This window comes from Homalodisca vitripennis, chromosome 6 (genome assembly GCF_021130785.1).
Source record: "Homalodisca vitripennis isolate AUS2020 chromosome 6, UT_GWSS_2.1, whole genome shotgun sequence".
NCBI lineage: Eukaryota > Metazoa > Arthropoda > Insecta > Hemiptera > Cicadellidae > Homalodisca > Homalodisca vitripennis.
The window spans coordinates 134,770,257-135,044,380 of NC_060212.1; the positions used below are offsets into that span (position 1 = coordinate 134,770,257).

Here is a 274,124-nt window from a genome sequence, read left to right on the forward strand (position 1 = left end):
AAGGTACAAGTTATTCAGTGATATTCGTTAAAGATCCTGAGCTCCATTTGATAGTATAAATAAAGTTTTCAATTTAAAGGCACCTTTAAATTTAATTTCTTTTAATAATAATGCGGATGGGTATATTTACGGATAAATTTTACATAGATAGGCGCCGTACATTCCTTTTATAACAAATAAACTAAAATGTCGATCAAATAGTCGACAACAATGTAATTGTATCGTTGAATAATCATCCTGCGGCCAGTTATCACATTATCAATGCAAATTGGTAAATTATGCAGCGTTACTGTAACATTCTCGTACCGGCGCGGCTGTCATACCGTTCAAACAACTGCACAAACAGAACAGTTGACTAACACAATCGTTGTAATTATCGATATTTTGAATACGATTGTTGTTAATCGAGAATACCGGATGTTTCCTCGAATTTCAGGCAGACAACGATTCATGGTACATTGATTTCCTACTGCAACATCCCCAGGGCGTTCTAAAAATGATAAAGAAATATTAATTGTGCTAGGTTCCGTCAATGGTAGTACTAGGTCTAGCCGCCGGATCGCGTTTTAAACAAATCATTCAGTAAGACTTCCGTGGTTTATCTTTTTTGTGCCCGCAACCCAGTGAACTCTCAAGGGAATATAAATTAAATGCAGAAGTCGAGATTTCTTGTAGTGTATTGGTTCAACACAATCAAACCGTCACTGCAACAAACTCGTTGTCCTGATTCGTGAATTCCGGAATGGGCTTTTATACCCGAGAACAATGTCACACTATTTATTGCACCATGGAGACTACTTGATACGGACGAATATAAAATGCATGCATTAATTATACTGCCTAGTAATCCATTGCATGATTAAAAGGGCTTTTGGGATCATTCACGCGTGAAAAATGGTGGTTATATAAACAATCCAACCAAAAGGCCTTTAGATTGAGAACTTACTCCTTCAAAATTTCCCTGCTGATAACCAATTTCATTACTGAAGAGGCGACAAAATATTGGCGAGAACTATGTTACTCTATTTATTGCACCACGGAGACTACTTGATACGGACGAATATAAAATGCATGCATTAATTATACTGCCCCGTAATCCATTGCATGATTAAAACGGCTTTTGGGATCATTCGGGCGTGAAATATGGTGGCTATCTATATACACAACGCAGCCAAAAGGCGTTTAGATTGAGAACTTACTCCTTCACAATTTTCCTGCTGATAACCAATTTGTGAGAAAAAACCAGTGTGAGAAAAAATATTGGCGTTGTTAGTAAAATTTGGAACTGTTCAATATAAAAAAGATGTTTTCTACTGAAGATTTTGAGTGCTATTGAATAAATGAAACCCTCCACCTTCCTGCTATAAAAATGACAATCAGAGTCCATGATTGGTTTCTAATGTTATTTTAATATGAACTCCGTAAACCTTATACCACTCCTACACAAGCTATTTTTATAATTCCATTGCCTTGTGGCAATAACAAAATGTAATGTGTTAGCCTTGTATGAGAAATAAAAAATCGTTTTATACGCCGTGGAGTTTCTTGCAACCCTCCTTTACAGTCTATGAAGAAACAGTAATATGTGATAGAAGTAACATTTGTTCTGATATTAGTAAATGAGGTCATTGAAATTTGAACATTTGTGACCAATGATTTTGGTGGGTGAAACATTTTTCTCAAGGGTATTATAGTTTGTCCGCATCAAAACTGGATATGACTTTTTATTGTTAGTATCAATTTTGTCAGTCCGTGTTATGAATCTCGATGTGAACATATCCACTACGTAACTTGAGTGCCAATTGCATTGAGTAAATTGCAAATTGTAATCGATTCCGACGTAACCACGAAATTGCATAAGCTTCGGAAATTGCGCATACGGCCTTTGTGTGTTTATTTGTGTACGTCAAGACTTTACCATCGTCAAAATTACCATCAACTAATAATGCAGCGTTCAATTCTTTGCATGTAAGGGACAATCAATATAATTATTGATAATTAAAATAGTACTATTCATACAATTTTTCTAAGTATTGACATAAGCATTATAACAAAAAAAACCCCAAAACAGCAAAAAGAACTGCTAAAATCTTAAAGTTTATATAACCTAATAAACCATATATTGATTTTATCCTATTTCATGCTTTGTATTGTATTTGTATTACTGATAACTTTGAACTGTTTTATCATTGTGTTTACAATACTTAGGAAGCTTGACTGAGTTTTAGAACAAATTATTATAGTTACTTTTTATGTATTGTTCATTGCTTAAAGAGTAATTCCTCGTTGATTGTATAATATTATTTAATGTATTTTTAAACACTTTGATGGATGTAATACTGTGTCCACATGTTTAAAGATATGAAGTGACTTTTGTGGTGCGAAGCTTCTTCGGTAACAAATAAAATTTAAACGTTTTACAAGTAACAGAGTCGCTACAAACTGCTAGTGAGATAAGGTTGTTCAACAAAACTCCCTTTTCCTTCGCTGTATTACGGGAAATTACAAGAATCTACTTTACTGTCGCTCTTCCGGACTATTTCGAACCTTAACCAACACTCTTATATTTTTCTTCTTGTCTGCATGTCTTTCTTGTCGTATTTGTGACATTTAATATAGTTTGAAAACTTCATAATATGGCTTCAATATGTGGTTGAATTTTTAGATTTGAAATGTCATACGTTGTAGTTGACATTGCATTGCTTTTTTGCTTGTGCACTACATTTCACCTCAGTGGTTACGGGTTTTCATTTATTATTTATAGTTTTATTATTTCTGACTCAACTTTAACATCTAGCTAAAGGAGATATTAGTCAGATACAATACCTGAATAATTCTTCAGCGACAACACCGGAGCCGAAATAATTATTGGACTAATATTTTAGTTACTGCTATCTATAGATGCGTATGGTTGAATAACTAGGAACGTTCTAATTTATATATTTTTATGGTTCCTATTTTGTTTACTTCATTGCCTTATACCGACTGCATTGATAACTATATTTCGGTCACTAATATCATCAGATATATAATTTTATTGTGCAAAAAACAACGATAGCGACTTTGTAAAGGTTGAACCTGTTGATATTTGTTTTTAATTCCATTCAATATTTTAGAATATACGGAATGTTAACAATTGAATTTTAGTTCTGGCCAGTATAATCCTGTTGAATAATGCAAAGCAGTGATGAAAAGCTTCATCTATACTTATTAAATGAAATTTCTAAATGTCGTAACATGAATCTTTTGGGACATTCTGTATGATAATAAAATAGAAACCTGAGTCGATTCGATCAAATCTGTTAGTCTAGTAAGCGGACCATAACGCACGATTCTCTTTCACATGATACTGAGAACATTTAATCGCTGTTTAAAAACTATGCTTTTGAATGCTTCGAACAAAAAAATATTGTATTAAATTCGGATTATGCCTGACGTACGCCAAATACAAGCGTTTTTTATTTCTAATCAGTCATAGCAATTTTGGTTTTAAGGCTGTAAACAAAAAAGTAGGTGAAATTTGGATGATTATTGATCCAAAAAAGTTGTATACTGTTAGTAAATTTTGATAATATTGTCATGTCTAATGAAACTGAAAGGTCAAATATCCCCAATTTCACGAAATAAGCGGCAAGACTTTAGGTACTTAATATTGACTTCCTCAGCCAATGTGGACACTGATCTACCTCAGGTTGGTCAAGTTCGATCAGAAAGTCCTCGGTCCTCTCATCCCTCGTCTATTATTGAATTTTCACACAATGGGAACCACGTGGGCTGGGGCGGTGGCGTGTCGAACCGCGTCACTCTGTAGGTCACGTGATCACATTCTCTTAGGTGGCTCGTTATATTTTGACAGTTATGGGTGACCCTAAACCGACACAACTGACCACGTTGTCGCCCCGGTTCGTTAAAAAGGCAGGAAGTATTTAATATTTTTTTTTTTCTTTTCCAAATGTACTCGTATAAGTTTTTTTTAGGAGTGTTGTGAAAACGTGTTGTAGTAAGTATGTCTGTTTTAATATTCTGTATATACAACTAAATCTTACTCTAGAGAAATAGAGCGCAGTAAGCTATTAGTTGCACTTGAATAGATTTATGTGGTACAATACATTTTGGTGGTAACATCATATTATGCAATGGTAAATTCATAGCTTTTTAAGATAAGCTCCAAAAATATAGAAAAAGTAGAAGAAACTTTTGGAACACTCCGTGTGAAATTACAGACATTCAAAATAGGAAGTTTAAGCTATTTTTCAATCAAGCCGAAGTACAAATAAAAAAAATTTTAAAATGCGATATTATACAGCATGTTCACGAATGTTTTTCAGCAAAGGACATGTGTTTTATTTATAAATCGTTTATAGTTCAGAAACAAATATTAAAAAACATTTCATGTTCTTATATTATATTTAATTTTAAAAAAATCTTTGCTTACGTTCTACATGAATTAAAAAAAACCTGAAACTCCCTAAAGCTGTGACTTTGTACTATCCGTATAATTTCACATTTTTATCTTCAGCCGTGTTTACTTAAGTCTGGTTAACAAAATTGCCAAAATACCTGTAATATCAGGCGCTGTAATAACAAAATTTTCTATTTTTTCTTTTTTCCGGGATTTTATTTTAAACGGCTATTGATTTTAACACAAACAATATTTTCCAAACCTAAAGTCGTTTGCACTGCTTTAAAACAGGGATATTTAAACAAATGCATGCACACTATAGCGATGCTTCGCGTTTACTTCACAAATGTAAGTTTTGTAACCATCGTATAAATTCTCAACGTTCCTGCTCCAATATGTCATACGGACATGTTTTTCTCAACTACCTAACGAGAGACGGGTGCTCTGCTGGCACGCGTTTTTGTAAGTCGTTGCACGCATGCGAATTATTAGCTTCACAGAGGACTTTTAATATTCCCTAATACAAAATCATTTTCAACCCTCCATATAATGGTTTTTAACACAAAAGAAACAAACATACGAATGGTTACAGTGCATAAAATGTGCGAAAAAAAATAGTGAAATCTGTCAATCTAGAATGCAACTTCTCATGCAGTTTTGAATTTTAAATCTTAATAACAGCTACTTTTAATACTGTTCGAGAGGTTGTGAGAAAATGCTCAAACAATGCAACATTTAAATTTGAATTCGTTACTCCTCAATTACAGATAACAATAAAACTTTCTGATTTTACTTTCACTGAAAAGCACAAATCCACATTTGCGTATATACCGATTATACCAGCTATAATACATGCTGTTAACACCTTCACTGCGGCCTGTACTGAGGTTTCTTGTCTAGTGTCAAGAGACTACTTCGCACGAGTGCGTCTGCCGCAGTCTACGTGTTAATATCAGTTAAATACACAGTTCTTCCTAATGCATTTGTTTATAGCTGGCACCGTATGTAACAATGTTATTTCGGAATACTATTCGTGCTTGTTTTAATTTCCACTCAAAGTATTTAAAAGACTCCATACAATTAGGTAAAGTAATGTTTATTAAAACCTCAGACTTGTTGTTTTAATTGACTCTGCGTACAACACTAGTTACAAAAATGCTTTAAGAAGTGTCCTTTCCTTGGATATGAAATCACCAAAACGATTAGTACGATGTTCGTATGAAGCGAGCGAGACATTCGTGTACTACGATGAACTTGAAACTCAATTCATTTAGCTGTCGTCTTTGTAGATATGAGACAAACATGACGCCTACTTGTTTGAAAATATTTTTTACTCCAAGAAGTAGCAGACTGAAATTTATTTCACACAAACAAAAGTAAGATGTACCGGTAAACTTACAAATGATTTCCATTAATATCTGGGGTGTGACGTTATACAAATTCGTCCATATATAACTAAATAGTTAAGCTATATCGAATCAAATACAACCCTCACACCGTCACGCCACCTTTGTGCATTTGCCCCGTCCACGTAATCCTGCAGTAACCTAGGTGAGATATGGACCTAGCTATGATGAGGCAGTGCTATATTTCATAGTGGGGCGCTAGGGGCGCTAGTGACATACGTCCCGTGATCACGTGACATTCTCCGCCATTCCCGCCTAGTCTTTTCATTCTTGTGTCTGCTGATTTTGATTCTGTCCCATTTCCTTCCACCCTGTTCGTGTGGGCCAGCCTTTAAATTACAGTTAGTGTTCTTTGTGCCACCTGCCAGGTTTAGTTCCTTCGTATTCTCTGCCGTTTTATTCGTGGGATTCTGTACAATGTGTAAAATAATGTGTTAATCTACGTGCTTCTGTATGTAGCTAATAATGAGTTTTAGTGATGAAAGATCTGCCACGGTGTTCCTCGATTAAGAACTCATCCAGATGAGGTGAAAGGATAAAACCGCACACTGAAAGTCCTATGCAAGTATGGACTCTTGGAGAGAGGAAAGTTTTTTCTTTCCTCAATTTAAATCAAATTGGAATCATTCCTGAGCGAACTCGTAATGCAAGCAAGGCATTGCAGATACTGTTCACTATGGAGGTGTTGTAGAGGTAGTAACTCAGAAATTGGCTACCACAGAAACACTGAAGGCAGCGGACCTCGTTACCAACCCTCGTCGTAGTATTGTATTACAAACACAGAGAAAGATATATCTTCCTGCTCTGTGAGTACAAGTCATTTCTTGGTGCATCCGTCTTCCGCACGTCCTGTATATTCGCCCTTATCCAGCGATGTCACTTAGAGTAATTTGTGCAGGAATTGTTGCTTCGCTGGGAAAAGCCTTCCCTTGCGTTCTTTGTCAAAGTTGGCTCATCCCTGAATCGGTTGGGTATTCAACGTTATCAGAGGAATTTTACCTACAAGTGCAGTGTTTTATATTTTGTTCCAGTCGGCAAATAAAATCAAGTTAGTTCCATCTCTTCACTTTGAAAGGGAATTTTGATTTTTCCTTAGGCTTGGGATTCAGGGGAAGTGAGTGGAGTCAGAGTAGACTTCAATGTTGACCCAAGAAGGTGGCTGCAGAAGTTCACTTTCTATTGAGAGCGTTCCAAGATAAAAAAAATGTCCGCTCATTTTTATTCCACATATTTACTGTAGGGTTGTCCTTGATAAAGTACAGTTGAAGATGTTAGGTCGAGTGATCGCCTTTACTACGTTCGGTTTGACCATGGCTACGATGGACAAAATATTTGAACACGGATTTTTTTCTCGTAACAGTGCGTAATGGTATTTCTTATCTGGCTTTCATAATATCTACTTCAATACAAGGCAAGTTTCAAAACTTGTATAAACTTTCGATTAAATTGTAGGGTTTATTTAATAGAATTTTATGTAAGCTTTCCTTTTATGATACATTTTTTCAAATATAGGGTTTATTGTTGATTTGCATGGTAATGAGTAAATTTTGAGGATCTTTAGATTTTTTTGGTTAACATTTGTAATTCATCTTTGGTATTCATCTTTCGTATTCCTATTATTTAAAAATGTTCAACCATTGATAATAATAACTATAAGAAAGATCCTCAAAATTTAATCGATGTCGGGATTTAATAATGTGCGATAAATTGTTTCTAAATTCAGCTCTACAAATAGCATATATATTAATCATTAATCAATTTGAATTGCAATTTATACAAACAAGTAATTAGTTCCAGTGGAGAAATTGGAATGAGACATTCATTATAGACAGGCAATCAGTAGAATATGATCATGATAGAATGGGCGACTGGCCAATACGCCTGCTGCTACAACCTGTATCTGAGTACACCCGCCCAACTACTAGTGGATGTATATCTGAGTACACCCGTCGAACTACTAGTGGATGTATATCCTGAGTACACCCGCCCAACTACTAGTGAAGTACATCTGAGTAAACCCGTCCAACTACTAGTGGACGTATATCTGAGTACACCCGCCCAACTACTAGTGGATGTACGTATATCTGAGTTCACCCGTCCAACTACTAGTGGATGTATATCTGAGTACACCCGCCCAACTACTAGTGGATGTATATTTGAGTACACCCGCCCAACTAGTAGTGGATGTATATCTGAGTACACCCGCCCAACTACTAGTGAATGTATATCTGAGTACACCCGCCTAACTACTACTGGATGTATATCTGAGTCCACCCGTCCAACTACTAGTGGATGTATATCTGAGTACACCTCTTCCAACTACTAGTGGAATGTGTATCTGAGTACACCCGCCTAACTACTAGTGGATGTATATCTGAGTTCACCCGTCCAACTACTAGTGGATGTATATCTGAGTTCACCCGTCCAACACTAGTGGATGTATATCTGAGTTCACCCGCCCAACTACTAGTGGAAGTACATCTGAGTAAACCCGCCCAACTACTAGTGGATGTATATCTGAGTACACCCGCCCAACTACTAGTGGAATGTACGTATATCTGAGTACACCCGTCCAACAAGTAGTGGATGTATATCTGAGTACACCCGCCCAACTACTAGTGGAAGTACATCTGAGTTAAACCCGCCCAACTACTAGTGGATGTATATCTGAGTTCACCCGCCCAACTACTAGTGGAATGTGTATCTGAGTACACCCGCCTAACTACTAGTGGATGTATATCTGAGTTCACCCGTCCAACTACTAGTGGATGTATATCTGAATTCACCCGTCCAACACTAGTGGATGTATATCTGAGTTCACGTCGAACTACTAGTGGATGTATATCTGAGTACACCCGCCCAACTACTAGTGGAAGTACATCTGAGTAAACCCGCCCAACTACTAGTGAATGTATATCTGAGTACACCCGCCCAACTACTAGTGGATGTACGTATATCTGAGTTCACCCGTCCAACTACTAGTGGATGTATATCTGAGTACACCCGCCCAACTACTAGTGGATGTGTATCTGAGTACACCCGCCCAACTACTAGTGGATGTGTATCTGAGTACACCCGCCCAACTACTAGTGGATGTATATCTGAGTACACCCGCCCAACTACTAGTGGATGTGTATCTGAGTACACCCGCCCCAACTACTAGTGGATGTATATCTGAGTACACCCGCCCAACTACTAGTGAATGTGTATCTGAGTACACCCGCCTAACTACTAGTGGATGTATATCTGAGTACACCCGCCCAACTACTAGTGAATGTGTATCTGAGTTGGATGTATATCTGAGTTCACCCGTCCAACTACTAGTGGATGTATATCTGAGTTCACCCGTCCAACACTAGTGGATGTATATCTGAGTACACCCGCCCAACTACTAGTGGATGTATATCTGAGTTCACCCGTCCAACACTAGTGGATGTATGTCTGAGTACACCCGCCCAACTACTACTGGATGTATATCTGAGAACACCCGCCCAACTTCTAGGTTCGGCTGAAATTATTTTGAATTTTAACATTTGGCCATATCAAAAAATTTAGTCAAAAATGGAAGAATATTGGTATCTTAAAATGTGTTACTACATATACCATTTTTTCATAAAATCGGGTTACAACATGTATGCCTCCGCGTGTGTATACTGCTCAGGCTGGAAGAAACGGAAGTGATTGTCTAGGGTCAATCGTGTTTTTGCGGTTTTATAGTTCTAACCAAAACTTGAGGAAAGACTTCTGCTATGATAATGTTTATCCAGTAACTTAAGAGGGCAAGTCCAAGTAGAACGTGACGCTAGAGCCAATTAACATTGTCAAATGACACATTCTACTGTTTTGCGAAATCGTAAAAGAATTTCTATGCTTGGGGAGAAATTGATTGTCATTTGTTCTAGTTATTGGGCGGTTTACAAAAGGGTTAAAAACGAAATAAATAAAAAACTATATTTGATTTAAACAAATATATTGACCTTTTGACTCCATCCTAGACGTTTTCCACATGTGTTTGCAGTGGAACGTTTACTTAACAGTGTTCATTTAAATTATTTTAATTATTGCATGTCATCGTTCGCGTTGATGTTGATTCTTTCTTCGGTAGGCATCAATCGACATCTAGAGTCCCATGGATACACAACATTCTAATTCAGTTTCTGGCTGACAGCACAGTGAAACGTTTCTCAATTATTGGGAATGGAAAAATGAAAATGTATTTTGGATCAGACTGATTTATAGGCGTATAATGTATCCATGCATCTATGACATTTATTACAATCTACATTAAAGACATGACAATATTAAATAAATTTCGTTAAAATTAATTAAATAAGTTGTGTATTTGTATACAATACTTTCATGATTATAATTTCATGATTCATAGTTTATATAGAGATCTAGTTCGTCAGCTGCGATATCTTAGCAACTGAAGCCTTGAACGCATTCAAGGGAAAAGAATTACCCAAATGTCCTGTTTCCATCAAGGAATGTAATATTGGAGCGTTTGATGTGTGAATTGCGGACTGAATTTTAATACATCCTCCGAGAATTTACCTTTCCATTAGAGTTTTTGCGAATTCTTCCTTAAAACAGTACAATTCCTTTGGTTCTTTATTTTACTAGTTATTAAAATGTTAAACCATTAAAAAGTATTGTAACTGGTTATTAGGATACAACGCGACGGCAAACAAATTAAAGATAAGAAAATAACATCTTACATTTTAACATTGGTCTTAAGGGTAACAGTGATGGCAACGAGAAAATCGCAGAATAAACAAACTAAGTTGTCTAACTAAGCCTACTGTGGTAAATAATCGTACAATATTAACCAATATTAACTTTTTGACGTGACAACGTCTTAAATTAGGTTGCGGCTCGGAGTCACTCATGAAAAAGTGTAACGCCCGGTAACGTTACGATGCCCGTCCAGTGGGTCCGCCGCACGGGATCCGCACGGGATAAAGCAGATAACTGTGGGTCCGCCGCACGGGATAAAGCAGATAACTATGTTTATTCGTGAAAATGTGGAGTGCTTAGATTCGTCATTTACAACAACTACAACAATAAAGGTAAATAATTGTACACTGATATTTCATTATCGTAAACTATGATTGATTGATTAATTGTTAGATTGACACAAAAGTTGAGAAACTGAGTTTATAGGTTATGTCATACTATTGACAAATGTTGATAGTGTTAAGTAAATTATTAGTTTAAATCACTCTGCAATCAATCGTAATTCAGTCGATTGAGAAGAAACAGCGCGTATTGCTAGTCAAACATTTAAAATAACAAATTATAACCTCTAACCTGTCATAACAGTGCGACCAAACAAACGAACTAAACCGACCAATTACCACGCGCGGAGTTAGAATTTAATTGTGTTTAGCAAGAATTTCAAATTCCAATTTTAGTAAATGTTTTATTCAACTTTACCATTTACAATAACAAATTTTTAATTTATTTCAAATTATGTACAATGTTTTAGTAAACAAAATATATTTCTATAGTTAAAATTTGTGCAATTCTTATTTTCATTCAATTCCTTGTTCCTATTGTGCAATTTAATAATATTCATATCAATAAATATTCTACCGAGAAAAAGACGTTGTCACGTAAAATCTTCGCCCGTAAAACCTACTTTACAGACAACCATAATTTTTTATTTTATGATGTTTCTTTTTTAGATTATATGATTTCATAAAAAAAAGATCAGCTGCTTATTATCTGATAGGTACAGTAAGTTCGAAAAACTTGTGTTACGTCCTGCAAATGCTTCGTGATTTTAAGACACTCTTTATTGATTTTGGGGTCACAAGGTTATAGAGTCCGCCCGTCTGTTTGTCCGTTCTGCAGACTTTCTGTCTGTTCTTTCCGGTTCTCCAATACTTTATTATTATAGGAATTTGTCCGAGGAATAGACATTTAATTGTGAGGAATAACTACGTAGATTAAATGAGCTGAATCTAAATTTGAATTAAGCTTCGACATATATTCTTCTACACAGACTAAAAATATAGTATTTCATTTAATATTTAAATTCCTGCCAAATTCATCAGTATTTTGTGGGTGTAAATTGTATTCTCTTTGCAAAATGCTCTTGGATAGTATGGTATCGTTCTAGTTAGAAGAGTATTTCCCGATTTGTTTAAATGTTGGTTTAGGTTGCCATCACAACATTACACATTTAAATAATGTTGCCGGCTGTGTACGTTTAGTATGTATATAAATTGTTTTACATTTTGTCCTCATTTCAACAACACATATCCATCCAGTTTACACACGAATATATCTAATACACTGTAAATAACTTGTCAAAATAAATTTATTGTATATTTAAATAGGTTTAGTCAATTAAGAGCTAAAATAGTGGAACAATCACACCCTTCGTTTTCAAAATAAAAAAGTAAAAAACTATATCTAAATCCAAAAGTATTTGTTGTAAAACTACAAAACTTAACAATAACCTCTTCAAATGTTTTAAAGTTAACAATTTCAATAATGTATTGAACAGAGTTAATTTTAAATTATTTTCATCCACAAGAGCTTAAATCATTTGTTCCCTATTGTTTAACTAGTTAAACAGTTAACCATGTACTCACAAAGACAGACTCTATAATGTTTTATTATTATTGACCGATCATTATAGTAATGGATCCGTGGGCAAATAAACAGAGATAGTTGCAACAATATGGAATTACAATCTGGTTGCAGTGAATTTATCTGATTGTATGGACTGTGGAAAGGATCTATCATTGTTCCAACTCTCTGTCAACCTGTACTTCCTTAACTACTTACCTACATTACAAGTAGTATCCACAAAATACTGCAGTTTCTACAAAGTACTAATGTAGTCACCGACGTAAGGGTCAGCTGCAACCATTTCGCCATGCACCATAATATACCATGTTTTCAATTAAAGGAGCAGGTTCGCCCCTCTACGCATACTGTAAGATGATATTACGCACGAGGGGATATTAGTTGCGAAGGGAGCTGCTCGCTATGACGTCACTAGAATGTCACGTGGTGTCCTCTTTTCGCGCCTTCCCCTCGGCCGCCAAGGTCTCTGTTGTTCTGTTCTGTTCGGTTCTGAGTCTTTAGGGTTCCCTCCAGTCCCGCTTCTAGAAAGTTGGGAATATTGTGTTTGTTCCGTTATATTTATACGGTGGGAAGTAATGTTCAGTATTATAGACTGTACGCTGTGTGTAGTGTTGTCTTTATTTAAATTCCAAGTGTTGTGTCGAGGCGACGCTACTTTCGTCTATTGTGTCAGTGCAGTGTTTCGCTCCGAAGTGTGTTTCAAGCCGCACATAACCTCAATGTTGTGTCTCCGGCGGCGTCACGTGTAAGGTTCCCCTATCGACCCACAGCTGTCATCTGTTGAAAACTAACCTCACTCTCCTTTTACTGGGCTGATGCATTTGTCTCAGTATTCACAAACAGAACTTGATCAGGTAGGTCAAATGTGTATCATTTTAAGTTTTATAATATCTAAATTCCCGGTTTATCTTATGAATATTTTATAAATAATGATTATATATTGTGCTTATTGAGAAATATGTGAACATGTGGATTATATATAGTGCTACGATGTTCATAATAATGCTTTAAGTACAATGTAATAATGATTTGAAGGTTAGAATTAATTAACCCTTTTAATTACCTTTCATAAAATTTTTAGGTATATCAGATTCTTCATTATTAATCTTATTCCACACTCTACATCACATATTAACGGTGCAACGCGACAGTATACATTATAATTTTGTTTTAGGAAAGTAGAATTTTGCGGGGAACGGCGATGGTATCGATTACACATTAATTAAGTCAATATATATTGCAAAAATCTGATAAATTTGAAAAAAAAAAACTTTATTATGTAGTACATTATTACTATATTTTTCATTATATTGTAAAATAAAACACCAAAGTTTAAATAAAACTCAATTTGCCATTTTACTGTACTTTTTAATACTATATCGTGTAAAAAAATACTATAATTTTACAATACATAAACACGTTTATTTAATAAAGGAATAAATGTTTTACTGTACGTGTGGCCTTATTTCTGTGGGTTATAAATTAGTATACATATAATATATTAACTTGCCGGTTTATTTTGTATTAAGCCTCCACTATGTTTTCTCCACGCCATTATTTTGCTATATATTTAAGCAGTGAATTATACCAATATTGATATTAATCTGACTCCAATTATTGTTATATTCTAATGATATATGTAAATTATTAACTACAATAAATTACCTGTTGGGATTGAAGTTTTGCCACATCTTAATCAATGTTATTGGATTTGACACTTTTTTCAAACAGTTTCAAATCTGAATTTTTTTGAACCGTTCTTTATTTTAAGAGACGGAGTTTTATTAAACACAAAGGGGGTGGTTTGTTTGGAGCTCATTCAATTAGCACAATACACGTAAAATAATTATTAGTTTTACTTTTGTCTTAAAGACAATGTAATATGGAATTAAAAGTTAATTAAATTTTAAAATAAGAACAATCAAAAGATTTTTTAGACTTTGCCATGGTTAGTAATAAAGTAAACATGAATTGCTAAACAGCAAATAGGTAATGATTTGATTGCTGTATTAAAAATCCTGTATAAAACCAATATCCTAAAATATTACTTTATTAGAGTATAAGGGGGATCCAGTATGCATTAAATTTGCTAGGCGAACATTAGTTAGTTTTGAGGGAGAAGCGGAGGATAACCATAAAATAGCCTTTATCCCCTTCTTGACATTTATTTGTCTTTCGGTTGGTTTCACTTCCATGATCGCAATTTTGTATTTTCCTTATAATATTTGGATAAACAGAATTTCGGATAGATGACAAAAATCTATTCTTTGTACGACCCACATAATTATTTGATTGCTCTTAAATATTAGTAAATATCGAGTGTATCCGAAAACAGGTGCGAACATTCTTTACGGTCGTTTTTCTACTAAAATATACCACTAATACTGATTTGCAGTATACGTAATCAATTTCCAAAATGTTCACTCTAATGAAAAATAACGAATAATTATTGTTATAAAGCATCACCAGCACAGTATGTGATCGGTTATCGACCGAAAGAAAGTCGGCCACCCTCTAGAAGGCCTGGTAAAGGCGCGGCGCGTTACCTGCAAAGCGTCTCCCTTTCTTGTGTCCAAAGTTCATTATAAGTTTGCCAACTTGTTCTTGTGCCGTCATAAGATTGATGATATAATCTCACGAATGCTGTGCAAAAAGTTGAGTCTCAGCTCGGGACGGCTCGTCACTTATCGTGTTTTTATCCAATTCCGCGACACGATCCCTTCCAGACATCACAAACCCTTGATTTTCTCGAATGTAACAATTCAGTCGAAGCCTTTATAATGCCAAATGACGAGTACATGGTTAGTTTGTGTATTATTTGTAACGTGTAATAATGTACTATAGCAGCAACGTTTTGATGTATGCGCCCTCTGTAATGAAACTACATTGAGTTTTACCTTTGATTATATTAGTTACAATTTATACAAGAGATTCATACGGACGAAGTGTGCTGACGTCCGGGGAATTATATCAGTTACTCCTGAGGTCCGACACTTGAGGGCTACGTCACGTAACTTTGAATTTTACCGTTCAACATTTTACGTGCCCCAATTTATAGCACTGGATGAGTAACTGATCTCTCTTGTATAACCAAAACAATCACAATTTGTTGCCCTATTAGAGCAATGTTAAACTTCAGATACTTATACATCTTTTTTGTTTGTTTTAGAAAATTATGAGATGATTATCGTCTCATTTTAAAGATACGAACAGTACGTTTTTATTTTAATCTGTGTAATTTTCCAATATCTAAACCATAAAGTACAAAAAAGATTTAATTTTCTTTTATGAATTACAAATAAAATTATCGAAAAACTGGAAAGCGTTGGAATGGACGAACATTAATCATATCTTTAAAATGAAACGTCTCCTACAGTTATACAACTGAGAATGACATTGTAAAATAGTTTATAGTTTAACATTGCTCTTAAGGGCTAACATCAGAATGGCAACCGGTACAGCCCGCTATTCGATTTAGATATCGGGAATTAAATGAATGATCATCGATACAGCCCGCTATTCAATTTAGATATCGGGAATTAAATGAATGATCATCGGTACAGCCCGCTATTCGCTTTAGAAATCGGGAATCAAATTAATTGTGATCGGTACAGCCCGCTATTCAATTTAGATATCGGGAATTAAATTAATTGTGATCGGTACAGCCCGCTATTCAATTTAGCTATCGGGAATTAAATGAATGATCATCGGTACAGCCCGCTATTCGCTTTAGACATCGGGAATTAAATGAATTATGATCGGTACAGCCCGCTATTCAATTTAGATATCGGGAATTAAATGAATGATCATCGGTACAGCCCGCTATTCGCTTTAGACATCGGGAATTAAATGAATTATAATCGGTACAGCCCGCTATTCAATTTAGACATCGGGAATTAAATGAATGATCATCGGTACAGCCCGCTATTCGCTTTAGACATCGGGAATTAAATGAATTATGATCGGTACAGCCCGCTATTCAATTTAGATATCGGGAATTAAATGAATGATCATCGGTACAGCCCGCTATTCGCTTTAGAAATCGGGAATCAAATTAATTGTGATCGGTACAGCCCGCTATTCAATTTAGATATCGGGAATTAAATTAATCGTGATCGGTACAGCCCGATATTTAATTTAGCTATCCGGATATAATGAATGATCATCGGTACAGCCCGCTATTCGATTTAGACATCGGGAATTAAATGAATGATCATCGGTACAGCCCGCTATTCGATTTAGCTATCGGGAATTAAATGAATGATCATCGGTACAGCCCGCTATTCGCTTTAGACATCGGGAATTAAGTGAATGATCATCGGTACAGCCCGCTATTCGCTTTAGACATCGGGAATTAAATGAATGATCATCGGTACAGCCCGCTATTCGCTTTAGACATCGAGAATTAAATGAATTATAATCGGTACAGTCCGCTATTCAATTTAGACATCGGGAATTAAATGAATGATCATCGCGTCTAAGTTAAAAAATGCGTCGCCATGTTTTCAAAGTTAAACTATAGTCTGGATTTTATTAACGCAAGAGAAACCCGCCAGTAAATAGGCGGTTAGTCTAAATAGATGAGACCTATTATCCCTGGTGAGCTTCATACAACAGATGATGCTGCTGCATTGATCAGCTTTTCCGCATTAACGCCCCACCAGTAAAGCTCTGCGGAGTCGGATTTCGCAATAGCTAATAGTTCTATATAAATATGAGAATAACACAGGGGTGTAACTAGGGGAGGGGAGGAGGGGAATAGAAAACCCTCCTCAAAAAGCCCTAAAAATACAATAAAATATACGGAGCCCATACAGTAACCTAACTTGTTTGAAAAACAGTGTTGAATTTTTTGTACTTTGAATTAAGTTTATCAGATTTATTTTTGTTTATATTTATTCCATAACTTCGTCCCCGATGTTGTGATCTTCAATCAGATTCTCTCTCCCTCCTCCCACAAACCAAGGAACCAAGGTGGTAATTACGCCACTGCACTAATAATATGTCAGAATTCGAAAATGATTGTTTATATACGATACCTCAGGATGAAATTGTTGATATTATGATAATGCCTTTATTCTAGTAGCTGTTTTACTGGGATATGCTTCGAGTACATAGGCTACATACGAATAAGATTACAAGTGAACTATTGTCGTATTAAAACAACAGTTTTGACATCTCGATTATCACGTATAGGCTATCCAATGTTGGAATAGGTATTTCATGAGTCTCGCACTGTATACCGTAGCGATAGCCTAGGTTTTCAGTGAGCGGGATCAGTCCAGGCCCAGTCACACGAATCAAGCCGTGAAGAGCTTTGTGCGGTGGAGTTTCAGTGAATGGCAGGATTTGGGTGCCCGGCTCGCTGCACACAGCAAAGGCAGTCCATTCGACCGAAATGCGCCTACAATGCTGGATTATGTAATAAAATGGGACTGTTACCGCTTTGGTGAATAGCGGCTGATACATTCTGTGTCGGAGAGGTTTAACAATATTGTTTATCAATTTTACTCCTCATCCTTAGATCCTGTCTGACAGTTTTATTTTCAGGATTGTAATAATAACCAACGTAACATGTAGGGTATTTTAAATGTAAACACATTCTAAATGCGTGGAAACAATGGAAGGCCACACCTGCACCGTGCAGGTTAAAGGGCAACAATAGTTCTGAACTTCGAATCCTTTAAACCGCAAACGTTCACTCACAACGTAAACAAAGTTTCGAGTGGTCTTTGAAGTGGAACGTTGTCTGTGCACACCACACACCCGTGGTGTGGCGTACAGCTGCTAATGGTGTTCACTTGCTAGTTGACGACAAGTGCATTGCGTTGTAAAAGTGTGAACGTCATTTTGATGTGTACTGTAAAGCACAACTCATTTATTACATCTTCTTATTATAAAAGTTAGAAGTGGTCACTCACTCACTGATCTGAGTTATACTGAATTTTTCGACACGTTAGAAACGAAAGTTGACATGTGTATGGGTGTTGGGATCAATCAACAGGGAAATAAAAATATTTTCTTTGTATATGTTTTGTAAAGATGCAAAAAATTTTTATTGTTGTCTTCCTCCAAAGTAAACTAATAAAGTACGTACACAAAACTCTGTGAATATGTGAAGAGCGATCGAATTTTCATATATTTCCTTGCTCAAATCACGGGAACAAAAAACAACCAACTTTTAAAATTTGGAGTATTGACGGGGGAAAAATACTCTAAACCACGTGTCGTAACAGGTTTTTCTGAGGACGCATGAAAAATTTGAAATCTGTAGCTTATTTTATTCTCTAGATGCCCTGCAGGCAGATAGATTGACAGACAGTCATACAAAAAAAGCTGACTCGAAAATGACTCGTTCTTGTAGAATTGTTCTCCAAATATCTCGCCAGATTTTCGTTCATTAAATTGGGTTTCTTATCAGTGTTTAAGTAATCTAAATTTACCTTCCAAGTTACAAAAAATAGTTCTTGTATTGAGTTAGGCAACATATGTTAACATATCACATGTTTGAATCTCATATGGGTGTATTGTGTTTGTTTCAATTTGATTTATTATGCTCTTTTCTTTTTGCCATCATTGATACTTATAAGATCAAATTAAAATACTCGCTAACGTTCGGTCAAATCCCGTGGAGATCCATGCACCATCATTGAAACATGCACAATTTCGAGTCTATATGTCAGTTCGTTTTCGAGATGATTTGTGGGCAGACAGACAGACAGAAATGAACATTTTCCAGGTCCACGAGTGCTGGCCTTCGCTCAGGTTCAGTGATGTTACAAAAATACGTACAACGTAAGGCTTTAAGAACTCGGTTGATACTTACTGGTTCAATCAGAATATAGTAATTGTATTGTGTGTTTGTAATCAACTGTTGTTTGTAAACAATATTATGTCACAACACAATCATATGTTTAATTTAAGTACCATTTTAAATGTCTTTACGTTTATAGTATTGAAGGCATAGAGTAAGACTAACACCTTCACTGCGGCTCTAAACTGATGTTCTTGTTTTGTTTCAAGAGGCTACTTCCCATTAGTGCGTCTGTTGCAGTAAAAATATACTCTAATTGTGAATTTTAGCAAATATTAAATATGCAGTGTTTGAAAAAAATACTGTATAATTATTGCAACAGATTTAAGTAATTTTTTTAAATATATCTTATTTATTTTTGACTAAAGTAAACCTTTAAGACAACTCAACTATGGCACCAGAATTACCTTAAACCGTAATAAACCATAATGGCCAAAGGTATAAACTTTTTGACCGAAATAGTCTTCTCAAACCTGTGCACTTGTAAATACTCTTGATCTGGGCATGAACGCAAAATAATCAACTTTCGTTTCAATATGACATAGAGCCCCATTGTTTATTACATCATGAGTGTGTATACATTAGAATTCGTCCACGCTGGCCTAAAATATTTTAATTGTTACTGAAATTGTTTGTCATGAAAATTAGAAAACAATCGAATTATTTTATGGTACTTATAAAAACTGCTTAATTCTCTTACTTAAGGTTTCCAAAACACTGCTCTTTAAACTTAAATCTAAAATGGATCAGAAGATTTGAACATTTTTTGAGTGATTATCACCCAAAACTCAGGAGTATTTAGAATGTCATTGAAAAGGATTATATACGATGTCCCTGTTTTTAGTAGGAAATTGCGTACGAAGCCGACGGTAAGTGCCAGTATAATGTATTTTCGCTAATATTATCGTCAGCTGTTTCAGAGAAAGGTTAAGAAGCATTATTCAATCGTCTAATTTATCTTGGAAATTCGGTTGCCACATATTTATAAACAAATATTAATTTTCTCGACAGTAATTTCTTCACATGAGTATGAGCAATGACAACACTTCTTGGGTGTTAGTGAAATTGGAATATTGTGTGTTGAAAAAGAATTTTCTCTTCAATTACTTTTTAACGTAGTAAAATAAGTCTATTCAGACACTCCACCATTAGTATAAAAATGTGTGTCTTATTATCCAAAATTGGTTACACCAAATCTACTTTTCAATACTTTTTGTGTAATTAAATATTAAATAAAATTATTAATTCAGTTTGTATAAAAATAAGCGTATAATAGTAAGAATTTCTTGGACAATTCAGAAAATGGACAGAACCATCATTGTAACATAGTCCAAGTTAAATTTCTAACCTTTACTATAAATATTAATTAAACCGATAGTAGTGCACTATTAATGATATGAAGTCGTCGTTGCATTGTTACACAAGAGGATAGTGTATTGTCCCGTTTGTTCGATTGTGTATTTTCTCCCATCTCTCTGAGAGAGTGTTGTTGACAGACGAAAGGTTGCTGACCGGAAGTGACTTGTTGTACGGAAACATTGCGATTGTCGGCACGGAGCTAATCCCGCGGGTCGCTGAACAATGAGCGAGGTAAAGCGGGTCCATTCGGCTGATTGGAAACTGGGTCGAGAGCTTTTGGATTTCGAATAGGGAAATCTTGAATGTGTTATCCGGTTTAGTTTAACTGTCTGCCGTAAACCTTCGCTATTATTCTTTCACTCAGTCCATTTTGTCGTATTGTATGGACAGTTGCAAGCATTTGGCGGTATAGTCAGATGTAGTTACTAGTTAGTTATAGAAGGTCTGTACAAAATAAAAAATAGAACATAACGGTGCAAGTTCAATTTTTCGTAGTATATGAGGAACCAAGGGGACAGCCTGATTGCATCGTAGACCGACCCAGCCTTACCAACTGGATGCATCATGCCACTTAACGTCCTAAGGGGACAACGGTTAAAGGATATTTACTCACTAGACGTCACTTGGTAAACAATGACCAATGTATTAACTTTGTTTTTGGTTCTTGGTCAAAACTCACCTTTTTAATATTTTAACTACTCCATGCTTTATTAGTTTCTCCATCTATGTAATTTGCTTCTCTCAGCGCAAGAGGAATATTTTCTAACTGGTTTATACTGGTTTAACTGTAATGAATACTACACTATAAGAAATACAGGGTCAATGTTAAAATTGTGCCGTGTTTTGAATTCCGCATGCAGAAATCTGGTAGTTAAAGCTCTATCCACGAGGTAGCGTTAGCTGTGGCAGTTGTGAGAGAGCGCACCGTTGATTGACAGCTCGATGAAGCAATAAACTTACTGCTAGCCTTCCCATTCATCCCTTAGTCACTTGTCTTAGAGATTTCTAGAATGTTATGATTTCACACATCATTTTACTTGCTGCCACGATGTTTACAGCTCATGTCGAGTAAGATATTCTTAATTAATTATTATTTGCTTCATTGGCTCATTTGCATGGTATGGAACGTTTGCCTGAGTTTAGCCTGCGCCAAGGAATGTAAATTCAGTCGAGAGCGAGCGAGAATCGTAACGCTGGCAACGCCGTGGCCACCCCTTCCCCGCAAACTACATAAGAACTAAGAACTCCTCAACCTCATGTTCGGGGTTTGTCAGAACTGCTCGGCTCTGCCCCCACCCTTCTCTCAGAGATTGCTCATCAGCCCATCCGGGTGTCCCCTGAGGAGCTCGTCAAACCCACCTCTACCTTGCTTTTACTACACTCTACACGAGCTTTACCTTACTCACGCCGCTACACTGCGGATACGATTTGAACTACAAAATTTGATCGCGGGAATTTTGAAGCAAATGACGGAAATTGTCCCATAAAGCCTGCGCTTCGGGTACACTCTACACTATTTATAGCATAAACTAAATTCCAAGAGCCAATCATTCCTAACCGCAATTCTCGATACAATGATGTACAAGGGTAGCTTAATTAGATTTGGTGATTATCGTAACTAAAGGATTGACTTTGGTAGCCTACTCCTGCACTAACTGAAACAAAGAATTAAATAAATATGTTATACGGTATTCATATTATTACTGATTATTTAATATCTGACCTTCAAAGTGGGGCTTTTAAGCGCCCCACCGTCATTTGTGGGACAATGGGACTATAAACTTAGTGTAAAGCGGGACTGTACTGCCTAAAGCGGGACGTATGGTCATGTTATGTTTTATAATTTAAGTGATTTTAGAATTCTGTGGGATTTGAATAAACCCGTTGGTTTGCGATTCATTTATCCACTATTTCAAAATCAGTTTCACATAATTTCCACTTCATTATACTTTATGCATACAAACACGAACATCATTGCTAAATGTAAATTACAACTTTAACATGACTCATCAAAATTTGTTTTGTAGGTTTGATCAGCTACAAACACTGATTGAAATATTGTTTACCACAAGAATCGTGTAGTAAAATCAGGCCAATGTGACAGTAGCCGGCTTTTATAAAATGAACTTTAGTTTTTCCCCAAAATTACAATGTTAAACATAATGCAAAAATATATATTTTTTAATATTTTTATCTATAAACTGTAACAATGTTTGTGATATTATTCTGAATAACCCATAAAATTATCGAGAAAACCCAGAAAGTGTTTGGACGCTTATATCTTTAAAGTAACATCTCCCATTACGTTGCGATCGTAAGTAAAGGAAGTAAAACTGCATGAGCTTTAAAATTTTTCGTATGGGGAAAACTTTAAGGTCATTTTATTAAAGCCGCCTCTTAAATGTAGTACTGAAATGTAACCCGGTGATTACACTGAACTGTAAATCAAAGATATTAAATTGTATTTGACTGTTCATTTTGCAAAAACTTGAATACTGTGTGAGTTCACACGTGGTTGCGCTTGATGACATACACAAGTCGTGTATTTTTGCTTTTTTGTGTACTCGAACCAGCTCAGTTATAAAATTAAAAGATATATCACGTACAGCTAACACGAAATGCATTTCGATTAATCAAAATCGCAACAATATCAAATTCGACGTAACAATATTGTTCCTGTTACCAACCGACGTTACAGATGGAACAGATGTAATGACAATAATCAATCCAGGCGAAGACAGCCTGATCCTGTTTAGTAGATTAATTAGTAGCGTCTCCGTCAACTGGGATTAGGATGAGATGTGATGTGACAGTAATCTAGTTTTGATCTATAAGTGGATGACGTCAGGAATGCCTAATCAACTGTTACGCTGCCGTATATTGTAAAGGGAGATTATAAGTTCGGTTTTGTCAACTGAAGTGATGTTCTTGTGTAAGTTATACCCAACCGAGCAGACGTTTGTGAGTTTAATTGATGCAATGCTCAGTTGTGTACTTATAAGTCTATGAGAGCGTGAAGTAACTTTCGTTCCCACCAGTATTCCTCTCTACCCCAAAGTTTCGCACGTTTTCACTTCACTTTCAGGAACAAGTTTTCCAGGAGTTTCTCGTTTTAAGACCTACTTTTCCACAATTATTTGTAGAGATATTAGGGATTTTTAAGGGATTGATAAAAGGATGGCGGGGTTGGCTGCGTCAGAACCGATGTCAACTCAAGTGGTGTTTCTCGTGTAAGTTATATTCCGCCGTTTCTCGATCAGACATTTGTGAGTTTAATATTGATGAAATGTTCAGGTTTGCAGTTGTAAATGTACCAGAGCTTGAAGTAACTTTCGTTCCCACCCCTTTACCCCAAAGTTTTCACTTCACTACCAGGAACGAGTTTTCCAGGAATCTCTCGTGTTTGGTGAGATCCTTTCTCAGAATCACTTGTTGAAATGTTTGTATTGCATAGCTTTCGTTATTAATTGATTGGATAGCGAGGGAGCGCTTTTACAAGCGACGCGACTGTGGTAGAACATTAATTTCTGATACCTAGAATCTATAATTACATGCAATCTAAACTACATAGGATGCATTTACAGTTTTGGAGAATCTGATCGGCGTTCAGTGAGCGGTAACGTCAAGGGTGTGTTCCTGGTATTCCGTTCAATGTCCATTAGTTTCTCTCAGTACATTCTCTGAAGCCCTTGAAACGCGAATGTAATTCCAATTAAACCACTCTCTCTGTTTTGTGTTCTTGTCACGGAAGCATTAATACTATATGTAGTGGGGAAAGGATGATTGCTGACGTACCGATCATTTGATAATCACTGTAAAAAGGTTTTTTACTAATATCGTGAGAAATGTAGGCTAGTTATCTAATGGCGACTGTGAATGGTACTTGTACTACAACGCAAAGACGATGGTGACTGGATGATTTTGAAGTCATATTGAACATTTATCGGTAGCTGATTGTCGCCACTAATCTTGTCTATCCCTTCCTTCTGACTAGAGACGCCGCTAGACACAAGTCTTATGTTCTGAACGGTTTTTTCCCTTTATATTCTTTTGGTTATGCATAATATTTCTTTTAGAATACATCCGTAAAATGAGCCCTTGAGGTAATATTTATAGCAGAGTTATTTTTATCAATGCAACTGAAATGGTACGTGAAGTATAAATAAGTAGTAATACAATCCTTCGACCGAGAAGTCCTTGCTCTTATATTTAAGCGATGAATCCAATTGTTACTTATAAGTATTTTCTGCAGTCACATCAGTCAATCAATCAAGCTCTTTATCACAAAGAAATGATCCCATTGATAGCAATTACATTATTTAGAGCAACTTTTTTCACTCGCACCATATCAGAGACATAGAGTTCAGTGTTCTCACAGCAGCTGTCATTCCTTCGCCGTTTTTCCAACGTTCAGCGTACGGAAAAAACTGGTTTACATTATAAAATGCTTGTGGCGCTAAAAAGTGTTTCATACGAGTTTGATGCGGATTTTGTATTGTGACAATTTCAATCCAGTTAGACAACTTGTTGATGAAATAAACACTTTGTATGTGAGGGAAAGCGTTCATAAAATTGTAATACCATAATACCATACCATATATTAGTACCATAATATATATATATATATATATATATATATATATATATATATATATATATATACTATGGAGAAAAAAAATCATCTGAACCAGAAGTGCTTATACACACGCATAGCCTACAATAAAAACTATACGCAATCAATCTTATTTAACACCGGAAGCTCTTAACCATGAACACTAATAGTATGTACCTAAAATATAACCTACATCAGTTTCTAAATTACTTCGAACCCCACCACTTTTACATCATATGTGAGTTAACTTAAAAGGGATTCCTCCATGTTGGACTAAAATAGCCAATTGTCAATGCAATTGTTCGTGTTGTTCAATAACAAAATCATGGCGTATTAGAGACGTTACAGTTATTTCATAAGTACTTATAAAAACTATTTAACTCTACTACTTTCGAGTCCCAAATTTAAACTTAACTCTTAAATGTATAATGAGTTTGAAATATGTTTCAATGACTACCACTTATCTCAGGAGTGTTAAGAATGTCATTCAATAGGAAATTACGTACGAAGCCGCGGGTAACTACTAGTCCAGCTATGTTATGCAACAGATGCCTTCAGCGTTAATAAACACGGTTCTGCCCAACACTGCGCGAGACGAGGACTTCTGCTGTGATGGAGAAAAGTAAACTTTAAGCTTCGTCCCCGACTGAAATGTCGCCACTAAACAAAGTTGAGAGCAACTGCGTCAGTCTGGGCTCCGGGGGAGGGTGGGACGGGGGAAGGGCCACCACACATGTTACATCTGAATTGTTAATGTCTGTCCAGTTTTGTGCTGTTTTCTGTATTGATTCACGCACAAACACGTGACTGGCCAGTTGTTAAATTTGTTGATCTAACTAAAACCTTTTATGAATGAAACACATTTGGCACAATCTGTTTCACCTTCATATTTTATTCATTCCCCATTCAACACAAGATAAATTGTATCTGCATTAGGCGCAATTTATGTCATATTTTTTCTATTTCAAGCATAGATTTTACATGTTACTTCATATTTTTTGCAATTTGTATTTCCTATCTCACCAGCTTTTTAACTATGTTAATGGAGGCTTCTTCATTTTATTAAAATAATTGTTCCTATTCCAGGAACCATTGCCAATTGTTGATAATTGTTGTCTGAATGAAATTGAATCAGTGAAAATGTGTGTGTCCATTGTTCACAAAATTTGGCACAAATCTCTCGTAATACCAAACTCGGACTCGTTCTTCATACCAATTGGAAAAAGTGAGTCTAGCAGTATGATAAATGCCACGTTCAAGAAATATTATACTGGGAACCTTGTTACTAAAATATATTTAAAAAGTGGAATAATCCAAATAAAAGTTCCGGTGTGAGTCAAAAATGACAATAGTGATGTGCTAGGATTTAAGCTGTGGGTCAAGCGACTTCCTATCTTGACTTCCTACCACTGGACAGATCTTATTCAATAATGGCTTACGTCTTAACCAAGCATAATACAAGGCACTTTTAGAGCTAAGGAGAGAGTGGCTCAAAGTGAAATCAATGCTCAGTAATATTTTGCCTGAAGCTTCGTTTGTGAATAGATTTCAAGAGTATGGCATTATCTGAATATATCCAACACATCGCGATCCTAACCTGGGCCTGTCAGTTAGTAAGTATTATACAAACAAAACAATTATATTACTTGCTTGGTGCTAAATGCGTTTGCAAAGAATCCACAGGAGCGATTTATCAAGACGAAAAGCCGTTTAAAAATATGTTGGTATGCACATATGTTGCGATGACTCGTCTTATTAAAAGAAATTAGGTTTTTTATAAAATATATGCATACATCCTAGTGTCCCGATTCGATAAGTATTTTTGATCAAGTTCGTTATTTTTTGAATCGTAATCATTGTTCTATACGCATTATATGGAAATAGAAAACACAGACTTGTAAAAAACAGTAATTAGTTTTAAATAACAATGAGCAAAGGTACCGAAATATTCGTTCTCCATCTTAGTTCAGCGTCACAGTCTTGTAAAAAAACAGTAATTAGTTTTAAATAACAATGACCAAAGGTACCGAAATATTCGTTCTCCTTCTTAGTTTAAGCGTCACCTGGAACCTTGTGCCATGAAGAGACCATAAAAAAAAGTCAGAAAAGAAGCTCAAAATGAACACTTTACCTTGTTTCTACACCAGAGACACATAGACTACAAAATATGGTGTAATCTAGGTGAAGAGTCACATAGCGCTGTACTAGGAGGAAGGTGAACTGGAGCTTAACAGTGAATCAAGCCGTCTCACTACGTTATAAATATATTCGTTCCTTGTTCACTTCTGTTACGCACTTCACTCTGGTATAACTAGTTATAAGTAATTTCTCCTTGTTAATTACAGCATATATGTTTTTGTTTTTAAAGTATCTTTTGCTTGTATATACTAAATCCCTAAATTACTGTATGTCATTTTCTTACGGATTGTAATACAAAATTTGTTAAACCATTTTTACTCATTGTTGTATGATATTATTATATATGATATATTTTTGTTGCATGTAACGATGGCTTACGTAAAAATCTTTTCATGTGCAAGTCAAGTTTTGTAGTATTTTACATCGTTTAAAGCCTATACCATTGGTTAAAGATATATAAACGACCATGTAATAAAGTATAACTAATTAAAATGTTATTTAGCTGTTTGGGACTCATAAAGTCAATAATCCATTGTTCTTAATTTGTTGCCAAGTTAAAAGATCGGATATCGACTGTGGGTATCGCGGTAGATCATTAGCTAACAACACAAGGGTTGTGGTGATGGATGGGGTGGTGGGGGTAGAGATGAAAGGGGAGGCAACGTTGTTGTCCACGCCATTAGTTGATGACAGAGACCGGCTTTGAGGTAACGGTGAAGCGGCGGCATCAGGAGATTGTCCCCGGGTAGGGTAGGCTCCAGGCTCCAGATGTACACCTGACGAGATGATCAGGGAGATTCTGACCCGCCACAGGCGCTCTCCGCGGTAATATCCCGGTCCTTTAATACGTAAATGCGTAAATACCATTTGTTAGTATTAAACAAGTTCATTGTTTCAGATCAACTTTCATTGTTGGTATCCCCTTTGATTAATTTATCACAAGGTGATAATGATCACAGTGTTCCTTCTAAATGATTTATAAGCCATCGAATAAAGGTTTGTAATTTCTAGATTTCTTTAATGTCCATTTTTCCTTAATCTCAACAGCGCCTAAGTCTGTGTACGGGTTGTAGTAAAATGATATTGAGTTTTTCCCCATAAGTACATTGTTAACCCAATGCAGCTTGACGCTTTTAATTTTAGTTGTACATTTATGGGAGATTGTCTCTTTAGAGATATAATTAATATGCATCCAAATATTTTTTTTTTTTGTTAATTGTATATTTTTTTAAATATTAAAACACTGACATTATTATCAGTATCATTAAAAATATTGAAGAAACTGAAAAGTGTGTGGAATTCTACGACTGATCAAGGGCGTAAAACCTCAAGAGATTTAACATTGTTATTATGGGGTAAATTCAAGTTAATTTTAGCGCAGCTGGCAAAATTGACATATAATTTTTTCAATAATTTGTGCTTGTGTAATGTTAATAATTAGCTATTTAGCCTACACGGTGGGAGGTGGTTTATTTTTTTATTGTTTTATTTTTATATTATTTTTAATGACAAAACAATTACCGTACTGTTCGTTATACACTAATATGTGGAAAGTTGCAGGGAGATTTGCAATGTTACATACATCTACATAGCAAAACAATTCGTAAATTTGTTAGATATTTAAAAAATTCATTAAATCGGTTTTTCATAATTTTGCTCCATTTAGTAATCCTAACGGGATTTGGGCTTCAAGAGTTTGACCCCGTTAACAACTATGAGACTGTTTGACGATGCACTGGGGTACCCACAATTTCATATAGCGGGGGATATTATTTACGATATAAGTTACACGATATACATAACGAATACTGTATGCAGCATACGGTGTTAGATTATATTATGAAGAGGAAAAATATACACTATTAACCATTATTAATAATTTACAACTACATTTATTCTTCATTGTGGTTAGATGTCACGATTTCGAGGAAGGATTCGTTCCCTATATCTAGTACCCCTGAAAAGTAAAATTTGCTGTCTTCTTTCTTCTGTGTAGAGTCACTTTTCAAGAACTGTTAATTACATCACGTTTTAAAAATTACTTCTATTTTGAGCCCTCCGTGGTGGTATATTGTCCCAAGGACCATAGTTGGATCAATCCAGCATATTTTCGTAAAATATAGTCAACCAACTCAGAATACACATACTAAATTTAAACATTACAGCTTAAACAGCTCCTTTGCGATACACTAACAGTCACCAGTGTAATAAATGCAGAGTTTTAGTGATTCAAGCCGATTCAACGCCTAATCTGAATCACTAACCCAGAACACACTTATTGTAATAAAAAAATAAAGGCTGGAAATCCGTTAAGAAGTGCTGAACTTGTAAATAGAGTAAAGAGGGCGATGTAAATAATATAAGTAGTGTTTAAAGCAGAAGAGAGACAACAGAAGTGCAGTGGTAAGGTTGGCACGTCTCCAGACATTCCTGTGGGATTGTATTGTCCCCTCCACCCCCCCCCTCATCAGTACCACCGGCCGACTTGCACATTATTGTGTTGTACTTTGGAACATTTTCGTCTGCTATATTGCATCTGAAACTTTCGTAACCGCATACTAATATGTATTTCATTACGAATATTTTAAGTACTGTATTTAGCAGTCCAATTCTAGTTTCTTGACTAAATTAATGTTTTATTTAAGAACTACTGATGCCTAGTCCAGTCTGCAGATTAAGTCTAGAATTCTCATATTTTTCATTCTTCAACAGCGATTATATCAAACCACGTTTAACTGCTTATGTATAATTATCATATTATGAAATTTATTTTACCATATAGAACCGTTTACCTGCCTGTAATGCTAGATATCACATAATAAAATCGAAATACGAGTACGTTTTTATAAATAGATTGCATAATAGTATTTTTTTAATTATTTACTTTAAAGTTTATTCCCCGAAGTTTTGAGTCAACTTTGACAAGCTTTGTAAACCAGGACTTAAGAAGTCTGCTTATTTATCTTTTCTAACCCAGAGAAATGTGGTCCTTTTTTAATTTTTGTCTGACGTACGATTAAGGCCACATAATATGTTTGTTAACCGGTTTTTTGAGGACTTTGTAATAAATACTCTCATTTACTGATTTATTTATTTATTTTTTTTTTTTAACCTATCTCTTATGCAGTGTTGAATGTTACAAAAATGACAACCACTACTCCAATGAATGACAGACAGTCTAATAGGTTTATTAAATATACTGTAGAACTAGACATGGCATGTACAGAGTGTTTAGAAAAGGATGTCACAAACTTCTGTGGCTGATAGTACACATCATTGCAAACAAAACATGTCCTATACAGCAACAAACATTACTGTCAGTTGAGAGCATCAGCTGTTTTGACATGTTTGTTGTTCCCAGCTTGTGCAAGCGTACCTTTAAAGTGGTTGTGCTCACTCATGAGTTGGCGGACTTCGTTAAAAAAGTACCGTTGGAATTGTAATAAAAATATAAAAATAGATGATATCTTGTAAATATGTTATAACTGTACTTTTTTGTTTTTTGTTATTTCACTTTTAAGATTTTCAATAGGTGACATTTTTTAATGTTAAAGCAAATCACTCTATTATTTGTTTTCGTTCTGTCTTATATATCACTAGCTATGCGTAAAGTTTAGTACAGTATGTGTACCTTTACAAGTTGTAGAAATATTGTGTTTTTTTTTTTAATACAAAATGGCGGCAAGCGGCTAAACGATACTTTTCTCGACCTATATGAATAGGAAATTTTTTGTTTGTAATGATGAGGGCTATCGCTCACAGAAGTTGCTGATGACACCTGTTTCTGAACAACCTGTGTACTCGTAGAAACCACATAGTACCGTATAGTAATGTTTTATTAGCTGAAATTTAGTGCAACCTTGAGGTGCTGGAAACATTTTTTTCTGTCTGTCTATGTGTCTGTCTTTCCGCAGATATCTCGGAAACGAACTAACTTATAGACTTGACATTTTGCATTAAGCACCATTTCTATATAATCGACATTAAGTCGGTGATTGCGATTTGGTATTTGGTCGAATGTTTGTGATAATTTTTAGGTTTGTCTTATGGCTACGTTTACCATGATCAAAACGAGAAACTCGCAGAATAAATAAATTTGTAAATGAACTGAGTACGATCATATGACATATTAACATGTAACATTGTAACCATATAGCTATAGAGACTTCTAGATTTGCTCAGGTCTGAAGCTCAGGTGAGAAGCCTGTTACGCGACCGTTGCGTGGTGTACCCCTACCTTGTTATTTCAGTCCCAGGACTGAAATAAATATAGTTTTTATTTTCCATTACTTTTTTCCATTGGCTAAATTTTTTTGAATTTCAAATAATTTCTTTATATCCTGAAGTGTAACCGTTTCAACTTTTGGCTCGAGGATTGAGAGTAGCGTAATATTTTTCCACCGACACTATGGGCAATAGCATTACAGTAATTGTTTTCTTTTACACCTGTTTTCGCAAAGCATAATTCCTCGTATGAATAAAAATTCGAGGTAAATAATTGCTTTTTAGTATCATTCAAATAGTAAATTTACCTAATATATTGGTCTCTCTTTATCGACTGATAAACCGAAAATTGTAACTGTAACCGAGCAAAACGTAACAGTAACTTTATCCATAAGTTTGTTTGTGGTTTATCCCATATAAGTTTGGTAATATCATAGCTGCACATGCACAGTGGAAAAGTATAAGATTATTCGTAGTTCGCATGCCAGGCACACATTCGTCTGTGAGGTGGTAATTGTATGCAAGGCGTGCTGTCGCGGCTGGCCTGTGGTGGCGGGCGAATTACATTATCCAGCGGCCGAAAATATCCCCGCCCTCTCCCACCCCCACCCCGCCGCTCATATGTGGTTACTTATTCTTCTTCTACACGTTATCTGTGTTACTGTTGTTTGCTCAAATGTTTCCGGCACAGCAGAGCTTTGTCTGTGTTGCGTGTTGTTCCACAGACCGTATCGCATTTCCGGGAGCCGTGTCTTACATTCTGTTATTGAATAGTGTATTCATAAAAGAATTACGTTCAACTCCAAACCTGTGACTGCCGCTTGCCTGTAACCAAAATGTTTCATATTTATGAATTCAGCTGCTATTAAATACATCCTACACATCTCTTAAGGTTGTCCCGTAACTCTTTGGACAAAGGTATGCCACGTTATTGCTCAGGTCAAGACGGACATATTTCACCACATGAACATGGACCTCCGATGCTTAGTTTCCCATCTGTCTGTCTCTGTATGTTTTTTATAAAAAAATATCTTAAAAAGTAATAAATTAAATTCTACCAAGTTTGGGAGAATTGTTTATGATAACAAGGCTAGTTACTGAAAAATATATCATGATATTATCTTTAGCATTTTCAAAACGGCGACAATTAAAACTTTTAAACTTTGAATATCTTAGGAACCTGCAGTGTTTCTTAATAATTACAAGAATAACAGCTTTTACAGGATTTTTTTTCTCAAACCTAATGACATAAAAATTATTTAAATCGAATAATAAATAGCTGATTTAGAGCAGATTTACTATGACAAGACATGGCCCACATTTAGGTTCTCAGTGAATAGCCAAGAATACAAACACTGAATAAACGTCAGCTCTCAATGTGGGCCATGGTCTTGTCACTGTAAATCTGCTCTAAATGAGCAATAAATAACGTGTAATGCTTTTGTCAAGAGAGTTACGGGATATATATATATATTACTCGGTAACTTTAGAATGTATTGGCCATTATTGGACTAATTTTTCCATTTGTCTATTCTGCTTTTAATTACTGCCTTAAGATTACCGTATTCATCTCTCCACTTTCCCACAGCACCATTAGCGCTGTGGATCTTTGGTGTTTTTGTAATTATTCCTTTGCCTTGGTTATTTCGGCTATTCTATTCCTTTAGCTAGATTTAGAATCTATAGTATAATATTTTTGGGCCTTCACAGTTTAATCGTAAACATTTCCTCTCCACCATTTTCTGGTAGTATGCACATCGCCCTTTCTGCAGTTTATCCGTTCTACCATCTTCTCTCTCTTTTTTACCCTTGTCTCTGCAATCATGTGTTTCCTGGGCTTCGTCCTATAGCAGTGCTATGCCCGTTTTCGAATCTCTGACACCTGTAGCTTTTTGCCAATTCTATATGATCCTTAAACCCTACAACATTGTATGAACAGCCTTTCCTTTTCTGGCAATGCATTCCTGACCCTCCACCCTCCACATTTATCACTTTGTGCTTAATTTCAAACTAATTTTAGAAAACATCCTCATTTATATAATCTCCAATATTCCTCTAAATACATCTTTCTTTACCTCTTTGTCTGATTGTTCCGAGCACACATCGTAACCCATGGTCATTTCTATTCAGCACGCGGCCTCGGTATTGTGTGATTTGTTTGTTTTACATTGATATCGTGAGCGTACACTACAAGTGGTAATATATAACATAATCGGTCCTCGTTAAAAAAAAAACTGACTACCTACAACGATTATGCAGTGGTTGCGTCAATACCGTAAAGTAACCACACAATCTTAGCGTAGAGTTATGTTATGTTTTCTTCTATACCTTTTTTCTACTATGATGTTTATGCTATTAAAGGATCATCTCTTAGTTGCGAAGCGGTATGCCCCTATTTACTATGTTGCAATGACAATGTAAAATACTATAAGCGTGAATATGTTACATTGTGTTTAATGACTGGTTATTATGGATAATAAGTAAATTAACTAGTTAAAGTGATACATTAATGATTTTAGCAAGTCATTTTACATAATAAAACTTTAAATGGCTAATGTATAATAATCGTAGGAAAATTGGTTAGGTTAAGTTTTTTAGGAAACGTAACAGAAATTTTTTATTAGTGTGCATAATAGTTAGATAAAATAATAAATAAAGCTTAATTAACTACCTTGACCAACTTTAGTCAGATATTTGTATAATCGCTGGTTAATCTGAAATAGACAACTATTATCCAGTATATAAAATGGCTGGTTATATGAAATAGACAACTATTTATCACTCTGTCCCAAATTACACATCACTAGTGGGTTTATATATACAGCAAATGCTGTGTTACCTAACTTGGGTGTAACATTTACATTCCGTAATGCTACATGATTGGCGGCCATCTGTGGGAATGCTTTCGAACGGGATTTCAACCGTAAGCTAATACACGCATGCTACGCTCTACGCAAGTGATAGATAGTTGTGTCAAATTTAATTTACTTCCAGTCTAAATCTGAAATAATGATCAGCGTTAGATGCGCCGTCACTGAACCGTTCCAAACTATCCAAGTCTTAGATTTCTGTGGAATTGAACAAAATAAAGTTTTTTTACTTTGTAAATGCACGAACTATACAATTTCTATTAATACTAAAATTATTATAAATTATATCCATGTTAAAGGAGTCTAATGTTCTACAGACGGTATCGAACGAATGGCTGATTACGGAGCTGTTTCAGTGTATTATTATTTAACGATTTTCCAAACATGGAGTAACCAGTGACGGTATAAAATACCATTCATCGCGTAGTGGACACGTAGGAAATAAGGCTATCAAGTGACAATAGCCGACGACAAGGGTTGGGATTGGAATGGTGATAATGGTGGAGTTTCCCGGGCTGGAGGGGAGTTGAGTGTGAACTTGTCAGTCAATATGGCGCCTTGGACTGTGACAGAAACAGGATAAACATCTGATACCCTTCTGTAGCTGCGGAAAAACGAGTTGAATTCAACTGTGTTTATATGTTTGTGTATTTAATAACCTTAAGAGTCTTTGTGTTCAAGCGAAACTATATTTGGTTTTTATTGTTCATTTTGGGTAGGTTTCCATAACGTATAGCGAGAGGGTTTAGTTTGTTTAATATATTATATTGCTAGCTTTTGCAGTTAATAATGCTACAAGTTTTTGTAATCAAGCCAAACTATAATGGTTTTTTATTTTTCTTTCTGCGTAAGTTTTCATAAAGTGTGGCGAGTAAGTTTAGTTTATTAATAGATTATATTGTAGCAGTACAATGTACAGTATCCTCAGATATTATATAATGTATATGTTTATATATATATATATATATATATATATATATATGTAGAAAAAGGCCAACATATTAATATTAATTGACTATATTTCGCATTACGCTTCTTCAATATATATATATATTAACAATTAACGCAACCTTTGGTACTACTACTCAAAATAACACATATTTCATTATGCTTCGCCCATTAAATGAAGTTTATAAGTTTTTAAGTATGGGTACGAAAAGAACTAGTGGAATTTCACTATAAACTAAACTATAAAAATAAACCATTACCTGACACATGAGAGGGGTATAACGTGACACAAGCTGTGTACAAAGTAACGCTAGCTGCAATAGATCCCCTGGTGCTCGACACTATTCGCTGATTAACCGGATTTGAATTGTAGATCCTGCAGTACACCTTCTCAATGTTCCTTGATAAATGGATTACCAGACACATGAGAGTGGTATAACGTGGCACAAGCTGTGTACAAAGTAACGCTAACTGTAACAGATCCCCTGGTGCTCGACACTCTTACCCTGATTAACCGGATTTGAATTGTAGATCCTGCAGTACACCTTCTCAATGTTCCTTGATAAATGGATTACCAGACACATGAGAGTGGTATAACGTGACACAAGCTGTGTACAAAGTAACGCTAGCTGTAACAGATCCCCTGGTGCTCGACACTCTTACCCTGATTAACCGGATTTGAATTGTAGATCCTGCAGCACACCTTCTCAATGTTCCTTGATAAATGGATTACCAGACACATGAGAGGGGTATAACGTGACACAAGCTGTGTACAAAGTAACGCTAGCTGCAATAGATCCCCTGGTGCTCGACACTCTTACCCTGATTAACCGGATTTGAATTGTAGATCCTGCAGCACACCTTCTCAATATTCCTTGATAAATGGATTACCAGACACATGAGAGTGGTATAACGTGGCACAAGCTGTGTACAAAGTAACGCTAGCTGTAACAGATCCCCTGGTGCTCGACACTCTTACCCTGATTAACCGGATTTGAATTGTAGATCCTGCAGCACACCTTCTCAATGTTCCTTGATAAATGGATTACCAGACACATGAGAGTGGTATAACGTGACACAAGCTGTGTACAAAGTAACGCTAACTGTAACAGATCCCCTGGTGCTCGACACTCTTACCCTGATTAACCGGATTTGAATTGTAGATCCTGCAGCACACCTTCTCAATGTTCCTTGATAAATGGATTACCAGACACATGAGAGTGGTATAACGTGGCACAAGCTGTGTACAAAGTAACGCTAGCTGCAATAGATCCCCTGGTGCTCGACACTCTTACCCTGATTAACCGGATTTGAATTGTAGATCCTGCAGCACACCTTCTCAATATTCCTTGATAAATGGATTACCAGACACATGAGAGTGGTATAACGTGGCACAAGCTGTGTACAAAGTAACGCTAGTTGCAATAGATCCCCTGGTGCTCGACACTCTTACCCTGATTAACCGGATTAGAATTGTAGATCCTGCAGCACACCTTCTCAATGTTCCTTGATAAATGGATTACCAGACACATGAGAGTGGTATAACGTGGCACAAGCTGTGTACAAAGTAACGCTAGCTGCAATAGATCCCCTGGTGCTCGACACTCTTACCCTGATTAACCGGATTTGAATTGTAGATCCTGCAGCACACCTTCTCAATGTTCCTTGATAAATGGATTACCAGACACATGAGAGTGGTATAACGTGGCACAAGCTGTGTACAAAGTAACGCTAACTGTAACAGATCCCCTGGTGCTCGACACTCTTACCCTGATTAACCGGATTTGAATTGTAGATCCTGCAGCACACCTTCTCAATGTTCCTTGATAAATGGATTACCAGACACATGAGAGTGGTATAACGTGGCACAAGCTGTGTACAAAGTAACGCTAGCTGTAACAGATCCCCTGGTGCTCGACACTCTTACCCTGATTAACCGGATTTGAATTGTAGATCCTGCAGCACACCTTCTCAATGTTCCTTGATAAATGGATTACCAGACACATGAGAGTGGTATAACGTGGCACAAGCTGTGTACAAAGTAACGCTAGCTGCAATAGATCCCCTGGTGCTCGACACTATTACCCTGATTAACCGGATTAGAATTGTAGATCCTGCAGCACACCTTCTCAATATTCCTTGATAAATGGATTACCAGACACATGAGAGTGGTATAACGTGGCACAAGCTGTGTACAAAGTAACGCTAGCTGTAACAGATCCCCTGGTGCTCGACACTCTTACCCTGATTAACCGGATTTGAATTGTAGATCCTGCAGCACACCTTCTCAATGTTCCTTGATAAATGGATTACCAGACACATGAGAGTGGTATAACGTGGCACAAGCTGTGTACAAAGTAACGCTAGCTGCAATAGATCCCCTGGTGCTCGACACTCTTACCCTGATTAACCGGATTAGAATTGTAGATCCTGCAGCACACCTTCTCAATATTCCTTGATAAATGGATTACCAGACACATGAGAGTGGTATAACGTGGCACAAGCTGTGTACAAAGTAACGCTAGCTGCAATAGATCCCCTGGTGCTCGACACTCTTACCCTGATTAACCGGATTAGAATTGTAGATCCTGCAGCACACCTTCTCAATATTCCTTGATAAATGGATTACCAGACACATGAGAGTGGTATAACGTGGCACAAGCTGTGTACAAAGTAACGCTAACTGTAACAGATCCCCTGGTGCTCGACACTCTTACCCTGATTAACCGGATTAGAATTGTAGATCCTGCAGCACACCTTCTCAATATTCCTTGATAAATGGATTACCAGACACATGAGAGTGGTATAACGTGGCACAAGCTGTGTACAAAGTAACGCTAGCTGCAACAGATCCCCTGGTGCTCGACACTCTTACCCTGATTAACCGGATTAGAATTGTAGATCCTGCAGCACACCTTCTCAATATTCCTTGATAAATGGATTACCAGACACATGAGAGTGGTATAACGTGGCACAAGCTGTGTACAAAGTAATGCTAACTGTAACAGATCCCCTGGTGCTCGACACTATTCGCTGATTAACCGGATTTGAATTGTAGATCCTGCAGCACACCTTCTCAATGTTCCTTGATAAATGGATTACCTGACACATGAGTGAGGTATAAAGTGGATAAAGCTGTCTATAAAGTAACGCTAGGCTGCAATAGATCCGGTGATGCATGAGAGTGGTATTAATGGAAGATACCTGTATTACCTCAGGATGTAATTGTTGGTTTCATACGTGGATGCCAGTTTATTAAATTGCTATTTCTGTTTCATTAACGTTGTTATTAAGGGACATGTTTAGAGCTAAAACTGTCTGTAAATAATCGTGATACATGTAGGTTGTTGTGGGATAGTGGCAAAAAATGATTGAAGTAACAATAAAAGAATTATTTTTCCCTTCACAATTTTCCTTAACGTGACAGAGTTAAACCAACCGTCGAACACATAAATCAATGTTGAATTACCGTCAACTAACCATATACACATACCTAACTACATGAAGCAACTTTTAGTCTTTTTATAGTTTTCTGGCAGTGATGTGTCTATTATTTAAGTATTTGTTGGTTGATTATGAATGTATCCATCCATAAAAATACAATGTAAAAAAGTATAGTTTTATATTTTTAACCCGTTTGATATGCTCACATTACGACCAAAAGTACCATACTTGATGATCAATTTCTTTCTTAAGAAATATTCCTCTATCTATTTCAACAAAATGTACTTTGTATGTAGAAAGGAGGTAATGTAGCGTCATTATTATGTTCTATTTATTTTGGATTGAACAAACACATCTATATACCTAAACGAGTTTCTTTAAATGTTTTTATTTATCCACAGCCATATTTTGCGGTGAGCTGCAAAACACCATTTTAGTGACAAGTACTAGAGTATATTAAATAAAAATTATATGTTCAGGAGGAATGTCATGCCAGTCGTGGACACTGCAAGATCAAGAGCCGGAATGTACTCTACTTTAGCAGCCCAGGATTACCCCTCCCTCCCCCCTACTCTCAAGCATTTGAATTGTAAATGGTGCGGCTCGTCTTTCCTTACTTTCTCGGAAATTTATTCATTAACGTCCGTCTAATTTCCACCCTAACTCGCAGGTGTCCATTTCCTCTCCATTTCCTTTTCACTTTAAAGTTTCACTGTCAATCCAGTCATGGGTACGCCGGGCTCACTATGTGGTCGTGTGCCCCTCCCCTCCTCCGTACAGCGATGACACGAAGACATGCCGGTGCAGCAGTCGAGTGTACAAGCAATGACCGTTAAGTGGTACAAGCTGGTGACAGAATTCTGGCCCAGGCCCAGGCGGTTACACGCTCAACGGTATTGCCAAATTCCAACCCATTGCACAGCCATCAAGTATAGGTATTTATATAGCAACAGTGCCGCTCCTGATTATGGGGAACTCTTATGGGGAACTGATTATTGCGGATAATTAAAACATGAGCGAAACTCAAAAAATCTAGAGCCATGTGGAACCGTGGCATGACTCGTCAAAGCGTATCAAGTAGCGCAACGGATTGGCGGTTGCCTATACACATCACGTAGTGGGACGGAAGGTGGCTGGCTGCTAGTTGGCGGACTATCACGTCACGTCGAAGGACACAAAGTAGTGGAACGGATTGGTGGATGCCTACACGATACAAGAACATCACGTAGTCGGACGGAAGGTGGGTGGCTGCTAATTAGCGGACTATAACGTCACGTCGAAGGACATATAGTAGTGGAACAGATTTGTGGATGCCTACACGATACAAGAACATCACGTAGTTCAACGGAAGGTGGCTGGCTGCTAGTTGGCGGACTGTCACGTCTCGTCGAAGAACATCAAGTAGTGGAACGGATTGGTGGATGCCTACACGATACAAGAACATCACGTAGTTCAACGAAAGGTGGCTGGCTGCTAGTTGGCGGACTATCACGTCACGTCGAAGGACACAAAGTAGTGGAACGGATTGGTGGATGCCTACACGGTACTAGAACATCACGTAGTTCAACGGAAGGTGGCTGGCTGCTAGTTGGCGGACTATCACGTCACGTCGAAGGACACAAAGTAGTGGAACGGATTGGTGGATGCCTACACGATACAAGAACATCACGTAGTGGAACGGAAGGTGGCTAACAGCAAGTTGGCGGTCTGTCACGTCTCGTCGAAGGACATCAAGTAGTGGAACGGATTGGTAGATGCCTACACGGTACTAGAACATCACGTAGTTCAACGGAAGGTGGCTGGCTGCTAGTTGGCGGACTGTCACGTCTCGTCGAAGGACATCAAGTAGTGGAACGGATTGGTAGATGCCTACACGGTACTAGAACATCATGTAGTGGGACGGAAGGTGGCTGGCTGCTAGTTGGCGTCCTATCACGTCACGTCGGACATCAAGTAGTGGAACGGATTGGTGGATGCCTACACGATACAAGAACATCATGTAGTGGGACGAAAGGTGGCTGGCTGCTAGTTGGCGCACTATCACGTCACGTCGAAGGACATCAAGTAGTGGAACGGATTGGTAGATGCCTACACGGTACTAGAACATCACGTAGTGCAACGGAAGGTTGCTGGCTGCTAGTTGGCGGACTGTCACGACTCGTCGAAGGACATCAAGTAGTGGAACGGATTGGTAGATGCCTACACGGCACTAGAACATCACGTAGTTCAACGGAAGGTGGCTGGCTGCTAGTTGGCGGACTGTCACGTCTCGTCGAAGGACATCAAGTAGTGGAACGGATTGGTAGATGCCTACACGGTACTAGAACATCATGTAGTGGGACGGAAGGTGGCTGGCTGCTAGTTGGCGTCCTATCACGTCACGTCGGACATCAAGTAGTGGAACGGATTGGTGGATGCCTACACGATACAAGAACATCATGTAGTGGGACGAAAGGTGGCTGGCTGCTAGTTGGCGCACTATCACGTCACGTCGAAGGACATCAAGTAGTGGAACGGATTGGTAGATGCCTACACGGTACTAGAACATCACGTAGTGCAACGGAAGGTTGCTGGCTGCTAGTTGGCGGACTGTCACGACTCGTCGAAGGACATCAAGTAGTGGAACGGATTGGTAGATGCCTACACGGCACTAGAACATCACGTAGTTCAACGGAAGGTGGCTGGCTGCTAGTTGGCGGACTGTCACGACTCGTCGAAGGACATCAAGTAGTGGAACGGATTGGTGGATGCCTACACGATACAAGAACATCACGTAGTTCAACGGAAGGTGGCTGGCTGCTAGTTGGCAACTGTCCCGTCTCGTCGAAGGAACGAAAGTAGTGGAACGGATTGGTGGATGCCTACACGATACAAGAACATCACGTAGTGGAACGGAAGGTGGCTAACAGCAAGTTGGCGGTCTGTCACATCTCGTCGAAGGACATCAAGTAACAACACTAATCGGCGTTTCTCACATCACGATAAGGTACATCAAAGTAGCGGTATGGAAATTTGGCTGGCTACATGACTCAGGAACGAATGTTACGTTGAGGCCAACACATAGGGGAACACACATGTTGCAGGCTACACGATAGACATTACTCGTTGTGGAACGAAATGTTGACTGACTACATGATACATTAAGTGTTTCACATATTTACCCTTATTACCGTGAAAAACTAATTTTGAAAATGTATTCTCATTGGATTATCAATGTTGTATAATTCAAGTTGATAAATCCTTTACAAATAATGATTATTTCACTATCAGTCTTAAATACGAGATTAACCTTATACAATTTATATTTAATCGTAATAAATATATCATTTTTTAAACTGCATATAAAACGCAATATTTAAAGAAACTATAGCAAAATTATGCTTAACCCATTTAAACTGTATTTTATAAGCTAAGCTTTAGTACAATAAAATTACACAGTACCCATTTCATCTGTAGGCTACAATATGGACATTTATCTAAATAGGGATATTTTAGGAAAAAGTCATTTATGGTCCGGAAGGTTGTTAATATTGTACATTGCTCCACTTATGTCAATCATTATTTAACACGTTACAATTCCATTTTCATTTACTTTATACTCGTATTAAATTCATTCTCTAACTTATTTTAGCCGACGTAATGTCACCTAAGTTTTTCGATTCACACCACGATGAAACGTCTCGCTAACACAATTAAAATCTTAATATTTTTGGCTTTTCTACGGTGCAGTCTGTATGGTCTCGTTAATCAACAAATGTAAAAATAAAATAAATTTCCTAATTTAAACAAATATTTAAACCTATCACGACTTCAAATTCTGCCGCCGATGGTTTATCGTGCAGATACTAATAAATTCAACTTGTATCTGATTTGTATGTAACGTGGCAGGATGGCACAGTTGTTTATTACAATGAATATTTGACTAAAAAGAAAGTACTCTTCAACCTATATCAACAATCTTTTTGAAAATTTTTTAACTTAAAATTTTCAACTTAAAAATTATATAGGTATGTTGATTTTCATTCCTACTTTTATAAAAATGTCACTTGAATAATTACAATATTATAGTTATGTTGAACTGATTGCATAAAAGCATGTAAAAACGTCAACTGTTTCGAACTCATCTAATTTTATTGAATTTTGTGACATTATTTTCCTATAAAGATCTCAGGAGAGCTAGATGAATCAGTGTTGACGAAAATATAAAGTATTTTATTTATCAAACAAACACTTTTGAAGAAAAAAATTCCTTAGGATCTTCTATATCGAATAAAGAAAACTGTTTGATGTTTGAAATGATGCGTTAGAATGTGATACATCTACACGGTGTACAATAGTTGCACGATTTCTGTGAATCTTGACTCTGGAATTTTTTATTTCTTTTTGTTCGTGTTTGTTGGAATTGTCCATCCACAGAGTAACGACTCTGCGGCCTAACCATCCATCACGATTGCGCGGCTAACCTGATCCATCATAAAGACCTTGCAGTTACTCTCGACCTGTACAATGTTGTGTTGCGGCGCGAAACACAATTTCCTTTCCTTTCTCACCTGGGCCGTAAACACGTCAGTTTCCTTCTTCGTGTCCAATTTCCTCCCCCTTGTTGTGGCCGGGTTTGGCGGCCCGACAGGTGTTATAATGCCTCATTTTATAGACATCGGGCCCACGCCGCTGAGCGCTGCCTGTCATATCCCGCAAAAATCACCGCTAAGGAAATAGCCTCTTCTCTTTCATTCTTTACATTGTTACCATATTGCTTCAAGTTAAACACCGATATGCTGCAATTAGGGAAAACATACTTTGCAGGTTGCAGTTTGTTATACATATTATAAAAAAACTACTTTTTTCAGCCGTTTTCATATGGACCCGATTACAAGACGCCTTAGAATACTACTTAGAATGCCTAAAAATTTTCGTAGAAATATAATATTGTTTTAATTTTTCTGTTTTAAGAAATGGGATCTTGAAAGAACTAAAAATGGTTAAGAAATAAAAAACCAACCCGGTTTGACAGATTTCACCACTTTAAAGAAAGGACATTTTATATCATAAAAAAACGTGTTAGTTACCGTCTTCTGTTTTATATGGACCAGACCTTCTACACCCAATATGTAAATTGTAAATTATTACAATACATACTGGAACCATAAAATAATATATCCCGTCTTCTGAATGGATTGTGACGGAATATAATTTAAAACAACAATAATTATAATAATTTAATATAATAATTTAAACCAAAAATTAGTTGGACAATTTATTACCGCATCTCATTCAGACTTTCTGGCAATCAGCATACATATTAATTCGACTATTAATTTCCCTTCTCTACATGCTATCTTTGAATATTTTTGTCTAAGTTAATGTTAGTTTTCTTTAGATGTAAGAAAATTAATTTTTATCTACTTATTTGTAGTTTGCAAATACTAATTATTTAAATTTACAAATTTTTCTTTTGTTACAGGTACTAAGTGCGTTCTGTACTTGAACAGATATTGTCTTTGGTAAGCTTTGTCGTAAGTAGTTCTGAATCAATGTTGATTTTATTTTAGAATCTTAATGAAAATCCTAAGGCATTGCCGTAATTGGACTTTTGTCTTTACCTTCTTCGCCCTCTCGGCACAACACAAAAAATTACTCCCGACAAACTATCAGTAACTCTCATAACTCGTTGTTAGTCCACCCAATTTATAAATAGTTAAACAATCAGAAGGTCGGACTGGTCGAACTACAGTCCAGCTAAATACAATATTGGTGAGCGAGATTTCCTAATGTACCGCTAGTCATTAAGTTACTTTAATCGTATGCAGAAATATATCAGTACTTTCACAACGTACTCTTAAGCCTCAAGCCATTATAACGCGACGTGAACCATAAAAGGTCCACTGGGATTCCTGTTTCAAAAATGAGACCGTATTGTTAATATTATCAAGGTAGGTGATATAAAAACACAATTATCGCATAATTACCTTGTGCATGCACAAAAGTGAAGGATATTGGTTTGAAATCCCTCTCTTAATATAGGATGTAATTTATCAAACTGTAATGGTTGTGTGGTAATTATTTATGAGTACACCTTAAAAATTAAACTTAAAGTCAGTTGTGAACTGAAAGTTTGGTGAAGCGGCCTCATTAAAAATTGAACAAAAAAGAGATTTATGAAAAATTTGAAATACGGCTGCTAATGACAGGCCCTTTTGTTGCAGCAGAAGACAGCAAAATGGGTCGCTCTGGGCGAACAAATATTGTCTTCCCAAATTAAACACCGCCGCTTCTAGAAAACTGGGATTGGTCCGTTTAATGTGTCTCCAACAATAATATTAAATCATAAAGTCCTTTATTTACCACTGAGAGACTTATTTCGGGAGAATCAATATCAGAGGGTAATAACCGCCAGAAAAACAGTCATGAAAACCATAAAAATTATTGTTTTGTCTTGGAAATCCTCTCTCAGATATATATTTTAAACATTATGTAGGACGTTGCTTGAGCGTATTGTTTATAAAAACTGAACGATCTAAGATGGAAACGTTTGCTAGCAAATTATATAATATGTAAAACATTATTAATCATGAATATGACTAATTTATTACAAAAGTCAAACTTAGTGCTTTATGAAATTGTGAATCTATTGGATATGTGCGGGATTGAGCAACTGACTGTAGAACTTCCTATTTACCTAAAATATTTTTTTATATTTACACTCATTATACAACCTCTTAGTTTACTATAAAATTGTTACGACTTGAATTGAAAACAGATTTATTCAGATATTGAAATCAGGATCTGATGCAGTATTGCAACCATTGTGTTTTATTGATTTTTACGCAGAGCCTGTTTTCAATTAACCACTAATATTGTATTTGAAACATCTACGGAAACTTACAGATTTGTTTGCGGATAATGGTCGTATATTAGATTCTCTATAATAGTGACAATTAATATAGATCCAAACCAGAAACACTATATCGTACAGTCACTTAGACTAAGTTTCGGATGATTATAAACAAAAGAATTATTGTCTATAGTTATTTCGTCCTCGTTTTAAAGCCATATTCGCGAAGACATATTGAAGTGAAACTGAACATTTAGCAATATTTTGACATGGTTTGAACTGATAATGCTAGAGATATTTATCACTCCTTCTTAGAAATGTTTGACATTGACATTGTTTCTTATTAAGAGGACTACACAAATAAACTTTTGTTCATTCAACCTAGAAAAACTTTGAAGGTCTTAAATGTTTTTTTTTCTTTTCAGAAAAAATTAATTTTCTCACCCATAATAATAAAAAAACTGTAATTTTTATAAATGTTATCGAAAGACTCCTCTTAGGAATTTTATCCAAATCTCTTGCAAGACAATTAAAAACGTCTAAGAAAGTATGTTAAAATTGGAATAAAATTGGCTGGAAAATACGGCATTTGTGTTGTAAGCCTATACAAAAAATGTTGTAGAGACTACGGTATGTTTAAGCAAATATCCATATAAGACCTTGAGTAAGTCCGCAGCAATCACTCATTTTTCTAAGTACTTTAATTACGCTTTTGTATAGGCTAGGATATTTATATTAGGGATAGCATCCCCAAAGATTATTGGAGATTCTTAATATCTTCAAACTAGAATTAAGGAACAGTTTTGTTACCTGTACAAGGTATAGACCAATGTGGTTTTTAGTGTTATTATGAATATAAACTTTATTTAGGTCAGTTTTTGACCTTACGTCCTCTCGTCCCCCCTCCCCTCAGATTATTACATCATATTAAATATTTCTTCAAGAAGTGCTGTTGACATCATTTAATTAACACTAATTAAATGCATCACGGTCTTAGAAACGAAAGCTTTCATCTCTCCTTTAACCGACTCAGAAGTGTGACTCGGTTGTGATTATGAAGCGTTTATTTAATTGCACCTTTTTGGAGTTAATCCTTGAGGTAAAATTCATATTAAATGCGCTTTAAGGGTACCATTTTTGTTCTCTCCGATCGTCATTTAACTGTGTTTATTCTGAGTGAATTATTCTTTAGGTATTAGCTTTTTAGCCAGTTCCAGTTTTTTTTTTTTTAAATTTAATGTTGTTTCATTCAAAAGTTCAAAATGTACAGAACCAGCTCTTATTCTTTTAGAACTTCTTCTTTTTGGATAAATAATTATCAAGTAGGAATAAATAAATACAATTCAAATATAATGTATGATACTTTTAGATAAGGAGGGTATAAAATATTAAACCGTATTATTTTTTATATTTATTACATTTTTACAGTAAAACTAAAAATAGATCCACGACTAGAAAACTACGTTAGGTAACACCACCTGCATCCTTCGAGCAACATATTGAATGTCAAGGATAGGGCAAGTTGTTCTTCAGAAATAAAATCCTCGATGAGCACCGAACATTAAATGTGAATTTGGAAAATTCCTAATAGAATCGCCGCTATTTAGTTTTGAAATGCTGTATTCAAGTTAATTAAACCACTAGTACTAATTTGCTTGAAACCTAATTACAGATTAGTTTATGGTTACTTACAATAAAACTATAAGTAAAGGTAATGTTCATTTTCGTTTTTTATTGACATCCATAATTTTATTTTTGAGGTGGTCAGCAGTATTAATCTACCATAATAGTTATTTCATATAGTATATATTCCTAACAATTATTATTACTGAGGTACAGTGTACAATAACTGGAGTTCTCATGCAAATTGTTTAATTGTTATTGTGTATTGTTAGTGCCGTGTTGTAAATTAATTATTTTGTATTCTACTTGAATTAAAAAATGTATGCGAAAGGTTTCATCCTCATATTGTCCCAGGTTCGACTCTTTGGCTAACCGAATATTTTTTATCACTATTCTTCTACCATACAGACGTATAAATCTGTAAAATTTATTGGTCTACTTTTGTAAAATATGCCAAGCTCATGTGGAAGGTTTCTTTCTAATGTCTCGTGAATTTATGAGCCTGAGTATCAATGTATAAAAAATAGTGTTTTAAACTGTAAAGTATGTGCAGGTGTAATTAATACCATTATTAATAATGTAATTTATTATGTTATAAAGTAACTTTTTGTCCAAACGTCAGAGTTAAGAAAACAAAGTTTATGTCACTATAAATATTTAAAATAGTTCCAAACCAGCAAAAGTTTAATGGTAGTTTAATGCCAGCAAAAACCCTTTGCCAAATACCCCACATCATGCTCGTTACAAACAATATATAACATTAAAATATATATATATATATATATATATATATATATATATATATATATATATTATACTCAACAAACGAGTACTCTAAAAGATATCAACAAATCTCAAGTATATTTCGCATTTGAGGGTATTGAGCAATGATGAGCGGACGCCTGCAAATTGCGAGTAAAGAACCACCTGAGTTATCCATACATATTAACCTGCAATAGGCTGTTAGGAGAATGACGTAGGTCCGTAAATGTGTTGTAATTATCTCCGCTGCTATATCTGGCCTGGCGTGAACCAAAACACTACCACAACCTGCAACATTCCGGAGTTGGACGTTGTTGACGCAGCTGGCTGCAGGCCAGGGTCCAGAGTACTGACCGACCGACCACCTGTGGTGACAAGGAATTATACAGCTGACAATATAAACTACAATGCCGATACATGCACCTACGTAACAATCTTCAATATGGTATATACATGTAGGCTATAAAAGAAACCAATATGAGATACACCTATAAAGTATATACTTCTATAATATATAGCATACGCCAGTATACGACATACCTGTATAGAGTATTTGGTATAGCATACATCAGTATAGGTTACACTAGTATATACCTGTATATGATACACCTGTGCAGGGTATTCCAGTATAGCATACATCAGTATATACCAGTATAGAAAGATATATGTATAGAATACACCAGTATACGATATACCTGTATAGGGTATTCCAGTATAGCATACATCAGTATATACCAGTATAGAAGATATATGTATAGAATACACACCAGTATACGATATACCTGTGTGCAGGGTATTCCAGTATAGCATACATCAGTATATACCAGTATAGAAGATATATGTATAGAATACACCAGTATACGATATACCTGTATAGGGTATTCCAGTATAGCATACATCAGTATATACCAGTATAGAAGATATATGTATAGAATACACCAGTATATACGATATACCTGTATAGGGTATTCCAGTATAGCATACATCAGTATATACCAGTATAGAAGATATATGTATAGAATACACCAGTATACGATATACCTGTGTGCAGGGTATTCCAGTATAGCATACATCAGTATATACCAGTATAGAAGATATATGTATAGAATACACCAGTATACGATATACCTGTATAGGGTATTCCAGTATAGCATACATCAGTATATACCAGTATAGAAGATATATGTATAGAATACATCAGTATACGATATACCTGTGCAGGGTATTCCAGTATAGCATACATCAGTATATACCAGTATAGAAGATATATGTATAGAATACACCAGTATACGATATACCTGTATAGGGTATTCCAGTATAGCATACATCAGTATATACCAGTATAGAAGATATCTGTATAGAATACACCAGTATAGGATATACGTGTATAGGGTATTCCAGTATAGCATACATCAGTATATACCAGTATAGAAGATATCTGTATAGAATACACCAGTATAGGATATACCTGTATAGGGTATTCCAGTACAGTATACATCAGTATATACCAGTATAGAAGATATCTGTATAGAATACACCAGTATACGATATACCTGTGCAGGGTATTCCAGTATAGCATACATCAGTATATACCAGTATAGAAAGATATCTGTATAGAATACACCAGTATAGGATATACCTGTATAGGGTATTCCAGTATAGCATTACATCAGTATATACCAGTAAAGAAGATATCTGTATAGAATACACCAGTATAGGATATACCTGTATAGGGTATTCCAGTATAGCCATACATCAGTATATACCAGTATAGAAGATATATGTATAGAATACACCAGTATACGATATACCTGTGCAGGGTATTCCAGTATAGCATACATCAGTATATACCAGTATAGAAGATATATGTATAGAATACACCAGTATACGATATACCTGTATAGGGTATTCCAGTATAGCATACATCAGTATATACCAGTATAGAAGATATCTGTATAGAATACACACCAGTATAGGATATACGTGTATAGGGTATTCCAGTATAGCATACATCAGTATATACCAGTATAGAAGATATCTGTATAGAATACACCAGTATAGGATATACCTGTATAGGGTATTCCAGTACAGTATACATCAGTATATACCAGTATAGAGATATCTGTATAGAATACACCAGTATCGATATACCTGTGCAGGGTATTCCAGTATAGCATACATCAGTATATACAGTATAGAAGATATCTGTATAGAATACACCAGTATAGGATATACCTGTATAGGGTAATTCCAGTATAAGCATACATCAGTATAATACCAGTATAGAAGATATCTGTATAGAATACACCAGTATAGGATATACCTGTATAGGGTATTCCAGTATAGCATACATCAGTATATACCAGTATAGAAGATATATGTATAGAATACACCAGTATACGATATACCTGTGCAGGGTATTCCAGTATAGCATACATCAGTATATACCATTATAGAAGATATATGTATAGAATACACCAGTATACGATATACCTGTATAGGGTATTCCAGTATAGCATACATCAGTATATACCAGTATAGAAGATATATGTATAGAATACACCAGTATACGATATACCTGTGGGCAGGGTATTCCAGTATAGCATACATCAGTATATACCAGTATAGAAGATATATGTATAGAATACACACCAGTATACGATATACCTGTATAGGGTATTCCAGTAATAGCATACATCAGTATATACCAGTATAGAAGATATATGTATAGAATACACCAGTATACGATATACCTGTATAGGGTATTCCAGTATAGCATACATCAGTATATACCAGTATAGAAGGATATATGTATAGAATACACCAGTATACGATATACCTGTATAGGGTATTCCAGTATAGCATACATCAGTATATATACCAGTATAGAAGATATATGTATAGAATACACCAGTATACGATATACCTGTGCAGGGTATTCCAGTATAGCATACATCAGTATTACCAGTATAGAAGATATATGTATAGAATACACCAGTATACGATATACCTGTATAGGGTATTCCAGTATAGCATACATCAGTATATACCAGTATAGAAGATATATGTATAGAATACACCAGTATACGATATACCTGTGCAGGGTATTCCAGTATAGCATACATCAGTATATACCAGTATAGAAGATATATGTATAGAATACAACCAGTATAATACGATATACCTGTATAGGGTATTCCAGTATAGCAACATCAGTATATACCAGTATAGAAGATATATGTATAGAATACACCAGTATACGATATACCTGTATAGGGTATTCCAGTATAGCATACATCAGTATATACCAGTATAGAAGATATATGTATAGAATACACCAGTATACGATATACCTGTTATAGGGTATTCCAGTATAGCATACATCAGTATATACCAGTATAGAAGATATATGTATAGAATACACCAGTATACGATATACCTGTGCAGGGTATTCCAGTATAGCATACATCAGTATATACCAGTATAGAAGATATATGTATAGAATACACCAGTATACGATATACCTGTATAGGGTATTCCAGTATAGCATACATCAGTATATACCAGTATAGAAGATATCTGTATAGAATACACCAGTATAGGATATACGTGTATAGGGTATTCCAGTATAGCATACATCAGTATATACCAGTATAGAAGATATCTGTATAGAATACACCAGTATAGGATATACCTGTATAGGGTATTCCAGTATAGCAGTATACATCAGTATATACCAGTATAGAAGATAATCTGTATAGAATACACCAGTATACGATATACCTGTATAGGGTATTCCAGTATAGCATACATCAGTATATACCAGTATAGAAGATATCTGTATAGAATACACCAGTATAGGATATACCTGTATAGGTATTCCAGTATAGCATACATCAGTATATACCAGTATAGAAGATATCTGTATAGAATACACCAGTATAGGATATACCTGTATAGGGTATTCCAGTATAAGCATACATCAGTATATACCAGTATAGAAGATATATGTATAGAATACACCAGTATACGATATACCTGTGTATAGGGTATTCCAGTATAGCATACATCAGTATATACCAGTATAGAAGATATATGTATATACACCAGTATAGATATACACCAGTAGCATACGATATACCTGTATAGGGTATATCCTGTATAGGGTATAGCATACATCAGTATATACCAGTATAGAAGATATCTGTATAGAATACACCAGTATAGGATATACCTGTATAGGGTATTCCAGTATAGTATACATCAGTATAGGACACACCAGTATAGTATTCTGGTGTATTATTTACCAGTATAGGATATATTGGTATAGAATACACCAATATAGTATCTATATAGAATACACGAGTATGGAAAATATCAGTATATGATATACCAGTATAAAATAAAACAACCAGTTTAGAATACTAGTATAGGGCATGTCTGTATAGGATACTCTAGTATAAGATGAACTATCGAAAAAACATATTTTGGTTTAATACAAATCAATCTCATAGGAGAAAAGTGATTTAAATTTTATTTTCCGACTTTGAAGGTTGCGCTATTGGATTATGGTCCATCGAAACCATTAAATTAATTTCACTGATGATTTCGCAGGTATTATTAAATATTAAATAGGTAATTCTGCTGGAAACATTGATAGTTGAAGTTGACATCGTTTTCCAGAAATGTTAATAAAACTATAAATTTGTTTAAAGTAAGCAGCGTTCAATTAATGCCATTCCACTGTATCATAGTTGAAAAATCATACCAATCAAATCGAATCAACAGGCCTTACTAGTACAACTGTTTGGTGTGGCGGTTAACACTGACTGATGTAATTTGTGTTGTTTGCTGTAGTGTTTAGATAACAGGTTAAGGATAACAGTTTCGGCTAAAAGGCGACAGTAAAACAGAACTCGAGACTGTTCTACAGCTTATCTATAAATATGGTTGTTGGGCCCTCAAAGCAATTTATTCTAGTAAATAGGATACTGTGCAGTATCATAATCATTATCACTAGTTCGTATTCCTACGCGGTGTGTTTTTGTAAAAGAATGTTCCTTTTGAATACTTTGATACTTTGAATTCCGATTAAACACCACTTTAGTAATAGAGACTGTAGTAAAGTCAAAAAAATTTAACAGCTGATGAACATTAACATTGTGTACTGCCGTGTCACGTGCTTTTACACTGCTTTAATGAAAAAATATAGATAGAAAAGTTCAGTTGTAGAGGCAGGACTTTAAAAGGACAGAAGTTATAGGATCTGTACAGGTACACAATGGCAGTAATATTCAACAAACCCAGCGAAAGTCAATTATTGTGAGCTGTGTCAAGTATAAACTGGAAAACATTTGCAGTTTGCTTACTCTAGCGTGGATTGTGTTATTCCTATACATGGTCTTCTATTGTATTTTTGGCACCCCCCCCCCCTGTTGTATGAGGAGTGAGGATTCATGAAAACCCCTCCCAGTCCTATAACATTGATCACGCCAGTTTTAAAGTTAAAAGCTGTATTATAGTATTATTATTCCACTAAGTGTAAGGGATTTCCTTATTTAGACGTTGGAGAAATTAACGCCGATGAATAAATTTATCTGAGAGTAAACCGAGACGGACCTCGGAGATTTGCAATTCAAACGAGAACTTGGTCGGTTTTGGAGGGACGGTAGGCTGGCGGAGTGATTTCCATTGTGGCTTTCTTTAGTAGCTGTTGATCTTATCTGCCCACCACTCCAAGATCTTTAGTAGGTTTTTAAGCTTTGCCTGCATGTGGATGACATCGTTTTTTCCAAAATTAACGATAGTTTTTAGATAATTATTTTTGTATTTGTTCATCTTTAAATTTAATTCAATTTTAATTTTTCACAATAACGATCTATTCCTTCCTAATTTGAACATAAATATTTATACACAACGGGTTCCTAATTAATTCTAGCTAAATAATAAACAACACTGACAATAACACATTAAATCTAGGAGAAAACTCACTAAAGTATACATTGTTCAAACTTGACACATTGAGCACCATTAGTAATGGGTAATGTCGGGTGGGCAATCTTCTGAATAATACCTAGTACGAATAATTAAAAAGAATTAAAATTGTAATTATATTACATTGTTAGATTAAAAGGAATTGGTTTTAACTGTTGAAAAGTTGTCTGTAGGAATATCTAAAGTTTTATTGGCACTGTCACTCTTTACAGTCAGCAGCCAATTTGAAGAACTTTTCCTTAACTGAATTTGAATCCTCATCACTCTCAAGTCAAATTATTTTACTTTTCTTTTCGGTTGCAGGTTTTGTTTTCCGACTGGTTTAGTATAAGATCATGTCTTCTTAATAGAAGTTTCAAAATAATTCAAGGAATGCCTGAAAAGCTAGTTTTGTGCTGTAGCAAAATTAATTTGTGATCACAAGTGGAACATGTTTATTAATTCGAATTGGACGAAATGTTTTGGTATTATTATTCTAGAAATACCTTTATTGAATGCATCTTCATCCCGGATATCCTAATGTTGGCTAAGAAAATGCTACAATATGTCGAAAATTGATTTAGTAGAAATTATAGGCTGTGAAAGAAACATAAGAAAAAAAACCAAATCATAATTGTTTTATCTCTTAAAAGTCCAAGTGTGATTACTAAAAATGTTTAGACTTAAGAAACGCTTACTTGAAACAGACGCAAAACACGCGTTACAACTAATTACTAAATTTTTATTTCATGAAACTAAGTTTTTTAGGTAATAGAAAAACGTTCCCTAAAACTCTTGCAGGCTCATTGGGGGAAGCATTTTGAATTGAGAAGTTGATATTTTTGTAAGTTAAACGGTAACACGATATCATAAATTCTACATAAATGTGTCTATTTAAAACCGTGTGATAAATAATTAAAAGACTTATACTAAAATAAAAAATATTTCTTGTAAAATAATAACTAATAAATAAGTGGGCACACTTACAGTAAGTGTGCCCACTGACCAATGCAAGACAAAAGATTCAAAACTCTTGAACGCTTGGGTTTTTAATTAAAGAAATCAATGCTAATTGAGCCTAACTTAATTCAAATTGACTTATATATGATCGTCAATAAAAGTTTGCTTCAAAATTATTAGAAAAAAATGCCTACTACCTAATGCAAAGGGACAAAAGATTTAAGTCCTGGTAGGTTAAAAACGTTTAAGATAAAAAAGCCCAGGTCGGTCAATATTTTGGCCTGCATAATAAACAAAAGAAAGTTTTTGTGTAGGTACTTGCGGACGAGAATTTTGTCTTCATGTGGATTCAGGTCGTACGGTATTTATCGAAAATTGAAATTGCAAGGGAGTTGTGAAATTACGCACGCGTTAAACCTTACGTTAGAAGCGTTGCATTGGTAGGTTTATTACAGTAAGTAACCCTGAAATGTGTGTTCCTGTATAATTCCTATTTGTTATGTAGACATAATTGAAGTGGAAAGTAAAATTAGCTCATTTCCAATTAAATGGCAATGTTCTATATAGCGCGACAATGCGTCCACCCGAGGCAATATTTTGGACAAACTTAGGGATCAGTATTATTGCTGTAGGCGCCATCCTTGAAAACTGTGTACTTCATCGTTTTATTTTTGTCAATTGAGATAAAGATATTACTTAGTTAATTTATTCGCCATATAATAATTATGCTTAGGTTATAAGAAGTCACGTGTCACAAGACCATAAATTACCCTTCAGTAGCCTATCTGTTTTATTTTTTTATACCATAATAATATCATAAATACACGTGTTTATAATTAAAAAACTGTATCAATTTACAATAACGTGACCATGGAAAGGTATGTTCATTTTTTTTCCTGAAAACTACAATTTTTCCTGAAAACAATAGTGAAGAAAAAATTCGTCGGCAACGAAAATCAAAGGAGTTACGATTTTTTGAAATCCTCTGAAAACTCTGTTTTTGACAGTACCTCTGGCAATTTTACTGAAATGATGCTGACTAGTACGTTAATCCTGTCAACGATGCCTGCCCGCTGCGTGCTTGCTCTTTTAGAAAAAAAATTAACTCGAGCTTGCAAAAGTCGAATCCCAGATCACGTGATGCCCCTGATCCTTAACCTTCAAGTGTTGTTCGACAAAATTTTGTCGGTTATTTTCCATCCTTAACGCAATAATGTCCGAAAGGCATCAATATAATACAATAATATACTTTCCCCCCAGTTTATATGCACCTGTGATAATAATACTTGGCTAAATGCACCCATGAAAAAAGTCCATTATTCATGGTCACGGTATTGTAAATAAATACCTAAAAAACTGTTGATTAATCACTTTATACGAGATATTGAATTCCTGGAAATAGATATTATGTGCTGGATTACAATCATCTGCTGCCAACTATATCAATAATGATGCTTTCTCAATTTTTATAAATTCCAGGAAAATAACATTTCTAATCGTGTATGGACGTTTTAGAGTGATGTATTTTTTTGAGACCGATTATATTTTAGTAACGTATCGAATCTTAAAGTATTTAGTTAAACATTTTTTTTTTTATTCTATTCAAAATCTTCCTTCGTCATTTATTGAGTTATTGTTCTGTATCGTTTAAATAAACATTACGTACCAACTATTACATATATTGAACAAACCAAAGCCGCAAGGGGAGGACGTGGGAGTGAAGGACACATGAAAAGGACCACAGAGACAGTATGTTTGTCTCGTGTCCTTACAATTCATATGAGAACTGGCTGGCTCTCTTCACAGTTTTATTTTTTTACTTGTAAAAACGAGTTCCTTTGTACAATGAATGGAATTGGTTGCTGTGTGTTATGATTCTATTAACATTTTTACCGCAACGATTAATAAATATTTCATTGAGTAGTTTATTCTTATAATAATTAGTAACACATTAGTAGGTTCAATTTTCGATTGAATTTTAAAAGTTTCAACTTTCAGTATTTTGTTGCTTTTTTATTTTTTAGGGTATTATGTTTTAGAGAGGCACTTACTTCACAAAATTATAATTCACATGAATTATAAAAACTATCTAATCTTTTACGTCAGGTACTGGGTTTTGGAAGCATCTTTACAATTACCTTTTGTTCAGGCCAGTTATTTTACCTATACTCTGTATGCATCATCGTTGGACAGATTATATATAACTTAAGGTTGATTACTGTTGTTGTGATATAATCTCATCATTAATGATGTTATATATTGCAAAAGAAAACTATTTGCCTTCTCCCTTGTGTATAATAACTGATTTAAGGTGTATTTGTTAAAGGCATATTATTTTAATCCTGTTTTGTAACATTTAGTTTGGATGTTGTTGACTTGAGATCCAGTTCACCTGAGTTTTTCAGACATAACGTAGCAGTTGTGCACCAGATGAAACAATGCAAATACCTCTTCACCTAGATTACATTATATTTTTTAGTTAAGATGTCTCTGACGCCAAAACGATGTAAAAAGTTCATTTTGAGCTTCTTCATCACCGCCTTTTTTTGGATCTCTACAGATGATTATGACTCCAGATTCCAGGAGTCAAGTCTGTGACAGCATCGATTCCAAACACTGTACAAAAGGAAGGTGAAGTAGAGCTAAACTCAATATTCACATTGAATCAATCCTTCCCATCACAATAGCTACGTTATTTGCAATCGCTTAAAATTGATTTCTTTCATTGCAAGTATTCGCTGTTTAGTAAAGTGAATAGTATTATACAGCGTTGTAGTATTATAGTTGTCCGCGTTTTATATTTATTATTGCATTCATCTTTATGTAGTCGTTGACCCATAAATTGTCGTGGAATAAAATTCCGCCGGAGCGTGGAGAGGGAGAGGGCTACTGCTGTGTGTTTGCAGATGATGTGTTACTGAATTATTCAGCGCGGCCCAATTTGATGTTATACCGATATATTTCTGGAATTGTTGCTGAATTTTATTACTCTTCTTTTCCTGAATAAACCTTTTATACCTTTCTTTCTCTTGCACTCCTGACTTAAATTTTGTTTTGGTATGAATAGCAAACACGCACAACAGCGTAGAGACGTAATTTAGGAGTGGTGATTCGAATTAAAGTTTAATAAAATTGTAAATAAGACAACAGCTTGGGTTCAAGACTGTCTATATTATTTTGCTTTTATTCATACCTCGGTTGCGCTAATGATTGGAAATTCCCAATTAATCATTCAATATCGTTATCAGGTTCGATTAAATTATTAGTCAAAGAATGAATATGCAATGATCTATCCCCCAATTAGGACACTAATCTCTGTAAGTTAATTAGGCAATAGCACAGCGACTGCGTATTAGGGAAGAGCTAACTAGCGTAATTCTAATTGTTCAGTTTTGCATTTAAAATACTAATGTGATATTTCCCTTAAATGAAACACTTCAGAACGGTTTGTTATCGTTCTTTGATGACATTAATTTAAGAATAAAACCCGTAGTGCAGGGTTGCGGTGTATTGGACTATCCGGTTACGGGGCGAGTTGATGGCACTGTAAATAACTGAACCGGTGTTCTCTCTCACACTAATTACTGTACCGTTCCCACATCGACCATCCACCCAACACCCAACATTTCTGAATTTAGTAAGAATCGCGTTGTCTGGCTGGTCAGTTTAACTGGACTACCAACCTAACCCAGTCAAGTGTTACAGTGTAAGTTGATGTTACTGTTGATACCTGAACCGGTGTTCTCTCTCACACTAATTACTGTACCGTTCCCACATCGACCATACACCCAACACCCAACATTCCTGAATTTTTGTAAGAATCGCGTTGTCTGACTGGTCAGTTTAACTGGACTACCAACCTAACCCTGTCAAGTGTTACAGTGTACGTTGATGTTACTGTTGATACCTGAACCGGTGTTCTCTCTCACACTAATTACTGTACCGTTCCCACATCGACCATACACCCAACTCCCAACATTCCTGAATTTTTGTAAGAATCGCGTTGTCTGACTGGTCAGTTTAACTGGACTACCAACCTAACCCAGTCAAGTGTTACAGTGTGAGTTGATGGCACTGTAAATAACTGAACCGGTGTTCTCTCTCACACTAATTACTGTACCGTTCCCACATCGACCATCCACCCAACACCCAACATTTCTGAATTTAGTAAGGATCGCGTTGTCTGGCTGGTCAGTTTAACTGGATTACTGTTCTAATTCAGTCAAGTGTTACAGTGTAAGTTGATGTTACTGTAGATTCCTGAACCGTGTTCTCTCTCACACTAATTAATGTAATGTTCCCACATCGACCATCCACCCACACCCAACATTCCTGAATTTAGCAAGGGTCGCGTTGTCTGGCTGGACAGTTTAACTAGACTACCAACCTAACCCAGTCAAGTGTTACAGTGTGAGTTGATGGCACTGTAAATAACTGAACCGGTGTTCTCTCTCACACTAATTACTGTAGGCTACCGTTCCCACATCGACCATCCACCCAACACCCAACATTCCTGAATTTAGTAAGGATCGTGTTGTCTGGTAGAACAGTTTAACTGGATTACTGTTCTAATTCAGTCAAGTGTTACAGTGTAAGTTGATGGTTACTGTAGATTCCTGAACCGATGTTCTCTCTCACACTAATTACTGTACCGTTCCCACATCGACCATCCACCCAACACCCAACATTCCTGAATTTAGTAAGGGTCGCGTTGTCTGGCTGGACAGTTTAACTAGACTACCAACCTAACCCAGTCAAGTGTTACAGTGTAAGTTGATGGCACTGTAAATAACTGAACCGATGTTCTCTCTCACACTAATTACTGTACCGTTCCCACATCGACCATCCACCCAACACCCAACATTCCTGAATTTAGTAAGGGTCGCGTTGTCTGGCTGGACAGTTTAACTGGACTACCAACCTAACCCAGTCAAGTGTTACAGTGTGAGTTGATGGCACTGTAAATAACTGAACCGGTGTTCTCTCTCACACTAATTACTGTACCGTTCCCACATCGACCATCCACCCAACACCCAACATTCCTGAATTTAGTAAGGATCGTGTTGTCTGGTAGAACAGTTTAACTGGATTACTGTTCTAATTCAGTCAAGTGTTACAGTGTAAGTTGATGTCACTGTAAATAACTGAACCGGTTTTCTGTCTCACACTAATTACTGTACCGTTCCCACATCGACCATCCACCCAACACCCAACATTCCTGAATTTAGTAAGGGTCGCGTTGTCTGGCTGGACAGTTTAACTAGACTACCAACCTAACCCAGTCAAGTGTTACAGTGTAAGTTGATGGCACTGTAAATAACTGAACCGGTGTTCTCTCTCACACTAATTACTGTACCGTTCCCACATCGACCATCCACCCAACACCCAACATTCCTGAATTTAGTAAGGATCGTGTTGTCTGGTAGAACAGTTTAACTGGATTACTGTTCTAATTCAGTCAAGTGTTACAGTGTAAGTTGATGTTACTGTAGATTCCTGAACCGATGTTCTCTCTCACACTAATTACTGTACCGTTCCCACATCGACCATCCACCCAACACCCAACATTCCTGAATTTAGTAAGGGTCACGTTGTCTGGCTGGACAGTTTAACTGGACTACCAACCTAACCCAGTCAAGTGTTACAGTGTAAGTTGATGTCACTGTAAATAACTGAACCGGTGTTCTGTCTCACACTAATTACTGTACCGTTCCCACATCGACCATCCACCCAACACCCAACATTCCTGAATTTAGTAAGGGTCGCGTTGTCTGGCTGGACAGTTTAACTAGACTACCAACCTAACCCAGTCAAGTGTTACAGTGTAAGTTGATGGCACTGTAAATAACTGATCCTATGGTATCACGTGTATGTTTCCTACTATACATTATTTCTTCAGCTTTTACTGGTATTCAATATTTTATTCTACCGTGACTACCGTGTATGCAATATTTAACGTTATGTATTGCCTATTATTAATAATGAATTGTTATTTTGTCGTTGATACGTTTTTCTTCAGCATAATAATCAAACAAACAACAGGAGTAATTATTAATATGCTATCGCATACCACGAGGTGCTTTTGGCACAGTTATCACACTCTTTTGTAAAGTTTCATAGTTGCCGAGTCAAGTCTTGGAATACAAATGATATTTATGTTAATACCTAATACATATGTAATTTATGTTAAATCTTTAGAGTTACATTTCTAATGTTGTCATACATTTTAATAACTATTGAATAATATCTGAACCGTAAACTTTTTCATACCACCATGTGTAATAACAATCTTAGACAACTGCCACCATAGGTTTCAAGTCCGCAATACCCGTATTTTATTTTTTCAATTTAATTCAATTCAAACAAATCTTTATGTCGCAAAAGATATATACAGTTTTACAGAAATATACAAAATTTTTACACATTATATAAAAATTATAACATAATATCAAAACAAAAACTACAAAAACGAAATAAAGTAGGGACCCCATAGGCGTTACCTGTGTTGGGGTTTCCTTCAAAATGTACAAACAAATCAAACCAAACACCTCGACAGACTTCTGTGCTGTTTAAAAATTACTCATACTTTAAAATACACATCTGAAGAATTTTTATGTTTAGCTCCTAACTGTGACATTAAAAAAGATTAAACATAAACGCAATACATGCACAATAATAATTCAAAACTAAACCATAGAAACCCTATAGTAAAAACAATTTTTTTTTAATATTTAACGAAATTAAGTGTCCTATTTACTTAAACAGAGAAAAAATAAATAAGGCATGTCAAATATAATTGTGCCTCTACATAATTACGCATACACACAAACATAAAAAACAAACTCCTAAAACATACACAACAGCAAATCCTACACAAAATAGAAAAGATATTTAAAACGTAGGTTTACTTAATAATTTTGATATATTCATCTACGTTTACTTGTGTAAAGTTTCCAAGTTTTGAAATTGATTAAAAATGTTTTATACTGTAATATTCTCCAATTATTCCGCTAATTATTTTAAAAAATCTTGGTGGCGTACAACTGAAAACATTTGATGAATAGTGAGATTGGATTTTAGAACTGGCGTCAAGTTATATCTCCGTAAATTACAATTGGCATTTCGTGCAGTGTTATGTTATGTGCTTCTCATGTAAAACAACTTAAGAACTTTAAATGCGTAGAGGTTGCGCAACGGAAGAATCCTTAATTCATAAAAAAATAGGCCAAGAATGATTATTTGTTTATAGGTTCTGTTAAACTATTTATTTTGCGATTAGGAACATTTATTAGAAATATATGTCACGACCCATATTTTAAATATTTTAATATATTCATACATCTGATCTCAAAGCATCACCCGATCGATTTTTACTTTAATTTATGTGAGATGAGGGTTATATATTAGCTGTTACCATTCATGAAATTGTTCTGTAGATTAGTACGAAGATAAGAAAAATATAAAGTAAAACCCGTTGCTATATAAAAACTTACAGTTTTTAGGTTTTATCCTTATCTCCTTTAGTTTATTAACTGATATTCTTCCAAGGATTTGTAAAGAATTGAGCTAAACCTTAGCACTATATTTAATAAATACAGGTTTAAAGAAAGTAACGTGTATTAATACAGAAATAATGGGTAAACGCGACCACATGAATTAATGGATATGGTTTACTTTATTAGTTTAATCGTTCTTCCTTTTTATTGGCAGTTAAATGACTTTATTGCTAGTAAAAAAGAGACACAAAAGCGCTTTTAATGATGTTTCAGGTCTACAGTATTTAGTTGCTGTCATGTAAAACTGTGAAACTTTTCTGAAACGTATTATTGGTTACAAATGCTTTTTCAAAATAGGAAAATTAATTTATTGACTGTTACTAAAGAAATGTTCAATTTTACGCATCACCTCCTAAATCGCAGTTGTCGTTTCTCGGCATTTTGAGGTTCATGGAAAATTATATTGGAACAGCCCGCACAAAACAGTCCGATGGCGGCTGTTGCGATTCAATCCCCCCTCTACACCCCACACCCAACACTTTTGCCAGTTTTACTTGTGTGGTAACATCTGTTGCAATAAACAAACTTCATTATAAACCATAAACAAAATATACGTAAGTTGGTATGATTCAATTGTGTTTCATGTAAATCTAACAAACAGTACTGAGTGGCCAGCGCCAAGTTAGCGTCATAGCGTTAGTATGTACACGTCAGCAGCGATATGGCAACACCGCCTCAAATGTAATCGGACTGTTTTCGTGCAGACTGCTATAGTTGTTCAATGCAAAATGGAGGTGAAAATGAGATTGCGGTTTAATATATGGTTTTATTGTTTGAACATAACCAACTTTTTGGGACAACTTTAAGTAACAAAAACGCAAAGCTGTTAAGATATCAATTGTATTTTTCAACGTAGTTTCATGGTTTTCGTACTGATAACTTTGATGTTATAATGTATAAGTGGATGCCAATTTTAAACTCAATCCTAACTATTTTGAAAATTGATATTGTTTAAGATCTGTTTCGGAATGGTTTTCCTTTTATTTTTTTTTATTTTGTTATGTAATTATTTATTAAGTTTTCTAGCTTAGTTAAGGAAGACTCTGTCCATAAAAATTTGGCAGAAATGCGTGATTATCTCATTAAAGATAATTATTTTTAATGATTTAGACCACAGAATTCTTTTCTTTTAAATGTTTTGTTGTTACGGCGTTTTAGTTAAATTGACAGCAAAATATGAAAATATCCTTAGATCATCATTCATTGCACAGAATTTCTATTTACTTCACTCACTTCAGTCGAAACTAAAAAGTTGGCCAAACTGTTTTGGATGGAAAGAGGCCGCCGCGCCGGAACAAGTTGGCTGTTGACGATGCCAATGCTGAATTATTCATCGCGGCTCGATATAGATAAGTTGTTCGATACTCCCAATTGTTGGGTGGGGATCACTACTATACGTAGGTTTCACAACGCGTAGTCGATATATCTCCAGGGATTCACTCCACATTCGGTTTGAAGAACAACAGCGACTCTGTCGGATGTGAAGTGAAATAACATCCAGTTTCCGGTTCCGGGCGGTGCCGACTGCGGAAATTGGAGGAAGCAGGGAGTCGAGAACATTGTTTACAGATTGAAAATTGTTTTGTTCAAATTTGCCACGGTCCGACAGCAGTGCTTTTCCACGGTTTCCTTTATATAATTAATTTTTCGAGAAAATGTACTAGAATTTTAATTGTTAATCGAGTTGGTGTAATGATTATTAAATACAATTCAGACAGACGAAAACTATTTTGGCGTCCGTCTCGTTTTTTATATCCTCTAGACAGTTCGTTATATATAAGTTATGTATTAGGTAAAATTTTCTTTTTTGTTAATTCTTACAAGGATGAAAATTTGTTAGAAGAATGAATGTCACCCATCTTAAGATACATCTCCTACACTTTTGTGATAAAAATACAAAGTGTATGAGGTTTAACAATGTTTTTGTATGCAAAAATTTGAGATCGTTTCACTAAAACAAGATCTTCAAGTTTTTGAACAGTTTTCTATAGAGAATACGATTGCACGGCCTTAAATTGGTTGTATAATAGTCTAATAATATCATTTCAGTAGGCTACCGCAGTGAATGAGAATTGTGTAGCCTATATTTTTGATATAAATATACATGTTATGACATTGTCAAAGGCTTAAAACGGAACAGTATACAGAAACCACACGAACATCCGCCGCGGGGTCCACAGTTCGTTGCGGTTACACAAGCTTTCAGTATTGTACTCGTGTGGTTGTTCGCGATTTTCAATGCTCCTGGTTCCTGTCGAGAGAACATAGTGCATTCAGTAGTATGCTCTTGCCTTCAGTATAAAAAACTGATTTTTCCACAGACTCTCACAAGTTTTATGGGACTGTAATACATCTAACTAACTCTTCAACGCCAGATCGTGAACGGAGAGTGAACAATTCAGCATACAACTGCAAATCTTCCCCTAGTTACCGTATATTCTGCGCAGTACTAGCGAAAAGGCCAGGAAATTTATTTTAGTAGCTATTGTTGTCTGCTCTAATTGTCGATGCGAGAGTGCCAACTGTTATTTTAACAAATGTGTAACAGCTGTTTCCAACAAACTATGCCTTTGTCTGTTAACCCGAACTTGGCCCCTGAGACCGTTCCTCTGGCACCTTGGATGGATGAAAGGGAGGATAAAAGGCACAAGTCGGAAATTCCAGTGCGTTCTATAAATTGTGAAAGGGACTCACCAATGGTCACTTCGTGTTTATCAAGAATTATTATAGTCGAGAAAAATCCTTAACACAGTCAACAGCTGCACACTAGTCTCAGATTTTTTTTCTCAGATTGGAAAAAGACCGAAATTACTCCACCAGACTTTATAAGGGGAATAGTATTTTTAGTATAAACTATGAGAAGTGTATCCAAAAGTTCATTGTAAAACTCCTTTTTTCTATGAATATGACTTTACTAGTATTTATTGTCGAATTAAAAGCCATCTAATTTTGGCCAACAAAACGCGTCTTTCCTTAGTTAATCTTGCTTTTTTTTTGCGTATGATTACGAATTCAATATAAAGAATTTTCTTGTATACCAAAGTGTACTACGTTTCAATAGTTACGGTTACAATAGCGATATATGTAGGCTAAAAACATTTTAGCTCTGAAGTTCACAGCAAGAAAACTTATTTATCCTTATCTTATTTATCCTTAACATTTCATTGTTCGGAAAAAACTTCCTTCTCCCAGGAGATTTTGTCTTTAATACTTGAATTAATTTGTCTGCAATTCAAGATAAAAAAAGTCCTTACAATTCCGGATAATGTATAATAAAATAACTTAATCTCCTTTTTATTAGCGTTAAATTAAACTTTCTACCAAAATTAATTATCTAATTATTTATTCTTTCTGCAACGCTTTGTGTTCGGTAATCCTAGTGTACAGCAAATACACCAATAAAAATGAGATTCTAAATGAATTAGAAGGGATAATACCCTTATTCGCGTGAATGTGAGATAAGTGACAGTATTGTAATTGGACGTCTTACATTTTCATCGCATTCCACCCTCCCCCCCCCCCCAGAGTCGGCAATCCTTGCTTTCGTCCGAGCGGTTGATGCGTTTCCCCTCCCCCCTCCACAGTTGCTTTCGCTAATAAACCCTTAGGCTTAAGGCTCTAGTTTTCATTTTTATCCCTGCTTTCATTTAGAACCACAAAATGTTGGACTCATTTTTGTTGTTCTTGCTTAACATCTGCAATGTTAAAACCAGTGGGAGGGGGGAGAATACCCACAATAACCCGAGTATTTATAATATAACAAGAATTGTCGCAAAAATAATCGATGTTTTGTTATTTCCAAAAATCGCATTCCTTGTATCGCTTGTTTTAACTTATTCGGATGAGGCTTATATACTTTCTGGCCACTAACGACAAACTTGTTCGTAAGACAATTATTTTTAAATGTTGGTTGGCGATTACTAATGAAAAATCATCAAGGCATCAATTAACTCGTCATTTTACATTTACTTAATATCTTATTGAAATTCTTATTCTCGTTGCAGGTGAAAATACAAGTAACGAATTTGATGTTGATAATATCAACTATTTTCTTTACTTATTATTTCCTTGAGTACAAGTATATGTAGTGAATTAAGAGCAACAATATTGTAATAATTTGTAAAATTAAAATTTAGTTTCTGTATTTTGTTGTTTATTTAACAATTGTATCTGGTTTTCAGGTCAGTGTCAAAACGAGATACGCCTCGCAGCAAGGTCGTAAGTGTTTACTCCTTTATTGATTTGATAACACTCTCTATGGCGTTGCATCTATAAAATAAACACATCGACTATTTGGTTTACATAAATACAACTTTTGTGAAAACGATGAATATATGGTACTAATGTTTTACAACCAGTTATATCCCAATGGTTATTTATTAAAGGATAAAAAGATTCGTCTGTTTTGGTAAGATGTACTATATGTTTTTACTCGTATATTTGACCAAACTAACTTACATTTTTAGTACAGGTTTTTTTATATCAATTAATAATTTTTTTAATATATGGTGAAGCATTACCAAATCGTCAGCACATTATTTAACCCCATAGCTAAGTGAATTTGCTAAGTTGTTTCCTCACAAGTGTTTAAAGGTAAGCACGTTTTTACTGTGCAATGCCCAGACAACCTTTTTACTGCAGTATGTTCCTTTAAATTATATAACTCCACACCTAAATACTAAACGCTCATCCGAGCAGACTTAGGTAGTATATGATTGGTACACCTTTTTTAAACATTCAATAACGTGTATATTTAATAAACGCTCTGGTTGTTTTCATAGTCTTCAATTTATTTTTATTGTGACGTTCTAAAAGAAAATTTAGTAAAGAAGCTTAGATAAAATTGTAATACAATACAAAAGAGAGCGTTCCCTCGTCGCCTTGCAGTATGCCGCGCCCGCGGTAATTTAATAAGGGAAAGTGATGCTGCGAAATTTTATAGGTGGGAAATAAAACGCACTCCGTCGTTAAAGTAAGGCCTTAGCTGCTGCAGGAACGTAAATAAAATGTGAAACAACGGCGAACAGATGTAACATACAGTAAATGTCGAGCAGGTAGCTAGCTACCGTCGTAGCTGAGCTATAAACGTCAGCTGTAGCTCTCGGCTCTCAGCAGGTGTAAATCTGACGCTAGATATCACAGGCCGTTAACTCCCGGCAGCTACATTACTGCATAAGCCGTGGATGTGATTCTGTCTCGGGGATGTGGGGATATACAGAGCTCGCAGTGTTAGTGAACTCGCTCGCTCCGAGTTATATGTTTTGCAGGGTTATGTCACTTGATCTTAGCTACGTTAATGTATAAGGCTTTTATTTGATTCTGTCTCGGGGATGTGTGGATATACAGAGCTTGTTGTGTTGGCGTTCTCGCTCGCTCTGAGTTATTTGTTTTGCAGCGTTATGTTACTTGATCTAAGCTACGTTAATGTATAAAGGCTTGGATTTGATTCTGTGTCGAGGATGTCGGGATATACAGAGCTTGTTGTGTTGGTGTCGTTCTCGCTCGCCTGAGTTATTTGTTTTGCAGGGTTATGTTACTTGATCTTAGCTACGTTAATGTATAAAGCTTGGATTTGATTCTGTGTCGAGGATGTCGGGATATACAGAGCTTGTTGTGTTGGTGATCTCGCTCGCTCTGAGTTACTTGTTTTGCAGGGTTATGTTACTTGATCTTAGCTACGTTAATGTATAAAGCTTTTATTTGATTCTGTGTCGAGGATGTCGGGATATACAGAGCTTGTTGTGTTGGTGATCTCGCTCGCTACGAAATACTTGTTTTGCAAGGTGATGTTGTTTGACCTTAGATATAAAATTAAAGCTTGGTTTTTGGTGATATATTTTTGTATATTAATACACTATCGTTTATTTTCCGCACAACGAAGCCAAGGATCTTGGAATGTCGCTCCTCTTTTTATAGTGAGAAAAACGTAACAAATAGAGATTCAAGAACAAGTCAATTTGGGCGATGGACTTGCAAAAAAATAACAGAACCAGTTTTACGTCAAGAATATTAGTATGCGTGCGCATGATGCTTATAGCTGTGTTAGAATGACAAACTACAATATTTCATAAATACAAGCGCACTACACAAAACATGGCTTGAGGTTCTGAACAGACTGAAGAACTATGTGTAATACGCTGAACGTGGTATATATTTACAAAAGGCTTCGAACCATAGGATTTGCTCTAAACCCTTTTGTCAAGGTCTGCAGCAAAGAGCTTCGACGTATATTTACACATTTAGAATCGATATTAAGGTATGGGTTTACATTTGGGACCCAGCCAGCGTGGTAAATGTTAATAGTGTTTGAGCTCGACAAACTGCTTGAGAATAATAAAAGGCGGAGAAGGTTTGACCTCTATAATACGCTTTTCAAAGAGATTGAGATTCTTAACTCGGCTAGTCTGGTGGGATACAAGTTAGGGTTTTGTGTAAAAATAAATCACGGATTTCTATAAACAATTTTCCATTATCAAAGTATGAAACACGGTCCACAGACATGATAGCTATCCCTGGACACAGTACCAGCAGGATTGAGAAGGGACGTACTACCGAGTGTCAAGGTCTTTAACAGGCTGTCCGAGAGACTGCAACTTAACAAAAATAAATCAAAAACTAAAAACACTTTCTTGTCAAAGGTTATTTTTCTTGCAGTGGTTGATAAAGTTTTAGTTTTATTTACTTGGCGTTTGATGTAACAGCTTACTTTGCTTTTACGAATAATATATATGATTACAATTGGTTATGTACATGCAACAGAAGGCGAGAGACTTTTTTATTTTGTTTTGTTTTTACTCTTGAAGAAGTTAGATTCCAACCCACGAAACGCAGTATTCTAGTCTTGTAACATATAACGATAGCAAATGTCCGAAATCCTGTTGTCGTTTCATATCAACCATCGCCTACACACTACGATACAATTAAAAAAAAGAAAGTCAATGTGGTTGGCCTGTACGTCATATATGCTAAGATATCAACAGTGCAACGTTTAGAGAAATAACGTGTAATTAAATAATTAGATGTGAATTACTTGTTTTAAAAAATAATTTGGAACTAATTGCAACAAAGTAAAGAACATTGTTAGAAACCACTTGTGTTTATAACGATTTTAATATTGTTAGGTGGAAAGATGCTGAGTGTGGTTGTGATATCATCGCTGTCGTAAAAATCAACCTTTAAAACTAATTTTCTCGTTTTCAAGTTATATCTATGTAACGCAAGCGCTTAATAGATTAAAACATGACATATTCTTCTCTTAAGCAGATCACGAAATATATTTTAAAAAATAAATATTTCGTTTAAAAAGTTCAATACATTTGCTTCGAACTATGATAGGTTCTGCACGTGTTCCCCTTTACCTGTGGAATTTGCCAAAAATGTACGATAGTTCTCTGGATTCAAAATCCCAAACGGCACGTGTTCGGGGAACGTCAAACAGCTCTCAACTCGTGTACAAAATTCGGCACTGTTGTTTAATTCATGGCATGTTCTACATTTTACAAACACAATTTGACTTCCAATCAGCCCCTCATGAAACATTGATGTGTTTACACCACTTCGCTGTCACCTACATTGTATTTTAATGCCTTGAATCGATGCATTAATAAATATAAATCGTGGCGAATCATTTGTAAATGAGTGACAGCCAGCATCTATCGTGGAATAGAACGCACATGGACGCCAAACTCCGTCCAGAACCAGATGATCTCAACTACTGTAAACGTGACATCATATTATTTGTTATCGTTTGAACCTGTAACACTCGTAGTATTAAGAGACACGGACGCCAAACTTATGATTCAAAATTCAATATCTTTATTCTTAAATGCAAAATTTACATTACACGTTAAATACTAAGAACTATATCTAACCTAACAAATATTCTACACAGTAACAACTTTTATCAAGAAACCGTGTCTTTAGTATTTGTTTAAATAAACGTAAATTGTGCTAATTTTTAATATCCAATGGTAATGCATTGCAAAGCTTTTGCACCCATGTGGTATGGACCCCTCTCAAATGCACTGGTACTATGTGCAGCCACAGATCAGCTCTCTTGATGTGGTCGGATACTGATGGTAGTATCCATCGCTTACAAAAAGTTTTGAATTACCCTTAACAAAAGAGCATAGCTCGTACCCCACCAGATCCGCAAGAGTAAAGTATTTTTAATTCCTTGAAAACGAGGTTTACAAGTCTCGAATCTCCTACGTCCTGGGATGATTCGCAGACACCATTTCTAGAGGACAAATACTCTATTGAAATTTATCACGCTGGACGGATCACAGAATATCAACCCTTACCTCAAAATCGATTCAACGTGAGAAAAATATACTGTTCGTAGAACATCTTGGCTACAGACCTTGGCGAGACGGTTGAGAGCAAATCCCATGGTTCGAAGCCTTCTGCAGACGTGTTCCACGTGGCCGCTCCATGTGAGCCTATTATCGATATATAAACCCAGAAATTTAACTGACGTTTCTTGCCTGGCTTCCTCGCTTCCTAGTTTGATAAGACCCTGAATATTAAACTGTTTGTGCTCCCTAGAGGAAACTGGATATTAGTTTTGCTGATGTTTAACCTAAGTTTATCTAAAATGAACCACTGATTTCAACTTTGCAACTGGATGTTTGAATTCGATATAGTCAAATGTGGGGATTTACTGGACACAAGAAAAGAACAATCATCAGCAAACATCGTAACTTTGAGGGCTGTTGAAATTTTTTGAAGATCATTTACATAAATGAGAAATAATACTGGACCAAGAATCAAGCCTTGAGGAACACCACAAGTAATGGCTCTATACGACGAGGAAACTTTATTTTGGCTATCGTGGATATGGACGGTTTGATTCTTATCAGACAAATACGATTTCATGAATTGAAGAGTGACCTCTAACTCCGTAATTTTCTAGTTTTTCAAGGAGAATATTATGATCAACAGAATCAAACGCTTTGCTTAAATCACAGAACTCCGTCCAGAACCAGATGACGTCGACTAATGCTTGAAGACATCAGTAAATGATCGTGTGTAAGTGAAAGTGGTCCAGAATAAATGCAACACTTGCCGTGGAGGTGTGGGTCTGGCGTATTTACAAGTATAATCCTTAACACCAAAGAATCACCCGTTGGAATTGGGTATATCGTCCTTTATCCCCGCTCTTGTTAAGCATCTTCATTATGATAATATTCGAAAGATCTGTTCATGATATTGTTTCTATCAGATTCTGTTGTAATTGATCCTTTAGTGGCATATATTCGAGAGATAATTCGGTAGGAAGTGTTCAATTGACATATAACAACAAGTGAGTTTATTTCTTTTTCATAGTGTTACGGTTGAGGTATTAGTATACATTTCCAATAAGTTATGTAAGCCTATTGGTCCGGGAGCTGAGAACCAACGTAAAATTATTAACCATACTATGCATGTAGTTAATCGTGAAATTGATTCTTAAAGCATAGTTTTTAGTTGTGTATGCTTGTAACCATCCATTTAAATACTTGCTGTATCAGCGTAGGCAACGAGTTAAAGAGACTGAAATCGCCATCTTCAGCTAAGTCTTTGGGATTTAAATTCTTTAAATTTTTTATGTCACGACTTGTGAGTTGGTTGATAACCAAAATATGGTCTTAAAGGTTATATTTGATATTTAAGTACTTATATACTCGATATCTTCCATTCTAACCCCATTAAACTCCAGAAGGGTTCAGTTCTGGCTGGTTCATACCTTATAGTTGAACGTACACTAGGACAGCAAAACTAATGTCACTTAAATCCGGGCAACGCTCTGGGTGTCTAGGAGCAGCTCATCACTGACCGTAAATGTCGAGATATTGGGGTGCAAGGGTAAGTCTAGTCTGCGTGCATAGGATGAATGTTGGAGTTGGTGGGACTTCCTAAAAGGCAGAGTTGCTAGTCTAGACATGAGGGCGTGCCCCCCCCCCCCCGGCAACTTTTACTGGAGAGGCTGGTTGGTACAGGACTGACCTCTCTTTCTTCCAAGGAGACATGAAAGAGATTACGGGCAAAATTCTTCCTCATGGATCTCTACAGGGAACGACCCTACCCTTAACATTAACCATCCATATCCTGTCACTCCGGAAGCAGCGCAAAGGCATTTTTAGGAATATGTGCAATGTCTCAACTTTTTATCCTAAAGTACAAAATCCCCTATCAGACTAGTTCGACTAAGGATCAATTTATTTCTTAGGGAAGATTTGTCAATCGATTTTACCAAAAACTAAGTCTTGTAATTATAAGAATAGGATGGCTCTCGACTTCCGCACTACACAGTCATATATTCACACGTAACAGCATAGAGTAACGTATTATTGTTAATTTTGTATAATACGAGACTTTATGGTAGTATTGAAATGTAAATGTCACTGTAGAAAAAGGTACTAAAATGTTTTAATATACCAATCCAATAATGAACATCGTTGCTTGGTCGGAAAGACGTGTCTCGTGGGAAAATAGTTTATTAAAAGAGATTGTGAAAAAGAATACATATATTTAATATTTTCACAATTAACTCTTAAGAAAAAATAAAACTTTTATTTGGCCATATGGTGCTTTACTTGAATGTTTATGGTAGTTGACACACAACAAAAATGATTCTTTTTTACTTAAAAAAAATCAGGGTAAGGAAGAAAACCAAAAACTTGTTTTATTTTCGATTATTTAATATCTATACACATAGTGATTGACAAAAGTAACGAATTTCACTGGTTTCTTGTTGACACTTTTGCGGCTATTTGAGTTTTGGAATGTTTTTAGCAACTTTTGCACGCTGAAACATCCTAACTGTTGGTGTTATTTTAGCCTAAAGGCCAGTCTAAAGACAATGGAATTGAAGAAGCTCGACTGGATAAATGGGTTTATTTTGTATGTACAGTCTAGAAGGTAACGAGCCGGTCGCGCGGGGGGTGGAAGGGGTCGGGCTCTACACAGACCCCCAACCCGCCGACCCAGTTCTCGGGAGTCGTGATCAGCTGGATCCGGCACAACAGGTCGGGACAACAGAGGATGCCGATGGAGCCACTGCACTGAAACGAGATTATCGAGGTTATCAATGCAATGATGCGACAACAGAACATTATGGTACTACATAAAAGAATCCATTCGTTAAAATAACGATGGATAATATAAATTCTTACTGTAAACTGATCCTTAAATTTAGAAATATAAGCTAATTAAGGAGTTGAACTGGATTGTTTTGTCTTTTATTGACTGTACAATGATCTTAATATTGTCACAAAATATACGACGTTATTTATTAGTACGGAAAATAGTTTGTAGCATAGTGGACAACGATTTCCATGGTCTCATAGTGTGAAATGTGGATAGCATTTATAATAGTTTATAAATAGCACTAATTGTAATACTAATTATATATCGTATTGTACCGAATAATAAAATACATCCAATCCTCCTTTAGTGTTGTATTCCTGTAAGGATGGCATACATCCGAAATTCTATATAGTTTTAAATCAACCATTGTTAAGAAAAACATTTAAATAAAGACGTTAGAAGTGGAGCCCACAATAAACCGTAAACCCATTAGTTTTCGTGTACGACTACAGTGGCGTATAGACTTTCAAAACAGACCTTGTAAATTTTTCTGCCTTAAAACAAACTACTGGGTGCAATTTTAATGTTTACTTTCAACAGTATTTGGGGGGGGGGGGGAGAGTTGAGACTCCTGAGCTCTCCCCTTATATACGCCCGTAGTTAATTAGTTATCCTTTTTAGAGGATCGATTGACTTAATAGTATGACTACATGTAATAAATGTATATATATATATATATATATATATATATATATATATATATATATATATATATATATCGTATGGGGGACAAAGGCAGCTATCCATAAATAAATAAATTAAAAATTACAATTATTAAAAAGTACGTAAGAACAAAGTTCTTGAGTCATAAATTAAAAATAGTATTAAGATCTCCCGTCACAAAGCTAAATCCAAATTACTGAGCCAGTTTAGAGACCCATCCTCTAAACCACTTAGACCAGCCAGACCACCAGGAAACATTCGCAAAGGGCAGTCGTTTACAATGTGCTCCATTGTCTGAGAGTTTGCGCCACAATCACACGTCTGATCGTCAGTAATACCCCACTTAATCGGGGGGTGAAGTTGTTCGCGTCCGTAGCTTGCTACACGTGCTCCCTGGGTAACGCTAAACGAACAGCAATTTTTGGTAGCTGGACCGTCACTCTTGTGATCTCCCAGTTATGGCAGCTATCGAAGACCAAACAATCGGTCCTTCTCAGGGCCAAACAAATACTGATTTTTTAAATATTGGCTCTCTTTTAAATATATGTTACTTTAAATATAAATAAATGTATAATAATAAGTAAATAGTCAAATTAAGTTAATGAGTACATCGGTATTGATCTATAGCCTACAAGGATTAGTGAGAGTTTGAAGAATGTAGTGAAATAGCGTAATAGTACTACTGTATTTATCCAAATGGATGAAACCTGTATTGTGCAACGTTCGTTGTTTACATAGGAACGCGTTTAATTACCCTCTTCTAAGACGTAACAAAGTGGGACGCTTCGAAGTTCGTGACTCACCATCCCGTTGAGAGCAGAACAACCGTCATCTGCAGAAGTCAAGAATCGCTTGTACTGATCTGCACCGACACTGGAATGTACGGCTGCAAGCACGACAGATAAGGACGCGTATATCCAGACGGCACACATGGTGATGTATGACGGAATCTAGCACTCCACGCTGTTGTCTGTGGCCTCATTGTTCTTCTCGGCTGTATTGTGCCTATTCTTCGTTCAATTGTCGAGCTATTCGATGCGCGATTGAGTCTGCATTGTACGGTTTTATCGGCCGCTGCTATTCTTATTGTGACTGCATCGATTGTGAGGTCCGATCGGAGTATAGTCTCAGTTGAAGTTGTTGTGTGTTTCACTAAACAAGCGTGTTATAAATATATCGCAGATAATGTTGAGTAGTAAAACCATTTATATAAAATTTAAATTTCAGTAAATGCGATAAAATATACATTAATCTAATTGGTAGAAATTTGGAATAATGAAACTTATAGGCCTAATAATGAAACATAGACACCAGCATGAAAATTTTTCTGGATTTGAAGTTACCTCATATACTTTGAAAATAATTTACAAATTCAATTTTAATAGGAAGATCCCTATATCTACCGAATATTATGCTGAGTAATAGTATAAACCCTATATTTGAAGACATGTGTAAATACAAAATATCTATGTAAAACGTTAACATTTACTACGAACGAATATTTTGATATATATATATATATATATATATATATATATATATATATATATATATATATATTATTGTAATTTTTATTGTGTTTTTATGTTTTTGATCATGGGCTTAGTTTCGAAACGTGTAGGTAATTAAATCTAAATTGTTTCAAGGCTGTTATGTTTAACTAAATATTATTTGAATTAAGTAAATACACATATAAATATTAACCAATGTATAACATGTTTATATATTTTGTTCAATATATAAGACATGTTATACATTGGTTAATATTTATATGTGTATTTACTTAATTCAAATAATATATATATATATATATATATATATATATATATATATATATATATATATATATATATATATATATATTGAGTTGAGAATCGGATTGCAAATCATGAGATAATCATACTATGATATATATATATATATATATATATATATATATATATATATATATATAATACTTCCCTATATGAACAAATACCAGCATAACTATTTTATCTACAACTTATATCTGCAATGTAGTATGTATAAGGATCTTCAAAAAATTAATATTTTAGAAAATTTAATTAGATTTTTGTAATTAAAAATCCAGCTTTTGAGTGTTTTGAAGCGAATGAAACATACATCATAGTATGATTCTCTCATGATTTGCAATCCGATTCTCAACTGAATATTTAAGTGCTCTTTAAATTTCCAATCACATCTCTATACTCGGACAGCGGCCTGGTGATTAAACTGAAGTGTTTTCCAGAAACAATAGAAACAAAGTTGGGTCCATGGGAGCAACTTGTCTTGTGGAAAACTTGCCCCCTCGGGTAGATGATGGGGGGAAGAGATATGAGTGATAAAGGAGACTTAGAGAGGGAACTTAGTTGGATAAACTTTAGTCTCTTGCCATTCTAATACCTGTTTAAGAATGTTCCATTTAATCGTTTTCTCCTTTTTTGCGTTCCAAGTTCTTTATTTAGATTTGTTAATAACAGAAATATGTAGATTTTCGAGTACGATTATTTATATGTTTAAGTAATCTAGCAAAAGAATTATATCAGTAGTTTTATTATTTACAAAAAAGTTACCACTCAAACTAGTTTTAAACAAAGTTACTAGAATATATTATTTTTAAAATCTTAGATTCAAAATCATAGGTATATTTGAGGAAAAGTTATATATAGCAGTATCCTAAACTTTTAGGAAACGTTTCTTATTGCTTTTATGTATTGTTTATTTATTTTAAGCTAGCTTTATTACTGTCCATTTACAAGAGGTAAAACCTTACTTAATTATTATATTAGTTAAAACTTCTCGAAATACAAAAATAAACTTAAAGATAAAATAATTATATATGTTTGTAATATATTGTGTAAAATAATAAAAAATAATAGCTTACACCTACAAATAAACATGAAAAACTATTCAAAACTTTAAGAATATCATTAAAAATTAATAAAGCAAATATTTATAACTTTATTGTTGTATGTATGTCGATTATTTTCAACCGTTAATGCGAACTGTGTATTATACAAATGAATTTATTTGTATCATATTATATATACAAAAGGGCGAATTTAAGGCCATAAGGCCCTGTCTTACAATCAACCCTACATTATATGTATATATGTATATATGTGTGTGTTATATATGTATTATATCATTTTAAACAAAACTGAAATAAATAGTTATACATGTAAAGTTTTGTTGGTTTGGTCCGTAAATTATGAGTCCTCCAATAAAAATAGGACTTTTGGCAAAGTAAAACGTTTTTTTACAAAGATTATAATATTGTAAATAATTTGCTTGGTTTGTTTAAAACATTTAAGTTAGCTATATGGTGACGTAATAGTTATAACTAATATCAAAGTTATAGTTTACACAGCGTTGATACGTTGCTTTCACAATTGTTGACATGTTTCGGCCTCAAAGCAGAGAGCCTACTTCAGTAAACAGACGTTAAACCGAAAAGAATGATAATAGTTTGTTTATAATTTATCGTTCTACAAATCTCAAGAATGGATTCCTTCGCTTACTAAGTACATTCTATTGCAGATTCTGTAAATGTTTATAAAACTAGTAACTTTCTCAATTCTTAGCACGGAAAATACCTTCTTTTTAGACATCCTATATCATTAGCTAACACTCATTATAGAGTAATTCGTTATTACTAACTAACTGATTAGTAAGTACAGATCTGGTTGTTCTTTTCCACCAATTAACTAATGAAATAGAACCGTTTTATCAACGGCGATTCGTTATTTTTCTGTTTCCAGCCGGGCGAGGTTTAAACAAATTTTGGACGATTGTAGGACTGTAGGTCCACGCCTAGTTTGACGAGGGTGGCTTACGTCACTTTTATGCAGGGTATGACAGTTAGTCCACGCCGACACCTGTGGACTAACTGTCCTACTTTTCAAAACTGACCTGGCCGTGCATTAGTTTATCTACCTGCACTTATTCTTTATTTTGGTCAGTGATGCTTCCACTACATTCGCACAGCGTACTGCTAAAGCAGCAAATATTAACAACAGTTTACTCAAGCTATCATATATGAAGTGGATTACTAATAGGGTTTATATCTTAACGAATTCCATATAGCATTATATTACTACCTGATTAATTTGGTTGGCATTGTCCTAATGAATCATAAACGTCTGCAGTAAGTTTGTATTAGTTATTCCTTATATTGGACCATCGTTTGTATAATACTGTTTGTACCAGTAGACACTATAATCGTTACAGACATTCTTGAGTTAGAAATGGCGTAACTAACCTGACTTTATTTTATGTATATAATTTCGTTTCATTCTTTTTGCAGCTGTCTTATGTAGTGTACTGAAAATTATTTAGCAGATATAGAGTTTAGATCTCGAAACATCCATTCAAGTGCTGCAGTGTGAGTACGACGATCCCTTTTCAACCCCTCGTCAAAAGAAACCCGTGAGTCGGACAGTGGGTCCCAGGCCGGGACCGTGGACCTACTGTCCACCCCTTAAGAAGTAGGTAAGAAATGCTTCCGGCAGTTTTATGACGTGGACCTACAGCCCGTTTACCATTTTGGACACACAATACTTATACATCTGGCTTCACGTTCATGCGCCATTTCTTCATCAGTAGGAACAGTAATCCAAAGGCAAATTTGTAATTCCGGATATAGATATTGTCGTATAACCCTTTCACTGCCATGTCCTGTAATTGTAAGCTATTATAACACGCTCCAGATTATGGAATCACCGGACGTTTACGGATGAGGCCTGCGGCCGAGTCTCTATTAGCCATCCTCGAAACATTAACCTTACCAACTCGCCGTCATTCTTTATTGGTTTAAAAGAACTGAACTATCGGAACACCGTTTATTTTAGTATAACCAAGATACAACTGAATAAATCAGTAAATATTTCAGTTATCGCTTCTAGGGTCACGAGAATACCGAAAGATCTGCTCTGAGGGAAAGGAAAGCCTAATGTTCTTGGAAAAGCCTCCACCTTCCCCCCTCTAATCTGGCGCGCGTAGATCCCTTGGCTCATCTATACAGTAGGATGGATTGATGTTAATTCAATCTCTAAATTAACTCAAATTCCAGTTCTCCGATTACAAATCGGAGTCGGCTAAACTTCTTCATATTACGATAATCGCCCGTGAAGATTTGCTTCCAAATGAAGATTTGTTTATTGACACTCTTCAAGGTGAATACAGCTCTTCCATGAGGTTTCTTTTTCTGTTACATGTACTTTACGACATAAGCACAGATTTTTTACATTTCACAACTCCAATCCATATTACCTGCTGCATAACAGTTCCAAAGATATCAAAGGACTCTCAAAAATTATTTTAGAGAACTCCCTAAATTTTAAAATAAGTAATGGTAGGATAATATTTAACAGTAAGCAATATTTCTGAGGTGAGGGAGTATCAGGTCAGTCCGGACAGTGTATGCTATATATTGCCGGTGATATGCGATTCACCAGTTGGTAGGCGATTAAATCTATCCAGCTCGACCAACTGGTGTATTTTTATTCAGGTCTAAGAATACCCAAACTGCACGAGAATACCTGGGTAGTCTTACAGAATTATTGTTTGGATTGAGTTTTTAGAGGTTTTTTGTGCGCTTGTGCCTTATAATTTGGCTACTATCAGAGTTGCAAGTACGGCATGGGATCTGTCCATTCTTACCTCTTTCAGGTATCTTATAATAATAAGGGATTATTATCTTTAGTGCTATCTCTATTATGTTTGTATTTCATATTTCTTTTAAGTATTCCTCATTTCTGAATAGAAATTTTACGTAAAATTGTTTTAAACAAACCTGGTGATTAATACAAGGTCTCAAATAAGATTTAAAAGTGCTCATATACTTTAATAGAAACTAGATTAAGCCTGAGTTGTTAAAAATGATTTCAAACAGTAAGAACTACTTTTAAAGAAACGCATGCTTTTTTTAACATCTATTAAGTAAAGTTACAAATTTTTCTATCGCAACAATTATATATGTATTGGATAATTTCGTACAATTTTGGATGTATAAACAAATTTTATTAACGTTTGATTATTTCGTGCATTAATTTATTGCAGTTTATTTGGTACGTAGAGATACTATTAACTAGATGATCTTTCTAACTTTCCCGGTCCGTCCTTGGTTTATTCTTTACCCTCGTGTTACATTATCAAATCTCCCACAGTTCGCGTCTGTAAAGTCGATGTCATTTGTTCTCCCCCTTTGCCATCTAAACAAGCCCAAACTCGCTCCATTACAATTGGCTCTCAAATTCCCTCTCGATCAATTACATTGATTTACGGTACCGTCGCGTCGATCGGACTGTTTCAATTTATTCCTCTTTACACGCTTCCTCTTTGTCTTTTACGGAAATTTGTGTTCTTGAGTCCGGCTCATCGTAGAAAAATAGTGGCTTCGGATTTTACAATGAGCAGTGTGATCAATTTTAAACTTAACCAACTAAACAAGCCCAAACTAGCTCCATTACAATTGGCTCTCAAATTCCCTCTCGATCAATTACATTGATTTACGGTACCGTCGCGTCGATCGGACTGTTTCAATTTATTCCTCTTTACACGCTTCCTCTTTGTCTTTTACGGAAATTTGTGTTCTTGAGTCCGGCTCATCGTAGAAAAATAGTGGCTTCGGATTTTACAATGAGCAGAGTGATCAATTTTAAACTTAACCAACTAAACAAGCCCAAACTAGCTCCATTACAATTGGCTCTCAAATTCCCTCTCGATCAATTACATTGATTTACGGTACCGTCGCGTCGATCGGACTGTTTCAATTTATTCCTCTTTACACGCTTCCTCTTTGTCTTTTACGGAAATTTGTGTTCTTGAGTCCGGCTCATCGTAGAAAAATAGTGGCTTCGGATTTTACAATGAGCAGAGTGATCAATTTTAAACTTAACCAACTAAACAAGCCCAAACTAGCTCCATTACAATTGGCTCTCAAATTCCCTCTCGATCAATTACATTGATTTACGGTACCGTCGCGTCGATCGGACTGTTTCAATTTATTCCTCTTTACACGCTTCCTCTTTGTCTTTTACGGAAATTTGTGTTCTTGAGTCCGGCTCATCGTAGAAAAATAGTGGCTTCGGATTTTACAATGAGCAGTGTGATCAATTTTAAACTTAACCAACTAAACAAGCCCAAACTAGCTCCATTACAATTGGCTCTCAAATTCCCTCTCGATCAATTACATTGATTTACGGTACCGTCGCGTCGATCGGACTGTTTCAATTTATTCCTCTTTACACGCTTCCTCTTTGTCTTTTACGGAAATTTCTGCTCTTCGGTCCGGCTCATCGTAGAAAAAAAGGGCTACAATGAGAATTATTGTACAATGAGCAGTGTGATCAATTTTAAACCTTCTTGGTTTCAGCTGTTTAGTGTGAGTGGTGGAATGTGTAATGTTATTGTAGTAGACACAGTGAAAGGGAAATTTTCATTTTAATGGAAAAACACTTGAGAAACGAGTGTTCTAGCAATGCAACATTTACTACTGAACCACAGTAGTTCTATCAAGCAATATTTCAATTTCAGATGTTTTTATCAATAAAAAAAATAAAACATTTAATAATGAGATGTTTTTAGAACAGCTTGAGGAACACCATACTCAAAAATGTGGGTCAATGCAAGTTGTGCAGTTATAAATAAACAACATGAATTATCATTGTATTTACGGGTTTCCCATTGAATTACATTATTTTAGAGTTAGCCTTGTTGTAGCATTTTTAGTATTGCCTTACATTAATGCGAACGGTCATCCTAAATAACATTATAAATGCTAAAGTGAGTTTGTTGTTACGCTTTTCAACCGATTGTATTGAAATTTTACATTGAAATTATTGGGGTCTTTAGTTACCATAAATGCCTAATCTTGTTTCGAAAATCACTCCGAGATACGCCCCACTGGTCACTAAAGTTGTGAGAAATCCCATCGTGATCTCTAAAATTGCATTACAGCAAACAATTATTAATTGAAAGATTATGTGAAATGTAATCAGTTGCTCTCTATAACCATTGTTTTATTACTGCAGAACCACATGTTTCATTAATTTAACCAATATTTTCAATTTTTTACATTATTGTTTGAAAGCATATGTTAAGCTTGATAGTAATAACACTTCTTATATCAATTCTTTCTGCAGCCGCTATTGTGCCCAGACTAAGAAAATATATAGATAAGAAAATTAAAAGTTTTTAGTAATAATGTATTTGAATATATATATATATATATATATATATATATATATATATATATATATATATATGTATACATATATTACCTTGTTTTCTGGTTTAAGGATATATATATATATATATATATATATAAATAACCAGAAAACAAAGTAAAATCAATTATGTGACAAAAAATACTAGGGTCCTATTTAATTACAATGATTATAATTATACACTTTTTGACAGATTTTCTTGATCGTGGCAACAAGACAAACTCAACATTAGAGTCGGAAATATAATCCACTAGATCCATAAGTGCTCAACCACGTGGAATGCCCCATATATTGCGTGAGAACTCGCAAGTAACTGCTAGGTAATTCATAAATAAAATTATAAATTGAGACATAAATCGTACTTGCATGTCTTTTCGACTATTTCTCATAAGGTAAGTTAATGAGATTTGGTTTTATAAATTACAATTTGTGATTTTATGTTTTCATAGTTTTTAAATCATGTATTCTTTTACATAAGTTGTGGTCTTCTGCGTATTAATTATTGGCATATACAGCAGTGCACTTCATTTTCACACTTTATTGATATCATTATCTCACATTATTCATTTTTATCTGCACGAGCTAAGTGCTACTGTTATCTTCAAATCAGAATTTAGTAATTTGTGCGGAACTCAATATATATAATTTCAATATAACATTGAATCACAAAAAGTATTGCTCCGCCGGGAGTCGAACCCGGATCTCTCACTATGCCGGGTATGTGCTACCATATACACCACAGAGCGCTTACTTTTTCCGATTCAATTATATTTGTATTTGGCCGTATCTGTCACATATGCGTTTAAATAAGCAAACATATGATCGGAAGACCAAATATGTCAAACGACTATTTATTTACATTAAATTGTATAAATGGCAATATATTTAATTTCAATAAACATTGAATCACAAAAAGTACTTGCTCCGCTGGGAGTCGAACCCGGATCTCTCACTTGCCGAGTGAATGTGATACCATTACACCACAGAGCGCTTACTTTTTCCCGATTCAATTATTTTGCATTTGGCCGTATCTGTCACATATGCGTTTAAATAAGCAAACTAACATATGATCGGAAGACCAAATACCTGTCAAACGACTTTTATTTACATTCAATTGTATAAATGGCAATAGCCTTATTTAATTTCAATAAACATTGAATCACAAAAAGTACTTGCTCCGCTGGGAGTCGAACCCGGATCTCTCACTTGCCGAGTGAATGTGATACCATTACACCACAGAGCGCTTACTTTTTCCGATTCAATTATTTTGTATTTGGCCGTATCTGTCACATATGCGTTTAAATAAGCAAACTAACATATGATCGGAAGACCAAATACCTGTCAAACGACTTTTATTTACAATAAATTGTATAAATCCATATATACAGTATATATATATATATATATATATATATATTTATATATATATTTATATATATATATTTATATATATATATATATTTGCATTATATATGGATGACCTACATGAATATACGCGCGGGTATTACAGTGGTCATAATGACGAGCCAGTCTGGTAATGTGTATTAATTAGACCAGAGGCAGTGATATTGAGTTGTGAATAGTTTCCATTATGACGGGCGAATATGAATCAACCGCAGCTCCCAGAATCCCGCAGTTAATGAAGGCTATCGAATGATGACAGATTATCCTGGTATTACTGTGTGTCCTCTAGTTTTATATAATTTTAATATTTTTTAACTGAACTTTTGAATGTCTCGAAGTTTCCGTACCTCTTCTACGATTATTACATAAGAGACGGTGTGGCTAGAATAACGACAGATCACTTGATTTTAGATGGCGGGAACCTTCTGATTATATACCAGGCGAAGGTACGCCGAATGTTGCGTATCAGGCTTCTCAGGTGTTTTTGAAAATTTAAAGTACACTGCTCAATTCATTCTCGAGATGTCCTGTGAACGGACTGACTGGCAATCTTACGGACATGAAATTTTTACTACCCAACAGGCAAATAAGAAATTGTTCTACACGTTTTGCTATCACATGTAAAAATGTGATACTCAGTTTGTTTTAAAATTTATTTCTTCAGCGATTTTCCCGTTCTCACAGTGTTGACACATAAGAGCAATGTAGAAATATTCACTAACACTGCATGAAGTGATATTTGCCGTTATCGAATTGGATATTCCCTATATAGAAATGATGCTTCATGCAAAACTTCAAGCACTATTTATCACATAGTGCGGAGGCAGACAGAAATGATTATTTCCAGCCCCTCTAGGGGTAGCTTCGCTAACGCTCAGCCAATTACCTAACCTATATGTGCTACATAACCTCCTTTAAAAATAGAGACCGTATTTTAAGCGTAGTTTCATCACCAATAAGACAGTTTTGGTTAATGTTTAAGGTTGCGCGAAAAAAGTTTTCCCAAAAAGTATGTAGTTCGATTTCCACCTTAAACTGTATCTCAGTACTGATCCGCCGTGAAATTTTAAGCATTTCATTTTGAAAAAGTAATAATTACTAAGTATTAGCTAAAGTTAATATTTACCAAAAATTTATAGAAATAATAACACTCTGTTGCATATATGCTGACTTAAATACAACATTCCGAGCATCTATATATTAAGTAACCACGACTACACGGAGCATCTATCACAGTTAACACTCAATATTAATATTTCTATTGTTGAAGTGCCCGACCTTTTAAATTAGCTAATAAGTAAGAATGTAAAAGATTGGAACAAAGAGATAATGAAAGCAGAGTTAATAGCGTTTAGTTAGTATACGTGTAATGTGTGTAAACATTTTAGCCTACTTCCGAGAACAGATCTGGCGGTTTTATTAAGTTCAAACAGTGTTTACTACAGGTCGAGTTGCATTCTATGACCTGAAACCCTGCCAAGTACTGTCAACCACTTATCCAAACAAATAATTTCCACGACTTCCAGTGTTATTTGTGATTTATTCCGGATTGTTGTGTAAGTGGGGTTAGTTTCTTCTTATTCCACTTCACAGACCATTAAAAAAACTCAGTTACAGTTATACATTCTTTGTTAGATTGGAATAAATTCAAACGTTTCAATATTATATGTTCCGTTATTACTAACTCTGCTGCCTTATTTCTTTTAGATAGATTGTGTATAAAAAACGGTCTATCACGATATTGTTATGGTAGCACAAAAATGTTGTACCAAACTTGGTTGATCGTTTAAGTACGTTCATTGATATCTAGGCTACGTTCACATGTCGGTTTGGTACGCTATTAAATTTTGTTCCAATATGGCGGTCGTTCAAAATAAATAATCACAATTCCCTAATTTATCAACCTAGAGAAAAATTCTTTTGGTACGAATGTAGTTTGAATTGTGTATTTTTTAAATACAACATTTTAATATCTCGGCTGTCACAAAATCCACCTAATTTTTCTCACTGAGCCGGAAGGACTACGATTGACTATTTCCTTCAACCAAAAACATACTTCCAGGAAACTCGTGGTCCCTGGATTATAGTTACAACCGTACAATATGTGCAGTGCTTAATCTCTATCACAATAGACAGTTATTTTATTGTCGTTTAAAAATTAGAAACTATTTTTTGAAGGTAATTTTGAGACAGCAAATATAAAACGTTAACCAGTAAAACATACCCTGGTTCAGATATTTGCAATCTATTAATGTTAAATAATTAGTTACAGTTGTATAAACGCCATTTATATTTGCGTTGGGTCTTTTTAAACATGAATTTATATGATTAAAAAATAAATAAACACGTGTGATTTATTACAACCACTCGAATAAGTCTTACTCTCTAATAAATTTTAAAGGTCATCGATAATGATGAAATATGCTCATTGGCTGTAAATATGTATTTGATTTAAAATTAAATCTAACCTCCCGCTCTGTTAAATACGCTCAAAAATATAAATATCTTATCTCTAAATGTTGATAAATGTATGTGAAACTTTTTCATTTATCTGTAATCTTTTAATCAGTATGGGCTTTTTGTCTTAAAACTTTTAATGTGTACTTCGTTAAAAAAATAAACATATATTTTGAATTGTATGTAAATTGTATTGTTTTTAAATTAAAATAGTTATACATGAAAAGCCTTTAAAATTGCAATGATCAGCAAGTATACCATCGTTACAGATTTATAAATATAAAAGGATAACTGTTCTCTCTACTGACTCCCCCTCCCTCTTTGCAACAAAAAATCGCCCTCCCCTTAAAATAATAACACGCCAAATGCATCATGTGTATATTTTCAACGTGGAAATGCCACTTTTTCCTTGAGACAGTTAAAAAGTTGTCTCAACATGATGAGATAGTTAAACTGGCCATACCCAGAACTGCAAACAACATAGAAAACAAACATTATAGCAGTGTTCTATGCCCGTACTAATGTTGTGTGGTAGTGGAGGGGAATGGGGTAGGTTTGTAGTTGAGGTTTACAAAACAGACTATTACCACCGTAGGGGTGGGGGATATTGATGGTTGGATGGTGGTGTGGGAGGGGGGAAGCACTTCGTCCCCAGTTAACCTAATATTTCTGCCAGAGAAACGTGTCGTGATTTCTTTCGTTTTCCAAAATTAATTGTTCAAATCATGTTTAAAGTGCTTCCAAATACTCTTACACCATCATATCGTTGTTTTATTACTCGTATGTATTGCTGATTTTATGAGAGAAGTCAAAATGGAGTGCTATGAAAACATCGAAAAACGTTTTAGTTGGCTGACTTACGTGTTTCTGTAGTAAAGAAAATTGATAAAGAAGGGGCGCTTTTGAAAATATTTTAATATTTAATCTTGTATTGTTGTACGTTACATCCAGTACCTTTTATAATTTTCATGTTTACAACCTCTTTATTTCTTTTTACAGATTTATAAAATCAATTTTAGGTAACCTGATCCAATGTGATGCTCGGATGAGTCATTTATAAAAAATACGTTTTCTTTGTTACAATGTTGTTTGGAATCATTGTGCACGAAATATTCTGTACTCGTATTGATATTTATGTAAAATAATAGGGAACAATATTAAAAATCAAATTATAGTAATTGATCAATGTAATTTAAAATAGAATAATATTTGTGTCCTTCACTAGTCATATAGTGCATTAAATCAATCATTTCTTCAGTAATAATACTGGCATATATTTATGACTCAATAAAATTTTAGATTTCTTCAGCATAATAAATAGTGTAAGAGTGTAAGATAACATTTTATTGTTAAGTTTATATATTTTTAGTTGTTTAATTATTTATATTCTTTACTTACAACTAAACATACAAGTAAACATGCACTATTTAAAAAGTTTTAAGTAAGTAAGTTACATTTATTGGTGCTAATTAAGATCACACCATATACCACGCAAATTTGTGTAAGTACCCTAATCAATTCTCACTAAATGAGAATTTATACGTTGTAGTTCGCTAAAACGCCATAACTAGCCGTACAATGTTGCCGCAATCTCAGAACAATATGTTATTATTATCCTATTTATAATCGTAGAACAAACTGAACATTCGCTACGTCACTGCTTTACCGGTGAGTATTGACTCAGCATATGACGTCATCACCCCCCTCACCGCTCTACAGCTGATCTGTTTTGTATGCTGACCCCCTATCCCTTCCACCCCCCACATCAGCCACAACCCCGAAAGAACTTTCTCCAATACCACATTATACCGGTTGTTTGGTGCTTTTCAAATATTACCAGCGGTGCAGCTCCACCGAACGTAACCGACTCCGGATTTGTTTGAGAGCGCCCAGTAACAGCGAAAATATGTTCTACATTATTGATTTTATAAGTTTCATAATTTATTTTAAAAATTCATACCCATAAATCCCTTTCCCCAATAAACTCAGTGTTTTTGTCCGTCCGTTTGTGATCAATTGGATTTATACAATGGACCAAGGATTCATTTTTAATAACTCGTGCCAAGGGGTTGTGAGTGTTTGACTAACCGTTAACTGGCTGTATTACGTGCTTTCTGGACGGATGAATACTTTTCCCAGAAGTGTTACAGGAATGTCTGTAGAGTTATAAAGTAAAGTAAAACTATTAGAACTACATTATAAACAATTGTAAATTTTTTTGTATGCTTTTAGTTTAGTATTTCTTGTTGTTAATTATATTTACTTAACTTATATTATTGAAAGAAGGGTTGAAGAACGGCGAGTGATTGGTAGAATCCCAATATATATTGGAATGAAATTGTTTGAAAAGTGAACTGACAGGGACGGTGTATTGTTTTTTTTATATTTATATTTTTGCTTCCTGAATATGTGGGTATCAAATCCCACGAAATATAGAAGCTTTACATCTTCGTTTTTCATTTAATAATAACTATATTCACTTATTTCTAAATACTATATATATATATATATATATATATATATAAATATATATATATATAGTATTTCACTTATTTAAATGAAAAACGAAGATATAAAAGCTACTATATTCGTGGGAAACTGACAGGGACGGCAGTTTTGTATAAATATATATATATATATATATATATATATATATATATATATATATATATACATTTATATTTATACAAAACTGCAGTCCCTGTCAGTTCACTTTTTAAAACAGTTTCATTCCTGTCAACCAGTCTTTGTTCCAGTAAATTTGGATTTTCTAAAGATTGAGTATTGATTTGCGCTCCAAATACATAGTTGCTACAACGTAGACCCCTTCTGCTCGTTTATCACACATTTCTTCTAGATTATGAGTAAAATTATCGATTCTATTTTATACAAAGTTTAATTTCTACACTCCATAAACAGTTTTTGATTTTATTTTCGGACCTTCACATCAAAGTTACAACCTAGAGAAAACAACTTCCATTGAAAATTCCACCAAGTTGTATGGTATCTTTCAGAACTCTTTCAGAATTAAAAAAGAGTAAATTGGTGTTTGTCTGTTACATTCTTGTCTTACGTTGCCTTTCACGCTAATGTTTATTTTTTACCGTTAAAAATTAATTTACGAAATCCTCCAAAGTTTGTATTTGATTTGATTTCAATATGCGGTGTTATCATTTTAAACAATTTAAATGTGAACGATTGAAAGTATCAACATTCACATTCGCTTTTTGAACGACATTACACTTTGAGTATTGACTATTGAGTTATTTTACCAGTTGTTCTCTTTGTGTGAATAGGCATTTGTGTAAAACTTTCTGCTTGTATCTATGATTATTCTGTCAACATAAGGGTAAATAAACAAACAGAGGCCGTCATTTTATATCATCCTGCGCAAGAAGCTTTGGCTAAGCAAAGCATAAAATTGATTATTGTATTACAGTTCTGTAATTTTTCGGTGTACTGGTCAAAGCCTCAAAGTCTCTGGAACATTCTAAATTACGGTGATTAAACGATTCGATTAGTGGGTATATAATTATAGTATCAGACCGCAATACAACCACGGAAAACCCCATTTATACTGTTTGTTTTTCTTTAAAACTTATGTAAAATAGAAATAGGTAGGCATAAGTGAAGTTATTCCAAAGTGTGTTTTCATAGAATTGTGATATACATTGTTAATAAAACTAATCAAAATCATTTGAATATTTTATTTTGCGGCTATTATTTCGTTAACAAAAATTAAAATCTTTTTTTCGGGTATGGAATTAATGGCGATGAAACTAGCTGCAATAGCTTGACCCACATTACCCTACTGGTACATATATAGGGCATCTCGTTATGGTGTGTTAAGTATCCAGTCATTATGGTAGCAGTTCTCTGCAGACAGGTGTGTATTAGTATTGATTATTGTCACCTCAACATAAAATCCATTTATAAAAAAAACATTGTTTTTTATAAATTGAAAAAATATCAGTTTAGAACATTTACAAACTAGTATTAGTCCAAAATACATTCCAACGAAACATAAATAAAAATCATATGTGTAATAATTAACACGCATTGTTTTTATATTACAAAAAATATTACGGTAAAAATATCAGTAAATATGTATAAACTAGCAATAGATAATATAAAATATAATAAAGTGCATGGCAATAAAACAATAACTATACAGGCAATAAGTGTTAATTACTTTTGTGCTCCATAAATAAAAGTCTTATCAACTAAAACACAGTGTCGATGTTTTAGGTTGTGTTGAGTTTTTAATGTTTCGCTCTTCATTATATTCCCGTAATTGGCCCCAGAGAGCCCTGGTCGGAGATGTGCCAAAACTAAAATAAATGACAGCGTAGTCGCGAGAAAATGATGGTGGGGAATTAATTTTAACCCCAACTCCCGCGCTGAACAAGCGTGCGCGTTCATAACCGGCAGTAGACTAGAACCCCATCTGGTGTCATAAAGACACCTGTACATTCATTGCTGAAATTCTCACTCGATTTGTCACATTTTTTCCAGCGTTTTTCCAGAACAAAATATTTATGTTTTTTTATGTTTTCAAACTAAATGGACTTCTCCTAGGTTAGTTTTAGTGGGAAGGGGGAGGAGCGAGAGGGTGAAATGAGAAAGTAAGAGATGGTAAACATATAAACCGATAATTTTATTCTCAGATTAAGCAAATATGAAGATTACAATTTTCCGATTCGAAAACTGTATGCAGACGAATATTAGTCAGCAAATGGCGCCTTTCAGTCTGTTTATCTTGTTGGCTGACAATGGTATAACTATTATTTATATGATTGACAGTCTGCGGTGTCAATCCAAGTAATACAATCTGGGAAAAAGATGGCGTTTGATGGTTTCGATATTCTACCATTTCGCTTCCCCTAAAAATTATGCTTGTCCATTTTACGGAAAAGTAGGTTTATGCAAAGAAAATTGGCTCTCGATTCCTATTCTGAAAGAATTAATAGTATGCTTACTTATATAGTATTAAAAAATATATTGTGTTTTTAGTTTTGAAAGAGGGTCCTTGGCATAGCAACGTACTGATAGCATTGATTCCTGCGGGCACCTGGATTAACATTGACTACTTGCGTGTATCCTTGGTAGTTATATTCTTCTTGAAAGTTATACTACGTGATGCAGCTGGACAGAGGAGGTAGGGGCAGGTCAGACAAAGCGAATATTTTATCGTGATTCTGTATTTACTAGTTTCTTTCTGAATGCATCAATTTTGTGCTCTTTCAGTATATTCAGGTTATACGATTCTTTATATTTGCCCCAATGCATCTATGGGGATGTTCTAGGTGAATTCAGTGATCATCTTCAAAATTAAAAAATGTATTGCCAGAGAAATTCTTTTCACCTTACCGTACCTTAACATTAAAACAGCAATGTCTACATCCAACTTAAGTCCAAGTCACCTATAATTATCACCTCAGACATGGTGTTTTGTTCTACCACCTATCCAACCCCATATTATTCTGCACTACTGTAAGATGGTATAATAAAATCTCAACAAAAAGCTGAGTAGTCGGTTTAAAAATGCAAAGTTTCCCTCATTCGCTATCTCAGTCGAGCATATTACGCCGACGATGAATTTTGAAATAATTTTACCTAGGATTTAGATAGTATTTTACATTTTTTGTAATGCGCAAGAAAATACAGAATTACGATATTATGTTTTGTGTTTACATTGTTCACAATGTTTACGTAAGCCATGCTTAATCAATGTAAAACCATATGATTTTCTACTGCAAGAAATGCTACTGTTATGTGTTCAGGTATGAAGAGGTGTTGTAACAGTTTTTCAAAATGTAGTTATATGGTTAGAAAGTTGTTTAGATATAGATAGTGAACGAAAGCTTAACTTATCGATTCATTGTGAACTTATTTATTAAAATGTAATACTTATTTAATATATTATACCGTAATAATAAAAATAGAAACTAGGGTTTGAATAGCAAACAGTCAATAAATCAAAGAGAGCTTGCAGCCTTATAGCTAAACAGAGTCAACAACATCCATTATCGTCCTTGGTTCCACTCCAAATCCTCAAAAATGACTTGGCAGTGTCCATGAGGTTTATCTTTACTACTTTAGCGGAGACGAGATGCTCACGCTTGGGGCTTTATGTACTCCTTATTCCATTTTCGAGCCCGTGATTGAATAAACCCATTCGAATGTAATAAATATCTTCTTTTCAATGTACTCAGGTTATATTATTGTAGTTTCTTTACTTAAGTTTTATTTTGCACGTGTACACCAATCGTAATATGGTGATTGTACATTTGTAGAATGACAATAATTGTCACCTCAAGGAAGTTAAGACTTCTCACCTACTAATTATATATACTTCTTAAATGAGACCTGTTTCCTCAAGTAGGTGAGGGAAAGTACTCACTGTCATGGCGAAAGACACATAGGCACGGAGGACTGTAAAGAATTTCTGTATAATAACCTTTTGTAGCTAGTTTTAAATAATGGAGGGGATTGGTAGATAGATCTGATATTGTTACCGTAGGATAAAGTATCTTAAAGTGGAATTTAAAGTCTTTATTCAAAACTTATTACTACAGTAAAATTGATTTTTATACGTTCTCGTATTGTAATAATTTGAAAATTAAATTTATTGGCGCCTTTACATCACTCCGAGTACCGCTGGTAAGTTACTCTGTAACCTGCCGCTAAGAAATCAATTATCTCTCAGCATCGCATTCCGCGTTTGTTACAAAAAAATGTCGTACTGAGAAATGCCTGCTGCAATTTACATTACCTGGCTACGTAACACAGGCGGTGCAATACTTTACTTCTGGCTTTGTCTTCAACTTCCTCTGTACATAGTTATACAGAGACATATCATAGTCTGCTAGAAACATGTTTTTCTCAAGGTCTGTTCTATCTTATACTGGAAAAGATATGTGATTAGTGACTACGTACTTTGAGTACCCGTAAGGTCACTCCATGTTTGTCTATCTTGAACAGGTAAACTCGGAAGTTGCCGTGGCCAGTGGAGAACTGGGTCATGTAGAAATTTACTTTCATATCTTTATAACTTTTATCGAGTGATAGGCTTCGTTAACGCTCAGCCAATAAATAATTACTGCAGTCTGTATAAACAACCACACGTCTTGAAATTAGTGGCAATCACAAGAACTATTGTAAATCGTAGCTAACGATTGTTCTTGTAATTTATATGTTACAAGGTGATATTGTGAAAGAATGTCGTCTTTCTGTGGAATGACATCTAGACGGGAAACGTGTAGAAAGAAGTTATTAAAATTAATTTAGTGCTTGGCGTGCGCTATGGGTCCACAGTTGGCGACGTTTCAGTCAGGTTGCTGATTACTTTCTCAACTAGCCTGTTAGCGGTCCAGGCCTACCGACGTAAATTGTAGCCCCAATAATTCATAATTGAAGTAAATGGTGAACGTTTCGGTTACAATATTGGTCAGACTGTGACTGTGGTATTGTTACAACGACTGCAACAGTACATCGTGTAGTTATATAACTATATTATGTGTAACTATAGTATAACTGTGCAATTTAGGGAGTGGTTTGTTCGAAAAGACTCTGAACAGGTGCGGCAGTTTATTGTATAACTGTATTTATAGCCAATATAAGACCACAGTGGAGGCCTCGTTACACTATTTCGTATATCTTTTCAGGAAATATCTAGATTGTCTTGTTCCAAATTTTCTAAAGTTTGATGTTTTATTTTCATAGGTGTCATTATTAAACCCCTTGTGGTTGTCTCCACAATATACAAGGTGCTTTAAAATTACTTACTCATTCCAGATATATTAAAGGTCGTACTGAATTTTAACATTTTATTGGAAATAACTCCTCAAACATAGTCCATACACGATTTGTTATAGAGTTAGTATTTTCTTAAAGGGTAACCAATTATAACAATAGGAATTTGGAAACACTCCTTGGAATAACAAAGAATTCCAGAAGCGTCTCAGATATCCTGGATAAACAAATTGCACTTATAACGGAGGATAATAGGGAGTTTACCCCTGATGAGGCGCGTCTTATTGAGGCCGGTTATAAATGGAGCCATCAAACAATTCAGCCTGCCAAAGCTCATGGTCATTTTTTATTTAATTATATTATACGATCCTCATTAAAATTTCCAATATATTTTCAAATACTGTCCATTCCAAGTATTTTAAAATGTTGAATATGCACCAATATACACTTATTTTATTTGGAATCTAAATACTATGTGTAGAATGTAGAAACGTACATTTTAAATAATAGTTTAAAACGGTATTATATCGTTATACTTATGGTTTTCCTCGTGTTTTTCCTGCCATTCAATCTTGAATTGTAATTAAATAAAATTGTCACTGATATTTTAACTATAAATGTAACCAATCGGAGAGAAACCAGTTAAATGGTTGTGGATTTGACAAATTGTTGTCTGTGCATTAAACATTAGACTCTACGGAGTTCAGTATGGTAAATTATGTCGTCATTATTACGTGTTGTTTATAGAAATATTTTATATATGTATTATCTAAGTTCCTATCCTAGTTTTCAGTATGCTAGTTTACTGGATATTATTAATTTAAAATAGAGGAGTTTAAATACTTACTGGCTGCCGACTGTGGAGTATTAAACTCCATATTCAGTTAAAATTTGCATTACATTAACTTTGGTGTTCACTCTAAAATTCTAGTACATAAGTAAATACTACCCATGTACAAGTTAAATGAAATATTATTTATAAATAGCGGTGATTTTACATAGCAATAAAACATTCAGTTTGAAATACCAATAATAGAATTGTCATTTTAAGGCAATACGTTGATGACTAAACACAGTATTAAGAAATATTTTAAACATATTTAGCATTAATATGTAATTTGAAAACGTCACATTACTAAGCATTGGTTAAAGATTTTAAGCTCTGAGTAATAAAGTTTTTTTTATTAATATTAAAATATTATTGTGGATTTTAGTATATCAAGGCAGGAAAGAGTAAATATTATTGATTGAGAGTGGGACTCGCTTTGTCGAGCTGAGTGACGTGTATGTCACATCATTAAAAAACATGTATTTTGACTTTGTTGATAAATTATTTGATATGCATATTTGATCATATCAACTATGATCAAACCGTCAACTAGCTGTAACCGTCTTCAAACATTCTACTAGAACAATTCAAGAAGTCAGGAAAGTGGTACTTTATTATAAATCTGTTTTAAATAATCCGTTCCTTTTCAGCTGGCTGAGATTGAATGAAGCGCCGCAGGATGAGATGATGATGTTTACCTTCACTAATAATCGATCGATAGTCAATTTGTCCGCCCCCGCCTTTGACGCCACAGATATTGAGGCCCCGTCGCCTTGCCGGAAACCTAGAGAATCGTATTTATAGACTGGAGTCAATTTCAGATGTGTTTGGCGTAAAATGAACACGGCTTTTGAAGTTTCCCCTCATATAGAATCTCCAATTTATTCGTAATTCTTAAAGATGATACATTTCATTATAAAGATTTTGTTAGTTGGTACAGCGGTTGTCATTATTCAGTTCCATGCTTAAACTCTCAATATGCTCATTAACAGAACTATCAATCTTTTGGAAGATTTAAGATAGATTATTGTAAAGTTATGGTGCTGTGGAAGTCGCTGTTACACTATATACTGTTGCATCGTCAGCAACGTGTAAGTATGTAGTGTCAAGTAAATGTGCGAGGGTGAGAAAGGTGTGATAGGGACGGGAGCATCATTATTCAGAATAATTACCGGTGTAAGCAGATACTGCGACAGTTTCATGTTCCTCGCGGCACTGAAGTCTTTTGTGATTTGATACACGTGTGCTGTTACACGATACGTTGTTGTATCATTAAATACGTGAAGGATTGCAGTGTTAAACCAATGTGTGAGGTGAAGAAAGATTAGATAGGGAGAGGTACCTCATTATCCAGAATACTTACCGGTGTAAGCAGATACTGCGACAGTCAAGGCTTTTGTGATTTGATACACACGTCCTATTACACGATACGTTGTTGTATCATTAAATACGTGAAGGATTGCAGTGTTAAACCAATGTGTGTGAGGTGAAGAAAGATTAGATAGGGAGAGGTACATCATTATCCAGAATACTTACCGGTGTAAGCAAATACTACGACAGTCAAGGCTTTTGTGATTTGATACACACGTCCTATTACACGATACGTTGTTGTATCATTAAATACGTGAAGGATTGCAGTGTTAAACCAATGTGTGAGGTGAAGAAAGATTAGATAGGGAGAGGTACCTCATTATCCAGAATACTTACCGGTGTAAGCAAATACTACGACAGTCAAGGCTTTTGTGACTTGATACACACGTCCTATTACACGATATACTGTTGTATCATTAAATACGTGTAGGATTGCAGTGTTAAACCAATGTGTGAGGTGAAGAAAGATTAGATAGGGAGAGGTACATCATTATCCAGAATACTTACCGGTGTAAGCAAATACTGCGACAGTCAAGGCTTTTGTGATTTGATACACACGTCCTATTACACGATACGTTGTTGTATCATTAAATACGTGAAGGATTGCAGTGTTAAACCAATGTGTAAGGTGAAGAAAGATTAGATAGGGAGAGGTACCTCATTATCCAGAATACTTACCGGTGTAAGCAAATACTACGACAGTCAAGGCTTTTGTGATTTGATACACACGTCCTATTACACGATACGTTGTTGTATCATTAAATACGTGAAGGATTGCAGTGTTAAACCAATGTGTGAGGTGAAGAAAGATTAGATAGGGAGAGGTACCTCATTATCCAGAATACTTACCGGTGTAAGTAAATACTGCGACAGTCAAGGCTTTTGTGATTTGATACACACGTCCTATTACACGATACGTTGTTGTATCATTAAATACGTGAAGGATTGCAGTGTTAAACCAATGTATGAGGTGAAGAAAGATTAGATAGGGAGAGGTATCTCATTATCCAGAATACTTACCGGTGTAAGCAAATACTGCGACAGTCAAGGCTTTTGTGATTTGATACACACGTCCTATTACACGTACGTTGTTGTATCATTAAATACGTGAAGGATTGCAGTGTTAAACCAATGTCTGAGGTGAAGAAAGATTAGATAGGGAGAGGTACCTCATTATCCAGAATACTTACCGGTGTAAGCAAATACTGCGACAGTCAAGGCTTTTGTGATTTGATACACGTGTGCTGTTACACGATATACTGTTGTATCATTAAATACGTGTAGGATTGCAGTGTTAAACCAATGTGTGAGGTGAAGAAAGATTAGATAGGAAGAGGTACCTCATTATCCAGAATACTTACCGGTGTAAGCAAATACTGCGACAGTCAAGGCTTTGTGATTTGATACACACGTCCTATTACACGATACGTTGTTGTATCATTAAATACGTGAAGGATTGCAGTGTTAAACCAATGTCTGAGGTGAAGAAAGATTAGATAGGGAGAGGTACCTCATTATCCAGAATACTTACCGGTGTAAGTAAATACTGCGACAGTCAAGGCTTTTGTGATTTGATACACACGTCCTATTACACGATACGTTGTTGTATCATTAAATACGTGAAGGATTGCAGTGTTAAACCAATGTGTGAGGTGAAGAAAGATTAGATAGGGACAGGTACCTCATTATCCAGAATACTTACCGGTGTAAGCAAATACTACGACAGTCAAGGCTTTTGTGATTTGATACACGTGTGCTGTTACACGATATGTTGTTGTATCATCAGATACGTGTAGGGTTACAGTGTATAATAAATGTGTAAGGGTGGTAAAGGTGTGATAGGGAGGGAAGCATCATTATCCAGAATAATTAGCCTACCGGTGTAAGCAGATACTACGACAGTATCTTGTCCCTCGCGGCAGTGAAATCTATTTTAATTTGATACATGTGTTGTTACACGACATGCTGTTGTATCATCAGCTACTTGTAGAACCCAACATGTAAACCCTTAATATCATTGAGATGTCTAAGGGAATGGAGAACAGGGATATGGGTAGGGAAGCATCTTTATCCAGAATATTTATTGAATTAATTAGTAACTGCGACAGTATGTCGCAGCAATAGAGTCTGTTATGTTTGTATTTACGTATGATGTTAAACCATTATCATCAGCTACATGCAGTGTAGGAATGCATCGTTAAGTAAATGTAAATGTAAGGGAGATAAAGGTGTGATAGGGAGGGCAGCATCATTATTCAGAATAATTACCAATGTAAGCAGATACTACGACAGTATCTTGTCCCTCGCGGCAGTGAAGTCTATTGTGATTTGATACACGTGTGCTGTTACACCATATGCTGTTGTATCATCAGGTTACATGTAGGAATGCAGTGTTAAGTAAATGTAAATGTAAGGGAGATAAAGGTGTGATAGGGAGTGGAGCATCATTATTCAGAATAATTACCCAATGTAAGCAGATAATACGACAGTATCTTGTCCTTCGCGGCAGTGAAGTCTATTGTGATTTGATAGACGTGTTGTTACACCTAATGCTGTTGTATCATCAGATACGTGTGTCAGTATCTTGTGGCAGTGAAGTCTATTGTAATTTGATAGACGTGTTGTTACACGTCATGCTGTTTTATCATCAGGTACGTGTAGGGTTAAAGTGGTAAGTCAATGTCTGAGAGGGAGAAAGGTGTGATAGGGAGTGGAGCATCGTTATTCAGAATAATTACCGGTGTAAGCAGATACTAAGACAGTATCTTGTCCCTCGCGCAGTGAAGTCTATTGTAATTTGATAGACGTTTTGTTACACGACGTGCTGTAGTATCATCAGATACGTGTAGGGTTACCGTGTTAAGTTAACGTGTGAGGGGGAAAAAGGTGTGTGAATGGGAGGGGAGCATCATTATTCAGAATAATTACCGCTGTAAGCAGATACGTGTGACAGTATCTTGTCCCTCGCGGCAGTGAAGTCTATTGTAATTTGATAGACGTGTTGTTATACGACATGCTGTTGTATCATCGGATACATGTAGGAATGCAGTGTTAAGAAAATGTGTGAGAGGGAGAAAGGTGTGACAGGGAGGGGAGCATCGTTATTCAGAATAATTACCGGTGTAAGCAGATACTGCGACAGAATCTTGTCCCTCGCGGCAGTTAAGTCTAATGTAATTTGATACACGTTTTGTTACACGACCTGATGTTGTATCATCAGATACTTGTAGGAATGCAATGTTAAGTAAATATGTGAGAGGGAGAAAGGTGTGATAGGGAGGGGAGCAACATTATTCCAGAATAATTACTATCGATGTAAGCAGATACTGCGACAGTATCTTCTCTCTTACTGCATCGACTGTGGATTCAATCGTGATCGGATATAGATGTGCTATTACAACATGCTAATTGTATCATCAATCATGTATAGGGTTGCAATGTCAATGAGATGTCTAAGGGGGAGGAAGAAAAGTGAGAATGGAAGGGGAGCATCGTTATCCAGAATAATTAATACTCTATGTAAGCAGATACTAAGATAGTATCTTGTCTCTCGCGGCAGTGAAGTCTATTGTAATTTGATAGACGTTTTGTTACACGACGTGCTGTAGTATCATCAGATACGTGTAGGGTTACCGTGTTAAGTTAACGTGTGAGGGGGAAAAAGGTGTGAATGCATCATTATTCAGAATAATTACCGCTGTAAGCAGATACGTGTGACAGTATCGCGGCAGTGAAGTCTATTGTAATTTGATAGAGTTATACGACATGCTGTTGTATCATCGGATACATGTAGGAATGCAGTGTTAAGAAAATGTGTGAGAGGGAGAAAGGTGTGACAGGGAGGGGAGCATCGTTATTCAGAATAATTACCGGTGTAAGCAGATACTGCGACAGAATCTTGTCCCTCGCGGCAGTTAAGTCTAATGTAATTTGATACACGTTTTGTTACACGACATGCTGTTGTATCATCGGATACGTGTAGGAATGCAATGTTAAGTAAATGTGTGAGAGGGAGAAAGGTGTGATAGGGAGGGGAGCAACATTATCCAGAATAATTAATTATCGATGTAAGCAGATACTGCGACAATATCTTCTCTCTTACTGCATCGACTGTGGATTCAATCGTGATCGGATATAGATGTGCTATTACAACATACGCTAATTGTATCATCAATCATGTATAGGGTTGCAATGTCAATGAGATGTCTAAGGGGGAGGAAGAAAAGTGAGAATGGAAGGGGAGCATCGTTATCCAGAATAATTAATACTCTATGTAAACTGATACTACGATAGTATCTTGTCTCTCGCGGCAGTGCAGTCTATTATGATTTGATACATGCATGTTGTTACACCATATGCTTTTATATCATCACTTACATTATTGTATATACATTTTAATTTTTATATTTTTACATAAAAATATTGTTCTGTTTTCAATTGGTTAAATAACTGAATGCTATTTAATCATGGTGTAATCGTACGATCAATTATAATTGAATGGGTACTAAAATCTATTTCTTGAACATATATTTTCCATTGAACATAAGAAATTCGTTATTTTGACTATTTCATTGTTTTATTCGGTTTGCTTATCAATATTTTCACCCGGTTAAATCCATAAAATATTTAATTAATGACAAATAACATTCATCATAATTATGGATTAGGTTGTATTAATCTTCGCAGTAGCTTAATGATTTCGTATCATTCCGTTAGGGATACCTGGTTGAAAATTAATTTGTTACAGTCTCTTATGTTTAACAAGTTGTAATAGGTATTTCAAAAAATTATAGGAATGGTTTTGATCGAGAAGTTACTACTATTTGCTTGTTTCTGCTTTCTTTACCTCAGATTGCAATTAAATTTCCGTTGCTCATATTCTACATATTATATTTTTAAAACTAGCTATAATCAGATTGCGTGTGGACCTTCAATGAGGAGGGAGGGACAGGATCTTTAAGCCGAAGTAGAAACACGAGAAAGGAAACAGGAGCCGCCTCGCTATTGTTGGGGGATTTTCGCCGGAGTTCCCTTATTCACCAGGACTGCTTTCCTCCCCCATTTGCCGTGTCCTGGCTCACAGGATCCTGCAGGATCAACAAGACTCGTTTTCTCGATAAATACAACGCCTTGCAGTGCCCTTCATGAATTAATTTTGTAGAGTAAAAATACAACTTAAAATCAAATTTAAGTAAAATTCATTCCAGTATTCCAGAACATTGACAGCTGAGATATTTATAAGATCACTTTTTGTACCAAGTTTCAACTTTTTGGGCTTTTTTGGAACAGTTATATTTTGCAGCAGGCGCGCTGTATAACACTTATATATAATGTGTCATACATACAAAGTCTAAATAAACTCTGTATATTAGAATAAAACATAAATTTCCGTTTATAAACTATATTTAGGATTATAATTAATAAATTGTTATTCCTTATTACTCTTAAACAAAAGTAAATTTAGAAATATTTCAAATATTAACTCAAAATAGGGGTTTTTTAAAATTAAAATGTAATATTTTCCTTTGACTTTATGTTACAAAAACATTTATTATAAAAAAATTAGTTTTCGCACTCTCTAATTTATATTATTTTTTACTACTTTCATTATTGTTCTTTCACAAGAATAATGTTATCAATTACGGACTAAAATAATTTGTCTCAGCTAAACATTCTGATTGTAATTCGGGTTCCATATAGTAAGTTCTGTTGGTTACAACAGACATTTTAAAGAGTTAAATGTCTCATACCATAAAATATAATTAAATTTTGATGATTGACTCAAATATCTTAAATTAACCACTAAATAATTTTTAGAATATTTGTACATATTACAGTGTAATAAGTTTACTTTAAGCAATAACCGCTGGTCGTATCATAAATAATTCTAGTAAATTCTGTATATTTTAACATCTATCACTGGTTTCAATTTAAAAATTACCAAAATCAATAGTTTTTCTTTATAAGTTTTTTATGGTCTTTCAACCTTAACATCGTCTTTGACACTGGTTTAAGTTGGTGTTATCCTGCTTCAAAGAACAGACTTTAGCGTATGAAATTTAACCTTATATTTAAAAATTGTCATGATGGAATTGGTTCATGGATTGGTTTTTGTATTGATGGTTTCTGATTATTAGTTAAGTTAGGGAATGTTTAAAAACCGAACATTAAATAGTTACTATTAATTGCATTATACAGTTGACATTTCTGTTGGTTTTCACACCGTGTGCGCTCTAAAGTAGCATATTACGATGTATGAAAAGTAAACATCAAGGAAAACACGACCCAAATACATATTTTAACACGAACAACCAAGTATTATACTGTATTGATAACCAGTGGGATTTATGCGTTGTCGAAATAATCCGACTGACCCAACAATAATTTATGTATTGCATAACAATACTGGGATAATACTGTCTCTGGAGACTGCCGAAGGTCTGGGGTAAAGTGGTGGGTGGGGTGTGGTGGGGAGGGGTGGGGATTAATACCTCTGGTACTAACTCTCTGGATTGCCCACCAATATTAATTCAGTAATACATTCGCTTTATATTGACAACGATAAGACGCAAAGCAGAAATTGTTTTAATTATCTAAAGTGAAAAACGTGTCCTCTTTTGTCATCAAAATATTAATGTTCTTTAATAGCAGTTTGTACGATAAAAATAAGTATGAATGTAATTTATTGATACGTAAATGGCACAAAGATATTCATCTAAACTTAAAAATTGGTTAATTATTTACGGATTATGCATATGAACTTTTAATACTATTGAAGGCTTATAAAGTAAAAAATAACTACTTATGAAATTAAAGCTATAACTAACTATTAGCCTCATAGACCTGATAACCACTATCGACCTATTAGTCACAAAAGGTTTCAATAAGTGTTAAAAGTGTTATTGATGACCATGTTTTGCAAATATATACCTTATACATATGTACTATGTATAGCAATATTTATTTACACTTCATTTAGGTTCTAACAATTGACATTGAACTCAGCATAAGTTGCTATTTGCAAATGTGAACTTAACAAGTTTTTTTATTTATCTAATATTTAACAGATTTTTAAATTTGGGAAAGTGAAAATACAAGTGCCTTATATTTATAAATTTCGTGTGTGTCACTAGGAGTTTTGGAATTTTTGTACAATTTACGAGATTATTTTAAATAAATAAAGTGTAAACACGTTTTCAACGTGTTTGCACACTTTGTAAATACGGTTAACCTAAGTTAAAAAGATTTTGTGTAATTTTTAATAATCAGACATTTATTTAGGTATAACACATTTAAAAGTTTTCCAAATTAACTCTATATCCTTTGGCGCATGCAACAGAAATAAAAATCGTGTACTAAGTTCTTTGGGGTCAACAACTGCAATTAAAGTTGGAAGAAACATTATATTTTAATTCGTTTCGCCGATACAGGAATTTCTAATGGCCAATGTATTCTGACACTACCTGAATACCGATCAAATTACAATATCGGATTTTACGAGCAGGGTAATACAATTTAAGGTAGAATGGACAGTAATTGACTATCATACAATAACATTAATCCATACACTCGTATTGTAATAAACTCACCATTCGTTATACAGGGTTATCATAAAAGAATGGTGCGGTTTCAGTAATTCGTGAGAAGATAGTAGGGAAATTTCTAGATGTTATATTGGTATCTCTGAAAGTTTACACCCCAGAAGTTTGTTTATAAGCGGTTCTAGCCTCAAAATCAGTTATTGTATTGTTGTTTTGGTGATTTTAGTGATTTACTACTTTCTCGGAAAGAGATAAAGCTAAGTGTGTTTTATTGTTGGCTGAATTATAATCCGTAATTTTAGTTCAATGTGCATTCTGACGTGAATTTGGAAGAGAGCCACCACACAATTTCCAATCGTGCTTCCCCACACTTAAGTGCATTAGTCACGGACACTTTAAACGAAACATTTGGATATCGATGGATAGGCCGGCAAGGACCTATGCTGTGGCCTCCAAGGAGTCCAGACGTAACACTTTGTGATTTTTTCTTGTGGGGGTACTTCAAAAGCGTTGTTTATTCACAAAAATTCACGACCTGAACCACTTAAAACACAGGATTAATGAAGCAATAACAACCATAACCGAAGAAATGTTAACGAATGTTTGGAGAGAAGTTGAGTAACAGGGCGCACATATTGAAATTTATTAATTACGTAAAAAAAAAATGTTTGAGACGACAAATTAGACGAATAAACAACATTAACTGTAAGTAATTTGGATTTTCTATAAACCATGTCCAAAACTGCACCATTCTTTTATGATAACCCTGTATTTTGGCGTATCTTATAACAAATTAATACTCAAAACAGGAAGATACTTTTAGTTCAATTATTTTGGTTTATTTATTTCGTAAGAGACTTCGTTGAGATTTCACATTTTAAAATATCGTTTATTTACACACTGGTTTATTGTGCGATTTTATCGTTGCCATAGTGATGATTACCCATAAGACCAATGTAGAAGTTAACTAACACTTAGCGAAATGTCATGATGTGTCATGCACCATCAATGAACTCAATGTTGCCTACAAATAAACGAAGTTTAATGTATAAAATTAATGTCTACAGGTCACGAGATATTGTGCGGACAGACAGACATGAACTTCCCTCACTGTCAGCAATTTTCATATAGCTTTTGCACAAAAGTGAATCATAAAACACCTGTACCAGGAAAATACTTGTATGGTTTTCTGTTGACCGTCGTCCCCGAATCTTACGTAATATTCGAAAACTAAACTTGCAAATTAATCTGTTTGACAAATAAAGTGAGGAAGTTGTTCCCGTCCATATTCAAATATTTAAATCCACTAGGCAATTTGCATTGTCGAAAACATAATCTGGGTATTCCTGAAATCGACCTCAAACCGCACTAGTTTTGGTGAAGGTCAAATGGGAGGGTATGAGAAAAGTTTAAAATGTTACTTTATTGTTTTCTCAGCTCGTGATTTTCTTACTTGCAGCGTCTGAAATATAACGTTCTCACAGACTTGACTCTGGAATCTGGAGTGGAGTCATGTTCGTCTGAAGAGATAAAAAAAGGAAAGAAGTAGCTCATAATGAACTCTCTCCATCGTTTCGACATCAGAGACACGTTTATGACAAAATATAGAGTAATATAGATCAAGGAGCGTTCTCATTTTCTCATCAGGTGCACAATTGAGTGAAGTACGATCCCAAAGCACGGTGTGTCAACCGAGCTTTCTTAACATAACTTAGATATTCCGGGAAGGATTGATTCAATGTAAATGTCAAGTTTAGCTTCAGTTCACCTTCCTCATTGTCCAGCGTCTGAAGTCTGACTCTTTGTCACAGACTTGACACCTGGAACTGGTGTCATGTCCGTCTGAAGAGATCCAAAAAAGTCGGCGTCGAAGCTATACTACAAAATATAGTGTCATTTAGGCGAGGAGGCATTCTCAATTGTGCACAGTTGAATAAACTATGATGTTTTAGACGAAGTTTTAATATCTGTGAGGGTGGATTCACACTGTTTATTCATTATTTTGCACTGGCTGCAACATTTTACTAGGAGAAAGTATCCGGATGTGGTACCGCTAAAAATAATTTTTTGTACGGAAAGGTGTGTGGGGGGGGCGGAAGGAAGGGTTGTACAAATCAGCTGTTTAAAGGCAAGAGGGATTGAAGGGGGTGGACCTAGCGTAGTCACGTGGTTAGTCAATACCGAGTTCGCTGCGTGCAAACTGCAGTACACGTGCAATTGTATATCTGACCGTCTGTCCGTTCAAGTATTTCAGTAATTTTGATAAAAGAATGATTATTTTTAAGTACAATTCATCATATAAACAATTTATATTGAAGGAATTTACCTTATAATCTATTAATAAAATGGTATTTTGATGCTTAAATTTGACAACCAAGATAAACAAGAACCCAATAAACAAGCTAAGATTCTACAGTCGTAGACATTATTATACTGTCTCTTTATTTAGAGGAAAGCCCTACAAAGGTTTATTAATACAGTTATACACAAAATTTAGAAATCAATGCAGAAATTATTCGTTCACAGTATTCTTTGGCTGTGCTAATCTTAAGAAAATATTCAAATGTGATTTCTACGCAAATATTAAATCATTAGTTAGCCTAGTCACGCCTAAACAACGTCATTAATCCATTGATTATTTCTTTTTTTTTAACTTTAAAGGTCTATGTTTTGATAGGTGATTCATTTCAACTTGTGTAGTATAAAACATTTTTCTAAGCAATCGAAGCAGATTCTAATATAATATAGATTTGTACCTACGTGTTTTATTGTACATAAGCACTTGTCCCTTAACACCTTTGCTACGATCTAGTAATTGTTTATTAACTCAAAATAATCGTGGTGAATCATAATATTACTATTATTGTCTCGACACTTCAATATAGCAGAAGTACCATATTAAGTACAGTTTCTTTAGTCATTCGATTTAATAATAATTCGAATTGTAACAAGTTTACTCTATGAAATTTGACAAAAAGGAGGATAACCAAACTTTGTTTTAAGACATTTGGAGATTAGCTGAGTTACAGAGGTACAAGGGCACAGCCTTTCTCTGAGAACTGATAAAAGACTTGCAAACTTCCTACTCTCACGCCATGCAAAGGGTATTTCCCTATGCTTTCGTTTTTTTTATTTACTTATTAAAACAGTTAGCTCCCAATAATGTTAAAACAGAGTTTTTAAGTCAGAACCTGAAAATATAGTGATAAACTTGGATTAAAGAGAGAAATAACGCAGCTTCTAATTATTTAGTTGATGTTTGTGTTATAAAAGTATGATTTGCTCATACAGGTATTTATTAATACGAGCAACATTTTGTTCATGAATTTTTCGAGTTACTTTTTGCCTGGCCTTTTTGATTGGACACGTTGGATTCAAGTGTAGATTTGTTTACTTTGGAATTATACATTTTTATTCTATCTCATTCGTTTATACATTTATGATTTCGCTGTTAAATGTGCAAAAGAATCATGATTTTTTATTAAAACCTTTTACTCTTCTCAGGTTAAAAGCAAAGTTTCTTCTTTGTTTAACTTTTAATATGGATAAAACAGAACATCACAATATTCTGTTAATCATAATTAAGAGTTTTATCAGTTAACAAAATTATTCAACATAATCAGTAGAGCAGATTTGAAATTGTATGAGATTATTAATGTAAAACTCCATATTTATGGAGCCCAAGCAGATGTTGATACAAGAGGCCTGGTTAATTGGAGGGAACCAGCTGATAATTAATGGCGGTGATTAATAATGCATTCAGTCAAAGCAAGAACTGAGAGGAAGGAATAAATCTTTCAATCAACAAGGGTTTGGAACGGTGCGGCGCGGAACTATTAATTGCAGTATTTTGTCGACTCCCGAACTTTTAGTGTTTCTGCTGTCTGTAGAATTGAGAGCCTTTGTCTACAACAGTACGCGTTGAAGTTTTGAGTTAAATCTGTTAATGAAATTCTTTTAGACAACGATTCCAGCCGCATAATTAATTGATGAATACAGAAAGCGTTGGGACAATTCATAATTTCTTCAATAATCAGTACATATCTTTGAATATTCACATAGTTATAATATCCACGTGTAATAGTAAACCAACATGTGCATATATATATATATATATATATATATATATATATATATATATACACACACATATATATTTTGGTTGTAATACCTTTTTCTTTCGACATCATTATCTCATTACTACTACTGTATGAAAGTACTGCATATTAACAAAACAAAAACTTGCCTTGCAGTATTTAAAGTAGTACAAAATATAAAGCGTTATGGTGATGCAATTCAAATATTACAAAGTTCAAAAAGAAATTTAACGCTGTTGGGGTTCAAGGTCACTTGATCAAGCATTTGTAATATCACATGTGTAAAAGATTTCTCCAAATCCGAGAAACAAGTCCATTTGATCCCGAAGACTAAAGGAAGGAACAGTGGAACTGTCCGGTGAATGAGAAGGATTTTCTTGAAATCCCCCAACAATACTTAAGCTCTTCTACCTCGCCTTACCCCTGCTACCACGAAACTTAAGCACGGCTAACTCCATACTTTGATGTGTTTCAAGCTTTACTTGCTTAGTTTTGTTGTGTTGATGTGTTTCACTGTCGAGTTCTTTACTCCATTTATTTAAACATGACACAGCAGTCGGTCGATTATACATTATTTGTAACGTGTTTGTGTAAATGTCCAATTTCCTAGTTTTCTTTCCTGTTATTACGATAAATTCTATGGATAATAAAAGAAAGGCGAACAATGTGCAATTTATTTATTTTACCTCATGTTTATGAAAGTATATAAACAGCTGTCACTAAATCAAAGACTATCTACAGTATTCAGCCGAACATTGTTAAGCGAAGTTTTTATACATATTTTTTTAGATTATTGTATTCTAATATTCGTATCCCAAACTAAAATTCGGATGGATGAACGACGGAAACTTTAGTTCCTGGTAGCTGTTCGGTGAAAAATTAATTATGCAATTCTAAGTCTCTATAAGATACTAATATACGGACTGATCGATTGTTCTGACTTACTCGAGAAGTTCGCTTTCATTGTGTTTTCTGTTGTGATCGGATGGATGAACGACGGAAACTTTAGTTCCTGGTAGCTGTTCGGTGAAAAATTAATTATGCAATTCTAAGTCTCTATAAGATATATAAGATACTAATATACGGACTGATCGATTGTTCTGACTTACTCGAGAAGTTCGCTTTCATTGTTGTTTTCTGTTGTGATCGGATGGATGAACGACGGAAACTTTAGTTCCTGGTAGCTGTTCGGTGAAAAATTAATTATGCAATTCTAAGTCTCTATAAGATACTAATATACGGACTGATCGATTGTTCTGACTTACTCGAGAAGTTCGCTTTCATTGTGTTTTCTGTTGTGATCATGGTTGCTTATAACACCAATAAACTAATGATAGAATTGTACTCCCTAATTCGTTACCTTGAACCTTTTGTCACCCTAAACTTCAATAGTACTTTCTATCAAGTGTTACTGCAAATACAAGGACGTATTGTGATTTGTCCACTAAAGGATTGCTTTCTTTCTTCGGCCAAGAGTAACCAATAAACCAAGTTTCAAGTCACTAAGACCTTTTTTGAAGAATTATAGCTCATCAGTAGACAAGACATACACCGATTCATATGGAAAAGCTGACAGACTTGTTATGGAAAGTTCTTCATTGGAAAGGGAGGAACCTGTATATCAAGTTTACAGAAATTTTCTATCATGGGTTATCGCCCAGACCGACAGTGACACGATTTTAAGAACACCACCCCCCTGTTGACCCGTTAATAAATGAAAAATTAATTGATGGCAGATGGTTTCTATAATGGAATATTGTAGCACAAATTGTCCCACATTATGTCACACTTGACAAGGTGGGCTTTGATCTCCAAGAGTTTCAGTTCCATGATACGAAATTGTTTTTTGTGATTTACTCTGGAAATTAATCATGTAATATATCTACAAAAGATTGTTCTACAATTTCTATGTAAAATGACGTGTTTTTGAAGTTGCATTTACTTTTAGTATTTACTAAATTCAACTTTATATAGCTTTCTTTCCTAGTTTTCTTTGTCTTTATAGTAATTTCTGCCTACTTGACCAACAAAAAATTATAATGCTGACGGATTGAGTTGTAAACAAAATGGTTGTAAGACACGTAGTAAAAGGGGGGAATGTTTGATGGCGTCATTTATAACAGACTTCACTTAGACGCAGCTCATCTACCCCCCCCCCCCTCTTACGCCGTATCCCTTCAATCTTCCCACTTATTGCTCCTTCACTGATGAGTCCTATTTGTTATCTGTCGGTGCCAATTAATTAAGATCTTTTAATTAACCCAGTTTTAGCTACCTTGTCAGTTCTGTCTTGTCGGGTAAGAGATAGAGAGTGACTGAGGTAGTTAACACGATGTCAAGTGCACAAGCACACAAATAATTTCGTGTATTTTGGAACTTACTTAATGGATGTCATGTGGAGAAATCATTAGTAATTCGTCAGAAATTAAAAATCGGCACGTACTAACAAAGCAGTGTTCATTAAGAATTCTTAAATTTGTTTTAACTGTAAGAAACATAATGCAAATCTAATTTTATTAATTTTGTGATTCATACTCCCATAGCCATACACAAAGGTAGACATAATATGTGTTTTATCAGTTTGAATATAGTACTTATCACAATATCCCAACTCTTAATTCGTTTAACTAGAATCAGAATAGGTGCATTGTTTCTTCACAATTCTTTATAGTACAGTCATTTCAAGTTAAAATTCTCAAGGTTAACCTTGTGTTCTTTAATCTATGTTACAATTAATTAATTTATACCATTAGGAATGATTTATAATAATTGTTGCAATGAAGAAAATGAAAATTTAGAATAACGTGAGTTGTCAATTTACGTCCCTAAATTCCAATGGGAGAAAGGTCCATGAAAACAGTCATATTTTACAGCAATATCTCGAGCCAAATGGTACAACATAATAATTATTCAACGAAGATGCATCACATTGTTTGAATTCACGTTAACTGAAAAGTTTTACCTGTCCTCCTCCGTAAACTAATGGTTATAGTCTCGGCTCTCTAACCGAGAGGTCACGGGTTCAAATCCCGGGGAGGTCCAATCATATAATTTAACAATAAAAAGACCAGTGCACTTCGAAGCCGGCATAGATGATGAGGCTTAAATGAGATAAAAGAAAGAAAAAGGTTTTACCCTACGATTCTGACAGTTAATGACATTTTAGTACATGCCTGGCTGATACAGTTCATTAAACAACAAATATATAACCATATAATCGAATTCTGAACGAAGTAAATGCAATACGTAATTCTATGTTGTTGTATTAAATGTATACGCAATTAAAAAAAATGTCAGATTTGCAGAAGCAACTAGTTCTTCGGATCTAGGTGATCCTCTTAGTGTTGGAACGCTATTCTAGTTCTTTTTCTACAAGCCACATCTCCGCCCAGCACTCGTCTCCTCCTCGCAATAGACAAATGTGGCATGCCCCCGCCTCTGGCTGCCAAGGTATTCATCAGTCTGGCGTCGTATTTAGCCCAGCCTCTTCCCGTTTACTGGTTCTCTTGTGTTCAGATTCGCCTTCCTGTCTTCAAGCTCGTAGTTCGGAAAACAAGCTATTTCGGTTCTCAGCATTGTTTCTCGATCTTGGCTCAACACTATATTGATATTCCAACACTTTGAATAGTCTTATAATGATTGTGGTACATTGAGCAGTAGTTTCTATGCGAAAATGTACTTACGAGCTCAATTCTCGAGTGGTGTTTTTATCCATTGACCGGACCGGATTCAGAGTATTACGAACGTAAGATGCTCGTAGGTTGCTCGCTGAGTGAGCCAGTCCTCCTAAATACCGCTGTTTTGAACCGTTTGTTGTTCCTTATGTTGTTTGTTTTGACCGAAAAATGAAGGTACTTATGAAGCTTCCACAGGCTCTTCAGTTCAATGTTTGCTCTGGCTGTTCGAAAATGTCACTCTTAGTCTTTTCTACGTCACTGTGAGCAATGGTGGACTGGTCTTAACATGTGTGGCGTTCACCATTCTATATTTTCTGCTTTGATTATTCACCATCTCCGGAAGCGAAATACTTGAACTCCGAATGTCTTTACTCGGGACAGTAGATATCACCTGTCTGCAAGCTAGCTGCGGTAGAAATGGTGAGCACGGTAGAGTTCGACGTACGGTATGAATGGAATCTGCTTTCTTCGGAAAAACTCTAGGCAAGAATATGATGTCCGAATCACTCTCTTCCAACCAAGATAACGGTCGATAAGGGAAAGTTATGTCCAGTGCCGAACGTGAACGTGATACAAAGTTTCCAAGAAACACTTGGCGATTGAGGTGCTTGCTCGACTGAGGCACAAGAGCTGGAGCATTGGTTTATCCTTAAGTCCGATTTATTATGTTGAGTTAGTTCAGTCGGTTTATTGTTTGGGATATTTTTTTTTAATTTAAGGTTAGACCTTTAAAACGACTTCCTGAAAATATAAAAAGTAGAATAAAATCAATCCACAATAACTTGCACGCGTTGAATCAGGCAGTTGTGTAACCAAGACGAAAGAGAAGTGACTAAAGTTAGTATGAATCTTTTACGGTAGTTGCATGAGTCGAAGTTTTAACTTAATACAATTTCTTGTATATTAATTTTTTACAAATAAATAAATGTGATGTCCATCAGTGGTATTTCATATGCATAGTGTAAAACAACTTATATACCATATTTGTTTTGGTCTGAATATGAGATGCACCTAAATTCTTCAAAGGAGCGGTACCTCGTGGAATTACAAAACAATTTGTTAAATTTTTCCTGTTTTCAATAAACACATGTTAAAGAGACGTGGCCAAACTTTTGTTCAAACGTTAATAAATTTAAGCCACTGAAAATCGATTTCAGCACCTTAAATGCGATCTATTTGTCAATGTCCCCCAGATAATAAATGGAGTTCCTAGATGTTGTTGTGTGGTTTACATGCTACGGAAGTGACTAATTATAGAGATATCCACAGATTTTATTTAAGCACTAACGTCTAGAAATATAATACTGAGGCCAATAACGGGTTTTTGGTCGTGTGCGATCAGTTGATGAATGTGGATGTCTCTAGCCGTTGTTAACGTTGGGTCTCACGTCTCGACAACTTAGGGGATTCTCCAGAAGAGTTCTGTCAGGCAGCTACTGCTAAGCAGCTCTATGAGGTTTGTTATGCAGAATAACATGACTATAAGATCTGCTTGATCAGGGATGCTACAGGTCAGGGAAGTCAGGGAAAAGTCAGGGAATCCGGTCTCAAGTCAGGGAAAAGTCAGGGAATTTCGACGTTGGTCAGGGAAAATATAAAATCCCTTTATACAAATAAACTCTGTAATTTCTATGTGCTACTAATTACTTATGGTGCAGTGTTCTAAAGTATTTTACTTCTGTGTTGTAAAAGATCATTTAAGTCAATATTTTTGTACGTATTAAACTGTGTTCACTTTATTTTTTGCTTTTTTATATTTGCCATCCTGTTAGCCTCAACACCGCTTTTTTTCCACCCATTAATTGCCAAAAACCCTGGGGATTGCGTCGAAAAAAGTCAGGGAAAAATGAAAAATTTGGTCTGGAAATCAAGGAAAAGACAGGGAATTTCATTATTGGACTCCTGTAGCAACCCTGTTGATATTTTCGTGGTCAAGTAACCCGTTTTCAATCACACGCGAGAGTTGTGGGTACCAGGTGATCAAAATGGTGATTATCGGCGTCTTTTCATCACCTCCTTTCTTCAATAATATTTATTTCCCCTTTTAATTGCAGTTACGGTGCTATTAAATCCTAACTTTGCCTAGTACCTATTTTAAAATACACTTGAATTACACAAGGATGAACCATTTCCACCCTTCTCTTCGTATGTTTTGTTCTGGTTTCTACTCTGGTCAGTCGTAAAATAAACATGTTCTCTCTTAAACATGTCGTAGAAACACATTCCCTGCATACTCTCCAGATGTCCCTGGGAGTTCTTATTAATGAAGACCAAAGTGTGGGTGTTAATTCAACGTTAAGAATATTCATTGCTCTATCCTTACATTCCCGTTACATATAGGGACATGACTAGTATCTTGATTTTCTGAAACTAATACATTCATGCAGTTTTCTAAAAGTTCCAAATGTATTTTGGGTAATTAATGCTTTTTTGTTACTAGTTGTGTCCATTAAGAACAATATTGAATTTTACAATACATTAATTAGCTCTCCTCCGTTCAGAGTCGGCTGTACTGGTAATATATTGAGTTTCTATCCTTTACAAGTATAATGTTACGATTTACTAACTCTTACGCTCTTACTTTTAATCGTGGAATTATGGGATATGTCTCATTTCATATATCTTTCAATATGCATTTTCAGTTGTTCGTGTAATACGTGAGAGGTCTGTAGAACAAATAGCGATATCAAAACCAAATTACAGTTTGAATGTGTGTATATATATATATATATATATATATATATATATATATATATATATATATATATATATATATGGTATACTTATAATCCGACAAATTTCACCAATCTACGATCAAAAATAAGGGTGTAGTATTTAATATTCAAATTTCAGTTTCTATTTAATATTTAAGATTGCACTTAAGAGATGGAACTGAAGATGGCCTTCATTATAGCCAGCTACCGTTAGCAAGATACACCGGCTATGGTACAGCATGAGCGCACTCTAATGGCCAGATTACGAGAGAAATAACCGTTAAAAAGCGCAGCTTCAACGGGTGCCATTATTGGATATTGTCGCAGGTATTATTACTATGGAGGGGATAATAGCGGTGTAAGAGTGTAAGGTTGCTGCTGTTATTGGCTTACGATCTTCAGATTGTCTCCTAGTCTTCTGACGGTGTGGTGATTTGATCATTTATTGTACAGTGCGATTGAAAAGAAACTCCTTATTTTCATTTAGTCATAAAATTCTTTATATTTTAAAATTTATTATCCAAATGGAGCATTAAATGATATGTATGAATGCGAAATGTTTCAGGCAAACAAGATATTTAATAAAAATTAAGTATGAAACATCTCAACATTCAATGTAAGCGTCTGTATTTTTTATCAGTTTTTGAAAACGTTTTTTGCTGAATCCTTTCTTCCAGTTCATGAAGATTCCTAGGTTTTGTGAGATAGACAAACTTTTATCCTTTTCCCAACCCTAAAGGAAAAAGCATCACAAGGCGTGATCTCCGGACTACGAGCGTGTGGTTCGTGTGGTCGTCGATCCTAACCAACGTCCGTGGGAGGCAGTTAACAAGCCACTCTCGACCATTCAATGCTGTGTGGTGGAGCTCCATCTTGCATAAATATCATGTTCTCAATGTTATCAAACGCTGACAAAATTAGCCAAACTGTGTTTTAGAGCATGCTGAGGTACCGCTCTCTATTTATTAATCCTCTCAAGAGAAAAGAGCCAAAAAACTGACTTGATGTCATACCACACCAAACGGTGACCTTGGGTCGGTTTTTGGTTTTCTCAGTCTAACATTACGGTCAAACTCTGCCCAGTAATGTGAATTGTGCGAATAACAAAACCCTCCCATTGTCAGTCTAGACAATGTTATTGTAGAGTTCTGGCCAATTCCGCCCAAGCATAATTTCTCTATTCCATCCGGTGATCACAGTCTTCAGGAAATAGTTCTTAGCAGTAATGTGGAATCCAAGGCCAAAAACTTGGAGTCCTGAAGAATGCCACAGTAGTGCGGTGTGTAAAACCACTCCCACGATCTGCTTGTCGAGTTGACATTCCGGGATTTCTTATGAACATTTCTTCAAAGATTTGAATATTTTCTTCTGATCTTGATGTTGATGGACGTCATTAATTTTCTATGACAGTTTTATGTTTTTTTTACATCCAACACAGCATGAGGTCCTTAGATATTGCGCCACCATCTTTGCACTTCCACTACTGACTGCCAGACTTCGTAACGATAACAATTTGTGCTCGTTTTTAAGGTGACAATTGTCCTGTGGCCACTTTCTTGAATGTTATTTAATTCTCAATCTGTAAGGGGAAAAAACAAAATTTGTATATTTGCATGTAACTGGCAACAGTGGTAGTCAAATAAAAATAGGCAGTTATGTTTCAAACCGCTGGTATTTAGGAGGACTTTTGACAGATAGCTTTAATGTATCGTATATAAAAGTCATTTAGTCACGGATAAACTGATTTCAAAAGTGTATTTTGGTGCTTGAAGTTCTTTAGAAAATTTTAATTTTCCACAAACTGCTAGACTGTTCTATTTAAATTAAATTCCACATAAAACCTTTATGTTTTGAAAGCTTTATTATGTAATAAATCATTAATAGTACAAATTTATTAAGTGCTAGTATCTATTGCGAATATGTCCGCTATATGATCAATATTTAATTGATGTCATAGGGTGATAATCATAATAGTTTCGGGGCTGAGATACAATAGTAACTATCGAGTTACAACAATGGCCTAGCAATAGTAGTAATACTCAATTCAATTTCCAACAAGATTCACATATGATGTGAGACTCTATGTTTATTAATTTTGACATTATGAGATCGTGTATTCAAATTTTTGGCTGAAACGAGCCAAAGAGAGCGGAAATGAGTTGGAGGTAATGTCAATTAAACTAGTTAGAAGCTTTATCAGAAAATTGTGAATATGCTTTGTATTGGACTAGATGCTGGAGAAAACAGGAATCTGACTGGAATGTACATATTTTGTTCCAGGACAAGGAAGGTCCAGGGGCTGCCGTCGGCTGTGAGAAGAGAAAAGCCTCTGAGGACATCGAACCCAATAAGGACTTAAAGAAGGTCAGTTGTGCTCTTAAATTATTAAATGTGAAATTAAATATCAGTGATTATGCATTAAACGATTTAAAGAACCGACACAGTGCTCTGATTAAGATAAACTTTTTGTTTGTATATTCTAACACCATATTATTTTCAAGAAGAAGAGTTCAAACAGGAAATTTTGTGATTGGCCCAGGCCACATCGCCAAAAACACACGGCTCTATAGAAGTCCTTGGATTTATTTAATATTTGTACACCATCTTTTTATGTAAATATTTATTTTACTGGATGTTTATTGATTATGGAGCATTGTATATGCACATATCCTATAGAAATATGTCCCCTAAGATAGAAACCGATCGTCAGCCACGCTAGTTTTGGTGTAGGTCGACATGGGACGGTATCAAAAGGGTTAGTATACTAAACGAATTAGTTTTATTAGCACACACACTTAAAATAACGTCAATTACGTAAATAAATGTTGATGCAGCTAAATTTTAGTCAGCTAGCAATGCAGTGATAGACAATATGGCGATTTTTGTCGCTTTATCTAGTTGTTTTGTTTTACAATCAACACACTACTATTGGAAAAAACTAGGCTGAATTCTTATATAATTCCAAGTGATAAGACTAGTTGTCAGGTGGCTCTCCAGAACACCTATGGAGAGGGGAGCCTGTCTGTGGATGTTGTCTAAAAGCAGTACATTGCCTTGGGCACTAACACACGTGTCCAGTGGTTTATCGAGCGCAGATGTGGCTGTGGCTACTCGGCTCTCTGACTAATTGTTCAACTTGGCTAGCCACGCCACAAATCATTCTCCCAAAAACGTCCCGAATTCCTGCCGAAATTAAACATTCCTACTCCATTTGTTTTACAGTTAACTGATGCCATAATACTTCAACGTCCATTAGTCTATTATTTGTTACATTAGAAAAGTATTAATAGAATATTTAATTCTTGGATTCTAAGTGGATTTTGCGCGGACGTAATGGCATCAAGTGGATGTAAATTCATCCTGGTATACTAGTATTGGCATAAAGATACTATCAAATTAGTTAAGTATAATTAGTTCCTGTAGATTAAATTGTACTATCTATGCCTTCCATCAAGGAAGACTTCAAGTTAGGGAACCGTAAAAAAAGGAATTTGGAAAGTTCCTTTCGTGACCTTTACTGCTACAAATACAATGCAGAATATAGACCACCTCATACTGTGACATATTAAGCTCTGTAGCATGCCTAGCCGACCGTTCTTCGGCGTAAGGAATGTTACCGTGAAGTAGATGAACTCTTTATTTGTCGTTCAATTTCCCCCGTCCTTACTTGGCGATGGCTTCATATGGCTAAACCGCCGTGTCGGATTCTTCTACATCTTTTTGCCCAGGTGTTCTTCTAGCTGTTTCGCTTCCTTGCCAGATGTTCGTTCCAATGAACTGTGTAAACAAACGCTATCTACAGTACCACTAAACTGGTCTTAAAACTGTTCTCTACCCGAGGAAGATATCAGATTGCAGATCTCAAAACGTTGTGTTACTAAATGATTTCTTGTATCACTGACCGATGGAAAATGTCCGAAAAAAACAAGTGTCCTTCACAAACCTGCCATTGTAAAAAAACAAACGTTAAACAAAGCTGGTTTTGAAGCTACGCACATTGAATCCCGTTTGAAAGGCTTCAATGCATGGTTAATATTTAATCTTGTTGTGTCTTTATTAATATTTAGCTTTTGGTGTTGTAAAACAGGATTTGTGTTGTATTATGTAACTTTCAAAATTGAATGAGCGGATGCAATTCCTACATTTATAATTTCTTTTCAATAAGTTAGGATTAAGAACTTATATTTTATAAGTTTCTTCTTAATTGTGGCGTTGACTTAAATCTCAAACGTCCACCTAATGATCAAATAGCTAGTATTTGATGTTGTAGACTCTTAAAATAAAGAATTTATGACTCCCGGGAAATGATTATTCCCTTAGGAACCTCCAGACAATTTTGTATGTTATTACTTGTTATTTCGTTTGCGCACACATAATCTCCTCCGTCTAAACGAGATGAGCCAGTGTCCAAAACGACGATAACGGCGCTGTCTGTGAAGAGGAGCCATAACTATTGCCATTATGCTGCTACGGGCAAGCTTTAGACGGTTTTGTCTTTTGGACGGCGTGCAATTCTACGTTATTTTATTTACACGAACAGCGTAATGGGGGGTGGGGGTCGTTAACTATTGCAACGCGTGCTGCTCCTGGTGGCCTTTAGACTGTTTTGTCTTTTGGACGGCGTGCAATTCTACGTTATTTTTTTACACGAACAGCGCAATGGGGGGATGGTCGTAAATATTGCAACGCGTGCTGATCCTGGTGGCCTTTAGACTGTTTTGTCTTTTGGACGGCGTGCAATTCTACGTTATTTTATTTACACGAACAACGTAATGGGGGGAGGATCGTAAGTATTGCAACGCGTGCTGGTCCTAGTGGCCTTTAAACTGTTTTGTCTTTTGGACGGCGTGCAATTCTACGTTATTTTATTTGCACGAACAGCGCTCAGATCATCTCCACCTTCCAAACTAGGCGACCCAGTGTCCATCACGGCGATGGAGGCAGCGCCATTTGTTGAGGGGAGGGGGAAGTCGTAACTATTGCCACACGCTCTGCTACAAGCGGCATCTAGACGGTTTTGTCTTTTGGATGGCGTGCAATTCTACGTTATTTTATTTGCACGAACAGCGCTCAGATCATCTCCACCTTCCAAACTAGGCGACCCAGTGTCCATCTCGGCGATGGAGGCAGCGCCATTTGTTGAGGGGAGGGGGAAGTCGTAACTATTGCCACACGCTCTGCTACAAGCGGCATCTAGACGGTTTTGTCTTTTGGATGGCGTGCAATTCTACGTTATTTTATTTGCACGAACAGCGCTCAGATCATCTCCACCTTCCAAACTAGGCGACCCAGTGTCCATCACGGCGATGGAGGCAGCGCCATCTGTTGAGGGGAGGGGGAAGTCGTAACTATTGCCACACGCTCTGCTACAAGCGGCCTCTAGACGGTTTTGTCTTTTGGACGGCGTGCAATTCTACGTTATTTTATTTGCACGAACAGCGCTCAGATCATCTTCACTTTCCCAAAATACCGCCAGCGGACCCGATTGTTCCAGCTGAGAGAGACTTTGCCTTTTGATGGGCCTCCCAAATTTTGAGACTCATGTTCAATTTTGAATCTCAACTTATTTTGTCCATAAGGTACTTCTTGCTATTCACATATACAGAGTAGCCTACAATGGGATGATTGTTCAATTTACAACTAGAGCAACGGCTCAATTAAAACATTACCCTGTTCATGATAGCTTATACTCCGAGACCTCAATGAACTTGACAATTATACAACCATTATTATGGTTGAATATTTCATGAAGTACACCTTCAATACTTACTATTTTTTGACATATTTTTCTAGCTCAAATATTTTCTTAACATAATTATTATTGAATTTATTGTTGTGTTACAGATTGTATTCAAAATCGTAATATATTTTGGTGTTGGGTTTTAATAGCTTTTCGTAAACTAAGGGTTTATTCTAAATTCCTAAGCGAAATTCTTTTAATATGATATCTCATTTAAGTATTTTTTAAAGTTGTATTTGTTAGAAATTATATACCTAATCATCTTTTGCCCAATAGTCCCTAGTGCAAAAATTGACGTTTTAGAGAATTTAATGTTTGTGTTTTGATTTTGGAAGAAATTAATTGAACAAATACCTTATTATAAACTTGTAGCAATGTGATAACAATACTACCGGTTTCTAAAAATTATCGGTGCATTAAGTATAGTAACATTTTAACCGTCCAAAAAGATGTTAAATAATTAAAACAACCGTTGGGATATCTGTCTAACATTTAACAGTGTGGACACACTTTATGCATGTATAGAGTCCAAATTATTTATTTTGGTTTTTAGGAGGACAAACAAAGAGAGTTAGACAAAACAAATTTGTTATGACCAAACACATTAGCTATATTCAATTTCCTTGACCATGATCTATTGCTTAAAAAATCCTTAGGAATTATATCAATGGAACAAAACCGCTATGAACCCATTCCACATGAAGCGAAGAGTGCCACAAGGGTCGGTTCTTGGGCCAGTTCTTTTCCTCTTACTCATGAATTCCTAGCTTATAAAATAATTGTCAAATGATACTTTGAATGTTTACTACCATCTCGTCTCGATTTTGCTATAGTACAAGTGACATATTTACATCTTGATCTGACTACTAGCTTCCAGTTTGGAGGCTTTGACTGTTTACTACCATCTCGTCTCGATTTTGCTATAGTACAAGTGACATATTTACATCTTGATCAGACTACTATCTTCCAGTTTGGAGGCTGTTGTTGGCCTTCTTCTATCCTACCAATAGCATTTAAACAACTATCATTAGGTGACCTTCAACATGCTGTCAAGGTGTATGTAACCGAAACACAAAATTCCCCAAGAGAATCTTAGGTGTCTGTGGAGTGTCCAAGTGCAGGAGTACGGTCGTAACTAACAATAGACGCGTGGAAGGTGTCACAGCAGGAGTAGCTACAACGGTACTAGAGAGCAGTGTCAGTGGAGTGTCCAAGTGCAGGAGTACGGTCGTAACTAACAATAGACGTGTGGAAGGTGTCACAGCAGGAGTAGCTACAACGGCGCTAGAGAGCAGTGTCAGTGGAGTGTCCAAGTGCAGGAGTACGGTCGTAACTAACAATAGACGTGTGGAAGGTGTCACATCAGGAGTAGCTACAACGGTGCTAGAGAGCAGTGTCAGTGGAGTGTCCAAGTGCAGGAGTACGGTCGTAACTAACAATAGACGTGTGGAAGGTGTCACAGCAGGAGTAGCTACAACGGCGCTATAGAGCAGTGTCAGTGGAGTGTCCAAGTGCAGGAGTACGGTCGTAACTAACAATAGACGTGTGGAAGGTGTCACATCAGGAGTAGCTCCAACGGCGCTAGAGAGCAGTGTCAGTGGAGTGTCCAAGTGCAGGAGTACGGTCGTAACTAACAATAGACGTGTGGAAGGTGTCACATCAGGAGTAGCTACAACGGTGCTAGAGAGCAGTGTCAGTGGAGTGTCCAAGTGCAGGAGTACGGTCGTAACTAACAATAGACGTGTGGAAGGTGTCACAGCAGGAGTAGCTACAACGGTGCTAGAGAGCAGTGTCAGTGGAGTGTCCAAGTGCAGGAGTACGGTCGTAACTAACAATAGACGTGTGGAAGGTGTCACATCAGGAGTAGCTACAACGGTGCTAGAGAGCAGTGTCAGTGGAGTGTCCAAGTGCAGGAGTACGGTCGTAACTAACAATAGACGTGTGGAAGGTGTCACAGCAGGAGTAGCTACAACGGCGCTAGAGAGCAGTGTCAGTGGAGTGTCCAAGTGCAGGAGTACGGTCGTAACTAACAATAGACGTGTGGAAGGTGTCACAGCAGGAGTAGCTACAACGGCGCTAGAGAGCAGTGTCAGTGTCCAAGTGCAGGAGTACGGTCGTAACTAACAATAGACGTGTGGAAGGTGTCACATCAGGAGTAGCTCCAACGGTGCTAGAGAGCAGTGTCAGTGGAGTGTCCAAGTGCAGGAGTACGGTGTAACTAACAATAGACGTGTGGAAGGTGTCAGGAGTAGCTACAACGGTGCTAGAGAGCAGTGTCAGTGGAGTGTCCAAGTGCAGGAGTACGGTCGTAACTAACAATAGACGTGTGGAAGGTGTCACAGCAGGAGTAGCTACAACGGCGCTAGAGAGCAGTGTCAGTGGAGTGTCCAAGTGCAGGAGTACGGTCGTAACTAACAATAGACGTGTGGAAGGTGTCACAGCAGGAGTAGCTACAACGGCGCTAGAGAGCAGTGTCAGTGGAGTGTCCAAGTGCAGGAGTACGGTCGTAACTAACAATAGACGTGTGGAAGGTGTCACAGCAGGAGTAGCTACAACGGCGCTAGAGAGCAGTGTCAGTGGCGGCAAATCGAGAGCAGCGTTGACAAATGGAGCGAGCGCGAGAAATCGACAGTGGCGTTTAAACATCGCTTGACACGGCCTCTGTCACGGTCCGAGCGCCACACAGGACAGTAGACTATCAAGCTATGACGAGGCTATTTAAAAACAATAGACGGTGCCAAGACGTTCGCTCCCTGCAGTCGTATATAATCGTAATCCGCTTGTCCGTGCCAAAGCTGAACTTTTGGTGGAGGGGGAGGGGTAGGGCTGCCAAGTAGTAACGTTTGTTCCTGAAAAAACTCTAATCAGTGATACTTTCTAATATTTCAAATTTTAATGGCACCATACATCTCTTCTAACCTAACTACAGAGAGCATCGTCGTTGGTCGACTATGAACATATTTCACATAGTCGACCTCCCCCACCTGACGAAGAGGATAGATTCCAATCCTCGAAACGTTGTGTTTATACTTTTTATAACCTATAACGATGGCAAATGTCCGAAATCCGGTTATCATTTAAAGAATTAACGTAATATCATTAGGACTGAGTCAAAATATAAATTATTATATGTTGACTCTTGAGTGTGACTGAAGCAAATTTGAATTATTTTGCATTAGACTTTTCATTTATTGTTTTTATTTTAATTGTTGTATCTAGATAAAACTTTAGAGAGTTAACCACATCTCCTCATAGACTTACAGGAAAAGAAACCGAGAGAATGTATAAATCCATCAAACCTATTAATAAAACAGACATAAACAAGATTTATACAGATTTAAGACTTCTTCCTTTCACATTTATTGTAGTAATGCACTTAAAACCACATATAATGTCCATTTCAATTCGTTAGGTTTAAAAAATGGTTTTTCAGTTTCGCTCCTCATTAGAAAAAGGTGGAAAACTTTTTCTAAGTGTAGGAAGCATTTATAATATAAGTTATTTTGCTTGTCTTGTGAACCCCAAAATGTATGTACAAATTGAGTAAACAATTTAAGGCTTGAGATTTTAGATAATTTTTTATGAATTTTTCTTCCATCACGTATTATGTATTAAAAATACTTTTGAATTATCATTGGAAATTATTTTCACTTGGTTCAATTTCAAAATCTCCTAAAAAGATGCTAAATTTGTAAATCTAAAGAATATAATGTAACACATTCGCCATTTTTATTAGAGCAAGATCAAATCTGTTTTAATAAGTGGATTGTTATGCGCCACAGAACTACGTGGGGTAGGGCTTTATTTTCCCCGGCCAGAATTCCATCTTCCATATTACTTACTGTTAGAAAAGCTGCTCCAAGGAGCCAATGATATATCGAGTGTACAGCTGCTAGAATGCTTCATTGCGCAGGCCTGGGATCATTAGCTCCTGACACATCTGCTTGTCTGTCTGTACTGTTCTGATTCATTAACCCGACTCGTCTTTTGTCAGGCTATCAATCAGGAATACCTACAGAGTTGGCATTGGGAGCTCTCCTCTTTATTGCTCGCTTTATCGCTCTTGCGCGCTGCGGTACCTACTCAAGGTCACTGTGCAATTCTGTAATACTTGTTCTCAGTTTTGAGAACAACGTCAGGGGAGTAAGATTGGATTGCGTCATTAACAATCTTTGGATTAGGAATCTGGATGGGCTTATAAAAAACCAGTGTGGTTTATGGCCTATGTTGCTGATACGGTCCCTAATTTTTTGAGATAGATAGCCTTGTGAAATTAAATAAAAGAAATCAAGCTATAAACAGATCTACAGGATCCGTACAGCTGTCAGTAATAGAATCGTGTTAGTGAAATTGGGACCGAATTCTTTTTCAATAGAAGCTCGCATAGATTACATAGTTGTGGTTTTACCATAAAAGAATCTTCTTTAAAATAAACGTAAAATTATATTTAGAGTTATGGACATTATAAAGGGCGCTTTCTTGTTATTTGCATTGTTTATACGTTAAGCTAACCCTTTGTATAGAATCTCTTTCGTATCAATGTTACTTTATGTGCCGTGAAAATTTCAATTGGAACCTATGTTTCATCACGCATATATTGCTTAATTAAAATTAGTTATAAAAGTTAAAAATTGCACTATCACACTCATTAGAAATTTTAGTGTATTATATTTCTCTGAAGGTAATAATGTCTTTTGGAGAAGTATTTCAAGGTTGTACGCCAGACCACATAAAGCGTAACATGTTTCGCTGAGGTTATATGCAAAGTCCGTAACTCATGTCATTGAAATGTGTTGACTACACGTGGTGTTACATGCTAAAATCTCATATGATTATGTTTGGTTCGTTCACAAATGTGTGTTCTGCGATTTTCTCGCTGCCATCATGGTTACTAAGTAGACCTATATAAAAAATATGTGCTAACGCTTAGCCAAATCCGATTAAGTAACATGGACCATCACAGAACTCCACGTTACTTACGTAGAGATGAAGCTTCATGCAAAATTTCAAGTTTTTAGGTCAGTTCTTTCTGGAGATATCAAATCGTGAGGAGACAGACGGACAGACAACGTTACCAACTCTAACTTTGCCAATGGCTTAGTCAATACGTAATTATTATACTGTATAACATGTAAAATGCTAAAACGTATTTTTTATGTATGAATTATTGTGTGACATCGTTTCTGTTTGTCTATATGTCCACATGATTTATCGATAATAAACTGCATAAAGGTTTATTTTTATACAGGCAACATCTAGGTCAACGGTGGTGCATGCCAGTCCATGGGATTCAGCTGAGTGTCAGTTAAATGATTTTTCATTTGCCTTAGGAGTTCTATACAGGCAAGATTTAGGTCAACGATGGTGCATGCCAGTCCATGGGATTCAGCTGAGCGTCAGTTAAATGATTTTTCATTTGCCTTTGGAGTTCTATACAGGCAACATCCAGGTCAACGATGGTGCATGCCAGTCCATGGGATTCAGCTGAGCGTCAGTAAAATGATTTTTCATTTGCCTTAGGAGTTTCTTACAGGCAACATCTAGGTCAACGATGGTGCATGCCAGTCCATGGGATTCAGCTGAGCGTCAGTGAAATGTTTTTTCATTTGCCTTAGGAGTTCTATACAGGCAAGATCTAGGTCAACGATGGTGCATGCCAGTCCATGGGATTCAGCTGAGCGTCAGTGAAATGATTTTTCATTTGCCTTAGGAGTTCTATACAGGCAACATCTAGGTCAACGATGGTGCATGCCAGTCCATGGGATTCAGCTGAGCGTCAGTGAAATGATTTTTCATTTGCCTTAGGAGTTCTATACAGGCAACATCTAGGTCAACGATGGTGCATGCCAGTCCATGGGATTCAGCTGAGCGTCAGTGAAATGTTTTTTCATTTGCCTTAGGAGTTCTATACAGGCAACATCTAGGTCAACGATGGTGCATGCCAGTCCATGGGATTCAGCTGAGCGTCAGTGAAATGTTTTTTCATTTGCCTTAGGAGTTCTATACAGGCAACATCTAGGTCAACGATGGTGCATGCCAGTCCATGGGATTCAGCTGAGCGTCAGTGAAATGATTTTTCATTTGCCTTAGGAGTTCTATACAGGCAACATCTAGGTCAACGATGGTGCATGCCAGTCCATGGGATTCAGCTGAGCGTCAGTGAAATGTTTTTTCATTTGCCTTAGGAGTTATATACAGGCAACATCTAGGTCAACGATGGTGCATGCCAGTCCATGGGATTCAGCTGAGCGTCAGTGAAATGTTTTTTCATTTGCCTTAGGAGTTCTATACAGGCAACATCTAGGTCAACGATGGTGCATGCCAGTCCATGGGATTCAGCTGAGCGTCAGTGAAATGATTTTTCATTTGCCTTAGGAGTTCTATACAGGCAACATCTAGGTCAACGATGGTGCATGCCAGTCCATGGGATTCAGCTGAGCGTCAGTGAAATGTTTTTTCATTTGCCTTAGGAGTTATATACAGGCAACATCTAGGTCAACGATGGTGCATGCCAGTCCATGGGATTCAGCTGAGCGTCAGTGAAATGTTTTTTTTTTCATTTGCCTTAGGAGTTCTATACAGGCAACATCTAGGTCAACGATGGTGCATGCCAGTCCATGGGATTCAGCTGAGCGTCAGTGAAATGTTTTTTTTTTCATTTGCCTTAGGAGTTATATACAGGCAACATCTAGGTCAACTATGGTGCATGCCAGTCCATGGGACTCAGCTGAGCGTCAGTGAAATGTTTTTTCATTTGCCTTAGGAGTTCTATACAGGCAACATCTAGGTCAACTATGGTGCATGCCAGTCCATGGGACTCAGCTGAGCGTCAGTGAAATGTTTTTTCATTTGCCTTAGGAGTTCTATACAGGCAACATCTAGGTCAACGATGGTGCATGCCAGTCCATGGGATTCAGCTGAGCGTCAGTGAAATGTTTTTTTTTTCATTTGCCTTAGGAGTTATATACAGGCAACATCTAGGTCAACTATGGTGCATGCCAGTCCATGGGATTCAGCTAAGCGTCAGTGAAATGTTTTTTTTTTCATTTGCCTTAGGAGTTATATACAGGCAACATCTAGGTCAACGATGGTGCATGCCAGTCCATGGTACTCAGTTGAGCGTCAATGAAATCTTTTTTCATTTGCCTTAGGAGTTATATTAGGTCAACTCAGCATCTAGGTCAACTATGGTGCATGCCAGTCCATGGGATTCAGCTGAGCGTCAGTGAAATGATTTTTCATTTGCCTTAGGAGTTCTATACAGGCAACATCTAGGTCAACGATGGTGCATGCCAGTCCATGGGATTCAGCTGAGCGTCAGTGAAATTTTTTTTTTTCATTTGCCTTATGAGTAACCATGTCCGCAACGCGACAATCACAGAATACATAAATTTGTAAACAAACTGAATACAACTATCATGACATTTTAACATGTTTCATAGTAATACATGTAACTATAGAAGCCTGTTACGCGACACGTGGTGTGGCGTATTCTTACTTTTTTGTTAGCCTACTACGTAAATCACCCCGTCACATCGGGGGAGAAACCTAAAGGTTACTCCGTTTCACGTCTCAAAGATTGTTTGAATCTAAAACCGAGACCAATCTCTCACAGTTTTTGGTACGAAGCTAGTAGTAGCGTATAACGTATAACATCTTGTCACCATAGCGCGGTGAAGCGTGGCGTGTCCATATCTATGCTCCAGCGAAGCAATCACTTAGCTTCAACCCTCGTCCGTTTAAGCTGCGCTTGTAGAAAGACGTCTCTTTTAAACAGGCGCTGTGGCTTTGTTCAGCAATCTCATTGTAATGCGAGCAAGATATAAGTGTAGCAGTTGTGATGTCCTAGTTTACTCGTAGATTTCTTTACGCCGGTAGTGGTTTTTAAACAAATATAATGTAAAAGAACATTTTGACTGGTAATTTGTCTGTCTAAAACTATCTAGCTCTATTCTTCTTCAGTATTATTTTATCTTCTACTCCCTTACTCTGTCTATATTCTACTTCTACTTCTACTCTGTCCATCTTCACAGTTGTGTGCCACACATTTATAACATTTATCAATTTAAATACACCCAAAACGACGTGCGGTTGTGCGTACTGAATGTAAAATTTGTTAGTCAGTTGTACTTGCGCACATATTGATTTTAGGCTAGTAAAAGCAATCTTAAATCTAAAATATTCTTACGGTCGCTTTTGATTTGTTTGCTCATCTAATTTTTAATGTGTGCTTAATATGTGCATCAAGCTCATTTAATTGTTGTTTGTATGTATATATATATATATATATATATATATATATATATATATATTACTATAATAAATAGTCAACTAAAACAAGAAGGACACACACACTTTATGGGCGTTCACTAAAGAGTGTCACACATTTTGTGAGACCCATTGTTGCGATAACCGTCACTTTATTAATTTTACTTTCATGCTAATAAGTAATCCATATTAAGGCCTGCTTGTAGTTAGCAATTATTTTTGTGAAAATACAGTTTTTATAAACTATAAATTCTTTATAAATTACCGTAAAAGACTGTAATAATTGAATTTAGAAAATTTAAAATAAATCTATTTGGATTTTCTTTTTGGAATAACTACGCATATATTATGGAATTGGTAACTTAGTTACAATTGTTCATAAATATTACAATAATGTGACTTTGTTTGCAAACGAAAGTGAAACAGCATGCTGGTTATACATTATTAGTTGGCTATACCTTTATACAAATTAGCGTTAATAGATTATTAATTAAACATTATAATTTTGTATAACAACAATATAGTGATATTTCCTTACTTATAGAATACTATGGAAAATCCTGTAACAACAACAAGAAACCAACGGACCAGTTTTGTTAAAGCAGTAACTAACTCTCTTTAAAAATAAATTAAATGTTACAAACAATTGCAGTGCATTTAAATGTACCCACTACATCAGCTATTCTGGTCTAAGTGTTGACTTTTGCCAGCTCATCGTCCTTGTACAACACATTCTTCAGAAAATACAGAGGAGGGTAATTCTTCAGTCAGCCGGTCGTCTTCCTCGACGCTGAAAAACAATTTGGCACCGAGTTCACATTCACAACGAAACACTCTAAATTTTAATCAAATCTCAGCGATTCCGATTATAACTGGTCTTCATACCCAGTGATTCTATTACTAGTAGACAGGCGCCCCAAAGTGGATACAAATGACCGATTAAATGTTACAACCTTTTCGATCTATCGCTGTTATATTTAATCGAGTTTTCATTTGAATGAGACAATCGACTGAAAACCTGCTTGGCATCTACGTCTTTTTCAGCGATATACCGTACAGGAATTCAAGTAGGTCAGTACTAACATTACAAAAGGAAGTAGTGATGAAAACCAATATTTACCAGTTTTGAAACCATATATATATATATATATATATATATATATATATATATATATATATACATATAGAGGACGTATTAAATTAACCTCTGTTGTTGTATCGAGATAGGAAATTAAATATACTCTTAATAAATAGTTACAGTATCTTTAACAGTAAGTGTTCAACGCTACAACACAACTAAACGTTGGTTTAATTTAAAAATGAAAATGAAGGGGGTCCGAGTGATAACAAAAAACTGGTAAGTTCTGTTCGTTTAATGCATACAACTGATGAAACATTAACCGATTGACAAAAAATTAGTAACCTCTCACCTAGATTGAGCCACCTATTGAATCTATTTGAGTGGTTTCAATGACACGACTAGCAGAAAAATATTAACCGATACAAAATTCTATATTGGTTTAGTGTACAACCATCGAGTAAATCTATTTCACTGCTTTCCCTCATAGGCCTACTTATAGATAAAAACGAACTGGCTGAAACTAGTTCACTCGTTTGGATAAATCAATTTAATAAGAAATTCAACGGGTACGATAAATGCCAATAGATTGAGTTGGTTTTCTCCAACTATTGAAAGGACCAAATATTATGAATCACGTTTTTCATTAATTATGAAGCTTTGGTTGGTTCACCCTAGTGGTTCTTTAAATATGGTGAAATAACCTTCGAGAACTGCGCACGTGTGACTCATCCTACGCAAGGATCGTTTAGATCCTACGCATTACAGGACGTAGTTGGCAATTATTCTAGAGGCGTCTGTGGACTGCAGTGATAGTTATACACTCAAGGCTTGAGGGTCGAGAGTGGGCCATTAACTACTTTTACTAGCCAGAAGTGTCTGGATTTGGCGCCTGCACCGGCAGTAGCAGGCGTTGACAATGGCGTGGTACGTCCAGGCGACTTACCTTACTCTTATTTATTGGCAGCATTTCTGCTGTTGTGACACGCATTAAAAGAAAATTTTGTTGTAACTATACAATTCCTTCCTGACGATCGTGAAGTCTTAAGTACCAAGTCAGTTCGGACAAATTGCTTCTGGCTTTGTAAAATTGATCTCATCGGGTTTTGTAAGGGGGTCACTTATAACCCCCCCCCCTCCGGGAGGGGGATAATATTTTTGTAAAGAGGTTTTTGGTACATGTGCCACATGGCTACAGTTAATAAAATCTCCTCAAAAATCTGGTAACAATATAATGTGGTAATAATACATAATGAACTTATTTTAAAATGATTTAGTTAAATTATTTGAAATATTTCTTGTGCGCCCGTTGAGGGGTGCATAATTTATTATTGAAAATTTGGAAAAGTGTATGCGAAATAGTGTGTTTTGATTGTTTTGTCCTACATTTGTCCAACCACACTGTTAGTTTTAAGGAATACTTTTGGATGGCATATAATAACAGTTATTTACAACATAAAATATCGAATTTTTTAATACGAGCTGGTTTCACACCTCAAACACAATTTAAAGAATTGTTTAGGAACGTTTTGGGTTGCATGACGTGGGTAACGCATAAAGACAATAAACTAGAGCCAATTTGTTTTTGCTACTTCTTCCCTTCAAGTATCTGTCACAACTTGAAATGTTTCTTCCTCCCCAGGCACTTTATGAACATCAAAGTGGAATTATTTCGGATTACAAATAACAAGATTGTGGATTGAAGCAGACATGAGAAGCACTTTTATGTCTCCTACTCATTTACCTTCAAGGTTTCACAAATTAAGTTTTCTATCTAATATAAGACTAAGAATTTTTCTAGAAAATCTGTTTTGTTTTCTGTTACAATAAACATACTGTATGTTATGTTAATTAATCTGTTCGTGGTGTGGTGATACTTCTACCTTAAAGTGCAAAAGAAGTGTTGAATCTTTTATCATAATCTCGTTGTTTTATTATAATTTTTATATTAATAAATCTGCACCCTTTAATGTTTGTGAGGCAGCAGGGGGATTTTCTGTTCCCGTATCCAAACATATTCGGTCTACAAATTTGATTTTTACCCTTCATAAATGTGTAGGGAAAGTTTTGGATTATTGGTTGAGCGTTAGCAAAGCCTATCACACGAGGACATGGAAGTTTCTTATTTGTCTGACTGACTATCCACACAGTATCTCGAATATGATCTGACGTCTTGAAATTTTGCATGGAAGCTTCATGTCTTTGCCGGGTGTCTTAAAAGTCCTCCCCCCCCCCCCATTAACTTTCTTATGAATAGAGATGGAATGATTTACTTTAGGGGATGTTTATATGACAAACTGAGACCACTTTGGCGCAGTGACGGGACTGAACGTGTCTCATATACTAACTGGTGAACAAAAAGAGATTACATGGCAAAACCAGCTATTGGTATTCCCAGGACTTCTAATGGGCTTCGGTCAGACAAAACAAAACCTAATAAATGCTATGTTAATCATGCTTGTTGATGTTTGTTGATTCTTGTAATAACTTGTTTTATGATTTTGTGTCCTACGTTCTTAAAATAACTAGTGAGTGAATGTTTAATCTGCCTTACAATAACTTAAAATGTAATTTAAACTGTGGGGTTTTATTTTAACTTTAATTGGCCACCAAATTTGATAGAGCAACATTAGAGACCTCTAGTTTGTACCATTCTTCTTCTTTTTTATAATACCTTCTCAGTTGGTCATATGAACATCTACCAAAGCAAATCACTCCATCTCTATTCACAAGAAGTTAATAAGGGGGGGGGGGACTTTAAGACACCCGGTATAGGCAGCATTGAGTTCGATGACGATGTATATAATTCCATCGGATATGGCTGAGCGTTAGCGACCATTTTTACATTGGTCTTACGGACAACAAACTATGATGGAAGGATAAATAAATTTGTAAACAAACTGAGTATAGTCGTATTAAATTGTAACATGTGGCCTACTTATACATAAGATTTCTCTAGAAACGTTTATTCTATAGACTTTAAATTTTACGTGAATTTTTGATGGTTCAAGTCCACTCATAGGATTTGCTTGACCTTCAGGGAAGGCTATGATTCAGTAGGCAACCAAATTTTCTCTTTTGTCTGCTGACGGGGGGGGGGGGGGAGGATGTAAAACTTTCATTTTTGTTTCTATATTTTGTCCGCCGGACATCTCAAGGATGAAATGAGTTATAGACTTGACATTTTTATACAACCTTAGAGTTTATTCCTGATAAATTTTGCATTTGTTTCAGTGCGTGCTTTTCTCTATAACTATATTGTTTTAAAATTGGTATTTATTTACAATACCGTGACCATGAAAAATGGACTTTTTTTCATGGGTTGGGCATTTATAGCCAAGTATTATTATCACAGGTGCATATAAACTGGGGGGAAAGTATATTATTGTATTATATTGATGCCTTTCGGGCATTATTACGTTAAAAATGGAAAATAACCGACAAAATTTTGTCGAACAACACTTGGAGGGTTAAGGATCAGGGGCATCACGTGATCTGGGATTCGACTTTTGCAAGCTCGAGTTAATTTTTTTTCTAAAAGAGCAAGCAGTGCGCAGCACTGCGCAGCGGGCAGGCATCGTTGACAGAATTAACGTACTTGTCAGCATCATTTCAGTAAAATTGCCAGAGATACTGTCAAAAACAGAGTTTTCAAAAAATCGTAACTCCTTTGATTTTCGTTGCCGACGAATTTTTTCTTCACTATTGTTTTCAGGAAAAATTGTAGTTTTCAGGGGAAAAAAATGAATATACCTTTCCATGGTCACGTTATTGTAAATTGATACCTTAAAATTTATTGCTCTTTTATTGTCAGTAGAGTTTTGTTTACTATACAAAGTTAGTATTTTTAGCCTAATAAATCCCCAGAACCATAAATTGAGAGTTTATAACTAATTTATGTGGAAGAAACAAGTATTCTAATTACTATATTGCCGTTTTATACTTGGCAGCGCACGAGGTGATAGACATTCAATTATCTAAGCTCAAGCAAGTGTAAGATAACCTAAAAACTAATAAAACTTCAAAAGCAAACAATGGCACAGAGGGCGCGCGGAGCTGCCGACCACGTGACCACAAAGTCGATCACGGAAACAGCTGTCTATTACTGGGTCCCTGGCCGCTGCCCAGTCAGTAGTCATTGTAATTGTATATGTGGGATCCATTTGCTAAACAACACTGTTTTCGCTTTCAACTGGTCTTTTTATAAACATTGACGGTGTCTGGTGAGCTGATGGCTGACTGAACCGAAATAACTCCGAACGGATGCTGTCAGAGAACGAATTCACGTACTAAAATAATAATTTGGCGTTTGCCATAACAGATTAATGCCTTCTCATAATTTCCTGCAGCCAGAGAAAAGTATTGTGGTGGATTCAATAGTAAAAGTTGTAATAAAACACTTAGTGATGTTCCAATTAATCTTTTTTTAAGTGACGTCCCATAGTATTGTTCTGATTTACTAACTTTTTTCATATTAGTGTACAAATACAGATTTTTAACCTTACTTATCCCAAAGAAACCTTAATCCCTACCCATGTATCCAACCTTAGACTTTCCATGTAAACATAGACTTTCAATAAATAAGAATAATTTTATATGATGGGATTTTAACTATGTAGTTCGTACAAATGCCATGTTCGACTAGATTATTTAAAAGTCTCATTTTATAGGTAGTCACAAAAATTAATTCAGTGAATTAAAATTTAATTAAAGTATAATTGGGTAGATATTTATTGTTGCTTATGTGAAGAAATATTTCGCACACTGTAGTTTGTAAGTAGTTTCACTTATCTCTTTTATTACGCCAGGAGGTTAGAACTATCGTTACTTAAAACAAATGAAAATATTATGGACTTAACATTTTCATACTCCACAAATTTAAATGTATGTATAACATGTATATATAATGTATATGTATATATAAGATTTTGTTTAGTTTCAGTGATATTAATATGCATTTCACATTTATAGATGTAACCAAATAATTGAGAAAGGTACTAATATTCAGTGCCTACGGATTATTAAAGCAATGTTGCTACTTAGCTGTATTCAGGTAAATCGCCTACAGAATGAAGGCATTCGTTGACAAATTTAACCTACACATATTTTATAGGGACCAGTGTCTTGGTATTTCTGGAACGAAATGGCTAAAACAGTATTATGTAATTTATTATACCCTTAGTGGTGAAAACCAAACTATGTTTTAAATATTCTGAATTAATGGGAATATAATTCATTAAACTTTTATTTAGTTAAAAAGATTAAATTATTCAGTTTTAAATTTTCAAAATTAACTAGTTCACAACGCTTTATCATCTAAGTTTTAGATGTTTGCTTTGTTCAAAAATAAATAAGTTTCAAATTAAATAGTTGGACATGTGATATGAATGTCATTTTCTTTTAATAATTTTCCAAGTAATAATGGACTTCTCAAGATTTACACTAGATATCATACAGGATACTTCGTAATATTTTACCATTAAATGTTGTTAAAAATTATGTTTTTTACCGATACATGTTGGGGTGAATAAAACAACTAAAAGGAATTGCGAAATAGAATTTCAATATGTAAAATATTTTCTCGTTGCGTTGGTCCGATTTAAATTTTCCCACTGTACCTATAGATTTAGAAACTCATGGTGGTACTCACAATATACACCTCTTTTAATCCACCAAACTACGGCTTTTGGGATTGGAGGTTTACGTGTTCCTGCAGCTCTGATCCAACACCTACTAAAGTTCATAATACGACTTGTTTAATCTCGAAGAATTCTAGTAGTGATTTTCAAGTTGCGAGACCCAAGTAGTTATCATGTTTATGAACTAGACAGAGCCAGTCTCAAGGATAATATACGTCCAATCAGCCATCGTCTCTTTTGCAGACTAAACCAGTTTACGGGACAGCTTATCAGTGCTGAACAGCTGCTTCAATGTTTCTGTCCGGTCAGCATCATGATGTGATTATAAACATCATAGAATCACCAGTTGCGGACAGCATCATAATATGACCGACAATAACATCGCAAGATCACAAGATCTGCATTTAACATCGTGATGTGACGAATAAAAGATCACCGAAGTTAAAGTCACGTGATCACCAATACTCCATTCAGCATCATGATGTGACCAACAATAACATTGTAGAACTGCATTTAGCATCATAACGTGACCAACGGTAACATCGCAGGTTCGCCGGACGTTCTTTTACCATCATGATGTAGACAACGGTAATATGGCTGTATCACGAAAGCTGCATTTAGCATCATGATGAACCAACAATAAAATTGAAGGATAAAAAGAGCTGCAGAGGCTGTTTATTATCAGTTAATCCGTGCATTCATTCCTCGTGTTGGGAAGGGGTACTTAAATTCTGCCAGTTTGTGCGGTTGGACTTCATTTGTATGGTTAACAATATATAAAAGTATATAGCTGCTGGTTACACAATATTCCTCACACTTTCTGTTGATACATAGTTTCTCTACAATCTCTGTAGATATCACACCGTGACCCACCTGCGTGACGCCGAGATCCCTCCGTCTACATGACATCGATTACGGAACGTGATCCAGTTTTTGAAATGAAGAATTGTTGCTAAACAAACGAACATCACACACAAACTATTTTTGGCGTCAGTGACAGCTCGCGTTGTGTCGCTCTTGTATCTGTGACAGCGCCTCCCGCGGTCCGCAGATCTGGCCGTGTCCCAGCACGCCATTGTTCCCACAGACAGACAGACGGGCGTTACGCTTCTCCGAGATATTTCGGTCCTCTAAATCGCACCATTGGAAAAATTAGGGCACCGTTCTTTCGGCCTGGCCGTTTCCCTGCCAAGAAGACAATGGATTCGGCAGCTGTTGCGTCCGTCGTAGTAGATGTCCACGGACGTGTCTAGGGGAAGGGAGTTCGAGGGCTAAAGAGTCCCCTCTCACTCTCGACCCACCTTTTTCATGTGAAAGTTTTTGTTCGTTACTTCTTACAATAAAAGACTGCAAAAATATGCTAATTTCTCACCGAATATGAATGTACAGGGTGGTCCAATTGAGAAATGGGAAGGACATTATACCGATCAAAAGAAGATAATGTAAAAGAAGCGATCTTAAAAAAAATCTGATATATAATGATATTTAAGAAAGTGCAGTGAGGCCTGGCTTCCTATTAGCTGAAAAATTATAGTGCTTTCACAATGTATTTGTGTATTTGTTTGTAATTTTTGAAAGAGTTGAAACGTATGGTTTTAGTCCTTAACAAAACATACAAACAAAATTAAACAATACCGAAGGGAAGGCAGACATTTCAGTAGTATTGCTGATATATGTTGTCATTGTCCAGTTGGATTCACTTCGGAGCGAGTTAAACTTTAAGACTATAAATTATATAACAAATTATTGTTTTGACCAATTGAATGGCTCCGCTAAGGCTTTGTTAACGAAATGTGTAAAATAAAGAAGTACTCTATTCAAGCTACAAACCTGGTCATTCTGCTACCGACGGGTACACGCGAGGTCGGTGTAGTGTCAGCTTCAGCTGATATTAAACTAATTCCTCATGGTCCTATCAATAAGATAGTTGTTTTATACACTCACGAATAGAATACGTACGAGATACTACAGCATGTTGTATTACACTAAATTCACATTACACATCTATGTTTATCTAAAGTCTGTATTCAAAGGGAGTCTTTGCAGCGGCTCCTAGTACATCCCCCCCCCCTATTATCACTTATAGTTACGTCCCTGAGGGAGATCTACGATCAGATGATATTAGTGCTACAGGACGAGGCCGCCGCGCGGATTTATCACCCACAACATCTAAAAAAGAATTAATCGCGACTGTAGTAAATTCTGGATAAACAGCAACACTATTTCTGGCCCCTTTGTCGCTCACGTTGATTTATATCATACGAAAACAGACTAGGTCGCCCTTGGCAAGGATTATATTGTACAAGACAGTCTTGGCTTTTGTGTATTTATTCAGTTATGACAACTGAATATTACAAGTGTAATCCTTATTGTCTGTGTAATTTGAACATCGGTTGCTGAAATATATCAAAAGCCATTGTGTTATTTTTATACTTGTGTGAGAGTAAAATCACAATATACTTAATTGTTTCTTCGTGTGAAGAAGAGTTTTTGTTTAGTTTTAAACAATCCAGAGCACAAATAGACTTTGATTCCGTCAAGTACAGTAACTCTAAAAGTACAATTAGGTTGGCAGTTAATAATTTAATTATAAATAATTTTTTAACGTTTATTGTTGTCAGTGTTGAACAAAATGTACAAAACACTGCATTATATTTAACTGCCAGAAAGTAAACAGAAGATTCTTTACAGTCTATGTAAATTCCAACTGCTGTACTCTTTTACATAATATTATCATGTGTATGGAAAACCTCGATTAATACAATATAAGTTTGACAATCCTACATTTAATTTTTAACCGTACACCATACATGACAAGAACGTAACAATTAATGCATTCTAGATAGAAATGGATTTATTAATGAAGCGGTAATTTTTGTCCCTAATTAAACAAATGATGCCGCAGGGACTCGTTAACAGAGCGCTGTTTTGAGTTTATGGCGATTAAATTTACAAATTAAATTAATTACAAGGCTATATGGGCCGTTGGAACTGAAACTGCCGGATATTTACAGTTTTGTTGGCTCTTTTACATAACAAATCTATTTTATCGGGCCGGATATTGTAACATAATAATAATTTTGTTTTTATTATCATACTGCCATTTTACGACTCGGCTTTTTATACAGTTGCAACATATATTCAGTTGAACGTTATGGCTTTTGGAGTATTGAAATAAAAGACAATACATGTGGTTTTATAATTCAAGAAGAAAACTAATAGTTTGTATAAGTCGCAATGTGCATTTAATTTTGATACTCAAACGGTAATGGTAGTGGACGCTGGTTTCGCGGTTTTGGTAGACCGTTCCCTTTAAATTGTGGGTAAAAGTGGTTTTAAATCGCCGTGGAAGTATTTAAAGATAAAATCATCTATCTCGTTTTATGATGGTCGAATGAAACACATTACGGAATGACTTGCCCGCTACGCATCTTCTATTTGCGACATTTCAGCCGTATTGCTGATACACATGTGAGTTAGAATAATTTTTAGTTTTGTTTCTGTTTTTTTTTTTTTTTTTTTTATAGACTGTATTAGACCTACTTTCGGGCTATTTACTGTAAACTTCGAAGCTCAATTATCCAATAAAAAATAGAACCATCCAAGATTTCAAATAATTATACAAATCTTACTATTATTGCATAAAGATATCAAGCGATCTGAAGAAAAGTTCGAATAATCCAAAATTTTGAATTAAAATAGTTTGAATTATCAAAGCCGGACTGTATTACATTCCGTATGCAAGTTATTTATGCTATTAGGTTTTATACTCTACACAACTGATGATTTGAATAATCCAACATTTTGAATTAAAATAGTTTGAATTATCAAAGCCGGACTGTATTACATTCCGTATGCAAGTTATTTATGCTATTAGGTTTTATACTCTACACAACTGATGATTTGAATAATCTACATTTTGAATTAAAATAGTTTGAATTATCAAAGCCGGACTGTATTACATTCCGTGTGCAAGTTATTTATGCTATTAGGTTTTATACTCTACACAACTGATGATTTGAATAATCCAACATTTTGAATTAAAATAGTTTGAATTATCAAAGCCGGACTGTATTACATTCCGTATGCAAGTTATTTATGCTATTAGGTTTTATACTCTACACAACTGATGATTTGAATAATCAACATTTTGAATTAAAATAGTTTGAATTATGAAAGCCGGACTGTATTACATTCCGTATGCAAGTTATTTATTCTATTAGGTTTTATACTCTACACAACTGATGATTTGAATAATCCAACATTTTGAATTAAAATAGTTTGAATTATCAAAGCCGGACTGTATTACATTCGGTATGCAAGTTATTTATGCTATTAGGTTTTATACTCTACACAACTGATGATTTGAATAATCAAAATTTTGAATTAAAATAGTTTGAATTATCAAAGCCGGACTGTATTACATTCCGTATGCAAGTTATTTATGATATTAGGTTTTATACTCTACACAACTGATGATTTGAATAATCAAACACTTTGAATTAAAATAGTTTGAATTATCAAAGCCGGACTGTATTACATTCCGTATGCAAGTTATTTATGCTATTAGGTTTTGTACTCTACACAATACTGATGATTTAAATAATCAAAATTTTGAACTGGAACTACAGTCTTTAAATTTTACGTTTTAATTTATATTAAAAACAATTAAAACTATATACTCAATTAAAACCTAGTAACATATTAGAGTAATACAGTACTATCTGTATAACAAATTTAAATTAGACGATAGTGTTGAGTACTCTCCATACACAAATGGCTCGCTATTTCTGCCGAATGTTTCTACCTCAATAATCGTTCAATGTTGTGTAACGACTGTTGCAGGCCAAGTTGGAGACGAAGGCGCTCAAAGCGAAGAGGCCGGGCTTCACCGACGACCGCTATAACGAGACCTCCTACTACATTGAGAATGGTGAGTAGATGTCTCCCTTGAAGGTTATAACTATATCCTGTCTCTTAAGTAGTGAAGGCGATAAAGGTCTGTGTCGCATTTGGGAATCGTAATCCCCTACCATGACCTGTTATTATCGACAGTGGACAGTGCATTATGGCACCAGACTTGCTCTACATTCTATACCATACTTCATATCATTGTGTTGAATGTGTATTCACAAATTCATAAAGAGGATTTTTAAGAATTTTAAATGATTCCATTTTCATTATATTGAGTTCATATTTCTTACTATTAATGGTTTCACGAAATTCCGCGCAGTAATATTTAAATCTTTATAAATGTTCGCATTCTCATAATCTCCACAGTAAGTTTTTATTACCTTAGTTTATTTCGTACCTTAGCTTCGATCGTGAGCGAAATAATCCCGCTGCTCGCAATAAACGATGCAATAAAAATTTAATTTCTTTCGTAATATTACGCATATTTATTCTATATCGAGTTTTCTAACATTGGCGTGACTGAATTTCGCGCCGTCTTCTAGAGATTAAAAAATTGTTTCTCTTGTCAGCATATATTCGGAAATGCTTCTCAAGAAAGCTAAAACTTTCCAAAGTTGGTGAAAATAGTGTTCCCATTATTGATCGGGCAATATCCTTAACAATAACTAAGTGAATACAAAAAGTTTCTCAGGTTAAGGTGAAGGAAGGAGGCCTTCCTACCCGACCCGCTGCCCACTCTGCTGGAGAGCGGGGAGGCCAAAACTTTTAACTCAACTATCTAGAGCGTTACTTTTTGACAGATCTTTGTAAAAGTTTTATTTTCGTTTTTTTTTGTCGTCCGCGAAGTTTTAAAAATCTATATTTTTTATCATGCACCTTTTATATGCCTCCTTTAAATCTGGTGATCTCCCAAAGTACTTTAAAAACTTTTGTGACATTGTTATCTACTTATATCACATTTAATTTTCGCATTACAAAAACCTCATGTTTCGTCTCTTTTAATGTGCACTGAAATTCCCCATTAACGATTTTTGAACACTCATGTGAAAAGGCTAGCTCTGGCATACATATACAGGGTGACAATTGAGTCTTAGGACGACTTTATAACGTTAAGAGATATCACAACCAATACCGTTACTGGTGATAGTAAGCTACTTTTCTGTGTACATGGTGATCGGATGTCTCCTTTGGGGGACGGTATATTCGGGGTGAGAAGAAAATCTTTATCGACAGTCTATGTTGAGTTGTACATAATTTTAAAGTTCTAGTGGAACCGAAAGAAATGCCAAAAACCAGACTTCAAAAGGTTGATTCAGTCGGATGCAACCGCTGTTTAAGGTTTTAAAAATGTTTAATATATTACGCATAAGAAATAACTAATACTCTACCTGTTACCAGTTGGAGGGAGTAAATAATTTGAGTGAACTAATTTCAAAGGATGTGTTCAAATGTTCCCCTCCGGTCGTTTTGGTAATTTATATCATAGCTTTGTTCGGAAATTAATGCATGGCGATTGGATGCTTGCATTAAATAACTTTAAGTATAAATGTTAAAGTTATACTTATGAATAAAAAGGTTTGACTTCAAATGCATACATATTAATTTTAAAAGCCAACGCCAAGGGGAGAAAAACAACACAGTTCAAATGTTATTAATACGCATTCAACATTATACTGTTTATTCAAACTGTATTTTTCAAAATATTTTACATTGTTTTTTAATAACTATTAAAAATAATTTTTTTGCTAAAAAGAAATGTTTTCTACGTAACGCAGTGATATCTTTAAAATTAAGCCTTAAAGTATTTAACATTGGTCTTATGAGGTTAAAATAAAATATGGCCTTTAATACAACCCGTTCCCTACTTCCATACATTAACTTGTCTTTCACACCTTTATACTTGAAGAAGACAGTAGATGTAGGGTCTCGAAACGTCCTGTGTAGAGTTTTACACATATAAATAACAATTAACGATGACTCGTAATCACGCTACTGTTTAAAATCATCCATCGCAAATAAAACGTCTTCAGCAAAATAACTATTAAGATAGTTAATTATCGTTTTCTAAGAATAACTCCACCTTGAGTGTTAAAAAGGTAAGAGGATTTAATACGTGTTCGCCGGCGACTTGGAGAGCGTGCAAGTATGAGCGTGACGAGTGGGAAACGCGCGGACTGGAGTGTGGAAAGACATGATCGCAAGCGACGAGGGCTCTCGAGTTCTCGAGGAAGGAAGAAGGGGTGCGGAGTCAGCGCTGTTCTGATTGGCCGAGACTGCTGCTGTCCAAGTGCTGCTGACACCGCCACCGCCGCCGCCCCGCGGTCCGGACCACTTAGCCCCATTATTCCGTGCACTCGATAGTCACTCAAGTATGCTTTTAACCTCTTCACCAGAGTATACCTTTACCTGACTTGACTGACTCGGCTGGGTTCTCGAATTATCGACCGCCTTACCCGTGCAGTTTCCACTCCGATAGTGGAGCAGCATTTTGTGTCCGTCAAAGCACTTACAATTTCCGTTCACTGGACAGAAAATGTTTCCTAACTCTGTTATGAAGATTTTTGAGATTAACGGTGTTTCTAACGGTCGTTTTCAATACCAATACTCATAAATAGTTGCCATTGTTTTTGAAAGGGTTTCGTTTAACTTTCATTATAGATTTGCACAATTACGGTTTGATCCCACAGCTGAGGTTACTAGTGATGGGCTTATCTACGCCAAATACCAGTGTCTTCCGCACAGTCCATCATCGTATACTTTCAAGTTTTTATTGTAAACTTGGATTTTTAAACCCAATAGGTAAATTCTCTTTTATAAGTTTAAGTCTTCAACTTCTTTAAAGTCTAATTTGGACACGAAGGTAAAAGGTAAGAATATTTTATTTCTCCAGACGAGGTTAGAGCTTAAGATGCCCTCTTTGACACAATCTGGGGACTAACGGCCTATTTCTCATTGGATGTAACCACTGATATCTACAATACTCTGGATGAGAGATGTCAAATCGCTCCGTGAAGTATTTTTGCTGTAGGTTTAATGCCTCGATTGAGGACTTTTATTGCCTTAGCTGGAAACTAAGAAACATTGTTAGCGAACTTGTGGACAGACAGCGGTTCACACCAGCAGGGGAAAGTTCACGATACGTACCTGTTAACATTGTAGGTAAAATAATTATGAATGACTCATTTTAAGGTAATCAGTGTAGATTTTCTTCTAAAAACGTATTTTGAATAGAAATTATAAATAATTTATTATTAACAGATAGTCGTATTTTTCGCAGTTAGATAAATATGAATGACTCATTTAAGAAAATCAGTATAGATTTTCTACTAAAAAACTGCATTTTTAATACAAATTATAAATCATTATTTTTAGCAGTTAATCGTATTTTTAACAATTCATTAGTATTAATACACTAAAATCAAATTTTTTTAAATAAAACGTGTATGGATTTTTGACGATTTCCTATTTATAGCACAGTTCTAAATTTTATTCCCATGTTAAACGCGGAGATCAGATGTACGGCCAGCAGCTGACTAGCATTTCCTCTTAGAAATTATGAGTCAAACTGATCTTAGAATTTCTAATGTTTTTACCTGTTATTACTAAAATGTTTCTAACGTTTTTACTAATTATTTAATCTTTGCACATTGAATTACAATTTTTCCATGCGCTCAAATTGGCTTATAATCTCCAACTTTCGTGTTAATCTGTTAATACTTGTAATATTTCATAAATATCTAAAGACTATTATAAAGATCGTGATTTGTGTCAATTAACGTTAATCCTATATTAAGACTGATGGCTTTGATAATTAAGGAATTAAGAAACTCACGAATAATTAGGACATTTTTATTTCAGGCACGCATAGTGAATGTAACTTACTATTCAAGACTGCCTGAACAGTTTTGTTAAACCTTAATATGAGTCTCAAGTAAAGGAGAGCTCAATAATGTAGCTTTCCTTTCCTAGAACAGTGTCATGCCTCACGCAAAGGGGAGGAGGGGAATGAATAAATAAATAATTTCTTTATTTGTACATGAAGTACAGAGGGGAAATTAAGGCCAAGTGGTTGTTGCTGGAAGTCTGTGTGATAATTGAAAAGTGCAGTAAGGTCCTGTAAAAAACCTCGGTTCTGCCATTCTAAGTCAGAATTGTAAACTGCGTCTTGCCTTATCATGTGATAGATTTTTGAACATTTACAAACGTTTATTTAATATTAGGTTACATATTAAACGACGACCTTAGTATAATATGATGATTTGGGAGAGACGGCCCCTTACACAATTGGAACTGTTGGAATTGGAATTGAAACTGACAGCCTGAAATGAACAGTTGGATCTGATAGTCCAAACTAAACAATTGGAACTGGCAACAGAAACTGAACATATGGGACTGGCAGCACAAACTGAAAATTTGGGACTGATTGTCTGAACTGAACAATTGGAACTGATAGACTGTACTGAACTGTTGGCACTGATTGTCTGGACTGAACAATTGGAACTGACAGTCCAAACTGAACATTTGGAATAGATAATCTGATATGACAGTCAGAACTGATAGTCCGATTTCAACAATTGGCCTGATATTCTGACATTAAAAACGGACAGTAGGAACTGATCGTTAATGCAGGTCTTAATGTGTTATACGCTTCCATGATAATAAAGTTCAGATTATGTCTGTAACTGCAGCATCTTTGATCAATATTGAAACCACTTTACTGAAACTACTTCGGGTTAGTATTGTTCTTCCGTACATTGTATCTCATGGAAATAGGCAAAATGATGCAAAAAGAAATTGAAATTTTTTTTAATGCCACTGCTTAGTAGTACTCCAAAGTTATAAATGCATTACTGTATTATGGGACAATATCGTAAATAATTGCTTTTTAGAACCCACCGAAAGGGTAATATATTTGATTTACAAAACAATTGAATAAGTATGCCCATTCAGTAAGTTGGCTAATCTTTGATCCAACTGAGGAAAGAGCATTTCTCTCGCACATATCTGAGCCCTGAGTAAAGCAAAGCAAAGCAAGTAAACAGACCCATTAGTGCGGCCCTTATGGCTGGAGTGAGCCCTGGAGGGAAATGGTTACTATTATAAATCTCGACTGGAGACAGAGCAGACCCCAGCTGCACTTCACCTCAGATAAACATTCTTCTGTCTTGGTTTACTTGGAGAAACATAATACTTTAGTTGAATGTACCGTACTCTGAAACAGCCTTTGGAGAAAAGATATGAAGTTGTGTTTCGTTTTATGATACTATTTTCGTAATGAAACCTGAGGAGAAAAACACATTACTCGTTGCATAACTACAGAGTTTATGTTTGTAAAACATGAAACACTACTGGTAGAAATTTTGTTTTATTTCCTCCACTAAAATCATGTGGTTTAATAAAATATTTCTAGTCTTGTCCATAAAATAATGTCACCGAATATCCCTTAATTATTTTCTCTTGTTTTTAATATTCTTCATCCAATAACGTTAAAAATATTGTTTGAGTATTTGTAGAATATGTACAATATTCATTTAGTAAACAAACAAAAATGATTTAGGTTAATTATTTTCTAATATACGAGTTTATTTACAGTCAGATGTAAATCCCAAAAATGTGTAATGCATTAGAGAATTTGAACCTTTTAAGCTTTTACAGTATTCAAGTTGTCACAAAATATAATATTCTATCGAAAGCACTCCTAAACAAAGGCCATTTTGTAGAGTTTTTCCAAACCGAATGGTTGCTAAATGATATCATGCTGCTCTGATTTTAACTTGTCACATTTTATTTGATTATCGACCTTTACAAATTTACCTACAGATTTTTTTTAACGAGAAACCGATCCTATATTAAGACTTATTCTTCCAATCCTTATAGGACACTGGTCTGTGTGAGGATCTTACAGATAGACTAAGAGTAAGGGTTGATCCAGTACAAGGTCAATGGTACTCATAACACGTGCTGAGGTAACATACAGGATATGAACCTGCGCTATCTCTCCAAAGTCAGCGGATCTTATAGACCGTTTGCCCATCGGCACTCCCATGGTGTTATCATTATTAATTGCTGCGTGATTGGCAATTTGAGGTAGGCTGCGATCGACGTGCAAACTTTACAGTGTTTAAATAATACAACTTAGAATTTTATACAGTTATCCATAAATTCCTTTTCTTTGCTTTACACAAACATAACGTACTCCACAGCAGTAATGAAGCATGTAACTAACTACAACAGAGGAGTTTTTGAATTGACTACTTCTTTTGGCGGCCTATGGATGTATGTTTCGCATGGGGGAAAACTTTCGTGTCGCGTCACGAAACGTAACGTCACGATTTTTTCGCTCTGTAGCCGCTAGGGGCGGGACCCTCGCAGCTATTTTGGTGTCATGGAGGGCGTTTCTCCGTTCAGTGGCTATCCAGGAGTCCTAGAGAAAGGCTACTATCGCACCTTTTGAAGTGACTACTTTTGCACGGGTTTCGTTTCGCGTCATGCATGTTTATGTTTACCACATTTACTGAAACGTAAACAAACCTTAGTGTAAACATATAATCGGAACTAACAAAAGTTGACGTTAATGAAATATCTGTCGGGAGAGATTGAAGGTGAAATACAAACCACAACAACATACAACACCCATACATGATAAGGAAAATAACGAAACGTTTCTCTAATCTAGTAGTGTTTTACAGTGATTTTTTTTCTAACTGTTCGATCAGTTTACTCATATTATTATGTTTTATTACTACTGAGGACGGTGCTCAAAGGGACTCCATCTGGAACTGTCGGTCGGCATTGCCAGAAGTTATCAAAGCCCTCGCAGCGACGGCGTGGCGCGAACAACAGCTGTTTTCAAAGGTCCGAATGTTCGTCCTACTGGGAAGACGGAACATTAACCGGCTCGTATGTAAATACTTCTTGGGCTCTTTGATAACGGCGGTTTATACGGCACGGTAATATTCTGGAGACCAGACAAAACCGTTTGTTTCTTTTGTGTTAGACGAGACGTCTTCCGCTATAAAGAGTTTTATTTTCCGTCTCTTTGCTTTCGCAATCGGTCATTTCCCAGAACGTTTGTCATGTTTAATTGTATCCTTCATCTTATGTTTTTACAGGGAATTCTCGAAATAGCCATGTGCTATTATGATTTTTGGTGTAACAGTACCCAAGCTGTTGGCATAGTGAGGGGTTTTTAAAGGGGAGGAGTTATATTTATGCATAATGGAACGCAACAAAAACAACGATTTTGGTTCAAATTAAGTGTAAATAACTGATTGGCGACTGCAACTGTTTTATTGAGATAGAGTGGGTAATTTTCTTGTCGATTGTATTTGGGGCTCCGCATACGAGATCTCCAAGTGTACAGTACGGGGGGTACTGTGTAAATTAAATGTCTAAATTAGCATGGATGAGTTCGTTTATTTGCAAAATCTAATTAGGCATGTAAGAGTTTTAGGAAGTACAAAAATTTTCGTTTTGAAGGAATTATTTTATTTACCCTTATTTACCATGGTGGTATCTCTTGACCTCAGTCACTTTCTTCGCTTTTAATACGCCACAACAGTATGAGCAAGAAAACTCTGAATTTTTGTATCTCTTATCTATTTAGATTTCATTGCAAGGTGTTTTTCTCACAACGGTTTGCCTTACGGTTTTTTAACTGAAAGCTGTTTGTGTAATTTCTGACACCACCATTACGTTACTTTTTTGTTTATATTTATTCATTTGTTTCCGGCTGGGTTTTGAAATAAAACCCAAACTAATTGTTCTCTAAGAACACTGAATAGAAGAAGGCAATTTAAAAATTGAGCCCAGTGAAATATACAGACATATATATTAAAGTCTACCAGATATAGATATTGTGCCTTATTTTTGTGATGCTTTCTGAAGAAAGTGGGCATAACATCTTCTGAAAAAGAATGCGAACTTCCAGAACTGCCTTAACCAGTACCAGACACTCGTGCATCTGAAAATATCCTTCTTGTTTGGAGAAACAAAAAATAATCAAATACAATACAAAATAACTCCTCTCTAGTGGAGTAAATTGCCTCCACCTGTTGGTCATTTGCGAAGTCACAATTTGGTAAAAAAACTTCCAGGTTTAAGAGGACAAGCTAAGGAAGATAAGCCACAACTGCTATGAAGGCTGGTACTTGTACATAATATAAAAATGATCCAGAACATTCTAGAACACACAAATAAAACAAATAACGAGGCTGGGAAAAAAACATTGGCAAAACAGATGCATACATTTCCAAGTAGTTTGTGTCAGCTGAAAACAAAAAGGGTCTAAGTGAAAATGAGTTAAAAGTGTGTCAACTTTTAGTGCAAGACTTCAAAAATGCATAATGCATATTTTACATAATATTATTTTAGATAGTTAATAGTTTCATAAGTTTGTAAAACACAAAAACATTAATTTATTTTATAAAGTAGTTTTATAAGTAGTTTTAGAAACATATAGTCATTATTTCTTAACGATTAATAAGTTTAAAAAAATTCAGTTTTCAGTTATAAAAGAGATACAATTTTTATTTTTTGTTTAATCAGGTATAATATGACATGTTGAAAGTGGTATTAAAGTTTCTTTGAACCATCGTAGATATATGTTTTTGTTTTTGAAAATTCCAAAAATCTTGAGGTCAAAGAAGACTCCATCATGGTAATTACATTAAAACCCCCACAAAGGTAACTAAGAGTTAACTAAAAAAGTGAAATAACAACATATAGTTAACGATAACTTCTGTAAATATTAATATTTTCAAACCAATAACACCATGTATTTATACCTGTATCATAAATAAATAGACTATTGTATTCAAGATTGAATGAAAATGCTAACATTTTAAATTATTTTGAAAATATAATAAGTGGACAGATTGATAAGTATTGCATTAAAGTCGATGTCAACCAAATGGGACTATTGTCATCACAGGTGGGGTGATCGACGTAATCAGCATTAGTTATTCAGTTTAATCTCTGGCTACTGAAATCTCGGAAACTGCAGAGCCAAATACCTGTAAATTTCATACAATTTCTTTTACTTCTTATAAAACACTAAGGATCGGCTAAATGAGTAATCTCCGATTTTGGATTAAATCCCATTAACTAAAATATTTCTGAAGGATCTACTGAAATCTGACGGACTGCTTAACCAAATGCTTATAGATCTATAAACAATTTTTAGAATTTAATATTTGGGTAATATTTGCGTTACGCTGATCTATTTTCCATGTGCCAACCCCCATTTTCTCCCCGAAGGACTCTCTCCCATTCTACCTTTAGACTTGCTGATCTCATCATTGTTGACTATTCTTCATAGGGTTGTCATTGTAATAACCAATCGCCTTGTTGTTGTCCAGGTCTCCGCAAAGTCTACCCCTACTACTTCACGTTCACGACGTTCACCAAGGGTCGGTGGGTGGGTGAGAAGATCCTGGACGTGTTCGCCAGGGAGTTCCGTGCACATCCTGCCGAAGAATACGTAAGTTGCAAAACGAGTGAGGAAATATAATGACCGAAACCGGATGGTTGTTAAACTGATATTCACTCTACTCCGTTCCTTTCTAGCCTAAAAATGTAAAATGTAAAATTTGGTAATACTACTAGCTAAAAATCTAATTCTTAATTTAAACTATATGACTCGCAATTATCCGAATAGTTGGATAATAATTAGTGCAGATACACTGCATTAGACTGTATATTTTACTGTTGATTGTTGACTTGCGAAGAATTTTATTTTCGATCCCAAAATCAACACTGAACCGTAAACCGAATTCCTTAAGTTCTGTGACACAAAATACTAACCATCTTCAAAATGTGTATATGATTCAGTTAGCTACTGTTCATGAACAGGATATGAACGATCCATGTAGAATGTAAATGAAGTGGGTAGGTGTTGTGCACACAAAGTTATTAAATTCGCGGTGGTGATAATTTTCGTAAGTGGTTGGGGCGTTTAATTTTTTTCTGCTATTCTGCTATTCGTAGTTCAGTTAACCGAATTTCGAATATGCCACATTTTATTTTCTTCTAATCAGATCACTATCTCTAGCTTAACCGAAGTCGGATACTAATATAGCGCAGATTTATTGTACTCGATTATGTTTTACTGCAATTAGAATATTCTCTCCCGAATAATTAAATTTCTGATCTTAAAATCAACATTGAACCGTAAACAGAATACCGGTACTTGCAGTTCTTTGACTTAAAATATTACCGATCTTCAAATCTGTGTCTATGATGCAAATTACTTTCTGTCCAAAAACAGGGGTGTATATGAAAATGAAATGAAAGAAAGTTTATTTCTGTTACAATTACAACACTATTACAATTATTATTAATATATTATACTTAATATATGAGTTGATAGTTAAAATACGCACAAAACTAGCTAAAAGTATTATTATACATAACGTTTGGAAATTAGTCTAAATCCATACAAAACGTACATTTTATGAATACTTATTGTGTACACAATACTACTTGAATTCCGCGGTGATGGATTTCCTGAAGAGATGAACTTTTTATCTGTTGTTCGATTTATCCGCATTTCGGATAAGTGAGATTTAACTTCTTTCTAATCAGATAATTTTATTAAATATTTTGTGGAACATGTTTGCTCTCAATAAGCGAGAAATCCTGTTGACAGGAGAGGTGTATCAGGACGGGCTCCCTGACCGTGAACTACGAGAAGGTGGACGTGGACTACCGCCTCAAACACAATGATCTCCTGGCAAACATCGTGCACAGGTTAGTGGAGCGCCTAAGCTAACCCCAGACGCTGTGGTCTGAGCAGCAGCTTACCACCGTACGCGCAGCAGGCGCTTGCTAGCCAATCCATAGCTCTTCTAAATCTGTACATAGCCCTTGTCTTTGTCTCATAGTTTGGCGCAGGACGTAGGCATAAGCATGGTGTCCACTTGAATGTGAACTGAAAAAGTCCGCCTTCGTTAATTAAACCTGGTAAAATTGCCTGATTGATATGAATTTTTGTAATTTAACTTGTGTCCTGATCACAAAAATGTAAATATTATACGGTACTTTATAACTTGTAGGATTTTGTGGAATTTTTAAATAGCCATTCCTATAAATAATACTGTAGTGTTATTTTTCTCGAAACCATTTCACAGTTATATTGACTCCTAATGTCTGATACATGTCATTGAATAGTCATAGATATTCATGTTGGTTCAGAACACCAGCAGTTAAAAGCTATGTGCCAAAAAATCTCCTTTTTAGTAAAGTTACTTCCTTTACAAGTGTAGATGCAAATGTTGTAAATAAGACATTTAACAAAATCTTACATTTAAATAAATATGATTTATTCAAAACATAACAACCTTAAATTGTATAAACTTTACGATCTACACTCAAAGCATACAGGATACATAGGAAATTAATACATTGCATTAATACATAATATGTCTGATTCAATGTAAAAGAACATTAAATGTAAGGGGGAGTAGGTAAAGGAACATTTATATATCTGTTATTGACAATAATTTTCAGTTTTTGAACTATTAATACGATATTCATTATGCTATTTAATAGTACTATTAAAGTAACCTTGAGGCCTCAAAAAGTTGAATTTCAATCCAAAAAATTATAGCAATAAAGATAAAATAATTTTGGCAATATTGCTACCATTTTTTATTACTACTGTCACTTTTTATTTTTAGTTGTAAACCATTGCTTAGAAAAATGTTATGTTCCTACTTGTTTATTAATATTTGTTATGGATTATTAACTAATTAAAATCCTAAAAAGGGCAACTGATGTACACATTGAATTGTCCCTGGGTGGAGGAGCTGTCTGCTTTGTTTTAAGCCCTGTTTTTTAAGTGCTCAATTAAGCTAATGAGGTAATTATAGAGTAGATCATAACATAGCCTTTTGGACAGTGTTTTAATAGCCTACTTACATAAATTAATAAGCCATAATTGTTGTTCACATTCTAATAGTATGCATGTTTGACTATTAATTCGTAATCTAATAATGTTGTTTAATCCACCTAATGATTTAACCATAATTGTCTATTTGTAATTGTGTTAAAAATAATACATTTAATTGGGTTTGTTATTTTAACTAGCAAGAATCATGGAATTATTATTACATTGTGATTTAATCACTCTGGCACATACTGGCATACAGTCTCACTGATTACACCATAGTACTGTACTAAGATACGTGTTTTATATTGAATGGCTTTACATCTTAGAATTTACAGGGTTTTGAAATTAAAATTATAATAGTGATTATTGTACAAATCAGTGTAGCAAAAAGTATATATTATATTCAATATAATCATCAATACAAGCCACACAGAAAACGTCTTTGTTGTTACATCATTCTTTGTAAAAGATGAGATTATAGGATTCAAAAGATCGGCAATAACATTACGTTTTGTAGCTCTCTTTTGTAAAATATGCTGACTATTTTACATTGTATAATTTTTTTCTTGTGCAATCTTATAACTTGGGTCTTTTATATCGAATGTGTAAGGCCTAGCGACTACAGTGCAGAGCGTAGGATGAAAAAATATCTTTAAAACACCAATTTTAGACTAATATGTCTTATACCTGAAAATTACGAAGTATACAATAAAATATTTGCAGATTTAATCAAACAGATGTTAGTAAATTAAATTGAATGCTCAACATAAGGCTCATATTCAGATCTTAATTTATATCCGTCCTAAATCTTGAGAATGATTCTATATGTAAATCTCTAATCACACAAGGGTCTAAACAGACTTGATATTGTATTGCCTTATATGTGTATCACATTGTTAGGGGTTATTTTTGTTGTAAAAAAAAGGTTAAATTGGCTAGAGATGCTGAGATATACAGTAGGCATGTGGAATTTCAGTGGTCCCACTTAAAAATATTTTACATTTTCTTGCGATCCTTCTCTAGTGGTTAATATATTTGAATTAAATAAAAAATTTGACCAGTGTGAGAAAATGTCATTGCCACTTGATAGATTATTGTGTGTAATTTGGTGTTGGGCTTATACTAGTCAAGGGTGGATCCAGTACTAATTTTGGGATGGGCCACCTTGGTTTCAGTTTACTATAATCATCTCCAAACTTGTATTTAGTAATAGGTTTCTATTGTTCACTCTATATTGAAAGTTTTTGGCATTCCAGTAATAATCTGGCCAATCTGCTACGACGACCGTATCAGTTAGTGCAGTATTAATTAAACCAAGCTTGGATGCAGACAACAAAGTTAGTGTTCTGTGGGCGGCCCTTGTTTGTACCAGTGCTAACTGAACTGAACGTATAACCTAACATATAACATACTGTAGAACGTATTGTAGAACGCACAAGATGTTTGTTCCAGACACGAGGTGCCCGTGACCGCCGACCCCATCGCCATTGTGCACATGGACGAGGATGTGGTGGTCGTTAACAAACCCGCCTCCATCCCCGTAAGTGGCACCGAGACGCCAATCTTCTCCCACCTCTCGCCCTCACTTGCATGCTCTTGGTCTTGCTTCTGCATGCTTGCCTGTACTCGTAGATTAACATCTTACTGCATCATGCAGAATCTTGGGAACCCTGTAAATGTTAGACATCACATATGGTGTTCCAAATGGAAAAGATAAAGAATAGTTTCTAATATAACAAAATAAATTCGTTTCATCTACAGAAGTATTTTTGGGGATGACAAATAGTTTCATGGAGACTAATAAAAAGTGTACGGTAATAAAATATATTATGTTAGGCCTAGAGAATTTCAAAATTATTTTTAAACAGATCCACTTTTATCTCATTAATGTTAATACAAAAATAATAATATAAATTCATTACATATTACATAATATATTATTACATTATATTATATTTATATGTTACATATTGGTTAATACCAGAACATTTTATGATATTCATTACATAAAAATTATGTATTATACATAGAAACTATTGCTGCCATAAAGTAAGAACTTAAAACAAATAAACCATTAAACAATGTTAAATATTACTTACTAAACACGTTAATTATGAATATATTACACAGTTATGTAAAAAATGAAAAATACCACTTCATTGTTAAATATTAAATAAACTGTTTATGTTTGGGATTCGAAGATATTGAAGTGTTTTATGTGTTGAAATACCGTAATCATTCTTCATTATGCTGCTATGTAATTACATTTAGCCTATTGTTTTAATGAGGCAAGCCAGGCACTTAAGGAGTCCTTAAGTATTAAAATAAAACACCTTTAAACATGTGCTGTGCTTTTGAAAATCTAGCTCAAATCAACAAAAACGTACCTTCATAAGAGACGCATAAGTGTAAACATTATCTGATATAGTGTATACGTCTTTGCGAAATATTTCACACTGTTGGCTTTGTATTATAGTTTGTAATTGGACTGGGGCACTATGTTGAGGAATGTAAGTGTTTAATGCTTATAAGAGTGAAGGTTTTGCTAGAAGCAACTAGGTTTGCAATGCCAGCTTTTAACAATAAAAGGCAAAGTCAACGATCAGTCGATTAGTCTTAGCAATTGTTTTACAATTTTTTAAATTTAATAGCCAAGATCAGTCATGTTAGATGCTGACAAATAAATAATCAAAAAGTGAACCCCAGTGAAATTTTACCACCTAAAGCAATCAAATTATTAATCCCTTGTAACCCACCATCAGGCTCATTATCAAGATATTCAAAAAAATCTCAGAAAAAGAATTTTGTTGGATATATCCCATTAAGCTCCTTCAAGTTCTTATAAAACTCTTACTCCACAGATTGCAGTCCAAGTTATCACTTGTGTTAATACAATAAAAGGCACCAATAGCCTTTTGCATACATGTTGGATGCTGTTGTTTTCAATTTACTGGATTGTCCATTGACAACAACCTTTAATATAGTTTTTGTGTTTATGATTATTAATTTTGTTTTTAGATATCATTTTTTATAACAGCAATACATGGTGTCAATACTACCACTTCTGTTGAATATATAATTTATTTAAAATGTAATAAAATAATACAATTTTTATGCTGTCGTTTACTCATAAATGAAATATTTACATTGCCAAATAAGTCAATACAACTTAGCCTTTTTACATTAATCTAATATATTTATCATTTCAGCTTATTAATTTTACTTTTCTTTATTATTGTTTAAATAAATTAATAGTTTGCATGTTAATTTACTATTCCAACAGCCTGTCCATAGAATTTAGTTCTTAATAAAAAATAAATAAAGTTAAAAATACTTACAGTAGTAAAAACATGAATATTGTATAGCGACGTATTAGATGCCTTCCAGTGAAGGTAGATTAGCCTGATGGTAGGTTAAGGCAATCTGTATAGAAATTATGATTTATGATCCTAGCTCCTTTTCCTTTCCTAATATTTATATCATTATTAATAATTTAATTGCACTCAGTTTAAATGTTGCATTTTACTTTTTATATTTAACATTTTCAATGTAATTGAAACAACCTTTTGTCATAACCGCAATCACGGGACAAATTGAACTAAACTAATATTAAAACTGTGTCAGACTTTGTCAAAAAAATTCAATCCTAAGTCAAGTAATGCTGGACAAGGTCTAAGAGGCCTGGTGGAGAACTGTGCAATTAAATACAGCACAGAGATGTTGGCTAATCTGTGTTTGCACCGATGTTGTCTTAGTTCCTACCTGTTGAAGCGGAGGTAAGGTTAGTGTAGCTTTAGGCTGTTTGTGCCCCGGAGCTTGCATGTCTGTGACGTATTGCAGACACGAGACTCCAGTCTTAGCTAAGCCCTTGAGACTGATCCATGTTGACGATGACATAGTGGTTCTCGACAAACCCTGTTCACTGCCGGTAAGTTATGTTCCCACTGCCGTAAACCCGACTAACAAGCTATCGGTAGGCATCGCTTTTTTTAACTCACTAGGCCCTCAGTATGTGCTTTGGATAGGCCTGATTTATGATTGTATCTAACCTACCAGATGGCCTATTGTACTATCGCTTCTTTGCTAGCTATTACTTAACACAGGCCTAACTGGTACTTGACCTAAAGTGACTACCAGTAGACCTACTTATTACTGCTTTTTGCTTAATTTGAGATTATAATAGGCTTCAAAAAGGGCCTTATCTTCTTTTGTATTTTATATTGCTGCTTTTTAATGCACTTGCTGGCTGGAATGTTTTCTCTACTGTTTTTATTTTAAATGTTTTATTTGTATCTTTAAATAATATATTTTTATCCTTAATATTGTGTATTTATTCAGTATTTTCCAGGAATAAGGTTTATATAGTTGATTAACTATATATAAATCCCATTAAATCTATATAAATCTTAATAATGTTAAATGCAGTTAGTAAAACTCACATTCATCCTAAGAGTTAAGTATTCAATTCTGTTGCGCCATGAAAATTCATGAAATTGTGTAATTAGTAAATTTAAGAAAGACATAAACTTGGTCAATGTAAATATAAGAAGACTCTCTTAATCACAAAAAAATACCCAGTACCCAGTAAAATACTTTAAAAAGATGATATTTTGCTTTGAAATCAGAAAATGGTGTCCAATCTAAATAACCAGGTTTGTTTTTGATGTCTTTACCTTTTTAACTAAGTTATAAATCTGTTTTTTTTTAATTATAAACTGTGAAAGATAATGAAAAGCTTGTAGTTTTGATCGAGAATATCCAAAAAGTCATCAGTCACCTTTTCTGTGGACAGTTTTGTGGAAGATGATAGCTAAAAGACTTATAGATCATCATAAGTTTTACTGTTGAATGGGCTAAAAAAACATTTCTATACTGATTGTAAGAGTCATGAGCATCATCAGTTGAGGTGTATAACTTCTTGTACAAAAATAGTCCTTAATTTGTGATAAATATCTTAACATGAGTAAAACCTAAGAGACAAATTAGATAGTTTTATATCTTATCTTGTTTATCATTAATAGTTTGAAAGGCTAATCTATAACTTGGTGGTATTTGTTTTTGTTGTGATCCCAAGGTGTCCCTTTAATTCATTACTTTCCTTCCTTAATCATTAGTCTAATGTGATTTAATATTGAGTTGTTAGGATTATACAAACAACAACAATATTAGTTTATTCAAACAACTGTTTTTACAAATTAAATCAATACATTTAGCATCAATCTCCTGATCTCAGTTTTGTATCACATTTTGAAATAAAAACCGTCTTTCAGCCTTAATTTAAAGAACTCCATAGAGTTCTTTAAATTAACACCATAGTTGGTTTAGTTCAACACCATAGTGTTGAAGGCAGGGAAAGAAGCAACATATCTATCTTATCTATTATTCTAATAATTAAAATCCATAAAAAACTGTGAATCTTTGTGATTTTTAAAGTTTTGTTATTATTGGGATTTGAGGCTCTAATGAAAGTCATCGTACATGCTTTTGCAGAAGTGTGGAAAGATGCTTATGAAAAGTATTCAATTCTGTTGCTCCATGAAAATTCATGAAATTGTGTAATTGGTAACTACTATCAGATCTTGGAAACTTCAATAGACTATAGACAATAGACAATATGCTTTATTCATAATCTTTGAGATTAGAATGGTGTCATTACATAGGTATTCAAATAATGTAAATTTGTATTAATCCTCAGGTTGGTTGAAAAGGTGTTGATTCATCATTTCTCTTCCAGTCCAGGAATTCCTAAATTGAGTAGTAAGGGCGGTGAAGAAGCCAGGTAGTCAGTTTTCTTCTGAGCTGCTGTTGTCTTGTGGTGTTTTTGACCTCTTGTGGTAGGATGTTTGAAAATTTTGTATCCAGTATATGTGGGTTGTTTTTCAAACAGGGTCAGTCGATGGGTTGGAAGTGTATAATTTTGTGCCGCTCTTGTGTTGTAGGAATGTACATCAGCTCCTCTTGTCAGGTTTTGTTGACTGGCATAAATAACTGCTTCTAGGATGTACAGAGCTACTGCAGTCAGTAATTTTTCCTGTTTAAAGGCATATCTACAGGATTCCTGGGGTCCTAATCCTGTTAGTATACGGACTGCTTTTTTTCTGTAGCACGAGTACCCTTTGCATGTTAATTTTGGAGGAGCTTCCCCATACAATTATCCCGTATTTGAGGTGGCTTTCACACAGAGCAAAGTAAGCACATCTTACAACTTCCGCACTGGCAATTTGTTTTAGTCTTCGTAGTACATATAATGCTGAGCTAAGTTTTCCACATAATTGGTCAACCTGGTCGTTCCAGGAGAGAGTTTCATCTATGACTACTCCAAGGTAATTCACACTATCCACCCTTTCGGCCTCCGGCAGTTCCAGTACTTCATCTTTTCTTCTTCCTAATACCAGTTGCTGGGTCTTGGTATTGTTTAGTACTAGGTCATTTGCTTGACAATACTCTATTGCCAGATTTATTGCTATATAGGACTCTATTTCCAATTGTGATGGGTGTGTATTTTTTATTAGGAGGACTGTATCATCAGCGTACATTTGCATAGAGCAGTAGTTTGTGATATATTCAGGGAAATCACTGACAAAGATGATATAGAGAATTAGGCCCAGTACTGATCCTTGTGGGACGCCTCTGTCAACTGGCAATGCTTTGGAGACAGTTCTTTTTGTTACTCCATTATTTAAATTTTTTATTTCGACTGCCTGAGTTCTGCCTGTTAAGTAACTCCTGAACCAATCTGCTGAAGTTCCTCTGATCCCTTGGTCTTCTAGTTTTTTGAGAAGCAAGTCATGACTCAAACAATCAAAAGCCTTAGTGAAGTCCAGGAATATTGCAGTTGTTGTATCTCCCACGTCTAAAGCTGACATTAGATATTCAGCCATGCTTCTGACCAATGTCATAACACTTTATATGTACATTCGTGTTAATTCTTAGGTACTCACTAAATAATAATTTTGCTCTCCATCCTCAGCATGTATGGTCTGCTTCTCATTTATGTATAAGTATTAAGCTGAAATCACAAAACCTGCTAAGTAAACTATTATACAAATTTACGCTTTCTTTCTGGTTCCATGAAATATACTAGTTATATGAAGGAATTATTTCTTTATTTGTATATGAAGTATAGAGGCAAAATTAAGGCTACATAAGTATGATTCACTTTGCTCTCAACCAAACTGAGAGGGATGTCCCTCTATCGCTCCAATCATTTTGGGACTTGTATTGTTGGAATTGGGCACTCTATTTGTATGTGTAAAGATGATGTTATTTTACTGGCAATAGATTTTCAGACATTTGCCGTTGTTATATATTACAGAATGTTTTACAAAGATAAACAAATCATATTGCAGTAGTCAAAATAGATAGTTTTTAATCTTTGAAAAAGGCCATACCTAACTCAGGGATGTCTGTGGTCATTGTCACCCTATATGTGAAGGAGTATAATAGGCTGCATTAATGACCCTGTTCAAGATGATTATTGATAAATCTGGTTGTAATGATGTAGGAGTAGGGCCTAAATATTCTCTTACTAATCATTTGGTTGTTTTGGGATATCTCGAGTATATAAGGGTGATCAATACTATTTCTGTTTAAACCTCCATGAAATTCTATCTCTTCAAGAAGGTCTCTCGCCAATTTTTATCCCAAGAAAGAAAATAATTTGACCTTAGAAACTACCCAACAATACCATGGAAGTCTACTTTATTGATTTACTCCTCTAATGTAGGGATTATTTATCAAAAAAGGTTAAGATAGATAAAAAGTAAAATAGCCACAATTTCAGCTAAGGTGGGCAGAAATAGTTTTCTTGTCTCATGAAAAATATCTTTCACTTATTGTAAAGTTTAATAAGTCATTCCATTAAAAATTATGAATTAACCCTATAACTTCCATTAGTCAAAGTTCGCCAATTACTTTTATGTAGAGAATAAATCAGGTAGCCTACCATTTTACTAGGGCGGGAAACAGTCAGAAGTTTAGATACTTAGGTAACTGAGTCTTATAGAATTTAAAGCTTTGTATTTGCTCTCCTTGTATCTCCTTAAGTATTTTCTAATTTTTTTAACTCTTTACAAACAGCTTTATGTGATTAAAAACCATAACAGACTTTTGAACATTCTTATTTGGTCAAAGGTTTGAATGTGGAGACAGTTGGTACAACTGCCGCTAACAATAAAAAGCCAACCTGCTTGTGTTGTTGGTCACAATGGTCAACTTCCAGATTAGAGTTGTAAATAATTAACGTAGTGTTTTCTGTTTATTAATTTAATATTTCAATATTTCAAATGAGGAATGAAATAATTACATATGAAAACAAAACTTCAATGTAAAATTAACATATGTAGTATGTTTGTCATTGAGTGTGTTATTGAAAGTCAAGTAGAAAATGAAGCTATGTATTTTATAAAAATATATACATTGTACTTTGATCTCCTTTTTTATTTGTGGCATGGAATTTAAATGTAAACATGCATGAATACATGTTATTTTTTCGTGTACCATACCTTTTTTAGTGATTATAAATATGTTATTCTTTTTAATATTATTTGTCATGCATTTTTACTACAGAAGGTAAAAAATACAAAATATTTAACCTGTCACAGTCCAGTGTAGTACCCCCACATACAATGTACTGTATATACAGTTGATTGAGTGTTGCCTAATCACTTTATATCCTGGGCTGGCATGGGTTAAATAAATATTTAGTTCATAATTTTTGTTTGTAAATAATTCAAACGTTTTGTTTCCTTGTTTCCTAGATATTTTTATAATTAATTCTATTTGTTTGGCAAGTATTAATTTAATATTAGCACAATATTATTGTATCCATGAAAATATTAACAAATGGTTTCATTAATTATACAATAAAAATTATAGTAGTTTGTTTTAATTAATACCACTCTGTATACTACTTATTAAAAAGTAAAATTATTAAATAAGATAAAAATGTCTAATCATTACAACAATTAAAAAATTGTCAAATGTTTACATATTCATTTTTTAAATTATTTTGTTATTGAACTGAATTGCAAGACATGCATTTTATTTAGTAAAATAGCAACTGTATCTGAACTATTATTAGGAACCAATATGAAGTAAATTGTACATTTTGATTAATAACCATTATAAATATTTCCATGTAGTTTCTTGTTCCATATTAATTGTATTGGTGATTTTAAAAAGTGTCTAAATCAATAAATTAAAGAGTGTTTAGAAAAAGCTAATATTTAATTTTGTGCTATAACTTTGTTACTTTTAATCTTGTAAGTGAAGTTATTTTTAAAGAGTTGTACATTTATGTTTCTATTTGATAAAATTTTAATTATTACTTAAAAGTAATCACAATTATTATGACATTTTATTAATTTATGAAATGGAGAAAAATCACAAATTCCACTTATTTTAGAATAATTTACCTATAAAATTGAAAACTTAAATGCTTCAATACAAAAAATCTAAAATATTTTAATTAAATTGAAGGAAACTTTTGGCTTTAATAATTATCAGTTATTGACTCTTGTAGTGCCATACTCTTGTATGTTTTTACAGTTACATTGATCCTTCACCTCTCTGTCTATTTTCCTTTTGTGTATTGGGATTGAAGTGATGTATGGGCAAAGTAATATTTTGGTATTCTATCATACTTACATTGTTGAAACATTTAATTGTACGATCTGTGAACATAGAAAAGCCAGGGGCTCTTTCATAAGTCACAGAGTTTTAATGTAGCTAATTACAATATTTTATTTATTATCCCTCCAATATTCCCTTTCTGTATGGTTATTTTGATTCCTTTCATAAACAGTAAAGATGATAGAAAGAAATTTGATGAAGAAAGAGCTGTCTTTGACGTTTTCAATCGTATCACTGTGCAATCTAATTTGGAGAAACATTTTTTCTCCTATGTATGTAACAATACCACTTGCCATAGGTACACCCATGCGGACGCTACCGACACAACACCGTAGTCTTCATCCTTGCCAAGGAGTACCACCTGAAGAACCTCAGGACCATTCATCGTCTGGATCGCCTGACCAGTGGACTGCTCCTGTTTGGTCGGACGCCCAAGAAGGCGCGCCAGATGGAACACCAGATACGCAACCGCCAGGTGCAGAAGGAGTATGTCTGTCGGGTTGAGGGCGAGTTCCCCGAGTAAGTGTAGACCACGTTTTTTGTTGTATATCCGAACTTTTGTTTAGAAATTGGACTGTAACTTAGGGGTCAAACTGTATTCAATGGCACACTAGGGAGGCTGGACCTACCCAGGAAACAAAAAAATGTAGAAGCGTAATCAGTCATATCTGATCCGGGCATTATAGATTTCTTTCTGTATGGTTAAGATTTTGTGCTAGCAGGATATACTAGTAGTTAACATCTCAAATTTATAGTGGTATCTGTACTGGAGGAAATTATCGGAAAACAGCAGTACTTCCTGAACGTATTGCAACAAATGTTACCCATGACCTCCTTCTGGTAATTTTTTTATAATTTCTGTGTTTTGTTGATATGACTAACTAACTACTCATTAGTTATGTAACTGCTATGTATGATATGGGATGAGGTGGCCAGTACTTGATACCACTTGCAAAATTACTAATAGTGGCTATCACCAAAACCATTTTATAGACACTGTAGATAACTAGAGAAAGAACTATAAAGGTACAGGTGATAATTATAAATATATTCCTCTATTTGTTATCAAAGTAATTCAATATAGAAGCAAGAATGCTAAACTTGTTTTTTCAAAAATGAGCTTAGAACAAAATAATAATAATAAAATAGATAATCTCTCTTTTTTTATTAAAACATGTCTAAATCGTTTTTTAAGTTAAGTTTATTCCAAATACTGAATTCAATTTATTTATTGAACTTTTATGTCTCTCTTTACAGTTCGAGGACTTTAGCTGTGCGCGTGACCTTGAGTGTGTGGTGATGGGCGAGAGGGGTGGCGGGGTAGCATTATGCGCTGCGTCCCGAAAACATTTTCTGTGACTCATGGGTAAAACCCTCCTTTCGGGAATCGTATTGGCCCAAATAACTCACCACACTCGCTAAAATCAGTCTGTTTTGTGACAGTGCTGATTGTGGTGGAATTAAATAATAAGATAATACCGAATAATAGCAATAATAGGGCTTATCCTTGTTTTTAGTTGTTATAGTGTTGTTTAACGTGTTTTTGAAAATAACGTATTTGTCAATACTAATCTGCAAATCGAAATCGTGAGTTTAAGCGATTGTTGCGCCTTCATCTCAGCGGCTAGCACGTAAACGCAACCCGCCACACAGATAGCGTTTATTTGTTGAAAGGTAGTACTGTATTAGGGCCCTACGAGCACAGCTAAAGTCCTCCAACTGTACTGCACAAACCATTTTTCTCTTTCCTTGACTTTTTCACAAATTCTTTGTCATTTGGCTTTTTATGATACCTCTCGGCGGTTGGTGAGTTTGAGTTTAATTAATACATGTTAGGAAAATACTATAAATAGTATAGAGCCTACCCTTATTTTGGAAATGAATGTTTATAGCTCTAAAATCTGTGAACCAATAATACGTAACGCTTGAAAATTAGCCTACATGGGCAAGCAGCCTGTTGTTGATAAATATCTTGTTATATACGTGTTTCTACTTTATGTTATAAGTTCGAATGAGTTTAGTTGAAATATGATTGTGTCCAGTGTTGTGGAGTGTGCCGAGCCGATAGAAGTTGTCAGCTACAAGATCGGAGTCTGCAAGGTCTCGCCCAAGGGGAAGGAATGCAACACCACCTTCCAGCGGCTAGGGTACAACCCGGAGACCAACACCAGCGTGGTGCTGTGTCTGCCGCACACGGGGCGCATGCATCAAATCAGGGTACACCTGCAATATCTGGGTGAGTCAATATGGGTTCAAGCGAAATTGTTTCATTGTATTTGATAGTGATAGGTTGGATCCAGTTTTTGATGGAAAAACTAATAGAACCAATTATTCAATTATTAACCATTATACAACATTAACCATTATATTATTATTAACCAACATACAAAATAAAATTATTTTTCAATTATAATTACTTTAGCCAACATTAGTGTTGTTTCATATTAAATCAATTAACTCTACTATGCTCTATTTGAAAATATATTGTAGTTTAATTTGATTGATAGATTTGCAATTTGGAGGGAATATAATGTAAAACATTGTAATGATGACTGTATTGAAGGTACTGGATTTTGGAAGTCACCAGCAAACAATTCAAAAGCACAACAAAAGAAATCCATCATAATAATTAAAAATATATTAACTCTTGATATTTAAAAAAGATCACTAAACTAGTAAGTTTTGTGTTGCTTTTTTAAATTTATGATGATTTATGATTATGCCAGTCTTTAGTTTCAATACTGAATCATAGATTATTAAGGCAAAATCATTTTTTTAAAATACTGTGCCTACAAATCATTAGAAGCGAAAAACTATTGTGCAAATTGCTTCATAATGGCGCCATACTGTGATAGTGCCATGTTTGTTATAAAAAGTGTACTGTATACATTACAGACTAAGCCATCAATGTTTCCCCTAAAAAGTTTTATTTAATGTGATAAATCAATTTGTACATCACTCTATTATCACCTAAGGTTGGTAACAAAAATAAATTATGTTTACAATACACAGTGTTAGGTTTAAAAAACATCAATAGCTTTATGAGAAAACTTATACGGGTTCTCTCGAAGGAAAGTAACACAGCTGTTTAAATCGCAGTAAGACTGCGCGATGGGGCGTAAGAGCGGTAAGTGGCAAAGTTTCAGCAGGTCTCTGGTGGTCAACGGAGCCACTCAGGTCCCCACGGGGCCACAACTCAGTCTCGGCTCCTCACGTCTCTGTTGCTTCCCCAAGGGGCCGCTGTGTTTCAGTAAAAGCTTCCTGGAATCTTAACATTTCATTGTTCTCAAGTTCTTTCAACAATATACTCATGGGCTTAGAAATGTTTTCTACTTACCTTATCCTCCTCGTGATGAAAATAATTTTGTTCAAGATAATGGATATTTAATAAATAAAATATTAACTAATGTAAAAACATTTAGCAATAGAAAAATTGGCTACAAAACAATTTTATAAATTATTTATATTTTATACAACTTTATGTATTACCTTCTACTAATTGTTGAACGATACTAAAAATGGTTATTATTATTATTGTTATTTCACAGTAATGAGACTATTGATAAAGGTAATATCAACACGTGCTTATTATTTCAGAAGTATATGCACATTCACAAGTAGATAAGTCAGATACTGTTTTGGAAGAGGTAGATAAGCCACAGCCAGTGTGTGAAAACAATAAAAAGAATACCTAGTATATAAGTAGTTCTAAACTCATTAAAATATAATTTTTCTTTAGCTAAATAATTTCTTTAGGTTTGTCTTAGTATTAGCACCCAGAGTATGAACACTGGGTGTAAACAATTTAGGTATATATAAAATAATATACTCTAGGTAATGAAGTGCATATCTCTTATCACATCGCAAGGATGGCCTCTAGAACTCTCCTCCACGTCTTTGGGCAGAATCTGAGCAACATGCTCACTGACTGCTCCTGTTGGCGGGGATCCTTCGGTCCCTGAGTTGTCTTGCAGCTGGTGAGTTAGCTGCAAATGGTGACTACCTCACTGAAGAGTTTGGTGAGGACGCTCAACTTTGCAACGATCTCAGCCAGGATGACTTTAATGTTGCGCTGGGCATTTTTGCGTAAGCATCCGTTGCCTCCTCATTTGCTGGTTGGTAGTTGGGCCAGTTGGCTAATTCAACTTCTGCCTTGGTGTTGCTCTGGGTCTCTGAGTGACCGGTTCTTCATCCATAGGTCACGGGGAGTGAGGCAGTCTGATGGTCTATGTCGTTGACAGTATAAAAAAATATTAATTTTTCACCCGTATCTCACTGGTTTAGAGCCTTGGCAGAAATTTGATGGTTGTAAGTTTACATACCATATGTTTGTCATCTTTACTTTCATGGATACTCTTGACATATCATAAAGCCTTATTGAATGTCCAGGTTACCCTGTGGTAAACGATCCTCTCTACAACCACTTGGTTTTCGGCCCCGAGAAGGGACGAGGAGGAAACATCGGCAAGTCGGACGAGGATCTGATACGAGACCTCATCTCCATCCACAATGCTGAAAACTGGCTAGGAATGGACGGAGATTCGGATCTCTCCATGTTCAAACCACTCCTCAATTATGATGATGATGACAAAGGTAAACAAATATTGTACCAAATATCTGAAGATTACAATTATTTTTATCCGTTCTTACAGTGTTCCATAAGAATGAAGATCATCTGATTTTGGAATATTAAAAAGGTCATGTTTGGTGTACAGAATAATATACATCTTTTAGAGAACATAGCATAAAAAGTTCTTTGGCTAAACAGCATCAAAACTTAACATGATTATGTCATTCAGATTAGGTTATTCAGTTATTCATAAGGATTTAAGAGAGACATTATCCTTATTTCTCTTATGCAACAATCCTGATCCTTATCACCATTTAAAATTAACATATTTGCACAATAACAATCAGAACCAGAAGTGGACTCTTCTCAACTACTTTATCCTGGCTTATACGAGTAACATTAGAAGTCGTAACACTTATGCCAGTATCATTGGAATATTAAAAAAAAATTTGCTTTATAAGAGCCTACATTACTTGGCAGATCATCTTTATTACATTACATACATGCTAGGTCCCAGAATTGACTCCTGATGTACACCATGTAGTCTTTGGTTCTGAAGAACTTCCCATTAACATACATTTACTGATGTCTACTCTGCAAATAGCTGTTGAAAAATAACAGTTGCATGAAAAGAATACAGTAGTTTATCAACTGAGACGAATTACTCAGTTCAAATTTGTTCTTTACAAGATATCATACATTTTTTATATTTACTTTTGTAAGTGTTTGGAGATTTCAGTGTTTTGATGAAAAGCTTTACAAAAAAAGAGTTGAAGTATTAGTATATATATATATTTATTTAATTTAGCTGTGCAAATAACAACAGTCTTCAATTTAACAAGTTTACCACCAAAATGTAAAAAAAACTATCACCACAATCCAGCTTCAAATATAGGTTAAACGCCAAAATCTCTTTTCAAACCGACGTTAACTATTATAGTGACGCTCGGGTTGAATGCACTGGACAACATCAACTAGTGGTGGACGCAAACACAATGTATTTTTATTGACTCTTGCAACCAATTTGGTTATTGAGTTAAGATTTTATTTGTCGGTCAACAGGAATGTCAAAATAGTGTGCTGTTGTCTATTCCATATTTGAATGAATCAAAATCGTAGTTTATATTAAAAATATATTGTTTTTATTTAATTGTTGATGATGATAACAAACACCACCATAGAAATTATGTTCGGTACGTTAAATATAGTTGCAATCGGTCTATACATTGCATGGTATACTATAGACCGTCACCTATAATATACACTATAATTTAAAATGAAAATTGTAGTTTTCTTTATTGATTTATGTATATTTCAATAGTTTAGGTGCTAATAAAAGAAAACATGTTTTAAAGTTGGTCTATGCAGATGTCTATCTCACCATGCTTGGTGTCTGGTGGGAACAGTGAGCTGGAAACAATTTTCCGTCAACTGTAGTTGACGCTCTGTAGCGAGACCATTTTAAGATGTTATACATCATTCATTCCATTTGCAACAGAAGACGACCACTTTTACTGGTTTCTTCATGTCTATTTATGTCACATTACTTGATCCTGACATCCTAATGTTGCCAATAGGCCCCAGTAGAGAGCCGTCACCATGTGAGGGAGGGTTGCCTCCACCACCACCCCTGCCGTGTGCTCGCAGCTCCAAGGTAACAGTTGCCACCCAGACGGGGCATGAGGCCCCTGACCTGGCGTTCCATCCTGATAAACTCACCAGTGACCCCCATTGCTACGAGTGTAAGGTCAAATACCGTGACCCCAAGCCTCGGGATCTCGTTATGTACCTGCACGCTTGGAAGTATAGGGTAAGTTTAGTAGCCTACACCACCCTGTAGGCTATAAGTCATATGACAAAAATTAATTGCAACAGTAATTATTAGTATTATACTGAAAGTTTAGAATTAAAGTATTTAGTATTTAATTATCGTATAAAATTACTTCAGTAAATATACTATTATAATCTACTAATTTCATCATAACCTATAACAGGCTTGTTGTAACAGACAGCTGATTAGCTACCACTAAAGTCAAATTGATACTGAGTAACTGCTAGTGTCAAACAACCTATGGCCCACCCTGTATACTTCAGTCAGTTCAAACGTCACTAACAGGAAGTTAAAGTACAGTTTTAACTCTAAAACATTTGCCTGGGGGAAATAGTTATAAACCTATAAGTGGTGCTGAACAAATATAGATAAATGACTTACCATTAATGTTCGATAAGTCTAAATATGCAGTTTTCAATCATTTCAGTGCTTTAGGCCCCTTGTTAGTGACATCATAGTGGAGCATAGATGAATTCATGTGCTCTGCAACATGCACAAACGATCAGTTCCGACAGACTCATTTTAAAAGTAATTTATCTATATATCTTTGAATTACTATCACTAAATATACATAATGTTATTTATATGTGCATTCTACGGAAATAAACTTAAACTTAATTTATTATTCTTTTGATTAACAATAAGGGAACAGTTATTTGATGGGACCAAGCCTATTTCAGATAATAGAAATTTCGGACAAGGTACACCACCGTTCAAAACTTGCTTCCAGTTGGTATTGCATCAGCTTTCAATCTTTATAGACTTAGAATGTAATCAATTCCAAATGGAAAGCAAGTATATATAACAGTGAATAACTTTGTTTTTTTTTTTTTAATTTGTCATACAATACACATTTATATTATTCTTACTATTGCTTGCACATTTTTTATCTTAGTTCTCTCTCAAATGTGTTAAATGTTATACATAATTCATTGAAGTGCCTCAACTGTACAAACCGTACACATCTGAGAGATCAAACCAGAAAAGAACCGGCTCATTCTTGAAATTCTTCAACATTCTCACTACAATCATCCTGCATACTCGCTCCTTCGAATTTTTTTCCTTAAATTTCATAGCAGGGCCAATCATATGTTCAGTTCAATTCTTTTCTTGAGTTCTGTTGAATACACTGTAATTTATTAACTGTCTGACATGTCCAGGGTCCAGGGTGGAGTTATCAGACGGAGCTTCCCGAGTGGGCCAGGATCGACTGGGTGGATACTGACGATTGAAAATCCTCCCAGTGGCACAATTTAGGGTCCAACACAGATACCAGAGCTACCTACTTCTCATAGGATTGTTCAGTTGAATCCCACCCGTCTCGACAACAAACAACTAATGTTCTATTTAAGAAATCAGGTTTGGTTAGGTGTCTAGAACTAAATCTGTGACGTCTGTAAATCCGATATGTAGTAAATTTGTGTTAGAACTTTCTTACCCAATAGTATGGAGTGGTAAACTGGAACTTTCATTTTAAATTTTTTATATAGATATGCCTTTTAAAGTAATTTTTTTTAAAACAGTTCATATTTAATTTGTAAAATATTATATTAAAAGTTATTATAACATTTTAACGTTTTCCATTTAAAAATTATTGTTGAGAACTGAATATTCATGAATTTTTATATTAATGCTAAATATTTATTATTGTGTAAATAATTAATTTTGTAACATTAATGAAATTCTTAATAGTGATATCATTTCTCTCTCTTTCTAATGTTTGCTATTTATTTTACTATTTTATTACTATTTAAATGTTGATTAAAATGTTTTAATCTAATATCATCAACACTTCTCTTCAAATATTAATATCTCTTTTGGTTAAAATTATATATGTATTATATACGTCAAATAAAGCTTAGTATTACGTTTTAAGACATTTAAATTTAAACCCACACTTTGTAAATTAGCCTTTTAATCAGTATTTTAATTTTATTGTATGACAGAATAAAATATACAGAGATGAGTATTTTCACCTAGACTATTTAAAAAAATCCACAATGATTTTTATTTTCACATTGACTAAACAGCTGCTTTAATTTTTACCAAACCTGGTTTCTTAATATATTCTGAGTGTAAATTAACAAAAAATTTGACAGCCCTATTTTGTTATTCCCCCACGAGGGCAGGTTAAGTTCCCTGTTATTGTTTTAAGTGTTTGTGTAAAATATTGTTGTTATGTTTCATTGTGTTTTCAAGTAAAACATGAGCTTAAGGACCTGAGTGATTCTGTGTCTTGTGTTTTAATTAAGAAAAAAGACATTATAAATAGGTTATAGTGCTTGATATATAGCAGTGGCGTTTATGTAGTGGTGAGTGCATGGACGTCTGCCTGTAATGGTTAACCTCATTAATATCTTGGCTATTTCTGTACACTACTAAGACAAATTTTAGCATTAAATACACAATTAATTTCAACTCAATTACAATAAGTTTCAGTAAGTTGGTTTGTTGTGTTCCATTTTATTTTTTTTTAATTTGTAGTTTGATAAAAATTAATATTAATAAAGTAATAAACAGTTTTGTAATATTTAATATTTTGCTTAGGTTTACTACCCATAATCATAGAAAGTAAACTGTACAGTAAAAATTAATTAACTTCTATAATCTCACAATCAAAGCCAAGCAGACTTTTTGAGGTTATCCGCTATGAAAGTATGATGTTTTTGCCCAGATGTTGTATGTACTGTAGTAGGACTTAAAAGTTAAACAGGTCGGTATATTTTACGCTACCGGTTACGCACAATTTGAGATTATTTTGAGAATAAACATAATTTTATTTTGTGGTTTTACAATATTTCTTACAGTAGAATTTTATTTTTGTCATGATTAGCGTTTAGTTGATTCAGTACAATGTGAAGTTTGCCAATTTAGTGTTGTTAATATTGCTGTGTCGTTATGGAATTTCAAATTTCAATAGTGTAACTGTTTCTTTTTACCCCAACAACAGCGTTGGGTACTGGATAGTTAATTAGTTTAGAACAAGAATCTGTGAAGTGAACCAAAGTATTCTACTGAGGCAGATGTCCGTTGTTGTATCTGGGTAGGCTGTGATGTCGTCGGTCGACCAAGTACGTGTAATCACGTGACGTGACGCCGTGCGACGCAACACGACACACAACACTTGCTCTAGTTGCCTCTCGAGAGGTTCCCCTCTCCTTTGCCTTCTTACCACTATTCTTTCCCAGACAGTGTGCCTTGGACTTATCGTCTGACAAACATTAATTGAATCCACAGGAGGGAGCTGTCGTTGTTTTCTTTGATGACAGTTTTTAAACCCGTAAAAGTAGTTGTGGCGTAGGTGACCACCGATGTCTTTTAAACACTGTAGAAGTCTTTTATAAGAGAGCTCCTCTTTATCTGTTTCTGTGTTTTCAATCAATGTTTATATCCTGCTTAAAAGAAAATCATGATTTTTTAAATATCGAAATAGTTTTTATTTTGTACGTAGCTAGTCTCACGCTGTTAGTAATGTTAAGGTACGCCCGAGGGTGAGCTTATGTAATATATTCAGTGTTCTTTTTTTCGTTATATCTTAGCCTACGTAGAACATATCATTGCTTGACCGTCGATTCAGTTCCAGCGCCATGATAATCTTCTGAAATTGTCCGAATTACTAGTTTGACATCAGTGCTTAGTGGTTTTATTGTTTTTTTAGGTTAAGTAGTCAAAACAAAGCCTAGGTTACGTTTGTAAATGTTCATAGAGACATGTGAAGTGCCTGTATATGTGTTCGACACAAAGAGTCCTAAAAGTGGTCAGAAACTTTCCAACAGATTTTTTTTCCCTGTAATTATACTACAATTGATTGATGACTATATTAAAATGTAAACTGTTACTTATAGAGTGTACATGTGAGAACGATGTAACATTTAAAATTTAGGAGTGTTTTCAGTGGTTTTACTCAAAATATTTTCAGATCAAAATGTAAGTTTTATAAGACTATATAAATGTTTGGAGTTAATAAAAAATGTATTTGTTAGGCAATTGACTTGCACATAATGTAGTTTTGAATGGAAGTGTTTTTCAAATAATGTAGGGTTTAAACAGTTATTTAAGTATGAAGGCATATATTGGCCTTTTAACAATGTATCCAAACAAGTAAGCACTTTCTGTTTGTGCAAGTAAGTTGTTTGCAAGTTCTCTCTGTGTTGCTATATCATCAACATCTAAAAGGTTGACAACATAATTCTGCAGCTTTGAGCTCTAATTGTTTTGTTTGTATAAAAGATAATATGTTTGAGTGTATTTACTCCACATATTATAATATTTTACCCCCGCTTCTGCAGTTTCATGTAGCTACGCCATTTAGCTTAGCGAATTCAAGACAATAAAGTTTTGCTGGTGAAGTGACACTAAAATGGGGTCAATTCACTTGACGTTCTACACCCCTCCCACTCCTAGAGCTCATAGATGAATTATTTTCTTTAGCGCTTGGCAGTCGCAGATTAAAGTTTTTATATTTATATTATTGATAAACCAATCATAAACATAGCCTTTACCATTAAGCACATAATATACTTACGTTAAAGTTAAGGTACACGTAAAATTAGCAAAGTATGAGATGCATTTGTAGTAAATATTTGAGTAAGAGAAAAAAAATTATAGATTTGTTTACCATGTTGAGAGTGCCCTGGTTTTGGTCACAGCCCGAACAGTGTACCAAGTAAAATGATCACAAGTTTGTTTTGAATAAATATATTTCCAACAAGTTTGTGTCTTTTTTATGTCTAATCCCTCTAGTAGAGTAGAAGTGTTAATGAAGATAGCTAAATGTAGGTTGTTATATTAATGGAGACTCAATTTAAATGTGCACAGGTAACATTTTCCAGAATATCAAAAAAACAGTATGAAAAGATTTTAATCTATTTTGCAGCAGTATAAAAATGAATAACAACGTTGTTAAATATTGTTTAACAGTGTTAAAAAATGTTTATAATAACACAGTCAAAGCCAAAATTCCAAATTATATCCTTACTGCTATATGGTTTTTATCATCCAGCTACTAATTTCATAAAGCTATTGTTGACTCTTTATTTCTTTAGGATGACGACCAGTGGAATAATCAGTAGACCCTTAAACAAGTAACGGAAGTTTTTAACAATTCATAAGTGTGTCATAAGTGTAATGAAACATAATCCTTAGCAATAATAAACAGTGATATACGTTGTTTTATATTTCTATTATTATTTTTTAATCTAACCCTGCATTATGTACAAAAATAGTCTGCCATTAAAAAGTGAAATGACTTCGAGAAAGAGGATTAATTAGTAATATATTGAGCAACGTTAAAAAATATAAGAAAATAAGAAGTATTTCTTTGACCAGTTTTTGATTATCACATTTCTAAGATCCACAACATGTGCATAAGTTTTAAATGTTTTAAACTACTTATACCATTAGTAATTTTCACACTAGCAATCTCAAGAATGCCAGAAAATAGCCAAATAGAATGCAAAACATTGACACTACACATGTACTTGAGTACATGAGAGAGTACTGTATGTGAGTGAGAATAAGAATTTCGCATAATCACATTGAGTCTTGAAATTCCTAGTTTTTTGATGCTCAAAAATCTTCTCAAAATCTGTTCAGCCAAAGGTAATGTGTGCATTACTGTCATAAGAACTGCGTACTGTAATCATCTGAATCATACACTACAATACTTAATTAAATTACAGGAAACAATCTTTGGCCACAGGCAAGAAAGAAGTAACACCAAGACCATCAGACCAGAGGCTCAGAAGAGATTAAGATTAAAATGCATGATTGAGTCCAAGAACAAAAGTGTTATTTTTAGCTTAGCATTTTTTTGACATATACAATCCGCTACCACCGTGTTAAAGGAAATGAATCCTTCTGAGCTAAGTAAGATTTTTCCATAGTCCTTATGTAAAACATGTACCTTTTATAATACTAATGTCTGCATACAACTAATAAAAATATCCAAAATTCATCAAGTTGAAATGTTGGCAGAGTTATTGTTAGTAGCTATAGAGAAAGCTGTAGTGAAACGAACTTATATGGTTTACACAACAGCAATGATAAACCCAGCAGCATAACTACAAAGGAGATGAGGGGGATAGGAACCCCTCCCAAAATCCCCAAAAATGAAGAAAAATTCATATAAAAGCCTTTCAGCTTGTTTGAAATGTGACATTTAAATTTTTTAAATTTGTATTAAGTTCATGTGTTTATTCAAATTTAGAGTTAAGTTATTTAAATTTATTCTATACTACCTGGTGTAGTGTGCATTTCCTAGTCCTAGTTATACCAGTAATTAAACTTCAAACAATTTACATTCTTAATTTTTATGTAGGATGACTCAGGAAAAGGTGAAAAGAAACCTAAACTTTGAAAACAGATCAGACATAATAGCCTAATTTAATTAGAGAAGTAGATTTTTTGTGTAAAATTATGTGAGATGACTAAATCATGTAATAAATACCAATCAAACAGTTTTAATGTTTTTCATGAAACAAAAAACATGAAATATTTTTGTATTTGTTTTTGTTTCAGTTCTACTCCAAACAATGGAGTAGAAAGTATGGAATTTTTTCCAAATAAATGACAGCAACATAAAAAAAAATTAAAGGCAATTAGATACATATTAATCACATTTTTAAAATGAGACATCCCCTTAACTCCATAACCAATAATAATGCTGTAAAAGTTGTTTGAGGTTTAATATCAACCTTATGAGGATAACATCAAAATGACCACAAGCACAACTGGAGTTTCAAGTTTTCAAATCAGCCACTCTTTTCACTTATTTCGTTTTGGACAAAAATCATATTTCAAGCCAAAGACAATAGCTGGCTATGTAGTTATATAATCGTTCCTTAAAAAAACCCAATTATTATAAAATTCTAAAATTTTTGGCTATGATTCAAAGTCTTATGATTGTTAATAAATGTTTAAATATTTGCACGTCCATAATATTGTGCATTCAGAAAAGAAAATACTCACATACAGTAAGCACACAGTTTTGTATTCAAAATAACTGTTACAATGGAAATATAGTTCCATTCAGAATCTGTACTATACCCCATTGTCTTTCAAAAGGGATTCAATTGTTTTGCCAGATGGGACTGTATTATCTGTTGTCCACCTGTTCAAGCCTCATTTCCTATCTCCCAGTCTCTTTGAATATTTTATGAAGAGTCCTTCAGGATAACTCTATTCCGCACTTCATTATTACTCATTTTAAAATTTGTATATGATTTATTGCTTTTGGATATTTTGTCTTCATGTAGTTAGTTAGTAAATTGGATCTCTCGTTCATGTTTACTTTAAATGAGGAGAATATATGCACAATGACATAATACAGAATTTTCAAATTTCCAGAATAGTTTGATAATTTAGCTTTACTAAAAAAATTCCTGCATATCAATACAATACTTAAATATTAGTTTCTTCTTCCACACATGAATTTTCACTTCATTATTTGCCCACAGACACTTCGGATTCTAGCAGCCTTAACCCAAATATAACATTAAATACAAGATTATGCCCATTGTAATGCTTTTTTTAAAGGTCTTAAGGACATGAAAACAAAATTATGTGGAAAATAAAAACTCTGGGTGCTCAATGAGCGTTTATTATCAAAGGCATATTTTATACCCTTACTTTTCATTTCCTGAAGATCAAACAAAAAGGATCCCCAAACACGCAAAGTTTAGACCAATAGTTCTTGGTGTCATACAAAAGAAGTTTGAGAAGGTTGTCTGCAGTTTACTCATATTAATAGAATCTCCACCACATGCCCTATACCAATATGGCTTCAGGAGAGGTCAGTCAATTGGCTTTTATAGCAATACTTGATCCTAAGATTAAAATAATGAGGTCAGGTTGATTGGTTGAATGCCTTTGGTTTTGATTTTTAAGGTATTCAATATGCTTCCCCATCATACATTCTTAAAGAATCATCCAGTTCTGGGATTCTCTCTTGCCTTATTATTAGTTCAAATTCTGTGGTTGAAAAAGAACATTTAGTGTACATTTTGATGGTCAAAACTGTAACAAAGGTTTTATGGCCATTTCAGGAGTGCCTCAAGGCAATTGGGGTCTCTATATATTTTTTGTTTTCCAACAACATAACTGCGAAGTCCAGCTTTATGCTGATGATACAATAGGCTGTGTTTGTAGCGTAATGTGGGATGTCTCGATTGTGTCTTAATTATTTTTATATTATACTAGCTGTTTCCCGCGGCTTCGCACGCTTTTCGTAAGCGTTACCCGTGTATGTGCACTTCTGGCTCAAGTAAATTATATTTCCAACGCCGATGTAGAGTTTGCTTTGTTGCCACGATCAAGAAAATCTGTACATGTTTATAGCCATTGTACACGTACATGTGTTTTATTATAAACTGGTCTAACACTCAAGCTTTAAGTTCAACCAGAAATTTGTCTTCAAGACAATAATATACATCATAACTTAGCGCCTTCAAATAGTGTTTGTAACGCCTACAAAAATCGTCGTCCTAACTCAACCGAAAACACCACGTTTACATCAATCACTGAAGTCCAAATTAGTTGAAGTTTAATCGGTTCTAGAGTTTTTAAAGTGTATTTCTCACGACCAAAAGTGATTTTTTTTTTATTTTGTTTTTCGATTAATTATATACACGTCTACAGTATAATGACACCTAAAATCAACGTCGTAACTTAATTTCTAAGCGGTCATTTTACGTCCCCAAGACGAATTTTGAACGAAGTGGTTGCTAATTTAAACTGTTCGCCGTTGTTACGGTTCAGGTTACTTAGCCACGTCACGTGACCGCGCGGCCTATAGAAAATACCGTGCCGTGATTACACTTACACTATCCGAAAAGCCGAGCCCATAAAGTATCGTTTGCATACTTTATGATTTAAACGAAAGGACAATTATATTTTTTCAACAACGGTTACTTTCATCAATTAAATCAATCAATTTTAATGTTTGTAGACAAGAGTAGTGATAAACTCTCCTTTTTTACTCCTGCTCCAATGCTTCATTTTTTTAATGTCTTAAAATTTCGGGGGGGTCCGGACCCCTGGGACCCCCCCCTTCGCTACGCCCACTGCTCCAAATATATACAATTTACCAGCGAAACTAAAAATTGTTGGTTATATCTTTTAAATTTTATAATCTTTCATAACTATATTACCAAAAAATAAGGGGTCACGTGGTCAACGTGCTTATTATAAATCTTTGTTGTTATGGTCGTCGTAGCATTCTATTACTATATAGTAGACTAGTGATTCTCAATAAAGATATTTTAATTTTTACTTTTAGTACAAATTTAAATGTTACTTTATAACACATCACAAGCAGCAATAACAGTTTGGATAATACAACAAAAAAATTAAAAACTAGCACAAGGTAAACGAAGAGTTCAATTAAATAAAACAATTGCTTACCAAAGACTGAATGACTTGTAGAATACAGAGGAGGGGGGGGAGTGTCCGTGGGGTCAAATTTGTATGCGACACGAACGCTAAATGTGACTGCTTCCTCAAGTTAACATAGTGTGTTTAAAGTTTGTTATCGATGATGAAAGGTTTGATAGTAGGATATCAGGATTTTGGACATTTGTCATCGTTATAGGTTATAAAAGGTATAACACAACGTTTCGAGGATTGGAAATCTTCGTCCACCTCTCGTCAGGTGGTGGATGATTTTGTATGTATTAATACCTCCCCACCTGACGAAGAGGATATATTCAAATCCTCGAAACGTTGTGTTATACCTTTTATAACCTATAACGACGACAAAATGTCCAAAATCCTGTTATCCTTTTAAATTGGATTGTCGTATTTATGGTGGCGCCTGCGCATCGCTGTCTCGCTGTCGTCGAACGTGAACGGATTTCATTTACTTTAATGCTGAGCGTATGTTAAATTTCAAATCGCCGCGTTTTCAAACTATGCTACAAAATATGCTTACTGTGGCACTGATCTTAAAAATGCTGAGATTACAAACTTTTTACTGGTGTACCTACACAAACTCGCGCAATTTCATTACCAGTGTAAACGTAGCTTTCATACTGCTCACCGAGATAACACCCACTTTTACTTGTTTTTTATGAAATGAAAAGTTCCAAGTGCTAATGTTTTATTTTCCCAAGTAGGTTTGCATTGTCTGAAACAATACGCCGCGAAATCTATTTCTAGTAACCACGGCGCGTCGTGCGTCTCAAAGATATTTTGATTTTGTGCAAGAGATAGACTTGTAATTTTTAGCTATTTCTCTATATTCAAATGTAAAATAAGTCAATTTACAAACGAAATCAGTGATTATTAAACAATTAAAAGAGTGATTCTTGCATATAGGAACTTCGCTATTAGGAAGGCATTGCGTTGGATCCTTCCAAAACCGTGACCAAAAAATATATGCTCTTCTGAGCCGGTCCTGAATGCAGATTTTGCTAAATATTTTCAATTTTTTCCTTTGTATTATTCAATTCAAAGAGTGAATTAGATGAGTTTGAGGTGAACACACACACACACACACACACACACACACACACTCACTCACACACACACACACACACACACACCCACACACACACACACACACGCACGCACGCACACGCGCGCGCGCCGCGCACACACACAACAATCCCAAGGTAATCTTAAAATTTCACCGAATCATTTTTCGTTTTTATTTATTGAAATATAAACAGTTTCTATTGTAAAGTACGATCACTTTAAACCTTAGCATATTTTTGTTTGTTTTTGAGAAAAATATAAATTAGGAAATACATTCAAAGAATTGTCTTATTTTGACAGATAGTACATGAGTATTTCGAATATAAGAATATTTTTGTTCTAGCCTATACAAAACTACATATATGAATGATATAATATATTTGGCGCCCCAAAATGTCAAAAGTTGTTCGGATTTTTCAATGGTTTATTTACCGCGTTAGCTCGTTAAACAAATTTTTAGGAAATAGTTTAAAGAAGTAAAAAAAATACCAACAATAGTTTTTCCCAAGGCTATAAAAAATACAATTTTATCATTTTAAATTACAGGTAAAATAAAAATATATTATTTTCTAAAATTATATGTGTTATAGTACGAATATTAGTATTTTATACACCATAAACACACATATAATTTTTAATTACCTGAATTTTATTTTTTTTAATAATACATTTTTCTCTGTTATTTAACCATTTTGATTCAAGTGACAAGAAGTAAACTTACTCTCTAACTTTATTACAGGTCATTTTTGCGCTTTAGACTGCTGGTTCTCTTTTGTGCTTTGGACTGCTGGTTCTCTTAATTACGTTATAGAAAAAACTTTGAAATATATAAGAATGTTCAACTCTGCAATATACAAAAAAAACAAAATAACCAGTGATTAAAATAAACTAATGATTAAATTAAGTATTATATTAATGTAATGAAAATAACTAAAACCCTTTAAATTAAAAACCTTTTTATAAAATTTTATAATCTTTCATAACTCTATTACCAAAAATAAGGGGTCCACGTGCTTAAAATCTTTTGTTGTTATGGTCGTAGCATTCTATATTACTAAATAGTAGACTAGTGATTCTCAATAAGAATTTTAATTTTTACTTTTAGTACAAATTTAAATGTTACTTTATAAACACACACAGCAGCAATAACAGTTTGGATAATACAACAAAAAAATTAAAACTAGCACAAGTAAACGAAGAGTTCAATTAAATAACAATTGCTTTACCAAGACTGAATGACTTGTAGAATACAGAGGAGGGGGAGTGTCCGGGGGTCATTTGTAGCGACACGAACGCTAATATGTGGGGACTGCTTCCTAAAGTTAACATAGTGTGTTTATAGTTTGTTATCGATGATGATAAGGTTTGATAGGGATTTCAGGATTTTTGGACATTTGTCATCGTTATAGGTCTTATAAAAGGTATACAACACAACGTTTCGAGGAAATTGGATCGTCGTCCACCTCTTCGTCAGGTGGTCGGATGTTTTTCGTATGTATTTATTACCTCCCCACCTGACGAAGAGGATATATTCAAATCCTCGATATCGTTGTGTTATACCTTTTATAACCTATAACGACGACAAATGTCCAAAATCCTGTTATCCTTTTAAAATGATTGTCGTATTTATGGTGGCGCCTGCGCATCGCTGTCGCTGTCGTCGAACGTCGAACGGATTCATTTACTTTAATGCTGAGCGTTGTTAAATTCAATCGCCGCGTTTTGAACTATGCTACAAATATGCTTACTGTGGCACTGATCTTAAACATGCTGAGACTACAACTTTTACTGTGTACCTACACAAACTCGCGCAATTTCATACCAGTGTAAACGTAGCTTCATACTGCTCACCGAGAACACCCACTTTTACTTTTTTATGAAATGAAAAGTTCCAAGTGCTAATGTTATTTTCCCAAGTAGGTTTGCATCTTGAACAATACGCCGCGAAATCTATTTCTAGTAACCACGTCGGGTCGGCCGCGTCGTGCGTCTCAAAGACATTTTGATTTGGTGCAAGAGATAGACTTGTAATTTTTAGCTATTTCTCTATATTCAAATGTAAAATAAGTCAATTTAAAAACGAAATCAGTAATTATTAAAACTATTTAAAAGAATGATTTTTGCGTATAGGAACTTCGCTATTAGGAAGGCATTGCGTTGGATCCTTCCAAAACCGTGACCAAAAACATATGCTCTTCTGAGCCGGTCCTGAATGCAGTTTTTGCTAAATATTTTCAATTTTACTTTGTATGATTCAATTCAAAGAGTGAATTAGATGAGTTTGAGGTGAACACACACACACACACACACACACACACACACACACACACACACACACACACACACACACACACACACACACACACATACACACGCACGCACGCACACGCGCGCGCGCGCACACACACAACAATCCCAAGGTAATCTTAATATTTCTCCGAATCATTTTTCGTTTTTATTTATTGAAAATAAACAGTTTCTATTGTAAAGTACGATCACTTTAACCTTAACATATTTGTTTGTTTTGAGAAAAATATAAATTAGAATACATTCAAAGAATTGTCTTATTGACAGATAGTACATGAGTATTTCGAATATAAGAAATATTTTGATCTAGCCTATACAAACTACATATATAAATGATATAATATATTTGGCGCCCCAAAATGTCAAAAGTTGTTCGGTTTCAATGGTTTATTTACCGTTAGCTCGTTAACAAATTTTTAGAAATAGTAAGAAGTAAAAAAAATACCAACAAAAGTTTTCCCAAGGCTATAAAAATACAATTTTATCATTTTAAATTACAGATAAAATAAAATATATATATTCTAAAATTAAATGTGTTATAGTACGAATATTAGTATTTTACACACACACACACACACACACACACACACACATATAATTTTTAATCACCTGAATTTTATTTTTTTAATAATACATTTTCTCTGTTATTTACCATTTGATTCCAAGTCACAAGAAGTAACATACTCTCTACTTTATACAGGTATTTTTGCGCTTTAGACTGCTGGTTCTCTTTGTGCTTTGGACTGCTGGTTCTCTTAATTACGTCCTAAGAAAAACTTTAAATATATAAGAATGTTCAACTCAGCAATATACAAAAACAAAATAACCAGTGATTAAAATAAACTAATGATTAAATTAAGTATTACTTAATGTAATGAAAATAACTAAAACCCTTTAAATTAAAACTTTTTATTACATACACGTGTTTCGGTTTTTAACCATCTTCAGTGTACATTAACCTCTAAATAATTAGATAAATAATAAACAATGAGATATACACATGTGGACCTTTTAAACATATGTTAAATTTAAATGACACAGTTGTAATTTTCTTATTAGTAATCTGTATTTAATATTTTAATTTTTTCAAAAATTGGATTTGTCTTATTTTTCAGATTACTATTTAAAATGTTATGAGGATCTTTATTATAATTTAGATAAATGTGTAATTCTTCTTTTGTGTTTAACTTCTCTCCTTTCCTTTCGATATCTAAAATTTCCATGTTCTTTTCAATATTTGTGTAGTTATGGTCAGTCTCCAATAGGTGTTCAGCAAAATTTGATTTTATTGTAGACATGTTATTTGTTTTTAAAGCTTGTATGTGTTCTTTAAACCTTTTATTAAAATTTATTCCAGTTTGCCCAATATAATAGCTTTCACAGTCACTATATGTAATATGAACACGTGTATGTAATAAAAAGTTTTAATTTAAAGGGTTTTAGTTATTTTCATTACATTAATATAAATAGATAACCTATAAGTGGAGTTAATAACATAATAAGTATTACTTATTTATTAGTAATGTTTAATTTAACAAAATTGGCTAGAACTTTTTTTATCATAGTTTGTTTTATCTATTTTATTTTTATACATTACATGAAAATGAGTATGAAATGTTAACACAACATTTTTCCCACTTTAAATTTTAATAAAGCTTTAGTTTCAAAAGTGGATCTCACTTTGTAAATACAGCGATGATGGTGAAAGTCAAAGTGTCAGTCAAGTAAAATGTGAACAGAGTTGCCAGCAGTTAAAATTAAAAGTTTTCAAGTTAAGTGACATTTAACTGACGACTTTTTACTTAACGAAACTCCGCTTGTTTTCTCCTCTAACTTTCTTAACATTTAGCTACTTAAGCCTTTCACTATTCTTAACAACATAATGCTATAGCAATCAGATGACTTGAATCAAGTTGTTTCCAAATTAGTAGATATTTACTTTTGGGAGTTATTGTGATATATCCACTAGTCGACCAGTACAGTAAATAATTACATTATGGTTCTATCACTTTCTAATCTAAAAATGATCTCCATTTGTGTTGCATTGTCATAAATGCGTCTTTTGTTTCATAAACCAGACCTTCTATCTTTTCGGATTAGAAGATGATAAGGGATAATATTGTAACCTGCACGAAAATACTCCGATGCCACTTGAGGCGGTGTTGCCAAATCTTTGCTGACCGCCAACTGTTCCCGCGCTAATGTGGCTATGATCACATACTATCTGCTTGGTTTACATGTAGCCTCCAGAACAGTCGAATGAAATTAAATATAAAGGTACCAACTTATGATGTTTGTTTAATTAATAAATGTTGAGACGAATCAGTAATTTTTATTCCGTAAAATTGACAACAGTGTAGGGCGTGAAGTGTAGACAGGAGATACACAAGCACCAGCCACAATGGGACTATTTTCGTGCGGGCTACTATAATGGAAGTCTACAACAGTACCAAAGTCACCTGGTTCTGTAAATATCCTTTATCAAATATTACTTGTGAAGTGGCAGGTGCATCTTAAGGTAACTTAAATGCAATTGCCTTTTTATTTTATCAGATATCACACTCAGTAATAGTTCAAAACTGAACCAAAACCAATCTCTATTGTTAACATACTTATTATTTATTCCCTTTACCGTACAACGAAATTTTACTATCGGCATACTACGCTGTATTTCGGAAGTCTTTATCTGCATGTACTGTAAAAAGCAGCTAAGAATGAAAACACCATTTCTCCTAGTCAGGAATAATTACTTCCGAGCATTAGCAGATTTAAAATTAGAAATGAATATCAATTTGTATTCGATCACACCAAGTACTAAATATTAAATTTTATCCTTTTTATAGTTTCATGTAATATTATAAGTAGGTAATACGTATGCTTTTTTATAGCAATCTATGAAATAAACCTATAATAAATGTTTTCCTATAGCTTCAATGGTTTAATTATGACTTTAATCGTACCATAATAACAAGTACTGTACATTTATTATTACGTATTATTCCTTCAAAACCGTGACACGCGCTGAAAATAGGTCACTTTTCTGATTTAGAACGTAATAGTTATGAGAATAGTTTATGTGTGTTGGTTGGGTAATTTTTTCCAAGAACGCTAAACATAACGTAATTGTTGGGTTTGCAAATTGTTCTCCGATGTACTATAACGTCATTGTATTTTTTATTTTGGAAGTTTTTCATGTATGGAGAATATTTCATTCTTCGCTTTAATTCTAAACAATAATTTTTACTTCAAAACTGATAAATAGATGCGTTAATCACATAACTAAGTTAATTCCGTAGAACAGTTAATATGAATCACTCATGTGGACACATTTATTATAAATTACTGAACTCTATCTTCAAACTCTAAAAGACCTTTCAGTCTGGTAATAATTAGGTACAATTTTATTAAATTATTAATAAACTACACTATCATGGTTAAAAATCAAATTTATAGTGTGTACAAAACTCTTTAAAACATTATAGTGTGCGTCCTATAAAACATAGGTTTCTTTGTATAGGCCTTACCATCGATGTGCTCAATAGTAGTACGTTTAATTGTATACAAAATAAAGAAATTTGAAACCCGGGTCGCTCATGTAATATTGAACTATCTGAATTAGTTTAATTGGATCCCTTAAAGGTTTCGTTTCGGGTTTCTATCAGATAGCAGATCATTGGTTGCATTTTAGTATTGTTACAAAACTGTTTCAAATATGGTAAAGCACACACTGTACACGAAAGTGGCCCTACCAAAGGATTACTGTTATAAGATTATACATAGACCAAATAATTAGCAACTACTATTTATTTACTTCAAATGTAAGCTAAATACACCCCGTCAGAATAAATGTAAGCCACAACTAGAAGGGATGTTTAATCTACATCAAGCGTATTTATAATTTAAAATAGTAGAGCATTTTCAACAGCTACTTTGTACCCACTTCACTGAATATACCTCTAGTACTTCTGTCAAGTGTTTAACACAGGTAATCCATATTCATGAAATGGTCCTTCCGTAATGTCTTACGGGGAAGTAAATATGATAATTTGTGAAGTAAATACTTCATGCAATAGTACTCAAATTACCATTAATTCAGCCATGGGACTCATTTATTAGTAGTTTCACATATCATAATTGTTTACTAGAATGCCGAAATTGTATATACAGACTGAACCAAGAGAATAAAATTGGAATAAGAAACATCTGATTTGAAGATTAAAAATTCTGCCCACAAAAACTACTCCGCTTTTTTTGAAAATTATTCAAGAACTACTATCTAACTGATTTTTTTCCTAACAACACAGCCTGTTTTCAATTGTTGAAGCAAATCAGGTAATAAATTGAACAGTGTTATAATAGTTATGCTCAATGGTAAAAGTCCTTATTTATTTATTAAATGCATACCATTTTTTAAATATCTTGTAATCACGAAATTCTCGATATGTAGAAGCTGTATGATTTCGGTGCCTCCTTCTCACAACTTTATTGAATACTTCGCGTAATTGTTATCAGTTTTTACGATTCCTAGCGGATCTTCAATTCCCCCAGATGTCTGAACACCTTTGGCCAGGTCGATGTAGCTTTGCTGAGGTCCTTCCAAATTGAGGTCCAGACCGGTGGAGAGTCCGTCGCCACCTTGAAGATCAACCAATCCATCGAATCCCTGAGGCAAATAAGAATGTTGTAATTTACGAAGAAGTATAACGTTTTTGACAGTAGTTAAACTTATTAATATAAAATAAAAACAGTAAATATTTTGTTTTGTGATTAAATTACAGTTGTTAAATTGAACAAACCAATACAGGAACATATCTAGTTATATTGGCGTTACACTTAATGGTCTATTAATATTGAACTTTCTAACACATATATTTGCTCGTTAAAATAGGGACTATTTATATATTATTTTATCTGCGTCGTTTTAACACACACAAAACTAAACAATTTAAGGCCCTATTAAAAGATCTTTTATAATGAGAAACTAGAGAATTTAATTTACATGAACTAAATGCATTGAATGAATGTTAGATTAGTTACACTGCAAAAGTATTTTAACTTGACGTGTACGAATACCTTGTATATTCTATAAAAGCAGTTAATTAATATACGCTCACTAATTACTTTTGATGATATTGCATCTAGATAAAAGAGCATGTGATACTTGTCAAACATCATAGTATAGATTTTTGTCTACCTAATGACTCAAAAGAAAAATAAATCGCCCTTTCTACTGGGACTTAAGAAACCCTTGGGATTTCATGTCAACCCGAAAGGGGTGAAGACAAGTTTAAGTTAGAAATATCTTCCCGCGGTATTTCTAACTTAAACTCTAACTCCGATGGCTTAGACCGTGCGGTTGCCAGCTCTCCCCCGATACGCGATAAAAACTTAGTAGAAAATTACGCAACTGTATTAACCACCGCATCACGAAAAGGTATGAAAACCTGTAATAATTTTCATATGGCACGACCAAGTACCTGATTACTAGCCAAGGTTCACGTACATTTGTCTCTCACTGATGAGATAGGAAATAAGACAGTGTGTTTGAACAAGCGATTCAAAGCACACAAACAGTTAGTTTAACTAAAACACTATAATTTACGTTTGCTACTTAGCATAAAATATACTAGTGAATTTATACATTTAGAACCTGTTGATCTCTGAATGGCAAAAGATTACAAATAAATGTACTGCTAAGTTATTAAGAATTCTGTTGAGTTGTTTTGAGTATATTTTGGGTTTAACAAAAAATATTTGCCTTCTGTATCTAAAGACATGTACATCTTTTTAAATGCCTTTTCCCCCTTCGTATTGTGAATAGGGTGCTAGGAGGAAGAGAAATGTATTTCACATTGCATTTCCCGCAAGTAATGATTTATATTTAGCAAAAAATTGTCATTAGTTTAAATTACTTGCGCTTTTTGCAGAAATCATTTGTTGTATGAGCACACTACACAATCTTTTGAGTGTACAAAACAATAATCCTACATTTGTAAAATCTAAATCCTACTAACCTTGTAATTCTGAAATCCGACACCTGCTAAAGAGCCATCTGATTTGCCTATACCCTCTTGCATGTTTTCAATGTCCAAGCCTAGTGCAGGCTGTGCTTAGCTCTCATCAGTCCCTAGCATTTGCACGATCTAAAGATTACTCACCTTGCCTATACTCTCTTGCATGTTGTCAATGCCCAAGCCTAGTGCAGGCTGTGCGTAGCTCTCATCAGTCCCTAGCATTTGCACGATCTAAAGATTACTCACCTTGCCTATACCCTCTTGCATGTTGTCAATGCCCAAGCCTAGTGCAGGCTGTGCGTAGCTCTCATCAGTCCCTAGCATTTGCACGATCTAAAGATTACTCACCTTGCCTATACCCTCTTGCATGTTGTCAATGCCCAAGCCTAGTGCAGGCTGTGCGTAGCTCTCATCAGTCCCTAGCATTTGCACGATCTAAAGATTACTCACCTTGCCTATACCCTCTTGCATGTTGTCAATGTCCAAGCTTAGTGTAGGCTTTGCGTAGATCTCATCAGTCCCTAGCATTTGTACGATCTACAGATTACTCACCTTGCCTATACCCTCTTGCATGTTGTCAATGTCCAGTCCTACTGCAGGCTGTGCGTAGCTCTCATCAGTCCCTAGCACTTGTAAAAGACCCTCAGTATATCCAACAGACGCTTGAGCAGCTCTTGAGAGGTAGCCTAGACTCTGCTCAACTCTGTATAACTTTTGCTTCAGACCATCGGCGAGTCCGCCTGTGCTGACGAAACCAACCAAATCGTCGATTCCCTGCAACTAAATAAAAGACAGCCACTAGAGACGATTACCACAACGACTATTTACTATGGGTCATCGCAAAAGTTTATATATTATATGGAATATTTGTTCAACCAAAATAATTCTTTAAAAGAACCTCATAAGATTAACCGGCTAATCAGAAAGAGTTAAATAGGGACCGAGAGTGAATTGGTTTTAGTTAACTCTGGATAACTACGAAGGTGCCTAGGTGCAATCAATTTTTGTTTGGAAATGTTTTTATTTTAAATTTATAGCCCTGTAAAAAAGCTGTAAACAGGAAATGTAGAGAAACTTTGTTATCAAGTCCAAATAAAACGGCTGCAGATACAAATGTACAAATAGTTCAGGGAGTGGCGTGTTTTTATGTATAAAAACAATTTTCCTAAGAAAAGTTAGTAAAAAGTTGTAATTTTCTTAAATTACAATCAATTGAAAGAAAGAAAATATTTATTTACAGCAATACCAGACACATTAACATCCATAATAGCTAAGTATAGAAACAGTTTATTAAAACAATATACTTTTCTTAAGTGTAAATAAATAAAAACATGTCACTCTCTGAATCTGTGCAAACTGTAAAAATTTGGCAATTGTATCTTCAGAAGTTTTCATTTGGGCTTAAAGCTCCTACTTTAAGTGTCTGTTATTCCCCATTGAGTGCTATTGTTATTTTCCTGTCTTCATGGAGTTATTTATTCTAAAGGCATGTGAATTAAATTAACAATAACATTTTCCAACCAAACGTCGATTGGTTGTAAAAGTCGCTAATCATCCAGGTAGTTAACACCAATCCAATCCAAAAGTTTAGTCTGAGGGAATAGAGAAATGAGGGTTTCTCTAAGAGTTATGGAAGTTAAAACTGACCTTTTATGCAAACTTATACGTAACAAGAAATATATTGTGAGAAATTGATACAGTTTTTATTGAGAAAAATTAAACTAAGGAAGAGAATGGTTTTCTTGAATTACATTTCAATGTAACTTTGCGTCTCAGATACAAATATTTCAAGTCATTTTACAATTATTGGTTACGGAATATTGGGTTACCTATCATTATGCAAATACAGTCAAGTCTTTTTATGAAATCCAAATAAATTTTAACAAAATTGCAACGGAATGTTGTACTTTCTGGGCTATTACTACTTATACGTGTATTAATTACAGCATGAAACTTAATCAATATTTTGATAAAGCGTCTTAATAAAGTGTAGTGAGATGTAATACTTCTTGATCAATCATTAACAAAATATGACCGAACATCTTGGCAAAAATTATTAAATGACATCAAAATCGATCAGATGTATATAGAATTTAAAAATACATGATGAATTTTATAACAAACGTGCAATGTAATCATTAAAACAATGATACCTAATACCGTCAAGTATTTACTTAATTATTACCTTTCTTAATTAACCTTATTACTGCATTCAAATACCGTTAGATTAAAATATTGAATAAATAACATGGTGGCAACAATATAATCCTATGGCACTCCACTACCATATTTATAATCATTAATTCTCGTATCCTTCGGTTGAAACATGTTTTTCCAATAAACTTTGTTTTTAGATGTTTTTATTACTTGTGAATCGAATAAGCCAACAATATAAGCATTTTTACTTCACAAGAGTATGAAAACACCGGTTCGATTATGGAAAGTGCAATTTTAATGATTTTACAGCTGCTACAAAGTAGGACGAGGTATCCAATTCGTTATCAACTGTTTTATTCAGTTATTATTAACGTAGTCAGTATTATTAACTAATACACGAGTCTCCTTTATTGCAAAAGTACGCGGAATAACACCTCCCTATATGCCACAACAGTGAATCCAGTTCCACTTATTCTTCGAAATGTTCAACGAAAGACTGTTAATGTTGAAATTCCTTCGATTTTATACGCAGTAGCATCTGTAGATTGGTTGTAATTAATTTTGTCGTTTTTGTGTTTGGCATTGTGGGAAAAGGTGTTGTAAATCAACGTAGATAAAGTAAACTTAGATTTAATTAACGAAGAAATTTAATTATAAGAAAAATAATGGGCTTTAAGTGCTACAGTAAAAAAAAAAACTTTAACCAACCAAATCTTTGATTTAATTTTTTTTAAACTATACATACATAGCTATAGTGAGAAAGGTTAATTCAATGCGAATCTTAAGTTAGGCCCATTATTTCAGCTTAGTACAGCGTCTGAAATCTCTCTCTCTCCCTACCTCTCCCTCCCTTCTCTATCTCTCTCTCCCTCCATTTCTCCCTCCTCTTTCCACATTTCTCACTCCCGTCCTCTCCCTCCCACCCTCCCTATCTCTTATTCCCTCCCTCTCCCTCCCTATCACTCCCCCTCTCTTCCTACCTCCCTCTCTCTCCCTCCGTCCCTCTCCCTCTATATCTCTCCCTCCATCCTTCTCCCTCTCTATCTCTCCCTCCCTCCCTCCTCTCTCTCTCACCTCTCTCTATCTCTCTCTCCCTCCCCCCTCCCCTACCACCCTTTCTCCCTTCCTCCTCTCCCTCCCTCTCTCTATCTCCCTCTCCCTCCCTCCCTCTATCTCTCCCTCCCATTCTCCCCCCCTCTCTCTTTCCCCCCTCATCGTTTCGACATAAACCAAAAAGTGGAAGCTGAACTGGAGCTAAACTGTACATTCGCATATACAATCTATTTAAACTAACTCACCTTGTAGTTGAGAAGATCTAGGCCCGTTTCTATCTTCAACCTTTCTATTTCTACTATAGTATCCCAGACGTTTTTCAAATGTTTTGAGTAGTCGATATCAGTTGCTACAGTTTTTAATAGATCCTCCGTGTAACCGAAAGTCGTCTGGGCAGCTCTGGAGAGGTCGCCTAGGCTCTGGTCAGCTCTGTACAACTTCAGCTTTAGAGCGTCGGAGAGTCCGTCAGCCCCCACGAGGTTGCCCATACCACCAATTCCCTAAAACATTATCAAATTTGAAAACTTCAGAAAACGGCAACCACTGCTGAGAAAAACCCCTGTGATATATATGGAGTTTGAAAATATGCACGGTACCTTTATAATTATTGGCTGAGCGCTAGAGAAGCCAGTTACTCGTGATACTGACAAAATTTTATTTCTGCCTGTCTATCTGTCTGTCACATGGTATTCAGAATAGGAACTGACTTATCGACTTGAAATTTTGCTTTAAACTTCATTTCTATATAAATAACAATGAGACATTCACCATATGACACGTTTGGCTCGAGCCGTATATGACTTGCACTCGGCTGCGACTGAAGGCATCATAAATGTGTCCCCGTGAACACTGATTTCTTTAAAGAAATACAAACTTTTGATAAAGTTATAGTAATATCGAAAACTGGTTGCAATTGGAATTGATTTGCTGTCAATTTAAACGGGGAATTAGAATCTGTAGATGTTTTATGTTTGGCATGAAAACAAAATAAAATATAAAATTGTATAAAACGGAAATGCACATTCGAGTTTGATTATATTCTTTGAATTTATGTAAACTCGGCTGTTTTAACACTAATTAATACTCTACCTAAATTTCCCATTCTATTTAAAAGAGGATTATTTTATTGTGTAACAAGTCATCAGTGCATAACTAAGAAAAACGATAGACGCTATAGTAACGCTATTTGATTTCTCTATATTAAAGATTTCTATGGTAGTAAAGGTGATTGGTATCTTGAAAGTTCTGTCCAATTACTATTTTTTTAGATTTCTTTACTTGAATGGCTTACCTCTTGATTTTGAAATTCATGGCCTGAAGTATCCATTCCTTCTTGATAGTGTCCCACCCCCGAGGATAATGCTGACTTCACATAGTCGTTGGCAACTTCTAAGGTATTCAATAGATTTTTAGTTTCTCCGAGAGACGACTGGGCAGCTTGTCCGAGGTTGCCCAAGCTCTGCTGCGCTCTGTACAGCTTGAGTCCCAAATCGTTGGCGAGTCCTCCATCGCCGATATGGCCGGCCACTCCGCCCATGCCCTGAAACAGAAATAGTAAGTTTCTGCAGCCACTTTCATCATTCTTATTAAAACATTATTTATTTGTAGTTATTCTATTTGGAACTCTACTTATAAGTGTCTTACTAATCGAATCCAATCGTAGTTTAAATTATTTAAAACAGTCACTCTCGAATCAAAAAGTATAGATACCCGTTAACCAAAAACTAACTTTAAGAGCTACAATTATATACGTCATTAAAATTTAGCTGGTTTATTTTTATACATAGTCATATAAAGCAAATTATTTACAAACAATTACTTACAAACAAGAACTTAAAAGGTACCGGTTTTTGGCGTTTTTCAAACATACAAATTTTATTTCAAGTATAGGGTGGGTATTGTTTTATCAAACATCCTGTATGATGGCAATGAGAAAATCACAGAATTAATACATTAAATTTGTAAAATAACTAAGTATAATAATATGAAATGTGTGTAAAACGTGACATAGTAACAAATGTGCCCTAATACATACAGGGTGTTCATAATGAGATATAAACATGAAATTGTGCTTGCTAACTCAGTGAAGGCTTTTACGCAACTATACTGTTACCTTGTATATTGACAAGAGAATTACAGCACAGTCTTTATGGATCTACATGTCAATAACTTAACGTCGCAAACTTTTACGCAATTATAATGGCACCTTTTGTATTGAGAAGGGAATTACAGCACAGTGTTTATGGATCTACATGTCAATAACTTAACGTCGCAAACTTTTACGCAATTATAATGGCACCTTTTGTATTGAGAAGGGAATTACAGCACAGTGTTTATGGATCTACATGTCAGTAACTTAACGTCGCAAACTTTTACGCAATTATAATGGCACCTTTTGTATTGAGAAGGGAATTACAGCACAGTGTTTATGGATCTACATGTCAGTAACTTAACGTCGCAAACTTTTACGCAATTATAATGGCACCTTTTGTATTGAGAAGGGAATTACAGCACAGTGTTTATGGATCTACATGTCAGTAACTTAACGTAGCACATATAATATTTTGTAAAAATCATTGCATTCAACAGTTAAATTAATAAGGATCCTCCTTGGAAAATCTTCATCCTACTGAAAGATCATTAATACTGAATGACCCTGAATGTTTAAAATCACATTTAATTTAATTCATTTTTGTAAAAATACTATTTATAAATCAATATCGTCAGATTTAAAAGTAATCATACAGTTAAGAAAAACCCCAAAAGGTTTTTAAAAATACATTATTAACAGTTACTTTTTACTTGTGATGAATTACATTACGATTTATTAATTCTTGACCTACTAAGGAATTTCCGAGCAAGGATTCCCCGATGTTGCTTTGGAAATTTTTCCTTCCCAAACCTTGTCCATATCCTGCATTGATATTATCACCATTCAAGATGTTAAATGGACCTCTACGTCCTCCGAAAGGTGTTTTCAAACCTCTGAATGGCCCGCGGCCGTAGCTCAGCGGGGGTCCATCCAACTTGAGGTTCAAATCAGTGGTAAGCCCGCCAGAGCCGTGGAAACCACCAATCACATCACCAAACTGCTGAAATAAAAGTAAAATATGAAGAAATAGTACCAAAGTATGGGACAGACCGTACCCTTTGATTAGGCATTTTATTTTTTTATTTTCATTACCTGGTGGAACTGGAAGGTGTTGTTAGGGTGTATACGATTTTCTTTGTATTTTTGTAGGAAATCAAATATTACGCAGTTCAAGGGATTAAATCAATTTTTTATAATAACTCCGATTTTTATAAATAAAAGGATGGTAAAAACCGCAGTTATTTTTCTTATTACACTGCAGATGAATTTGTGGTGAACTACAGAGACTCGTTATTGATCAGATTTCACAAAGAACCCTCGACTGGACGCCAAGATCTCTTTAAAAGTTCTTGAAATCACCAAAAACATCATATTACGCTGTATTTGACCCGGAATCTTGTAGCCAGCATACCCATAATCGGATAATAATTGGAAGGAAATTAATCGGAAAGCATTCTTGATGTTCTAATTGATTAGAAAAAATTACCATTCAGCACGTACCAGAAACGTAATTTCACTCCTGTAAGTCGGTGTTCTACAGTTGAGGCTTTTAGTGTTCTAGTTAGTTACACAACTCATCCAATGCTGTAAACTGATGTACGGATAAAGTAAGTGCTTTGAGTGCTATCCTTGGAGTGAGGAGTAGTAAATATTTGAACGGTAACAATAAAAAATTATGAGGCGCAGCTATAGCATCGGAACTCATAATTAAATGAAATAACCCCCCCCCCCGGACTTCACCACACCTCGCAAGGACGAGGGAAGGATGAATAAGGATGAATAATTTATCTAACAAACTCAAAAGTAAAGTTAACGTAGCTATGGTGGGAATGGCTGATTCAATTTGAGTTAAGATCTAGCTCACCCTCCTCCCACCCTCCCGACATCTGACGCTGTCTCAGGCTTAACTCCTGGAATCTCTTCTGATGAACATGACTCCAGATTCCAGGAGTCAGGTCTGAGACAGCGTCATATGCCGGATGCTACAGTGGGAGGAGGTGAGCTGGAGCTGAACTCAACATTCAAAGGTAGTGGTTATGTTAATGTCTTATCTTATATTGCAAGATTTCCCCAAGCATCCCTGTGACTAGTTACTCGTATGTAATTTCTAGAAATGTAAATCTCCAAATCCAATCCCATATCTCATTGTTCTCGTAAGTTCGTAGCTGTTATCTGTCAGCGAGTATCCTAACCTATTTATTGATTTGCTCTCAAGCATTATTAAAGTCAGATATGATTATCTATAAATCCTATTTAGCAGTTTAGCAGTCGAATGAAAAAGCAAATATTATCTCTTATTGTGGGAATCATAACAGTTTAGACAATATTTAAACAATACTGAAGTATGTGCTATAATGATTAAAAGCTACCAAAGCACATTCCTCCTATTCCTTAAATAAGAAACTAATTGCCAAAAACAACCAATTTTGAAAAGTAAAAAATAGCTTTTAACATCTAACAGTTTTACTATTTTCTAAACTTTTGGAATGACGCAAATGAAAACATACTATAGTATGCGGTAAATGCCCGAGGAGAGTTCACTTCTGCCTGGTTTATATCTTTCAGTTGAATCTCCACCGGGTACAGGAAAACCAATGTGTCACTTACATCTGGGCAACCATTTGGATGGTCAGGAGTGGCAACATAACTAACCCAGGTATAATGTGGAGATATTTCGGTACAAGGATAGATTGACAGTCTACTGCAGATGATGCCTGTTGCAGTTGGTGGGGCTCCCAGGTGTTAAAGGCAGTTATTACCCTGGCATAAGGAAGTGCTACTCCTGCCCGCTTTCTTCAAAGGTTACATGGCCAAGTGCCTCTTATCCTCTCTCAAGGATCTCGACAGGAGGCGGGCCCCTACTCCCTGAATCCTCTATCCTGAATATCCTGTCACTCCAGATGTAAACGCAAAGGTCATTTTAGGACTAAGTGCAATGCAAAGGTCTTAGCTTTATCTCTTAGGATAAAGTTATGTTTTAAATCACACAAAATATTTTACAAATCAAGAGTACTTTCCACCTATGTTATGCAATACAATTAGCCATTCTTTTCGTAAATGGCATTCTGGGCAACACGAGTCATTACGACCTGATGATGCAGATTCACCTGCATCATGATGCCCACTCACCTGGTTACCTCCGTCGCCATCCCCACCACTCACACCAAGATGTGCAAGGAGATCCGCCCCAGCATCCATATCTTTGGAAATGCCAATTTGCACAAGGTTGTTGTCTTTCTGGAACATAAAATATTTCCACTGTCGTATCCTTTAAAAAGAATTAGTTTAAGTTAGTATTTAATCTCAACTTGATTACACCCGATGACTTAGGGAGTGATTGATTTTAAATTGTCGTAAATGATCAATCACATCCTTCTTCAAACCTTTTCCATTGTCTTCGTTAAAAAATGTATATGCTTTATTGTTATATCCCTTACAAAAATCATTTTACCGTATTTAGTTTTCAACTTATTAACAATATCTCTACCTGGAGAGGTATATCAGTTTTAAAGGCATTGGCAATTTCAACAAAGTTGTTAATGCGAATGTTAGAATGCATTCAGAACAGAACAAGGTAACTCTTCTGCTCCTTGGACCATTTACAATATTGACAGTTTGCTAATAAATGCACCAAGTAAGATAATTTCTTCAGAGAATGTGTTCCAAAGCAATGCCTGACAATTGAGGTCACAATATCTATACTATACAGAAAAAAGGTATCTAAGCAATTCGTAACAAGCTAATATCCAAGGAGTATATGTTTGGGAAATATATAATCAACATAAATAGTTATTTTAATTGCCAATACTTAGGTGGACTTAAATGCTCCTCTGGGTACATAGTAAAGTAACACACGTGTTAATTTCAACTGTTTCCATATAGACATTTCTAGATTTTGGTATATGGTGCGCTGTAAATCATATTATATAATAATATAAGCGACAACATATCTGAAACCTTGTCAAAACGTTTCTCGGTATATCAGGTCGTGGCAAGAAGATCTTTCACAGAGAATAAAGCCACTACAAATACTATGCTGTACATGGTCGATAACTACCTGGAACATAAGACTCTCTCACCTGGTCACCAATTACATTGATACGGACGAGGAAATCCATTCCAGAATCATAGTCATTTGTAATACCCAGCTGCACGTGGTTGATAACTCCCTGAAACATGAGACCTCTCACCTGGTCACTACTTACATCGATATGGGCAAGGAGATCCGTCCCAGAGTCGTAGTCATTCGTAATACCTAGCTGAACTTGGTTGATAAGTCCCTGCAACATGAGACCTCTCACCTGGTCACTACTTACATCGATATGGGCAAGGAGATCCGTCCCAGAGTCGTAGTCATTTGTAATACCCAGCTGCACGTGGTTGATAACTCCCTGAAACATGAGACCTCTCACCTGGTCACTACTTACATCGATATGGGCAAGGAGATCCGTCCCAGAGTCGTAGTCATTCGTAATACCCAGCTGCACGTGGTTGATAACTCCCTGAAACATGAGACCTCTCACCTGGTCACTACTTACATCGATATGGGCAAGGAGATCCGTCCCAGAGTCGTAGTCATTTGTAATACCCAGCTGCACGTGGTTGATAACTCCCTGAAACATGAGACCTCTCACCTGGTCACTACTTACATCGATATGGGCAAGGAGATCCGTCCCAGAGTCGTAGTCATTCGTAATACCTAGCTGAACTTGGTTGATAACTCCCTGAAACATGAGACCTCTCACCTGGTCACTACTTACATCGATATGGGCAAGGAGATCCGTCCCAGAGTCGTAGTCATTCGTAATACCTAGCTGAACTTGGTTGATAACTCCCTGAAACATGAGACCTCTCACCTGGTCACTACTTACATCGATATGGGCAAGGAGATCCGTCCCAGAGTCGTAGTCATTCGTAATACCTAGCTGAACTTGGTTGATAACTCCCTGAAACATGAGACCTCTCACCTGGTCACTACTTACATCGATATGGGCAAGGAGATCCGTCCCAGAGTCGTAGTCATTCGTAATACCTAGCTGAACTTGGTTGATAACTCCCTGAAACATGAGACCTACCCCACCTGGTCACTACTTACATCGATATGGGCAAGGAGATCCGTCCCAGAGTCGTAGTCATTCGTAATACCTAGCTGAACTTGGTTGATAACTCCCTGAAACATGAGACCTCCCACCTGGTCACTACTTACATCGATATGGGCAAGGAGATCCGTCCCAGAGTCGTAGTCATTCGTAATACCTAGCTGAACTTGGTTGATAGCTTCCTGGAATAGAAAATACTGTTTTCAATGTTCTTCAAATAAGATACACAATGTACTAAGTATACGCTCTGTGAATCGCGTAATAGGCTGAACGAAGAACAAACTCTTCAACTGACATATGTCAGTGTGTGTGTGTGTGTGTGTGTGTGTGTGTGTGTGTGTGTGTGTGTGTGTGTGTGTGTGTGTGTGTGTGTGTGTGTGTGTGTGTGTGTGTGTGTGTGTGTGTGTGTGTGTGTGTGTGTGTGTGTGTGTGTGTGTGTGTGTGTGTGTGTGTGTGTGTGTGTGTGTGTGTGTGTGTTATATGTCTCTTCGATGAGACATATAATATTAAAATATCATCAATTTATATGTTCCAATTTAAAGTTAGTCTATCTTTCTATGTTTCCCGCCACGCCTCTATTTTTTTCCGCAAGATATGCCATGAACGTATTGAGCTCTGGACTTTAAATTTGGCATATAAACACCAGGAAAATCCCGAAAAGTGAGAATTTTTCATTTTCAACCCCTCAAAAAAATTCCCAAAAAATCGCGCATTCTTCACCCCTGCAGGCATTTTTTGTAAGCCCGATAGCGGGCGAACCGTTGCAGCTAGCTCGGATCTGACGGAAAATTTATGGTCAGGAATGAAATGAACTACAAAAAAGGTCTAATGACTTTTTGCTCTATCTTCTATGGTTAAGCGACAAAACGCTCGAACATTTGAAATTCCAGAGATTTTTTCGATAAAAATAATGTTTCAAGCCCGATAGCGGCCGAACCGTTGGTCGTAGCTCAAATCTGATTGACCCATCAAATTAGCAAATTGCGCGATCTACAGAAAAGGTCCAGTAATCTTTTGCCCTATCTCGATTGGTTTGGCCGAAAAACGTGATTATGTACAATTTTGTTGTAACTTTTACGCGAAACTTTTGTTTTTGGGGTCGATAGCGGCGAAACCATTGGTCGGAGGTCAAAATAAGACTAACGTTTTATTTAGGAAATAAGATGACCTACAAAAAAGGTCCAGTGACTTTTTACTATATTTCCCTTAGTTTGACCGCAAAACGCGATTAAGTGAAAATATTGGACATTTTCGCCTAAAAATTTACATTCCGGGCTTGATAGCGGCTAAACGGTTGGTCGTAACTCAAAACAAATTTTAAACGGGATTTAGGAAATCACGTGATCTACAGAAAAGGTTCAGTGACTTCGGGAGTTGGCTGAGCGTTAGCTAAGCGTCAATAGTAGATAGGGACAGAGGAATATTTATTATGTTCACAGACACAATACCCTCTAAAAAAGGCCCAAGTGTGTCATTAACCCCCGGTAATATTAACCCCCCCCCGGGGATTTCCTGGTATGACCTGATAACCTCCTGTACATTCAACCCCCTGATGTGTTAACCCCCCTGGTAACATTAAACCCCCCCAGGGAATTTCCTGCCATGACCTCATGTCCGAATTTTACCAGTCACCAAATCTCTTAACCCCCCCCCCTGGGAAGATCCTGGTATGACCAGGTAACCCCCTGGAGACTTATCCCCCGGTAACGTTAACCCCCCCTGGGAATTTGTTCATATGACCAGACAATATCCTGACGAAATTAAACCCCCTCTTGTCTTAACCTCCTTAACATTAATCACCCACCCAGGGAATTTCTCGCCTTGACTAGATAGTCTCCTGGTGATATTAAACCCCCTGTTCGACTTAAAATACTGCCTTGAGGTCGGTTTTTATTATGTTTATACTAAACAATTCAAGATAGCTGACCCGTGCAGACTTTTCTCCCGAGCTCATTTCTGGCTAAACCATAGGTCGTAGATCAGATCTGAGGGCACAATCGAAAGACAAAATTAAATTTCCAACAAGAAAGGTCCAGTCACTTTTTGTCGTATCTCTAACGGTTTAACCGCAAAATGCCCTCAAAGTCAAAAGTTTTTACGAATCCGGAAAAAAATCTATGAAAAAGGTCAATTTTTAAATCCCTTGTCATTTACTTAATGTCCGGACTTAACCAGTCACCGAATTCCGCTTATCCCCGAATTTGCAAGCGTTTACTTTGGGGGCCTGGGGGCGTAGCCCCCAGCGAGCCGAAGGCGAGTTTAATTTATACGTAGGCAAAGTAGTTTTCTATAATAGTGGCTGTCCCTTTATATATTTTGGTTGAGCATTACGGTAGTTGCGTTAACTATCCGCAAGTCACTCAAGAATAATGTTATCTGCGGACTTAAAACGTTGCACGAAAATCTATTTTTACAAAGGAAAGATTGAGTTTGATAATGGTGCTAAACCATCCGAGATATTTGGCTAAGCATCACTGATGCCTCTAGAGAATTGGTAAAATTTCCATTCTGTCTCATAATATATCTCTTCACAAGTATTCCAAGATTGAATCGAGCTGGCTTAAAAGGTTTTCTTGCGTGCAATCTTAGCAAAGCCTAACACGCGATACTTACTATGCCGTAGTCTAATGTTGTAATTAGAGAGTCATTTTTATAATTCAAACATATCTACACATGAGTTTAGATGACTAGGCCTACTATAAAATACATCATTCATTAAATGGCAACTTGTAGCCAAATACACTAAAAGGCACTTGAAAAAGTTAATTATCTTGAATATACTAATAATTTCCATACGTAGATCATAGTTAATTTACGAAGTGTTCATGCAAAGTAATATTGGTTAAATAATAAAGAGAAGTAATAAAAGCTAGTTAATTATTTTAAATTTCATAATTGAGAATGTTTTTTAAAAGTCTTCAGAAAGATAAGTAGTGCTTTCCTTTTGAACATATGAACACTTTTGTTTTTTTTTTTTTATTATAATTATGTTGTTAGTTATATAGAAGACACACTACCACTGTTGATATTTTTAATTACGAGTATAGTGAAATTCATTATTCATGACCACAAAAAGTTTATTTTATGTACTTTGAAGGTATTGCTTTAGCATTGTATCCTTAAATTGTCATCCGTTGATTTCGTTACGTAATGAAAATTTTATTATTACTTCTAAGCTAATTAATTTCAAGTATTATTTTACTAAACCTGTTCTGCGTCTCCTAAGGTATTCGAGAAGCGACTGATAGCACTGTCCCCCGCACCTCCGATACTGGAGATCCTCGGGATCGGTAGATACCCGCAAACTGCCTGGAAAATTAGCAGCGATTCTTGTTAAGTTGAGATCTGTAATCTTGAATTCAAGTGGCAATGTGCGCCTTACTATGGGGTTTGTAAACGAAATTGTAGAAGATCGGAGGATACGGCAAGGAAGATGGAGGTATAGAACTTTGAAGTTTACAGTCATATTTTAAAAACAAAAAGTATCTCAATGTGATAATTTCTTATATATATCCATATATATATATGTGTGTGTGTGTGTGTGTGTGTGTGTGTGTGTGTGTGTGTGTGTGTGTGTGTGTGTGTGTGTGTGTGTGTGTGTGTGTGTGTGTGTGTGTGGGTGCGTGCGTGCGTGTGTGCGTGTGTGCGTGTGTGTGTGTGTGTGTGTGTGTGTGTGTGTGTGTGTGTGTGTGTGTGTGTGTGTGTGTGTGTGTGTGTGTGTGTGTGTGTGTGTGTGTGTGTGTGTGTGTGTGTGTGTGTGTGTGTGTGTGTGTGTGTGTGTGTGTGTGTGTGTGTGTGTGTGTGTGTGTGTGTGTGTGAATTGGTACATATTTAATAAACTGATTCCACAAGTATAACGTTCTTGGAGTAAACCAAGTTTATTTATGTATTATTCATATTATTCATTACCTACATTACATATAGGTAATGAATATGTACACCAGACTAAAAAATATATAACAAACTATATATGTATATATATGTAGTTTGTTATAGATTTTTCTTGGTCGGGGGAACAAAGGATCTACTATGGTACAAAAAATACTATTAATTCATTTTCAAGATCGTGGCGACAAGGAAAATCTCAATATTGGCGTCGGAAATATATTTCACTCGAACAAACAATGCTCATACACGTGCAAAGCCAACGAAATTGCCGAGCCACGGGTAACTGTTAGTAATATACTAAAACTACGGAAGGAGTGAACATTAATACTATAAGTAGGCTAAAGGCCGTTCTTTAAGTGTAAAACGAGGCTTATCTTATTATAGTTTTGTTATATAGTCTTTATTATCAAGTATGTAAAATGGTAACGTTTCAGAGCTCACTTAAAAAAGAAAGCAAAGGTTTTGAACATTGCAAAAGGCATTGGAGTTATTCCATAAAGCATAATTCAATAACTAATGTGTTTATTACCAAGGGCGTATATAAGGGGGGGGGCTCAGGGGGCTCGAGCCCCCCCGAAATTTGAAACACAAAAAAAATATTATAACTTATATACGATAATTTATTTTTTATTTTCAATAAGCTGTGCTTCTATACTTTCGACTACATTAGTATTATAGTTTATAGTGGAATTTTAAGAATACATTATGATACCCTAACAATATTCAATATTTATTTTTTTTCAGAGGTTGAAAATTACTAATATTTTGTAAGCATGCAAATAAGCGTTGCAACTGTAAAGAGTGCGAGGTAGCCTGACGCTCCTGACTGTCGCGTCGGCCGCTCGTGTAGTGCCAGCGCCAGGCATGCGTATATGACGATGACGTGTCGCCGCGGCCCCGCTGCCTAGCAACCCTCCTCCTCCTACAACCCCCCACCCACTCCCACCACACCTGATCTCATTCCGCACTACCACGCCATTGTCTGCTGTTGTCTAGTGCGTATCACCCGTGGTGACATTTTAAGTGCTGTATGCATATGTGCTGTGATTGTAATGACTGTTATCAAGTGATATGTTTTGTTGTCGCGTTATTTAAACATGATCTGATTACTTTATAGTTGACAGTTTACGTGTGAAGTACATAGGGCTACATTAAACATTTAAAATGAAGAGACAGAGTTCGATTCAAGCTTTTTTCGTGAAGAAAAAACGTGTTTCGTCTGAGATCGACGAGCAGACATCGTTTGAAATAACACCGAGTCCCTCCACTTGTGCTACATCAACTGGCAGCGTTGTTGAGATCAAGGATCACACAGGTGAAATTGAACATAACCTTAACGAGAGTAAATCACACTTTGTTAGTTCACAATATCAATGATATTGGTCATTACTGCTCCTCAACTTCCTTTTCACTTCAAAATGAAGAGAAAAATTTCAATTATTGAGAACTGTTGGAAGCCTCAACGTAGTTACGAATTTCCTAAAGTTGAAAATAACAGAAGTTTTCAATATAAGTGGTTGGAAGACTTCAAATGGTTAGCTTATTCGGAAGCAAAGGAAGGGGCCCTGTGTAAATATTGTGTTTTTTTTCTCACACAACACAGGTGGGAAAAGGAAACCATCAGAGTTTAGGAGTATTAGTATCAAAACCACTTACTACAAAGCTTAAGAAAGCTAGGGAGGTTTTCATGCAACATGAAAATAAACAATATCATAAAACTGCAATGTTAATGGCTGAAGACGTAAAATCCTTAGTACATGGAAAAACAGAAAGTGTGATAAACAGTATCAACATGCAGAGAAAAAATGAATGTTCAGGAAAACAAAAATAGAATTATACCGATAATCCAGACAATTAGATTTTTGTGGGAAGGCAACAAATTGCTCTTAGAGGGCATCGTGATGGTGGAAGAGTGGATCTTGACGAGCCTATACAAAATGATGGTAATTTTCGCTCTTTATTAAGGTACAGGGCTAATTACGGGGACAATAATCTTAAAACACAGCTAGAAAACTGGTGGTGGCAAAACTATGTATACTAGTTCTGTTATCCAAAATGAAATTATAGGTATTTTTGGTTCCCAATACAGTCAAAAATTGTATCCAACGTGAGAAAATCTGTATTTTATTCAGTATTAGCAGATGAGACAACAGACATTTAGCCAAATTGAACAATTTTCCCTCTGTGTCCGATATGTTGACGAGGAATTGTTTAAAATTAGGGAAGATTTTCTGCTTTTTGTACCCGTGTATGATGTAACAGGTCAAGGTTTAGCCAATACATTAATGTCAAGTCTAAACCAGTCTTGGACTTGATTTAAACAATTTACGTGGTCAAGGATATGATGGGGCTTCTGTCATGAGTGGCCAGTTCAGAGGGGTACAAGCATACATAAGTGGAAAAAGTACCCTCAGCCCATATACACACATTGTTCCTCTCACTCTCTTAACTTATGTCTATCTGATGCATCAAAAATTCCCTATGATAAGGAATTGTATGGGTGTCATCAGTGAGGTGTGTAGTTTCTTTCACAAGTCAGCTAAGAGAACTGCGATACTTAAGTCAAGTATTTCTGAATGCTGCCCTGAGATGAAAAGAAAAAAAACTTATATGTCTGTGTGAGACTCGCTGGGGTGCAAACGCCACGATTCAGTTATAATGTTTAAAGAAGCTTTGGAGCCTATAATTACCGCTCTATCAACTATTGAAGAAGAATCGACTGCAGAAGCTTCTGTAAAAGCACACACACACTAATTGCCTCCGTGACCAGTTTTCAGTTTGTTGCATGTCTTTTTATTTTGAACAACTTGCTTTCTTTGACTATCCGCCTTTCAGAGATGCTCCAAAAGAAAGATATAGATCTTGCTCAAGCCAACAAACAGATTTCCAATGTATTGGAACTAGTAAAGGAAAGGCGAAGCAAAGCAGAAGAGACATTCCAGGCTTTGTTCAGTGAGCTAAAAGTAAGCACTGACAAATTAGGTATCAAAGAGGAAACCCCCCGTACATGTCGCCAGCAAACTAATCGCTGCAATACTCCTTATACAAACGGTGGAAGAATACTACCGGCGTGTAGTGTATATACCATACCTTGACGATTTCTGCTGTTCACTTCAGGAGCGTTTTTAAAAACCACAGGGAAGTAATCGACTCACTACAGAATGTTCTTCCTGAGCACTGCATTAAAACGGAATTTTTCATCCCTGGAACCTGCCCTGACGTTTTTATGAAAAAGATCTATCTTTCAGAGATGAGGTACGAAGTGAATTTCTACTGTGGAAACAAAAGTGGAATCGTGAAGAAAAAGAAAGTTTGCCAAAAACTGCAATTTCTGCTCTTGAAAAATGTGATAAAGACTATTTCCCAAACATGTAGTTAATATTTTGAAATTGTTAGCGGTTTTTAACCCGTTTCAGTGGCTTCTGCAGAAAGGAGCTTTTCCTCTCTCCCGAAGACTTAAAACGTATCTGAGAAACACAACTTTCGGAAAACAGGTTGAATGGTCTTGCACTTTTATCTATTCATAGAGACATTACCATAACTGATGAGGAAGTTTTAAAACAATTTTCACTGAAGTCTAGAAATTTGGATTTTGTTTTGGTAAAATGACAATAAACAGTGTTTCATGAATACTTTTAGCTATATTTCATTTTCTTCCCTTGTAACAGTTCATAAAGTTAGGCCTACAAATAACTGGTTATTGTAGCTTGGAAGGCTGTTTGAGATTTTAGTTTTTTAACGATATAAATATTTGAATTGTGTGCATACTGAAATTACTATTTCTGAATTGTTCATTAAGGTAAAATTAAAAAAAAACTAAAATAAACAATTCAATTGCTAAAATAAATATAGTATATAGTCAACATTTATTAGTTTCAAACTTATAATATTGTGGTGTGTTGTGTTTTAGATACGTAGGACAATATATTTTCTTTGTATAACAACTATTTTAAACCAAAGATTTTAAAAATAGGACTTTATAGCCTCTATTATTTTCTATTTTAACAACTGAAAACTACCAAACTAGCAGATACTTAAGTTTTGAATTTTAATTTTATACAAAAATAATATACAAAGGATACAGGTCCTTCTATATAAACATAATAACGCTAAAATGGAAAAGTGAAACCTGCTCGAAAAGAAGGAAAACTCGCCATGAAAAAACTTAAAAATCTCTCCGAAAGAGTGATTCATTCTTTCCATTTTAGCGTTTATACATGCCAAAAACCTTAAACCTGTGTTTTTAAGACTTAAATTGGCAAAATTTTCCCGGGGGAGGACCCCCGGACCCCCCTTCTAAATGGGGGGTATTCCATCCCCCCCAGACCCCCCCGGTAATTTCAGCCCCCCCCAAATATTTTTCTATCTACGCCACTGGTTTTATACGCTTATTTGTTACGTTAGTTCGTCGTTTATAGGTTAGGTCTGGCGGTAGAGGCCCTCAGGCAGGATGAAGGCGGTTGATTCCATACAGTTGTTTGTAGGAGGTAGAAAACGAAAGGTCCAGTTGAATGGCAGTAATATTGTCAAATTGTACATAAAGGTGTTGAAGAAAATGGTGATTAAATAGTGAACTCTTCAAGCCGATGACGTAATGACTATGGTGATGACATCTTGGTGATAAGTAAAACTGGATGACCGATTTAAACGACGATATGACGATGACCGATATGACGAAATTTAACTAGTGCCAGTCGAACCTACCTTCGGGTGAAATCTAATGAAATTGGAAAGCTTGCTATCACCAGATCATTTAAATTCATCACAGTCTGTTTTGTGCTGATCAACACAGGCTGTCACACAGTTGTCTGAAGTGGGTTAACTCACAAGAAAGTATTTTAGAATGGAGCCTCAATTTAAAAGAACGATATGAAATATATTTTATGAATAGTATAGTCTCGAAGCAGCAATTGCTCCTTTGCACACTTATACAAGTACATGGACTCACAGTCTACACATATCAATTACGCAGACCTCTAAAATCAATAAACGTAATATAAATATAATAAACTCAATATTGACATTTAATTTTGTTCAGGCGATTTATTTCGGAAAAGTGGAATTAATAGTTAACAGTTTAAATGTAACTTCAAATACAAATTGTATTTACTTATCCATTTCCAATAGCACTTTAGTGATATAAATAATCATAACATGTTTTAAGTGTGACCAAAATATAAAAATTACACGAATTCGCTGTCTTTACATTTTAATTAAACACATCACATTAACCAATAATATACGCAATGATTACATCAGCTTTTGTTTACACCAGCTGATATATTTAAAACAGATTATTAATAAAACCACTGTAATGATGCCAAATCTATTTTCAACATGTAAATAAAATTCAGCCTGTGCATTTCGCAAAGCATTTCTTATGGAGATTTCTTCATACTCCCACTGTTGATCTTGTTTATAGAAAGACCTTTCGGTCTTTAATGGACGCACCAAATAACCAATGCCAATTTTGCACTTTCCGAAGGAAATTAAACGAAATCGTTTGAACATTTTTGAGCATTTATTAACATATTGCTTTACCGAACGACTTTTGTAACAAGTCACTGAATATCTAAATCGTGTCCCTGTAAATATTGTTTTAATCTAAGCTAGAAAATATCCCTAGCTTCATAAGGAAAACTATTTTATAAACAATTTATTTCCGTACATAATGCAGTTATATAATTATTGATATAAAAACGTTGTAGACTGATATACTTCTTTTCGATGGTGTAAACGATGAGAAAGAATGTCAATCATCGGTATTTTACTGTTCTTTGTGTGGATCGTTGTCTCGTAAGGTCTATTAAAAATACGAAACCGCAAACTCTTTACATAGCATTTATCTATTTAGATACGTTATCCTGACTGTGACTAGACACTTCTCAGTATTATAGCTCACTCACTGTATACTGCTTAGTAAGGAGTTAATTGTAGAATTACGTCAATATTTGGATTGCTATTGTTAAGGGGATCCGCCACTATCTCAGACTTTTTTTATTTTGACTTTTTTTGGAGTTTAAACTTTTTTTATCATTGAATAGGACCTAATTAGAGGATTTATGGTTTGAAACGAAAAACTCAATAATTAATATTGTTTTTATGAAACTTTTCAAAAATTTTTACAAAATGTTTAGTTTTAAAAAAAATTCAAAATAACTTTTTTATTTACAAACTTATATTAAAAAGTTGGATATTAGTTTGTTTCTAACACTACTAAGAATATTCCTGTGTATGGCCAACTTGGTAACTTAAAAAATAACTTACTTATAAAATATTTTACAAAATTATAAAAACAATCCCACAGTTTTTCTAATTTTATTTTTTGTTCTCCTACTTTTATAGAATTAATGCTTGTATAACATTGCCTATACACACAAACCTTCTTTATAATGTCAAGGTACTATGGTAAAAAATTTGACAGCTATATCTATCATAGTTACAAAGTTATTCAAACTTATGTGAGGCAAGTTTCTCTAAATCTAAGGTTTGAGAAAACGGCCGTAAAAGTGTAGGGAATCGTTTCCGTTTTGAGTTTTTCCTGAGAAGCATCTTTTAAGAAGATCATCTGTAGACAAATCTTTTATAAACTCTTACTTTCTGTTCAAATTGCTTCTGATTTTCTTGCCTAATTTTACTCTTCCCATATTTACTTACCATATGAGCACAAAGTAAGCAAAAAAGGTATGCCTAGCCTAAGTCAAAAAACTAAAGCACCACTCAAAATTCACTGAATAAAAACTATATAAACTTTAGTTAGCTGTTATTAGTTGTCACTCTGTTTACTAAGAGTCAAACATAACCTCCAATAACAATAAACAATGATTATAAACTCAAGAAGCAACCAGCAGTGATGCACCTTTTGATTCACAAATTTTTCACCACTCTTTATTATTTTTATGTAAAATACATAATACATATATATATATACATATATATATATATATATGTATATATATATATATATATGTATATATATATATATGTTTATATATATATATATATATATATATATATATAAACATGAATATTTTTATTGTTTTGTGAAAATGTACTTTATACTTTGTTACTATGGTTCTATTTCATCAAAATACATTTATAGTAAAGAAAATAATAATAATTGAATAAGTGAATACACCAAACGTGATTGAAAAACTGCTAAAACAGAGAAGGTGCACTTTTTTACATTTTAAAAAATACATGAAAAATTTTCATATTGAGTTAAAATTTCACCCACATGTTCAGAACTATATACTTAACCAAAAAATAAACTTTTGTGAAAAAGTTTAAAAAATTAAAAAATCTGCAAAAAGATAGTGTCGGATCCCCTTAAAGAACAAGAGTAATCTTCTACATGAATGTTTTTTTATCTAAATTGGCGAGCCACTTTTTCAGTTACTAATGAACTAATAAACATATCATAGCGTGATATCTGGTCTGCAGTCACTCACTGGTAATTGGTTAGTAAATGTCTTAGATTATCATTCGGTTCGAAATTCTGGCTCAAAAATCACTGTCTCCGCCGAAATTCGAACTTGCATCACTCACTTGCCGGATGATAAATCTTCCCACTGTACCATTTTTACTGCCACTTATACAAAATTATGAATATTTATAGTCGTTGACATGTATATGGTATTCCGGACACATATGTTAGTTTGGTTATTTAAAAACGTGTAAAAGAAACAACCTAATACAAAATAACTGGTGGGGAAATAGTTAGGCTTCTATGATGTTTGTATGTTTAAAATTCTCGACAAATAAGAGTGAGATAAAGATACTGTATGTTATTACATGCAAAAATTATGTTTTAGTAAACAATTACTTTTCCCCCTCTATGGTGAATAATAGTAAAAACAGTTCCAAATGTTTCCACAAGATTACAGATTTTCAATAGTTTAAAATAGAATACAGCTTTTGAAATTGTAGTACCACTAGATAAAGGAATACAACATTTTCCAATATATAATTTTTTATTTTGTGCAAGGCCTTTCTGAATCAAAGATTCCATCATCAGGCACTTCACAAATTATCAAAATTCCTTTATCTAGTGGTACTACAATTACTCGTTTTTCCAATGCTCCAAGATTCTACAGCTTTTGAAATGTTAAAATACTCTGAAATGGTTACAAACGCAACCAGCTGGAGAACTCTGACATATATTTGCGTAAATATAAATGCGTGTAAAAATGTTTCTTTTTCATTTCGCACGTACCATGTTGGCATAGAAATAATATTATGTTAATTTTTAAATAAGATAAAGATTTTCTGAACTTGAACTTGAACTCTTTTAAAATCCAACATAAGAAGGGAAAACACAGATATGATGTAGAATTCTTATTTATGCCTACAATATTTACATTTTCAACTCACCCCGAGATATATAAGAAGAACCAGCAGTGAGGCTTTCATTTTAAACGGTTCTGTCTACTCACAATTTGGCAGCTGAGTAACAGGTAGACATGCATCGGTTTATATCATCCGTACAAAAGCGACGTGTTCTGTACCATGAAAATTCGATCTCACGCAACTTATGAAAAGAAGTTGTGTTCCGATCAATCACATACCACTTTAGTTTACCTAGAGATAGGTCATCCTACAATATACATTTGTCAGTGGCTACACAGTTGTAAATATAATTATATTTAATTCTACAACATAATAAGGTTATAGTGGATTTTTAATATAGATACAAACAATCGAATATCGACTATCGAGTTGCCATCTTTAGTCGATTACGGTGGGATTAGCAACACTCTATAGTTTAAGATAAACATGATAGTTGTGATATATGATCCCGAAGTATAAACACCAAATACATATATCTTACATTATTTACGAGCCATGGCGTTTTTACGACCTTCAGACCATAAAATAAGCAGGTTGTGAATAATTTCCCATGTAGCCATGTTTGATCAATACACACTGTGTTATATCTTAACTGGCTGTTACCCGCGGCTTTGCGCGCGTTTTTCTATTGAGTAACACGGACATGACGTCATAAGTACGGATGTTTTCTATCGATATTTTGTTTAAAAAAACCTGAAACAGTTTTGAGATTCTTTTAACAGTTTTAGAAGTCGAGCTAATGAAATTTAAAACCATCAAAATTAAGAAATAAAAAAATTAAGTTGAATGTCAAACTAATTCTTGATAATATAATAATTGTACATTACAATTTTTTCCTAACTGAAATTCGGAAATAAACCACCAAATTGGATGTAAGTTACTGCATGAAAATTGAATTGCTACGGGTCGGAATGTAGTTAAGGAGATCAGTTCGCAATAACGTCTTCCTACATAAAGGCACTAATTCAGAGCCAGATACCCAGCAAACTTAAAGCCATCCATCAACGATTTGATTGAACACAATTTTGATTCATTAATCGGATTTATGAGTAAAAAATATTCGGAATTTTTACTAGTCAAATAACAGTTTTTAGGTTATAAGACGTCTTATTTGGTAGCATTCACATTCATGTGAGATGACTCGGTTATCAGAGGGTAGAAAAGTTGATTGGTCAAGAGACTATAGATGTCTCTTGGCGTTTTTCCAGAATGTATTCAACAAACGGGAGTAGGCGAGGAAAAATATGAAAGTAAAGGATGGTGTGAATACATTGGTATCTACTTATATTGGTCGCCTTTTATTATCAGGCTCTGATGTATTATAATTAAACTACATTGGGCTATATTTGGGGATTGCCTAAATCTTCTGAGCCCCAGGCAGAGCTATAATCACGTGTTTTTATTCAGTAAAACTTTTTTTCGACAAAGTAGAGGACCCCTTTTAAGCCTTACTCTACCTATTCCTATGCATTTCTGGCATGTGGGAGGATATTACCAAACGGAATAAGGTGTAGAGTGGACAGTACAGATATAAAGTGAGAAGGTCGTAGACAGAATGTGAACATGTGCTGTCTCTAACTCAGATCCAAGCCTGACATGTAGACCGTGCGACCATCGATACCCTCGCAATATTATCAGCTCACATTTTCCTAGGCAGCCGATGGATGGCTCAAACTACAGGGTGCGGCAAAATAACCTCCCTATTTTTTAAATGATAATAAAACCACAGTTTTTTTCCAATAAACAAATTTATTCATTTTAACTTATTCTATAACATGGGAAGTTTTTTCTACTTTCTTTTCAAAAAGAATATCAGATAAGTGGTGACCGTGGTTATCAATACGCTGTTGCAAGCGAATTCTGAAACTGTCGTGGACTCTCTCGAGCATGGCTTGAGGTATGCGCAGAACTTCCTCCCGTATAGCTTGCTTCAGATCTTGCGGGTTTCTGGGGCGATGTTTGAACACCTCGGCCTGTACTATAGACTCAGCTCTCGAAATAAATTCTGAACCACGTTATAATGAAAACACGATTATAGTACGTTAAGACTTCATTTAAAACCTCCTTATAGTTTTGTTAGCCCTAATAGGTTCCAATACACTTAACAATTTTCATAGCATGAAAAGGTATGAATGCAATAACGCCTTCACTTATCTTAGAGGTTTCATCAAAGAGATAATCTGCATCGAATACGGCCTCTATTGTCGTATCACATGCAGCATTATGGCATTAACACAATCTACTCGAGTGCACTAATATCCCCTGGCTGGAGTACGGCCATCCCTCGAGCACAAACAAAATTATTGCGCCTCAGGGTCACACTATGCAGATTACAATGAAACAGCGTTGTATCCGAATAAGATATCCTGTGATGGGATTAGTTTCCGGTTGATTGCTCATCAATATTGATTGACAATCAAGTGCAGGGCTTGATTAGCCACTGGACTCCGGATTGATTGATTAAATAGTCAACACGGCCCACTGATGATAACTAGAAGGACCCTAGTAACGTGTTTGCTAACTACTTCAGACTCCATAATCACCAAAGTTGTGGACCCGTGGGTCAGTGTACGATTTGGTGAGGGCTACTCTGCGCGCTCATGTATCATTTTGATTTTACGTTACCCTAGGGGTTTCTTATCGGTTTCCAGATATTACTTCTCATATTATTCGGAATTCTCGGAAAAAATAGAAACAGCTATTATTGAATTGACCAAGGGACCTTTCCCCACAAACTAGAAATAAATTAAATTATTCAAATCTTGATTTATTCAGTATAATATGCGGCATTAGAACGTTCCATTTTCATTTAAACTCAAGCAAATTGATAGATTGTTTCGGTTTTTATCTAATTGCTTTCATCTTACTGCGCTAGACCAAAATATTCCCGATATCTAATTTGAACTCTATCAAAATATTATACCAGTACTAAAAAAACAAACTAAATATGGTTATAAGTTTGCTTGTAGCAATTCCTGCTTTTAAGTTAAATTGTGATTCTTAATTCATAACCTAAATATCCTTTCGTGAATCCATAGAACTTTGCCGGTGGCTTTACTCTAGCATTAATAGTTGTGGATAGACCCTGTTCGCGTTACGATTAGTATTCCGTTAATAAACAGTGTATATTCAGATTTCTATATGGATAACGTGTGATATATACGAGTAAATTAAACGCTATTGATATTATACGTAATTACACAACAACATAAACACACACATAAATTTTTATTTTTATTTGTCTGTATAAAAAATATAAAAAAATATATTTTTATATAAATTAACATTTTTTATTTATTTTTTTATTTTTTTATTTATTTTTTATTATTTTTTTATTTAAATTATATAAAATTTTATATAAATTATATAAAATTTTATATAAATTATATAAAATTTTATATAAATTATATACAAATTTATATAATTTCAATGTTCCGTATACAAGAAAACTGGCACAAGAAATAATCGCAAGGTTGTGATTGGATTTTGTCTACAGTTCATATTGATGTGAAGTTATCTAAAATCACATTTTAACTTTAGGTCGGTTGGCATAAATCTTATTAATACAAGGTATGGCAGACCAAGTGTGACGTAACAGGCTTTTCTGCAAATTCATGCAAATTTCAAATCTACGGTTTATTTTATTCTACAGATGTCCTGCGGACGGAACATCATACATACAATAAAGAATGTATGCAGTCCCCCACGCAGTCCGAAGAGAAATAATTGTGTCATCACAGCCACAAGCACAGCCAAACCCTCACAGATGAACATGGACTATCACCGTTATCTCTCTAATAATAGAAATGCAGATTTTTGTAAAATTTAAGTTCGACAGATAAAGTCCTTCTCTCTCGAGATCAAGATATCTCTATCTTGCGAAAAGTGAGGCTTCATGTGTTGCTGTGTCATATATTGCATGTGTAATGAATCTACTCAGTTTTATTGCAAATTTGTTTCTTCTACGGTTTCATAGTTCCCATCATGATTACCAGTGGGAATAAGTAAACATTTTCGCTAATACTAAGCAAGATTCAATGGACCAACATGAACCATTATCGAACCTAATATCGAAAATTAGCTGCATATGTACATTTGCATGTTATGAACGGTGAATACGACTTGTTAATTGATATATTATGCTATTGCTTGTTTTTAGTTGTTAAGAGTAATTTCTAGATTTGTAAGATTTACTGTTGGTTTCTTGGTTGGGTCTCAGGGGTCTGGACTACCCAAAATTTTCAATTGTTTCAATTACTTCTTTAATAAACGATTATTATTATTTAAATAATACACTATTACTAATATTTACTGCTGAAAGATCGTTCTCGATATAGATACGGGCCAAAAACTTTTTAAGGAACGAAATTTGGCCTTACTTTCTGTCCATATCAGTTGTCTTGACCCGCCACAAATTTTTCCTGACTACATTCTTGGCTGCCAGATAAACAGAAATGAAACTTTTTCAAACAGTCTAGTAAATAGTCTTCGCTAACGCTTCGTACTTTATTTTCCTACGCCAATTACTTTAGCTGTTTTCCCATCAGATTTTAAGCAAATCAGTTTCGAGATTTTATTGTACAGGATTGTTACACCATGGATTGGATAAGCACCTTCAAGAAGTAAGCCAGATAGTAACATCGATTGGGTAAAAATGTTATCCCATTTATTATATTGCCACGTGGTTCTCAAAGTTATTATTGTGTCTCAGCTCTGGACAATTCAATTCGCACAGCTCGGATGCAGGCCATATTTTTAAGCTAAGCCCATCTCCACCATCTAATTGGGTATGTCAAAGCAATGACAAATAAAATACATATTCTGAGAAATGCACTGCAGTGTTAAAAACCATTTAATAGGTTTGTGGTCAATTATTTCAGTGCTTTTATCTGTTACAATCGTGCTTTAACGTTCACTATAGTTGCTATATTTTTTAACTTTGAAATACCAGTACAGTGTAAAACTGGTAGAATAATATTACAGTAATTTCTGATCAATACCATAAATACAAATCATCGGTACCAGACCGTTACTACTAGGCTACTGTAGTGTTAAACTTTAACTCTTGACATGCTACGTTATATTAACTCATATCATCGTACTGGTACGTAAATACGACGCCTCGTTATGGTAAAATAACTGTATTTTTGGGTCTTTTTCGTTTAAGGGCAGCACAAAAGACCCTAGCTTGCCTATTCAAAACTCAGATCACGCGATGCTTGCCCGCTGCGCAGCGCTTTGCGCTGCTTGCTCTTTTAGAAAAAAAAAATAACTCGAGCTTGCAAAGTCCAAGCCCAGATCAACTCACCACGCTTTATTGAACAAGAAAAAACTAAGTATAACTCACAGAACTAACGCAGGTTTCATTACAGGCAAAAGATAAGCGGCGCGCGTTTATCACTGATAAGATAAGACGAGTTTATACTAGAAGTAGTACCTGGACTACTGCCCTAGGAACTAATAACACAGAAAAAAAACGATTAAATGCACTGTCAGTCAGGTATAGTATGTTTGTAAGGTGCTGGCCCTTAAACGAAAAAGACCCGTATTTTTCATCGTAGTAGCAATACTCTTTGGCAGATACGAGTTAATTTAGGGTTATAACACATTTCATTGTTATAGTCTTTATTTTTGTTTCAAAATGCCATAGTTACGTTTAACACTTATTGAACACATTCAAATTTTATTATGATAGGCTAAATTATTTTTAACAATTTTCATTCGAAACATTGACAAACAGTGGTACAAAAAGTATTCAGAATCGTTATCTATAAACTAAAGATCTGAAACAGATAAAATTGTACGACATGGATGAGAGCTCCTGTCCAGTATTGGTATAAAAGGGAAATTCTGTATTCCTTTAAGGGCTCGGTAAGGGCTATGAATAGCAAGGAGCCACATTTCCCTAGGGTCATCCCTCCCGATATGCGAGGTCAGCTATTCTATTGTATCTTACAGAATCGATTCAGGGCCAGTTTCAGCACTGCCCATAACCCATAACATTCGCCCATACAAACATGTAATGGTTGTACATACAATTTTCAGTGTCTTAAATTTGGCCATCTGACCGCTAAGATTACAAGTTGGTTTAATTCATCATCAAGCCATCACTGATCTATGTAGATTGTGATTATAGGCTACCTGTTTCGAGACTATTTTTATCTCTTCGTCAGTCGCCTATTAAAATCGTCAGATTACTCCAATTTGAGTTGGTCCAAAAAGTTAAAATCTACTAGGGAAACAAATGAGAGATATACTCATGAGTTTCCTCATTTCACAAATAGCATAATATTCATGTGAAATTAAATACTATAGACAAATAATTTAGGAAACCGTGTCTTGAAACTTTTAAAATTAGCAAGGACGTAACATACAGTACGGTGTACATCGAGAAATAAAATATTTGTAACAAGGAAAGCAAAGTTTTTACAGTGAAATTAACAGGTTTTTGTATTATTTTTATGTCCATTAAAATAATTACTTGAGAAAAATCGGATCAATTTGACTGAATTGGTGTATGCTGAACAAGTCTGCGTAAATGTAAGCATGTGTTAAGATTAAGTTGTATACAATTTCAAAGGTTTTGTTGGGATGAAACAAATATGGGAAAATTAAATCTTATTATTAACTTTGGCATACTCGTACACAACGTTGCTTTTAATTGGATCTATATAAAAACAAATTTGTGCGAGATGGGTGTCAACAATGTTAACAGAAGAACAAAATGTAAAGCGTGTGCAAAATGCGTTCTTTGCCCTTTTTGGAGCGCTTAACAAAAAAAGTGATGAGCACTTAAGCCACATTGTAACTTGTGATGAGACTTGGGTTGCGTACTACACTCCAGAGACTAAACTTCAATGATTAGCATCACCTAAACTCCCCGACCAAAACACAGAAATTCAAGCTAGACCCTTTAACAAGGAAAATCATGGCCTCAGTATTTTTTGGACCGAAGGCATACTTTTCATAGACTTTCTGCTGCGAGAAATGACAATAAATGCAGAAAGATACTGTAAAACGTCATTGAATCTTAGGCGCGCTATTCAAAACTGCCGGCGAGGCCTACTCTCTAGCGGCGTTCTACTTCACGACAATGCTCGGCCTCACATCGCGTTAAGAACACAGACACAGCCTGGACAAGTTTCGTTGGGAATTAATTACTGGATCAACCGCCATGCAACCCTGCCAGTACCATCAGACTTTCATATTTTTCTCAAAACTCAAGGAATTTCTTCGTGGGAAGCGATTGGAAAATGCTGACATGTTGATATAAGCACAGTTCTTAGATGATAGGATTTAAAAGCTGGCGCCACGACTTGAAAAATATTTAAATTTTCATGTTGACTATACAGAAAAGTGAAAAATATTCATAATTTAGTTTGTGATACAATTTAAGTTCAAACATAAAGGTTCCCTTGATTCATTACAAAACGGGTTTTACATTTTTAAAATGGCCTCTTGTACATGTCGTTTTCTTCAATTATATTTAATTAAAAATATAATTTCTATCACATTAAATTATTACACAATTTGACAGCCAGATATATCCTGTAAATATTTTTAACAAACGAATTTTTATTTTAAGCCATTATTATTTGTGCCTGACAACAAAATTGGCAAAACTTTCTACTTTAAACACCTGAAATTCCTTGTAAAGTGGTAAAAGGTGTTCTCATTTTATTCGTTATTCAAGGAAGTTATCTTAATGAGCGACTCCTTAAATACTTTTTTAATATGTCGACGAAAGACTTTTGGTTTTTAATTTGTTGATCCTATTGCACTACCATATAATGTCGGTACTTTTAAACATGAATATAATGACAATAATATCATATTGATAACTTTTATCAATTAATTATTAATTAAGACTTTTTAAACATAATTTATTAATTTTAATAACAAGTTAAAACATACGTATACTTCTGAGACGTAGTAAATTTCGTGGTTAAATCAAGCTGACACCAGCCAAGAGGTTGTATTAGGTAATATGTTACCCATATTATACCACCTGCCGTCTCGCAACACCAATATATATTCATAAATATTAAAGCGACTTGGATTATTTTCTTATCTGTATACACTGAGCGGTTATTGGATGGTAACTACTCTGTGCTGGATAAACAATGTTACTCAAAGACACAAATTAAATTTAATTACTGTTTGGTTAATCAAGCATAGTTATAATTCCTTAAATTGAAGTATGTAAAATTTCTGTTCCGCAGCCTTAAAACTATAAGTTGTGTAGTAAGATAACATATAATATGAAAAATAAAAACTAATAACTTTTTGTACTAATTTGTTGTTTGTAGAAAGCCGTTGACATTTTTATTATCAATTTTTTATTGTCAATACAATGTCAATAAAGTCAACGATTATTGTCACAATGCAATTGTTAAATTTAATATTTAAAAATGTATTACTATTACTATTGTTATGTTTTATTCATGAGATTTCAGAGAAAAATTGCCAAAGCACATTACAGACGCCATATTCACATACTGTTTATATAATAATAAATAGAATTTCTATCTCATGTCAACTGACGAGGACGTCATTTACATCTCAAGAAGAGATTTAACTGCAGCCATTTAAAAAAAAAAAAAACACTGAATAAAATTTGAATCGTATTTATAACCATATGGTTCGGATTTTACATTACCCTTAACAATAATCCTCTAAATTTATACACATAAAATACGTCGTAAGAATAATAAATCAATATTTATGTTTATTCTTCTAGTATGAAACTTAAATTGAAAAACGTATATTGTTGAGTACAATTTACAATTAAGCACAATGTTTGTAAGTCAAAATGAGAAGTCTAGTGTAAAAGAAGTAGCATTAAAATAACAACTAAGATAAAGATTCTATTACAGACAGTGAGGTATTGTTGTGTAAAACGTTTTGAGGGTGGAGACCAGACGACGTTTTGGGTTGTTGGGCTTATTCCATCGTCAGTAGTCTTATATTAGATTGGATTTTAAAAGAGGATATACACCACTCTAGTTCCCAACACGTCAATCTAAGCTTATTCCGTACCCCAGGTTCAATTAATAGAATTGGAACTTACCTTCAACGAGATCCAAGAGTGTTTACCCAATGCAGACATCGCGTTCACCTGTACTTTAAGTTTAAAATAGGGTTATTCATCAACCCAAGCATCGCACAGTCCAAAATAATGTTTACCAGTCTCCTCCGACCGATTACATAGTCTATAACATAGGTCTTCAGTAGTAAGCCCTAAGGTGTACAAGTGGTTCCTGAATTGACCGTATCCAGTAATAAGAGACAGTGTATGAAAAAATACATTGTGTCAAAATGATTTTTTTTAGCCAGTTCTTGTACAGGATGTTAATGCCTAGTCAATGGTCGTAAGATAATTAAACTAGTATATTACAAGCAATCTGAAGGATTCGTGGAATGAATGTTATTAAGGATGGCTGATAAGTACCAAAGTACTCGTTAATATAATGTGCCTACATACAAAAGTTATGACATGTACCTACACACGTGCAGGGCGTCGAAGGAATTGAATCGGCGATGCTTGCAATCGGAGTGAATCGGCCGAGACCCGTTAAAAGGTGTATAATACCGCAAAGGTTCTGAGGTATATGTAATTCCCCTATCTAAGGATATTACACTTGAAATAGAAAAGACAACGTCCAGGGATTAAGGGAGGGAGTAATACATGTTAGACATATACGGACTATTAATTTATCGAGACTGCTTTAGGAATACTTTTAGATTTTGAGACACTAAGAAAGTGTTTTTCAAGAAAGATGTTGTAGCAATACACTTTTAAAAATAAGTTGAAAACATATTTTTGTGATATAAAATAGGTACAGAATTGTTGTGTTCAAGAAATGAAAAAAATTGAGACAAATTAAAACTATTACATTTAAGCAAAAATACGACTAATAAATGTGAAGAAATCAAAAACACAAGGGAATAATGTTCCAAAACCTAATAATCGAGTATCTTGATGATGTTACTTTTGATGGAACTTACTTGATGAAAATGTTGTTACTATCAAGTGATAGTAACAAAAGTTTGACATAGATGACTTTAAATACTGTTGTCAAATACACATTCAAAACGTCTTTGACTAAAATTAAAAATTAAATCTTCCTACTAAAATTGTTGGATAGAATTTATAATTTGAAACTTCTAAGTGTTTCCCCATAGGATTGTTTTGTTTTTAAATCTTTTTTGTACTCCTATTAATCATTTCATGTGGGAAACAATTATTGTTCAGCGAATATTATTTAATGAAATACTGTCCAAGTTCCGCTTTGGGGCAATAGAAATTAAATCATCTTCATTTGCTAAAAATTAAACATGAGTAAACATACAGCATTGACAATTAATATTTTATAGAAGAATTTTCAACAGGTGGAATTCAATGGAATTAATAACACAGGAATACAAAACAAATGTGTAAAAATTAAAAAAAAATAACAAGCTACATGGTTTAAAACACATGGAAAGCTTATTAAGATAGAAATTAGGTAGAGGGCACATATGTGTAGTGCCTGGGCATAGGCCAGGATTCTACCAGTATGACGTCATTTCTATCGGCGACCCTTAATTAAAAAGTATGTAAGTACTAAACGTCTCAAGCATACTGATTGTTATAGTTCATTTTCTAAAAGAGTTTCCATGGTATCCAAGAGGTAAAAATGACACTCCAAATTGTAGACAAGTAAAACTCATCATCTGAACATTACATTGTCCGGCAAGCCTAAAGGTATATTAGTTTTACTTAAACTCTGACTGTTGACAAAGCCGTTTATTATGAAACGATATTAAGTTTTTCCCCGTAAGAAAAATGTTACACCCCATGCACGGTTTCGCCCTATTTTTTTATCGTAGCATTATGGGAAATGTCTCATTAATAACCACGGGATGGTATTATTAATAACCGTTCTAATGCTTTTTAGTTTTTGTATATGGTGTATACGTTCTAATAATGTAAATGGTGAAGTACGGGAAAAAATTTGAGATGAAAAAAATGCTTCATAATAATATAAAAAGTGAAATAATTTTGATGCACATTAATGATATCTTTAAATTGTGACAAGTCCCGTAACACTATCATCTCTACAAATTAGGTTAAAATACTACCTGAAGTTAATGTTGTTCTTAAGGGGTTACAATCAAGATGGCAGTCAGTAAAGGTAGGTTAAGTCAGGTACATATGAGAAACATTTTAAAATGACACTACTTTATAAAAAAGAGGGCACCTTGAAAATTCTGAAACCACAAACATTTGCAGTATCCAATTTGAGATTAAACAAAGAGTAAGCCTATTTTGGTTTGTTGATCTACGATAAAACAAAGGAACACTTGTTTAGAAATACAAGAGAGCGATACTAAATTGAAATAAACTTCTATTATCATTGTTTTGTTTACTTGATTTGATACATAGATCAATTTTCGAGTGGGACACGTTATATATGTAACCTGCCTAGATCAGGTTTCGACCTATATTTCCGTTTAAGAGAATAATAATTGTTATATAAAAGGTCTCTAATCTTATGAATATTATATTTGTATTAACCAGTTCTAAATTACTAATGGTGCTTCTATAAATCTGTACTGTTTACACTGCAGCAGCTGACATCCAATCCATGTTTTATAAGTAAACAACTTAATTCGACAATCCTTAACAATAAAATAAAATACAACAGCGTCAACCAACCAAAATAAGAGATATTATTTTACCGAAAACGGCCACTTTGTCCCTTTATCCTGCTGACTGACATTGAAGTAACTATTATTTAAGTTTCCGAAGGTTCGTTTGACGTGTACTAAATATGATTTAAGAAAAAAATATTAATATTAATAATATTTAATATTATTAGTCCTGTTACCTCTTATTTCGACTAGCACCAAAAATTGGCATCGTCGATTACTATTTCTTTCTTGGGGAAATTATTCTCTCGATCTCACGAAAAACTAGATTGTGTCTATTCAATGCAAATTGGTTCTCTGCTCCTTGACCAGTATACTTACTGTCATGAAATTTATTGGTGTATTATAAACAAAACTTTAAAGCCATTTGAGGATTTCACTTAATTTTAAGTTTTCTTTGAACAAACACAAGCTTTACATTTTTATTCAAAGTGAATTGTTTCAGGAGTTCGGAACACTGACAACATGAATAACAGAAACAGAGACTTGGTGATTTCGTCGGTGGCCCTGTGCGGTGCAGGATATTTTGCATTGGTCCTCAATGACATCACAACAGCTGCATTTATCCTTTTGGTGTGGATTGTGTACATGCTACTGATACGAGATCGCTGGTGAAATTAATTATTGATGGCTTCCGACCTCTAACACCCAAGAATACTTTAAATGATAACCACGTGATTTTGTCAATCAGTGTTTCAGAGTAAAATAAATATTTCTTACAATGTATTCGATATTTTTAAGAACCGTGGAAAAATAAAATTAATTGAGATTGAAGTGTAATTTAAAAATATCGGTCATAAATTTGACCGCCTATTCAGAGGAAGAAGAGTAAGCGTGCATTTATACTGAAGCGTTATATAAAAGCAGTACGATATTAAATTTGAACTGGTTATTCCTCTTTCTGGAATGATGAGTGACTGTTTATTCCTTTTTATTCGACGATTCGCAAAATTCACAAGTCACTTGCATTTCTTGACACTTATTCCTATTTTTAATTACCATTTGTATGAAATAATGGTTAAAAAGTTCTCATACTTGATAAACCATGTTTCCATGGTACTTATTCAAAATCGGACCAGTCAAGAAAAAATTATAGTCTAGCATAGATCACCAAGAACCAAAACCAAGTTTGGTTTACAAGAAAACATGAACAAGTGACTGCGAGTAAGTCAAAGCCTATACTCATAACAGGTACGCTTATTTCGATATATTCAAACCTATAAATTATATGTAGTTTAGATAAGTATTTTTGATTTTGATTATTTTTGATTATATGATGTACTAAAGCAGTAAAATACCGTTTTCATCAAAAGTTGGACATTATTACAACGATCTACATCTGCAGGCCATTATCAATTATGTTAATCTGGGATTTTTACAAGAATCCAGGATGAAAGGGAATTTTGAAAAGATATTTGATTAAACTCCCCACTTTCTCCTATACAGCCAAAACATATAAACATTTTAAAATCACAATTAAGCAAATGTAAATTTAAAGAAAATAAAATTATTAAATTTGACAAAAATGGAACGTTCGGATTACTCCTTTTCAAACTGACCTCAAAAATTCTGTTTTGAAGTGGATTGAAAAAAATTATAATATTAGATTCTTATCACATGTACGTCCGCGAAAATGCTGATAATACAAATCCGTCTGTATAGATTAGTTGCCAGGCAACATAAATTTTGTTAAATTTTACTAATGCAATTTACAAATCTTAAAATAATAATAAATCTAGCAACACTTAAAAATATTCAAACAATTTTTTGTTCCAGGCTTGTTTTTTCACCAACATGATAGACTGGGGCCTGGTCATTGTAGCTCTTGCAATACTCGTGGTGATTCTTGAATATTTACTCAACAGTACAGCAGAGACGTGTGTAATTTTTGTATTTATTACTTACATGTGTATATTTCAATAACCAAGAATCACAAAGTCACTGTAAGGTCTGTTTCTTCTATTTTATATTTTCCTTATAAAACAATATAAAAAACGCGATACTAAATATAAGAAATAAAATCCATATACAATTTATAATAAGTCTAATTCCACCCTAATAATTACTATTTATTGATTTGTAATTAATTCCACCCAGAGAGTACTTTCCGGATCTCTTCAAGATGTAATTTTGACACCATAACTATGGTTTCAAATAAATAAACGCCTTGAATAAATATGTATAATAAGGTTCCGTGCTCCTTTTTCAATGGCCATTTTCCTTTAGAGGTCACAGTTACTGATCTCCCACGGTCCCGAAAGTTCCAAACTCAGTTCCAAAAGTATAAAGGTTATTTAGGCTAGGTATTTCCTAGCTCTCAATATTTAAACTTTTAGTATCTGTTTCCTCTAATCTCGTATCATCGTCTATAAATTGTCCAGTATCTGTTACAATAGACTAATCTATTTGTCTACAGAATTCCGAGCTTCTTTTTCCGAACTTCTAAGGAAACGAAAGGAAACTTCTATTAGAACTCCATATTACTAAGAGCTGGTTACTACGTTGGATATAGTTATAGGGCGTATTTAAATATGTGTTGTTCTATTAGAACAAGAAGATGAGAAATTGCGTGTAAGGACCTTTACGCTGTTTCTGGAATTACAAGATAGTATGGATGATTAAGGATGGGATAGAGTAGAGGCCGCTTCCTGTCGAGATCAATGAGGAAGGATTTTAGGAATTAATCTGCCATGTCTCCTTGGATGAAGGGGAGGCCAGGTCTGTACCAGCCTCCCCAGTCAAAGCTGCAATGGGTGGCACGCCCCTATGTCTAGGCTAGCTACTGCCTTTCAAAATATCCTTAATTATATCTCTACATTTAATTTCTGTTATCCAGAAAGTAATACAGTTATTGCAGATCCCGATATAACTCAGGCTTTCACACAGGCACCCTCCCATTCATTCATTCATTGTAACACTACTTAATGTGTATATGCCTTAGAATTTCGTACATTCATCTGAGTTTTACAGTAAAGAAACTTACTTAATCTCAGTATTTACAATTTAAACATATACTGAACATCGTAGAAGGCATCGGAGTCTTCAACTTGCCATTTATTTGATTTATATCACCTTTGTTAATGACAAAAATAACGGATAATACGTACAGTATTGTATTGTTTGCTTCCAGGTAACATACTTTATGCCAGATCGTGTTTCTGTCAAACAAATTCTCAATTTTGTAAGGCCGATCATCTTATGTAGAATTAGAATGTAGAGTTTAAAAACTGCTATGCATTTAGGATATAGTGTGGAGAAGGTTTAGCTCACAGTGTAATCGCTGACTCAGTTATTACTAAGCAACCTATGGCATCGTGATGATATCCCGGCGATGTAGGCTAACTTTCGAAGGTCGAAGGACCAAGCTAGACCGACACAGAAATATCATAATCTTCATATGTTTCTCCCAGCAATCAAAGCATTATCACTATAGAATAAAAATACTGAAATGCTGAAATACTGGTGGTACCAGAAACAACCAGTTTAAGGGCTAATGTCATTCCTGGTATGGTGTTGTAAAAACGAATGAGCATTTGTTACAATAATCATAATTCAACTAAGGATATTTTGGCGTCCAAGTAAAATGTTATTCTTAACGCCCATTTTGCAAATCAACCACGAATAGAAAGGACTGTTGTTTAATAAATAAAAACTAATATTTAACTTATATTAAATATTATTCATAATTTTTTGTCGTGTGTTTTAGGAAGCAGTATTTAACCAGACAAAACGATGGACAGAGATTTGCTAGTGGTCGTAATCCTCATAGGCTTCGCTTTTCTGATTCACTCTAACCAGCTTGATCAGACCAATTTTCTCCTGTTGCTGGCTGTGGTGATCATCGTTCTGCTGGTGTTATGATCATACAACCTCGTCGTGCATAGTCTTCCCAAACGTACCTGACGCGGACTAACCCATCCTTCACACCTTTAACAACAACGAATAACAATAATGTACAATAACAATGATGGACAATATACTAATTTAACTATGTGAAATTTAATGTTGTGATTCAGATATTGCGTACGCTCTGTTTCATAATAATTAGTTTCAATAAGTAATTCTACAACGTTTCGTTAAGTAAGTGAAGTAAGACATATATTTAAATCGTTGATCAAATTATTGGAAGCACGACACGTAATTTCCATAATGCTTATACGTAAACTTGCAAGACTTTACGATGATTTTGAAGGAAAGTTCATCGTCAAAACCGAACTTAAAACAAAAAACAATAATTTTTCTTTGAATATTCCTTATACATACATGTACATGGTGTGTTTCCCGTTCAATTATGGCAAACTTTGTTTTATGATGTGATGTTATTTTATATGGAATTTTGAGTGAATATACATGGTTTCGTACAAATTAATTGCAGCTAAATCTTTTTCATCTTGAGATGAGTTTTAGAATGGAATTTTCTTGTGCGATGATTAAGGCCAAATCACAAGGATTTTATGTCCAATAAATCCTGAAATCCTGTCCATATCATGTACATGGGTGATTTATCATTGCCATGGTGAATGGTGATTTGTTTAATACCTCATTACAATAATGTTATTAAAATGTGGATGCAGAGGAAAGAAATGCAAATGTGCACACATTGTTTGAGTCAGTTTAAGGGACATCTTTACCAATAGAGGCAATATGTTGCTGCAAAACTGAATAATTCAGAGAATATCGAAACTAAACTGAAATATTGCTACCTGTATCTTATGCCGAAACTGAATGTATAAATAATTGACTTGAGGTAAAATTGACACATATTGAATCTGTATTATTTATGTCAACCCTATAAGACTTGTGAAATGTGTATTGATATAATAGTTTACACCATCACAACAGGACCAGCTTCTAAAATTTAGAAATTTTTAGTTGTGTTCATGCTGTAATCTATATATATATATATATAAAATAAATGTTTGTGTGTTTGTCCTTTATGGAATCGCAAAATATTAGACAGACCATTATAAAAATTTGTATGTATACGTATTTTTCCACGGAAAAGGTTTATAAGCTTTGCCCATTGATGTAACTCACCACCAAGCGGCGCTGCAAAAGATAAAAGGTTTAAAAGCGCCTGCACACTATAAACTGCAATTACTACTAGACAATTACGTATATTACATAGCCAAACACTATTTGAAGGCGCTAATTTGTCATGTATATTTGTCTTTAAGATACATTTCTGACTGAACTTAAAGTTTGAGTGTTAGACCACTTTATAGTAAAGTACATGTACGTGCACAATGGCTATAAACATAAACATATTTTCTTGATCGTGGCAACAAGGCAAACTCTACATCGGTGTTGTAAATATAATTCAATTAAACCAGAAGTTCACATACACGGGCAAAGCTTACGAAAAGCGTGCAAAACCGCGGGAAACAGCTAGTAATTAATAATCAAACTCATTCGCCCCGAAAATATAGCTTAGAAGGTACCTTTATTGTTTGCAGTTTTTGCCCGATGCGGCCCAGTTAGAATTAATTACTTATTATTCAGAGATTAATTATCAAACGATTGGAATCTCATTCAGATATGAACAATATTCTCACAAAAATCAGTCTCGCTATGTTAACTTAATGCTATTATACCTATACTTATACCTACATTCCATTGTCCGAGGTGATTCTACACCCATGACCTCAGCAGCGAAATTTACAGCTACATTTCCATTACGACGAAATATATTAAAGTATTATTTTATTAGTATCACTGAAGAATGGAAAATGTCCGAAAAATCCTGTTTTCTTCACAATCCATTATCTTCAAAAACGAAGAAATTATTTTATTAAAAGGATAACAGGATTTCGAACATTTATCATCGTTATAAAATATGATGTTACAAAAGATATAACACAACGTTTCGAGAACTTGAGCATAAACAATAACAAGGAATTATTTTATTATTAAAAAGGATAACAGGATTTCGAACATTTATCATCGTTATAAAATATGATGTTACAAAAGATATAACACAACGTTTCGAGAACTTGAGCATAAACAATAACAAGGAATTATTTTATCGCCACTTACCATCATTACAGAATACGATGGTGCAACAAGCTGGTATTGCCCTTGAACAGGTGTCCCATAAGTCAAAGTTATTACTTCAAGGCGTGATAACCTGTATGTCAGCTAGTGTCCAAACAACGAAACTTGACCTTGGTAAATGTTGCTTGGTTTCCAAGATACCGGCACTTTTATGCAAATCAGAATTACTCTAGGTTAATACTTCATTTACTACTGTTACAAAACTAAGTATTGTTATAATTAAGGGGGGGGGGGAAATTCTGAGCTCCTCCAACATAAACGTCACCCACCATACCCGAATTGTACAGTGTCTTCTGCACTTGTGATATTAAAACTGTCCAATGGCGTAGAGAAAGAGAGCACAAGACAGCTTGTCTTCTAATAGCCAAGAATTAAGTTGCGGCACAATGTCATGAAGGGCGTCTAAAGATGTGCAATTCAAAATTGGGGAGGAATCCGTAGATAAGTGAATTGAGAATAGCATCACAAAAAATGTGAACCTCCCACCGAATAAGAATGATGCTGACGAACAACTACGCCCGATAGCGAGCATAATAATAATAATTTTATTGCTTTCGAACACGTACATTTTATAGCAATTGTCTAGGAAGAAAATAGGCTAAAATTTTTGATTTATACATGACATCTAGGTTACTTTCTTACATACATCAACGTCAGTCAGCTAATCAAGTGGTCACCCAAACATGTGCCATGAACTCGTCTGTACTGTAAAAAGCTTCTGAGAGCAATGCAGTTTTCAGACGAGTTTTAAATGCCTTAGGCATTGCGGCACTTTTTTTTAAATTTGGCAGTTTGTTGACAAACTGAGCTCCTGCCTGAGAAGGCAAACGCTCATGTACTACCGTCCTGTGTCTCCCAGTTCGGTAGTTGTTCGTGCCTCTAGTCTCATATCCATTGTAGTTTTGCAATTGTTCGAATGGCTTTTTTCTGGAGTGTAAACACTCTAGGGAAATGTGTATTTGCTCAACCTCCCACAAGACCACTCCGTATGACAGGTGGGCGTATATCAATCCATAATACGCCGTCTTCAATAGCTGAGTTGGGCAGTATTTGGATAGCTGCCTCAAAACATAAATGCCTGAGGACAATTTTGAACAAACGTTGTCTACATGACTATCTCATGTCAACCCTCGATCAAGGTGTATTCCAAGGAATTTAGTCGAGTAGACTTCTTCGATCTCAGTCTCCTCCAACATCACTATAGGACTTTGATTAGAGATGGTTGGCCACAAATGAAATTGAACAAACACCGATTTTGACGGGTTTGTTTTAAGATTGAGCTCAATGAAATGTTGAATTAAGTTGTTGAGCTCAGGTAATGTTGTCATTTCAAGTTGTGTGTTTGATTTTCATTTAAAACAGAGAGTCGTGTCATCGCCATACTGGACTATTCGTCCTAGGTGCAAAGATGAGCCAGCGTCGTTGATATACAATAGAAAGAGTAGCGGACTGAGAACGGAGCCCTGAGGAACCTCACAACCCAGCTCACCCCCTCTGACCGTACGTCACTAAATTTTTACGAACTGTGTTCTATTACTGAGATACTATTCAAGCCACAAGAGTGGCACTCCTCGTATCCCACAATATTCCAGTCTGTGAATTAGGGTGTTGTGATCAACGCAGTCAAATGCTTTAGATAAGTCAAGAAACACACTAAGTGTGTTTCTATGACTTTCAATTCCTTCTACTATCATCTCGACCAGCTCAACGACTGCGTCTGTTGTCGATTTCCCACTTCGGAAACCGAACTGGTTTGATGATAGTAAGTTGTGTTTTTCCAAAAAATGCATGAGTCGACTGAAAAAGATCTTTTAAAAAACTTTACTGAAGACCGGTAAAATTAAGATGGGACGATAATTTTGAACTAATTTGGGGTCAGCTTTTTTGAATATCGCCTGCTGCTGACTACATCTTACTATGGATAAGAACATACTCCTGGTCTAGATTCGTTATTTGAACATGCTATAAAACACGCTAGATAAGAGTTTATTCAACTCCATTTCACCTTCCGCTAGTGCAGCATCTACACACTGACGCTGACACGAACTTAAGTCCTGGAATCTGGAGCCCACGTCCGTCTGAGGAGGCAAAAAAAAATCGGTGACGATGAAGATCAAAACTAACTTCTTACATTCGTTTCGACATCAGAAACATATTCTTGATCGCAGAGTTATGGCAGATATCTCATTTTAAAGATATTATTTATATGCATCCCAAATATTATTAGTGTTTCTTGTACAATGTACACATTTTGAACATTATTTTATTTATTTTCTTAGTAACTAGTAAAAATATCGAAGAAACTAAAAAACCTATTAATCATATCTTTAAAATTATACATCCTAATAATAATGTAAAAGCGAAAGTGACTTTGTTAGTTTGTTTTGCTTTTACGCGTAAACTACTCAACTATTGCACTAAAATTTTACAATCTTATTTCGAAAATCCCTCCAACTTATACACCCCATTGGTCTCTAAAGTAGCAAAAACCCATCTTGGTCACTAAAGTTACGATATATCAATTGAAAGAGCCTGTTATATGTAATCAACTGGCTTGTGTAAACGTTGTTTTATGACAGCAGTGCCATATGTTTAATTAATTTTACACTATTTTAAATTTCTTTATATTTATAGTGTAAAAGCATAGTAACAATACGTCTTACTTCAATCTTTTCTGCAACCGCTATTGAGCACAGGCTAAGAAAATATCCATTAAGAAAATTAGTTTGACTAAAAGTATTCTTTGAACTGTACATTTTTAACAAACATTAATTATTATATATAAAAAACAAAGTTAATATCTATCTTGTACTATGTACTTAAAGCCTGCTGTAAAAACCATTCTTAGTTGTCTTTTGACAGAAATAGTGTTTATAGAAGTGTGTATGTAGGCTATACATATTTTCTTGATCGGGAGCAAGGCAAAACCGACTAGAATAGAAATACTAAGATCGGAGTAAATTAAAATGAGTATAAAAATACAATTTTTGACAAATTTTCTTGATTGTAGCAATGAGGCAACTCAACATTTGTGTCGGAAATATAATTCATTCAAAAAGCAGTATTCATACACGCGCAAAACCTATGAAATATTGCGTGCGGAGCCGCGAGTAACTGCTAGTCTCCCATATTTTTACAACTAAGAATAAAGTAAAAAAGTTGAGTTTTAAATATTTCTTATGGGAAAATCTACCAGTTGGCTTGTCATGCATCACCTTGTCTTTCGTAATCGCTGCGAAAGAAAACTTTCCTTGTTTGTTAACTGTATCTTACATGTTAATGTCGAGTTTAACTCTAGTCAAACTTCCTCTTATTGCTCAACATTCACATTGAATCAACCGCAATTTTAAGATTGCGTTCATTTTATGAACTTCCTTTGACTCGTTATAAAAATGATGTCAAAATTTAAGTTCTGAAAACGGAATTAATGAAGTGATTTATTATTAAATATAACTCATTATGGCCGAAAACTGTGGTAAAGCAGAGCTCCTCCCGTATTTCCAATAATGAGCTATTCATTTTCATTAATCTATCTAAACTATATTTCAATAATAACAATCTATATATATATATATATATATATATATATATATATATATATATATATATATATATATAGTATTATTTCAATAAAACACCCAGATTTTGATCTAATAGTCCGTTCAAATAGGTATATTTAAAAAATATTATTCCTTATCAATTTCCTATATTTTTCCGGCATAGATAAACTTGGGTTCCATTCACGTAGGGGCACTTAGAATCTCAATTGCATCTGTTTCGCAGAAAGAATCATAAGCAATTCAAGTACGTTAATATGTCATTTTAAGCTGAATTTTCAATTACCAAATCATAATGCAACATGCATTATGTATATTATTCTATACTATACATATTTTTTATTTATTATTATGAATATTTATTACTTTAAGTTGTTCATATGAATAAATTTCAGTTTGTTAATAGCCATAGTGGATCATAGTATTTTTTTATTCAGAATATATAAATTTCTTGTTGCACAGTCTTGGTAATTATTGTTCTTGGTAGCAGCAGAGACGCCCCCAGATATCTCTTCCCCTTCTCTAGGGATGTCCAGAACACTGGAGAGTTGGGGATATGGAATCCCTCCACGTTGGTAAGGTGGAAACTTTTCAAATATTAGGTCGTAAAATCGTTATTTTATAGCACTTCTGAACTCATAAAAAAATATAAGATTAAAGTGTATTCAGTTTACAACATAACCACTCTACGACCATTCAATCGCCAGGAATCATATACAGTGATAATTAAAATTTTCTGCAAAAAAATACAGTTTGTATTAAGTATATTTAACTAAAACAAAATTAAATCATAAACATTGCCAAAATATTGAAAAAATTGTTGTTTAAATAAAAGAAAAATAAAGACCAAAGCTGAAATATGACGTTTACTATCGAATAAAATAATATAGATATCCGAGTTTGAAAGTTGACCACAAACTAACTAATAGAGCTAACGGAAACTATATAATGGAAGCTATGTTAAAATTGAGTTATTTTATTTCAACTGTTTTTTCCACCAAAAACTTTGAAAATTCGTAACTCGGAAACTTGAAATCTAATCAAATGTTGATAAATACAAGTGCACTGTAATTGAGTATATAATTTTAGAATAGTATGAAGATAAACTTGTTAAATTACCATGGTAACTCGTATTCTTGACTGGTGGTCAACAAAATTTGGAATCGGCCATGTTACGGAGGTCTTTGTCATTATACATCATCAACTCCTCAGTTTAAATTTGTCCTTGAAGTCCTTTTAGTTTATCAATAAAAGTTATATAATTTAAGTTACTCTGATTTCGTTTCTAGCGACGTAATTCCCGTTCTTTAAATATATGTATGTATATATATATATATATATATATATATATATATATATATATATATTTTTTTTCTAGAAGGAGAGACCGATCCCCTTTTAAGCCTTATTTTGTCCGTCCTCATGGGCCACTGGCCTGTGCGAGGATCTTATCAAACAGAATAAGGGGGAGAGTCGATACAGTACAAGGTTGATGGTACTGATAAAAAGTGCAACGGTCACAGACAGGATTTGAACCTGCGCTATCTCTAACTCAGACCCAAAGTCCTACGACTTAGACCGCTCGGCCATCGGAACTCCCATTGATTTATTTTTATTGTTTGTATTGCTCAATTTTTAACACCAACTATATAGGCTACTTTAGTAGATTATTTTCTTTAGTTAAAATGTTCTTAGATTGTCTTACTTCATTGTTACATTTTGATGCAAATTTTATTCTCAACTGTAGGCCTATTTTATATAATTATAACTGTTTAATTATAATATATCACTGTTGTTTTTTTCACAATTACATTCTTGGATCACTGTAGGTATCCTAATTGTTCCAATCCATCTTGCCAACATAATAATCACAATTAATCACTTATTTGAATAATTTAAAATTATAGTTAGAATTAATTTAAATTCGTTTGTTTTTTTCTATGACTCATATCAATTACTTACCTAGGAAATGATGATAAAACAATTCTGGATAAATTCCTTACAAGGGTTTCAATTTTCAACAACAACCAAAGTGTATAAGGAGTAGGGATATAAAAAGTAACGTATATTTTAAAGCAAAATCTTTTTTATTTGTATACAGGCTACTAACACCACAATCGAGTTTACACGATTTTAAAACGTCATGTGTTCTACGAAACATATGTAAAGAGTCACAGTGTTTACATACACAACGTAAACATAAACACTGTACAAATTATTTGGATAATATTATTGGAGAACGTATCACAAAACTAAATATGATTCAATTCTGAATACATGAAAAGTGCATGAAATCTCAGTCTTCTGGTTCGTACAACTAAACTACAATACGTAGGTAATAGAAACACTAACATATTCGCCCTCCAGATCGAACGTAACTGCACGCTAGGATTTGATAAGCGTATTAAAATGGGATTTGTAACTTTTAAATGTTGAACACTTAACGTCGAAAGTATCACTCGGTCGGAATAATGCTTAAGAAGGTTTAAAATAAGGGAATCTGTCAATGACTGTTAAGGTAATGTTGTTAACAACGGAGAGCTGTATATTCTATGTTAATGTTAGACGGCGTGAGTCAGAGGTTTATGAAATTCCCGCACGCTTGATCAAGTCCATCAATATTGCCGACCATTGGTAACTTGCGTATAACTTGACAGTTTGTAGATATACGTGGATGCACACATCAATATAAATATATTTGGATCAAAAACATAAAAATATTAAGGTGGTACGATACGTAGTTATTTACTACAAGTACACTGGTTTAACAATTAATCATAGTAGAAATTAAAAATGAATAAAAATTAAATTGTATTATTTTTTAACTAAATAATAAAAAATAATAAAATTAGTAAACATTTTGTTATTTTTTACTATTTATAAAAATAATAAAAATTTTGTTATTTTTACTATTTATAAAAATAGTAAAAAATAATGCTATTTTTTATTAAATTTATAATTTAAATACTATTTATTTAAATTAAAATATAATTAATTATAATTTTAATACAATTTTATTACTTTGTAAGTCATTTTTCTTTGGTGCACCACAGTACATCTACCTTGACACTTTGCCAGTTTGTAGATATACGTGGATGCACACATCAATATAAATATATTTGGATCAAAAGCATAAAAATATTAAGGTGGTACGGAAACGTAGTTATTAACAAGTACACTGGTTTAACAATTAATCATAGCAGAAACTAAAAAATGAATAAAAATTAAATTGTATTATTTTTTTACTAAATAATAAAAAATAATAAAATTAGTAAAAACTTTGTTATTTTTTACTATTTATAAAAATAATAAAATTTTGTTATTTTTACTATTTATAAAAATAGTAAAAAATAATACTATTTTTTAATAAAATTATAATTTAAATACAATTTTATTTAAATTAAAATATAATTAATTATAATTTTAATACAATTTTATTACTTTGTAAGTCATTTTTCTTTGGTGCACCACAGTACATCTACTATTAGATCTACTGTAAGTTAGTGTTAATAAATAATGAAGTTTATATTTCAATTTCTCTAAATGACCATATATTTTTACCTAAAGGCCATTCCACATTGCACCAGGCTACCTTGGCTGGAGATATGCTAGCCATGTTTAAAAATGTAGCTTCCTTTCTTATCAAACGGGGCCATACACACTGCAAGGCCAAGGCCACACGTAACTGTCAACACTAGTAAGTAACACCTTGATGGCTTCCTTAAAACATTCTCTGAACTGGATTTACAAGTGGGTAGTTCTTTGAATCTTCGAGCATTGAAAATGGAGCACCTAATTGAAGAAGTACGTACTCGACCAGTGATTTGGGATTCTACTTTAGAGTTGACTTCTTTTCCATCGCTATATCATCGCAACAACGCTGGCTGTGTGGGGTGGCGTGTGGCTAGCGTGTCCGGCTTAGCCATCCAGCCACGCTAGGCACGTGCAGCGTCGAGTGGCCTTGATTACATCTACTCAGCATGTTTCTCACTGCAACTCTAATGCAAGTGTAATTGAAACATGCAACTGTAAACGTGAAAACTTTATTTTATTCATTTCCTAACAAGAAAACCGCCATTTAACACACAATTTAACAATTTTTCGGAGGGAAACCCCCCTGGACACCTATATATTTAGTACGCGTCTAACTCCCGGTTGACTCCCCCCGAAATTCATACCCGCATCCGTCCCTGCGACCTCTCAAATTAATTACGGAATCCTTAGTATATAATATTTATCATAAAACGGTAGATACAGTTTTTAAATAATACTTTCGTTCCTGAACTTTTAAATATTTTAATTTAAATAAAACACAATTTAATTTAATTCAAGTCTACAAAACCTAAGTTTAATATCAACAAATAGGTTGATAACACATTTATGATTTTTAATAGCATTTTAAATGGTAAGATAATAACGGACATGAGTGTTTATTAAATATTTCCGCTATATTGTACTTCCAGGCATGGTAACGTAACAGACATGTTTTACCAACATAACCTGAACCTACCCTAAACAATAAATACTCTACATATTTGCACAATTTTTTATCACTAGACTGCTAATATGTATCACCTATTTACATTTAGATAGCTAAACTAAGGTAATACTGAATTTACTGCTCTCAAAAATGTTGATATTTTTAAAGCAGAATGGCTTTGTTTTAATTTTTTCTAATCTTATATCATACTTATATTTGTTTCTATTTTACTATAAGCTAGATCTCATTAATTCATAGAAACTGTTAGCATATGAAAAACTAATATTTGTACTGTATTTAAAAATAACTTTAACCTAGAATACATTTTTATTTGATATATTAAACACTTAATTCTAATGTAGAATTAATCATTTATATTGTGTTCTCAAAATACTGCACATATAACGTGTAGCTTTATAAACAGCTTTGGTAAAATCTAGAAAACATTTAGAAACACGTCATTTCACTATGTTCCTGTTTAACATAAACAAAAACTTAATATAATTTATAAAACAGTAATATGGAAAATGTCACTGTGATTTCCTTACTCGCACTTCAAAAGTAATCATGATATATTTTCAATGTACTGGTTGTAGTCATGAGTGCCAAATGGTGGCACCGACGATCTGCGACGGATGTAGAAAACATACAAACACATCAAGACCAGAGCGGCAAACAGGAGCAGTTGGTCGTCAAACAGCCAGTAGAGGATCATGAGTGAGCCCACGGCCAACACCGCGATGACGTCATTGACCAGCGGGTGAGAAAACGGGTGAGGCCGTTGAGGAACTGAGGGCGGTGTCTCAACTGAGCTGTTTTCTGACTTCATACCTGTAGAACAAACATAGTCACTTTAACCACTCAGTAGAGGATCATGAGCCCACGGCCAACACCGCGATGACGTCATTGACCAGCGGGTGAGAAAACGGGTGAGGCCGTTGAGGAACTGAGGGCGGTGTCTAAACTGAGCTGTTTTCCGACTTCATACCTGTAGAACAAACATAGTCACTTTAACCACAAAGTAGAGGATCATGAGCCCACGGCCAACACCGCGATGACGTCATTGACCAGCGGGTGAGAAAACGGGTGAGGCCGTTGAGGAACTGAGGGCTGTGTCTCAACTGAGCTGTTTTCCGACTTCATACCTGTAGAACAAACATGGCCACTTTAACCACACAGAACAGAATCTGGACTATTAAAGTCCTATAGCCTAGTGTGGTAGATTTCGGGGGGGGGGGGGGGGGGGGGGCGGCAAATTGTGGAGTAGAAAATTCAAAAATGAACATAAACTAAAAAAATAAAGTTCAAAAGATTGATATAAAATGTATTGCAACCAATATTTTTAAAAATAGTGACCTACGGATCAGGAAAGGCAGACTCTATTAGTATCATCGCTAAAATCAAAATAGGGTTTCACTGTGTTTCGGCAATCATCTTTTTGCTGGTTATTGTACATTACACTACAGTTTAATACCTCACGCCACTGACGAAAGATTAATTAACTTGACATGCGCGATTAGAGTGGATATTTTTATAAATATTTCACAGAAAAATACTGATATGTTCATTTGACATGCGGCCATCGAACATATGGAATGCACAACCTCTACAACCCCCTTCACGCTATGCGATCGCTGCACAGGTGTCTGAATTTTTCTAAACCAACGCAACGATTTCTACGATGATCCTTTAAGTACTGTATCGGAATGCTGGCTATTTTATTTGCAATTATGTTGTACTCATAATTCACATAATAGTTTTGTTTGGTGAACAGGGTTGATTAAGTATTGTTTAATATCAAATTCACACGAATCACTACATTGTAATAGAGGACAGTTGCCATGCTATCTGTATCCTTCTTCGTTACCAGCCCCAAATTTCCCACTAACAGTGATACTAGAGTACCCAAGCGGCGACAGTAGGTACTTGCTATTGCGGAGTGTCAGTAGCACAAGTTGCACGTGTTTGGTTGTAGTGGCTCATGTTTTATATGAGTTTATGTGTTTGTGGATGGTTCTACGTAAGAATTCACCATCTTTCGTATTTAACGGTCAAAGTAACTCACTTTACTACATATACTTATTTAATACATTCAATTTAGTAAATAAAAATCAGCCTGTTTTCGCCGTAGTTTTGTCTGTAAATTTATATTTCTGTATTCCCCGCCACGACGACGAGTTGGCTTCATCGTACCACTTATAGGTTCCTTCATCGTACCGCTATTATAAGGTTCCCTTGATCGTACCGGTTACTTTTAAATGACACTTAATTTCTAATACGTGCATATGTGTGTGTTCTAGATGTCAAATAGGAAATATGGAGCGAAGAGGATATGCATCGTGCTCTTATTTCTTTTCGGAACGGAGACATGGGATTCAACGACTGCTGCCGCACATATATTCCTAAAGCTACTGACCACCGCCATCTGAAGGAGACAAATATTTCTGCTAATGGAGAAGCCAAGATCATCGGGAAGCAAACAACATTGCCAGAAGTTGTAGAAAAAGCATTGCTTCGTCACATCTTACTTCTTGAAAGCTTAATGTTTGGATTGATTATAAATGATGTGAGAAAATTCCAGATGGCTGAACAACACAACATCCCCCACAATTTTAATAAGCAAACCCATTTAGCAGGGGGAAATAGTATTATGGATTTAAGGTTAGCCATCCAGAATTCAGTTTGAGAGAATCCACAGCAAAGTCTCTGACACAGGTTAAGGGATTTAATAAAGTTAAGGTTCATGGTTGTTTTGACATTCTTGAGAAACTAGTGGATGAAAATCAGAATCAAGCGACGTTTCTACAAATGTTGAATGTAGATGAATCAGTTCTATGTGTTGTCCAAAATAAATGTAGTACTTGGTCTGAAAGGGAAAACAAATTGGTTCGGTGTATAGTGGAGTGAACACTAAGTTTGTCGCTTGCACCATTGCAGCTGGGTACTTTGCATTGCTCATGTTAATATTTAAACGAATGGGAATGGCTAATTAGCTAAAATTGAATGCCCCCCCTGGAAGTTTAGTTGAACTTTCTGTAGCAGGCTGCATTATAAGTGAGCTACTTCCAAAGTGGCACAGGATTTTCACTGAGATAGTAAAACCAACTATTGGCAAAAAGTAATTATAGTTTTGGATGAACATACTACACTGTCGATTGAATTCGGACGGTTAATAGTTCGGTATTTAAAGATTGCGACTTTGCGGCAGCTGAAAATTTAATCCAACTGTGTATGCTCACTAACCCTTAATCCTCCAAGAAGGAAGACAATAACTTAAATTCGCAGCCAGAAATTTCAAACCTTTATTGCTCAGGAACTGATATGATGGCAGATCATGATAATAGCCAGTAAGTACTCTGCAAGTAAGAAGTTTTCAGTTTCAATTGAATCACTGCCTCCTATACCTAAACCTAAAACAAAATCCAAGTTTGGGAAAATATGACAAAAAGCATCCATTTTGACTAGCAGCCCGTACAAAAACCAAGTGAAAATACAACAGGAGTTTAAGAGAACGTTAAAGCGTTGAAAGAGACCTACATCAAAGAAAGTTTGTATTCTTTTTTGTTTGTTTCAAAAAAGAAAAATCTATTGAAAAGAAGTCTATTGAAGGTAAACAACGCGAAGAAAACCCTTGATTCTGTGGGATATCAACAAAAGTTTGTTATAAGTTTAGCTATTTAGTAAATTAATGGGATATAATACTTTATTTGTATTTAGTAACAATAATTCATTATCAAATTGAGTTATTTTACATAATAACATCCAAATATATGTAACATATAACATCATATGAGCGGAAGCAGCAATTTGCATAACTAACGCACAGTGGAGTAATATCTCATGTAGCCTCAGAGAAATTAGTAATATCCTATCTTTGACTTTAAAAGAGAATAGATCACGTAATGATGTTGGGGATTGTGAGGCAGGTACAGTTTTGTAAGGTAACAGCAGTTCCGTGAGGCAGTTTGTAGAAAACGCTACCGTATCATTTTGTACCTTCTAGTAGTGATCTCATTTTGATGAATGAGATTTAAATGTTGGATTTGGATTGTTATTGTCAGAGTGTCATTAGTGTGTAAAATGTTTGATAATTTTCAGTAATATTTATAATTCTCATTTATTTCGTTTGCCGCTAGATTACGTGCAATCTGAACGTTTCAAATGACGATAGAATTTAGCCTTTGATGCCATCTTCTTATTCTCATTATTAAAAGCAGGTTGATGAGGGTTGAGGGGAAGCAATACGGCGATCATCAATTGGGGAAAGGGTAGCGAAATATCGATACATAATCACTAGCATTATTATGTTAGTGATTTTGATTGATTTTCACTATTTATATTAAATGATTAGAATGGTATAAACCAAATCTGCACAAAATTCTTGGTACTATCTTGTTATTTGTCTACATAGATATTTTCAATGACAATGGAACATGAATTCTATTTAGTGTGTCATGGCTTTTTTATTGCGAATTTGTCATGGATATTTTTCTTGTAAATGAGACAAAATTACTTTACTGAGAACATAATATAGAAATGTTTTATTAAGAGCGAGACATGTATTTTATATTTCCCTCTATAAATATATTATTTTTATTAATATAAGTTAATTATAAGCATTACAAAGGTGTATGCTAAGCTCAACTGATGTAGTGTGAATGATTTAGAGCTTAACAAGAAACTTTAGGCTTAATAAAGTATTATTTGTTCTTAATTTAAAGCCTGCTTGATAATTGCCATGATAATGACTGATGCTAGTTAGTATACAATCATTAGCTTATTTCATAATCAACATTTTACTGACAATTGAGTGAAAAAACCAAACCCCAACATATAAGCCGTGTAGAGAAGTAACAGAAAATACAGTATCTGAATTCAATTTTAAGACAGATTTAATTTAGATGCCATGTGAAAATGTAAATAAAACAATAAGGACTCCAATCACATCCCAGCCTTATTTATCTCATACTCTCTTTTTAGTGGTAGAGTTTATACCATTTTAGTATGATTTACTTTTTAAAGTGTTCAATTAATTTTCTTTGACCTTGAATATCTCAATAATAGATAAAGCTATAAAGATCTCAAATGTCTACCAAAATTCTGGGCTGTCTTTGTTCCTTTCAACAATTTATTATAAAGAAGAGTCACTGAGATTAATAATTTTAAACTTTTGAGTTAAAGGGTACACCTCTTCCAGAGGATGTTTTAACCCCTTTAAAGCCAACCTTCTGTTATCTGGACGTTTAAAACTAGGCTTAAAATGCCAACATCCTGTTAACAATACATTATAAAAACTATGTCTAAAATGATAACGACCGATTAAAAATCATTAAGAATTACAAAATAAACATTTTATTTATTTAGGAACATTTTCTTATTTATAAACAAATGGTTATAATATACATGTATAAAATATTATTAAAGTAGGATATATGACAGCGGTTTTTAGAACAAGAGTGTAGACCAAAATGTGGCTGACCTAAAAAATGTTACAGCAAGATATTCTGCCAGAGGAGATACAAATCCCATTGACATATATTTGGAAAAAATTCTTAATAATAGGGAGAAGAACTGCTGTATTTGTAGTGCAGCCAATACAAATTCTGGTCGGAAGAGAAGAAAATCAACATTTATGTGCACAAAATGAAAAAAAGAGTTTTTATCTCAAGTGTTTTCCTTTTAATCACTGCTAAGTTTTTGAGCTTCTTTTGTAAATGTATATTACTTGAAAAACTAGATACAGTTTACAATGAATAATTGGCAGCTTACTTTTACTTGTGTTTGTTAATTTTAACTTAACTTTATATTTTGTGTAAAATCATGTACTGTTTTTAAGACAAACAATGGTGTCAAGTTGTCAGATTTCTACAAAAATACCACATCTGTTTTACTTGTGAAACGTTTAGCATTAAATTTCAACAGTGTGTTTATAATTTAGTAAACTTGACAGTAAATTTATTGAATAGAGCCCAGATAATTTTGTTTTTCTTCACCACAAGATTCAAATAAAAATAAAATCAAAAACTTTTTCATGTATATATATATATTTTTTGTAATAAAATTTATTGAACTTTTTCAAATTAAAAAAGTCAGGCTATTTTAAATATTTTATTTAACTGGATACATGTGTTTTTTATTAGGTAAAACCTGATAAAATTTGTGTTCCAAATAACAGAGATATAAATTATTTACCAACACATTGCAAAAAGGGATAGAAACCCTCTGGCACTAGCAGGTTCACACTTGTAATAAATGCTTGGCACTGGTGGAGCACAAATTATCTATGGCACTAAAAGGGTAAAAAGTTGTGTAAGTAAAGCAAGGACGTAGCCAGCGAGGTGGTCCAAGGGGTCTGGACCCCCTAAAATTTTCAATTAACCCCTTGATGTGAAAATGTCTATTAAGTCTAGTTTTTTATTTACAACTTGTCAAATATTAGCAGATGAGGAGGTGGACTTTATAATCATTCTTTATGTTATATTCCTTGTAAATTTACCAAAATCAAAAATGTAAAATCAGTTCCAACTTGTAAACGTTAAAAACTCATGTTGAGTCAAATAAGTACTTATGTTTTGTCCACCTTCCAGTGCATAAAGCACCAAAACACTTAAGAATCAGTTCTTAAAAATAACTATCTACTATAATTTTCAATGTATTTAATTAAATTTTATATTTTTATATATTGAGACATTATAGATGGTACACAAGATAACAACAATGATAAACTTGAAACCTTTTCAATTGCACTACTGTACTTAAATTTGAACATTTTGTTAATTTGTAGCTCACAATTAAAGCTATTGTTCAGAAAGTATCTTGCATAAAAATATTGTTATAGCGGTAAATATGAAGCAATAAAGTTGTCTTTATAATTATAAATTGTAATAAAGTTATATACTTTTGTATTAGAATCATAACTGCAATTTGCTTAAAATAAAATAACAAATTACCTATAAGAACAACTAAATTATGTACTTAAACACTGACCTGTAATTGAGGAATATCCATTATGAAACAAAGCAGGATATTACAAGTTAAACATGCAAAGTGATCCAAAAGCATAACTGAATTGAAAGATACACTTCCTCTACTGCAGACAAGAGAGTCAACTGTTCAGTCAGCTGTTTAGTCAGAACTCCTGGAAATGTACTGTAGTAGACTTGAATGGCACACTCACACTAACTATGTTATCTTAGTGATAACACAATACTGTGGCAGCATTGTTCCCTATCTCTTTCTTCAGACTTAACATTATCATCTATTATTTTTAGTTGTGTGGTAACAATTATCTATGGCTTGAACTTGTATTTTCCAACTAATTAACTATCAACAAAACATTTTGAATTTAAAATGTTTAATTTTTATTTGAAAGATTAGAGTGAAGTTTTCTTTAAAACTCAAAATGTCCTTTCAAATTCACCAAAGTGAGTTTTATTTACACTAAAATTTATTATTGAGCCATTTTATAACTTTTATTTCTGTTTTTATAATGTTTTTTATTTGAAACATTAAAAAAAACTACATTGTACACCTAAAAACCATTATGAGGTACTCCTAATATTCTTATTTATTTGTTTAAAATTCAATAATACAAAATGAAACCAGTGGCAAAAAACAAAGTAAGAAAAATATGAGTGAAACAGGCCAGGAAGTTCTGCTAATATCACACTTGTTGCAAGTCTACAATTCACCCTGCATGTCTTGGTGTCATAATGGTCCACCAAGACAAGGACGTAGCCAGCGAGGTGGTCCAAGGGGTCTGGACGCCCCTAAAATTTTCAATTTTATTAATTACTTTGTTAGTAAACGATTATTATTATTATTTAAATAATTAAGTATTAATGACATGTACTGCTGAAAGATTGTTCTCAACATAGATATGGGTCAAGAATGTTTTAAAGCACAAATTGGGGCCTTACTTTCTGTCCACTTTGGAAAAATATCAGATGTCTTGACCACCCCAAAACTTTTTCTGAGTATGTCATTGCACCAAGAAAAATAAAATATGGGTGCCTTGGAAAACTCCAAGAAACCTACACACAGAAGCAACCATAGTATTAAGGTCATTGTAACAAAGGCAAATCATTTTCAAATTTTAAATGTTGTTTATTTTGATATCCTTAAATTGCTTTTTAATAATTTTGTGAAAGTAACGATTATTTATGGATCTTAAAACAGTTTTCATTTTTATAGAGTTCCAATAGGATATTTTTCAGCTGTAAAATGCATTGATACAATATTATATATAAAAGGTTTAATTTTATTATATATATTATTATAAGTATAAACATGATTGAATGCCTTGCATAAAGAATTAAAATTTTAAACATACAATTTTAATTTTATGAGCATAGAATTGATATTCTTAATCTAATGTATATTTTTAATGTTCTGTATTTATTGTGTTTAAAAAATGCACATCTTTTATGATGATAACCAGGACACAGTTAGTCTACTACTGCTACAGGACATTGAACTGAAAAAGTTAATTCTTATATGGTGGGGAGGGGGTTCTTATATGTGTAGGTAGATGAAAGCATGAAACCCTCCCAAAAGACCTAAAAATGTATAACATATATCCAACTTGTTTGAATTAATAAAGTATTTAAATATTTCAATTTGAATTAAGCTTACATCATTTATTAAAATTTAGATTTATTCCATAACCCCCACCAACTGGTGAGGTGTGCTCTTCAATTAAGATCTCCCTAAAGAAATGTCCTAGTTGTATTAAGTAAATGTCCCGTACTTGTATTATAGGAGCCCATGGATACAATATTTAACCTAGTTTTCACCATTCTGCCTGCAGTTATTTTAAAATGTGGCTAATATAGTAATCAATTAATTATTTGACAAAATAAAAGAGAAATATTATTGCATAATGAATAAATACAAAAAATAAACATAAATGTTATTGGGATTTTAATTGCTGGAAAGAAATTATAGCTTTTGAAACTTAAATTTATAATTGGGCGTTATACATTTTATATAATTATCGTGCAGGGTGATGTTCAAATTGATAGCCATATTCACTACCTGTGGTCCTACTGGAATTACAGAAAAGGAATACAAAACTTGTGGGTTATCACATTTAGTATTTGTTATTCTAACCTCTAAATAAATTGAAACAACACCAATGATTAGCATTAGTCATTGATTCATTTCAATAGTATAAATAAATATACTTTACTCTTTAAATTTAATATTAATTTACTTTTCTTACTTACAACATTTACGTTTCCTTTCACATTTCATAAGGAGAGTGGTCCATAATTATTGTTTGTAATCACTGGGGATTTCAAAATAGAGCAGCAGAAAACTGTTACCATCTGTGAGCCTTATTCACCAACTTAATTTATATGTGGTTATTAGTTGCTATGGATGTATCATCACATACAACAAAATATTAATGATTGTTACAATTAATTATTACAGAATGATCTTAAAAAGAAGAAAATTCATGTAAGTGGTTAAATAATTCAGGAGTATTGTATATATACTGTTTTCAAACAATCTTAATCAATGATGTTTCTAAATTTTATATGCAACAAGAAAATAGTTGTCATGTAGGCCTACACAACATTTAAGTGTTTATAACTATGACACTTGTCACAATATAAAACAGTGGTATCAAACCAACTGATTCACCTGCAGCTTGAAAAACTGAAACTTAAAGTAAAATAAGAAGACAGAATAAATCTCAAATAATTCAGATGTTATTCATACAACACATAATTTCCACATGTTGAGTCTAATCAATTTTTAATACTTGGTTAAATACATTTCTTAAATTTTATTATTTGAGTAACAAAACTTACAAATGACTATGTTGTATAATCATTACTGTTTTAATGTATGTACACATATAATCTCTGAAACTTTTCATTTTGCTAAAACCTCTCATAAATCCCAGGGAATGTAAAGAAGTTTATTTAAGGGTTAATTCTGAAGGTATTACATTTGTCCTGGAATGAAATAGCCTGTCCCATTCAGACGGAGAAGGTTTTGTAAATCTCGGAACATCTGGGGCTCAATGGTGGCTCCATAAACGTGCAACAGACGGAAATGTCTCATCTTAGAGGAAACATTTACGTTCTGTGTATTCATAAATCATCAAAGAAACGTTTCCATTCCCAACTACCACTTACTTGTAGTGTTGTAGAAAATAACTTAAATTCATAAAAAGTTTAATTACATCATGAAAGGTACCCCTGTATGGCACTTAATTGAAAACTATTAAGGAAACCCTGCAATATATGATTGTTACAGTAGGCCTAGTAATTAAGAATTTTAAAAATTGAATCTAGAAATTTATTTTCGTAATTACAAGAGAAATTATAAATTTAGTTCACAGTCAACCTTTAATACAAGAGAACTAACTTATATAAAAAAACTTGTTTTTTTCATATTAAGTTTAAATCAATTTGTTGTTTGAAAATATTCTCTTCACAATGTACAAGTTTCATCTCAATCCATATGATGATTTTCAAAACAATGTGATAGATGTCTTGAATTTTTTACATTTTTTGCATACTTAACAGTACGTTGTAAGGTTTCACACCAGAAGAAGAGGGGGGAGATACAAGTTCTCAAAAACAATGTTTCTTTTGATGTAACACTTGTAGTAGATGGCAAATGTTCTTAATCCTACGTTATCCTTTCAAATCATTCATTTAAACTAAGGAAAGCATGTTTTTGAAAACCAAGCGATAACAACAGTCAGTAAGTTACATGGCCTAGGCTGATGTTTACAAATGGATTACTGTTTTTACCTCACTTGAAATACTTTAAAAGTCTGTACAGTAGTCATTAAACTTTATTTCACAGAAGGTTGAGGGACAGCAAAAAATTGTTTTGCACATGGTAGCAAAATGGCTAGTCCCTACCCTGCTTTATTGATAGACACATTTTTAATTTGTAGCAATATTGTTACTTTCAGCCACTATTATTTATCTGCTTCCAAACCACTTTTATATTGGTTATCTACACCAGTGGCATAACTAGAACTTGGTTTTGGGGAAGGGATGACTCTAACACAGGGATTCATTGAAGAACAGACCACACTGGAAAGTGTAGAATAAATATGAATACATGTAAATTTGTAGTAGTTACATAGGCCTAATTCAAGGTAAAAGATTTAATTACTGCATTTCAGATGAGTTCTATCACCCTCTGTAATTATGCAACTGACTCACACTAAAATTTCCAGAGCCCAACGGTGACTACAAGAGTGGTACAGAATTTTTTAATGTGTTGGATTTAAACATGATGGGTTCAGTTATATCTGTATTTACATTTTATAATTTGCTAATTCCAGTATTCCAATTATTACTGTAACAACCTTAACCGGTGACATAACTAGGAGAGAGATGTGGGAAATAGAGTCCCCTCCCACGAAATAAAAGCCCTATACATAAAAAAAAACATATTCATATAACAGCAATCTAACTCCTTTGAAATATAGCAGTGAATGTTACTTAGAATTAGGCCTATATAATTGTCCATATAACCCCATGTCCCCCAATGTGGTGTGCTCTTCAATGTTTCATCCCCATCCCACCCCAAAGCCAACTCTTAGTTACGCCACTGGCCTCTCATTTCTAAGAAGTCCTGCATCATCTTTCCATTCAAAAGTTTGTTGTGGAAATGATGGTGTTACAAAAATCGATTCTAATAATGCTTTTGAACTTTCTATGACTTATTAGTCAACGTAAAAGTATAATAAATAGTTTATCATATACATGAATGATCTCTTTTATAAAAAAAAGTGACTGAAATTGTTAACATTTGATTACAGTTAGTTGTTACTTGATTATTTGGTATTTATTATTTGGTCAAAACTGAATGTGTAATGGGGTTTTAATACGACTTACCGCACTAGCCAGTTGAAAGATTCCCTCAATAATGGGTTTCCCACAGAAGTCTTGAGGAATAATGGTACTAACTATGCCATTAAAGTCCAGCTGTGAGCTGTAGACTGGGATGGTGACATCAATACCTGTCAGTTCCAGACCACCTGTTGTTGTGGAGGCTTGTCAATATCAGCTGACTTGACTTGTTACTGAATATAAAAAACAGACTGTCAACTGTTGCAAAGTGCCCTCTCAGAATCAGGCTTGTTACTTGGATGTATTTTGCTAGATAAAACTTGATCTCAATAAACTGCCTTGTCCAGGACAAATTTAATTCAGATCAGGAATGAATTTTATTATATTAGTAAGAGTTTTAAATAATGACTCATTTATAAAGTATACAGTTCAAAGTCAACATTCATAAGATGCTACATTTCCAGATTAAGATTGTATTACGTTTTATAACGTTGTAACTGTTTTTTTTGTTATAGTATCACAGTATTATCTTTCAAAAATTAATTCTTTTTATTTTCAAATAATATTGCAGAACACTGTGAACTTAAAAAGTACACTAGAGAAATAAAATGCGTACTTCCGTTACACATCTGTAATCACAATATTTTATAGCTTGTGGGAATAAGCTTTCAAAAGTGGGAATATGACGGAAAATAAAATATTGAAAATGGGATGAAGAGCAATTAAAGCCTACATAGCAGCCTTGGAGTTATCTACATTTTTTAAATTAAGTTAAAAATTTATTTTTCAAATAATTTTACAACGGATCTATTCAAAGTTCTTATTAAACATTCTGGCTGAATTGACAAACTATTGTTTTATTATTACTACCATTGTTATTTATGACACATTGAAAGCACATAACATTATGAGTCATCAAAATGGTAGTCTGAGTTAGGTACACATTGTACATTTATTTACAGTGATAACAGTTTGATGCATTGTATCCCTGTCATCACAGTAATGTATGCTTTTCTCTTATCAAACAATATGATGTCATGTATGATTAAATTGCGATCGGTCACAGATGCATGCGCAAAACCCAATTTCACGAGAATTAATCATTTTACACTAGTATATTTTGTTAATTTATGTTCTGTAGTTAACACCTTCACTGCTGGTCTATACTGAGTAACATTAAACAGAGCTCTCATCCTCTGCACTGTAAGGTGTCTGCCACAGTCAACATGTTAAAGTACTGTATACACTAACAAACATTACTTACAACTAAATGTACACAAACATACCAAAGATAATAATTTATTATTTTGAGATTCCCCATATCTTCCTCACTGTGTCTGCCTCTTATCAGTTGCCTGCTGAGGTTTTTTCACCACAGCGTGGTATTCTGGAAGGAGTTGAGATTCTGCTTCTCTTTTCTTCTCTGAGTTTATTAAGATAAGGATACTATTGGTGTTGGTGAAGGCAAGACACAATTAGTGTGAATGTGTAAGTAAACACAGAAGAAAATAATCTAGCATTAATTGGACCCATTGCAAATATTCTTGTCAATTGACTATTATTTGGAGTATATAGGGTGTTAATCACACAATTCAAACGTAAATCTTTATTTTCTACTTAAAGTTATAAAACTACTGCAATAATATACAAATTTTTGTACCAAGGAGTTTACTTAATTTCAATATATATATTACACATTATTAGCAAGCAATAACACTCAAGCTATTTGCTGGAATATTCCACACCAAACAATATTGTTCACTATCTCTGGTGTGCTCTTCATAACAATGTGGTTTCTTAGTCCCCCATATGCTAACTACTTACCCACATGCTATGAATACTTATGCATGGTATGCTTATGTATTTATTTGCTTACTTTAGACTACATGATAAATTAAAAGTAGCCTTCTCATACAAAATACTCTTTTTATATAATCATCATCGTGGTTTAAAAATATCTAGTATAGTTATAGCTATTTTTTGTTGGAGAATCCAGTTATTTGGATTAATCTTTCTGAAAGTTTGCAGTTTGTATAGAAAGAATTGTAAGGATTTGAGAACTTTGTATACAGGGATGACCATTACCTTTCTTGTGCAGTAAACTGCCAGTGTTCATAAATTGTTCATACCAAGCCCTAACTGAAGGTCTTGAAGGAGATTTCTATTACATTTTGTTTAAAATCTCCTATGAACAGCTACATCAAACTTTGATTCATTATACAAATCTGAGTTATCATTTTTGTATATTAACCAAATAAATGCTGTGTATATACTACTATCATCACATATATCATTGTGAAAATTATAACCAAATGAAAATTAAGATATTCCGAGTATTATGGCGGTGAATGACAGTATACAAAAATTATTAAAGTAATTACAAAATTCTTCTCGTATGTACCTTTTAACGATATGATTTATAAGAAATGACTTCTTGATTTAAGAATAAGTAAAAGTAAAGTAAAGATGTCTTATTTTATCTGGTGAAGTTAGGGCTGAGAAGCCCTCTCTTAACCTGGGGACCAACGGCTTAAAGGTGACTTCTGAACCACCACCAACAGTCAGGCAGGCAGTCTACTTGCAAGGACAGGATCGCTCTGCCGTCACCCATCCAAGCAGCAGTCACGCTCGACGTTGCTTAATCCAGTTATCTTGCAATAACAGTTATACCCGTTACACCACACCATTGGATAACTATGGATAAAAATAAGAAACTATTGAGTCAATCCCTGTCCATTGGCCGGCCAAACATAAAAAGTAAATTACACTTCAATTTTTTTTCCTTGCATTGAGTGTTTTTGTGTATGTGCGCGTGTTTTTGTTTGTTTATTTATCCATGTTATATGTAATTATATTAATTTTGAATACATGTTCTGTTTTCAATCATTCAACAACCTATTTGAAAATGGGACAGCAATCATAAAACGGTGAAATAAAAAAGTTGAATTGATGATGCAAAGGTCTGTTTCATAGTTAATTATTAGTCCAGGAGGCAAGAACTGTATAAATTGAAGAATTGCTAAATGCCAAGAATAAATTAATTGTAAAGTAAAGCACTGCAAAATATTTAGATAGACTCACTGCAAATTGTGTGTTCAAAGTTTGAATCGTTTGTTCTCTATAACCACTCTGAAATATTACTGCAAGATTTCACTTTCCAAACTATCTGAAAGAACAAAGAGATGACATCTACTCCAGTTGTGAGCCGCTAAAGAGACAATCCGTTGACATAATCCTATTAATAACTTGCTGCCAAGTGGTTGTGGACAAACTCACTACGACTGCAATCGCCAGAGAACAGACAAACTCTGGTAAAACATTGTCTGCGTTGACAAGTTAAGACAAGCTTAAGACAGTTGCTACTTGCTGAAAGTTCTTGTTGGAATACTTCTTGTTTATACAATAGCTTATTGTATGACTTGAGCTTCTTACAAGTTTCATGGCTAAAAACTCTTACATCAGATGCAATGAGGGCTTTTGAAAAATTTTGAACCATCAAACCACTTATTCACCATTTATTTTAGATAATGCGCACTAACAGTTGTTAGATTTAAAAAAAAATTATTATACAAGATTTTATTACATAATAAACAAATTATGTAAATAACCTAACCTTGCAACTAAGGTTAGAGATTTTTATGTCAAAATCTGTCCAATATTACTATTATTTCTTAGCACTCTTTTTTACTCTCATATATACATTGTTTAGTTTTTGAGGAACAGAGAGAATTCTACTAAATTTATACATTTGAAATTATCTAATACCAGTGGAATATGTAAGGCAAACGTAATAAAAAATCTTCTCATAATAAACAAAGGAGATACTTAGATTAGTGTTATTAATCACCATAGTTAAAATTGGGAATTTTTAAAATGTTCTGTTTATTTGTACTTGAAGGCAAAGTAACACCAAAACAATTGACAAGTGGGTTTTCCCTCTTTTCCAAGAACTGTTAGGGAAATATCTATTCTATTCAGCTTGTCTAGCTTGGGATTAAATTTTAATATGTTTTCTTGTTAACTAGAACATTTTAATTTTAATTTCTACTTGTTAACTAACAAAATACACTGAAAGCACTAATTACATAATATTGTTACAGTAAGTTTATAGTTACTAAATGTGATATACGAGTATTAGCTAGCAGCTGATATTGATGGTTTACAAATATTTTGCTGTAATTTCTATTTAGTACTGTTGTAGCTATTATGATAATTGCATTCTCACTATAATGAGTTATATGCTTTACTACCACACTCATTGGCATTGTGTAAATGAAGCTTGTCATTAGATGTGTTATCTCAGGGTACGCAAGGGAGGATTTACTTTTTATTCACTCAGGTTCTTTTCTGCAGTTGCCAGTATTTCAACTCTTTAATACTGTCTTACTCCTCTTCCCCTATAAAATAAAACCCTACTCTAATGTTATTTAGAATTAAAGTATTCACATATGTTATACAAACCAAAGGTTCTATCAAAATGTAATTTTCCTTGGGAGTTGCTGTTATATTAATCACTCTGACATAAAAAAATAAAATAAAACATTTGGAAAGAGCTTATTTAAATTAGTTCAGCCTTTGATTATAGAAGGATCTATAATCAAGGGTTTAACTAAAGAAGGTAGGGTTCTCCTAATATAGAACTGTGTTAATGACTAAGCCAAGGCCAGCTGCGGAAGCCACATTTGTTATCACTGTTTAGATAATTGAGTGAATGATAACAGCAATGTGTAATAATCAACAGTGCAAATGAAGTTGGCTACACAGTAAATAATATCTTTACTCATCTTTGAAGTTGTGTTTGGTATATGTTAACGTTTTTGTATAATCATGTGTTTCTTGATTTAACAAGTTAATGATATATATATATATATATATATATATATATATATATATATATATATATATATATATATATAATTAATCCAATAAAACCTTCTAAACTCAATTAAGAGCAGACTTTTCTGGCAGCCATCTTGATTTTAGTCCTAGCAACCTTTTATTTATTACTCCTATGTGGCAACTACTGAAATATCCCACCGGACAATTATTTTCCTTAACAAAAACCTGAAATATTAATATTTAGAACAAATGTTTGGTTTAGCATATCAGGCTGTTCTACAACACGTTTTGAAAATGTCATAGTGTATACTGGCAGAAAACCAATACTTAGAAAAAAGTCAGACACTTTGTAAATAAATATTATATAACCGATCGACTAATATTGTGAATATTCAGGTACTTTTTAGGAAGCCTTTGTGAAGTTAAGTTTTACTAATAAGAAACACAAAATGTATTTTTAGGTTGTTGGATATTTACAATATTAATAGCATTATTTTATTAATCATTAAAATCAATAAATATCAAAACTTTAACCCTTATACAACTTTGATACCCTCAAGATAACATAAGGGTGTAATTTTATTTTAATCCTGATATTCCCATCTTTTAATTGCTTATCTATTAATTTGTCCAATGCACAAATTCAAATTAATATTTTTCAAAGTTTCCGTTTAGCATCTGACTGAAGATGGCTCTCCACAGCACGACTAAAAGATTCCAAGAATGTAATTAATTGTGTAACCAATGTGCTCCTGCAAACTAAGAGGTAAGTTATGACACCACCCAGGAAAGCCTAAGAACTAAGATTTACAGCTCAATTTGCTCTTGAGATATTCCGTAAGAGATAGGCTTTGCTAACACTCAGCCAAATTCCTGTGATGAAGTGCACCATCATTGAAATGGATTTTGCTTATGTAAAATGAAATTTAATGTTGTTAAACTCAAATTTCTCTCAATATGTTTTAGAGCATACTCATACTGTAATTGTACTCATACATGTATTTTCCTCGTAATGCAATAATCTGTGAACAATTGTATTTGGTCCTTCTAAAGTATGCACAATAAATAGGTTGCTAACTTACAGGTAGTAGAGTTGTAAATGGGTAAATGTATACTGATTTGTTCAGCACTCAATTAAAATATACAATTTCACATTTAACTGCAATTATAACTTTTTATGCTGAAAATTACAGATGAAAGTTACAGAACCACAGCAAATTAATACTAAACAAAATGGATACCTAAATTTATCCTGGCACTAATGAACCACAGAACAGCTGTAGGGTTAACAATACCTTGACAACGCTCAGCATGTTCTATAATTGGTCTGAGACTGATTGCACCACAATTGGGTTACCTCTAGTAGATTACATCGTATGTACCAATCTCTTGTGCTTAGTCCAATTAAACAGCTTCACAGTGTTGTTCAGTAACAAGCCACCCTCAATCTTATTCTGTACTACAATAATTGTATATGGACACTGCCCAGGCAGCAGTGGTGTATCTAGGACTTGGCTTTGGGGGGATGAATTTGATTCGAGAACAAACCACACTGGGGGTATGGAATAAATCTAAATTTAAATAAATTAAATAAGCCTAATTCAAAGTAAAATGTCCTCCCTTAGTTACACCACTGCCACACCGATTTACTTTCATTATGTACATACAGATTGTGTACATTGTAATGTACACAATTCAGTGTGCTTTACTCTACAATTTTGTAGATGAAATAAATAAATAAATCTACAATTAAATTAATAAAAGACTTATTTGTAATTATGTATTTCAAGGCTTTTAAGAAAAAGTGAAGAAAGTCTAAAAACTATCATTTTAACTTGTTAACATGTGATAGTTTTCAAATCTATTGGGGATAAAAATAAGATTATCTGAAGACGCTTTGATGGATTTCAAAACCATCCTTCTCTTCTCAAATATGGGATCTTAAATAAAACATTGAGGAGTGGTGAGACAAAACTAACAACACCAAGAACACAATTTGTATAGAACAATAATTGTATATTATAAATAGAAACTATAAAACATATTTAGAATATCTAAATTTTTGAAGAGGACATAACAAAATGATCAACAATTTAGAATACATGTTACCATGTACAACACAAACTATCTCCACTAGGAATAAATAACGTATCTCATGTATACAGAGTGTAACAAAACTACACACACTTTTGGATATTGTTCCATGGACCAAGAGGAGCTAAAAAATAAATGTAACCATTGTTATGTTTATTTTTATTTGCTGTCTGTGATTGTGTGTGTTTTAGTTTTTACTTTTTTTCCAGAAACCAGTACAGATATAAAACTGAAAAGTTTCATTGTTGAAGACATCATTAACCATGTATTACAACCATAAAAAGCTTATATCTATATTATTTACTAACAAGTTTTTATGATCTAGGTGTCAAAATGTTTGTAATTAAATTTAACAACTTTTTATAAATCTTTAAAACTTTACATAATCTTATTAGTTTTTAAGGTATTAGGCTCCAAAAACTTCATCCGTCCGTCAATTTGAAATATGATATGATGGTATATTAATTCTTTCTTAATTTTGACTGCAAGCAAATAACTATACCAAATTTGAGTTTTATATCTTTACTGGTTTCTGAAATTAAATATTAAAAAATACACATACAGACAGACAGTAAACGTAAAGAGATTTAGTCTTTAGCTCCTCTTGGTCAATGAAACAATGTCCTAAAGTTTGTGTAAAGAGTTTTGTTACACCCTGTATAAATTACACATAGTTTATGTAATACATCATCTACTAGTAACAATATCACTTAGGTAGTTGTCTTGTCTGTTGTGCCATTACATGAGCACAAACTGTTACAATCAGTGCTATATACATGTTACTATATAACTGTTACAATATTGATGCTGTCTTCTTGTTGTGTATTGTGATCACGGCCAGCCTTAGCTTGTGTAGTGCCTTGAGCAAACTTTTACTGTGGGGCCCCTCTCTCACCAACTATAAATATGACTATATATCACAAAAACGCAGTATGACACGTAGATAAAAAGAGAAAAAATATTATAATATTAATAATACTTAACTATTGTATAAAATTAGAAAATAAATTAGGATATCAATAAAAGAAAACAAACTTAATTAAGGAATTTTGTCACTTTTAATAATCTTTTGTGCCATTTAAATGTAATTTTAAATTTAAACAAATAACAATAATTCTTAGCTATAAGTTAAATTTTGTATTTGTTCATTGTCGTCTTAAGCATTGTCAAATTTAATGTCGTGGATACAAAATCTCTGTATGTATTATTTAAAATGACAAACTTTTGCACATTTTATATAAACGGTTTTTATTACGACAGACAAATAACATCTCAATACCGTGTTTTGTGCAGGCTGTGATAATGTACAAACTAACACTAGACAGTTTGCTGTTATAGTAGTAACTCTCTTTATTAATATTTTAGAATTCACTGGCAAACTTTAAAGCTTTTTTGGCATGAGACCCCTTTAAGTATGGGCACCAGTTGCACCTGCCTAAAGCCGGCCTTTAACGTGATAGTTGTTTATAATTCCAATTTCAAAATACTCTAAATTTCTGGAAAGTTTTAAGTTTGAACTTGGTTTGGTTCTTTGTGGTTACAATAGCATTTTTAAAAGAAACATATATATATATATATATATATATATATATATATATATATATATATATATATATATATATATTATTGATGCCATTTATAGGACTATAAACAAAAATAATGTAATAAGAACACGTTGGGAATATTTTTAAATAGTTTTCAGACGATTTGAGTATGCATTAGGCAAAAAGTACAATTTATTGGAATTATATCTAAAAAGTTTAAAACAATTTTTTTTATGGAGAAGTTCTTTGATGTTTGTTACATGAAGAATTTGATGAAAATCATAATTTGTATGTTCTTTTTTACAATTTCACATTGTGTTTTACACAAAATTAAAATTTAACACTTATTAATTATTGGACAAGATCTTTTAGGATGTAGTAGTTTATACCACCATTTTCTGAACTATTTTATGGATAAGCAATAAAACATAATCAATAATGACAAGCATTTCTTTTAAGGTTGATGTATTTATTTGCCAACTACATGTTTGTCAAAGTTGATATAATATGTTTGGGCAAATTGTGTATAAAAATTAATCGTAAGATGAGAAATAACGACAACAATGTTATACATATATAATACTCTGTCTGTGTGTATGTGTGTGTATGTTAAAACATGCATCACACATACATATAGTTAGAAACTTACGTAAAATATCTTATTGGCTTTAACAGCTTTAAAATCATTATTTTAACTGAATGTGAAAAACATATTTTTTTAAACACACCATAGTATTTTCTAGTATACTACTCTATGTAAGGGAAGAAGAAAAAACTACTACCCGTAACAATAATTGAATTTTCCATCCTCAAGTTAGAGTAAAAAGGAATTATTTAAAAAATTCACAAATTTAAAAAACAATGCTGTAATAAATTAATTAAAATGTGCACCTAAATTATGTAATGAATTGGTAAAGTATTCCAAAACACACACCACAATGTACTTTTACAACTCTGCTAGCAAAAAGATCCCTTACCTACTTGTCTGCATTACATAAACACAAACTGTTACAATCAGTGTTATCTTATTACATTTTAACACATAAAACCAATATTTAATACTTTTATTTTTTTGTGAGGCCTTTTGATGGCAAGGCCTCACAAAAAAAATAAAAGTATTAAATATTGGTTTTATGTGTTAAAATGTAATAAGTTAACTGTAGCCAATATAAGCTCCATCTTCAACAATCAGTGTTATATCCATGTTACTATGAAACTACAATAATACTGCTGCTCTCTTCTAACAATGATTCTTTCATGTATCGCAATATACGCCTATTCAGTCTTAACATGAGCACAACTGTGACAATTCATGTTTTATCCATGTTACCAGATAACTAAAACAATCTTGCTGTCCTTTTTGAATAATGATTCTCTTTGTGTGTTTTCATATACTAGAAACTCTTCATAATTGTAGAATGCCCTCCACCTCCTTAATTACAAGCTTTTAATGAGTGTTGAACTCATTGTAAAGTTGAAACAAGACTCTTTCAGTCGTGTTATTTTTTGGGTTTAAAAATATAAGGCCAAAACAATATTATTTCAATGTTACAAGGATGTTAATTTTGAAGGATTAAGCTTTAAATAAAATTTGGAAATTTAAGTAAATAAATAGATAGTAAGTGTAAGTATACAATTTACTATATGTTTATTTTTCAATGGCCATTTAGCTTAATTTCTTAATTTATACAGCCATTTTCAATATATTTATTGAACTTTCATCTACTTATTAATTCCTTTGTGACAAATTTGCATTATAATCACTATTTGTGAAGGTTAATATATAATCTTTAAAAAATATAAGAATACTATATACAATAAATACACTAAAATTATTTAATTTAATGCGCGAAAAAACACATTAGTACCACCAATTTTTCGGGTAACTTTCATTCTTTTTCAATACACTATTATGTACCAAAAATAATAGAGTTTATCATTAATAAACATCTTTCACCAAGTCTCTCCCTTACTCTACTTTATAAATTCTCCACAAAAACACGTAAGTAGAGTGAACAAAAATTGGACAGTTGTTCAAATAAGTGATAAGTGATTAAATATATTGATAACAAAATGTCAAAAAGATATTACATAAATTCCAAATTGATGAATTTACTATACAATTGTAAGTTTTAATTATTTGGTCTTCTTTGTTACTAACTAAACTGTAAAGTATTTGATTAAAGCTTAACATCATATAATTTTTTTTATTAAAATAGTAGAATATTTCATAATTAAAACTTTTTTATCATTACTGTCTTAAAAAATTACTAAAACAATTATTTTATTCAATTCTCATATTATAAAGAGTTAGTTGGAACTGGATTAGAAAAGATTGAAAAATTAATGTTTTGATTATAATTTCTATTATTGGTACTTCTAGAACTTATTGACGTGTACTTACAGTCTATCCATTGAGTACTGAGTGTGATGCGTAGCCCAAAGTGCAGCGAACCTCTAGAGTTAAGACCAGTTGGGGAGAGGAACCTGGTAAAGTTCACAGGGACTGTGTGGTTTTCCAAAACTTCAACAAGCTGCATTCACAACCGGTCACTTATGCTTTGCTCTTTTCACAACAAATATCCCTTCCACCTCAGTCGAAGAAAGGTAGATTTCACATGAGGCCATAATTTCAAAATGTCAAACTGAAGATACATTATTAGTTTTAATTTTTAATTTGCACAACACTGATGGGACAATAAGTCTTAATGTTGACATGTTAATGTAATTGTAGCACTTTTAAATATTTAAAAACTCCGTTTGTGAAACCTTACAAGACAAAATCGTTATAAGTATGTAGATTTCTTTGTAAAAACATGAACTTGATTTAGTTACAATCAACCGAATTTATGTTTGTAAACATATTTATTATAATGGTTCAATTTTATACTTCTGTACATTTAGTGGTCAACATCTTTAGTTATCAAAAAATAAGTAAGAATACATGTTGCTTGAAATTGCTTGATAATTTTAAGAAAATACACAATTATTATTTATGAAGTGAAATACCCCAGATACAAATTTTGAAACGTTTTAATGGTTAAAATTAAAACCATTAAAAACTAAAATTGAGCTAATAAACTCATTGAAGCTGTATACGAATACTGAGTCTATACCAAGTATAGTCTGAACCTATTAAGAACTTTGGTATTTATGGTGTTCACAATTTCTCCCGCAATGTTGTATACTACTTTGTACACCTGTAGTCAAGAAATCTTACGTGATATCAAAGTAACCATAAGAACAAATATCATTGTAAATGACCTAAGAGATCTAAAACACTCTTTAGCGCTATAACACATAAACTTATATATAAAACCATTTCTTTTTCAAAATTTGAATGGCCACCATCTTGAAACTTTATATTGGTGCAAGTACTACCTTTATACCAAGTTCAAGTTAAGTTTGGATATTTTAAAATTACCACAGCTGTTGTGTTCACAAGCTCGCGTTATAATGCAGAAGCCCGCGAAAATCACCTGGAAATTTTATCATAGAATGATTACAATAGTTATATTCTAAAAAAGTGAACCCTGGCATGGTGGAAGAAGTAGATGTCAATTCAATCATTTATTACAAACGATCCTCCGGTCACATCAGTGATTAAACATTTACTACGAATATAAAGGCTCAAACAGTTGAGTTACCGCTGATATTACTGCATGTAAACCAGCTTATCACCATATCACTGCAGTGATCACACACACTCTCAATACTCAGCGAATCGATTATAAGTTATTACAATTTCATTAGTTTGCACTCCTCATGGGGATGATATCATTAACACAAGCACTCCAGAAATAATTGAAATTTAAATAAAAAATCTTGTAGGGCTACAAAACCCAAACACTGACAAGATTGAATTTGTACTATTATTATTTGACAAAAAAAAAAAACTTTACCAAACAGTAACTATTTCTTGCAAATAAAATCTGATTTATTTCTTCATTAGCCCAATAAACACCAACATAATGAATACAATAAAAAAACAACATAACAGATATTTAAAATAATAAAGGAGAACTTTATACTATATAATAAAAATTAACATTATTGACAAACATATTAGAAGGAATGGACATCATAACCTGTAACTAGACTGTAAATTTTGCCAAAAAGTAAGCAAAACAAAAAAGTAAATTTAAGTATGTGTGAAGGAGTAAATTTTGATATGAATACATTTTGAGCCAAAAAAAGGTTATGACATAGATATGATGAACTCAACAGTATGTACAACAAATAGATGATAAGAGTAATATACTCCGAAACTGATACTGGCAGGTGATAAGAGGGGGCACCAGTCAGATCTGCCCCCGGCCACGCAAAATTAAAGTCTCGGGCAGGAGCAGCCAATCAGTGATCCGAGTTTGAAACATGAAAATTGATGGAGATTCAAATAAAGAATTAAAAGAAAGAATACAGAGATTAGTGTAGAGGGCATAAGAAACATAAAATACATTAGTTGTTGAGAATAATTTAGTTGAGGAGAGGTAATTCCTACATTATTGGAGTAGTGTCTAGTATTTTGAGTGTGTGAAATTAGAATAAAAATGTATATATGTATGTATTAATAGGTTTTGTAAAAAAAGTTGTTGAAAACTTAGAACAGTTATTTACACAATTCTTAAAGTTAGACGAGACTTAATTCCAAAGGTAACCAATATCTACGAGTATATCCATGTTGCGTATAATAGGACAGGATCTCTGGAGGATCAAGGATATCTTGACAAGCATTTAGCATGTTCTACAATTGTCTGTCCTTGCCTGATACTGATTGTCCTCTAATTAGGTTACCTCTTGCTTGCATGTTCCATTCTCTTGCACTTAACCCAAATAAGCCGCTTCAAACAATTGTGTTGATTTAGACAATCTGCACTCATTGTTTCAGAACATGATTCAAGATTAAACTTGTATTTTAATGTTTTTCATACATACATTAAATAAGTTACAGTATCATACTTTAAAACTCTTTGGAGTCATAAATTTAATTATCTTTAAAATGGAAATATTTATTTGTTGAATTTAAAAAAAAAACATAAAAGAGTAAACATTTTTTACTGTTCTTTTAGATAATAATACCATGAAAGGGCAATACTCTTTGAAGAAAACTCAAACAAAAGTATTTAGTAATATAGATTTATGTATATATTAATATTACTACTAGTATATTGCAGTATTGCCTGTTTTATTACTATGGCTTGGTAGTGTTTTCTTACATGTTAATAATTACTTTACCAATAAACTATGAATTTGGTCAAGAAAGAAGTAATAGGACTGATAAAAATATTACTGATCACTGAGAATTACACAATAAAAACCCACAATGTGTTCAAATTACGTATAAGACAGGAGTACACCACACCATGTATAATGTAACAGGCATTGCTGAAAATGTATACAAAATTTCAAGTCTAAAGCTCGTTTCAATAGCTACATTTATTACTATGTGCATATTTTAAAATATCGTAGGATTGTTTTTTAAAATGTATTTATTTTGAGATTTTCTCATTATCATCATAACTATGTATAAGACCAATGTAACAATGTTCACTAATGCCTAGTCAACATAAACAAGCCTAGTGCCTAGTGTTTTGTTGTGTCCCATAAAGTGACATGCACAATTCATCGTTGCTTTTAAAAATGAAGCTTCATGGACACTTTCAAATCTATAGATAAATTTGTTCTTGATATATCTATAAACAGATATACAGTAACCGATTCCTCAAAAAATAGGCTTTGCTAACGCTCAGCCAAAATTTCACATCAATTTAAAAAAAAAGAGAAAATAAAAGCCATTTTTAATAGGTCTGGGGTAAGAGCAGCATAATGTACTATTTTCACAATATTTAAAATAGAATCCACATTGACCAAAAACCAACAATATTTGCAAATAAGTGATGTATACATTTATTTTGCAGTTATACAGCACACAGATCCTTGTAAACGTAAACTGAACAGTGGTAAACATCCCTTACCAGCTTGGTTTTATCTGATGTGAGCCATTACATGAGAACAAATTGTTACAATCTGTGCTCTATTCATGTAACTACAACACTATAACAGTCTGCTGCTCTCTTCTTGTAATGATTCTCTTTGTGGATTGCCACACGCTAAAGGCTCTTCATTATCACAGAACTCCTCCCCCCACCTCCTCTCTTGTTCTCTTTTAATGAGTGTTGATTCCAGTTTAATGTTAAATGCTCGTGCTGTTTTTGTTTTTTTTTTTTTTCGGTTGTGAAAAGAATGATTCTAAACACTCAATGCTATGTTACTCTTGAAGGGAAAGTGTTCACAGAGTGTTTACAGTCTTTATAAATTATAAAAAAGTTAACAATCAGATAATGTACAATATCTCGATTTTGTTTTGTTTTTTAACAGTTTGTAAATAATGAACAGGTTATTATTTATTCTCCTACTATAATATAACTAAGCAAGCAAGATAAACTGGATATCTGAAATAAAATAGCCATGGTTTAATAGTAGTTGTTACTACTCTTGGATCAAAAAGTAACTATACAAAACAAAAAGTAACATTAATCACAAAGTAACTAGTAGAGCTACAACAGTGCCAGTTATATTACAATGTAGCTTGTTTAATTCTGTCTTTAGACATATAAAACAAATTATTTACAAACAATAACTTTCTGTTTTTATATAGGTAAGAACAAAAAGGTATTGGTTTTTGGCATTTTTCAACCAAACTTTAACTTTTAAAACTCATAAATCAGAATTTTATGATCCAATTAAAACCAAATTACACTCATAGAAATGTATTTCTGATATGACTGTTACTAGACAAGTTATATTAACATAATAGTGTATTGTTCTAAAGTTTTATTATTACTGCCATTGTTTTTTTTTTCATTTGTTGAAATCTGGTAAAAGATGACTGTAAAATGAATATATAACTAACTGTACAGTAGCATGTATTAATAAAATAATTGGTTAAGTACAATAGAAATTCTTCTTTTTTATACACTTTATTTTTTCTTTTACAATACAATTGTTGTAATTGAATCATACTTATCACATAGGCAGCAAGCAGTACGTAGATATTTCTCAAACTGAGAATAATAGAATATCAAAATTTAGATCTAAATTACAAACAATTCAATATGGAGTTCTCCAGGGGTCAATTTTGGGGCCTATTTTGTTTATTTGTTACATTCAAGTTATGCCTGGTTGCCTTAATCGATTATATGGAATTAAAAACGAATTGTGCCTTTATGCATATAACTCATCTCTCACCATGTCAACAACAACCAGCTTAGAATTGGAATTGGCCTTATTTATTGAATTGTTGAGAATTTTTAATTCTTTCATAGATAATGGACTCATCCTAAACATGCAAAAAACCAACTTCATTTCATTTGGAACAAAAGTAAAGTAGGAACATTTCTGAAATTCATTGTATTGATAGTTAATTTATAAATGAAACAGAAAAAATCTAATTTTTAGGTCTACATGTGGATAAACATCTTACATGGGACTCGCATATTGATTATAAAATGAAAAACTTTACTCAGGTATTTATGCTTTAAATCGATTCTAAATGTATTTCATGTTCATATTCAGTCACATGTATCCTATGGAATAAGTGTCTATGGCGGGACCTCAAATCAAAATCTAAATAAAATTCTCTGCCTTAAAAAAAGGTCTAACAATCTTGCTATTAAGAAGTGTGATAATTCAGTCAAGGAACATTTTACCAACTTAAGAATATTGACAGGGTATAGCCAGTATGTTTTTAATACAATCATTTATGTAAAAAATCATAAACTCAATTTTAAAACTTTTAAAGAGGTACACTTTTACAATACCAGAAACAAAACTACCATTATATTACCTCATCATAACCTAGAACATTTTAAGAAAGGCACTACCTATGCTGGTATAACATTTTTAAACTATAATCCCAAAGCAATAAGGGAAATAAATGAATTTAAACAATTCAAACTGTTAATAAAATATTTTCTTTTGCGGCATGCTTTTTATTCACTAGATGAATTATATTCATTAGGACAGTCAGTATAACTCATAAACATACAATAGAGTTTTATTTATTTTCATTATATATCATAAAAAGGTTTTACAGTATGAAGTAACATTGTTAATAGTTGTTTTAATGTACTTGACACTATTTATTGTACATTGATACATACTAAATAAAGAACTTTTGATTTGATTTAATATATAACGTGCAGACAAACTGTGTACACACACAGACAACTTTACGGACTGGCCTAATTTACTCACTTTAATTCACTCTGCAAAAATGAAACTGTTGTGATATCTTTGAAAAAATGCAGAGGATCAAAATAAAAAGATAACATGAATTAAGTTCCAACATTTTAACGAAGATTGATTATAATAAGATAGAAGTACACCACACCGTGTGTCTTGTAACAGGCTTTGCTAAAATTGCTAAAGAAATTTATAAGGTTGGACATGCACCAGCTTAGAATTTCTTCTTGTCTATAATAATACAAATGAAGTTTTTAGCAAAATTTACAGTCTGCAGGTGACTTTTATTAAGATATCTTGCCACATGATACATTCACATTTTTGTTTATTGTGTTACATTTCGTAGCAGCATTTAAATAATAAAAGATTCTATGAGTATTACAAAGAGTGTGCTGGAATCAGATCTTGTCACCAATTTCCAACATTAACTTTTACTCTTTTTTTTAACTCTATGAATAATCTATATGTGATAATAATTGTCACATGAATATTCAAAAATGTATTTATTCTGCTATTTGTTCATTGCCATCATGGTTACCCTGTTATTAATAGTTTATTGTGTTTGGGGAAATCTGAACATTTATAAATACAAACAGAATAACCTATTAATAGAAGAACAAAAAAATCAAAACAAAACAAGACCAATGTTTAATACAAAAAAAATTTAAAATGATATTTTCTCGTCGAATGACAAAAGAAAAGAAGCCCGAGATTTAATTCTAGTATTGGCAGTCATTTCACTTGTTAATGGCAGGCCTTTTTTGTGTGTTGCAAAAGGTATTTGGCAGTAGTATACTTTGGCCGTTCCTGGGACAACGCACCCGAGACCGGATCTGGGACAAACCGTGTGAGACCGAATCTGGGACAGAATTTTTTTCGAGAGCGACTAAGAGTGTGAGTACGGGTAGTCAGAACCGCGCCGCGCGAATCACCACGCATGTCATCGCTGTCCCGCCACCGACACCCACGCGTGTGTTTATGAACGTCAAATAACGTTTATGAACCCACCCAGCAGGGATCACTTCTGGCTGGTTTTATACCTACCAGTTGAACCCACCACTGGGCACAGCAAAAACCGATGTGCCACTTCAATCTGGGCAACCTTATGGATGTCCAGTAGCGGCACATCACTAACCGCAAATGTTGAGATTCTGGGATTCATGGGCAATTCGATAGGTCTAGCCTACTGTGGAGGATGGCTGTTGGAGTTGGTGGGGTTTGTTCCCTTACCTCCAGAGGCTCTTGTTAACCTCAACAAGGGTGTGCCACCTCCCTGCCTACTTTGACTGGAGAGGCTGGTTCACAGCTGGCCTCCCTTCTTCCGGGATGACTTTGAGATGTAGTGCCCTAATTCTTCCTCATGGATCTCGATAGGAGGCGGCCCCTACTCCCTAACCTTACCCATCCTGAATATCCTATCACTCCGGAAGCAGCGCAAAGGTCCTTACAGGACTAAGTGCAATTTATAAGCTTCTTGTCCTAAGAGAACAACAAAAAAAAAAAAAAAAACGTTTATGAACGTTAAATTACGTTTATACTTAAAACGTTAAATAACGTTTATGAAACGTTAAATTACGTTTATACTTAAACGTTTAAATAACGTTTATGAACGTTAAATTACGTTTTAATACTTAAAACGTTAAATAACGTTTATGAACGTTTAAATTACGTTTATACTTAAACGTCAAATTCGTTTATGAACGTTAAATTACGTTTTATACTTAAACGTCAAATTACGTTTATGAACGTTAAATTACGTTTATACTTAAACGTCAAATTACGTTTTATGAACGTTAAATTACGTTTATACTTAAACGTCAAATTACGTTTATACTTGAACGTCAAATTACGTTTATACTTGAACGTCAAATTACGTTTATACTTAAACGTCAAATTACGTTTATACTGGTACGTTGTACAGCGAAGTATTATTCAACACTTAGTTTTCCTTTTTTAAATTGCACATGTATTTCCTTTTTTGTGGTTTAGCTGTTGTATTAATAGATATGAACCCATGAGGTGTTTTCCAGCACTCAAAACAGAGAGCCTCAAAATTGGTTGAAAGTCATGTCAATTTAAACAGTTTTTCGCATATTCTATGATGACCCCATGCTAGGGTTCGGATATTGTCCTTCGAGTACGAAAACGCTTGTCGTCCTTTGATGAAAGTACCACTTTATGGTGTTCTACACTGTAGAGATTGTGTGCTTGACTCCGAATTGTATTCATCGTTTTGTAGTGCTCGATGTTACTAAACAAACAGTCTTTATAGTTGCTAAAGGTAATTTTCATTTTCAACTACAGCTTTTTTCACACCCTTAGACCTCTTTATGAAATGGTTGTCTTCTATATTGCTCGCATACATCTTGGATCGTAGTCCTACAAACTCTCGCATGATTTGACCATTAAGTTTCATCTTTCATTTTACCCAGAACTTTTTTGTTTACGTGGGGGAGCCCATATTGGTTGGGGTTGGGGTAGTCACTTGTATCAAATAATCCAATTATATGTTTCATGTCTTCGTAGAAATTTTTAGTTTTGATGTCATATATCAGGGAATCGGTATCGGTGTACACCATTTTTTTATATTAGATCCATACTTCTCTTTCATTACATTGTAGTGGAAATCATACATCAGTGTCTTTGATATGTCTAGAATACTCATACCTACGTAAATAGGTTTATTTAACAAAAGTTTTTTCTTACTAAAATGTACAGCAAACTAGGTTTTCTGTGAAGATGGTTCGACTCTTAAAGTTCGGTTTGCTAACCATCTTTCCACTAATTTGGATTTAGTACCCAAACGAATGTCCACACGATTTCTCATATTTTCCATAGTTTTTCCAAAAACTGAGTTGTTCATTAATTTGAAAAAGTCTTTCTCAAATCATTTTTCGCCTTTGTACGCTCCATGGTATTCAGATTAATGTACGGTTGCAACCAATTGCTTTGACTGAAACTAAGAACTCTATGAACATGTTTTAGTTTCATACCCAGACTCAAATAAAGCTTTAAATTTTTGTAGTGTACGACATACTTTTCTTTGCTGTAGAGAGTTGTCAGAAGCTTTGCCCTTTTCGATCCTGGTGGGACTCTACGTTCTGGAGCGAGAGGTAGATCAGAGTGTACGTCGTGTAGTTCTTCAGGATATTCCAAATCAACTCTAATATGTAGCCTGTGGGTGAATCGTCACTAACTTTCATTACATCGATGTCTGTACTGCTCCACTGAAAGTTTGCATATGGTAGTTTTACAGACATTGCCCACCATACAGGTTGTTTGCATCCAAGTACATGAGGTAGTTGTTTGGTTTTCGATTTGTCGTAGTCTTTCATGTAGGGATTGTTTGCCTTCCGCATATCGATGAGAACACTGTGAAATACCACCACGAATACCCTTTTCAACCATGAGTACCATATCGATGTCAGTCAATAGAGAGACAGTTCGACTTTTGTAATTTTTAGCATTGCGTTCCAAGCCAACCCAGGTGCTGTGAAATACCATGCAGGATCTAATTTGTATGTATTGAGACATACATCCCTGAAGTTTTCCATAACATCTGCAAGCAGCAAGACATCGGTTTCGTTATATAGCATTGTATATTCTTTTCATGTTCTGAATGTTAAAGGCGGTCCATACATCGCACGCATGTTTGTAATCTTCATTTGTTATGTGTTGTTTATTCAGTCTATTGTAAAATTCTTCTTGACTAGGTAGTGATGTTTCACTATATTTTTCTATACTGTCCATGTAGTCGTAAGGGTACACTCCTTTTCGTAGCAATAAATTGAGGTCCTTACCATTGTAATATGTTGAGATGTGTTTTGAATTGAGATCTAGTCAGATTCTTTGCCAACCTATCGAGACTTTGTGACATGAACTTGAATGAATCGATGAATCGTAGTTCAATTCCACCTTCCACACTGACCGTAAAGGAAATGTACCGCTCCTCGTCGTTGTTGGGTATCAATGATATGCGATTTTTGAACTTACCAAACTCTTTAATGAATAGGTGAGTGTCGTAACCTGCTAAATTATGAATGAAAACAGGAATGAACCTAGGTTTTTTTGAAATTGATGTTACATTGTTGTGAGCTGCTCCTCTAAAACAAACCCGTCAAATGGTTATGTCTCGAACACGATCATCACCAAGATAATTTCCACAGATATGACACGTAGTTGTAGATTCAAACATTTCCTGTTGCTCTTTTGTCATCAACTGCATGGGGACTATTGCTTCACTCTTGTAAAGTTCATTAATCCTTATCGACTCCTCAATCAATGATTTTACCAAATACATGTGCAGCATCGTCTCCAAAGTATTTAATCGGTGGTTTGGAAAAGCCGTCCTCTGACACCCCATACATACAGAAGGAAATGGCATTATGTTTCTGATATTTGATAGTGAACGACTGATGATTACCATTACAATCCACTTTACACGGTTGACATGTTGAAATAGGTGCTAGACAGCATTCAAAGTCTGCGTAATACACAAAGGGCACTCTCATTGAGCAATTGAAATCTTTAAAATCTAATTACAGTTCCTGGCTCTGGTAGTTCCAATTTCACAGCATCGTGTGAGTTACAGTCTTCTCTATGCTTGATGAGTAAATCCTCTCTCGTAAAGTGTTGCAAACACCTATTGCATATCCACATCTTATGTCCATTTCGTGAGATCTGTGAACTAACCAAAACGGGACATATCTTTTGATCCAGCAGTAGTGAGTGTTTGTTTTTTTCTCTGATAAACAGTAGATTAACATGTTTTTTTCCATCTCGTTATCAGTTATTCTCAGCGGGAATATATCGAACTTGTCATCATAACCATAGACATTAACAGAAATTCCACTACGTCTTTCAAACTTTGCTATATCATCAAGTTTTCATGGGGCATTCGCAAGTTGCTAGTTCATGAAGCAGCTCTCGTTTTGAAAGGTTCGTAATTGCTGATTCTTTCTGGATGAACCTTAACTGGATGTAAAGCTGCCAGAATAGACCACATAAAACATTTCTGATCTTCGTTTTTTACATTAATAACAGCCTTTTTGGATTGAATCCGTTTTTGGTAGAACCACATAGCTGGATCCGTGAAAAGGAACGTATCGGTTGACTCTGATCTCCAAGTCTTTCACACTTTTTAGTGACCATTGAGAACCGTTTGCCTCAAACTCCTCCATCTCAACCAACATCTTAAGTTTTGCTGAGTTATAATAGTCAGACAGAGACGTTGTCGAGTAAAGAATTTTCAATTTTTTGTTTTAAAAGTTCATGACTTGAGTCACCTCCACATCGTTTATTATTTTCTTGAATTCAGCATGATAAACCATGTTTACCTTAAGATTTTTTTCTTTTACAGCTTCCTGAAGTTTTTCAACAACGAGTGGTTTGCATATCTCAAGAAACATTTTTGGATCTTTGATCCCACGTTTGTTCATAATCACATACGTTTTCAATCTTCCCGTGAATGCCGACACTGGACTTCTGATATTTCATCAAGTATTGTCTGTGACTCTCTGGAGTACGTACCGGAACCAGATGAGGTGTTGAAGGTGATTCTGTTTCAGACAGAAGCTGCCTCTCTTCCATGGTAGGGCTAATCGAATTCTCACTATTAATTGTACTAGTCGGTGTCTCACTAATAATCTTTTTCACACCTGTAGGAATCTTTTGTGGTCTAGTCGGTTTTCGGATCATCGCTTCAAGAGCTATTATCGTTTGTATTGACCTTCGGTACTTGTTTGACTTCCCTTGGTCGTTTTGGGTATTTCTTTACCAGCATGTTGATGTCTGGAGTGGGTGCCGGCAGTCTTGGTGTCAGTCTCGTAATGGGTAATATTTCACTCCTGTATCGAGGACCTTCATGAAGTGCTGACAAACGATATGGCGTTTCGATTGTTTGTGACGGTTCCAGTTGGATGACTCTATTGGTGTTTCACAAATCCAACACATTTTACTTTTAGGAGCTGGTTTGATTTCCATCTTTTTTCAGACGTTCGTTATATGTCATACCACGCTGCTTGCTGGCACATTTCTGAGATTTTTTGGGTGCCGAGCCATGTTGGAAACCGTTATTTCCTTACTGCATTTTGGACACGGTTTCTTCTGGGGTTTTATTTGAGCACGTACATCGGTCGGACTAAGCACGTTGTATGTTGGACTCTCTGGGATATATGTAGTTGGTGAATGGTATACAGGACTATATGGTATATGCAGTGAATAGTCTGACTTATCCGGAACTTCAAATGGTGGTGGACCAAGTATTGATATAATCTTCGATGAATCAGGGTGTATCCTTTTTACTGGTGGTTCAAACTTTGGGAGCGTCAGCTTTAGATGGACCAATTATAGCTCTAATTTTGGAATAGAAAATCTGGAGTGTCTAACATAGACAAATCAAAATCAGCAATCGCGTCTTGTTCTTCAGGTCTGAGATTTGAACTGGGACTCTGGCAACATAGACATATCAAAATCAGCAATCGCGTTCTGGAATTGATTGTCACTCACAGCATCAGCGTAAGTTTTCCAACATAGACATATCAAAATCCGGAGTTTATCTGTCTAACGTAGACATGCATTTCTTTGTTTTTTTATGGCGGGACATGGAGGAGTTCCTGACTTCAGCACCACACCTTGAACATACTTGTTTCATCGAAGGAGGTTTTTCATTGAATCCGTTGGAAGAAGCGTAAGCTGGTGGATTTGACGCTGACATACACTTCTTTGTTTTTTGGTGGCGGGGATAGGTTAGATGCAGTAACCTCTGCTCCACAATTCGGACATTTCTTCACTGATGATCTTCGAAGACCATCCGTAGCATTGAGAAATGCTGTTTGCTTGCTATCAGGAGAAAATTCCATTATTACAGAGCTGGCTACTCTCTTACTGTATGGGCGATTGACGATGGAAAAGGATGAGGTAATGGATACACTTCTTTGTTTTTTGGTGGCGGGATAGGTTAGATGTAGTAACCTCTTCTCCACAATTCGGACCATTTCTTCACTGATGATCTTCGAAGACCATCGTAGCATTGAGAAATGCTGTTTGCTTGCTAGCAGGAGAAAACGCCATTATTATAGAGCTGGCTACTCTCTTACTGTATGGGCGATTGACGATGGAAAAGGATGAGGTATGGATGGATGAGAATAGGAAGAGGGTGGGATGAGTGGAAGGAGGGATGATAGTATTATTAATACATTTGACTCTGAAAGGAAGAGGAGTAGGAAGAAGGTGGGTGAGTGGGATGAGTAAGGTGTGGTGTCTCGCGCGGCGCGCGGGTGACTGGACAGTGACGAGGCGCGTACCGATTGTTTGTATACTTATAGAAACAACACGCGGTGGTCTCACTCGGCGCGGTGGTTGTGACGGTTCAGCAGTCGCGCGGCGCGGGGTGTTGACGAGGCGCGTGCCGATTGCTTGCATACTTACAGTAACAACGCGTGGTGTCGGTGGCGGGACAGCGATGACATGCGTGGTGATTCGCGCGGCGCGGTTCTGACTACCCGTACTCACACTCTTAGTCGCTCTCGAAAAAATTCTGTCCCAGATTCGGTCTCACACGGTTTGTCCCAGATCCGGTCTCGGGGTGCGTTGTCCCAGGAACGGCCAAAGTATAACTACTTTTGGCATTAAAAAATTAAAATTATTAAAAAAAAAACATAACAGCAATTATGGTGTATTAATACATTTTTTTCAGAAAAGAGTGAAGAATAACATTCTGTTCAGATAACTTGAATTTATAATAGGTGTATTTTTGTTTTGTTTTATATTTTTTACATTAATTACATGGGCCCATGGTTTGAAAATATTTTTATTCCTAGAACTTTTAAACTTAAAGATATCCAAAAGTAGTCAATTATGTAGTTTTTGAAAATATATAGGTGTATATATAAGAATATATATAAAGAAACAAAAAATATGTGTGGAAATTTATATACGTGACTAAAACCCAACTGAACAAAACAGCAACTATCAATTTGAAATTAAGTAACCAAAAACATAATTGTTTTGAACCAAGAAATTTGTAAAAAGAAATTTATGAGAAAGGAAGAATAAAGTAACAAAACTATATTTACAGTGATAAAATAAATCAATGGTTCTATTTATGAATTGGACTAAAACAAAACTACGATATTCATCTAAATTTATTAAACAAATATATTACTGTTAGTATTATTTATTATAACCACTAACATAAAAACATTACAGGATCATAATGAACACGTTTTATGCAATAATCAATAAATATTTATATGATATAAAATATAATAAATGAACAAAATAACCGCTAGTCAAAAACTGTGCCAGGCTATAGTAACAGCCATCTTAACAGGCCATCTTAACAGAGCATGGCCTCAGACAAAATCAGATAGAGTCCATACAATGGTTACCCGGCTATATCCTAGTTACCCACTACAGCCGTGCTAACCACAGGCTTGGAGGAGTAGCTATTTTTGTAGACAATGCACTCCAAAATCACGTTGAAGAAAATTGATGTGTCTCAATACTGCCAAGAACTTGTATGTGAGGTCGCACTTATGAAGATCAATCTCAACAATTATATTACTTATATTATGGGTACGTACAGATCGCCAGACAGTAATCTGGATGTTGCAATGGCTACATTATCTCATCTAATAGACGACAAAAAAATTGAGAACAAACCTCTTTTAATAATGGGTGATATAAATGTCGACATACTCAACCCAGACAGAAATACTACAAAACTAAATGAAATGCTTGCTTACCACAATGTTCAGAGAGTCAACTTGCCAGCTACAAGAATCACTCCTACATCTAAGTCATCTATAGACTGGATTGTATCAAATAGCACCATTGATGCACTTGACACAACAGTTCTTCATACTGGGCTCTCTGACCACACTGCCCAGATGTGCTCTATTACCAACCTGAAGAGAACAAGTTTGCCTAAATCAGTGCATAGAGCTATTGGGAGTAGAAACTTACATGAACTGAAAGGTTTGCTAACAAACGAAAAATGGGAAACTGTGTATACTTCTTTGAACTCAGAAGAAGCCTACAACAGCTTTAGAAAGCTAGTGACAGCTGCCTTAGATGCTGCATGTCCCCTTATGACAGCTGGTAGCAAAAAGAGAACACTAAAGCACTTCGCTGATGCAGAAGCACTAGTGCTCAAGAATGAATTCCTAACTCACCTTAACGAGTATGAAACTACAGGAAATCTTGAGGATAAAAACAAAGCAATAGATCTCAAAAAAACCTATGACCAAAAACTGAAAACTCTCAGAAGCCAAGCTATTGCTAGTAAAATTTCCAACTCAGAGAACAAATCTAAAACAATCTGGGAAACAGTAAATACTGTCCGATCAAAAAAACAAAACTGCTCACCTGAACTAAAACTAACCATTAATGGAATGCTTATTGAAGATACATCTATAGTCGCTGAACAATTCAATAACTACTTTGCCAACATGGCAAAAAACACAATTAACCTTAATAAAAACTCTCATAGAAAACCAGTCGAACCAGCTGAACGCATAGGCACTCAAATTAATGAACTTAGTTCATTAAGACCCACAACTCAAAAGGAATTAAGATTAATTATTAAAAACTTTAAATCAAAAAACTCAGCCGGTATTGATGACATATCCACAAAAATACTAAAGCACTGCGCAGAAGAACTTATCTATCCCCTTACTGATATCTTCAATAAATCTTTCAACGAAGGACACTTTCCCTCAGCACTGAAAATATCAAAAATCTATCCTAAATTTAAGGCTGGCAGTAAATCAGAATTAAGTAATTACAGACCCATTTCATTACTACCAACTGTCTCAAAACTTTGTGAGAAAATTGTTCTCGTCAGGCTATTAGAACATTGCAGGTTGAACAACCTGTTAAGCAGCTCTCAGCATGGCTTCGTCAATGGCAAGTCAACAACTACAGCAATGATTAGCTTGATAGAATCAGTGACTGACAGCATAGAAAAAGGCAACCTGACTACAGCTATCTTCTTGGATTTGAGCAAGGCTTTCGACTGCCTGGGTCATGACCTCATACAGAAGAAACTAAAAGCACTTGGTGTAACAGAAACAGCTCTGAAATGGTTTGAAAGCTACCTCAAAGACAGAAGTCAAATAGTCGAACTAAAGTCTACTGAAAAAGGGTTGACTAAAGCATTCCGATCACAACCCCATCCTATACATAGAGGTGTCCCACAGGGATCCGTGCTGGGTCCAGTGCTTTTTATTCTTTTTACTAATGACCTTCCAGAATACTTACATGAATATACTAAAACTTTGATGTACGCTGACGATACAACCTTAATCCTTGACAACAATACACCTGAAAACCTTAGTGTAAATGCTTTTATTGCGGTCAACATGGCATATCAATATTGTGATGGAAATGACTTAGTGGT

The 274,124-nt window shown here is 34.5% G+C and overlaps 3 protein-coding genes and 2 long non-coding RNA genes across 16 annotated transcripts; 3 read left to right on the plus strand and 2 right to left on the minus strand.

Moving 5' to 3' along the window:
* Window positions 1-12,898: 12,898 nt before the first annotated feature.
* On the plus strand, window positions 12,899-172,667 carry LOC124364938 (RNA pseudouridylate synthase domain-containing protein 2-like). Of its 2 annotated transcripts, none has more exons than XM_046820767.1 (11): window positions 12,899-13,262; window positions 116,674-116,757; window positions 139,964-140,051; window positions 149,392-149,513; window positions 150,681-150,781; window positions 155,763-155,850; window positions 161,854-162,074; window positions 163,598-163,791; window positions 165,945-166,148; window positions 167,703-167,935; window positions 169,117-172,667. In XM_046820767.1, exons 1-11 carry the CDS (start codon window positions 13,224-13,226, stop codon window positions 169,186-169,188), a joined length of 1,446 nt encoding a protein of 481 aa, XP_046676723.1. In that variant the 5' UTR covers window positions 12,899-13,223; the 3' UTR covers window positions 169,189-172,667. The 2 variants fall into 2 exon arrangements, with proteins under 2 accessions (XP_046676723.1, XP_046676722.1); XM_046820766.1 differs by lacking the exon at window positions 155,763-155,850 and adding an exon at window positions 153,375-153,462 and having other exon boundaries at window positions 12,902-13,262.
* On the minus strand, window positions 73,188-75,396 carry LOC124364939. 2 transcript variants are annotated; one of them, XM_046820769.1, is made up of 2 exons: window positions 75,075-75,396; window positions 73,188-73,572 (listed from the first exon to the last, which is right to left on the minus strand). In XM_046820769.1, the coding sequence occupies exons 1-2, from the start codon at window positions 75,250-75,252 to the stop codon at window positions 73,340-73,342; spliced, it is 411 nt and encodes a 136-aa protein (XP_046676725.1). In that variant the 5' UTR covers window positions 75,253-75,396; the 3' UTR covers window positions 73,188-73,339. The 2 variants fall into 2 exon arrangements, with proteins under 2 accessions (XP_046676725.1, XP_046676726.1); XM_046820770.1 differs by having other exon boundaries at window positions 75,124-75,377.
* A 12,419-nt stretch (window positions 172,668-185,086) lies between the features above and the next one.
* On the minus strand, window positions 185,087-209,564 carry LOC124364940. Of its 8 annotated transcripts, none has more exons than XM_046820776.1 (9): window positions 209,413-209,563; window positions 200,359-200,460; window positions 197,259-197,333; window positions 195,182-195,289; window positions 192,804-193,049; window positions 191,252-191,500; window positions 190,206-190,460; window positions 187,303-187,530; window positions 185,087-185,399 (listed from the first exon to the last, which is right to left on the minus strand). In XM_046820776.1, the coding sequence occupies exons 1-9, from the start codon at window positions 209,449-209,451 to the stop codon at window positions 185,211-185,213; spliced, it is 1,491 nt and encodes a 496-aa protein (XP_046676732.1). In that variant the 5' UTR covers window positions 209,452-209,563; the 3' UTR covers window positions 185,087-185,210. The 8 variants fall into 8 exon arrangements, with proteins under 8 accessions (XP_046676732.1, XP_046676731.1, XP_046676734.1 ...); XM_046820775.1 differs by having other exon boundaries at window positions 192,804-193,052; XM_046820778.1 differs by lacking the exon at window positions 192,804-193,049 and having other exon boundaries at window positions 209,413-209,564.
* Window positions 209,565-220,055: 10,491 nt separating this feature from the next.
* On the plus strand, window positions 220,056-221,808 carry LOC124365268. Its single transcript, XR_006922725.1, has 2 exons — window positions 220,056-220,135; window positions 221,528-221,808. It is a non-coding gene; the product is annotated as an uncharacterized LOC124365268 (long non-coding RNA).
* Window positions 221,809-222,140: 332 nt separating this feature from the next.
* LOC124365269 lies at window positions 222,141-225,080 on the plus strand. 3 transcript variants are annotated; one of them, XR_006922728.1, is made up of 3 exons: window positions 222,147-222,273; window positions 222,859-223,030; window positions 224,789-225,080. It is a non-coding gene; the product is annotated as an uncharacterized LOC124365269 (long non-coding RNA). The 3 variants fall into 3 exon arrangements; XR_006922726.1 differs by having other exon boundaries at window positions 222,859-222,959; XR_006922727.1 differs by lacking the exon at window positions 222,859-223,030 and having other exon boundaries at window positions 222,141-222,273.
* The last annotated feature ends 49,044 nt before the right edge of the window (window positions 225,081-274,124 follow it).

What these genes read in the sequence shown, in the direction of transcription:
- LOC124364939 (XM_046820769.1), bottom strand. Translation starts at nt 75,252, where the DNA reads ATGTGTGCCGTCTGGATATACGCGTCCTTATCTGTCGTGCTTGCAGCC. An exon ending in TTGTTACGTCTTAGAAGAGG is followed by an intron (nt 73,573 to 75,074) that starts GTAATTAAACGC and finishes ATCTCGTTTCAG; the next exon opens with TGCAGTGGCTCCATCGGCAT.
- LOC124364940 (XM_046820771.1), bottom strand. Translation starts at nt 197,118, where the DNA reads ATGTTTCAGGGAGTTATCAACCAAGTTCAGCTAGGTATTACGAATGAC. An exon ending in CCTTGCTCGGAAATTCCTTA is followed by an intron (nt 191,501 to 192,803) that starts GTAGGTCAAGAA and finishes TTTCTGTTTCAG; the next exon opens with GGCATGGGCGGAGTGGCCGG. An exon ending in ATGAATTTCAAAATCAAGAG is followed by an intron (nt 190,461 to 191,251) that starts GTAAGCCATTCA and finishes ATAATGTTTTAG; the next exon opens with GGAATTGGTGGTATGGGCAA.
- LOC124364938 (XM_046820767.1), top strand. Translation starts at nt 13,224, where the DNA reads ATGCATTTGTCTCAGTATTCACAAACAGAACTTGATCAG. An exon ending in CTGGCAAACATCGTGCACAG is followed by an intron (nt 150,782 to 155,762) that starts GTTAGTGGAGCG and finishes GACGTATTGCAG; the next exon opens with ACACGAGACTCCAGTCTTAG. An exon ending in GTTGAGGGCGAGTTCCCCGA is followed by an intron (nt 162,075 to 163,597) that starts GTAAGTGTAGAC and finishes GATTGTGTCCAG; the next exon opens with TGTTGTGGAGTGTGCCGAGC.